This window comes from Gymnodraco acuticeps, unplaced genomic scaffold (assembly GCF_902827175.1).
Source record: "Gymnodraco acuticeps unplaced genomic scaffold, fGymAcu1.1, whole genome shotgun sequence".
Lineage (NCBI taxonomy): Eukaryota > Metazoa > Chordata > Actinopteri > Perciformes > Bathydraconidae > Gymnodraco > Gymnodraco acuticeps.
The window spans coordinates 1,017-289,374 of NW_022989867.1; the positions used below are offsets into that span (position 1 = coordinate 1,017).

A 288,358-nucleotide genomic window follows, 5' to 3' on the forward strand; every position below is an offset into this window, starting at 1 on the left:
TTCCTACATGGTTAAACTGTACACCCCATGGTTAAACTGTACACCCCAGCACGTGCACTCCGCTCTGCATCAGCCAAACAGCTCGCTGCACCCGCACTGCGAGGGGGACCGAAGTTCCCATCAGCAAAAACATGTCGGTTTGCTATCCTGGCTCCAAAATGGTGGAATGAGCTCCCCATTGACATCAGGACAGCAGAAGGCCTGCACATCTTCCGGCGCAGACTGAAAACTCATCTCTTTCGACTCCACTTTGAGCGATAGAATTACTAACAAAGCACTTATATTAGAGCTGTCCCGAATACCATTTTTCGGGCTCCGGATATTCGGTAGTAATCAGCAACGAATATTCGGTGCGGAGAGATTTTTTTTTTTTTTAATAAAAACTTTTTTCCAAAAGGTTTCATAACACGCTCCGAATCCGAGACACCTGACAACACGCTGTTAAGCAGAAGCGCAGAAAGAGCATACTATTGCGATTTATATTTATTTATTATCTCATTACTCGCATACATTAAAACTAAATGTGTCCTCTGCATTTAACCCAGCGCCCGGGGACCAAATCTGGTTCCAAATTCCGTCTATAACGTTTTACAACCTGAAGATACAAAACACATATTTCTGTTATAACAACAATACTTTTAATAGCATAGCCGTAACAATAGGCCTAACAGTGTAACACTTGTTACCGATACAGTATTTAAATAAATGAAGAACGAAAAATAAATGAACGAACTGTATGCCAATAATTGATGTCCTGTAACATAATCTTCCTGTGCCAGAATAATGCACTTGAACACATCAAAGCTTTGTGATTGGCCGGCGTGACCCCATGTTTCGGGGCGTGGCTGGTGGGCAGTGCACTATTTCGCTGACGTTGTCCGTGTCAACAGGAGTGACAGTTCGCACACACACAAGACCACAATTATGGCAGAAGCAAAAAAGCCTTATCTATTCCAATTCAAAGTCCATCTGTCTCATCTGCAATGCGAGTGTGGCTTTATCGAAGAAGGGTAATTTAGGAGCGGCATTTCAAAACAGTGCACAAACGCTACGAGATGGAATTCCCTCCTAATTCTGCCCTTCGCTCCCAAAAGGGGAGGGACCTGAAAGGACAGCTAAATGCACAGCAGTCCATTTTCACCAGGCCCAACAACAAGAGCAAGGCTGCTACCATAGGCATAGCATCTTAACGTGTCAGTCACGTTCTTGAGAAACACATGAAGTCTTTCAAAGACGGCGAAGTTGTGAAAGAAGCTTTCCTGGAGGCTGCCGACGCGCTTTTGGGGGACAGTAAAAATAACAGTAGCATTTCAACAGGTTTTTGATATAATAAAAACTCAAGTTAGATACCGTTATTAATCAGCTGTAAGTTTTTGTTTGTTTGAACTTATTCATTACAATTATTGTACAAAATGGTATAAGAATGCAAACATTAAGATCTGTTCTGTTTAAATTGATTATAGTCTATTATCAATTCAGGTTAAGAAACGAGTGTTGCTTGCATCCTATTTTAAAGGCATTTCTTTTTATACTCTACTAAAATGCAACAAAAAAAGGGTTTGATTCTATTAATGTTGTCTTTTTTATTGCACTTCGGCAGCAGATTCCTGTGTAGCTTCAGATCTGAGTTGTCTTATTAGTAAGCCTAATTTATACTTTTGTAGCAACACTATTTTTATATAATGGCAAAGAAAGGGTTCAGAGTCTTTTCTTTTTTTCCTGTGTCATTTGTGGCAGCACTGCCACAAGTTCCTCTTCAGAGAGGGTCTTCAGTACAGGTGGCAATATTGTCACCTGCCTGAGCTCATCTCTGAAACCAGACCATGTAAACAGGCTGGTGTTTCTTGCAAAAAATCTTTAAGAGATGACATGAGCAGCCCTACCAGCATTTGCCATGGTGGCCAAAACATTTTTATTTGTTCTTAAATTGTAGTTCAACATTTATTTCCTGTTACTTTTGGACCATGACGGTTGGACAGCCTTCAACGTTTATCTGAGTGGAATATGTTGAATATGTTTTACCAAAATGTTGGCTATATGTTAAGGAGTTTTCAGTAGGTTGTGACAGTGCACTGCAACATATTTGATTTAATTTATTTTGGTCTAATTTATTTTTATTTATCATATTAATATATGTTTATATGGAAGTGCGCTCCAACATATTTGTTGATCTTGTTTATTGGTAAAATATTATTTGATTTAAAGTTCAATAAATGGTCAATGAATAATCGTCAAAATAATTGTGATATCAATTATTGACCCAAATAATCGTGATTATGATTTTTGCCATAATCGCACAGCCCTATTTTCACACCTCTCACGGCCGATTCAACATGTTGAATCGGCCAAAGAAAGTCGGCCAAAAAAATCACTCCGATTGGCTGTTGCCTCTTTTGAATGATGAATACACACTACCGCTGCCTGCTGGTAAGGACAGTTATTGCCCCTCGTCGACTGAAGTCTTTGCGGTTTGTTCGTAGGCGGGCAGCGTAGCCGACGCAGGCGACGTAAAAGTCGGGACGCCTTCGGTACGCGTTCTTTGGTCTCAGGTTGGTGTGTAGCGGCCTTAACAACTGAAGCTACAGACTTTGTTGTTATTGTGTTAGATCAGGGATGGGCAAATGGCGGGCCGCATGTGGCCCCCACCTCCTATTTTTGCGGCCCTCAGATTAATTTATAAACAACGTAATTAATTACTTGTACTACTGATACCGTCCACTAGACTACTAGTTACGTCGCGAGCTGCGTACATGATTTCAAATACCGCAAAATAATCTGTGATGCATTTGTGTGTATTGTGTTTGTTTCCCAGGGAAACCCTCACAAGAAACACCGGCTGTTGTCATGCCTGCAGTGACGTTAAGTTGCCTCTTGTAATTATGCCTTTACAAGCTTAAAAGTTGTATTTATCATCTGAATTTGGCGAAACAAGTTTAATATTCTTAAAACCAAGTCTTTGTTTATTTGAAATCAGATGAAAACAAACTGTCACGGACCCTGCCGTGTTATCTATGATTACTACGCTTTTCATTCATAATTTCAGCGGGAGGGAGGGGGAGTGGTGCTGAGGAACAGCAGAGTGGAATAAGGGGAATGCAGAGACTGGCTACTGTCATGTCTAAGAAACTTATTGTAAAAGTTTATTCTTTATGTTAGTTTTGTCATGTCCCTTTGTCCTGTGCTTTATGTTTATTCCAATAAGTAATTCTCCCTCTCATTTCAGGCCTCCACGCTCCCCGACCCTATCTGTCTCCTGTGTCCGTGATTGTTTTCCCCGCCCTGATTGTTTCCACCTGTTTCCCCTTACCCTGTGTATATATTGTGCTAGTCCCCTCCTGTCCATTGCCAGTTTGTTTCCTCATTTAGGATACACGCACAAGCCTACTCCACGGACATATTACGTTCCTCTAAGCTCATGATCATAGTCCTTGTTTTTCCTAAAAAGAGTGTTATTGTTTTTCCCTGTTTTGTTACTGTGACAACAATACCAGTAAAGTCTTTATTTTGAACACTACCTGAGTCTGAGTTGAGTCGTGCATTTGAGTTCACCCCTTGACAGCTACAAGTGTTTTAGGTTCAAGTTAGACAACTAATGTCTGGGTTAGTGTTCATGACTTCATGTGTATGTCATCTTAATGGTTAATCTCAATACACACATATTTTCCGAGCTTTCCAATAGTTTTAAATAGTTTTATTCCACTGTTTAATAACCTGTTCAATACAAACATGCCACTTGTAAAAATGAAATAACATTTCTGTGAACTGATATTTGTTTAGTGCGCTTATTAGAGGATGTTCCCATTTTTTGGGGATGTTCCCTTTGATTGTAAAATGTCAATGAAGATGTCAGACTTAGTATATTTGTTAATAATTACATACAACACATGGAATTGTTGTGTGTGTGTGTTCCAAGTGAATATGCGGCCCCCTGGTGGCCAGTACATGAATGATGTGGCCCACCACCATCAAAGTTGCCCATCCCTGTGTTAGATTGACTGTCAGTGACTCATGGTGTCCCTGTCCCTCTCCAGACGGTGGTGGTGACACCAGACATCCAGCCAGCTGTAGGCGGGACTTCCTCCCCTCAACCAGACATCTCATTCTGCCCAAGAGACTCCTCTTCAACTCCAAACTCCACCCACAAAATCAGCCCCGTCAGTGAGGACCCCCACACGTCTGCACGACCAGCACCGAGCAGCAGGTACAGCGGCACTCTGGTTCTGTACAATTAAGATTTTCAGTCGAATAGGTTTACTTATTTTGTTGTTATTATTTGATGTATTATTCTTTTTTACTTTTTATTATTTTTGAAAAACATTTTCTTGGAAGTGAATATGTCTAAAAAAGGGGCATAGATATTTACACAATTTAAGGATTTTTTTCAGACAAGGACTTGAGACGAAGGACCATGAATCCCAATGATTTATTTTTTGTGAACATTTTTCCAAGAATTGTATGTTTCTGTTTGTTAATGTAGGTTAATGGTACGGCTTGATGATGAAAGGATGATACTTTCGTTTGTCTTCTGTACTTTCTTACTTAGTTATATGAGATGAGTTTGTTTTACATTTGTGTGTGTGTGTGTGTGTGTGTGTGTGTGTGTGTGTGTGTGTGTGTGTGTGTGTGTGTGTGTGTGTGTGTGTGTGTGTGTGTGTGTGTGTGTGTGTGTGTGTGTGTGTGTGTGTGTGTGTGTGTGTGTGTGTGTGTGTGTGTGTGTGTGTGTGTGTGTGTGTGTGTGTGTGTGTGTGTGTGTGTGTGTGTGTGTACCCCAGTACCCCAGGAAGATACCTATTGCTAGTGCTAATGGAGAACCTAATAGAATACAGAATTAAGAATTATATGTGTTTTATCTGAACTAAAACAAACTGAGATATGATCTGATTTACAGGGAAGAGGAGTCAGTCACTGTGACGACAAAAGCTGACAGTGAGGAAGAGGATTCAGGGAAGCGGTCTCCGATAGCTGCGGGGGGGTTGACCAACAGCCACCCCCCCAGCAGCTACTCCCGCTCCCTGAGCCACATCAGTGAGAGCAGCGCCGACGGCATCGTGCTGACGGACAGGGCGGTCCAGTCCGGAGGGGGGGTGTCTCCCACCTCCGGGATCTCCATCACTGACATAGAGATGGAGGTGCAGAGCAGAACCCCCCCCACAGACGAGAACACAACGGCTGACAATGCCACAGACCAACAGGACACACACTCCTCTGAACCAGTGGACTCAGAAACACACACACAGCCAGACATACGCCCAGAGAGCGGGGACGTGACGTACGTGGCGCGGTGGGTGTCGGTGGAGGAGGAGACCCCGGAGGCAGAGTCTCCATCAAGGGGGAGCGGGGGTCCGGTGGACAGCGGGCTGGAGGACGCCCTGACAGCCGTGGTCTCCTCCCTGGATGATTACAGAGGACAGTTTCCCGAGCTGCAGCTGCTGGAGCAGGAGCTGAAGCTGCTGCAGGTCACACTCAAGGTGGGGCGGAGCTTAGAGATGCTTCCACAGGGGGAGGGTAGCTAAAAACTTCACTTTAATTGCAAAAACAAATGCTCCGGACTCTGAAGAGACCATTATAATAGTTATCATAAAAGTAAGATCAATGAAGGCTCAAAGAAAAAAAAAAGTGTATATATTATTGGGTATAATATCACCATCTTTGTTTAAAATAACATTCAAAATGAGTAGGTTGGTTAGAAAGTTTTAACTATAGCCTGATTAATATAATCAGTGGCGGCGCCAGAGTATTTTTGTTGGGTAGTCTATGGTAGGGCTAACCCATACAGTGATGGGGCCAGTGGCGTAACTATTGACGGTGCAGCCGGTGCATTGCACCGGGGCCCACAGACATCCAGGGGCCCATGCAAAAAATAAAAGTATATATATATTTTTTTGTTTTGGAGTGGAGTGGTGAGCACGAAAACCAAACTGCATTGGGTGGAGTGGAGCGAAACCTTTATCGAAATGTTTGGTGATTAGTTTTGACACCCATTTCTCAGCTATCATATGGCACATTTCCATTGCAGGGCCTCGCTCGGCTTAGTTAGGTCTTGTTAGGCCAGGCTCACTTTATGCTGTGTTTCCATTACAGTTTAGTAGCTGGGGCAGTAACTATAGTAACGCAGTGTAGGCGGAGCCGTGACGTCATCATCAATGCGAGCCACAGAAAAACAACATCAGCAGTTAGCTGTGAGCACTCAAGCTCACAGCTCCTCATATCTGTTCAGAAACTAGACAAAAGTTAAACAAGTACAAACCACAGACTGTCTGTGTCATGGCGAATACAGTCGCTGGTTTATTTATGTCTGTATAGGCCGTTGTTGTGAGTGTGGACGGTCGGAGCATAGCCGATCTCCATTTAGAAAACACGCATTTTAAAAGGGTTTTCGCCTGCCGTCTGTCTGCAGACTTGTCAAAGCATTAATTCATGGTTTTTACTAACCGGTATCAGTATGTTGTTACTTCGGCATCATTTTTAAACGTGTATTACAATTAAATCACGGTCAAATATGTTCATCTTGTTGTAGCCCCCTTGCCAGCGATTCTCTCTCTCTAGTTTAGCATACTCAGCCCGACTCAGCCTGGTTGTTGGCCCGCTAAGAACCTCGATTTTATGGGGCCAGAAAAACTGTGAAATAGTACCCGCTAGCCGGTAACGCAACCAAAAACGGGCCAGGCACGGCACGCTTAAGCCGTGTTCCGCGCTATAGTGGAAATGCGCCATTAGAGACACAGGGGAGGATGCTGATAGGTCTATAATTGGACATCATAGCCTTATCCCCAGATTTAAAATCCAGGACTATGGAACTTCCCTTGTGCTGATAGATTGATTCACCAGCATAGTAATTGGTTTTATTAGACCGTCAATATGTGTCTTTATAAAGTTTGTGTCGAAATCATATGCATCCCTAGCCTTAGAACCTCTTAACCCTAAGATTATATTTTTTACCTCCACCTCTGTGATTTCCTCCAGGTTAAAAACGGGGTGTATATCCACAGTCGGGCTGGGTGAAACCCCAGATGGTGAGAAGAGCTTTGTAATGTCCCAAGCACTATTTAAGAAATACTCATTGAGAGAACTGGCCAACACTGCAGGGTCTTTTATCAGGGCATCATTGATTTTTAATTCTAGAGCATTATTTTTCCTGTTTGGTTTGTTTACCTAATAGTTTATTTGAGATTTGCCAAACTTTTTTACCGTTACCTTTCGCACCTTCAATTATATTGATGAAGAAGTTCGCTTTGGCCTGTCTTATTGTTTGTGTTACCTTGTTACGAGCATGAGTGCATTTCTGTTTATCAGTGGATAGTCCGGATTTCAAGCTCTGCTTCAATAGTTGGTATCTAGATTTCATTAGACCCTGCATTGTTGATTCAGCCAGGGAAGATGATGTTCCTTCCTGTCCCTAACTGACCCTCTTCTTGAGAAGGAAGACATTGTATCATTAATTTGAGATATAAACAGATTACTGTTTCCACCAATATCTTCAGAGGAGAGAGTGTCCCCCCAATTAATCATTTTCACTGCCTCCATAAAACGTTGTTGCAGGTTTTTGGGGATGAAGCGTGAACCGAAGGCAGGGGTTTTAGCTGAGGCAATGAACCTTTTTTTTGGTGAGTTTCCTGGTAAAAATAATAAGATTATGGTCAGAAAGACCAGTCAGGAAGTTGTAGGTTTGAACTATTCTGTCAGCTTTGTTTGTAAATAATACATCTATCATAGTCTTGGAGGTTTTGGTTATTCTAGTCGGTTGATCCATTAGTTGTATTAACTTGTGATTATCCGTGATGATCCGTTGTAAGCTCTTTCTATTTTGTTTGTTATTCCAGTTGATGTTAAAGTCTCCTAGAATAATTCACCACCTACGTGTAAAGTGACTTTCACTGATGCTTTTATCAATTTACGGTAAAGTCTCTTGCCCATGGACACATGTCGACTGCTGGGCAAGGAACTGAGCCACTGGCCTGCCTTAACACAGAGTATCCAACCAAGTCAGACAAGAGATATGACAGTTTTATATTTTCACTGTAAGATGTGGCTCACTAATTAACTTGGCAAATGTTGTTAATGCAATTTAAGCTGGATCCACATTTTCCTAGGGTGTGAGTGTGTGCATTAAAACTCAGACATAAAATGGTTTGGCTTAATTGAAGCAAAAGTCATTTCAGGTTTCTCACTGTTCTGAGTTTCATGGTTGAGCTAAATGAAATTGTGTGTGTGTGTGTGTGTGTGTGTGTGTGTGTGTGTGTGTGTGTGTGTGTGTGTGTGTGTGTGTGTGTGTGTGTGTGTGTGTGTGTGTGTGTGTGTGTGTGTGTGTGTGTGTGTGTGTGTGTGTGTGTGTGTGTGTGTGTGTGTGTGTGTGTGTGTGTGTGTGTGTGTGTGTGTGTGTGTGTGTGTGTGTGTGTGTGTGTGTGTGTGTGTGTGTGTGTAGGGCGGGAGGCACAGCCGCTCCCCCAGCATGGTCAGCCTCACCGTGGAAACAGCTCTGTGCAGCTTTGACTTCCTCAACACGTCTGACTGTGAGGAGGAGGATGAGGGGGTGGAGGAGAGAGGAGAGAAGAGGAGCAGAAGTGGCAGGTCAGAGCTCACAAACTGTTTTTGTGTGTTTGTTAATACACTGAACAAAAATATAAATGCAACACTTTTGTTTTTGCTCCCGTTTTTCATGAGATGAACTCAAAGATCTAAAACATTTTCTATATACACAAAATAACCATTTCTCTCAAATATTGTTCACAAATCTGAAAAAATCTGTGATAGTGAGCACTTCTCCTTTGCCGAGATAATCCATCCCACCTCACAGGTGTGGCATATCAAGATGCTGATTAGACAGCATGATTATTGCACAGGTGTGCCTTAGGCTGGCCACAATAAAAGGCCACTCTGAAACGTGCAGTTTTGCTTTATTGGGGGGGGTCCGAAAACCAGTCAGTATCTGGTGTGACCACCATTTGCCTCACGCAGTGCAACACATCTCCTTCGCATAGAGTTGATCAGGTTGTTGATTGTGGCCTGTGGAATGTTGGTCCACTCCTCTTCAATGGCTGTGCCAAGTTGCTGGATATTGGCAGGAACTGGAACACGCTGTCGTATACGCCGATCCAGAGCATCCCAAACATGCTCAATGGGTGACATGTCCGGTGAGTATGCTGGCCATGCAAGAACTGAGATGTTTTCAGCCTCCAGGAATTGTGTACAGATCCTTGCAACATGGGGCCGTGCATTATCATGCTGCAACATGAGGTGATGGTCGTGGATGAATGGCACAACAATGGGCCTCAGGATCTCGTCACGGTATCTCTGTGCATTCACAATGCCATCAATAAAATGCACCTGTGTTCGTCGTCCATAACATACGCCTGCCCATACCATAACCTCACCACCACTCGATTCACAACATTGACATCAGAAAACCGCTCACCCACACGACGCCACACACGCTGTCTGCCATCTGCCCTGAACAGTGAAAACCGGGATTCACCCGTGAAGAGAACACTTCTCCAACGTGCCAGACGCCATCGAATGTGAGCATTTGCCCACTCAAGTCGGTTACGATGACGAACCGGAGTCAGGTCGAGACCCCGATGAGGACGACGAGCATGCAGATGAACTTCCCTGAGACGGTTTCTGACAGTTTGTGCAGAAATTCTTTGGTTATGCAAACCGATTGTTGCAGCAGCTGTCCGAGTGGCTGGTCTCAGACGATCTTGGAGGTGAACATGCTGGATGTGGAGGTCCTGGGCTGGTGTAGTTACACGTGGTCTGCGGTTGTGAGGCCGGTTGGATGTACTGCCAAATTCTCTGAAACGCCTTTGGAGACGGCTTATGGTAGAGAAATGAACATTCAATTCACGGGAAACAGCTCTGGTGGACATTCCTGCTGTCAGCATGCCAATTGCACGCTCCCTCAAAACTTGCGACATCTGTGGCATTGTGCTGTGTGATAAAACTGCACGTTTCAGAGTGGCCTTTTATTGTGGCCAGCCTAAGGCACACCTGTGCAATAATCATGCTGTCTAATCAGCATCTTGATATGCCACACCTGTGAGGTGGGATGGATTATCTCGGCAAAGGAGAAGTGCTCACTATCACAGATTTTTTCAGATTTGTGAACAATATTTGAGAGAAATGGTTATTTTGTGTATATAGAAAATGTTTTAGATCTTTGAGTTCATCTCATGAAAAATGGGAGCAAAAACAAAAGTGTTGCATTTATATTTTTGTTCAGTGTAGTAAATCCACATCCAGGCCCAGTTCCAAATCGCCGCCTACACCCCACCCCTACATACTTCCACTCCATTGAGTGCCGTTCCAGACCAACAAGTATGGAGGGAGAGTGGGTTATCAAGCCCTCCAACAGAGAGCCTGCATCGGTCCTTCACCTGCTACTAAAGCTGACCAACGCTGTAAACATCAGACTTTAAAACAAAACAAGAGACAGCATTAAAGATTTTGAGAATTGTATTGTAGTTATCATTTATTGATACAAGACATGCTGATTTGGAACCGTTGTAACGAAAAATTACGGCATTTCCTGTTTCGGCTGGAGAGAGGGGAGTTCGTCCCAAAGCTTGCTGCTTTATTTACTCCCTCCATCTGAAAGAAGGGAGCCTCGTTCAGCTGTGAGTGTGACTACAGACGAAGTTCACTGTAATGGAGTGGATGTGGGTAGGGGACAGTAAATATATCTCTCTTGGTACAGAATAATCTCATTGTACATAAAGTATCTTGCTGCCATCTAGTGGAGCTGTGTGGTTCCATCACTATAGCGCAGAGCTGGAAAAGCCTTCCTCAAAAGAACAAAACCAACTAAATATATGACTCTATGATGATGTATTTTCTTGGCTTGATGACAAGCAGTCACACACTGCTTGCCATCTCATTGAGCCTTCAGAGGCTCCATCCAGTTGAACCCTGACCCCAGCAGAGTTGATGGAAGCCTCCCTCAACACCGTGGATCTTATTAAAAATTCCTCCTGTGTGTTCAGGTCTCTGCAGGACAGAGGCTGGGACAGCCCCCCTTCCCCTCTCACCACAGGCTGCACCACGTTAGACTGCGCCCTGGTGGTCCACCTCAACAAGTGCAGCACCCAGCTGCTGGTAAGAGAGCTGCTACACTGCCGTTTGTCATGTCTCAACCAGAGGGAGGTCTCTGGCTGCCTCACATGCTGGTGTGACATATGTTCCTTTAATTTAGTCCGTCAAGGTTCCAGCTTAGCAGAGATACCTGCTATGGAAAGAAATTGTAATACAGGACAGTTCAGATAAAAGTTCACACAAGGTTTATAAGAATACAAATTATAGATACATAGCACCTCTGGTTATGTAGCATGATCATTTGAAGAATTAATAGTGTATGGCATAACTTTTTCAAAAGGAAGTAAAGTGTCTTTGTAACCTATTACACTATTAGTTTTTTCCATTCCCCGGGAAACCTGCTCTATAACACCTACATTAAAACTATATGATATTCATCTTCTCATGTTATATGTGACGTTATGTCTGCAGTGTCTGGGTATGTTTGGTCCCCTGTGCTGTGGAGAGATGTACGCCTTGGACAGACTGCTGAGGGAGGCTCAAGTCCTCGAAACCATCCGACGCATCGCCAAGGACAACCCGAGGCACTTCAGACAGCCTGCTGAAGGTCAGCTGCAGTCTTTTTATCTGTGTGGCCCTGTTCTCTCTGTGTGTCAGCATGACCTGCAGACATCCCTCTCATCTGCTCAGAGCAGATGTGTGGAACTCAAGGCCTGTGAGACGAATGCGGCCTGGCACCACATTTTATGTGGCATGTGAAATCTTGAAAAGAATAACGTTTAATAATATATATTGTATACAAACCCCAATTCCAAAGAAGTTGTGACGTTGTGTAAAACATAACTAAAAACTGAATACAATGACTTGCAAATCCTTTTCAACCTATATTCAATTGAATGCACAACAAAGTCAAGTTATGTAATGTTCAAACTGATAAACGTTATGTTTTTTTTGCAAATATTCACTCAATCACACAATGTGATGCCTGCAACGCATTCCGAAGATTATATATATTTATAAAGTCTTACAGTTAACGCCAAACCTTTGAGAGCAACTATAATGCTTATCTGCATTACAGATTCACCCGCACCAACTCATCCAACCACATCACCCCTATTCTCACTCAACTACATTCGCTTCCTGTACGCTACCGTACTGAATACAAAAACCTTCTACTTACATATAAAGCTCTCCATAACCTTAGTTGCCCCCATCTACATCACCGACCTCCTTCAGCAGTACACCCCCTCCCGCACCCTCCGCTCTTCGTCCGTAGGACTTCTCACTGTCCCAAGCTCTCGCCTCAAAACCATGGGTGCTTGAGCTTTCAGCTGCTCGGCTCCCAGACTCTGGAACTCCCTGCCACTACATATCCGACAGTCTGATTCCATAACAACATTCAAAGCCCACCTGTTCAAACTGGCATTTTCTTTATAAACTGTACCCTGTGTCCTTTTGTGTCCTTCTGTAGTCCATTTTCTGTTGTTTGTCTTGTTTTACCCCGGCTGACATTTGATTAAATCCACTGTTTTAATTTTCCCTATATTACCCTATGCCCTGTAAGGTGTCCTTGGGTGCTATGAAAGAAGCCCCCAAATAAAATGTATTATTATTATTATTTATTATTTGTCCACCAGGCCTGCATAATAGTCTAAATATATCATATATTAAAATAAACTCCTATAATACTTTGCAATTTCATCTGGATTTTATTTTTATTTTATAATCAAAATGCAACTATTTCACAGGGCCAATCTGAGTATTGTACAACAGTGCCGTGTGCTGAAGAATCATGGCAACAATGTTAATGTAAATACATTATATACAATAATTGGAGGAAAGAGTTAGGAATAAGCAGTAAGTATAACGAGGGGTTACGTATGGTAACCCTTGTTATATAAGCACAGGCGGATCCCTCTACTGGACTCTATGGGTACTACCCCTTGATCATATCATGCAAGCATTCATCCACTGAGACTTCCATAAACGTAGCCGGCCTCGGGGCGGGCCTACCTGAATGCGCGCGCATCACACCGTATAAAAGGAGGCCTCACCTCCTGACTGTCATCCTACACCTCTCTTCAGCGAGCGGCATAGGACAGACAGTGCCCTGATTATAGGCCTCCGCCTGTGCTTATATAACAAGGGTTACCATACGTAAACCCCTCGTTATATCTCTCACAGGCCCGATGTATACACGCGCTGTCGTCAACAACACCGTTCCATCCCACTGCCCCTGACCGGCTTTCTGGTTAGCAGCCGCTGCACCGCACCCTCCTTTACCTCGGTTGTGACTGTGGAGAAGTCTGGGCCGCGGCTGACAGAGCACACTCCGACGCGCTTACCTCGCGAAAAGTGTGCTCGGAATACAGTGCTGAGGGCTCCCCCCCTCCGCCCATAGGCAGACGGAGAGAGTCCCCAGCCCTGTATGGGCTCACTATGCACCACCTCTCCCGAGTCCCTAAGGGGCACGGGGAGAGCGCAAGTGTCCCATGTCCCACACTCAGATACTGACCCCGTGCAGAATGTGTGTGGAGGACTCTTAGGCAGACGATGAGAGCCCTCCAGCCCCGTATGGGCCCAGCGCGCACTACGTCTCCACACACTGCCAGCTATCTGGCACCGGGGGCGAGACAAAGGCCGGATGCACTGGGCCGTAAAACCCCTGTCGAAGGTGGCTTACTGACCTCGGTGGCAGCGGTGGGGGGAGCGGTAGACCCACACGCTCCGCCGCCAGGGTCATCACCGCCGGGAAGTCCAGACGCGCAGACCTGTGTGCTGGACCCTCCTGGCCGCCGGACCCGAAAGTACCAGACAACGAGGCGTCCTCGTCGTCTTCCTCCTCCGTGACCGTGGCCACCCGGCCCCTCGGGATGGCGAACACGAATGGCACCTCGTCATCCTGTTCACCCATCTCCACCACCTTGAGGTCTTGATCCTCCGCCTCCCCCGGCGGGCCAAACTTCACCCGGAAATGATCCCCACGATGTCGGCAGCTTAGCCGAGGGATCATCCGGCAGGCGTTGCAGGCCGGCGACTGGCTTAGGCTGTCTTCGGCGTGGACCCCAGGCCGGTGCGGATCAGCCCCCGCGATCAGGCCAGGGCATGTCGGACAGGCCCGGTGTTCGAGGAGTGGTGAGTCCATGCTTTTCTTCTTTTCCTTTCTCGTTTACTGCTCAGGTTGTTTAATCCTGCTCGCTGAAGAGAAAAGGATGACAGTCAGGAGGCGTGGCCTCCTTTTATACAGTGAGATGCGGGCGCATTCAGGTAGGCCCGCCCCGGGGTCGGCTACGTTTATGGAGGTCTCAGTGGATGAACGCTTGCATGATATGATCAAGGGGTAGTACCCATAGAGTCCAGTAGAGGGCGGAGCCTGTGAGAGATATAACAATGTGGGATAAAAGAAAAACAAGATCTGACTTAGATCGCAATACATTTATGTCATTAAAATGGCAAACATGAGTTTATCCCATGTTGATGGACTCAGTCTGTGTTAGAAATCTGACACAAACAAAGCTTCTCTGCCTGAATCCTCCTCCCCCTGATGTCAAGGTTTCTTTTTGAAATGATGCTTATTTGTGCAAGGAACTATCTGGAAAAAAGTTTTGATGGGTTCAGACAAATCTAAAGTGTGCTAGTACAAAAGGTGAGTAAGGGAACCTTTTCAGTTGAGGGGGTTTCTTCACACAAGGTCAAGGGTCCATGCTCAAAGCGATAGGAACCACTCCAAATACAAAAGACTAACTCAGTCCCATCTTCTTCCGTCACAGTGATACCGCAACTGGGCCTGTGCCTGGGTGCTGAATTACTATGGCAACAGTGTGTGGGACAGGGCAGTGTGTACAGCGTCTCTGCTGAGAGCTTCCTCCTCACTCTGTCTGCAGTCTACTCCAGAACCCTGCCGGAGAGGGCCATTAGCATGGCCGACACAGGTACAGCTACACCTGCAGGGTACTGCCACTGTCCAGGGTTCGTCCTGATATAACACCTGTGTGTGTTGGTGTTGTGTGTGGTGTGTGTGTGTGTGTGTGTGTGTGTGTGTGTGTGTGTGTGTGTGTGTGTGTGTGTGTGTGTTTGTGGTGTGGGTGTGGTGGTGTATCCGTCCAGTGTTCTTGTGCCTAGTTGAGCGAGTGCTGGATCAGAGGTTACCACGGCGAGGCAACAGAGACGGAGTGATGGTGACGCTGTTCCAGCTGTGGAGTTACATGGAGGCCAACTGCATCACTGACATGGACACACACATCACTGAAGTGGCAGAAGAAGGTATCACACACACACACACACACACACACACACACACACACAAAGACTGGTGTGATTTAAACAACAAGGACAGATGTAATCATATCCAAAATTCACAATGGGTTTTTATTTAACAAAATATTCTCAATCTGTCTCAGTCTCAATGTTTGTTGGCATTTAGAGGTCAAAATAGTTTGCGCTCCCAAATTCAGCGACAACGGGAGGCACACGCCTGTAAAAATGGGGCAGTCTAGCTCCAGAAACACCATGACATTTAAACAACCACAATAACAAACAAAAAATCTATTCTTATCTAATTTCTATTCAATTACCACACACACACACTCACACACACAGTGGTGGACTGGCCATCGAGACGAATCCCGATGGGCCGGTACCGAAGTGGGCCAGTCGAGATGCCCGGGCTGATTTTTAGTCCCAGTCCGCCCCTGCACACACACAAAAAACGCTTGATATTATAGTTACAGTGGCAGTTCTCAGTGATATCCTGCCTCCCACAGTGTGGTTGGTGCAGAGCCTGGCGTCATGTGACCAGGAAGTGATCGTGCAGGCTCTGCGGCGCCCTCCAGAGTGCAGCCTGAGGAGAGAGGGACTTCATGCTGTGGCCAAATTACTGAGAGACCCGCGAGGAAAAGTGTCAGCCTCTGCCAGCTCTGTGCTGAGGAGCCTGGCTGCTCAGCCCAGGCAGAGGGAGCAGGTGTGTGTGTGTGTGTGTGTGTGTGTGTGTGTGTGTGTGTGTGTGTGTGTGTGTGTGTGTGTGTGTGTGTGTGTGTGTGTGTGTGTGTGTGTGTGTGTGTGTGTGTGTGTGTGTGTGTGTGTGTTGTGTGTGTGTGTGTGTGTGTGTGTGTGTGTGTGTGTGTGTGTGTGTGTGTGTGTGTGTGTGTGTGTGCACAGCCTTGAGGCCAATATTCTACTTTTTACTCCGCTACCTTTATACAACACTCATAGTTACTAGGTATTTTTACATTTAAAAGTACCTGATTTGAAGTGATTGAAGTGTACGTAAGTCACTTCAATCACAATAGATAAAACAGTCAGCTAAATAACATGTTAGGTAATTATGAAGCAGAATACAAATATTGAATCATAAATCTTCAATAAGGAAAAGACTTAACATGGACAGCAGTGTAAAAGTAGAGCATGGCTTCGTCCTGAGATCAGTTAGTACACAGTAAGACACGGATATAAACACTACACACTCTCCTCCTCAGGCGCTGGTCAGCTGTTTGGAGCTGCTGGAAGACGAGCAGTCGGACACCAGAGTGTGTGGATGCAAGGCTCTAGCATGTCTCAAGGTACACACACTTCTCTACTTGTATGGCACCACAGTGATGTAACATCATAAAGTCTTATCTGTACTAGAGTGTGCCCTCCTAACCATGCTAAATAACGTATTTTATCGATTGTTATTCCAGGCCAAAGAGAGTATCGACCAGTTAGTGTATCTCTGTCGGATGGACAAGGACGATGTCCGAGACGCTGCCAAACAAGCGCTGCTGGTGCTCGGTAATAAACATCACCATATTACTTAGATAGAATGACAGCTAAACAATGCACTTCCTGGATAAACTCATATCCATGTATAAAATATAAATAATGTGCCTGTATTCATATATTTTGTATTTTTGTATCCATTATTGTTTGGTTATTCCATTCATTCATATATTTGTGATATAAGACAATAGAATGGTGCAGTGATGATGTATTTTCTTTGGCGGCCCTGGAAGTTAGCATTGCTAGCTAGCGCTCCCTCGACTAAAGCAATGTGATTTTAACATTGGAGTTGGGATATTACAGAAAATAATCAAATATGTGGCTAACACACGTTTATGACAGCTACACATTCTGTTCGGCAGGATACTCTCTACATATTAATGCCACCTTTTTATTTTTGAAGGGTAAATTTAATTGTCATAAGTACAGTAAATAGCTAACTTAATGCCATAAAGCACATTTCAGTCACGTCACCACCGCTAAGCTAAAGGGTGGCTAATGTTAGTTCTGATTAGACATTTTGCCGTCTAATTTAGCCACTTGTTAGCAACCGCCGCTTTTTAAGACAGGAGTGGGATATTTGATGACTTATTTTTTGCAGTAAAACAAAAGGTGAAAAATCTCCTAAACTTGTGTCCACCACAGTCTCTTTTCAGAAAACAGTTGACTTAGAGACGAGGGAGCCCGAAAGTGCTAACTAATTTCCAGGTTTATGACTCATTCCTGCACCACTCTATAGTTAAAGCAGAAATTACAAATATACATCTTGCTTGTTTTCTGTCATTTCACTTTGTCCAGTGCATTCACTCATTGGTCCATTGTTGCATTCCATTTTTTTTGTTCTTCAATCCATTGTGTGGAGCAGGCGAGGAGGGGAAGATGGCCCACAGACACGTGGAGACGTCTCAGGACAGCATCCCCAGACTCTTCGCTCCAGGAAGCATGGCCAGCACTGCTTTCTAACACTTCACACACACACACACACACACACACACACACACACACACACACACACACACACACACACACACACACACACACACACACACACACACACACACACGCACACACTGGGTGGGGGAGAAAACTGAATTAACACAAAAAGCCTCAATGAGAATATAAAGTAAGTTTTTTTATTTTCCAATACTACCACTAAAAATCAGAGAGGTATCAAGGATAGCCACTCTATTTAACACTGGCAAACATGTAAAGTTATTAAGCTACAAACACACCAGTTTATGTTCATTGACCTGTGCTAACTACCAAGTTAGAGTGTGAGGAAGGATGTAAAATGTGAGCAGGCTTGAATGGAAAGACAGATGAAGGGAGGAGAAGGATGAAATGGATACTGAAGGAAGGAAATGTAAAGCAGATTCATATCCAAATCAAATAACTGGATATTGATCCATCATGGCACAGACACAAAATCATTATTTTGTAAGTGGATTAGGAAAAGTGTAAAGATCTATTTTAAGTCAATTCAGATCATTCACATTTTCACAGCCTACTAAGTGCCCAAAATGTTGAGTGTCTTGTACTCCGACTCTCTGTGGTTTTGACTTGTACCAGTAGGCATACATAGAGTAAATCTGCAGTACAGTGCTTCTCCTACCATTAACTTTTCTTAGTGGATACTGCTGTCTCTTGTTAGGGCCTGAGCACGAGAGTGCTGGGACCCCAACGGTGTCCCTAGCACGAAGTGCGAGGAAACCTATTGTTTTCCTGAAGATTCTTATTTATGGTGTTTTTGGAAAATGTTACCCCAGTTGCAACATATTTTCATATAACTCTGCCTTTCCTATAGCCATGGCTCTACTAGCTTGTTGATTTCAAGACTGAGACCTAAGTAATGCAGCTGTACTGCAACACTGCAATGCACCTGAGAATGGATGAGCTCAAACTTCCCACACTACTGCATAGATCTGGGCTGCACAATTATTCAAATTTCAAATCACAACAGAGACCCGGCCAGATAACCAATCAGAGCAGACTGGGCTCTGGTTTCAGACAGAGGGTGAAAAGAGGTGCTGCAGCACAGGCAGTATGATACAAATAAAGAGCTTTTTGAACATGAAAGCATGGAGGCATGTCACAGTAGAGACACTACATAGAAATATGAACCTGAAAATATGCAGAATAGGGCCCCTTTAATAAAAAATCCTTGTTTTGTACAGATTTGCAAAAACAATCACTATATTATCATTTTTATATGTTTTCCATTCATATGTGAATAAGGTTTCAAAATGGTCGTTTACTTCAATATCACAAATCATATCGCTATTGCAATATCAGTCAAAAATAAACACAATTTGTTATATTTTCTAAATTGTGCAGCCCTAGCAAAGACACTGTGATGAACTTATAACATCAATATCCAAACTTCATACATGTCACATCACAGTGGGCATCATTCTGAAGTTGACTTGGGTGTCAAAGGTCGGGGGTGATGGAGATCCACCAACTGGGCAGCAAAAGAATGAATGGGATTTGTATTGTATCCATTTGTTGACGCATGTTCTTCAGTCTTAATGGAACTGTCTCTGTTTTTTTTTTTGCTCATGTATAGTAGAGCTAAATGTAGGTTGGGGCCTCACTGTGGTGCTCAGCAGGACATGTCTCTGATGCATGGACAGATACTGGAGATCTGCTACTGCTGGACTCACTGTGAAACGTCTTCCAGTTCAAAAGATACAAAGGAAAGCTTTTTACTCTCTGTCTCGCAGAGGTTTATGTTTAATGCTGTCATTATATTAGCACCAGGTTGAAAAGAAAGAGAAGCTCACACTGTAGTTTTAAATAAAGAGTTGAAACTGTTGCTAAGCTGCTTCTGCACAGTGATAGGTTAAAACAATTCAGTGCCATCACTCTTTACAATAATGACATATCTTATTCTTTATGGAATTACATACTATATGATTATTTGCCACTGGAGTTCAATATTCTGTGATTGTAAATAGTTTTTTTTCTTGACAGTCTTTATTTGTAAATGTATACTTTGTTTTATAAGATGTGTTTTACTGTTAAAATGACATATATTATTATCAGTTTGATAAATTGATTCATTGAATGACTTACCACTGACATATCTGCTGTAAATGAAGTCACTGAATATTTACATTACTGTCAGACTGCTGCGGAGGGCTTTGTCTTTTGAGAAGGCAAAGACACCATACACCTTTCTTGGTTAGGTATATCGACATTTGTAACAGTTGAACTTCACACTTAAACTAAAGATTTTCTTTACAAAGAATGAATATTGCATTTGTCTGTGTTGAGTTGATTTGGCATCCTCAAAAATGTGGTTATGGAATTATAAATGATTGAAGGGTGATACCAGTGTTTTGCATGTGTATGCCATTTACTACCAATGACATACTAAAATATTTCCACTTCTGCTGCTGACAATTCTCCAAAGTGAGCCCATTACACTCACCAAAGAAAAACATTGTAGACCTACTGTACTTTGTTATCATTGGCTTCATAATAAAACTATCTGTGATTTTAGTTTGGACTCAGGATTCCATTATAACACATCATCGTAGCATTATGAATTAGTAACTCTTAAATAAGAGCTGCAATTATGAAACGATTCCTAAAATGTTTGAAGGGATCTTATCATCTTAAATATTTTCTGAAAATAATGAGATACTAAGTCATAGTTGGGGGACAATGTAGTCATTTTACTTTGGTGAATGCAGTTAGTATCATAATGGCAAATATAATGGCTAAATTAATAAAGTAACAACATGTAAACACAAAGCTGATGCTCCCTGTGATGGATTACCAAACTCAAGCAAATGTCAGCTATACTCAATATTGATACATTACAATACATTACATTATGATACTGTAAACATAAAACATTTTACAAAACGACTAACTTTGGAAAAGTGCCAGCGTGTGAAGTCAAGAATGTATTTTTGGTAGATGGGGTTACAAATATGCAAGTTCACTGGTTTTATTTATCCACACTGAGTTTAACAGATGTCAGTAAAAATGCCAAAGTTTCCAGGCCAGTGACCCGTTAATTGTAATCGTGTTGATCCTTTTCATAGCGACACTGCTGATGATGCCAGTCTGCCTTTTCATTTCCTGAGCACTAATGACTGATGGTCTTTTATTGATATCATATGGATGTGTTCAAGTCTCATACTGTATGCTATGCTAACACTATGATGTAAACATGTTGAATTGAAATTGACATTGTGCAGTTCTAGCAGTAAAAAAAAGACATTTCGACTGACAGGAAATTATGTGTAATTCTTAGCCATGCCAGCAGTAGCACTGTGGAGATGGCAATGTTGCTCAGTTAGCCAGATAGAAATATCTCAACAAATAATTCATAGAAATTGGGTTCAGGCCCCTCATTAACCCAGGATCATTTGTAAAACCAATAATTGTGACAAAATACCTGGAGGACTACTGCAATTCCTTAAGCCTCTGCTCTACATTGTGTTAAGTGCTTTTTGGCAAATGTTAACATCAGCATTACATTTGTCACTTAGGACACGTTAGCATGCTCACATTAGCATTTAGCTCAAAGTGCCGAAGCAATTTTCAGAGCTGCTAGCATGGACTGGACTATAGGCCTAATTTTTTCTGTTGTCTAAGCTTTTAAACCATTGTCGACAATTTGTTCTGCTTTTTGTTCTAACAACATGACATGTAAACATGTAGTAATTTCAGTCTTTCTGCAAGTTTAAACTGTACTTCATTTGTTTTTTTACAACATGTGAACATTTGTAATAATTCCACAGAAAACATGACACAGCTTTTGTCTATAAGAAGGAGGGTCCAGGTTCCTATATGAAATGTGCCAACCCTGTATACTTCTCTTAGACTGACTTACATGTTCTAACAACACTGTGATTGAAAAACAATTATCTAGCTGTTCTTAAAATTATGTTACCATTTTCACAGAGGTTAAGGGCCATATCTTTAATATATATATATATAGAGCCATGAGAAATAATGTAACTTCTAAGACTAAATTCAAGATTATCTCAATGTTATAAATAGGACTATATCAGAATATGGGGAAAAGGTTTAAGTAGAATTCTGAGATGAATTCATTATTTATGAACTCGGATCTGAATCTCTGATTTAGGTATTCTCAGTATTTTTCACAAGGCCTATCCCTTTATGCATCATCCTTTCATATTTATTGAAGGCAATAATGACTTACTGATGTACTGCTGTGTCCCTGAAAATAACTGTCATTCAGACATATATTCACAAAGAGCTATTTGTACAGTGTTTTAAATCTGGATGTTTAGTTCTTATTCAGCATAAATTGTGCGACAGGCTGCAGTGTCACTGGAATCATAATATAGGATTTTCTTTAAGTGGGAAACTCACTATTTATGTATGTATATTTGATGGCTTCCACTGTGTTAAATGATTTTACCACTATTGTTTTGTGAAGGACAGCAGCTATCTGCAGCTATACCTCTGCATACATCCCACAGTGTTTAAGTGCCTCAAGCTTTGATAGTAACAGAGATGCAAGACATAGATGAGATTGTGTGAAGCAGTGGGAAACCGCTCCAGCACAATATATTTTCCCCACAACCTTGATTAGTTGTGCAGTATTGGAAACATTTCTTTTTTTCTTTTCTAAAATATATTTCCAGTCATTCTGGTGTTGAATATACAAAATATTAAAATATGTTCAAAGATTGTCTCATTGTTTGTGTTAATCATAGTGAGCATATAACAATAATTTGGTCATAGACTAACAATTTTCCAGCACTATGTATATGTATATATATATATATATACACACATTTTCCAGCACTGTATATGTATATATATTTTATATCTCTTGAGACTTTACCAATAATTCAGCATTTTCATTTTTTCTGTCTAATTTGAAAAAGCAGGGAGTTTGTTTATACAGGACAGTCAAGACGCAAAGGTGCTTTACATAAAGTATAAACAAAACTGTAGAAATGACTTGAACTGTAACTTCATCATTTTACTCTATGACAGAAACACTGATGCTGTGATAGACATCAGCTGTATTGTCCTTATTAAAGAACAGAGAACACATCTTAGCTCAGGTGTGCACAATATCAGAACAATTATGAGGGAAGCCCTGTCGTTCATGCTTTGATTCAAAACCCATGGATGTATGCGACTGTACAATTTACAAACCAATTTGAAGTTTCCAAAAGGCAGTGAATAAAGATTTCTGTTGACTTTCTCTTTCTGGTAATTTTTGCACAGTCAGTAAGAGCACAGACTAATAGATGGACATTATCCTACAGATGGGTAATTTACGACAGTACATTGACTACAATTGTACTAATTGCCATCATATTACTTCAAACAAATATTAAATTTAAAAATCCTATTGTGTATTTGATTTTATATTTTCATTGCACATATACATATTTATCCTTTTTTTATTAATAATTCGTTTTATCCACAAACGGTGCAACAGTCACAAACCTCCCCAGGGATAAATAAAGTATTCTGATTTAAACAAATCAATGTATTATTTATTTTACTATATTTTAAATAAACACAATCTCTTACAAAGTGTTTATTTGTTATGGTACTTTGACATTTAGAGGTTATTTTTCCTATAGTAAAGCTCATATCTCCAAGGGTCCTGAGAGAAGCTCTATTCCAAACAGTGTGATAAATGGGTTTCAATGTATTGTATTCCAACGGGGCGCCCCTCCTGGCCAATCACGGTGTCTGCAGCAGCTTCGACACCACCCCCCAGCGGCCGCACAGGCGCACTGAGCTCACAACTGCCATTTTGTGGCAGAGGCTACTCTGCTAAAGCGGGAGAGGGATTAAAACAACTGCGAAGAAACCTGCATTTCTTACCAGGCGGGCAAACTTTGTAGCACATACTCTCTGCTTTCGGTCGAGTTAAAGAGGTCGAGAAACACACAAAAAAGAGGTAAAGTATCACTACTTTTCTGATAAGGGGGGAGTTTGCAGGATCTTTAATCGGCCTCTAGGTGTCACGATGGGGCTCTGGGTCCGGGCAGCTCGTCGGAGAGTGTTTGTCTCCCTCTATCGTTATTGAAAACCCCGTCAAAATACGCTTAAATAACCGAAGTTGAAATAAATATATACACAGCCCGCTGCATTATAAGCCTATCTGTGAATACATCGTCGAAGATAACTTTAAAATACTTCGACGATTTGGTTGAAGAGTTTAGGCCGAGGCGTCCATTTTCTCGCTTCTTTGTTTCCAGTCTTTGCAGCCTTGACGACATGGAAACTGGCGGGTTTAAGTTATCGCCCTTAGCTAACATGAGCATGTCAGCATTATTATACGCGGATAGTAACACAAACACAATTAAATGAGCAATGACATATTTTATAGTTAACACACAAACCCCCGTGTCGCAATACACCCATTTGATGTTACTTTTAAGCGTGTTGCGTAAGGTACAAATATACATTTATTTAAGATGTTGCAACTAGCGTTAGCCACCAGTTAGCTTTAGGCCTTCCCCACCCTGTGCCCTAAGTAACTCCTAGAAGGAAACTTAAAATGATCGCAAGTTACTACAGCCAACATTTTTGTTTTGTATTTCGTTAAACTAAGCGTGTTGTTTTCGCGTCTACACCTATCGTTACTGACATGCTGATATCGAAGTAAACACACGGAGACTATTACGTTTAGGCCAGCGCGGAAAACAGAATGACGAAGCATTTCCAGCAGCACTGTGGTAACAGCGGCTACCGATTCAATACCAAATGTGTGTTGTCCCAAACATCTCCCGTCGTCGAGTGTTTAATTTATCTTCTTTCCCCCCCGTAAATCTCGCTGGGGTCGGAGCTGGCAGTTGTTGTTACACCCACCGCCCGCTTGTCTCTTATTCTAAGCCCACCTAGAGCATCATAGCCACAGATATATATTATAGCGTAGAGCTCCCTCTACGACTCGGCTTGGAGAGCTACAAAAATACCGCTATATAAATGCTGTGCATGGAGGCGACCGCCGCCCGTCTGGGTGCTCAGTAACATTACCATGTCGTTTACCAATTGTTTTCATTAGTTAAAGAATCATTGATGGCCTAACGTCGTACAAAAGCATCCCCAGTTTATACCATTTAGCTACATAAAGACAAATGTAAATCTACAAACAGATGTTTGTCACATACATGACTGCAGCTGCTACACTCCTTGTCAGCAATAATAAATACAGTTACCAAGTTGTTTGCATGTAATCCTCAGATTGTATTTTATTATGTACTGTGGTTGTTAATTAATCCTTCATCCAAAAATCTGAGTCATGTCGATATAAAGGCTTATACTGGTGCTGACAAGGTCATGGGTTTAATCATTGTTTGACTAACTATCCAAACTGTTTTATTCAAACAACTACTAGATCTTTCAATCTGGACATATGCCATTTCTTGGATCGGGGTGAATTTTCGACTAAAGCCAACAGGGTGAAATCTTCAAAAATATATATTCTATACATCTATATTACTTCTCTTTTCAAAGAGGCCTGTGAGCAAAACCTTCCCACACAAGTAACTACTAACTGCTACACAGTAGAAAGGAATTTAAAACTATTACAACAATCATTAAATTAATAAAAATGGAAAAGACTAGTTTTATGCAAGAACTTAAAAAACAGATGTTGTGAATTTCTGCACTAGGGGTAAATTGTCCCACTGATATCTGACTATTTTTTATATGAAAAATGTCGGCATGATACTAATGTATCATGATCTACCACATCAGGATACATCACTGAATTATAACACCACTGATTTATTGTCTCAGCTAAAATACAAATCTTCTACAATAGAATAAAGTGTATTAAGAGTCACACTGATTAAACTGAAGCACTAATACACACACATTTAGGTTAATAATACCTTTCAGCCCTGCTTTTAAAAACTAAAGCAAAAAAGTAGGGATGCTCCGATCGCCAATTTTGGGGCCGATCTCTGGAATGGGGGGGGGGGGGCATTGGGAAATATATTTTTTAAATCCTCTGGAGCAGAGAGAGGAGCTGTGGATTATTGTTATTGATTAATGTATCAGAGTTTCTTAGGGTCAAAAACACTAAACTCACAACTTCAAATGAAAACGTTTAGTTTATTTAATAAAAGAGCACATGTTCAATGTGAAAAGTGACAGTAAATATAGATTGGTTGCAATTTGGTGCTATAAATATTAGGAATGTCCCGATCACCTTTTTTTGCTCCAGATCCGATTCCGATCATTTGATTTTGACAATCTGCCGATACCGATTTTTCCCGATCCGATCTTTATGCAATGCATTAAGAGAAAAAAAAAGGAAAAAAGCATTCAAGTTGTCCCTTAAGGTTATTTTTTTAATTTAAATGACAGTACCCAACTATCCATTCTATCCAACATGGATATAGCTCCTTTTTTTCACAGCAGCATTGGATCAGTTCAGTTGTGCAGCATTGGATCAAAACTAAATAAAGCTTATCAGTGGTCCACCACAAGATAACCATGTAAACAAATTGAGTGCAGATAGTGCAGTAACAAAACAAAAATAACTCTACTGGTAAGAGGTAGCTTGACTAGCTTCACAAGTTCACATTCAGTCACAAATAATAAAATAAAATAAAATGTGGCATAGTGCAGAATTCTAGCCTTGACTAACTAGTCTAGTAATAATGCAATGAACAACAGCAGCTTAACATAACATGAATAAACAAAGTATTATATTTCCATCTTACTGGAGTAACACAATTCAATAGTAATCAGCAGCAAACCACTTCTTTTTGTTATTCTACAGTATTGTTGTTTTATAGTTATTTGTTAATGTAACCCAATTTGTGTTCTTTGAAATTGAAAAGGATATCACATTGTGTTTGTTACTTTCGTTGCAGTTGTATGTCTTAAGTGTAATTTGGCTTGGCTTCCTATTTGTGGACATGCTTTTATTTTGAAGGAGAGGTAGCGCTGTTGATAGGAAGTTGTTGTTGCTTTGGAAACAACGTGACGGAGATTAACGGTGAAAAGTAAACTATAACGTTTATGGTTAAGTGTTAGCACCCCCCGAAGAGGCACAAGCTCTTACGTTGATATTGGAGATTTCAATAAATTCAATTTGAGAAAAAAAACGGGGAAAAAACAAACAATCGTATTAGATTGGTCGTGTTGAACGTAGCTCTGTTCTTTCCACCACACGGAACCTCCTTCTTGCAAACATTGCATCTGGCTGTTACACTGCCTTCGGTTTCAATTTTATAATACTTCCAAACTCCTGACATTTACTCTGTCCCGACTCCCGAGTCACCAGCTGAACGTAGCCTCTCGTTAGCTTACTGCTACTATTAGACACTGCGCCCACTCTGTTGCCATATTTGAGAGAAATAAGCAACCAGGTCTATGAAAACAAGCCCACAAGAAGCAACACTTACATGATGTTGTGTCATTTTAAACCAAAACTAAGGCCTCAGGATGACTTTAAGACGTGAACATGGTCATTTTTGTTTTGTAACATTAAATAAAATAATTTTTTTAAGGATCCCCGATCTTTTTCTCCCGATTCCGATCTTTTAAAAATCACGTGATCGGCTCCGATCCCCGATCACGTGATCGGATCGGGACATCTCTATCCGCAATGGTAATGTTTACGTGGATTTGGGAACTGCCCATCGATTCTATTGAATGTAATGGTTAAGAAAAAGGTGTAAATCACCCAAATCGACCAATGGGTTCCAGAGATATGGTCCTGCGTAAAGTATAAAGAATGCCAGCCAGGGTAAGTACATTACGCAGCAGACTTTACTTATTGTTTACTACGGAAGGAAGCAGGAATTGCAGGACCCAGAGCGCACGGAGCACAGAGCGGACAGCAGATAACGGAATTGCAGTTTTATTGCTTATAGATTATCAGAACATTTCAAAGGGGACACAGCCCCATTGGATATTAACCTATGGATTAACTACATCATCGTTTTTATCATTTTAATGCCATTGAAGACCAGTTTAGACCAGACAAAGAGGAAGGTAAGCCATGTTAGCCTAGCGCATGTTAGTACCTAGCGCCACTTGTTTTGATGTACGTTTTTGTTGATAACCTCGCGAGTTTGTATCTTTCAGTGTTGAGGTGGGCACCGTTAGATTCTGGGTCTTTACGGTCATAAACAATGTGTTGGATGTGGAGCTAGGATAAGTAATAAGGGAGCTAGTAGTGATTTTCGGTGCAGTAATAGGTTAGCATTTTTCGCTCGGGCTAATTCAGAGGCTCACTGTTAGCATTGTGTGTGTTTTTTGAAAACATAAATGAAAAAGATCAGTTAAATGAGTTTTTTCCCCGTTATATGGATATAAAATATTCATAGTTTATTAAATATTAAGGTTCCTTAGACGTTGTTTCCTGCAAATGACGCGATTTCGGGTCCGTGGGGCCTAAGAGGATAACAGAGTATGTTTTTTTTGTTTTTTTTCCACAACAGTTGTATTTGGATGGAATGAATCCTATAGTGATAATTCAAAGTAATAAAATGATTTTTACAGTGAAAAAGTTCAAATGGAACTGATGGTTCCCAAATTACCCAGAGGTGAGTCCGCCTGGACTTTATTTTTCTAAACCTCTCTAAAAAGGTCAAATTTCACTTGTTTTGCATCAATCTTGATACAGGGTACTTATTATATGTTATAGTTTGGATTCCTAAAGCTTTTAGTCTACTAACCCATCATTCAAGGGTGGTTTTCACTATAAGTAATGTTTTTTTTTTAGGCGGACATTAGAATTTACATGTTTTTACTATGTTCCATCTGAATTTACTTTAAAATAATAATGATTCTGACACTTCTACATCCAACTCACAGATGTAACCTTGCTTTGAGAGAAAATATTATTAATTTAACCCTTTTAGAAGTGAAGATATAGTCTTTGTTGTGTTAGTGGCATTTTCGAACCTGAAAAACAGGCTCAGGGCTTAAGAGGTTAAAGAGATTGGTTGTGTTAGCGTGTGGTGCCAACACAACCTGGTAACAAATCCTGCACTGTACTTTGTTTTGCTCCACGTCGGACTCCTGAAAGCCAAATTACTTCCAAATAGTGGAAATAGTTTTACCCTTCTTTTTAACGAGTTGCTGCTCTTGTTCTGACATCTTCGCTCGCGCTGAACACTCACAACACATGTCACTCCCACGTGGCCGAGTGGGCTTTTAGGGAGGGGCGAAAGCGCACCCAGCAAAATAATCGTATTTTGTCAATTATGCTGTTTTCATAATCGCCGCAAGCCATAATCGTAATCGCGATTAAAATACGATTAATTGCACAGCCCTACTATCCAGTGTTTCCCCTACCATTGTCTTGGAGGGGCGCTGCGCCCCGCCAACGGAGCCCCGCGCCCCCCCTTGAAATTCAAGGTGTTTAAAAAATATATTATTATTTTTTAAAAATATATATATATATATCGCACCAAATTGCAAATAATCTATAACTACTGTCACTTTTCACATTGAACATGTGCTCTTTTATTAAATAAACTAAACGCTGTTTTTGACCCTAAGAAACACTGATGCATTAATCAATAACAATAATCCACAGCTCCTCTCTCTGCTCCAGAGGATTTAAAATATATATATCCCAATGCCACAAAAATGCATCAGTGACGTGGTTGAAATCTTGTCTCCAGAAAACAAAAAACTGAAACAAGCGGTATCAGTGACTGTGTGTTTGATGTGGCTCCTTGCAGTAACATAGAAAACATTTGGCTCTTAACCTCTGACTGGTTGGCCACCCCTGCTGTTGCGAGTAAAACTCTAACACAGAACAGACCTGTCTATCTATGCTGCCCCAGAACGCCTCGTTGGACATTTCTCTTTTTCCATTGTTTACTTCTTGGGTATAGTGACGTATTTCGGGTATAGTGATGTTACGTCCGCGGAGCCGTTACGTTTGGACCAATCCGCGGACTTCCTCACACACACACACTCGGCGGGACGTTGCGAGGCTCGCTGCTGCGAGGAGCGGGACACTGTGAGCTGGCTCAGTGGTGTGGGGTCTGCGAGACACAGCGGAACTCAGCCTGAGCACACACACAAACTCCCAGCCAGGCTGCGGGTGTGTGTGTGTGCCAGGCTGAGTTCCGCTGTGTCTCGCAGACGGCCACTGGTCGAAGTTTTACGGGCGTGGTTTGCAATTCGCCCAGCCAATCAGAAATTGGAACGTTTTCCTCCCCAGGAAAGTACCACCTCTATAGCAGGAACTATCTGGAGGTGAAAAGGTTCACATGAACTAGGTTCTAGTTCCAGATCTTTTTGGTGTGAAACCAAAAAGTACTCCTTTGCAAAAGTGCCTTATGTGTGAAGAATAATATATGTTCTACTGTGTAACATTTCTCTCTCCCCCTCAGGTTGTCAGGGACAGTCAGGTAGCAGACTTTTGATTCAGCAAAGCTCAGGGCCGTCATCAGGAAAGCAAAAGGAGATCAACTGTATCAGCCCATGCTACAGAAATCATGTTACGGGTCAATTTATCCATGCTATTCAAGGTAACACTAGTGTTAAGAGACAACCATTTCACAACGCTGGGTTGTAAGGTTTTCACAATCGCAACATTTAAAACTTTAATACAATACTTGTATAAAGAACACAGCGCTCGTACGGATACCAACTCATTTATAATGGCCTAATAGTATGTTAATAATAAAACATAAACTATTGAATGACCAATTTATCAAAATAAAACTGCTCCAGGTTATTCTGAAAATGTAATCCAACTGAAAAACAATTGCATTATATCCAATTTAAGCTTACATATTTTACTCCCCCAAAAGAAAACAGGTACAACATGGCTGTATAACAAACAACACGTTTGTTCCAATTTTATTAAGGCGATTCCTCTATAGATTTTTCTGGACTTGCAGAAAAACTTAAGGTGCCGATCTGTAGGTCGAGTTTTTTTTTTGCTTTTAATATTTAGATTTTTACCCTAATCTTGCTTCTTAAAAAACAGTTACTTAATCAAGTTATTTAAAATATATTGTTGCGCAAAAGTGTTCTGACAACCTTAATCGATTGTTATGAAAATATCACAATCAAACTCACCTTTTTTACACAAATCTCAGTTCAGAAGTCAGTAATGAGTCGTTAATCAAACAGCATAGAGAACATGCTGTGTTTCCGCTGTATGTATGGAAGAACTCAAATCTGTGAAGAAAAGTTATTAATAGTACTTCGCACATTGCCTTTTTTTCTACCAATGCAGATTATCCTTCTATTGCTATGTCTTCAGCAAATCTTCTTAGTTTTATGTGATGAATATCTGAACCACACATTTTAACTGAGGGGGAAACATAGTATCTGGTACCAGAAGAGTCATGTCAAAAAGGGCCTTACCATGGGATGGAAATGCATCAATAGACTGGAACTAAGCTCTGTAAGGCTTAATGTGATTTGTCACCCCCTTACTTGGTCGATTCAGGGCCTTGAACCGAGTTCCAGAGCCCAGTCTCTGCAGACTGAGCTACTGCGGTTTTAAGATCCTAATCGGTTAGTGGATTTGTGGAATTGTAGGAACATTTCCAAATTCTTCCATGGTGTCAGACTAAGCACCACTGTTCGAAAGCAAACATGTGTCTAGTTGATGCCTTTTGAAGAGGTAATGTAACACACTGATAGATCATTTTAATTCTCACAATGCCATTTTTCAGTTCCTACCCAGTATGGACGGAGGGCCAACAGAGGTTGTAGGGGGGATGGAGGTGCCCTCCATCCAGGCCGTTCACAGCCAGGATGCCATGGTGGCTGACCTCCTCCAGCAGGCTGCAGAGGCCGGCGGCATGTTAGAGGGACATGGAGGAGTCCTGGAACAAGGTGCTTGCTCATTAGCTTGAAATCGGTCTATATGTGAAGTAAGCAGAGTGTATAGGATTTCAATTTCACTTTTTTGTGGAAAACATGGTTATGTGTTTTATTCATAATGATGTTTTGTTTCAGGTCACGGGGAAGGGATGATGGCAGCCAACCAGGCCCATCAGCATCTGATGGAGGTTGGTGTGGGTGTGGACGGGGGAGCCGGGGTTGAAATGATGGTTATGGACTCCCTGGATCCCACCTTGCTGCAGATGAAGACTGAGGTAAGCTCACTATTTATAATTTTGTGTTTAATATGAAATGATAGCTGCCCAGTCTTAGGAAAGTTAAAGGGGACCTATCATGCAAAATGCACTTTTGTACGTCTTTTATACATGAATATGTGTCCCTGGTGTTCCAGGGAACTCACCAAGTGTCAGAAAACACAACCCTCTCTATTTTCCTCCATACCCAAATCTCTAAAAAAGGGGCTGTAACGGATCTGATACAGACTGATCCAGATTTGAACACTTTACTGACGTCAGTAAAGTGGCGCTACGGCTATTGGTCAATTCTCCACCTATCAGGGGAATGAGAGGTTGGGCCACGGCCAGCCATTGCTGGAAAGCGCTGGAGACGCTGTAGTACATATGCCAGGCCTGTAAGTGGTGCTGTAGTCTGCCACAAAAGCAGCGAAGAAGACTTCCCTTGCATGGTTGCCCTTCTGTTTATTCTCTGCTGTGGCTCTTTTTCTCCCTCCCCGAGGCAAGCTTTTGCGCCTCCTGCTTTAAACCAAATGAATAATGACTCTATATAATCATATGTAAGTAGGGGTGTAACGGTTCACAGAAGTCACGGTTCGGTTCGTACCTCGGTTTGGAGGTCACGGTTCGGTACGGTTCGGTACAACGGTTAAAAAAAAAGGCGTATTCGTCGTGTGACTGCGTGTGCCGAACCGTGACGTCCGAACCGTGACGGTACGGGACGAATACGGATACCGTTACACCCCTATATGTAAGGGATAATGTGCAGTGACGCGGTCATTATGGGGAAAAGAACACCGACAGGCTGATCAGGAGCTAGATCGGCATGAAGGCACATTATGCAATGTGCACATTATCCCGCTTATTACACATGGCCACATTCTCAACAAAGTAACGACATGACTCCCAATATTAATTGAAATGCTTTTATGGATTTAGAAAATGATTTTATTGATTTAAAAAATAGTTGTATGTATTGATTTAAATTGACATGCATCCGCTAAGAAAAGTAGTCCGTTGTTACTGTTTGAACTAACGTAGCAACGGCAGGAACTGCTTCGATAGTGTTTTTGAGGAGCTTTTTGATTACAGATTTGAAAACATCGTTACTTGCTTTAAAAGTATTCATTATGTCAAACCTTGGAAAGTATCTAGATATCCCTGCCCTAATGCCAAAGTAACTGGCAACTGAATATGTGTCGCCGTTTGATGTCTAGTCTGGACCGCTGCGTAAAAAGGAGGGTTTCTGCCCCATTACTTCTCTTCTTACTTCTATAAGAATAAAACACGGTGGACGGAGATCTCTTTTTTTCCCCCTCTTCTCCCCGCTGCAGCCTAGCAGCTGATCTCAGAGCATGCTCCCCTCTCCTGCAGGGGGGCGTGGTCAGCTGCAGCACACAGAATCAGCCCCCTGCAAAAACAGCGCTGGAAAGAGCAAATAGAGCGAAATGAGGCATGGCTAAAATGCAGGATCTGTTTGGTATTTTGAAAAAAAACACTATATTTATATACTTTATATAGGTATGGCCCTACAATATATTGTTCAAATATAGCATGATAGGTGTTCTTTAAAATGTAGCAGAGGTCAAATCAGAAATCTTTTGAACTGAGGAGACTTAATGTGATTTTAGAATGTGTTCTAGGCCTAACATTTCAGAAGCCTAAATATGAGGTTGATTTGCAGGTGATAGATGCTGCAGTGGGGGGGCCATCAGTAGGGGGTGCTGCTCACCAAGCAACTGTAACAACAGTGGACCAGACTCAAATCATCACACTACAGGTAGGTGCTCTTTTTAATTTTGCATGATAGCAACCTCCGGTTATTTCTATTGGACACGTGTTCCTACCTCCTCTTTGTTCTCAGGTGGTGAACATGGAGGAGCAGGCAGCTCTGGGTCTGGGCGAGCTCCAGCTGGTCCAGGTTCCTGTTTCTGCCTCCACTGTGGAGGCCCTGCAGCAAGGCACCTTTGTAGACACTACTGCTATGCCAAAGGACGGCGACCCCGTCATCTGCCACACTCTGCCACTGCCCGAGGGCTTTCAGGTACACATACACGGACATACTCATTGTTATTAAGGACTCAACCAAATTGAATTACATTTCATAAACCTCATTATTGTTAGACAAAGGGTTGAATTGCCTTTACATAAAATTATTATTGTAATATAGATAACTGACTTTAAAATTCCAGAGGATCCTGCTCATGTTGGATCAATCTAAATCTATTTCATGTGTGTTACACAAACGTTTTTATGAAATGTTAAATCTCCACTACAGTAGTTAATTAGCTTACCTTAACTTATTATAAATGGAGGACTAGAATTTAATCAACCTTTAATAGTCACACATGTACACGGTGATCAGTTGACCAATTGATGAATGCTGTGCAGGTGGTGAAGGTTGGAGCTAATGGAGAGGTTGAGACAGTGGAGCAGGAGGAGGGAGAAGCCCCAACTGAAGAGCAGGATGACGAGGAGGTGGGGAACCAGATGTTGGAAGAGGTGGAGGATGAACACATTCAGCCTCAAAACGAGGACCCAAGCTGGGCTAAAGACCCCGACTATCAACCCCCATCTACAGCTCTTAGAAAGCTCAAAAAGGTTAGATATGTTTGTTGTATAGCTTTCTTTGTTACTGAGATTTGAGACTATGTGTTGACATGTGATTCTTGGTGAGGACTAATGACTTGTCTGTTGGTTTGTCCAGGGTAAGAGTAGCCTGCGTTACGCTGAAGGAGATAAGGACATTGACGTCAGTGTCTATGACTTTGAAGAGGAGCAGCAAGAAGGCCTCCTGTCTGAGGTCAATGCTGAGAAAGTAGTCGGCAACATGAAACCACCCAAACCCACCAAGATCAAGAAGAAAGGTGAGACACTACTGTATGCTTGACTGATGGCATGATGTCAACTATCTAGCCTTGCACTCTGTTTGTACCCCCTATAAGCTGTTCCTTGCAGCAGTTGTTCTTCCTAAGGTCAACTTTACCATTTCATACACAATGCATATATAGATTCAAGATTCAAGGCTTTTGTCATTCGAACATAGCTACAGAGTAGTTATGTCGATGAAAATCTTAAGTCACAGGCTCCTCCAACAGTGCAACACAATAAAACAGGTAAAATAGTGCAAGTAAATACAATAAAATAGAATGCAATTTGTCACATCACATTCCATTCCATTTTGTACAGAATGACAATGACTTATCTGTAGTGGGAATTCTTTGGAACAATACACTGGAAAACCGATTGATGAACAATGAAGGTTTATTGAAAGCCTACCAAGAATGTCATTACAAAACAGTACATAGTTCACACTGTATGCCCCAGTCAATTCTGCTCTGCATATTTACCCGACTATTAGACCATGAACATATCTGCCTCGCTCTCTAGTCAAAACATGTCTAGACTCTAAAGAACATGGACGCCAGATTAAGATAAAGATGGATGTCACTGCCTGGTGTGACCCAATACCTTAAAGATTCCTAACATGAAAATAGGCATTCTAACAAAAGTAAATATGAAGAAGGTAATGTTTGAAAAAAGAATGTATGTATACACTAATAGATGGGAACATATAGTAGGGCTGTCCCGAATACCATTTTTCGGGCTCCGGATATTCGGTAGTAATCAGCAGCGAATATTCGGATATTCGGCCCGCACGGGGGGTGCGTAGTAATCAGCAGCGAACCGCTTCAACACGTGTATTTCACATTCATTTTGTTATTCTACAGTATTGTTGTTTTATAGTTATTTGTTAATGTACACAACCCAATTTGTGTTCTCTGAAATTGAAAAGGATATTGCATTGTTACTTTCATTGCAGTTGTATATGTCTTAAGTGTAATTTGGCTTGGCTTCCTATTTTGTATGGACATGCTTTTATTTTGAAGGAGAGTTAGCGCTGTTAACTAGGGATCGACCGATATGGCTTTTTCAAGACCGATGCCGATTATTAGTAATCAAGGAGACCGATAACCGATATTTGGAACCGATATACATTTGCAGTAAAATCAGAAAATCTTGGTGTCAAAATGTAGAATAACACAACTTCTTTGAAATGCATTTAAGCATATATTATGTTTAATGAACTTTTAGACATCTTACAACTGGTTTTCTCTGTGCCCTTTTCTTTAGTGCAGCCATCTGCAATGAGTTAGAGAGAGACAAGAAGTGGGGCTGCAGGCTGACATGCTTAACTAACAATAATGCTTAATTTATTATATCAAAACAATGCCTGTCTATCTAGCATAAAATCCCAATAAGCTGCTAGCAACTGCAAAACACTAGTGCTAGCTAATGTTTTGCAAACTATTAAAAGTGAGGCTATTACAGTAGACCTAACGTTAGTCTAGTAGCCTCACTTCTAATATTTTGCTAAACATTTGCTAGATACATCAGGGTGTCCGCGGGGTCTTAAAAAGTATTAAAAGTTTAATTTAGCGAAAATTAAGGCTATTAAAAAGTATTAAACGGCATTTTCCAAGGTATTAAGAAGGTCCACAGCAACGACAATGTGAAACACCCTTTAATTTACTGAAACAACATGTCGGGAAACCCCATCAAGGTGGCCCCATGCATAGCGTGCCATAAAATGCTGCTTCTTATTTTAAGTTTGAGAGATATACAGCAGGAGAACACGCCGTCCAGCGTCCACCGCGGAGAATAAACAGAAGGACAACCATGCTCCGGGGTCTTCTTCGCTGCTTTTGGTGTATTTTGTGGCGGCAGCAGCGCCACTTACAGGCCTGGCATATGTACTACAGCGTTTCCAGCATTTCCAGCGGTCTAGTGTGAACGGACACGTTAATGAATCGAATGCGTGTGAATGGAAGACTTTTTTGCGTTTGCGTATGCGTTTTACTGTATGCGTCCTCGTGGGGCCGGGGTCTAAGCCAAACTATATCCAGTCACAGAGATCTGCTATTTTAAAGTAAGGTCAACACATATCGACCCTAAATATAGTCTATATTAAGAACGAGAAAAGTCTTAACGTATATATCGTTTTTTGTAAACATATGAAAAATGTGTGAGGGTGATGACGTCTGTGACTCGGACTCGAGTCGCACTTAAGTCGCACACACAGAGACTTCAGACTTGACTTGGACTCCTGCTCAAAAGACTTCAGACTCGACTTGGACTCGTGTTTTGGGACTCGTGAACAATCATTGTGTTTTCTATTTTTGGCGTATTAAAGGTGGGGTAGGTAAGTTTGAGAAACCAGCTCGAGATCGCTAGAATTTGAAAATACACAACCGGAGAAAATCTGCCACTTCCTCACAGAGCCCCTCCTCCAACACACACGAACGCACACATGACCAATGAGGGCACGAGATAAGTTTGTGCCCCGATGGAAGGCTGACAGGCAGGTAGGCCATCCAGTTACTGGCTATCGGGATGTTAAGAGCATTCCATGGAATATAACAAAAAGTGTATCTCGAGCCGGTTTCTCAAACTTACCTACCACACCTTTAACATTAACATCATGGTAACACCATGGCGACCGGCGGGACACCTGCAGCTGTACCGCTTGTAATTAGGTTCAACTATAAAAACTTCGAACAAAACGCCGGCGGCACCAACAAAAGGAGCGCACACTGCAAAGTCTGCAATATTAAAATCAAGGATGCTGGTGCAACAACGTCACATTTCATCAGGCACTTGAAAACTCACCCGGAGAGGTCAGTCACATTAACGCATATGGACGGTTAGCAAACATGTTTAGCTCAGCATCAGCTATGTCATGTTAACTTAGCTTGCTACTAGCTTTGTAACTGAATATTTGAAAAGATGAGTGAATGTTTGCTTGTCACACTTGTTTGCGTTGAGTGGCGTTGACATCCAACTCTTGACATGACATAAAAAAGGTCGGTAACGTTAATCATTACGTTCCGCTGCCACCATCTACTGGCTAACGTTAAACGTAGAAAAATACATAGTTACATACATAAATACATCTGTCGGTTTATAGGCAGGTTACAGGTTTATTGTTGACCACGTAACGTTAATGTTACAGGTTTATCAGGTTACCATTACACTGGGTTTGAGTGAGAGGATAGAGGAATATGTTTATTTATAGTAGACTTAAAAGATGTCATTAGAGACCCAGTGTAATTAAACAATACGGTTGCAGAGGTCACATTTTAACATTTTTGTCCACTGGCCAAATGGCTAGCCTAGTGAATGTTGAAATGTTACCAGCCACTCAATAGATTGCCATTGTTATTTTTGGCTGGTGCGTGCAACATACAGTACCAGCCACTTGCATGATTTACCAGCATTTGGCTGGTAAATGGTGTTAATGGTAGATATCTCTTTTGGAACAGGTCATGTTTTAATATCACCAGTTCAGTATATTTCAGATAATATTGCAGCAATAGTTTTTTAGTTGCAAATGGCACAGAACAAATGTTTACTTTTAAGTACTTTTAACACAGTTTCCCTGCGGGGGATTAATAAAGTATTTGTGATTCTGATTCTGAATTGTTTTGCTTATAAGTTGTTTGCATTTAGCTAAAGTGTGATGTTTTTCCTCATATTGCATTGCAATAGCCTGTTTAAAGTGATCATATAACAAACAACTAATCAGTACTGATACTGTATGCTAATAGATATAGGAGTGATAATAATACAGTACATGCTTTGAATTTCTTAGATATAGCTGTGCAGTATTCTTAACAGACTGGATAGCAGCAGACAATAGAAGGCTTATTACAACCAGAAGAGACATGAGACTTTTATTTTTTAGAGACTTGAGACTTGACTTGGACTCGTGACCAAAGACTTGAGACTTGATCAAGTCTCACCCCACAAAGACTTGAGACTTGACTTGGACTCGTGACCAAAGACTTGAGACTTGACTTGGACTTGCAAAAAAAGACTTGTGAACATCTCTGCGTCAGAGCATCGTCCTATGTGCCGGGCTTAGCCCCGGACAGCCCCAGCCCAATTTAACTCCTGGGTATTTGTGAGGGAGCTCCTATATGGCATTACCCCGCTGAAGCTCACCAAAGTTTAATATATTTCATAGTTCAAAGTTTTGTCAATTGTTTTTTGTTTATTGGTCAAATACTGGTTTCTAATGGTTTCTGAGGAGTTTTACTGGAATGAAAGAGTACAGAAGCAACAAAGCAGCATCCTGCATTAAACCTGACCTTCACAGAGAGGTTTAAGTTCATGTGGAGAGGAGGCTTCAGTAGTCTGTCTGCACTCTGTTTAGTTGTGCTATCTTACAATCAATATAGTAAATGTGAGGTAAAGTGTGTCGCCAATGTAACCGGTTAGAACTCGAAGTTGCGATGAGTTCTTAAAATGTATGGAACGGGTCTTAAAAAGTATTAAATTTGACTTCAGGATTCCTGCATATACCCTGTACATGTTGGCTTGCTAATGAGCTTCACATATCAACCTGAAACACTGCGAGGCTCCACTCGCAGCCCCCCCTCCGCACCAGTTACTCCGCTGCGAGACGCTGCACGCACCCCCAACTCTGACTGACTTCCCGCGTCCCTGTGTAACTGGGAAACTGATAGAATTGGATCATAAAATCGTGGTGTTTTTGCAACTTATAAACTTTATTGAACTTCGGCTTAACACATGTATGGCTCTGCCGCTCAGCTCTGCTGCTAGCTTCAGTCTGTGTCTGCGTTCTTTCGCACCTACCTCTAATCTAGACCCAAAAATAGGCTAAAATCCTTGATTATGTGATCAAACATGCAGGGTTTTATGTGGTTTTATGCGGTGAAATTGTGGGAAGTTGCAAAATATGCGGAAAAAATAAATATTGGGATGTCTTATTTATTTATTCTCTCTCACACACAACCTGCCACTAACGTTAAACCCCTTTACTATACAATTAAACACATTCAATGTTTATTTATTGTAAAAGCAATTGGGCTATTTTAATCACACTCTCTCTCTCTCACACACACACACACACACACACACACACACACACACACACACACACTTCTCCGCCTCATTCTGTTTTCATTTACTCGTTCGTCAGTGTGCGAAAAAGTACACATCCCACCGTCCGGGACGTGTTATTTACAATATCGGACAAGTAGATCTTTCAATTGACTTGTCCGGCGGACAAGTGACGTTTTTCGGCCTGATTTATTGACAAATTATTGATACATTCAGTTTACAAAAGGCAGAACTCATTCGCAAATTGTATGTGTCCGCCATTGTTCGTTTAGAAGTGTTAGTTTCGGTTCTGCTTGTCGATTCCTAAGGAAATGCATCTCGCCGTTTTCTGTACAGTTAGACGGGGGCGGGGCGGAGCGGGGTGGGAAGTGTAGCACAGTGGCAGGGTTGGGAAGCAAAATTTGTTTCCGAGTAGGAACAAATAACAATTGTCCGGTACCGGGATTAATAAGAGTTGTGAGGACAGGAGGCGAGGCCGAGCCCCGAGCCCCGCGGACTGCAGCTCTCTCTACTGTATGCTCCGTATCAGCTGATCGCTGCACGGTGCAGATCAGCGTCTCTCTCTCTCTTTCTACACACAGCGGATCCGCTGCCCGTTTAACAGCCTCATCTTTGTCAAACTTTCTTATGTTCTTTCTCTAACACGTAATGAAGGTTATTAAGCGTTTTAACTCCTATGTTGTTAATATTGACCACCATTTCCTTTATGAAGTAAAGCAGCCTCCCTGTCTGTGTCCTCGCGCTGTCCTCACATCCCCGGACCCCCAGACTCGGAGGAGCACAGGGATATCAGTATTGTTTATGAAGCAGGGTAAAGAAAGTACATTATTGAAATGAAAATACTATTTATTTACTTTTACAAACAGTGAGCAGCTGGGCAGCTGCAGCATGTGTATTGCAGGACATGTGTAAGCGTGCAAGCGTCTTTGAGTTGTAGAAAAGTGCTAGGCCTATAGGCTATACATCTAATGTGTCATTATTATTATTATTAGGTTATGTCCTATGTGTTGGACATGTGTGGTTGGACTCTGTCTCACAGGCAGGTTGCAGTGTAACATCAGAGGAGACTGGGCCAATTGTACATTCTCAAACTGCACCACTTAGAACTAACTAAACAATGCAGAGATTATTTTTATATAATTGTATTCAATAACCGTAAGAAATTCAACAGTATGAAGTGATTTGTAAATAGGAATACAGATTTGACTTAATGTTTTCATAAATATATTTTTCTCCCAGTTTGTCATGGGACTTATTAACCCTCTCAAAGAACCGGAATCGAGAACCAAAAATAACCGGAATCGAAAAGCAGAACCGGAATCGTTAAAATCCAAACGATACGTGTGATGCAGTAAAATCTTACTGCTCACTTACGTTAGCGGTGTCATAAAAACCGTGGGAAAATGTAAAATACGATGACGAAGAAGAAGATTCCAGTGGCCCCAATTTTTGTCCATTCTGGACAAGTGAAAAATGTATTCGGACAAGTAAATTGCCAAACTCACTTGTCCATGGACAAGTACTCTCTAAAAACTTTTTCTCACACTGTTCGTTATCTGACCAGCTTCAATCTTGAAGGCTACTCACCTCGTTTCTTGTAGTCCTCGAAAGGGTTTTGGAGGTTGATGCCTCGGTGAACGTGAGTTGTTTGGCTGTCTTTTCCGCAGCAGCAGAAAGCATTTTCGAATGTTTGAATGAATCAAAGTGGGTCGTCACCGTCAATGTTCTCTTATGCTCCAACACACAGTTGCACGGGGTGCAGAATAGTTTCCCCCCACTTTCGTGCAAGACATCGGGGTACTGCTTTGCCCGGTCTTTAGCAGAAATGTTCGTCGGTAAATGAGATGGATTAGATTTTTTCATCTTGGTGTTTTCTCTCTCGTGTGAGTTCCACACGTTCACTCTACGGTGTTGTTTACCTTCTGTGATGCGCGAGCTGATGACGTCGCGTCATCATCATGACTTCACGTCAAGACGAGTTCACTTTTTTCCCCCTCAATTTTGTGTGGAAAAATGCGGGGATTATGCGGCCTTTTGTTAAATATGCGGCCTTTTAAAAATCTCCGCCATTTTGCTGATTATGCGGTAAATTCTGCGATCGCCGAATCGCGTTTTTCTGGAGGGTCTAGTAATCTGAGAAGGTCCCACCTCTCTGGCTGGCTCCTGCCCGGAAGATCTTCAGTGTTAATTAACACTTCAGTAATAGCCTATCAGATAGCGTTGTGGGCGGGACATTGCTCGTGTACACAAGAGTGGTGACTGCAGCCAGAGAAATGGCCGCATCAGAGCCAAAGTTTTATCGGCAATTTGATTAAAAAAAAGGCCGATACCGATAATCGGTCAAATGCGGAATATCGGCCCCGATAATCGGTCGACCCCTATTGTTGACAGGAAGTTGTTGTTGCTATGGAAAAGTCATATCTACATATAAAGACGGAGAACGTAAACGATAACGTTTATGGTTAAGTGTTAGCACCCCCCCGAAGAGGCACAAGCTCTTACGTTGATATTGGAGATTTCAATCATTTCAATTTTTCAAAAAAATGAATATCCGAATAACGAAATTGAAACCCGAATAGTACTCCAACAAACGAATATTCGGATATTCGGGTACAGCCCTAATATACAGTAAAATATTACATACAACATCAGCTGGAAGACGCACAGACTAGCCGTTGACCATTATATTGTGATCTTGCTGTAACAATATCAGTAGTGTATGTATGCCATTCTATAAGATTTTGACAAAATAAAAATTGAAAATTAAAAAAAATGTATTAATTTTTTTATCTTTTTTTTATTTGTATTATTAATAATAACGTGTGCATAGACATTTTTCAGGGGCGGACTAGCCATCTGTATAATTGCCCCGCAGCGAGGCTCTCCCTTTGACAATCCACTAGCGCAGTTTCTCAAACTTTTTCATACCAAGGACCACTTCACCAATAAAAAAACACTCACGGACCACCTGACTCCACAAATATCCAAAAACAATAGGCCTGCTTACCATTCCAACAGTATATAACAAATTACAGCCTAATAATGACAGCTTAACCTTCTCTATATCGCCTCGTTCACACATTAAATCAACAATACAAATACAACTACAGATTATATAAGCATTTAGTTCAAATGCGATTTAAAATGCTCAGGTTTTACACCTCTTATAAAATGTAGACTACATTTATTACGGAGTTTATGTCCGAGCCAACAGACTCACAGATCGTTGGCTACCGAGAGATATGCAAAATACACCGCATAGTACGACACAAACCTCCGCTGTGGATTTTCAAAACAAAATACAGTAAAACTATGGTCGCAGGCCCAAGTTTAACTCTCTGAGGCCTGCATGGTCTGCCTACAAAACAAAAATAAAAAAACGTTTATGCAGCCCCAACAACAGCCTCTGATCATCAACTGACTTCATGCAATGCTTCATTGGATGCATATATTAGATAATAATCTCTATCTCACTCCTAACACATCTAAATCTACTTCCAGCATGGATAAATGTTAATAAAATACATCCATTGTTTGTTCTATATGATTCTTGGAATCTAAAAAAACACATTGTCTTTCTAGAACAGATTACAAATCTGAAAATGGTACAAACATGCAACATGTTTTACGAAGGTGTTGCGCTGGGCTATATCATGCAATCGAAAGGGAAACTTACGCTCGCTCCATTGCAGAGATATTCCCGCGAGAGTGCGGAAAACTTAAATTAATTCACTAGCCAGACACCAGAGTCAACGTGAACTGTACTTAATTTCACCCCTTCTACGACTCAGAGATGTTCACAAGTCTTTTTTTGCAAGTCCAAGTCAAGTCTCAAGTCTTTGGTCACGAGTCCAAGTCAAGTCTCAAGTCTTTGTGGGGTGAGACTTGATCAAGTCTCAAGTCTTTGGTCACGAGTCCAAGTCAAGTCTCAAGTCTCTAAAAAATAAAAGTCTCATGTCTCTTCTGGTTGTAATAAGCCTTCTATTGTCTGCTGCTATCCAGTCTGTTAAGAATACTGCACAGCTATATCTAAGACATTCAAAGCATTTACTGTATTATTATCACTCCTATATCTATTAGCATACAGTATCAGTACTGATTAGTTGTTTGTTATATGATCACTTTAAACAGGCTATTGCAATGCAATATGAGGAAAAACATCACACTTTAGCTAAATGCAAACAACTTATAAGCAAAACACTTCAGAATAAAAAATCTGTATCACAAATACGTTATTAATCCCCCGCAGGGAAACTGTGTTAAAAGTACTTAAAAGTAAACATTTGTTCTGTGCCATTTGCAACTAAAAAACTATTGCTGCAATATTATCTGAAATATACTGAACTGGTGATATTAAAACATGACCTGTTCCAAAAGAGATATCTACCATTAACACCATTTACCAGCCAAATGCTGGTAAATCATGCAAGTGGCTGGTACTGTATGTTGCACGCACCAGCCAAAAATAACAATGCAGGGTTTCCCACACATAGACTATACTTGGGCGGGCCGCCCAGGTATATTAACGGCCGCCCAAGTATATTTCGCGACCCATTTAGTTTTTTTTTTTTTTTTTTATACATTTTTTTTTTTATACATTTTTTTTTATTATTCGTCCGTGACCACGACGCCATCTGCGATCGATTAACTTGTAGACAATGATCCCTCGCTCCCTTGCTCTGATCTCGCCTCCTTCTGGCCTGTTAAGTGGCCTGCCTCACACAGGGTGACTGGCTGTCCACATGATGTGGCCTGCCGACATGGCCACTGTCATACAGATCATAAATCAAAGCCCTTGATTGGTCTCTGTGTGTCATTCAAGCTCGGGATAACCTCAGCTCAGGTGAGGTAAAGGACTCTCTGAGTGTTTAGATAGTTAACTTAGTCTAAGTTCTCAGTGGGTCTCAAACGGTGATGTCACCATTTATGTAAACACATATTTCCATTTGAGAGGGTAGTGATTGGTCTAATGGATAGTGAGGTGGGCTGAAGATCGGAAGGCTGTGAGTTCAAATCCCGCCAGGAACACCACCACTAGTGTGCCCTTGAGTAAGGCACTTAGCCCTCAGTTACTCCAGGGAGAATGTCCCTGTAATCGGTCATTATAAGTCGCTTTGGATAAAAGCGTAAGCTAAAGGAAATGTAATGTGATTAGTAAAATATGCATGAATAAATTAAAAAAAAGTTAACTAGGTGAAAAAAGGTAAGATACACTTTTAAAACTTGTTGAGAGAAAACTAGTCTTTGCTGCTGCCTCAAAGAGGAGCAGGGGGAGAGGATGGAGAGGGGGGAGAGGGGGGAGAGGAGGGAGACAGGAGAGGCTGATTCAGGAGCACAGAGACACTCACAACTATAAATGAACCAAAACTAAATTAATAAACAAGTTTCAGTGTTTTTTTCATATTGGAAATGGTATGTTATTGGTTATGGCCTTGATTTTATGATTATTGAAATGTATACAGTTCTGTTAAATATAGGTGTTTCCATAGATCTAGTCTCTTTATTTTCCCCTCAAAATGCACCAGATTGATGCATTTAACTCCAAAATAAAATCTTACCGGGGGGGCATGCCCCTGGACCCCCCTAGAGGATTTGAGGTCGACCCCCACTAAAAATCACATGGATAGGTTCCTAAATACATTAATAAATACATTTATTTTTTTAAATAGTAACCCATTTCCATATGTTCATGTGTGGGTAGTAGATTTAAACTATAGGGCTATCATTATGGACCCTGCCTGTACCTGTACCTGTTCGCTCTGCCATCGCGTGAAGGGTCTGCTAACAAGCGACCAACAGAAAGGTTAATGTTGTTGCACGTCACCTCAACCCCCCCCCCGCTACCACCACCCCCCGAAGTATATTTCAGATCTGTGGGAAACACTGGCAGTTAATGGACCAGCACCAGAGGCATTCCCATACACACAGGCGTTGGAGCTGTTCTTCATGAAATCCCAGAAGGATGAAGTGCTCTGACAAACAGTGCCATCTTTGCGCAAAATGATTATACCGGAATGAAAAGTCAATAAATAATGTTGTTAAAACATTTTTTTTTTCTTTTCGCGCAACCCCCCCCCCTTGCCACCACCCGCCCAAGTATATTTCATATCTGTGGGAAACACTGCAATGGCAATCTATTGAGTGGCTGGTAACATTTCAACATTCACTAGGCTAGCCATTTGGCCAGTGGACAAAAATGTTAAAATGTGACCTCTGCAACCGTATTGTTTAATTACACTGGGTCTCTAATGACATCTTTTAAGTCTACTATAAATAAACATATTCCTCTATCCTCTCACTCAAACCCAGTGTAATGGTAACCTGATAAACCTGTAACATTAACGTTACGTGGTCAACAATAAACCTGTAACCTGCCTATAAACCGACAGATGTATTTATGTATGTAACTATGTATTTTTCTACGTTTAACGTTAGCCAGTAGATGGTGGCAGCGGAACGTAATGATTAACGTTACCGACCTTTTTTATGTCATGTCAAGAGTTGGATGTCAACGCCACTCAATGCAAACAAGTGTGACAAGCAAACATTCACTCATCTTTTCAAATATTCAGTTACAAAGCTAGTAGCAAGCTAAGTTAACATTACATAGCTGATGCTGAGCTAAACATGTTTGCTAACCGTCCATATGTGTTAATGTGACTGACCTCTCCGGGTGAGTTTTCAAGTGCCTGATGAAATTTGACGTTGTTGCACCAGCATCCTTGATTTTAATATTGCAGACTTTGCAGTGTGCGCTCCTTTTGTTGGTGCCGCTGGCGTTTTGTTCGAAGTTTTTATAGTTGAACCTAATTACAAGCGGTACAGCTGCAGGTGTGCCGCCAGTCGCCATGGTGTTACCATGATGTTAATGTTAAAGGTGGGGTAGGTAAGTTTGAGAAACAGGCTCGAGATACACTTTTTGTTATATTCCATGGAATGCTCTTAACATCCCGATAGCCAGTAACTGGATGGCCTACCTGCCTGTCAGCCTTCCATCGGGGCACAAACTTATCTCGTGCCCTCATTGGTCATGTGCGCGTTCGTGTGTGTTGGAGGAGGGGCTCTGTGAGGAAGTGGCAGATTTTCTCCGGTTGTGTATTTTCAAATTCTAGCGATCTCGAGCCAGTTTCTCAAACTTACCTACCCCACCTTTAATACGCCAAAAATAGAAAACACAATGATTGTTCACGAGTCCCAAAACACGAGTCCAAGTCGAGTCCGAAGTCTTTTGAGCAGGAGTCCAAGTCAAGTCTGAAGTCTCTGTGTGTGCGACTTAAGTGCGACTCGAGTCCGAGTCACAGACTCGAGTCCCCATCTCTGCTACGACTACTTGTTGGCTCCTTTGCATAAGAAAGGTTGTGGTCCAATCAACTATTGGGCCGGTTATACCCATGTGGGCCAGCTTTAGCAACAGGCGCTTATGTGGAACCGTGTCATAAGCCTTTGAGAAATCAAGGATTGCTACATCGACTTGCAATTTCTGGTCATGATATTTTGTCAGGTCATGCATTGTGACTAGGAGTTGCGTTTCACATGAATGGTTTTGTCGAAATCCATGCTGGAACGGGGTGAGGACATTATGCCTTTCCAGGTGATTCAACAGGTGTTTGCAAATGATGTGTTCCAGGAGTTTACAACATACTACTGTCAAGGAAACTGGTCTGTAATTTGCAGCTGTGTGCCGGTCCCCTTTCTTGAATATATGCGTAACGTTTGCCTGCAGCCAGTCATCGGGTAGATTTCCTGTTTGCAGTGACTGCGTGAATACGCACTTGAGCAGTGGGCCTATTTGGGGGGCCAGCATTTTGAGTATACGATTGGGTAGACCATCTGGGCCGCTAGCCTTGTTGATCTTAATATAATATCACCCCCTTGAATAGGGGAGATTCCAATTTTGTCTGCTCCACACTCTTTGACATATTTCCAGAATAGTCTGGTATTGTTTTCAGCAAGACTCTGGGTGAGTGTGTTTTCGATATAGTCCCAGTGTGCACTGCGAAGGTTATTTTGAACATGTTTCTTTTGGTTGCGGAAGTTTTCCCAATCACGAGTTTTGCCTGATCGCTTGACTTTGTTGTATAACTTATTTTTATTTTTTATTTGGGGTTTCATGCAGTGAGTGAGCCAGGGCAGGTTGTGCCGTGTGGTAGTGAACTTGGTCGGGATATGCTTATCCATTTGTAAAAACAGTTCATCTCTGAGCATATTCCAGTTGTCATTCACAGTTTGCTGATTTTCTGTTCTAACAAATTCTGTGCTGAACACTTCCAGCTCAGTTTGGATGGCTTCCCAGTCTGCTAATGAAAATTTGTAAATGTTTCCCTGGGCTTTCTTTGTATATACAGGATGTATACTAGAGTCCATCATGACAGCACAGTGATCTGATATGCCTGGTATTGTTTGCACATTTTGCACGAGCGTTTGATTTGAAGTGAATATCAAGTCTAATATGTTCTGTTTTCGAGTAGGCTCGAGTTGTACTTGTGTTAGTGAGTATTCTTTGACTATGTCTAAAACATGTTGGTTTAGAGCTATGTTGTTTGTCCCTGGTTGTTCATTTTCCCAATCTATACCAGGTGCGTTGAAGTCACCACCTAGAATTATTGTTCTTTCTGATGCGTTACCAGGCAATAGAGAAATTGATTTCCGAAGCTCATCCAGTTTGGTGTGATGGTCACTTGGTGGTCTATAGAAGCTACCAATGTAGAATGTTTTGCTCGCTTGGGAAACCTTGACCGAGACCCACATGATTTCAATGTCTGTGTCTGTGGTTGCAATCCTTGTTGCTGTAAAGCCTTCCTTTATGCCGATGAAGACCCCACCTCCGTTTATATTTCGATCCTTCCTAAAGATAGTATAGTGGGGAATATTGCACCATTCTTTATGGTTTCATCTAGCCATGTCTCGTTCCCAATTATGCAATCTGGTTTGGTGTCATCGATGAGAGCATGCAGGTTGGGGATCTTGCCCTTTACGCCACCACAGTTGATCAAGATTGTTCGCCATTGATTATGTCTTTTGGTTGTGGTCCCTACAATGTTGTCGGCTGAGTCATCCGCAGAGGTTGTGTTTATGGTTGACAGGCTTTCACTCACTTCTTGGTCACTGATTTCAGATTTTCAGTTGTCAATATTATATTGTTATTGGTGGTTGCTGGGTGTCCGTTTTCTCTATATTGGGTTATGGGTTCGAGATCTATTCTTGCTTCCTTAGTTTGACTAGTCGCAGGTTCCAGGGTGGACCGCAAACTAGGAAGACGTAGTTTTTTGACTCATCGGCTGCTGTTTTTGCCTTGGCCTCCTCGACTTTATTCCTGATGAGTTCACGATCTTCCTTGTTGTAGTCATTTGAAATGCTTATTCTCTGATACTTGTTTTCACTGTTTTTTTTGTTTCCTCACATTCTTGAATATTTTTCTCTTTGTCATCCCTGTTGTTGAGGACAATTTGTAATGGTCTGTTCCGTTTGGGGCCCTGGGTAGCCTGTGTTCCTAGTCTGATAACCTGTTCTGCTCTGAACAATGACAAATATTCTCCTGAATATTCTCAACACAACAACCTCTGAACTATGACAAATATTCTCCTGAATATTTTATTGATCTTCAGTCAAAGCATGAGACTGAAGTTCCCACCGTGGGTCAAAATAATGCGCTGTGATATGCAGTCGACACGTTGGATGCGATCCGAATTATCTAACGCAGCCCCTCGTCCTCCACAATGTTAAGCTGTAGCACTAGCCACCCATTTAGCTATCGCTGTTGTTGTCTAGGCGTCCCCCCGGCAAACTTTCAAGGGTGGTCTGCCGCAAACGAGCGGCAAGAGCAGGGCTGTCAGCATCAGCTGTGTGCTTAGCTTGCTGTTTAAAACACCTTTTTTTGTATCCCTATCTCTCGCTAGAATCTCCCACCATCCAACTAACAACAACAACAACAACAATGTCAAGCCTTTGGGCTCTGAAACTACGGGGCGGGCCGAGGACAAATACACATGCGTTAATCACACGTTAAAATAATTAGTGGCATTACAAATGTTAACTTGACAGCCCTAGTTATTTTTAACCAAATATCTCTCAGAGGTGGCTCCTTATTTTCATCTAAAGTAACAGACAGAGAATCAGCACTTTTGAAACAGGGCTGAAACAGAGGGGATTATGGGATGCTGCAATGATCTGTTTGGTATTTCAAGCCAAACACTTCAGAGACATGTTTGTATATATACCGGAGAACTATAATATATTGACAGGGTTCCCGCGGGGTCTTAAAAAGTCTTACATTTGATCATCAGAATTTAAGGCCTTAAAAAGTCTTTAATATGATCAAAAACAATTAGAAAGGTCTTAAATATTATTTAAAAGGTCTTAAAAATGATAGTATTTGAAAGGTAGGCTACTTCTGTGTTGCGATCACGTCTAACTGTGTTTTTCTGGGGAAATGTCCGGGCTGCAAAGTAACCAGTAACAGGGTGTCCGCGGGGTCTTAAAAAGTGTTGACGTCAAATCCAACGGGATGACACTAGGTATAAATACTAGGGCCGGGACTCGATTAAAAAAATTAATCTAATTAATTAGAGGCTTTGTAATTAATTAATCGAAATTAATCGCATTTTTAATCACATATAAATATTTGACCTAAGAACAGTGAGAAGCAATTTTTTTCACATGGATTTTAGTATACCATTAGGCGCATTCACACCACAGTACTTTTCCCACAAAGGTTCATGAGAACTTAGTTCATGAGAACTCTTTGAACCTGGGGGAGGATTAGGCAAATTAAGCCGCTGACGTCACTTCTTCTTCTTCTGCTTTGGGTTTACTGGCAGGCCGCAAACCACTTCACGGCGTATACTGCCGCCCAAAGTCCCCGGCCGGAAGTCCCCGGAGTTGGGGACTGGCTTCAGTAGAAGCTGCTGGGAGTCCCAGCAGCCTTCCGAGTAAATCGCCAGAACACCGACACCTCCTCATCTCCACCGCTCCCATGTTTTATTTTGTGTTGCCATAAGTTAGTCTCTCTGCGTTTCTGCGCTGGGCTAATGCTAATAATGCTAATGCGAGGATAATAAAATGACGGCTTCACAAAACTTTTTGGGAGTTTTACGGGGCGTGGTTTGCAATCCGCCCAGCCAATCAGAAATATAGCTCTTTTCTCACAAGAGAGCCGTACGAAAGTCCCTGCTCTCTAGCAGCTCTCTGCTCTCTAGCAGGGACTTTCGTGGGGGTAAAAAGGTTCTCATGAACTAATTTTAGTACCGGCTCTTTTTGGTGTGAACGCGATAAAAGAGTCTAACGTCCACGCTAGCTTCCACGCTAGCTGCTATATGTTTTGCATTGAGGTGATACTTGAGGCTTGATGTGCTGCGGTGATATGCAAATTCCTTTTTGCATAATTTGCACACAACCGTGCTCTTATCGACGCTTCCATCCGTCCGTTTTTTAAAACAACATTTCTCACTGTTGTTCACTGTGGTTTGTTGTTGTCTGAAGTCATGAACGTTAGTTGGTGCTCCAGTATAATCGGTACGCCTGAAACTCATCCAGTGAGAAACGTTCCGCGGTGCAAAAATAAGTGCGATTAAAATGCGTTAATTTTTGTGTAATTAATTAATCTTAATTAACGCGTTTAAGTCCCGGCCCTAATAAATACCCTTATTACATATCGGATCTGCACAAACAAGATATCGATTAGCAAGCGGAGATTCCACAGGTTCTAGGGGTATAAGTATCATCACTGAGCGATCTGAACTTGCGACAGGGGAAATAAACACAGACATCACAACACGGAGCTTTACGGAGCAAAAACTGGACATTGTCTTACCTATGCTGTTGTTCTGATCAAAAGTTGTGTTCAATGGCATTAAAACGATAAAAATGCTGCTGAAGGTTAATCCATAGGTTAATCCAATGTGTCTGAAATGATTACTGATAATCCATCTTCATATTTATGTCAATAACGGAGTTTTCATATATAGTTTTACTATATTCAATCTGAATTTACTTTAAAATTAAAAAAAAATATTTTGATTCTGACTTTTTTACTTCCAACTCACAGGTTTATCATTGCTTTGAGAAAAAAGATTATTAATTTACCCCTTTTAGAAGTGAAGGTATTGTATTTTGTTCTGGGAATGTCATTTTCGAGCCTGAGACCTGAAAAACAGGCTCAGGGCTTAACAGGTTAATAGCGGTTATAAAGGAAAAGGCAATGTTTCTTACTGTGTCAGTACTCTACAGTGAGTTGAGTAGGCATGACATGCAAGGACAGTATCTGGTAATGTTGGGTGATGGATCCGTATTATTTCTTATGAACTTTAATTGAAATTGTGTTGTAATTATTATTCTATTTATTGTTTTTACAAAATTGTGTTCATATTCAGAAAATGAGTTATGTTGAGTATGTTGTTTTTCTCCAGAGAAGTGTGTCCATTGGGTCGTGGAGACAAAAAAAAGCATGTTAAGTTATTAAGTGAGTATTCTGTTTGTCATTGTTGTGTGTTAGGAGTGAAGAAGACGTTTCAGTGTGAGCTGTGTAGCTACACCTGCCCCCGGCGCTCCAACCTGGACAGACACATGAAGAGTCACACGGACGAGAGACCTCACAAATGTCACCTGTGTGGAAGAGCCTTCAGGACCGTCACCCTGCTCAGAAACCATCTCAACACACACACTGGTACACATAAGCACACATCTTCATTAAAACTTTAATGAGACAGAATAATTTGTAAGTTCTTCAGTACCATGCAGTGATTGCTGACGTGTCTTTGTTTTGTTTGTGAATGCAGGAACTCGTCCACACAAGTGCACAGACTGTGACATGGCTTTTGTGACCAGTGGAGAGTTGGTGCGTCATCGTCGCTACAAACACACACATGAGAAGCCCTTCAAATGTTCCATGTGTGACTACGCTAGTGTGGAGGTAACACAAGCTTTGTGCTTTACGAGTTTGATACACTAAATATGGTGCCTATAAAATGGATGATTTACTTTTTGTTTTAGTGTTCTGATATGTGACTGTGTGCTTGTGTGTTTTGTAGGTGAGCAAATTAAAGCGTCACATCCGTTCCCACACCGGTGAGCGTCCGTTCCAGTGCAGTCTTTGCAGCTACGCCAGCAGAGACACGTACAAGCTGAAGAGACACATGAGGACACACTCAGGTAAAAAAGACCACTTAAATCATTTGTGACCTGCTCCATCGAAATCAGTCGCATTGACCCGAAGACACATTTTGAGTTGTATACACTGTTGGAAAGAGGATATTCCTAGCTTTCTAATGATATCAGGATTGTTTTTGTACTCCAAATATTAAGCGAAATATGTCACATTATATAATGACTGTCACAGAGTCATCATTTTGAGAAAAAGGCCTTTAAAGTTTCCTCTTCTCTGGAATCCATCGATCTGATTGATTATTAGCGGCTAGCAAATGATCAAAATACTACGGAGGGAAGATATTTTCATTTGGAGGGGAAGCTCGCGAGTGTGTGTGTGTATACACGTGTGTGTGTTTGTGTAATTTTGCGTTTGTGTGTATTGTGTTTGTTTCCCGGGGAAAACACTCACGAGAAACACCGGCTGTTGTTATGCCTGCTGTGACGTTAAGTTACTCCGTTCTCCGCTTGTAATTATGCCGTTACAAGCTTCAAAGTTGTATTTATCATCTGAATTTGCCGAAACAAGTTTAATATTCTGAAAGCCAAGACTTTGTTTAATTGAAATCAGATGAAAACAAACTGTAACGGACCCTGCCGTGTTATCTATGATTACTATACTCTTACATTCATAATTTTAGCCGGAGGGAGGGGGGCGACGCTGCGGAAGAGCAGATTGCGAGGGAGAGGTGCCTGTCTTCGTCCCTTTACAAGCTTCTAGGGCTGTCCCGAATACCATTTTTCGGGCTCCGGATATTCGGTAGTAATCAGCAGCGAATATTCGAATATTCGGTGCTGAGAGATTGTTTGTTTTTTTTAATAAAAAAAAAACATTTAAAAAAAATGTCATAACACGCTCCGAATCCGAGACACCTGACAACACGCTGTTAAGCAGAAGCGCAGAAAGAGCATACTATTACGATTTATATGTATTTATTGTCTCAGTATTTGCATACATTAAAACTAAATGTGTCCTCTGCATGTAACCCAGCCGCAGTGCAGCGCCCGGGGACCAAATCTGGTTCCAAATTCCGTCTATAACGTTTTACAACCTGAAGATACAAAACACATATTTCTATTATAACAACAATACTTTTAATAACATAGCCGTAACAGTAGGCCTAACAGTGTAGTACTTACTTTACGAAAATAAATGAACGAACTGTATGCCAATAATTGCCTTAGCCCCAGATGTTCCCACATTGCTCCTATTATTTTCATTATTCGGATCAAATTCAAAAACTAATATAAAAAAACAATTCGGTTGCTTGCTTGCAACTATTTTGCAAGCAAAGTAAGTGCACGATTTTATCATGTGTAACGTTACTGTTTAAACGGCGGATAAAGCAGCTTCATCATGGCAACTTGACAACAGCAAAGCTAAGCTAGGCTAGTACTTACAGCATCCAGTGACTTTTCAGAGTTGTTGTGCCACCGTGGTAGGCCAGTTTCTTATCGCATATTTGGCACACTGCCTTCTTCTTACCGTCGTCCAATTTAAAATGGTCCCACACAGCTGAAGTCTTAGGCATTTTGTGTTCAGGTGTGTGAAGCGAGGTGAAGCGTGCCGTTTGCGTTCGTGACTGTGAGTGAACGCGATGTCAGGAGCACAGGCTGAGATTGTATATATTTCCGCATTTTAACAGTGCAATTCAAAAGTATAAATATAGTATAAGAATAGGGCAATTCGCCTTTATTGATAGCATACATTTAGGAAAAATGTAAAAAATAAAAAACGAATATCCGAATAATGAAATTAAAACCCGAATAGTTGGCCAACGAACGAATAGTCGAATATTCGGGTACAGCCCTACAAGCTTCAAAAATGTATTTATCGTGTGATTTTGGAAATAAAAGTTTCATATTCTGAAAGCCAAGACTTTGTTTGTTTAAAATCAAACAAAACACCCGAACCCCGAAAAAATAGTTTTTTACGTAAATCCACGTTTATTTTGAAATGAGCCGTTGCGACTTCCGACTGATTTCGATAGAGCGGGTCACATTTGGTCATTTGATATTTTTCTATACCTCTCCCCCATTAGTTAACTGCAACTAACTAAACATTTAACAGGGTTCCCGCGAGGTCTTAAAAAGTCTTACATTTGATCATCTGAATTTAAGACCTTAAAAAGGTCTTAAATATGACCAAAAAAATAAGAAAGGTCTTAAATATGATTTAGAAGGTCTTAAAAATGATCGGATTTGAAAGGTACTTCTGTGTAGCGATAGCGTCTAAATGTGTTTTGGGGGAAATGTCCGGGCTGCAAAGTAACCAGTACGGTAAGAGCCTTTCAGTTCCCCCCAACAATATGTATTTAATTAAATCAACATGGAACCAGTAATCATTAACTTTGTTTCCCCCGGCCCCTTATCAGAGAACACCCAGCTAGTAACCTAGCAACCAAGCTTCAGCTAGCAGCAGTTAGAAACTCATGTATCTTCGAATCTACTTACAAATGAATATGGGGAAGTGTAAGTTCAACCGTATTTGGTTGGAAAACATCGAATTTAGTGCTTGGTTGAAACCAGTGGAGGGGAACGTGTTTGAAGCCCGCCGCACCGTTTGCAAAAAAAATTAGCGTTTGTTTTGCTAATTTAGCGTTAACTAGTGCAGCAGCTCCCGCAACAACATCGGGGGACTTCCGGGCGACGTTTGGGTCTACGTCAACCCTAAAAGCGTAGTTAAACAACAATCATACAACAGCAACGATGAAAGATTGTAGCCAAGGCAGCAGAGCTCTGAATATAGCTCTTGTCACACACACACACACACACACACACACACACACACACACACACACACACACACACACACACACACACACACACACACACACACACACACACACACTAGGGCTGCTCGTTTATGGCAAAAATCATAATCACGATTATTTTGGTCAATAATTTATATCACGATTATTAAATATGATTATTCATTGACTTTGAAAACATCCATTTATTGAACTTTAAAACTAATAATAATTTGAACAATCAATCAATGTTTATTTATATAGCCCAATATCACAAATGTTACATTTGTCTCAGTGGTCTTCACAGTGTGTACAGAATATCAGTATGACAATACGACACCCTCTGTCCTTAGACCCTCACATCGTACAAGGAAACACTTCCGGAGAAAACCCACAGTTTAAAGGGAACATGGGAGAAACCTCAGGGAGAGCAACAGAGGAGGGATCCCTCTCCCAGGACGGACAGACGTGCAATAGATGCCGTGTGTAAATCGAAATTTACAGAACAGTATCTTTTTAACTGTTGATTACCCTGAACGTATAATTCAACTGAAAAACCAATACAAAAATAAATTAAATAAATGATACATTTAAATAAATAATATCAAAATAATAAATACCAATAAACAAGATCAACAAATATTTTGAGGCGCACTTCCACAACCTACTAAATATGATAAATAAAAATAAATTAGACAACAACCTAGCAAAGCTAAATAATCTTTTTTCTATTATGTTGTTTTCGTAATTGTGGCAGGCCAAAATCGTAATTGCGATTAAAATACGATTCATTGCACAGCCCGAACAGACACACACACATACACACTTTTTGTCTAACACGCTAACACAGTTCTGTGTACTGTTATGCTGTTATGTTCAGTCATTGTTCTTATGTTGAACATGAATACATTTACTTTGTACGTAATTATGGGATGTATTTCTTCTTTCATAGCAATTTTCCTTCATACTTTCTTGCCGTGAAATAGGTCTTAAATTCTATTCAAAGTGGTCTTAAAAAGTCTTACATTTGAGTTGGTGAAACCTGCAGGAACCCTGATTTAAATATATACTACATTTTATACCTCCTTCCCTATTGTTACCTCTTGCAAGGTGCAACATGTATTTGTTGTCTACAGGAAATATGACTTGTGAATGTTTAACTTTTACCTACCAGTTAATACAATATTATTGTGTTTGTTTGTTTACTATACTAACCACTTTCATTTTCTACCAGCAATCCAGTAAAATATGAAAGTTGTGGTGCTAATGTGACCTGCCTCTTATTCTTCTATATTGTTTTGTTGACTATGAACATAAATGTGAATAAATGGATATAGATAAACATAGATATGATAAACATATGTACATTTTCAATCCTCTTCTCAGGAGAAAAACCTTATGAGTGCTACATCTGCCACGCCCGATTCACCCAGAGTGGAACCATGAAGATGCACATTCTGCAGAAACACACAGAGAACGTGGCCAAGTTCCACTGTCCACACTGCGACACTGTCATCGCACGCAAGAGTGACTTAGGTAACACAAACTGTGTAAACTTATCAGACTGACAAGATAGTTCACTTTGCATGTCATTTTTATTCCCCTCATGTCTTTTCTTTTTCTCATCTGTTTGCATTGCAGGAGTCCATCTGCGTAAGCAGCACTCTTTCATCGAGACTGGGAAAAAGTGTCGCTACTGTGACGCCGTTTTCCACGAACGCTACGCTCTGATCCAGCATCAGAAGTCCCACAAGAACGAGAAGAGGTTCAAATGCGAGATGTGCGACTACTGCTGCCGCCAGGTGTGTGTTCTCTTTTATCTTGAGTTACTTTACTCATAACAATTAAGGAGCAAATATCAGGGATAGGTATCCAAAGCCAGTATCATGTTATTATCAGCAGCAACTTCATTACATTCGGAAAAAATAAACAATTTGGAATCCTGATTTTATTTAAAATAATATAAAGAATAGCAATCAATGAAAAAATGCATACCTGGGCAAAAAGAAACACCTGTAAGTCACATGTTGGAATCATTTCGCTGTGTTCACAATTATTAGGCAAGTGAGTATTTTGACCATATCATAATTTGTATGCTTATATTCCAACTCCATCAATCAATCAATGTTTATTTATATAGCCCAATATCACAAATGTTACATTTGTCTCAGTGGACTTCACAGTTTGGACAAAATATCAGTATAAGCTCCAAGCTGTATAAACTTGAATGCGTATTGTATTGAAGCATATCAGGTGATGTATTTGTGTAATGAGGGAGGGTGTGGCCTAAGGCAGTGTTCCTCAAACTTTTTCATACCAAGTACCACTTAACCAATAAAAACACACTCGCGGACCATCTAACTCCACAAATATCCCAAAACAATAGGCCTGCTTACTAGGGATGCCAGTGATTATTCAATTATTCGAATATTCGTTACAGTCTCTATAATCGAATATTATTTTTAAAAATCGATTTTATTTATATATTTTTTTTATTATTATTTATGTTTTTTGTTTTTTTTTCTGGCTTAGTTTCAACCAAAATATAGACTAATGCTAATAATAGTAATAGTATTAATAATTGTAAATGGCCATTGGTCACACCACCAGTTTGTTTTACTGTAAACTTGGAGGAAGCCTGCGTGCAGAGCAGACTGCTGCTGCAGCACGCTACACACCGCCCCCACCCCCCACCCCCCCTCTCCCTCACACGTGCGACTAAAGATGAACAAAGCGGCAGGTAAAAAGAGTTCCTCCTCGTGGAACTACTTCGAACTTACAAGTCCAAAGGAAGTTAAATGCAAGCTCTGCGAAAAGACGTTGGTCTATCACAGCTCAACCTCAACAATGCGTTCGCATTTGAGTGCGAAGCACGCCAAAGAGGTTACAGAGAAAGACACAGCACAGCCGGCCATTACCAACTTCACTTCAAGGCCACGTCGTTGTGATGACTTTTGTTGTTTGTACTGTTTAACATGTTCCAGTAAAAAAATCAAAGGAATTCCTTTTGTCTGAGTTTTTTTTTCTTTCTTACCCGCAGGGGGGGGGGGGGGGGGGTCGAATAATCGATTATTATTCGCCAGGGCTGCCGAATAATCGATTTTGATCATGGTCAGTTTCTGGCAACCCTACTGCTTACCACTCCAACAGTTTATAACAAATTACAGCCTAATAATAACAACAGCTTAACGTGACCTCTCTATATCGCCTCGTTCACACATTAAATCAACAATACAAATACAACTACACAGATTATATACGCCTTTCGTTCAAATGCGATTTAAAATGCTCACAGGTTTTACACCTTTTATGAAATGTAGACTACATTTATTACGGAGTTTATGTCCGAGCCAACAGACTCACAGATCGTTGGCTACTGAGACAGTGTTTCCCCTACCATTGTCTTGGCGGGGCGCTGCGCCCTGCCAACGGAGCCCCGCGCCCCGCCTGAAATTCAAGGTGTTTTTTATTTATTTAAAAACTACATATATATCGCACCAAATTGCAACTGAAGAAATCTATCTACGGTCACTTTTCACATTGAACATGTGTTCTTTTATCAAATAAACTAAACGCCTATGTTATTTATCCAATGTATGTGCATGTTTCAGTGTCCACTGCTTTGCGTATTCACATTCTCCCTCCGCTCTGTTTCTGAAGGGCTCCGCTCCGCTCCCCCCCCCCACACACACACACGAATGCACACACTCACAATCAGAGACAAGAGCGGAGGAAAGAAGGAGAACAACAAAGTGTAAAAAAGTCAAACAAATCTGCTTTATTGCCCCGAGCTCTGCTGTCTGCCCGTTTGTGGCGCCCCCCCCAGTTTGAAATTCGTTTATTAGTTTTTAACCTCAAGCCGTTATCGTCACGGGAGAAGGACACACACAGCCTGCCCAGGTGGACGTGCGTGAACGCGACAACGAACGTAGCGTGCGCATTCTAAAAATAGCTCACAGATGGTGAGCAGGTACTGCGGTTTTGAACTACAGTATTAAATTTGACAGAAAACAACAATGAAACGCCAGCAGAAGAATAGTCTAATGAGTTGGGTGAAAAAAAAGACAGGAGATGTGAGTTGATATATTCAGTAAATTAGCTCAGGATAATTGGATGTTCTGTCTACACCTGTTGATGTGAGGCTAATGCAGGATTTGCTAGCTTGATGCTACCGGCATTTAGCGGCAGTGACTCAACAAATTGCCTCTTAAAATGTATCGTCAGCAATGTATGACAAGCAGACTGCTTGTTTAATGTTAGACTCACACCAATAGCTCAATATGGTCCTAACACGATTGCTTTCATATCAGAGATCAGATGAGGTGGAGCTGAGTATCCATAGATCTCTTAATGTTGCTCTCAAAGTGCACCATATTGATGCTTTTAACTTCAATATTAAAAAAAAATCTTCCCGGGGGAGCATCCCCCCGGACTCCCCTAGAGGAGGTGAGGTCCGCCCCCCACTCATAAAAAATAGCACTTTACCCCTGCCTATATGCCGTGAGCTGATTATCGAGCCTTCATTGTAACAGTTGCGGGTATACTGTGTGTGCGTGTGGGGAGTGGCCGCCGCCACTGTGGGCTAAGCCCCGAATGTTTTCAGGTCCAGGCGACGCCCCTGCATATGAAACGAGAAAAAAAGAAAAGACAAGGCGATGTGCCTGCAAGACTGCACTCAGGTAAACAAAACATATTACCCGTGCGCAGCAGCCAACCTGCCTTTTACAAATGTTAAAAAATGTTTTTTTAAATGCCTCTTTTCATCCTCTGTCTGAGGGAAACCCCAAAAAGCATGATAGGGCAAGCCAGGCCCCTTTAAGTTATTTTATTTATTTTTGTCTGCTTCTGAGAAGCTAATGTATAAATTATACAGTTATTTCTGAAAGAAAATTACTATAAAATGACTGTTTAATCTTCACATCTTGTATTCATGTCTATAATTTTGAGCACCAAATTATTGAAAAGTATTGATAAGAGTATCGAAAAATACCAATAAGCAGTACCGGTATCGATAAATCCTAACGATACCCATCCCTACTCTGAACCCTTTCTTTGCCATTATATAAAAATAGTGTTGCTACAAAAGTATAAATTAGGCTTACTAATAAGACAACTCAGATCTGAAGCTACACAGGAATCTGCTGCCAAAGTGCAATAAAAAAGACAAAATTAATAGAATCAACCCCTCACATTTTTTTGTTGCATTTTAGGAGAGAGAGAGAGAGAGAGAGAGAGAGAGATTGGTATTCCAAGGGATCCCATCCCTGTGATTTGATTAAGAGGAGATCTTCTATTGTTTTCAATCTCAAGCGCCAGTCTCCTTGGATCCTCTTGATAGTTGAGAATTGGCGTTCAACTTGGGCTGTGGAGACAGGGAAGACCAGTACAATCCTGATGAGATGAAGGAGGTTTGGATAGATGGCTTCTTTTTCTGTGAGCATCCTGTGCCATAGCACAAGGAAGGCCTCCCTTCTGTGATGCTGCTGAATGTCATGTTTGTGCTGATGAATGTCATGTTTGGCTCTCAGCCACTCTCTCTCCACTTCGGCCACATTGCAGCCATTACTCAAAAGCAGTGGCTCAAAATGCTCACACAGTCTCTGAACTTCCTCGTCTCCGTAAGGGTCGATTACACTGATGTTCTCTGGCATATTGTGTGGATCGAAGATCTCAGCAGCCAGGAGCACAGGGTCTGTGGAGAAAGTCGCAAACCATTGAGAGATGCAGTCAGTGATTCTGTTGACTATTTCCACCCTTTGGTGGCGGAAGGCCTCATCAGACATAGAATGGTGGCTGATAGCCACTCCCTTAAACTCAAAAACACCAGCGCTGCTTGTGCTGGTGAAGGCATTGAGGACAGGACGCAAGTAAGGGCCAGGTTTTTCCCTCTGTCTGAGCAGAGCAGTCTGGGAGGCCACAACCCTACTCCTGACAGAGGAAAGGGACAGCTCATCTGCCTGGAAGTCCAGAGAGAGTTCAGACAGTTCAGTCAGGAGATCCTGGTATAAGACCATATGCAGGACGAATTTAGACGAGGTTAGTTGCCGCTAATACACTTTCAGTTTGACTTTGTCTTGTCCAGCTAAATCTGCACCCTGGAGAAGATGGACCGAGAGACTACGATAGTTGGCAGCAAGGCTAAGGCATTCCTTCTGTGGTTGATCCACCTTGTCCCCTGAGCACGTGTTGGCTTCAATACATGCTCCTCAAGAGCCTTTCCGAGGTCCTTCAGCTGCCTCCATTTTTTGGCTGAACGGCGGTAGTAAAGGCGGGTAAGAAGGTCATCAATCTGGAGGGGGGGGGGGGGGGGGGTCGTCAGAGAGAGAGAGAGACAAGCTATGGAATTCTTCATATTAAGTGTGTTTTTTACCTACAGTATTGTAATGGACAAAAATAAGACATGCATTTCTTCTTAAAGGGAGGCAATCCTCATGACACGCATTTTTAAATAATTATCATCCGATAAAACAGACCAGTCTCTGCCAGTCTTCTTTTCTTTTTCTTTTTTAATCCGATAATGTTATCAGTGATTTTAAGCTGATTAATTACCTAAATAACATCAACCCTGTGGGCGCCGCCATTTTGACGAGTCACATGACTTATTTTACCGGAAGTGACGTGAACTATGCGTTGGGTGTCGAGGACAAATTGACATGTGTTCTTTGTTCATGTTGTTTACTCTAGTTACTCTCACAATTATATTGAAATATGCCTCATTGTATCGCGAAACATTGCCACAATTCGGATAGGAACAATCCACGGAATGCTCGGTTCCATCTATTGCCAACGGGTAAGCGTAGGAAGTACGTTCGGAGGCAGTGGCTAGCGAAATGTGCTCGGCCCAAACCGAAAGATCCACAAGCGCATGTATGCAGCGAACATTTCAAGTTTCCGGACGACTACTCTGAGAGTATGATGAAACATAAAATGGGATTTATTAATCAACCATTACTTAATGAGGATGCAGTGCACTGCCAATGCCAGCCAGCGTAAGCACATTACGCAGCAGACTTTACTTATTGTTTACTACGTAAGTAAGCAGGAATTGCAGGACCCAGAGCGCACGGAGAACAGAGCGGACAGCAGATAATGGAATTGCAGTTTTATTGCTTATAGATTATCAGAACATTTCAAAGGGGACACAGTCACATTGGATATTATCCTATGGATTAACTACATCATCGTTTTTATCGTTGTAATGCCATTGAAGACCAGTTTAGACCAGACAAAGACCAAGGTAAGCCATGTTAGCCTAGCGCATGTTAGTACCTAGCGCCACTTGTTTTGATGTACGTTTTTGTTGATAACGTCGCGAGTTTGTATCTTTCAGTGTTGAGGTGAGCATCGTTAGATTCTGTGTCTTTACGATCATAAACGATGTGTTGGATGTGCAGCTAGGATAAGTAATAAGGGAGCTAGGAGTGATTTTCGGTGCAGTAATAGGTTAGCATTTTTCGCTCGGGGCTAATTCAGAGGCTCACTGTTAGCATTGTGTGTTTTTTTTTGAAGAAAAAAATGAAAAGGATCAGTTAAATTAGTTTTTTTCCCGTTATATGAATATAAAATATTCATAGTTTATTACATATTAAGGTTCCTTAGACGTTGTTTCCTGCAAATGACGCGATTTCGGCCCCCGGAACCGGGTCCGTGGGGCCTAAGAGGATAACAGAGTATGTTTTTTATTTATTTTTTCAGTTGTATTTGGATGGAATGAATACCAAAAGTGATAATTCAAAGTAATTCCGCCTGGACTTTATTTTTCTAAACTTCTTCCTCGGCTGACGAGTCCGAACCTACATCCATGGTCCGAACTCAAATACTCCGCCATGTTTTCGTCGAATGAGCTGTTCGTGTGTTTACAAAGTGAACGCATAGTTGACGTCACAACCTAGTTTTTCGGATCATGTGACTACTGAAAATGGCCAAAATGGCAGCTGCCTGACGAAATATACAGGTTTTGATAAAAAAAGAGCTATAAAATCATTATTTACCGGGGAATATCGCTGATTTCTTCAGGGTATGGTTTAAACATAATGTTTCACTAAATACTGAAGTATTGATTAACTATCTAATGACTGGAGCCGTCCTTTAAGTTATAGAATGTAACAAAACATTGCTGCACAAACACACAGAAAATCCCCTAATGTATGCTTATTTGAACACACCTGGGTAAAGTATGTTTCCTTAAAAGCATCCTTCAGACACAGCTCAAGCCTGTGAGCAATGCAATGAACCTTGATCATCCAGGGGGCCGACTGCTGCTGGAGTCTTGTCAGGACACCGGTGGTTTTTCCAAAATGTACACTGGCACCATCAGCTGCTGTTGCAGTCAGACAGTTGCTGAGGTTGAGCTGGTTCTCCTCACACTTCTGTGCAACAGCCTTCAAAATCCCCTAAGCATCACAGGTGTCTGGCTCTACAATTCTGAAAAGAAAAAAAAAACATACCAAAACATTTATTCACCTTAAGTTATTAACATTGAGGCATATGTTGGCTCTGGCTGAAATGGAAAATCATTTGAACTGAATCAACAACACTAAAAACCAGTTATTCAAAAGCCAGGTGCATTAATAAACAAAAGCCATGTAAATGACTGTATAAACAAGTATGTGAGGGAGCTACCAGTACTTACCCAAGCAGCCGAATTCTTGGTGTGCCATTTTCAATGACCTTAATGCTTATCACCTCTTTCTCCGTCGTCGTTTTGTCTGTGCTCCCGTCAAAAAGCAAAGAGCAGTAGAATGGCTTCTTTTTAACAAGGTCATGAAGCTGGTCTTTCATTGTCCTAGCGATGTGCTCTATGAAAAGTCGACAGGCTTTTGAATTTTGATATGTAACTCCAAGCTCCACACCATGCTTCTTTTCCAGTCCCACTAAAGTTCTGAACAGCCTGAAAGGCTGCTCAGAGTGGGCCACAGTGTATGCAATGTCAAATAATTTACACATCTTCTCTTTTGTTCTATCATTAAGCCTTTGCAGACATTGAACTGTGTCAGACACTTCAGGTGATGGAGTAGTGAGTGCCTGAAAGGCTGTGATATGTGACTTGGACTTTCCATGTGTGTTAGCTGTATCTTTTTTTATATTTGTAGTTCCTGAGATGTACGGTTCAGTGTTACAAAGTCTTTCTTGCCCTGCATGCAGTGGGATAGACCCCTGGTGTTTGCTGTAGTATTCTCTGCATCCAGACCGTTGTTACTACTTTGTTGTTAGCCTCATAGCGGAGCCAATCAAAGCCCCAAGAGTCCACAGTGTGGGTAGCTGATGTCCTATGTTTTGCATTAACCTCAATTTCTATCTGGGTTCCTGTCGTGGCCGTTGTTAGTGTATCTCCCTGTTCCTGTGTCAACTCCATGCTTTCTGGTTCCTGTGTCTGCTCTCTGCTTCCCTGTTCCTGCGTTTCTCTGTTCTGCTCTCCATCTTTTCCCTGTGCACCATCATCCAGTTCGAAACCCGCTCCCGCCCCACTGCGTCAGGCCGTTGTGTCCTTGGGCAAGACACTTCACCCGAATTTGCTCCTGTGGGTATTGTCCACAGTAGATGACCATTACATGTATGATCTGTATGTGTAATGTGTATTTGTAAAGCGCTTTGAGAGTTTTTGATAAAGCGCTATAATAAATATAAGGATTATTATTATTATTATCTTGAGCCTGACTGACCTGGGTGCTGTGAAAACCAAATGTGCAAGTTAAACAAACACATCTTCAGCTTGAGATCAGGACTATTATAATATAGAATATATAGCCTGTTCACAACTTTTACTAGGACATAATTGGAACCTTTACATTTCATTAGTTCCGATTTTCTCACACATACACATACATACTTGGGAATGAAACTGCAAAACTCACCGATGTATAAATCCATCAAGACACATGCACTTAGCTGCAGAATCACGCAGAAGTTTCTCTTTTTTTTTTACGGATTCTGTCAAATCCAGGCATCTCTGAAAAGGGTGAAATGCAAGACGATTATTATAGTATTGGCGACCTATTAGTTGCGTTCAGTGTTGGGAAGTATACTTTTAAAAATGTATTCAGTTACAGAATACAGAATACATGCCCTAAAATGTCATTTGTAACATATTTCGTTACATTACTCCATCTAATTACCGTATTCTAAATACTTGGATTACATCAGCGCTGTTTTACATTTTATCAAGTGTGAATCAAGCTGCTATTTCAGAGTTTGAATCACCCACATGATGCCAGCAAAAACCCACAACTTAACTATAGGATAAACTGAAACATTATGCATCATCTCACAGAAATGTCAGAATTTTAGTTCAAAAAGCCCAGAAAATCATGAGAAGGATTCCAAAAGTAACCCCTACAATTCCTTCAAAGAGAGACGTATCCTCCTAACTAGTGCAGGGCTCGACATTAAGGGGCCATCTAGTATTTAGCTCGGGCAATGAAGCCTCACCTGCTGGTTGCCCGATCAGGCAATCTATTATGCCAGTATCATGCAGCTCGTGGATCAGTGATGAGTGACCCGACAGTGAAACTAAACATATCTGTAACTAGTTTAGGTAGTTTGAGAGGTAATTCAAATAGCTACGTGTGATATTCTAACCTGAAGTGTGTGTTAGTGTTTTGTCCGCTCACCGCTGCATGTGATCATGCAGAGCTGCATGTCGACTCGTCAGCAGCAGCTGATCTCTCTCTCCCGTCAGATTAGACTTTACTCACGTTTATGTCCATATCGATCAGATCCAGCTAGTTCTAGCTAATGATATGACTACCTGCTTATTAAAAGACACCTAAACAATAAGTGTCGCTATGCAACCGGGTGAGGCCACAAAGTATAGCGCAGCATTATGCATTTGTTTACATGCCCACCGGAACCCAGAGGCATTACCAACGGATCATCGCACAATCAACCCACACAGGACATCTCTTTTCTCCACATTAAGTGTTAGACATTAGAATTGACTATTCTTGTCTGTCACATACTCTTCTTGTCTGTCACATAAGTGGCGCAACTGAAGCGGTATTGCGCTAAAGGGAAATTATTTTGACCGAAGAGATTTAGATTTTGCCGGCTAACGGGAACTCTGACGTCGCCATTTTGTGTGCTTCGCGGATGCGCTCGGCTCCTCTCGACTGCTGCTCGGGTCTGCTCGGTCAGATTCCGGATTCGTTCGACCAATTTACAGTAGATAACATTACAAACATTTTTAACAGGGGCCATAATAGTGTAAATAATGTTTGTTTTGGTAGTTATAACTGAATGTAATGTCTTCTACTTTTTTACATCTGATGAAGGCATTTGCCTTCATCAGATGGAAAGTGTCTTGACCAACAACTTAAGTATTTCTTATAGCTATGCAGGGCATGCAAGCGAGCAAACACAAACAAGAACAAACAAACAAGTGAAATGAAGAATACAATTTAAATTGTACAATACAATATTGTGGTGGTTAATCTTATAATTCAGTCTAGAGAATACACCAGACGGCATCTAAGACCTGCAAAAATCTAGATGTTCTAGGGGGAGGCCCCCCAAACCCTTCGTGCGTCATTTCGTCCGCGCGCATTTTTCAGGGCAATCTCTATTGGGCTCAGGGCCATCTGTAAATTAGCTTAGATGGCCCACAGGGCCATCTAAGCTAATTTGACGTGGTATTTTCAAGGTTGGGAAAGTGCTTGAATTTTGGGAATGGTGCTTGAAATTGAGATAAAGTGCTTGAAAATGTAAATGCTTTACTTTTACAATAAATTGCTGTCTGACTGAATAGTTCGCTTTTTAGATGAAAAGAAAATAATTGCTTCGCTTCTAAAACAGCTCCGCTGCGGCCTACCCGCGCTATGCGCGCGACCTGCAAGTGTTTGTGTTATGTGTGACCTGGGCATTCTGATGAGAGTGATAGATGACTGTGTGCCAGGAGGTTGCCGTTTCAACGAGCGTTGGCTAGCAGAAGACAAATACAAGCCATGGCTAAGACGAGGGTCAAGCCCACGAGTAGCCTCCTGTAAAGTTTGCAAAAATAACGATGCGAGAGTCTGCGCTGACGAGCCACATGAAAGGTACGCCGTAGTAGAGCATTTTAGATTAGGCTAACGTTGCATGTTACGTTTGTTTAAGCTAACGTTAGCGAGCTGAATAGCGAACTCGATTGAGGTATAATAATAATTGCAGGGGACTATCATTTCAGAGGAGCGTACCTATGTTATGTGCGTTACAGTCGCCATCGTGTGGTGTTCAGAGGATGAAGCACTCACGGCATTTCGTGTTATAGTCACGAAATATAATCTATTGATTCGACACAGAGCGATTTTGAAAGCAATGTATTTCTACTGGTAGTATGTTTCGTGCCTAAACCAAATGTGACTTGCTCTATCGAAATCAGTCACATTGACCCGAAGACACATTTTCGTTTGTATTACTGGTCTGGGGGAAGCTCGCGAGTGTGTTTGTGTATTTTTGCGTTTGTTTCCCGGGGAAACACTTACAAGAAACACCAGCTGTTGTTATGCTTTCTGTGACGTTAAGTTACTCAGTTCTCCGCTTGTAATTATGCCGAAGCTTCAAAGTTGTATTTATCATCTGAATTTGCCGAAACAAGTTTAATATTCTGAAAGCCAAGAATTGTTTATTTGAAAACAGATGAAAACAAACTGTCTTTATATAAAATTGAAGTATTATACAAGTAAAACTACATGTTGCTTTAATCCCATGTAATTGTAGAATGAACAGAGTCTTCCTTTGAAGATGTATAAGTCAGGTGTCTTGAGTAGTCAGCATTACCTACAAATCATTGTACACATTTGTAAATATTATTTTCCACTTGTTACCATTGTGAGTCTATTTCTATGCAGCTCTGCGTGATTTTGTGGCTACAATTCAGACTAATACACTACCAGAGGTGGAATAAGTACTCAGGTATTGTACTTGAGTAAAAGTACAAGTATTCAGATCTTGTAGTGAAATTATAAGTACTCAGATCTTGTACTTAGCAAAAGTAGAAGTACCAGAGTGTAGGAATACTCTGTCACAGTAAAAGTCCTGCATTCAAAATATTCCTCAAGTGAAAGTAGAAAAGTATTCTCATCCAAATATAGTTAAAGTAGCGACAGTAAAAGTAGTGATTGAGCAGATTGGTCCATTTCATAATATATGATATGTTTTATAATGATTGATCATGAAAGTGTTCTCAAAGCTGGTGAAGGTGCAGCTAGTTTGAATGACTTTGTATACTGCAGGGTAGCTTGTGGATTTACTCCAGGTGGAACTAAAGTCTGATTTAACACTTGATTAGATTTCACATCATTCATCCACATCTGTGAAGTAACTCAAGGTATTAAATACATTTAGTGGAGTAGAAGTACACCATGTACCTCTGAACTGTAGAGGAGTAGAAGTACACCATGTACCTCTGAACTGTAGTGGAGTAGAAGTACACCATGTACCTCTGAACTGTAGTGGAGTAGAAGTACACCATGTACCTCTGAACTGTAGTGGAGTAGAAGTACACCATGTACCTCTGAACTGTAGTGGAGTAGAAGTACACCATGTACCTCTGACTTGACTTGACTGCCAACCTAAAAGTACCTCAAAAATAGTAATCAATAATGTATTGAAAAGTTATTTGGCTGATTGTTTTATATTGGCTCAGACAGGTTATATGGGACATACAGATGGGTCACTCATTTTGAAATATTAAACTTAGTTTTCTTTTCTTTAATTTTTCATCCTCGTGTAGAAGGCTATCACGAAACACACATTTGGTTGTTTATAGCATAAAGAACATCTGATTTAATGTGAGGTAGGGAAATAATCATTTGAGTATGTGTATATAAATATGTAATTTACAACAGCTGTAAGATGCTAGAAAATGCACCTTGAAAATGCTTGAAAAGTGCTTGAATTTGACTTTGGAAAAGGTGTAAGAACTCTGACTGTAGTGATAGCTCACCAGCTATCGCTAGTCAATCAACATGACTGAAAAGTGTAGCACTAACGTCAACACCAGTCGTATACGTTAAGTTCAGCCATAAACCACATAAGTCAGTCATGTATTATATCAAAACCGCTTAGCAAGAAAAATACTAGATTCAAAGGTGACAGCCATCTGCTAGCTTGTAGAAGCAACACTAGATGTAGACCCCTTGAAGGGAAGACGTTAGCGCTATCCAAACTAGCTAGTTATCGCTAGTTTTCATGACAAAATGTAACGAGTCGACTTTAAATAGGCTAATACAATGGTAATTAACTATCAATAGTACTTTCTATAAACACGTAAATGTTAAGTCCTTTCAAATACTACCACATACTTCAGTTAAATCATATGCCGTCGCGGCCGTCGTGAAATTCCCACCCTGCCCGACACATGGGGTCACGCCGGCCAATCACAAAGCTTTGATGTGTTCAAGTGCATTATTCTGGCACAGGAAGATTATGTTTTAGGACATTAACGATAAAATAGAATATTGTAGTTCTATTTTTAGACACATTTCGCGATCGACTGGTTGGGCACCCCTGCCCTATATCAATGTGTGCATAATTATTAGGCAGCTTCTTATCCTCAGGCAAAATGGGCCAAACTATTTATTTAACTAACTCCAAAATTGTAAAAACGTGAAATATTTCAGAGGGATGCAGCAATCTTGAAATGACAAAGATATTGAGGCGTGTTCAGAAGACCCTCAAAGGTTTGTTGCAAATAGTCAACAGGGTGGCAAGAAACGTGTTGAGAGAAGAGACGCAAATAACTGCCAAAGATCTGAGAAGAATCAAACGTGAAGCCACCAGGAAGCCATTATCCTGCAGTGCTGTCTGGTTGGCTGTGGTTGCTGCGGCAACAGGTGATCGTCAACAGATCAACAAACTGACACACTCCACTAGGGGTGTAACGGTATCCGTATTCGTCCCGTACCGTCACGGTTCGGCACATCCAGTCACACGGCGAATGCGCCTTTTTTTTACGACTGGGAAAAAAGTCTGTCACTCAGGGCAGTATTACACTATTTATAATCCAGGGGGCGGTATTGCGCCTAAAAGCCAGCCGCCCGTAAATAACAAATGAAGAACAAGAACAAAACACAACAAAACGAACACAATACATGAAGAAGAAAAGTTAGTTGCTACGGCGAGTTCACACAACACACAGGAGCTAGAAGACCCACCTGCTTCTTTTAAATCAGGTGTGTGGTAACATTTTGGGTTCCCTGTGGACTACAACAATGATGGGGTGCGAGTTGTGGATCGGACGAGGACGGTGTGTCGGCGTTGTTCGACAGCTGTGTGGTATGCTAGTGGTAACACGTCAAACATGCTCAATCACCTCCGAGTCAGTCTCAGTCCCAGCGAGAGCGTTTTCTCGACGGCAGGTGACATAGTTACCGCCAACAGATCTGCCCTCACTACTGACAACGTAGACAAACTCATCTTTTTGAAGAACAACTTGAAAATAGAGTCAAGCTTGAGTACCTTTATTTAGGCATAATGGCCTCACACACTCACAAGTTAATTACACATGTTAGACATTGCTCCTAAAGGTACAGATTTTATTTTGTTTTATATTTATCATTGTATTTATTTTATATGTTGACATCAGGAGATGTTATACAGTTCTGTATTGCCTTTTATTGATTGTGATTTAAACACTTACTTATTATTTATTTTAATATTTTCAAGACATTCTTTTTAGTTGTACAGCTTATTTAACCTTTTTGTTTGACATCAGCTAATATAAATAATATGGCCATCTGAGTGTGTGTGTTGCTGTTTGTGGTTTGTTTTTAACTGTGTAATACAGCTAATGATTCCAAATGGTAGAGTTCCTTATTTTCATACCAAAACTAAAAAAAAATATGCATTTGGGACTTTTTTTTGCTTTTCCTTGTTGTACCGAACCCGTACCGAACCGTGACCCCCAAACCGAGGTATGAACCGAACCGTGACATCTGTGAATCGTTACACCCCTACACTCCACCAATGGAAGGCTTGTGACTGTTATTGAAAATAAGGGTGGCTTTATTGGTCACTGATTTTATTTTTTGAAATGTCAGAAATATTTATTTGTACATTTTGAGTTGTTTGTTTTATTATTCTCACGAACAGATTAAGTGGGATGGGATATGTTTTATCTTTTATTCAGTTGCATATTCATACTGTACACTAGGGGTGTAACACGTACCCGTACCGAAATTATTCGGTACGGGCCCTTCGGTTCGGTACAGGTGTGTACCGAAGTGTACCGAACGAATATAACGTTAAACGTAAAAAATTGAGAACGTGAATAACTTTTTGGAAGTAATCTCAGGTGCTGCATCGCAGCATTCAGAGTAATTTGCTCACATTGGGTTCAACGCGTCATAGAGCGAGCAAGTCATTTCATTGGATGAGAGGCATACTATGAGAGCTGGTCAGAGGGATGCGTTCAAATGTAGTCAGTAATTTGAGAACTGTCGAAATGGCGAACGCAGATACAGTTGAGCTCGAAAATCCTCCAGCATCATTGAAGTCTCCGGTTTGGGAACATTTTGGTTTCGCAGTTACGTACAAGGATGACGGACAAAGACAGGTGGACCGAACCAAAGCTGTTTGTCGGCATTGTTCAACTAAAATTGGTTACGCGGCTGGCAATACATCAAACTTGCACACTCTTGAAAAGGCATCACCCGAACGTGAATATCACCGGTACCAAAAGAAAAAATGACTGAAGTGCAAACCCAACTCCCACTAGCATTCAAGCCTCCACCACTCGCAGAGAGTTCAGACCGAGCCAAAGCTATTACAAACGCCAAACATCCTTATGTTGCCATGTTAGCAAAGCGCTACCTGGCTGTATATGCTACCTCTGTCCCTAGAGAGGGTGTTCTCCACAGCAGGAGACATTGTTAGTGCCAGCAGATCTGCACTTTCGGCAAGCAATGTGGACAAGTTCATCTTTCTTTAAACAACATGAAAATACAATGACAAGCAAGTCATAATGTCAAACTGGCTGCTTAGGTGCTAGTACAGTTCAGTTCAAATACAGATTATTTCAGTTCATCGACATGCTGCACCTTAATGTTCATTTTATTATATTTTGTATTTATTTGAGTGAATATTCACAGTTTAATAATAATTAAAAACCCAAAACTAATAGTTTATGTTTTGTGAGTACTAGTACAGTAAAGTTCAAATACAGATTATTTCAGTTCATCGAAATGCTGCACCTTAATGTTTATTTTATTATATTTTGTATTTATTTGAGTGAATACATTATTCACAGTTTAATAATAATAATAAAAATATATATATATATGTTTTGTTTTGTGAAAAAAAATTCTGCTATACCGAAAACGTACCGAATCGAACCGTGACCAAAAAACCGAGGTACGTACCGAACCGAAATGTTTGTGAACCGTTACACCCCTACTGTACACTAATAGTTGCCCATTAATTGTGCACACAGAGATATTCTCCAAAGAAAGCCAAAACTCCAATTTCCTAAATATTTAGTAGAATAAATCCTCAAAAATACAACTTTCCTAATAACTGTGAAGACAATGTATGTGTGGGTTCAAACACAACGTTGTTTTTTTTAACAAATCTAAAAGTAAATACCTGTGTATATATAAAGGCTGTAACACTGAAAACTCATATTCACCTTTTTATGTCAAACCAAAATGTTTTCTGTATAAAATAAAATAAAATGTAAGTTTTGTTCTCTTTGTTCAAATGTGTAACTTTATTTTTCAAATGTGCCCCATGCTTATGTTTCCAGGAGCGTCACATGGTCATGCACCGTCGAACCCACACCGGAGAGAAACCGTACGCCTGCAGCCAGTGTGAGAAGACCTTCAGACAGAAGCAGCTGCTGGACATGCACTTCAGACGCTACCACGACCCCAACTTCGTCCCCACTGCCTTCGTCTGCCCCAAGTGCAGCAAGACCTTCACTCGCAGGGTAAACACACTCCCATCTGAAGTGAACTCTATTGGCTTAATAACAGTCAGCAGCCCATCTAAAAGTATTTTCTTGTAGAACACCATGGCTCGCCACTCTGAGAACTGCAACGGTGAGGTGGATGATGCCGAGAATGGATCTCCAACCCCGAAGAAAGGAAGGAAGAGGAAGATGAGGACCAGGAGAGATGAGGATGACAGCGGTGAGAATTTTATATTGCACGCAGTTGCGGGCATGGTGCTGCATTTGCTCTTTTCTCATTTGTTTATCTGACATCTGACTGTGTTATTTCGCTGTCATGCAGAGGAGGATCATGGAGAACTAGATGAGGAGGATGAGGGTGAGGGTGAGGAAGAAGAACTGCTACAAGAAGAGGAGCAGCCAGAGGACATGGAACTGGACCAGGCCCCTGCCGCCATCCCAGTCCCGGCTCCTGACGAGCCACCAGTCAAGAGAAAACGAGGCCGACCCCCAAAGAACGCCCCCAAGCCCCCAACACCCAGCAAGTCTGCCCAGGTGGCTGCCAAGGCTGCTGCTGCTTCTGGTGAGAGCACTGACAGGAGTGATTGGACAAGAAAATAGAGCAGTTTCACGGGAAACAGGATGTATTTAGTCGATGGGTAGGGGGGTGTTATATAATGTATATGTTCTGTAAAAGCACATGCCCTGTATATATATCTAACCCTAATTCTATATTTAGTGTGATTTCTGTCAGTCAGAATATCCATTTTTTGGCACCATGGCAAAAAGATACAAGTCTGTGCACGTTTGATCTCAGCTAGAGGCACATTCCAATGCTTTATGACAACATACACAGCGTTTTGATGAATGCAGAAAGAAAATGTCTTTCATTCCAGCATTATGGTACTGACCTGTGATTTGGCAACGGTTCAGGCATTACATTTCCTTTTTATTTAGCTGGTAAAGTCATGCTTTAATCTTAGTCTTGACATGAAAGACAAAATAAACCGAATATCGGTGCAGCTCTGAGGTGAGTCTTTGTGCTTGCAGCTGCTGCCATCATTCAGGTGGAGGACGAGAGCACCGGAGCGGTGGAGAACATCATCGTGAAGAAGGAAGAGGGCGACGGCTCTGCAGCCCCCCTGGAGCAGGAGGGAGCCCTGACGGTGGAGGAGCTGGGGCTGGATGGGGGGGGGATGGAGACTGTGGAGCTGGCTGTGAACGAGGAGACAGCGGCCGCCGCCAACGGAGACCTGACGCCAGAGATGATCCTCAGCATGATGGACCGGTGAACCCCCACACCGGACCATGAGTGAAACTGGCAAACACATAAACATTTCCACCCCCCCCGGCCTCCCCCTTATATAGCACCTACGGCAGATCCTAATGGTGGCCATTAAAGTGGCTGCTAAACCAACCGTGCAAAAGAAGGGAAGCTGCACGTAAATACGCACTAAAATAACTTCACATCCATGTACACGACACACTGATGTTTGTGGGTCTCAGTTACACACACAGCAAAGCTCACACAGATGTCCTCCCAGACTGCTCTGCTCTTATTTCAGTTTGAATGTCTTCTGAATGAATCATCGTGTATTTAATACTTTGTTCTACCCAAAGCCACTTCCTGTCAGTCTCTAACCAAACTCTGCAGCTACTGCTCAGCTCTGAGAATGATTTGATCACATTTCACTTTGATTTCCTGCCTGCTGTTCTTGCAACTATGCTGAATTAGCAAATTCCCAGCATTTATATTTGTATATATAGATTTAAATGTAGTTTTTCCTAATGAAACGTAGTATATGGTACTTGGGTTGAGAAACACCTTGCTTTCAGTTATACGGCTGTATATTTTTGGCTTGTTTAACACTTGGTCCGTGTTTTGGTATTTCAATATTGAGACTTTTATAGAATGAAGTTACGGGGATTTTTCTTCATTCATGAGCAAACGTGCAGATCCATCGAAATGACCAGAAGTCAGTGATATAGAATGATTCAGCTTTCTTCTTCATCTTTTTCACATTCACACTGTCAAAGGTCATTCAGTTTCCCCATCAACAACATCATTCTTTTTCAACAGTTTTTATTTTGGCTGACCTCGATGCTCGAAGGAATTGTTAATGTTCGTCCTCCTCGTGTTCCGAGCTTTCATAGAGGTAGTTTGGTTGACTGAAAATGATTTAGTTGGCAAAACGCTGTACCCTAGTCGTGATCTTGAGCATTCCAAATACTTCAAAACACATGAAATGATGTCTATGCATTTCAATCATTTCACTTCAAGTAATAGACAGAAACACTCGAACATTTCATGATTTCAAACCTTTAGTTCACCAGATATGTCCCTCGAGATCAAACATCTCTTTTTCAAGGGAGACCTGCAAAATGATGATGCCAGTTGCTCTTTCTTTTTTTTTAAATGAATTCAATTCTCAATTAACATTGCTTTTGGAACAGGTATTCTAAACCAGATTGTGAAGAATATCTAAATAATCTATGATGGAAAACTGGCAGGTGTTTTTGCATGTAAATACACATTTGCTTTCTGATTGATCCTAATATGTATAAATGGCTGATAGGGAGATGTGTTGGTGAAAGGACATCGGGTTATCATTTCAATGGTTAACATGTTGGGGTCACTCATGTCCTGTCTGCTTCCCTCCCATCAGGCTGTCCTCCACCAGATGAGCCCCTCTAACCAGCCAAACTCATCTGAACCACTTTCAGTTTCTGAGTGTTGTCTGTTATTCAAAGATGTGTTCAGATACAAAACAGTTTTCACTTTGACATTTTTCATTTCTGATCACTTTGTAGTTGCTTAATGCTGATCCTAAGATATGCCCTCTCCATGTCCCTGATTTATGCAAAACAAAGGTTTCAAATCATCTGAATCAAGGTTAGAACAAAGAGATCACCGTATGATTTGAGTCGTCCTTCTAAGTGTGACCACAGGTGATGATGGTTGAGTGTGGCCTTCCTTTTATAACATGTTATAGTTACATAGAACCATTGGTTAGATCGGCCCAGCACTGTAAATAACCATGGCAACAGAAAGATAGTAAACATTTTGTAAGAATCTTTAAACGGACAACAATTGTGTGACTGTGGTCTGAGATACATGTCATTCTGTAAAAGGAGAACAAAATGTCCTGTCATCACCCTATCATCGTCATCATTATGTTCTGCAGGCGGACGGACGGGAGATGGATGTTAAGACTGTTTGCATAGCAACAACAGCATTGTTTTTTTGTTTGCACACTGCTTATTTGTTTCGGCAGAATAAATTAAAGAGAAAAGTTTTAAAGATGTTTAACACATCCCTGTTTTCAGACTGAGAGAACAGGAGAAACCTTAGTCATGTCATCATGGAAGATGAGACACTGTACAGCTGATAAAGAATAAAATCATCCCATGTGCCCATGTCTGCCGCATCACTGTTTTTATTCATACTATTAATAGCACACAATGGCTCTGATATTATCCAATATGTTTTCTGTTTGTATATAGGCTAGGGATGGAGGCAGTGTCATCTACTGTATGAAGCTAAATGTTCAATAAGGGAGACTACCTTACATTCATTCATTTCTCTTATTCTCCAGCTGCATCTAATCAACAGTATGGGCGTCCATGTTTTACTTTCATCTCAATACCCATTCATCATGCTGCTTTCAGATTTTCAATCTGTTCTCTCTCCTGCCGTCAGCTGTCATTTCAGGCTCAACAGAGTTCAGGAACAGATGGCGGTAACTATCACTCAAATGTGCGGTCCCTCAACCCTCCTGTTGTCTTCGGGTCAAATCTGACCGATTTACTATTTTCATCAATCATAACTTTCTTGTTTTTACAGTCGATTGCATTACGGCTTTATGATTTCCTTCTCAGTAGACATTTGAACATGTACAATGGCTGATCACCACTTTCATTGAATTTTGGATGATTTAGTCAACTTTGTAACACCCATGCTGTTCCCGGTTGACCGCCATAAAGAATACTAATTAGTAACCATCCGGATCAGATCACACACACACACACATACTCTAGATGTGTGTCTCCCCCCCCCCCCCCCCCCCCCCCCCCCCTTATGTGCCAAATCCCCCCACATGGATCACACTTATGGGCTCAGAACAGTCTCATAATACATACATGCACACAGAAGGATTCAAACTTGTATTTCCGGATCCATACTTGTGTTTTTCAATGCACACACAAATGTATTCCGTTTCATATACATGTAAATAAAATCCAAATACAGAAAAAAGTTTTACATATGTATTTTTGATCCTCACATATTACTTTCCCGTTTACATCCTCTGCACCTGCAAACACAAACCGCTTTCTGTGCACGGATCGCTGTGCATTCTTGTGTGGCTTTTTTGAGACTCCCCTGACGGTCAGCCGATTCGTACTTGTAATTTTTTCTATCTATAGCCAATCAGATGTCTCCTTCATTCTAAGCCAATCACATGAGCGCGCCCCCACGAGGGTAAGATTACTTCATATACGCATTTTGCGCAGGCCGGTCAGCTCGCTAAACAGAGGGCGGAGCATCAGGTGATCATGCAGAGCTGCGTGTCTCCATCAGACTCAGCAGCTGATCTGATCTCTCTCTTGCGTCCGGTTATACTTCACTCGCGTTTATGTCCATATCGATCAGATCCAGCTCTCCTGATCGGCCTTTATAGAGAGCACCGATCAAACTAGTGAATATCGGCCGATAATGACCGGCGGGGCTCCCCCCCATTAACAGGTCACTGTCTAGCACAGGCTTCGTAGTGCACTGATCGATTAGGCTAAGCTAACCTGTAGCTGCTCCCTCCACACTCACAACAACTTCATACAGACATAAATAAAGCAGCTGTATTCGCCATACAGGAAACACACATTTAAAACGGTTTTGCCTGCCGTTTTTGTGTACACAAGCATTCATCAATGGTTTGGAAAGTGGCGCTGTACCTTAATAATATAAAGGCTTGTATTTGCGTGCATTTCCTGTTCGGAAAGTGGCGCTGTACTGAGAGTGGAGGGTGTCCTGAGATTAGCGCCTGCAGGCAGGCTCCATGGAGCTGTCAGCTCCGGACTGCGCAAAATGCGTACATGAAGCGCTACGTCATGAACGCAAGAAATCTACCCTCGTGGGGGCGCGCTCATGTGATTGGCTTAGAATTTAGGAGACATCTGATTGGCTATAGATAGAAATAATTACAAGTACGAATCGGCTGACCGTCAGGGGAGTCTCAAAAAACCCACACACGAATGCACAGCGATCCGATTTACATGTATATGAAACGGAATACATTTGTGTGTGCATTGAAAAACACAAGTGTGGATCCGGAAATACAAGTGTGAATCCTTCTGTGCGCATGTGTGTATTATGAGACTGTTCTGAGCCCATACACACCTGGCACACGCAATACATGTTCAGTGTCTATTCTTTGTATCTTTACTGCAGTTGTTCATGTATACCAGTAGTCTGATACAATACGTACAATTTGAAAAGATGTTAAATGAAATACACCCTAGGGCAGGGGTTCCAAGTGGGGGTCGCGTTTACAAAATAAAAATTGAAAATTAAAAATAAATAAATAAAACATTTAATCAATTTTTTTGTAATTATTATTATTAATAATAACGTGTGCATAGACAGTTTTTAGGGACGGACTAGCCATCTGTTTAATTTCCCCGCAGGGACCCTTTGTTTAATTTTGGGATAAAAAAAAGTCCCATAATCACTGATGTATGTGAGTCAAGACAGTTCTGAAAATAACTGGACATTGAATTAATCCAGTTTCCTAACTCCTCAGGTCAAAGCTTTTACTTTAGGATTCCAGATGCTGCAGCTCAGTGTAAATATACTCTGAGGGCTTCAAACTCCACATCACACTTGTTAGGTTGCACACTGGACCATGATTGACTTCTTAACTAGTTATTCTGTCATAAATCCAACTAATGCGTGTTAAACTCAGATTCACAGACAACATCCAATAAGAAAACTACATTGTAAGTGATTATTAGATAAATATGCCTAGGCCCTTGTACAAAGTGAACACATTTTCTTTCACTCTTCTTTATACTTTTCAACACCTCAAAATAATCTTTACTCAAATACAAATTTGAAAGATTGTGGTGCACGATTTGTGTTTGAATGCAGGTTTGGTACCCCCTGGTGGTTAGAAACAGCCCCGCATATAAACAAGCTGTTGGTCTTGTATGATTTTCTGAAATACGGTTCTTCTTTAACTCCTGTAATTAATTATTATCTGTGTATCCCCATAAAGCATTCAGTGTGTTGACAGTTTGAAGCTGAACTTAGTGAAACCGCAGACTCCTACAAGTGTGGGAGGTTGGAGGCTTCAGTCGTCTCTACCTTCATGACAACAGTGACTAACAGCATGGAACAGGAAGTGTGTGTGCAGAAACTGTGCAAGCAAGGAGAGCTGATGTGTGCAAGCAGGGGTGGAAAAAGAAAATGGGTTGTCAGTGCATCTGTAAAACGTGTGTGTGTGTGGTGTGTGTGTGTGTGTGTGTGTGTGTGTGTGTGTGTGTGTGTGTGTGTGTGTGTGTGTGTGTGTGTGCGTGTGCGTGTGTGTGTGTGTGCGTGTGTGTGTGTGTGTGTGTGTGTGTGTGTGTGTGTGTGTGTGTGTGTGTGTGTGTGTGTGTGTGTGTGTGTGTGTGTGTGTACTAACACCTTCCTCCTCTTGTCTCCATTCCTCAGCTGACGCTGGATGTGACACTGTTTTTCTGATTGTTTTATTCAGATCAGATTTTTTTTAATTTACAGATATGTTTCCCTCCAATATGTCTTCCTCTAGTGAAGATCATGTTCTGTAGAATCAGCCTGAGAAGTTTTCACTAGTTTACTTATCTTGGAGGCGATCTCATCTTGACTTTTTGGTGCATTTCTTTATAACATGCTATTGTCTCATTAAAGTCTCTACAGAATGGACTCCGTCTCTCAGAACCTGAAAGGTAAGATGAGCCTACTTTACATCAATGATCTTTACTTAGAGTAGATTTGATATACTTTATTTATTACACAATAAGACATTATTTTGTCCCCGCAGCTTGTTAACAGGCATTACACACAAGTTAAACATATAATAAACAACTGAATATATACAGTACTTCTCAACAGATATACTGTATAGATTATACATTGTTGAATTAAAGAATTAAAGCTATTAGATATATGGAGAGAATTGAAACCACTTGAAAAAGGTATTCCTGTTATTCTAACACATTCTATCGAATAGATTACTTTTTGATTTCCTCAGAATTGCGTACACAAATTTGGTGCAAAAAATGGCTGCAAGATGAAGAATTCGTAAAATATATAGGAGGATAGATCGACGAGTTCTTTTAAATAAATACTACACAAACCTCTGCCTGTACGAGATGGGAAGCTTTTAACGCTTTCCTGAGAAGACATAATCATTAGTTATACAGGGTCAAAGATACGAGAGGAGAGATTAAGATTGGCAAACAAAACTAAAACTCTTCAGGAAGAAGTCTTTGAGAAAAGCAATCCTCAACTGGAAAGTGAGTTACTAATTTTGAGAGCTGAATATGATCAACTGTCAGCTTGTAGCCCTGCCTATAGTCTTTTAAGACTGAAACTAACTTTCTATGAACAAGCTGATAAATCAGGCATTAGCCACTAGCATTAAACAACTAGAAACCAAAACATCACTAACAACCATTCCAATCGGGATTGTTGTGGATCCTACAGAAATTAATTATAAATTTAGTGACTACTATAAAGATCTTTATAATATAAAAAATGAAACTAATGTACGAAACATGAATAGATTCTTAGATTCACTATCAATGATCCAAAGAGAACATAAACAAGATCAAGAGCTAGAAATGAACAAGGACGAGATTGGGCACACCAGATGCTCTTCCAATTGATCTTTATTAAATATTTCAAAACAAATTGCTTACACCTCTAGTTGAAATGTTATCAGAGGCTTTTAAGAATGGCAGTCTTCCACCCTCAACGAACAGTGACTTAATCATTTTATTACCAAAACCAAATACTCTAACAAATGTGAAAAAATTAGACTCATAAACTTGTTCAATTCTGACCAGTGGCGTTTTCTCCTGGAGGCCAAGGGAAGCCAGGCTTCCCCTGTTTTTTCGGATTGTAGTTATAATTTTAATAAATAAATAAAAACACTTCGTTTAGTTTCGGAAATTCTTTGTTGTGTGTTGCTGCCGGCCCGTCTCTCCCCCATTCTCATTGAGTATTTTACAAAGAGTGAAACAGCACCCCTGTAGATGTTATGGTGAAACAGTAGATTGCACTCTCTGTTGCGAAAGGAGGCTCGCCGAAATTGGCTTCCCTTGGTGAAAAAAAATGGAGGGATTGACCAATCAGATGAGGCTCACGTCATGCCCCTGCCGACCTGTGATTGGTCAGGGCCATGCCAAGGGAAGCCAGAGGCGGCTGGCTTCCCTTGCCTCACAATCCAATCAAATCGCATCAACTTAGTGTTGCAGTGACGCGTCCTAAAACCCGGAAGTAAGCTGCGCTCGTTTTCCCTCGACAAAAAAGCAATGGGATTTTTCCTTAGGATTTTGGAAAATAGCTCGAAATAAGCTCATAAATGTGGTTGAACGCCTCACCTTGAAGGTGGACAACTTACAGACTGAGGTAAAAGACTTGAGAGCACATAGCCGTGGAGCTGAGAATGGCAGAGGGAGCTCCGCCTTGACCTGGGATCGTCAGAGGGTGCACCGGCGTGCCTGCCACTATGATTGTGGCGGGTTTGGTTGCAGATCTACCACCGGGGATTCCCACAGGGACGACCGCAGCAGGGGCCGTTCTCCTCAGCGCAGACCGCAGGATGGTTTTGGTGCCAGGGAATGGTCTCCACGTGAGCTGGGGACCCGAGACACCTCTGCGGACTTCTCACCGCGACGACTAGGCAGCGATGTCCAGCAAGGATCACACAGCGCTGGGGAACGTCAGCCAAGGCGTGGAGTGAGGTTTGTGTCTCCCTCTCGGCGGTCACCATCTCCATCCTCGCACGGACGGCTGCAGGGAAACTTCCAGTGACTGGCATCAAGACCCAGATGCCGGTTTCACCACTATAGGGTCAAATGGACTATTCTGCTGGGAAAGCGCCTGCTTGTGCATTGGACTCTTGTTCTGTGGGTGAGTCTAAGCCCACAGCCTATGTTAGAGGACTTGTTGAGGGTGTTGATGTTACTGTTTTGATTGACTCTGGGTCCAATGTTTCACTTATTTCTGAGGACTTCAGAATGTCCATGTCTGCCTTACGTAAACGTGTGCTAAATACCCAGTACACTTTTTCACGCACAGTAAATGGTCAATTGTTGGACACTCTGGGTACTGTGACTCTTCCCATACAGTTGGGGGGCAAACATTGGGAGCAGTTTGTACATGTAGTGCGAGGGGCAACACAAGCTATTCTGCTGGGGTTTAATTTCATGTTGCAGGCTCGAGCTGTTATGGATGTTGGTCGGTCGTGGTCTGCTTCACCTGGGGGATGTTGATATTCCTCTCATGCATGCCACAGATTTCATACCAGAATGTTGTAACATCTCTATGTCTGTTGATGCTATTATTCCCCCTTTCAGTGAAATGATTGTCCCAGTTAATGTGGATATTCCCCGTACTGCTGGTCTGCCGACTCTTTCTTAGGCTACCTGGAGCCTGAGGTGCGTGATAACGTGGGACTTGTGATTGCACGTACAGTTGCACCTGTGAAGAATGGATGCACTGTGGCCAGGCTGCTCAACCCGACAGAGAAGGAGTTAAAGCTGCACCCCGGCTCCCATTTAGGTGTGTTCCACCATGTTAAGGACTGTGAGCTACTCACCCCCTCTGAGGTTTTCCCCTCTCAGCAGGGGGCTACCCCTCTGCCGGATGTGGCTGGCTTCCCGTTGTCTGCTGAACAGAGACTGCAGCTGCAGGCCTTGATGGGGAAACACCATGGGGTGTTCGGCTATGGGAAGGGCAGAACAGGAAACACCGGTCTGATCAAACACCGCATACAGACAGGTGATCATTCCCCGGTCAAGCGTCGGGCCCACCGTAGGCAGACAGACAGGTTCAGCGCCTGTTGGAGGATGACATAATTGAAGAGAGTTGTAGCCCGTGGTCCGCCCCAGTGGTCCTCGTCAGGAAAGAGAACAACACATGGCGATTCTGTGTGGATTACAGGGGACTCAACTCTGTGACAATAAAGGATTCTCATCCACTGCCACGGGTGGATGACACATTAGACGCATTGGCGGGGGCCTCCTGGTTCAGCACCTTGGATTTTTCTGACGGTTACTGGCTGGTGGAAGTGGCTGAGGAGGACCACGAAAAGACAGCATTCACCACTGGCCAGGGCCTATACCAGTTCAAATCCATGCCTATGGGTCTGACCAATGCACCCGCTACCTTCCAGAGGGTTATGGAGCTGGTGTTAAGGGGGCTGCCATGGCACATCTGCATGGTGTATCTTGAAGATATACTGATTTACAGTAATTCGTTTGAGGCCCACATGTCTGCTTTGGAGGAGGTGTTCATTCATTCATAGATTGAACGCCAGAAAGTGCCATCTTGCCCGTGATCACGTGGTATTCCTTGGTCACGTCATCTCCGCCGGGGGGCTTCGTCCTGACCCCCGTAACACAGATAAGGTGAAGACTTGGCCAGTTCCACCGTCCGCTACAGAGGTGCGTGCTTTTCTGGGTCTCTGCTCTTATTATAGGAGGTTTGTGAGGAGTTTTGCCCAGCGTGCTGCCCCCCTCAACCATCTGACGGGAAAGGATGTCCCTTTTCAGTGGACGGCGGATTGCCAGGAGGCATTTGAGTTTTTGCGGGATGGTCTTTGTGCCGAACCTATCATGTGTCTGCACCTGTCCGCCGTAACCTTCGTTCCCTCTCCCCCTCTACCTTTGCCTCATAGGTGCTCTCAGCCCTCCCTTCCTCGGACTCGTTCCAACTACTACCTCCAAACTCTGCTGCAGAAACTCTCCTCTCTACTCTCTCATCCTCTCTGGACTCGCTCTGTCCTCTCACATCTCGGCAGGCTCGTCAGTCCCCTCCTGCTCCCTGGTTAAATGATGCACTGCGTGCTAATAGAACCGTCCTTAGGGCAGCAGAGCGGAAACGGTGGAAATCCAAACACTGTGACGACCTCCTAACCTATCAGGCTCTCCTCTCCTCTTTCTCTGCTTCGATCTCTCAGGCAAAAAGCACTTTCTTTCAAGATAAGATCCAATCTTCCTATTCCAATCCCAAAAAACTATTTTCCATCTTCTCCACCCTCTTGGACCCTCCCAAAGCCCCTCCCCCCCTCCTCACTTCTGTCAAGCGACTTTGTTATCCACTTTGAAAAAAAGGTTGATGATATTCGCTCTTCTTTTTCTGACTCACCTTTACTCACCGCTGGGTCACCAGACCCTCCTTCCACCCACACACTAACCTCCTTTTCCCCTCTCTCTCCAAGTGAGGTTCTTACCCTCATTACCTCTGCCCGCCCTACCACCTGTCCTCTGGACCCCATCCCTTCAAACCTCCTTCAGACTATCGCTCCTGATATTCTACCGTTTCTCTCCCATTTCATCAACACTTCTCTAACTTCTGGTCACTTTCCAAATAGTTTCAAGGAGGCAAGAGTAAACCCTCTCCTAAAGAAACCCACTCTCAACCCGTCTGATGTTATAAACTACAGGCCTGTCTCTCTACTCCCGTTCCTGTCTAAAACACTTGAACGCGCTGTCTTTAAACAACTCTCCTGTTATCTCCATCAGAATAACCTTCTGGATCCGCACCAGTCTGGTTTAAAGGCAGGTCACTCCACAGAAACTGCTCTCATTGCTGTCACTGAGGAACTGCACACTGCCAAAACTGCATCCCTCTCCTCTGTCATCATCCTGTTGGACCTGTCTGCTGCATTCGACACGGTGAATCATCAGATCCTCCTTCGCACTCTCCAAAAACTTGGAGTTTCAGGCTCTGCACTTTCCCTCCTCACCTCATACCTCAAAGACCGTACCTACAGGGTAACTTGGAGAGGGTCTGAGTCCGACCCTTGTCAATTAACTACAGGGGTCCCTCAGGGCTCTGTTCTTGGTCCCCTCCTCTTCTCCCTGTACACAAACTCGCTCGGATCAGTCATTAGCCCGCATGGTTTTTCATACCATTGCTACGCTGACGACACCCAATTAATTCTGTCCTTTCCCCGCTCAGAGACCCAGGTCGTCGCACGCATCTCTGCTTGTCTAGCTGACATCTCTCAGTGGATGTCTGCTCATCACCTCAAGCTCAACCTTGACAAGACTGAGCTGCTTTTCCTTCCGGGAAAAGATTGTCCCACTCTTGACCTAACAATCAACATCGGCACCTCTGTTGTTTCCTCGACTCAGACTGCAAGAAATCTGGGTGTGATCCTAGATAACAACCTGTCCTTCACTGCAAACATCGCTGCTACAACCCGTTGCTGCAGATACACGCTTTACAACATCAGGAAGATACGTCCCCAGCTGACCCAGAAAGCCACGCAGGTTCTGGTCCAGGCTCTCGTCACCTCACGCCTAGACTACTGCAACTCCCTCCTGGCTGGTCTACCTGCATGTGCTATCCGACCTCTGCAGCTCACCCAGAATGCAGCGGCTCGTCTGGTCTTCAACCTTCCTAAATTTTCCCACACCACTCCGCTCCTCCGCTCCCTTCACTGGCTTCCGGTAACTGCTAGAATCCACTTCAAGACACTGGTACTTGCTTACCATGCTGCGAATGGATCTGGCCCTTCGTACATCCAGGACATGGTTAAACCGTACACCCCAGCGCGTGCACTACGCTCTGCATCAGCCAAACGACTCGCTGCACCCTCGCTGCGAGGGGGACCCAAGTTCCCATCAGCAAAAACACGTGGGTTTGCTATCCTGGCTCCAAGATGGTGGAATGAGCTCCCCATTGACATCAGGACAGCAGATAGCTTGCACATCTTCCGGCGCAGACTGAAAACTCATCTCTTTCGACTCCACTTCGAGCGATAGAATTATTAACAAAGCACTTATATACTAATAAAGGACTGGCTTATCTAAAGCCAGTTGAGTAGCACTTAAAATGTTTGGCTCTATGAAACCTGATGTACTTATATGATTCTGTTTTCTTCAAGGTTGTGTCTTCCTGGTCGAATGTACTTATTGTAAATCGCTTTGGATAAAAGCGTCAGCTAAATGCAATGTAATGTAATGTGTCACCCGGACTTCACCAAGAGTTTTGTGCTGTGTACAGATGCTTCGCAGATTGCTGTGGGGGCTGTGCTGTCACAAGAAGTGGATGGCCTGGAGAGAGTGGTGGCCTACGCTAGTCGCTCCCTCACAGCAGCTGAACGGCGTTGGTCTACCTACGACAGGGAGCTGTGGGCGATAGTGTGGGCAGTGCGTAATTTCAGGCATTACTTAGGTCTTCTCCCCTTCACAATTATTACAGATCACCAACCTTTGTTGGGTCTGCGACGACTTCAGGTTGACAATGACATGACGGGGCGTCGTAGCCGTTGGGCTCTGGAGCTGAACCCATACGACTGGGTGATTGTGCACAAGAGTGGGGCCAAACACACAAATGCAGATGCCCTTTCACGCAGGCCTGACACCCCTGAAGCTTTGGAGAATTCAGGCAGTCTCGATGCCACATCCGCTCCCTTGAGTACAATTCTCCCTGGCGCTGGAGACAGTGGTCCTAGTGATGTGTGTGCAGTGGGGACTCCTGCCACGGCCCAAGCCCAGGGACCGATTTCAGGCCCTCCTTCTCCTGACTCAGGGTCTTCAGTGGACCAGACCCTAATCTTCACTCTGTCACATGATGGCTCCGGTATTAGGGAGCTCCAGCAAAAGGATGCAGACATCGGACAAGTTTTGGCCTGGCTGGAGCATGGCCAACTGCCCCCTAGATGGAAGTTAAAAGATTCTAGTCGGGGTGTGAAGAGACTTTGGCATGAGTTTCCCCGGCTGACTTTTATGGAGGGACTTTTATGTAGAGTTGTTTGGCTGTCTGAGGCAGGGCAGTCTACTCAGGTTGTTGTTCCTGCTGTCTTAGTTCCAGAGGTCCTGGGACACTTGCATGGTGCTCCACTGACTGCTCACCTGGCGTATGAACGCGTTTTGGCACGTGCAAGAAGTGTGTGCTATTGGCTATCATGGTGTGACCAATGTTATGCCTGTCAGAGAAGGAAGTCCCCGGTGCCTAAACATGAGAACTTCGCATGCAGTTAGACCTTTCCAGCGTGTGGCGGCTGACATACTGGAGTTGCCGGTCACATCAAAAGGCAACCGGTATGTGTTGGTTGTTGAGGACTATTTCACAAAATGTGTAAATCTGTATGCCATCCCCGATCAAAAAGCCCCCACGGTCGCGGAGTGTCTCTTCCAGAACTACATCTTGGAGCATGGGGTAATGGAAACTGCACACTGATATGGGCAGACAGTTCGAGTCAGATGTTGTGAGGCATTTGTGCGGAATATTAGGTGTGAAGAAGACGCACACCACGCCTTACAATCCGAAGTCTGATGGCATGGTAGAGAGGTTTAATAGGACACTTATCGATCAGTTGGCGAAATCTCTGCTATCATGTGAGGGGGAGTGGGACTCTTTTCTGTCACAGGTCGCGTTTGCGTACAATACCAGTGTACATTCCAGCACAGGCTTCACGCCGTATTTTATCATGCATGGCAGGGAGGCCAGGACTCCTGTGGATGTTTTACTGGGTTCAAAGCGGGATTATCTGGTGCAGGGTCCCCGGGAAGACTTTGCTGATTCCCTTCTCAGACGCTTGGACGCTGCGTTTGATCAGACAAGGGATAACAAATTAGCTGCAAGCAGCAAACAGAAGTCGTACTATGATGCCAGAGTGAGGCACGTCCCATATGAAGCCGGGCATTTGGTGTGGTTAAATGATCCCACTGAGAGCCGCTGTAAGCTGGCTCCCCACTGGAAGGGGCCTTATCTGGTACAGAGGCGAATGGATAGGGGTGATGAAGTGGGGGTCACGTACCAACTAAGTAGCCCGTTTGTTAATGAATCCTCTCTCCAAACTGTCCATTATGACCGGTAGCCTTTCCCTTGGAGGGACCATCAAGGTCTCTCTTAAACCTTGCTCAGCCTCTTCCGTTCCAAGATGCAGTCTCCCAACAGAGCTCTGGACGCTTGAGGTTTTCCGATGGGGAAAGTGACAGTGATCTTGTGCCGGGTTCTGGAGCTGGTGATTCCCCTGAGCTCGAACCAGCCGCACTGACGGTGTCCCGGGCTGGGAGGTTAGCGCGGCCTCCTGTCTGCTTTATGGACTTTGTTATGGGCCGAGTGACTGGTGTTTACATGTTCGTGTGCTTCTTTTCTCCTGTGTATTCTATGCTGCATAATTGTGTTTTTTTTTTCATGTCTCAAGTGTGCAGGACAGGGGAATGGGTTATGTCATACCAAGTTGATGTTTTATTTGGGCTGTGGATGTGTATTATTTTTTTTTTTATGTTTTGTTGTGTTCTCACCATGTGTGTGGAAATGGGGACAGTTCTTTCAGTAAGGGGGGACGCATGTAAGCATTGGGTTGAGAGGTCATGTGTTGTGAGCATGCGCAGTCTGTGCTGGTGTGGTGAAGGAGAGCGTGGTGTGACTCGATAATAATAAACGGAGGCGCTAGCTGGGACGCTCCAAAAAGTACTAAGTTCCTGAGTTTTTGTTACACAGAAATATCATTGAAGCCTTAACACCGCGGACGTTACAATACAAATGTGTGTAAAATGATACCGGGCGCTGTAATCACTCATCTGGTTACGTTATTACATTGACCACCACACCCCCGACCCAAAAGAAAGGACGTATTATTGGCCTCCCCTAATTTTTTCCCCATGCCACGCTACTGATTCTGACCTGAAGATAGTAAGCTTTTAGCAAAACGTTTACAAATATGTCCACGAAATACCATCAATAAAGATCAAACTGATTTATTAAGGGAATGTAAGGTTTCCACAACGTAAGGAGGGTGTCTAAAACCCTCTGGAGTCGGTGGACGCGCCAGATGCGCATAATTTACGTAATTAATCGTATATTTTCGATTATATGGAGTAGAAATATGATTCAGATATCCGCGGAATCGCTGGAAGTGTAGCTTTCCAGCACACGTACCCCCCACCTACACAGCAGCCAGACCCACTGTCTTGGAAGACGGACAAAGACCTTGACACTGTCTTTACATTTATAATGAATAGTTGGTTGAAAGTTGTTCAATATTGTAAATAGTGAGATTTTCCAGTTTCTTATATTTATATAAATAGTTGGTTGAAAAAAACATATTTATAATAAATTGTTGGTTGAAAAAAAAGTCCTAACGTATCTCAGTCCCTGCTGTGCGTATCTCAGTCCCTGCTGTGGTGAAAATAGAGTGATAAACACCTATTTTACTCAAAATTCGAATTGAATCTTTTTCATTTTAGACATGAATAACACATTTATATACAGTGTAATTCAAATATTTCACTACTTTTGTGATCCTAAGACTTTGGTAACCAAATCTAAAACACCAAAACAATTGGATGACATGAGTACATTTGTGTTTTCACATTTGTCGTTCTGGGGCAGCATAGACAGGTATTTTCTGTGTTAGAGTTTTACTCGCTACAGGGTGTACTTTGAGGGTTTGTGACTTTGCAGACCGTTTATATGGATAACAAGCTACATAACACACAAGGGGATGGGTAATAACCGGAAAAGCATGACACGGGACCTTTACAGATATTATATAAAAACTATTTTTTAACGCCACTAATTATTTTAACGCGATTCACGCGTGTATTTTTTGTTCTCGGCCGCCCCATAGTTTCAGAGCGCATCGAGTTTAAAATATCATCTACAAGCTGATGCTGACAGCCCCGCTCCTGCCGCCCGCTTGCGGCAGACCACACTTCCACGCTCACCGGCAGGCACCGACTGGCCATCGGGAGGACGGGGAGGGTGTGTGTATGTGTGGCGCGAGCGAGCGAGAGAGACCTTGGCTTAGAGGCTTCTCAATTCTTAAATTTCCCCTCCTCGACTCCCCTCCTCGAGACTTAAGAGGCTTCTCAATACTCAAATTTCCCCTCCTCGACTGCTCGACTCCTCGGTCCTCCGGTAGTGACCCGGAAATGAATTTCAGCGCGCCATTTTGAAGGACGTCTCATTTCTCTAAATGCACACCGAGGACCGAGCATCGAGCGTCGAGGAGGCTCTCTGGAGGAGCTATAACCGAGGATACACTGATGGTTCCTCCACGGCTCCTCCACGGATGCATTTCCGGGAACGGTGGAGGCGTGACGCACGGCCGGACTTATCTCAGCCAATGACAGCTCTGCATGCATCCCCTGGATATTATTTTAGAAACTGCTTTCATCGCGTCGCCATGTTTCCAGAGAGAACAGCTGTAAGGTCCATGCAGAAAGCAGAGCAGTGTGTATAATATATATCACTCAGTATAACAGGCCTACTCTCTTTATTTGCTTTAATTTAGTAGATATCTACAAACAAAGAGTCGATATTTTTCTAAGACCATTGCTTCACATAATCAAATACACAACGGCTTATGCGTTAGGACTAGGAGCTGTAGGTGTGTGTGGTACAGTGTGTAGGTGTGTGTTGTACAGTGTGTAGGTGTGTGTTGTACAGTGCGTAAATGTGGCGGACAGACGGGTCTCAGTTGGTTTTGTGTCCTCTGCTTACTTTTAATAGGCCTACTTGTAAATACAATTTTTGGCCCGTAATTTCAATTCCCCATTTCAGCGACCAGAGAGAGGGGGGGATATATCCAGTCTCTGATTGTGTTACGTTATTATGAGAGTGCTCTCATACTTTAAATTGTATATATTTATATAAATATATTTGTGTGTGTGTGTCCGCATCTGTAGCCTGTTATTGTCTCATTATACCGCACTCTCAATGAATTCAAAGTAAATATGTGGGGGAACAATGTTCAGCTGATCTAACAGAGATACAGCGCTATGACAAAACACTCGACAGCTGATGCCACGTAATAATGAACGGACGTCTCTTTAAAATGACCGCTCAGAGGAGAGGAGTTATCATTTCTTTAAACGTCTGCTGCTTCCCCTCCTCGGTCCTCCGCTCGCATCTCCTGTGGGCGGGTCTAAGTCTCGAGGAGGGGAACCGAGGAGGGGAGTCGAGGAGGGGAAATTTGAGTATTGAGAAGCCTCTTCTGTCCCGCCCACAGGAGATGCGAGCGGAGGACCGAGCAGGGGAACCGAGGAGAGAGGAGGGGATGCAGCAGACGTTTAAAGAAATGAGAACTCCTCTCCTCTGAGCGGTAATATTAAAGCGACGTCCGTTCATTATTACGTGGCAACCTACAGTCTATGGTGGCAACCATACCGCGAGCTGCATCAGCTGTCGAGTGTTTTGTCTAGCGCTGTATTTTATAATCTCTGTTACATCAGCTGAACATTGTTCCCCCACATATTTACTTTGAATTAATTGAGAGTGCGGTATAATGAGACAATAACAGGCTACAGATGCGGACACACACACACAAATATATTTATATAAATACAATTTAAAGTATGAGAGCACTCTCATAATAACGTAACACAATCAGAGACTGGATATATCCCCCCCTCTCTCTGGTCGATGAAATGGGGAATTGAAATTACGGGCCAAAAGTTGTATTTACAAGTATTAAAAGTAAGCAGAGGACACCAAACCAACTGAGACCCGTCTGTCCGCCTCATTTAGGCACTGTACAACACACACACCAACATACTGTACCACACACACACATACACACTGTAGGCCTACCACACACACACTTACAGCTCCTAAAGCAGGGATGGGGAACCTCCGGCCTCCGGGCCGTATACGGCCCGCGAGACAATTTGGTACGGCCCTCGAGGTAATTTATAAACACACGCAAAAAAGAAAAAAATGTAAGAAATCTAGACCGCAAAAAAATTAAACAAGCGAGTGCCTGTTTTTCCTGGCCAAGGTCAGGGTCCTTGAACACAACACGAGCCTAACGTGTCATCACGTGGTATATGTCTCGACGTCTCGACTGACAGGGGTGCAGTTCTGACGGAGAGCACCAGAACGCCACTCCAGCACTTCAGAAATTGCAGTACCGATAAGGAGCCGTACACATGCCGCAGTTTCTGCGTGTCTGTGTCTTTAGTTGTGAGCCCAGTGGCGATCTGTTCATCTGTCATACAGTCAATAACTTTATTGTTATTAGCATCTGGTTAGCTAGCTATGCTAACGAATATAAGACGCTTTTTCTACAACCAGTGAGGTAAAGGCACATCTTTATATGATCATTATAGTTATAAAAGAGAATAAAGTATAGGTTTAACAGGTATAAAATACTATATGACAGTAAACAAAAGTTGTTATTAATAAACAATAATACAGTTTGAAAGGAGAGTGATTTGTCAAATATTCATAAAGAAAAATAAATCTGCTTCCAGTTCTGTTTCATATGGGTGTTGAGAGATGTATCCATAGATCTCCTAATTTTGCTCTCAAAGTGCACCAGATTGATGCTTTTAACTTCAACATTTAAAAAAAAATCTTCCCGGGGGAGCATGCCCCCGGACCCCCGTAGAGGAGGTTAGGTCCCCCCCCACTTAAAATCATGTTCACATGGATAGGAAACTAAATACATTTGCACACATCTTGTGTCCATATCTTTCTGTTTTCGTGGTCACGCCACATTTTGCACGTGCATGCATGCGCGAGTCATGGTGAGATATCTGGATTAAGAGGTTGCTTTTTCTTTGCACAGAATGAAATGAATGGGCTGTGATTTTAGTTCTTTTAAGCAGAGGTCAATCATTTGTACGGCCCTCTGAGGATATTGTACAAATTGAAATGGCCCTTGAGAGGAAAAAGGTTCCCCACCCCTGTCCTAAAGCATAAGGCTACAGCCGTTGTGTATTTTATTATGTGAAGCACTAAATGGTTTTAGAAAAATATCGACTCATTGTTTGTAGATATCTACTAAACTAAAGCAAATAAAGAGAGTAGGCCTGTTATACTGAGTGATATATATTATACACACTGCTCTGCTTTCTGCATGGACCTTACAGCTGTTCTCTCTGGAAACATCGCGACGCGATGAAAGCAGTTTCTAAAATAATATCCAGGGGATGCAGAGCTGTCATTGGCTGAGATAAGTCCGGCCGTGCGTCACGCCTCCACCGTTCCCGGAAATGCATCCGCGGAGGAGCCGTGGAGGAACCATCAGTGTATCCTCGGTTAGAGCTCCTCCAGAGAGCCTCCTCGACGCTCGATCCTCGGTGTGCATTTAGAGAAATGAGATGTCCTTCAACATGGCGCGCTGAAATGCATGTCCTGGGGCCTCATGTATAACGCCGTGCGTAGGATTCACGTGGAAAGGTTGCTTACGTAGTAGAAATCCGAAAAATAGGTCCATACATTTTCCGCCACTTCCCGATTCACCAAACATTGCGCACCGACGAGGAAAGCGCGTACAGCACTTCCTACGTCGGTTTCCCTTTATAAATCACAACCGACTCGAAATGCGGTGCAGCTTTTGCGGGCTTCACGTAACGCCCATATTTGCCTATAAATAGTCAAAGAAACGCCCATTCATTCATTCATTCATTCATTCTGACTGACTTTATGAAGAAGATCGCAGGAAATGACGACAGAACAGCTAAATGTGTGACATCTCACACCGTGTCAGATTTTGGTTATTTTGGGGAGGTGGAGATAAATCATATTGTTTGGTGGATGCAGTTTGAACCAGAGTAGCAGCATGGAGGTCGGATCGTCACCAAAATAAATAAATAAATGGCCCGAAAAAGGTTAATGACAAAATAAATACACATAGCCTTCCTCAGGCAGTGTGTTTGTACCGGGGACAGGAGACCCCCCCTTGATGAGAAACTAAGAAATGATCAGGGAATCCCTCCGGAGTGGAGTCATGACGACTGGATCTGAATTATTTGTTTGTATTTGGTGGTTTGTGTCCCAGCTGTCGATCAGCTGTGCGCAGCCTCTCCACTGCAGCCTGTGCGTCTCAACCCCCCCCCCCCACCCCCACCCCGCAGCAACCCTATATCCACCAGTTAAAGGAAATACAACTAATGTGTTGTGTTATATCAGCTGTACAATTTACCACATATGGTGTTCTTAGCTTCCATACCTCCTGTGTTTTACGAGCGACCTATCAAGTCTTAGCAAACGGCATAAAACACGATTAAACGTGATAGTATATAAAACCATGCTCGTATCTACAACCTATAGAAATGCAAAACGGCGTCAGTTTAGACGTAATTCTGTCCTCCTGCTTACCGCATCATTTATGAGAAAACATTTCATAACATTAACACAACATATTCGAGGTGGTTTTTAATAACATATCCGTATTTATTTATTTCTCCAAGTTATGTTTTTGTGTGCACTGAGGAGTCTCAAACAGGCGTTTGTTAAATCATTTTAAGATTGGCTTTAATCAATGTTTGAAAATGAATTCTTCATATGATAAATGAGAGGTAACATTTTATTTATGGTATTATTTCCACATATTTCTCTCCATTCTTCCTTCTGCCAACGGTGTCGCAGTTTCTCGTCTCTCCCGTGTGTGTGCTTAGTGCGTACGCATGGGTTAGAGTTTGCGTGGAGGACCGCACGTTTTCCCGTCAAGTTAGTATTTTATAAATCGCAAACATTGCGTAGAAACTGGAGTACGCCATTTTTTGAGCGTATATCGCTTTATAAATGAGGCCCCTGGTCACTACCGGAGGACCGAGGAGTCGAGGAGGGGAAATTTGAGTATTGAGAAGCCTCTCTTATGTGTATTGTTGTTGTTAGCATCTGGTGCTAGCTAGCTGCGCTAACAGATATAAGAAGCTATTTAACTGAAAACATTTAGCCGACAACTGCGACGAGCACTTTACTTTATGCAAGAAGCCAGACAGTGGGACATTGTACGAAAAGTCAGCCTCACTTTGGGTATAGTATAATACAGTTGCAAGAAAAAGTATGTGAACCCTTTGGAATGACCTGGATTTCTGCATAAGTGGGTCATAAAATGTGTTCTGATCTTCATCTAAGTCACAACAATAGACAAACACAGTCTGCTTAAACTAATACCACACAAACAATTATATGTTTTCATGTTTTTATTGAACACACCATGTAAACATTCACAGTGCAGGGTGGACAAAGTATGTGAACCCCTAGGCTAAAGACTTCTTCAGGAGCTAATTGGAGTCAGGAGTCAGCCAACCTGGAGTCCAATCAATGAGACGAGATTGGAGGTGTTGGTTAAAGCTGCCCTGCCCTATAAAAAATACACACCAGTTTTGAATGTGCTATTCTTAAGAAGCATTGCCAGATGTGAACCATGCCTCGCACAAAAGAGCTCTCAGAAGACCTACGACTAAGAATTGTTGACTTGCATAAAGCTGGAAAGGGTTACAAAAGTATCTCTAAAAGCCTTGATGTTCAAGACAAGTTGTCTATAAATGGAGAAAGTTCAGCACTGTTGCTACTCTCCCTAGGAGTGGCCGTCCTGTAAAGATGACTGCAAGAGCACAGCGCAGAATGCTCAATGAGGTGAAGAAGAATCCTAGAGTGTCAGCTAGAGACTTAAAGAAATCTCTGGCACATGCTAACATCTCTGTTGAGGAATCTACGATACGTAAAACACTGAACAAGAATGGAGTTCATGGGAGGACACCACGGAGGACACCACGGAGGAAGCCACTGCTGTCCAGAAAAAACATTGCTGCACGTTTGAAGTTTGCAAAAGAGCACCTGGATGTTCCACAGCACTACTGGCAACATGTTCTGTGGACAGATGAAACCAACGTTGAGTTGTTTGGAAGGAACACACAATGCTATGTGTGGAGAATCCAAAGGGTTCACATAATTTTTCTTGCAACTGTACAATACTGTATTGTATTGTATCTGTAAATACAATACAGACCCATGTATTTAGTTGGTTCTGAGAGAATAATCAACATGCTGCATAACAAGATAAAACAAGCAAAGCACAATAACACCTCTATCAGCTGACGACAACAGGCAGGAACAGGGAGACAAAACACTGAGAGCACAGCCAAGGCTCAGGGGCTCAGTGAGGGCATTACACACTGATAAACTGGGTCAAAGTTATGGGCCTAGGAAAATATTTCCCCAACAATGACGTCATTTTATTCATATCCAAATTAAAAGAAAATATATATATATCTATAAAGTATCCAAAGAATACACATTATAAAATAAAAAGAACATCTACTACTAAAACAAAAATTGATAAACATATTATACTCTACATGTATTAAGAAACGATAAACTCTGTACGAAACCAAATTTTCCCCTGGGATGAATAAGATATTTTGATTTCAATATACATTTAGAAAGTGAGCGAAGTATTTTCAGTTTTTAAAATGAAAATAAAATGTGAAATGCAATGTGAGTACATTGCATTTCAAATGTATTTCCCAGTGTATTCGTACTGTTTTAGGGAGGTGTTGATTTACTTCATTCTTATATTGGAAGCTGTCCTTTTTCATGTCGTTGAATTGTCTGTTTCATCAATAGGGGTGTGCTTAATATGTTAGTCTAAAAATGCAGAAAGGCTGATATGTAAGCTCATATGTGATGTATACAATTGACATATTTAATGCCAGAAATGGAAGCGTTTGACTTTTCATATAACTATCAAACATTTGAAATAAGTGGATAACCAGTTGTAGAATAAACATGACAATAATTCATGCAATGTTATATTTGCATATATTTGCTCCTCAGAGCTTTTGTTTTTTTGTTATAAAGGTCAAACATTAAAGGTCACAGCTGTTTCCATTTTAACAGTCAGTGACAAAGAGAAGAACATGACTCAGTCTGTGGTTGGTTAATCATCTTTGAACCGAGAACACAGGGTCTGTTGTTTTTACAATATTGCTTTAATTATGACTGATATATTGCTAAAATGTTCCGAAGTCTTTATAACGGAACATGTTCTGGGATTTTGCTCATTTGCTCAAGTTTCCCTGCCAAGCCCAAGTCCATGTCTAAGATTAAGAGTGTGTAAATGGATTTCACAAGGGACACATCTCTTCAAGACATCCAGAAAAATTCATAATAAAAGCCACAACAGTAGAACTTTAATAATTTAAAGGTGACATATTATGCAAAATCCACTTCTTCCTGTCTCTTCTACATCAACATGTGTCCCCTCTGTGTAAAGAGACTCTGAAAGTTTCAGGAACAAAGATTCTCTCTCTTTTTGTCCTGATCCATTTCTATAAAAACCTGTCTGAAAATGAGCTGATCAGATTTTGGCCACTTTATGATGTCATAACGATGTTTTGGCTTGTGTAACCATTAGCCAATCAGCAACCAAGGTAACCCCGGCCACCTTATCCCCTGAATCTCCTCCCAGAGCACCATTGTGTTTTTTTAAACCAATCATCTCTCAGAGGGGCGTGGCCAGCAGCAGCTCATTAGCATTTAAAGCTACAGACACAGAATCAGCACTTTTGGAACAGGGCTGAAACAGAGGGGGTTATGGGAATCTTTTCTAGAGCTGAAAGTGACGTTTTCAGCTGTGTGTGTGTGTGTGTGTGTGTGTGTGACCTAGCATTAATATCCTTGTGGGGACCTACATCTGTTTACACAGTCACGTGTGGGGACTCGCCTCCCTTATGGGGACATAAGGGAGGTCTCCATGAGGGGAGTCATTCATTTTAGGGTGAAGAGCCCTGCGGGGTGCACTGGCTCTCGGTAAATGAGTGTGTTTAAAAAAACATTAAAAAACTCCATAAACATAGCCCTACAAAGACCTTATAAAAACCCTTTTTAAAAAGCATCATAAAAACTCTGTGAGTGAAAAAGTGAAGGACGGGGATGGACCACGGAACGGCGGCAGAGTATGTTAAAAAGCAGATCTCCCCAACCCAGGGTCTCTGGAGGGGGGCGTGTTTGTGTGTGGATGTGTGCAGGTGTGTGTGTGGGTGTATGGAGCTCGTCCCAATGGAATCAGTAAAAGACCTTAAATGAGAGGGGGATCTAAAATGGTTGATTAAAAGTGCAAGTATTAAAACACAAGTGCAATAATAAAATAAGTAGAATTAAAACAATCTCTCCAATAATTAAAATTAATTATTTCATTATTAATAATTTTAAATGTAAAAGGAGTGTTATAATTAAACTAATAATAATAATAAGAGTGATAATAAGTAAAAGAGGGAAGGGGGGCACACCGGGTTAGTCAAATCGTATAAAAATGAACTAGATGTCACTGGAAAATAAAAACCACTAAGATCAAGGTCGGGTAAGTTTAAAAGATTCCATAGGACAGGTGTTTAATTTGCCCTGTTTATTTAAAAGTGATGAAGTGATGTATACATGTGTGTGTGTGTGTGTGTGTGTGTGTGCGCAGATGAGATCTCTAAGCTGCTGAATCCTCACAGAGTGTGTCTCGTGACTCCTGTCATCCTCCACCCCCCCGCTCAGACATGTGGGAGGTCGGCCAGCAGGTTTGTGGTGAGTGATGGACACTAAAGATGTTCTATGTAATATTAAGTATATTGTGCTTATAAATGTATGTATATTTAGAAATGTTGTATTTTCTTTTTACTTTCATTAAAAAATTACAAAGCTCTATTTTTCCCATGGAAAATAAAGTTGTCTGAATCCGATGATGTGAAGAAAGGAAGTGTTGCATATCCTTGAGTTTCAGATCATTTTGTTGCATACAAAGTGTATCCTGCCACTGTCACTTAGTTTGAGGTATTTTGTTCATTTTTATCTGGGAATATGTAGCTATAAAGAACCAAACTTAAATGAGTTATGTTGACACCTGCACAATCAACAAATCGCAGTTGCTGTACCAGTTTCCCTGGTACAGCACATCCAACACAACATGCAACAACCTCTGTAGTTCCAGAGCTGTGGTTCTGTCAGTCCCATTTCTAACGTCGTTTCTCTCATCAGGTTCTGAGTCTGTGGAGAGGTTACCTGTTTAACAACAAGCCACCTGTCAGGGTAAATCACAGCTGTTCCATTTTACACCACAGCTACACTCGATTGCACATTTTATAATCTCTCACTGCTTTTCACCATGCACTGCTCATTCTGAACCCTTGCAGGCCACAGTGTGAGTTTTCTAGTGGCAGGAGTTAATTTTTTTAAGGACTATTATCTTATGTTGACTTTTACGTGGAATACTTTTACATCTTAAGCGTCTTTGAGTTGTGAAAAGCGCTATATAAATAAAATGCATTATTATTATTATCTTCAAGCCTCCAACAGTTACTCAAATGACACATATCGGACGTTTTAAAATTCAGGGAGTTATTTTAAAAGTAATATAAAATGCAGCAGGTTTTTATTTGATCTAATTTCCTTTTTTGCCACCACAATTTAATGGATGAGGATAGATTTTCGTTCCTGGTACTCACTGTCTCAAAGAGAAACTGCTGTTGAATGATTTTTTTTCTCATTTACTTCTGTGCGTGCTTGAATGTGTACAGATGGAGAGCACCTTCAGCTACTTGGAGATTTGCTCCATCAACATTCACAGTCTCACTCAGGTACTGTCATTTATTTCTATCTGAACTATACTTGTTTAACATTTGTGTATATGTATATCTATGTTTTATCCACTGAAGCACTAGATTCCATGTTAAACAGCAAAGGTTAATATGAGAGCAGTTTACAGTCGTCATTGTGAAAAAATATGATGTAAATGTTATATTTCCTTTCTATAATACAATATGACAATGTGCACGTGTTTCAGGTTGTGTTGGAGACAGACCGGCAGACTCTGTCCTTCAGTGTTTTGCATGTTGAGGATCTGGAGGCCATGGTGTGTCACATGACTGCCTCTCTGAAGAGGATCTTCCCCGACTCTTCTCCAGGGTGGGCTGCTCCACCTGCTTCATGTCTCAATGCTCTGCCTGAACACACAGCAACACTAGCTCAAACTCTACATACACTGTTTACATTTGAGTCATCACACACATACCTTCTCTTTTCAGACCAGGCAGATACTGAAAAATACTACCATGTCAAAGAATCTCTACACACAGAATACATTGTATTTACTTTGTCTTGCTGATTTTTCATTGAGCGGAATCACCAGCTCAATGTTTCTTCTTTATGACAAAAAACCTGCATAACTAATGATGTTTAAGTAATAAGTGCTAAATAGCAAATGTTAGAATGCTAACATGCTACACTAATATGCTAAGAATAGTGAACATTTTAATCATTGTATATGCTGAACATAAACATGTTAGCATTGTCACTGCACGCATGTTAACGTGCTGATGTTAGCATTTAGCTCTTAGCCCCAGTGAGTGGCACAGCGCCTCACAGAGCAGCTAGCATGGCTGTAGACTCTTTGTCTTGTTTGATGATGTCAGTATTTAACAGGTGATCTCTTGTCCTCTGATCTTCAGAAAGCTGCTGAAGACGGTTCCTGCTGATCTGCTGCAGAGAATCCTCACACTGACGGATGAGATCGAGGAGCAGCTGAGCAGCCGGCCGGGCTCCTGTGGTGTGTTCCCTCCACAATACACTATACTGTATATCAGGGGTGTCCAAACTTTTTTGACCGAGGGCCACATACATAAAAATATACGAAGGGCTGGGCCACTCCCTAGAGGTACAGGGCCTAATAAGTTAAGTTATAAGTCAGCAAAAGCTGCCAAATGTAAGTAAATTATGCTTGATACTTGAATATGCTTTATGAAAACAAACAGCCTACATCCCAGCTCTCCATAGGGTTTTATGTATTTTGTTGGCAGCTAATTCCTTTCAAGCTTGTTATGTAAATAAGTTATTGGGCTTTTTTCAGCAACTTAGGTTTTTTAGAAATAGTTTTCAACTTTAATTGACTGAATGTATTTTAAACATTTAGCTTATTGACTCATGAATACTACTGTGTAATATGTTTGCATATATATTTGAGAAGCACAATATAAGACAAGCACAAGTTTCATTTGTGGGCCATACTTCATTATACCCTTTGAACTTGCTGAGGCCCGCGAGCCGCATTTGGCCCCTGGGCCGTAGTTTGGACACCCTTGCTGTACATCACTGTGAGAGGCTGGAGGTGATAGGGCCAGCTACTGGAGTCCGACCAGCTACCATCACCTGGGCAGTTTAGGTTTACATATGTATCTAGTAGAATTTATCTTGTAATTATCAGCTAATATAAACCCAGAATCAGAATCAGAATACCTTTCATCCCACAAAGGAGACAATTCCATTGTTACAGCAAAAGTAAAGAGCTAAAAATAGCTTAATATTAATTTAGAGGCATGCATAAAATATTAAAAATAATACAAAAAATGACACATATTACAATTTACAAACACTTCCAGTACCAGTCACAATATTTTGTGCAACATGTATGAAGTAGTGTGATAGCAGCCAGGCGAAGGTGGAATCATATGATGATCATATGATACAGGGAACTCCTGTGTGTGCAGATAGATAGTGTTGTCTGTGTTCCTCAGGAGGATTCTCTGATACCTACGCTGCTCTGTGTGACTTCAACGAGATGCCGTTCAGAGAGGAGATCCAGTGGGTGAGTCACAACTGTTCTTTAGCATGATAGGACACGGACCACTCTTTCTAAGGATATATGTTGTCCTAATCTACTAGCCAATTGACGATAAGCTAATGTTAGCATTGGTGTGGCTAACTGTTTTGGCAGGATATTGACAACATCTACTACATGAACAACTGGAGAGAGTTCAACCTGCAGGACTTCAGCCACTTAGACAGCAGGTGAGAAACAGCAGAGTGTTTCATACTGTCTGAACTCACCTGTGTTAACACTCCTCTCCTGTGCTAAACTTATTTGTTTTTTCTAAGTATTTATTTATTTTTATATTCCTGTATTTTACTTGCGTAGGGTGGACTAGCAAAGTAAGATTTTCATTGTACGGTGTAACTGTCTGTTTACTGTGCATACTCAGTGGCGTTTTTATATGTACAAAAGTGGTGGGGCACAAAAAACTTAGATGTCTATATATAAGCTTCTGCAGTGAGGTTCATGGCTGGTGAGGCACTGGCACTGACTCTTTACAAATATTATATTTTGACCTAAATCAAAATATAATATTATTTTCAAAAGCTTTTTTTGTCTGATGCTTCAATTAATTTTAAACAGACAGTTCAACAGAAGGATACCCAAAAAATGTAATTTTATCATTTAAATATTGAATTGTTCTCTCTTAGTAAGATCCCATTTTAAATAAAATTGCAGTCTTACCTTGACATGAAGATTAAGTCCATTTGCATATCCTTCTGGACAAAAATCTCTATTACTTTTTTGTAAAAGTCCTCCTTATCTTCTTGTAGTTTCAAAAGTCTATCATAAATCTAATCTAATCAATAGATTTATGATTCGAAAATTATAAAAGTAGGATAGACATGTGGATATTATCCGGCTGAACAAAACGTGCATTTATCTAACAGCTACGTTTCCCACAGACCTTATTTGGAGCTATTTTCTAAAATCCTATGGAGAAATCTCATTGCTTTTTTTGTCGAGGGAAGCCATGCACAGCTTACTTCCGGGTTTTAGGATGCGTCACTGCAGCTCTCTCGTCTCCTCTTCACACACCACACTTTTCGCGGCACACGTACTTACAGCCAATCAGCTCTGAATTATGTGAGATGACGTATGGTGGGGATGGCAGCAGTATGCCCCTATGGTCATTATTTTTTTGCCACACACATTAAATAGGAACATATTCTGAGCATGCGCAGTGTAGTTTTTACAGTCACCGCTCACTTAGACAGAGAGAGGGAGGGGCAGGATCGGGTTTTGTCCCACATGGCTCTAAACAGCTCTATAGGCACACACTGTAGACACTAATTAGAAGAACACAGACTAAAACAGCAATGTACAGACGAATCAGATGATTAAACATGATCTTAAGATATATTTTATATATATTTTAATTTATTTTTTGCATTTTTTTGTAATCATTATTTTTAATACTTTCTGCCCCTAATGACCAGTCGCCACTGTGCATACTGTATGACAATAAATATCTTGAATCTTTCGTCTCCTCCTCTCCTCGCCTCTCCTCTCTTCTCTTCTACTTTCCCCTCCTCTCCTCTCCTCAGAGACTTGGCATTAGCAGTAGCAGCTCTGTCTTTCAACCAGTGGTTTACCAAGATCTACAGCAAGGAGCTCAAACTGGTAAATTATCTTAATGTTTTTGTCTGCAAATTCCACAATACCATTTCAGATAGATAAAATGCTTGCAACATTCAGAGAATCTGACTCTCCTTCTTACAAACGTTTTCAAGGGCTAAATCGAGGCAATTCGATGCTGTCTGATCTGACCTTTAAGTAATACTTTCCAAGACCTGATACACTGTAAGAGACGGGGGTCAAAACCAAGGTCCTTGTCCTGTTTGAAAACATACTTCTAAAGTCAAGCTGAAGCCAAAATGACACTATATCAAATCCATTTGGTTGCTCTAAATACATCAGTAAATACCCCACTGGTGAACGTCTGATGCTTTGACATGAAAAATAAGCCTAAACATTATCAAACCGAACATTAGCCGCCTTTAGCTTAGCTGTGTTGACAGGAAGTTCGTTGGTAGCACTGGAATGTTAGCTATTTACTTTTGGCAATTTCAATTGACAATCAACTATTATAAAAGTGTTGATGTGTGGAGATTGTCCTGTGAACAACATGTGTAACAATCATAAATGCATGTTTGCCCAAGAGAGTCTTTTCTGCGATATTCCAAATTCCAATGGCTGAAACGTGTTGATACCAGACTATAGAGTTTTGGCCTGCCTCTCTCTCTGTCCCTTCAGTCAGTGGACATCCAGCAGCAGCTAACCTTCCTGCTGTCCAGATCCCCCAGTCTGGAGGAGCTCTCACTGGAGGCCAGCGGACTCAAAATGTGGGTGTGTGTGTGTGTGTGTGTGTGTGTGTGTGTGTGTGTGTGTGTGTGTGTGTGTGTGTGTGTGTGTGTGTGTGTGTGTGTGTTTTGTTGTATCACAGTGCAGGACTAGACTGTACCTTTTAAGATGTGACTGTGGGCCTCTCCACCTGGTACTCTGGTTCATGTACATTGCTAATGAGCTGGGTGAAGGCTAATAAGTAGGAGGGGGTGGTCATTTGAATCTCAAAATCTAAACATGTTACAGTTATTGTTGTGCATGACTACAAACACAATATCTAAAGTCTCGTCTACAGGGATTCATTAAGAAGTAACTTGTTAATGTGCTGCAGGGACTTTGCATTAAAGATGGCCACTGCCCTGCGGGAGCACCCCTCCTCCACCCTGCAATCCATCAACCTCTCAGGCAACCCCCTGGAGGACAAAGGTGAGCTTTTTAAAGTAAACACTAGTGAGTGGTATAAGCACAGTGTTAGAATAAAATAGTGGCACTTTACCATGTTCCATCTGCAGCCAGGTGACATTTTACTCTGGGCTTAAAGGTCTCCTATTATGCAAAAAGCACATTTTGATGTGTCCCCGGTGTGTAAGGAGACTCACAAAGTATCCGTACCCAAATCTCTAAAAACGGGGGTACAACGGAGCTGATCCAGATTTGCGTCCGATATGACTTAATATCAGAAATGTGGGCTGGCTTTACACCCACGGTCCTATCAGAAACGTTGCTATTAGAAACAATGCCTGACTGTTTTGGACGTAATATGGGCCCTTTCTCATTTCATCAAATCCCCCTCCTCGACTCCTCGGCTGATGTCGAATAGTCCATTTAGCTTAGGAACCTTCCTAACGGAGTGAAATGACCCGGAAGTCCCTCAGTGGCAGCCATGATAAGTGCCGTTCCAATTCTCTAGAATGATAGGAAAGGAGGTTTCAAACTTCCTTTATAACCTCCTTTAGCTTAGGAACCACTGGACCTCCCTTACCGAAAGGAGAGGAGAAAATGCTGTCCCACAATGCCTTGCAGCCGCAGCATTTGCCGTCACTCAACAGTCGACCGTTCACGGAAACAATCGATTATGACGGAGAAATTATATCATGAAAGTTACGGTGCTTATTAAGCATTTTAAAACGTATGTGGTAACTTGCCAAAGTGCTTTGTTTTGAACGTTCATCTGTATTATAATCAAAAAGAGAAATATGAACGTTAGTTTTTACTGAAATGATCAAATAAAGTCAACATTTCACAGTCTTTACTGAGCTGTGTGGGGTTTGTTCAACTTTTAAAAGATGTTTGAATGGTGATATACACAGTGATAGATGTTAAGGACTAACGTTTATAATAAATACATTTGTATTGATTTTAAGATATTTTCATACAATCATACGTATTGGGATCATTTGTATTAATGTGGACCGGAGGGAGAGGGTGACGAGCATAAGTTTCACTTTCCTTTTTTATTTCAATTCCAACTTTGGTCCTGAAGAATATGTTTATCTGTTGTCCACGTTCATAAAGCAAAGCAACAGCATCAGAGCACGGTGCAGAGTCTCTAGATGAGTTTACAGTAGTCCCTCGTTCTTATTAAACATCCATGTTGTAGTTCGCTGTATAGAAAACTGTAGTTTCCATAGTTTCCCCACAGCAGCAGACGCACATTCATGACGTTCGCTGGCGCATCATAAACACGTCGGATAGTGAAAGTGCATTCGGATTCTTTAAAGTACCGCAGTCTCTTCTCCTAAATCCTTTTGAATTCTCCTATCCACTATCCCTTAACCCGTGACGTTTCACTCAGAGGTCAAGGAATAGGAGATAGGGTTAGAACTTAGGAGTTGATTTTTAAACTATCCGACCGCAAATAACCCTCGACTCCTCGGTCCTCCGGTAGTGACCCGGAAATGAATTTTAGCGCGCCATGTTGAAGGACATCTAATTTCTCTAAATGCACTTCGAGGACCGAGGATCGAGCGTCGAGGAGGCTCTCTGAAGGAGCTCTAACCGAGGAGACACTGATGGGTCCTCCACGGTCCTCCACGGCTCCTTCGTGGATGCATTTCCGGGAACAGAGATGTTTCAAAGAGTCGTGACGCACGGCCGGATTTATCTCAGCCAATGACAGCTCTGCATGCATCCCTGGATATTATTTTATTAACTGCTCTCATCGCAATGCGATGTTTACCGAGAGAACAGCTGTGACTGTGAGGTCCGTGCAGAAAGCAGAGCAGTGTGTATAATATATATCACTCAGTATAACAGGCCTACATTACTCTCTGTATTTGTATGCTGTAGTTTAGTAGATATCTACAAACAAAGAGTCGATATTTTTCTGAAACCATTTAGTGCTTCACATAATAAAATACACAACGGCTGTAGCCTGATTATATGCTTTAGGAGCTGTAGGTGCGTGTGGTACAGTGTGTAGGTGCAGCGGACAGACAGGTCTCAGTTGGTTTGGTGTCCTCTGCTTACTTTTAATACTTGTAAATAAAACTTTTGGCCCGTAATTTATTTCCCTCATTGTAGCGACCAGAGAGAGAGGGGGGGGGGGGGGGGGGGGGGGGGGGGGGATATATCCAGTCTCTGATAGTGTTACGTTATTATGAGAGTGCTCTGTTTGATTCTGAAATGGTATATATTTATATATGTGTGTGTGTGTGTGTGTGTCCGCATCTGTAGCCTGTTATTGTCTCATTATACCGCAGTGTGAATGAATTAAAAGTAAATATATAAGTCATCATGAACACATCTGTCCATCAGACAGAGGGCTGCTGTGCCTCCTGTCATCATTGATGGACGTCTCTTTAAAATGACCGCTCAGAGGAGAGGAGTTCTCATTTCTCTAACTGCCTGCTGCTTCCCCTCCTCTCTCCTCGGTTCCCCTCCTCGACTCCTCCGTTCGCATCTCCTGTGGGCGGGAGCCGCGGGACTAAGTCTCGAGGAGGGGAGTCGAGGAGGGGAGTCGAGGAGGGGAGTTAGAGAAATGAGAAAGGGCCCTGGTCTTTGTTTACATTAGCAAGCATCGCTAACACTCAGAGCTAACCTCTACTGGAGAGAGTATGTGTAAAAAAGCAGGAAATAAAAAGGAACTCACCTTGTGGTATACCAGCAAGAGAAAAAGCATTTGAGCTCCATACTGTTTCAGAAATAATCCTTGATGTGGTTTTGAACATAATATGGCGTTTAATCACGGCAGCATTTAGCTGAGTATCTGGGCATAAGCTTTTTCTTTTTATTATTGTTTTTTTTCTTTAGACCCAGAATCAGCATTTCTATAACAGGGTGAAATAGAGGGGGACGAGGCATGGCTAGAATGGGTGATCTGTTTGGTATTTAGAGCAAAACACTTCATAGACATATATTTGTATACATCTGAGACCTATAATATATGCCTGAAAATAGTATAATAGGAGACCTTTAAGAGAGAGGGCAGTTAAAAGGCAGATGGGTCGGCCTTTTTGGAGAAAAAGCTGCCAGATAGCGTTGGGGACAGCTGATATAATACCAAAGGTTTACAATCAGGGAAACACTGTAACTAATTACATGTTAAATTACATGTTACTTGTTAGACACTTTTATCCAAAGCGACTTCCATACTCAATACTGTGGGCAATCCCCACAGGAGCAATTTGGGGTGAAGTGTCTCAGGGACACAACGACATGCTGACTGCAGTGGGGTTTGAACCTGTGCTCCCCTGATCCGAACACCAACGTACTAGTCCACTACGCCTTTAATAATTAAAGTCACACAGTATTATTTGAACAACAGCAGTTATATTGATTTGTCGAAGAAGGACAAGCAGAATAACAGTAATGCTGGCTCCAGTTTAGGAAATGTCCCAATAGGGTGGGGCAGTGATGACATGTTTTTGTAGGCTAACCTGGATGTTAGCATCGCCATGGCTCCTTCAAGAAAAAGCCAATTACCAGTGGGGTATTTAGTGAAGTATTTTATGTCGTAGAACAGAAATTGTCAATGTTGTAAGCTTAACACGGGAATCGCCATGCCAACTCTTTATGCCATCCATGTAAGTGGGTGAGCACCGCCAGAGCCCTAAAACAGATATGTTAATAATTCCACCTGTGCATTTCCTGCTTACACAAGTATCTGGTTTGAAAAGTCACATGTTATACAAAACACTTATTCTTATCAGTCATGCTTTTTATGTGAAGTTTAGCAATGTAATTATTTTTTTTGGGTACCTTTGTATGTCCAACATTCATTCCCACTGCAGGTGTCATAGCTCTCAGTCAGGAGCTGGGGAGTCTAGCTGGAGGACTCAGACTCCTCTCTCTGTCCCGGGTATCAATGACTGCTAGAGGTACACACACAGACACACACACACACATACACACACACACACACACACACACACACACACACACACACACACACACACACACACACACACACACACACACAATACATTTTAAAACACACTTCACACTTGAGTCACTCCTGAATGGATTTAACTGTTGTCTCCAGGTGCTGGATGTCTGAGTCAGGTGTTGTCCTCCACTCAGCTGTTCTCAGCGTCTCTGACTCACCTCGACCTGTCTGCTAACCCCGGCAGCATGGGCAACGAGGAGGCCACGGTACTGTGTGTGTGTGTGTGTGTGTGTGTGTGTGTGTGTGTGTGTGTGTGTGTGTGTGTGTGTGTGTGTGTGTGTGTGTGTGTGTGTGTGTGTGTGTGTGTGTGTGTGTTTCATATCAAATAATGTGGATTCAAGACAGCTATTTTTACATACAAACAAGCCAATGTCATATACATAAATTACATATACTGACATGAAGCTCTCACTAGAAGATTTGGGAGGTCTGCATTTATTATTCACTTTTACAAACAAGCTACAAACTCAACCTACCTGTAAAGTGTACAGTTGAAAGATAATATCATTTTAATTAGAAAAACAATAAAAGATAGGTAGAATGTTCAAATGGACTGAAAGTTGGTTTATGTGCAGGGCTGGAACTTCTATATATCCCTTTTAACAACGACTTTACTTTCAGCAACATGTTAACTGTGCCGGTACATCCGTAACAAATACAGATCTGCATTATGTGTTGCAGTTTCTCTTCAAGTTCCTGTCCAGTACTAACTCTCTGTCTCATCTGGATCTCAGTGATACCAGCTGCCCTCTGGACACGGTCAGCGAGAGATGCTCAGTGTTGTACCTGCTTCTTTCATGCGACTATTTCTGAGGGCCCCGATGTCTGTGCTGTTAACTGTTCATGTAACTGTTGTTATTCATTGATCTGTTGTGTGTGTCAGGTACATAACACTCATTGTAACTTTCTCCTGCAGTTATTTGTTTCGCTGTCTGCTGGATGCTGTTTCAAACTGATGCACCTCAACCTGGCCAGGAATCCTTTCAGCCACAGGTCAGCTCCTCTAGAATCAGGCCCTGAATGTGGTATCCTCTCTGCATTATTGAGACACAGAGAGGTCAACACAACTTCCCTGATAAGACTCATAACAACTATCCTGGAACAGCAACTGACCTGATATGTAAACGAGCCAGCTGCTATGATCCACCAAAGCTAAATGTGATGATTTGTTTTTTTAAAAACTTTTATGTGTGTAGTTGTGTGTATGGGTTTGTCTTTATGAAATTGTTGGGCTCAACATATGTTAGCACAGTCACAGCGCAGTGTCCAAAATCTTAAAGGGGACCAAAAGCCTGGACCCCATAAAAATAACCGTGTGTGTGTGTGTGTGTGTGTGTGTGTTCCCAATAGTCATGATAATGGCAAGGCACAATGGATGGCAACATCCTTTTTTTTATATGGAATGTACACACGTTCATGTCCCCCTCAGAATATAACTAGCGATCCCATGTCGCACCATGATCAGGTCAGTATTTAACCTTATGACCAAATACCTGCAGTACAAGCTCAACCAATATAGTAAATATTATACCTGTCAATCATTAGCTTATAAGCTTTGCCACAAAAGACAGTGTTGAAGGTGCAATCTTTTATTTTAAGAATTAATCAGCTTTCACTGTTGTGTGACATCTCTTAAAACCTTGGCTAATTTATACAGTGTGTGTGTGTGTGTGTGTGTGTGTGTGTGTGCGTGTGTGCGTGTGTGTGTGTGTGTGTGTGTGTGTGTGTGTGTGTGTGTGTGTGTGTGTGTGTGTGTGTAGGAAGGTGCGGGAGGTGACCAGGAGCATTGGGCAGTTCTTCAGTCAGAGCTGTGAGTTAAAATATGTCGGCCTGTCTGCAACCAAACTACCTCCACAAGCTCTCAGGTGTGTTGACTCCCAGCTCATGCAATGACATCATAACATGTAATTTATTTAACATGGAAGTTGATACCATCAATTGTATTTGTCAACATAATAATATTAACTTGAAGTGCACTAACATGCTGGGACGTGTATGAGTCATTGGAACGTGACAGCGATCTTAACTGTAAACCGATTTCCTCTTTTGCAAATGACCTGATATATGCATCTGAACAATTGTTTCACCATTTCAGATATATCCCTGTCTGTTCTTCTTCTGATTCAAAATGTGTTAATCTTTCCCTACTGTTTCCCCCCCCCCATCCTCCAAATCATCCCCACACTATTCCTATCGGAAGAGTTATGTTATCCCTATTTGAGTAGAACAACTCCCCCAATGTTCTCCCTTTGCATGTCTATTCTTCTCCAAACTCCTTTGTCTCTTGTAGCGAGAGCATCATAATAATATTTTTCTGTCTTTTACTGTCTTACTACACACTTCTCTCGACCATCGAACACAACTTTTCTGAGTTTTCCATACATTTACTCTGATTTGTATTTACTGTAAGATGCCGTTCTGAAGACCCTCCTTCCCCCTTTCTGAAACACTACTTCCTTTAAGATAGCTTCTACCACTTCATCATTTACATCATGCTCCCTACCCCAAAGGGAATTGAGGGAAATAAAGACACACAGTATATGTGCTGTAAATATGCTGACCTTGAACTTCCAGAAATGTGTGCACCTCTAGTCTTCTGCATAGATTATAATAATGTATTTGTGTATTACCATCCCCCTCCATGACACCATTGTTGCACATAGTTTATTTGTAATAACTGCAGCACTGTTCCCTTCTCCCTGTCCTGCGGTTTATGAGCCTCTTCATATTTCTCATACTTATAGTTTCCTAAAAACGTTCATTCTTAAAATATACCTGTCTACAAACACTTATATACTTTATTATGTTTGTTTTGTAACTAGGTTATTACTACAGGGTCTGGCCACCAACATTCTTCTATTAGGTTTAGGGTTGGACATCAGCAGCTGTGAGGTACACACAAACACACAAAACCTAAAAAACACATTTGTCATTTGTAATGAGGAGAAGCTACAGTAAACAAATTGTGTGTGTGTAGCTTCGTTCAGCAGGTGCTCAAGTGATACAGGAGCATATCTCTGAAGTTACAGCTATCACAAGTCTGGATATCTCTGACAATGGTTTGTAAACCCCCCCACGCACACACTCACTAACTCAGGACATGATCCTGCTACCATACACCCTTCAACACTGTGTTACATGGGTGTAGTTTGCTGTCCATGTTTTTACTCAGGACTAGCAATCTACACATACAGTATAGGTGGGAGATAACCTCCGACTCTCACTTCCATGATAATGTCCCCCCCTTGCTTACAGGTTTTGAGAGTGACATGGTGACTCTGGTTCTGTCTGTGGGTCGATGTCCCTCTCTCCGGCATCTCACACTGGGAAGAAACTTTGCCATGAAGTCCAGGTCAGAAGAACATAATAACATCTGCTCATAATATTGAAATATATATTCCTGCTGAAGTTAGGGTGGCCTAAAGAAACACTTGTCAAAGTTCAAACCTAAAGAATAACTAGCTCCATGTGTAACATTAGCTGGGTATATTCAATAAGCAGCTTCTGTTATTACTTCATTATTTTATTCATTCGTTTATTCGACTGGGACAGTGCACATTTCTACTGTTGCTGCTAAAGCACCACCGTTTGCAAAGGGGCTATTTTTCCTCCTGTTATTCCAGCTCATACATTTTCTCATAGAGTTTGTAGGTATTGGACAGTGATAAGAATGTATCGATTTCTTATCAAGAATGTTGAAGTCCCGTTAACTAAAGGTCTATAGTGGTGTAAAAGTAGGGTTACTGGCCTGTGAGCACGTTGTTAAACAGTAAGTGATAGTGAGAAATGACAATTGAGTGCATGTACATAATAGCTTCTGTTGACATGTAATCTCTAGTAACACCTGAGCCTTAAAGATGAGGGTCGAAGCAAGTATAACTCCATGGTACCTGTATTCTGGTACAACCTTTAGCCTTTTTTTCTGAATCAATTTCATCCGGTTCAACACTAGAACTATTATTTCAGTGAAAAATATGCATACTGTTTTGGAAACATTTAGTTGGAAACAGCATTGCTTCAAAGCAAGCTGTTACATGAACCGTGGTGTTTGTAAGTATATAAGCAAATTGTGTCAAACTACCTCCTCCATGTGCTTAGTGTCAACAACATACATTTAGATGTTTGTGTCAGGACATATACTGTAGATGGTAAATCATTGCTATACAATTAAAATAGCAATGATCCCAGTATCGAGCCTTGTGGGACACCTGTGAACCAATGCCATGTACCCTCTCTTTACCAGACCTCTCACTGATGTTCTTCATCGTATAGCTCAACTCATTCAGGATGAAGAGTGTGTGAGTCACATCCCTTTTCATTTCATTCACTCTCAGTCATTAACATCACGGCCACCCATAAACAAAGCAAAACAGGCCAGATTTCAGTTATTCTTTAAGTAAGTTTAAAGTTCCTTATGTTATGTGTGTGTTTAGCCCCTGCAGTCTCTCTCAGTGAGTGACTCTAAGCTGAAGGCAGGGATGCACATCCTGCTAAGCGCTCTGGGGGGGAACGCTGCTCTGACTGAGGTGGACATCAGTGGAAACAACATTGGAGACACTGGAGCCAAAATGCTGGCCAAAGCCCTGTTGACAAACACCACACTCAGGTACACCTTCACACACACTGGCCAACAATTATAACGGACACAAATATCTCATCTAATTGAAATATGTGGGAATTACTAATAATAGCCTCATGGTTTAATAAACAGAGGGAGTTTCATGGTTGCATCTGTTTCTGGAACATATTTCTCTTTATGTTTCCTTTCCTTTTGTGAATCTACTTTTTGCCACCAGATGTCATCATTTCATTATTTGAAACATGCAGCACTTGATTTGCTCCAAGAGTGATTTACTTCCCTTTCCCTCTTTCTCTTTCTCTTGTTCTCTTGTTCTCTTGTTCTCTTCTTTGAAGGACTCTATCATGGGACAGAAATAATGTTACTGCAAGAGGTTTCCAGGATGTTGCTGATGCCTTGGAGAGGTCATACACACACACACACACACACACACACACACACACACACACACACACACACACACACACACACACACACACACACACACACACACACACACACACACACACACACACACACACACACACACAGTATAAATTAGCCAAGGTTTTAAGAGACGTCACACAACAGTGAAAGCTGATTAATTCTTAAAATAAAAGATTGCACCTTCAACACTGTCTTTTGTGGCAAAGCTTATAAGCTAATGATTGACAGGTATAATATTTACTATATTGGTTGAGCTTGTACTGCAGGTATTTGGTCATAAGGTTAAATACTGACCTGATCATGGTGCGACATGGGATCGCTAGTTATATTCTGAGGGGGACATGAACGTGTGTACATTACATGTAAAAAAAAGGATGTTGCCATCCATTGTGCCTTGCCATTATCATGACTATTGGGAAGTGTACTGTTTTGGACAGAAAGCATGGTGGATGAACGCCATCTTGATACAGTAGTTATGACTTTTAAAGTTATGCTTCGTTGTTACAGGAACTTCACTCTGCAGCAGGTGTCTGGCCTGGCTGATATCACACAGAGTTACCGCGGCAACCCCGACAGAACAGAAGAGGCCCTGCACAAGGTCAGAGAGTGTGTGTGTGTGTGTGTCAATATAACTACATGCCAGTACAAGTAATCTCACAACACTTTGTCATGATCTAATCTGAAAAGTATTTACAAAGATGATTAATGTACTGTTCTGTTTTTATTTGTGCAGATTCAGAGGTGTTTAGACAGAAACAACCAAAGACAATCTGACAGAGTGGATCTCCAGCTGTTTAAAGCCCAGCAATCTGAGATGGTAAGGAGTAAAATAAAAAAATAAATAATATTTAGTTGGAAGTCAGTTAACAACTATAGTACCACATACAGTCAACTATTAGTATAATAAAAGAATCAAATAGCGATCATCCCTGCAGAGAATATATATATTTTTCGCAATAAGTGATCAATCAAACGGATCAAATCATACGAAAGATGGAGCTCTGTGACTGAAGCACATCTAATGGTTAGATCAAACACAGTTCCTGCTTCTTCTGTTTGTCCTCTCTTCCAGCAGGTCCAGGGTCTGTGTCTGCAGTTAGAGGACAGCCTTCAGCGTTTAAACCCCGGCAACCCTCAGGAGGTCCAGGCTGAAGTCCTGACGGCACAGGAGGTTCTGCACAACGCCAGGGAGTCCTTCAAGGTACAGGCAGAGAAACAGAAATAGGAATGATGTCACCAGCGGGCTCTGCTAGATCCTGCTGGGACTGTATTACACATCTGTTACACACATCTGAGAGAAAAATCATCTCAACATACTGCAGTCCTGTTCAACCACTAACTGCCATTTCACTGGCAAGGACCATGCAGCATAATAGGTCCATTGAAGATTTAATAACAGCAAATATTGAATGTAAGGGGTGAAGAAGAGTGAGTGATGTCGTCTGTCAGGCTGGTTTGGAGTCCAGGCAGAGGGAGACTCAGTGTGGGAGTCCAGTCTCAATACAAGCCCCCACACGGTCAGTACCTTGAATGAGAACAACAACTATGCACCAGATTAAATAGAAAGAGACAAGGGGAGACAGGAACAGAGGTTAAAGGAAGGGAGCGATGTAGGGAGGAAGGGATGAGGGTCGAGGGATGTAAGAAGGGAGGAATAAAGGGATGTAAGGAGGAAGGGATGGAGGGATGTTTGTAGAAGGAGATATAAAGTAAACAAGGGATTGAGGGAGGGAGGGAGGGATGAAGAAATAAAGGGATCAGTAGATGAAGACATCTAGGGTCAGATAAATGGTTGAAGGGAAGTGGGAAGGAAAGGAATAAGGGCCGAAGGGATGTAAGAAGGGAGGGATAAAGGGATGTAAGAAGGGAGGGAGGAATAAAGGAATGTAGGGATGAAGGGATGAAACCATGGAAGTGAAGATAAAGGGATGGGGATTGGATGAATGGCAGGAAAAGAGAGGGTGGGTTGTGAAATTGGAGCCAAATTAGGTCTCTATGTGCTGATCGGTATAAATTGCTCAGCAGGGGATTAGAGGTGTGATTGAGGCGTGGCCCTGCTCTCAAACCCAAGTTACCTTTATACCTTCGTCTCAGTTAGAAACATAAAGTTTAATTAAAACGTTACATTTGAACATAAATTGTAATATGGCAGAGCTGTTGAACTAGATTGTATTAGAAAGGTGTACCTAATAAAGTGTCCAGGGAGTGTAAATGACGCTTGATGTTTTGTTGGCAGCTGCTTCCCACTCTGTATGAGGAAGGCAGGAAGGCTGCCCCTGATGGAGGACTGGTGAACTGCATCCTCACTGACGCTGCTGCATCACTGGCTGATGAGATCAACAGAAGCATACAGGTACACATTAACACATCTACACTGTATCAGGGCTGCTCATTTATCAAGGTTTCCACCTCATCAAGGCTAGCTATACTGTGAGTTAGACTTCAAATCAGGGTTAGGGCCATTGCATCACTTCTGGTCCAGGCTCTCGTCATCTCACGCCTAGACTACTGCAACTCCCTCCTGGCTGGTCTACCTGCATGTGCCATCCGACCTCTGCAGCTCATCCAGAATGCAGCGGCTCGTCTGGTCTTCAACCTTCCTAAATTCTCCCATACCACGCCGCTCCTCCGCTCCCTCCACTGGCTTCCGGTAACTGCTAGAATCCACTTCAAGACAATGGTACTAGCGTACCATGCTGCGAATGGATCTGGCCCTTCCTACATCCAGGACATGGTTAAACCGTACAACCCAGCACGTGCACTCCGCTCTGCATCAGCCAAACGACTCGCTGTGCCCTCGCTGCGAGGGGGACCCAAGTTCCCATCAGCAAAAACACGTGGGTTTGCTATCCTGGCTCCAAAATGGTGGAATGAGCTCCCCATTGACATCAGGACAGCAGATAGCTTGCACATCTTCCGGCGCAGACTGAAAACTCATCTCTTTCGACTCCACTTCGAGCGATATAACTATTAACAAAGCACTTTTATACTAATAAAGGACTGGCTTACCTAAAGCCAGTTGAGTAGCACTTGAAATGTTTTAGCTCTATGAAACCTGATGTACTTATATGATTCTGTTTTCTTCAAGTTTGTGTCTTCCTGGTCGAACGCACTTATTGTAAGTCGCTTTGGATAAAAGCATCAGCTAAATGCAATGTAATGTAATTTGTCTGACAGACAGGAAGTTAACAAAACAGTAACTTTATCACATCACCAATAACTCACTATTATATCTTTGTCATTATTTTCACATTGGCATTTTTAACTGGTTTGTTTTTTATTTGGCTAAGTACTGCATTTTGTTTCATCCATTTTACCAGACAGATATTACAATTATTGAGTAACATTGAACATTTTTTAAATAGATTAGATTTTAGTATAGTAATTGATATTTCCTCTAACATCCTAGTCAATTAAAATTGCAAAGAAATGAATTGAGCATGTGTATGAGGCTCACTTAAGGTTTTATTTATGGAAGTACACAGTACACATTCTTAATTTACATTCAAGATACATCTGGCGTGTACACATGTAAGTTTTACTTATCAAACAAAAGTACACACCACATCTGCTCAAGCAAGTCTGCCTCTTTTCAGACAAACTTTACAGACACTTAGGTACTGCTAAATGAAGTTTACCAAGCAAAATGTTTTATAGTGAAGCAAAAAAGCAAGAAAGGTCAGAGACAATGGGATAGTAAAATGCAGAACACAGAGTAGACGCTGGGGTCATCAGTCCTGTCTGTGTTCCAGGGTCTGGCTGAAGGCCTGATGAGGGGGGCGGAGGGGGCGTGTCCTTGGGTGGTGCAGCGCTCCAGTGTGTGCGAGGGTCTGTCAGAGTGTGTGTCCAAAAGAAGCAGACAGACACACACTTTCCTGAGAAGCACTCTGGTGGAGAACACAGGGCAGATCATCAGCAACAGACTGCGGTAATAACATGAACTAGTAGTAGAAATTCTGACATATTGAACATTATACATGACATTATAACATATTCACTTACCAACAAGACAAAACTCAGCTAAGTCATAGCACACAATGCTAACTCTGCTGCAATGCAATGTGTGTGTCCTTTCTTGTCCTCCATTCAGAGACCTCAGACAGACGTTGAGTGTCTCTCTGGCTGAAAGCATCATGGAACAGGTGCAACAGGATCTCATAATGGCACAGGACAGAGTGGTAAATATATGTTTGAGTTTTACCACATAGTTGTACTTTTTGTACATGCATATATTGTGTATTGTTGTATATTGTGTTATTATATGACAGCGCATTGGGAATTAGCAGCAGCTATAACTGCCGTGTCCAAGTTTTGTTAGCCTAGCTTTGCTAGCCCCATCAAAAGTGCAACAATGCAAGTTAACAATAATTAAAACACTTATTTTTAATTTCACTCTGTATAATATGCCACACATGAATGTTTCCTTTAATTATGTAACCTCCATTAAAAACACAAATAGGTATTATTATATTTACTCTATTATTGATCTGATATAGCATATTTTAAGATGACATGCTCAACTTATGATTTGTCATTATGAGTTGCACTCAGTCTTGATGTTTTTCGTTGTTTGCTGTGTAGAATATCCTTTTAAAAGAAAATCCGTGCACCTCTCTGAAAATGAACATCCCAGAGCTTCGACTGATTGACAGCGACTTCCCAACTGATGATGTAGGACACACACACACACACACACACACACACACACACACACACACACACACACACACACACACACACACACACACACACACGCACACACACGCACACGCACGCACACACACACACACACACACACACACATACACACACACACACAATATCCATCTATCCGTTAATTCAGTCATCCATTTAAATATCTGATTTTCCATTTTGACCTCTCTCCATCCCCAGTACAGTCCAGCGTGTTGGAGAGACAGTTTCCACTCCAAGAGCCTGAGGCCTGCCGCTTCCATAAAGAGTAAGATACAACCAACACGATGAAGGATCCTTTAATGTCTCCTTACGTCTGTGAATTTGATTCTGTGTAACTCATTTGCGTGTGTGTGTGATTGCTTTTCTTGAAAATACATTAAATGGCAAACTGTAATAACAAAATGGATTACTCACCACAGGTTTTCTTCTCCACTCCATGTACAGCTTATCTTTCCATTTCAATCTATATTTTGTTAACCTGCATCAACCCTTACCCACCTATCTTATGTCATTTCTGTTTTGTTCTTTTGATAACAATAATAACAATCACAAGATAATAAAAAAAGTCAAATGCAACTTTATTGTCAATCTTCTGTTTGTGTGACACAAACAGGGAGATCGAAATGCTGTTTCTCACAATCCCGAGGAATAAAATAAAAATATTTATTATTTAAAATAAATGTACTGACATGATTCCTTAATTCTTGCTTTCAAATTAATATTTTCAGCACCTAATTTGGCATGAATGCAGCTAACAACACCTTTGACATTACATAGACATGGTCATGTAATCCATGTTAATAAATACATTCAGATTTTAGTATATTCATTGATCTCCTTACAATGTAACAACAGATCTTAATTGAACCTGCTCATTTAGATGAACTTGACCGGGCCCTTAGGTAAAAAGGGGCCCTGTGAACTAAATCTAAGAAGTCCTAACAGCAGACACTCTTTTTGAACCATTTCTTCTTCCCATGACACCTTCAAAGCAAAACGTTGGTTGTAACGTGCAACACAACGACATCTCATTTCACTTTATGAGTAGAGGGGCTACACATATTAAAGGTGTCCACAGGGAGGCAAAAGTCACTTAAATTAAAAACCACTTTATACCATGAGGTTTCATACTGTAGATTGCACCTTTGGACTTAAAATATTTTCTATCAGTTTTTCAATTAAAGCACCTAACACTTTGGATTAATGATGATCAGGCTTTAAAGGATGTAACGTGTGTACGATTACAATAGTTGTGTTATATCATGACTGTGATGGTATTACATCGTGAACAATATTTCCATCTGTTTAGCTACAGCAGTCCAGTCTGAGCGCAGGTCTTAAGCTCCTGTCATGTTTCCTTGTTGTTCCTTTGTGCTGCTCCTGTGTGCGGGCCATTCTGTCAGACACACCGCTCTGTTTGGCTAATTGGAGCATGGCCTGTTTACTGTCACACCAGTGACTCTTACCATGGAGAGATGAGATGGAGAGAATATGGAGGAGGGGAGGAGGGGAGGAAGAGAAAACTTTGGGGGATTTCACAACCGCCCACCCCCCACTCCTATTGTTTGATTGGAGGATAGCTTTACAATGAATCATAAAAAACGAATTAGCTCAATATACAGTATCTTTACTGAGAATATTGAGTGTAGTAATCAATGGGCATTTCAAAAGCCTCTTAAACATTTAGACCCTGTAAGAGAATGATAACCACGTAGGTCTAACCCTATCCTGGTCCTATGTGGTCCTGTACAGCAGGGGTGTCAAACTCAAGGCCCGGGGGCCGAATCCGGCCCGCAACTTCATTTGATGTGGCCCCGCAAGAGCTTGCCAAGAATATAATGTTTATTATATGGTTACATGCCACTTTACAGAAGCAGGTTGCCCATAAACTACATGTCCCACAATGCATCTTGTTTTGTGACTTGCGCAATGAAGAAACTTGCAATTATTTGCCCTGGACTTCTGCTTTCAGACGTAGTTAATTACTAAGTTATTATCCTATCCGATAATAATCCAATTCAGAGGCAATAATGTCATATAATACATTATTTTATATATGATATATTTATATATGTATATTTATATAGTTACCACCGGCCCTTTGAGTGCAACCATAATGTTAATGTGGCCCGCGATGAAATTGAGTTTGACACCCCTGCCGTACAGAGTGACTGCAGAGCCATTTGTTGCTCTTTGTCCTCTCTGTTTCCTCTCTGTTTCCTCTGTTTCCTCTCTGTTTCCTCTCTGTTTCCTCTCTGTTTCCTCTCTGCTTCCTCTCTGTTTCCTCTCTGTTTCCTCTCTGTTTCCTCTCTGCTTGCTCTCCGTTTCCTCTCTGCTTCCTCTATGCTTCCTCTCTTCTTCTTTGCTTACTATCTTATTTGCCCTCTGTTTGCCCTCTGTTTCCCCTCTGCTTCCTCTCTGCTTCCTCTCTGCTTTCTCTCTGCTTAATCAATGTTTCCCATTTGCTTCATTTCTGCTTCCTCTCTATACTCTGCATCGCTGAGCTTTGCTCCTTATTTCTCTCTCTTCTCTTTGCTCTGCCCCATTTTGTAACCCCCTCTTATCTATCCTCTCATCCCCTTTATCCCTATTAGTCTCTTGACACCCCCCTCCTCCCTTTTCCCATTTCCCTTGTTTCCACATTTCCCCCTTTCTCCCCTATCTTGCCCTAGATATTTATACGTTCATTTTGTGGGCTGGATTCCCCATCCTTCCCTCCAGTCTCTTCCCCTCCATCACCTCTCCTTGTGCCTCCCCTCTCAGGTCTCCTGGATGCAGACTGGGAGCAGCAGATCAGAGGAGGAGGTGCCAGAGAAGAAGGGGGAGGAGGATGGTGCGGTGTCCCTCTGTTGTCGACAGCAACCCCCATGTCAGTCAGGTCTCCAAGCCCCTCCCCGTCCCCCCCGGGAATGAGGGGGAGGAGGCGGAGGGAGGGGGAGGCGGCAGCAGCGTTGGATGCTGCAGCAGCGAGAGGAGCATCGTTCATTCCTCCTACCAGCCCCCCCCTCCTGCGCTCCATCTCCGCTGCAGAGGAGGAGGCTGCCGGCCGCGGAGGCTTACCCAGACGACAGGCTCCCTTCCCCGGCTGCAAGCCCAGCCCAGGCTCCCTGCTCAGCTCTGGACCCCCTGCTTCCCCAATGGAGCCTCTACCCACCCAGGGACAGACTCTGAGGCACTACACAGCCTCCCGACCACGGCCACGACGCACACATACACAGCCCCCGTCCTCCAGGCCTCAGGTAAGAACACACACATACCCATAAACACCAACCACTCACCACACACACAATTTGAGTGAGGGAGCAGAAATACATTTGCATACATACCAACAGTAATACATACAAAATATGATTTATACTCTTAGATATGCTCAGTTATACCAGGGACAGGGGAAGGAGAGATGGATGAAGGATGGAGGGAAGGGTATATGAGGTAGGCAGCTAACTGCACGACTACAGATGGATCCCAGAGGAGGAAGAGATGGAAATGGAGGAAGTCGAAACAATACCATTAGAATACAAATAAAGGAAATGGAGGGATGAAGGGAATAATGCTTCTATTTCAACCTAGGTCAATGCAGCAAAATACACATATATCTATCTATCTATCCATTTATTGCTGTATTGCTTTCCTTTTTATGATCCTGTATTAATAATGGAAGCCATCTTTATCTTTGCATTCTCTGGCTCCTTGTAGTTGTGCGAGGGTGTTTGTGTGTATGTGTTTGTGCGTGCGTGTGTGTGTGCAACACGTTCTCACTCCCAACCCGTCACATGTTGACGGTCGGTCAGGGCCCCTCCCCGTCACTCTATTACGGACAGGGTACCCCTTGAGAGTCAGTTTTCAACGGGCAGGGCGTCCCATAGACCTTCATAGAGCTCCCATAGCGTTGATAATAGACGCCATGAGAACGCTCCTCGACGGTCGGTTGTTATTGTCAATATCAGTGGCGAGCCGTGAATTTTATACCTAGGCCCTCTGACCCCCACCCCTTCCCTCTAGTTATTACGTCACAGCGTATACTTCAGCGGAATATCAAAACAACGGCCCGGGGTGCAAAACGCAGCAATGAAAGCGACCCTCTACCACACAAAACAACACCTGTAAATAACCCTATTTGTGGTTTTTGAAATTGCAAAGGATATTGCATTGTGTTTGTTACTTTCGTTGCAGTTGTATGTCTTAAGTGTAATTTGGCATGCTTTTATTTTGAAGGCGAGTTAACGCTATTGACAGGAAGTTGTTGTTGTTATGGAAACAAGAACAGTTTCACAGCGGGCGGAACTTGACATAAAGTCCGCGATAATAACACCCACCCATTTAGAGGGAAGATATGATTGGTCAATTGTACTGTCATTTGACATTACTCTCTCGTTCAGTTACTATAGCGGGGCCCTCTGTGAATTCATAGCTGGACCGCCTGGACGTCCAACAGCTCCTCTCTTCACAGTTACGGCCCGTCTACACTACAGGCATCAAAAAATCTTGAAGCTGGGCGTGTCTGAAGCGTGGCAATTTTTTGCGAGCAACGCGACCAACAACCAATCACATGAATCTCCCGCCCCCGACATACAAAGCAATAGCAATGTTAAAACGAAGTAAACTGGATATAAAATCCCCAAACAGGCGAAAACCTACCAGTTTCACCCACTGTCTCTACCACCTCCCTCCATGCCTGGTTCCTCCGGTTTGTATCCCGGTAAATAGTTCTGGTCGGAAAGAACCGGGTGATTTGCTACCGTAATTTCTCGTTTGGAATATGAGGAAATGAACTGCGGTCTGGCTCTCCCAGCTTGCACGCGGTTTGATTGGCTAGCGCTTGTACTGGCGGGAATTGCAAAAACGGGATTTGATTGGCTGACGCCAGCTTCGAGCAAGCATCGAGCCTCAAAAGTTGAACATTGTTCAACTTTTGACACCGATAGACGCTCGCGATGCTTGCAATGCCTTGCCATGCTACCCACAATGCAGTTCGGCGAAGTTTGAAAATATCCTACGTCACCCCATTCAAATGAATGGGCGAAGCGTTGAAAGCATTTTTTGACGCCTGTGTAGACAGGCCGTAACACGCAGAGACGAGCTTCTTTCATTTAACCCTTCACATTCCAACAGAAACTGAATAGGCAGATTCGAAGGATTTATTTCTTTGGAAATGTTATTTAAAATACAATTAAATCAAGTTATTTTGATAAAACTAATGAAAAATATAACTAAAAAAATATATTAAAAAATATTATTTTATTTAATGTTTTTAAATATTATTTTGTAGAATATCTTAGGCCCTCATAGAGGGCCTAGAGGGCCCTGACGGCTCGCCACTGGTCAATATTAATATAATAATAATCTATTTTTTAATAGTCACACTCGATTTTGCCGATTTTCTTGTTGCCCCAGCTGGTTGACACCTCTTTTAGCAGAAACAAAGGCTACATTAATGTATTAAATCAATGTTAATCCATGTGTGTGGTTGTGGAATTAATGGACGTGCTGTTGTGCGATTGCGTTGCCAGGCAAGTTTACGAACTCTTCAACTACAACCCTAATTATATTTTAAAACATTTTAAAAGGCCTCACGAAATACTTTAATGTAAATTAAAATGTAAATGTGAAGGGATTTGTGTAATGTGGTGATTGACATTGTTCACCCACGGATCTAAGGGTTGGGGTATTGTTCCGCACGGACATTTTAGTTAACCGGACTTCCTGTTGATGTGAAATCCGAAAACATATTTTTAAAATAAAATAATACTTTATTCCGAGTTTGCTTGCTTTTTTCTTTGGAGATCATCACATAACGGCATTGTAATACACGGTTCGGCTGCATTAAATATTACATATCTGTCGTAGTTCTCTATTTATAGAGCCCTGATGAGAAGACTTCTAGACAAACAGGAAGAACTGCCGCCGAAAATGAATATGTGACGTGGATCATAAATATATCAGCAATTAAACAACATCTTCAATTTCTCTTCACAATATAAGTCTCCTTGCAGTATCAATACTAATTCGGCTGACTTATATATTTGATCCAATCGGTATATTGGTATATTTACACCATAACGGTGCACAGCTGATATAAAGGGACACCTGGTGGTTAAAGCACGTTATTGAAATGTATTATTTTTATTATTAGATATTAATAGGAGACACAGACAGACAAACTAATAAGGCTTTATTTAAACATTAAAGAATACTTTAGGTTAAGGTCTTATTTTGAATAAGAAAAAAGCTTTGGGGGTATAAATATTAAGCCTGACAAAGTACTAATATATTGCTTTTCCTTATTTTAACTGATATTATACATATGTATTATACTCTTATAAGATGTATGTAGATTGTATAAGAAATGTGCAGAATACGACAGTTTAATGGTGGAGGTATACACACATATTGATAGATGTCTTGTAATGCACTGTTGAGGAACCTGCGACCCAAGTTTTTTATCTCCGACCTTGTCAGGTATTGAACAATCAATAAATAAAGAACATAGAATTATTCAATATAAAACACAGAATTTGTGTGATTATACTAAATGATTTACAAATAAACACCACTGCATATTTACAACTGTTACACATGCTGATGTAACGCAAATGTTTCCAACTTGGGATCAATAAAGTATATCTTATTTTAAGATGATCGATGGCTACCGCCATATTTGCAAAATGTGCCTCTGAACCTTGACAAGTGAATGTTTCAGGCTTATCAATGAACAACAGGAGGGGTCACAGACATAAGACCAGCTGTTAAATAAAGCTCTTCTGACCTTAGCTGGCATGTGGGTAATGCTGCCCATTATGGGCACAAGCAATTTTCACCCATTTATTAATTATATGTTTTAAATTTGAGTGTTTCCTATCCCCTAAAGCTCCAGGGATGTGCATAGTTTAATACTGGCAACTTCTTATCATGGGAAATACGAAAACGTCTTTTAAAACTACAATTCCCAGCAGAGACGTGCCATAGAACATGTTGCGAAACACACAATAGCCAGCATGTGTAGTTCTTGGGATGAGGTGGGGGAGGGGGGGACGGGGTGGACCCGTTCAAATCCAGTTTTGGACTGTCTGCCGTGGTTCCATCCCATTTCAAAGTGCTGTTCGACACTCGGCGTAACCCTCGGAGCACACTCAAACATCCAATCACAGAGCTTGAGGACTATCACGGGGTTTGTCAAGCGAAGCCGAGAGAATACTTACTTCTGGGTGTAAAATTCTCTAAAGCAACTACTATGAGCTGCTCCGACCCTCGGTCCTGACTCCAACTTGTGTTTATTAATCAAACAAATAAATAAACACAGGGATAATTATGTGTTATTGTTGAGTAAATAACAGTGTGTGGTTTAGAAAAGAATACAAAATTAGAAGGAAAAAACGATCAAAGAATACAGATTTCAGTATTCTGAGCCCCTACTCTCCCCATAACTGACGGCAACTAACCCTAACCCTAAAGAAGTAAAAACAATAAGTGTGGCTTGATATTGAGTAAGAAAAAGGTTGATAAACGCTGTGAGAATGGATCTGCGGAGAGCATTTCGCCACGATGCCAACTCGTCTATTACCAACGTTCAGGGAGCTCTATGCAAATCAATGGGATGCCCTGCCTGTTGAAAACTGACTCTCAAGGGGTACCCTGCGTAATAAAGTGACGGGGAGGGGCCCTGACCGACCGTCAACATGTGACGGGTTGGGAGTGAGAACGTGTGTCTGTGTCTGTGTGTGTGTGTGTGTGTGTGTGTGTGTGTGTGTGTGTGTGTGTGTGTGTGTGTGTGTGTGTGTGTGTGTGTGTGTGTGTGTGTGTGGCCTAGCATTACTATACTTGTGGGGACCTAAATCAGTCACGTGTGGGGACTCGCCTCCCTTATGGGGACAAATTGGAGGTCCCCATGAGGGGAATCATTAATTTTAGGGTGAAGACTTGGTTAGGTTTAGGATTAGGGTTAGGGTAAGGGTAAGGGTTAGGGTTAGGCATGTGTTGGTTATGGTTAAGGTTAGGATAAGTCTCCAGGAAATGCAGATGGATGTGTGTGTGTGTGTGTGTGTGTGTGTGTGTGTGTGTGTGTGTGTGTGTGTGTGTGTGTGTGTGTGTGTGTGTGTGTGTGTGTGTGTGTGTGTGTGTGTGTGTGTGTGTGTGTGTGTGTGTGTGTGTGGCACATGCAAGTTGGGTGTGGTGTTCCCTGGGTTGTTCCCAGTGATTTCTCTCTCTCTCCTTCTCTCTCCTGGGAATGCTTTCACTAAGTCAATTATTCATGTTTTCACATTAATGGGGGTCCCTGTCTTGGTGCTTTACCTGTGTAAAAAAAAGAGGATTTCTCTTCATCTATATGGTGACCTTGTGTGTGTAAATGTTATCGTGCATGTGATCTCTCCTTTTGAAAAATACACATTTGGCATTTTGGTATGTAGGTGTCAATGTAAGGTGGTGTTGTTTTTCACTAACACATACTATTTGATTTTATAAAAGGATATTACTACAGATTATGTACGATCAGTCTTCTCGTCAGTGATTAATGAGAGACTCTGGGTCCCTACTGACTAAACTTTAATAATGTATTTAGCAACTTCTTGCCCAACAACAAATGTTGACAGAAATGGGATAGAGACAATTGGCTAGCAGCATGCTATTTATGGTTATTGTAAAAAAATCCCTGTTAAATGGCTGGAACATGATGAAGCCTTGTTTCCACAGTTGAATAAAAGACAACAAATGTTTTATTAAGTTAACATGTTTTGCTAACGGAAATGTACTTTAATAACAGCTAATGCCAATTAAGCTGCTAGCTTTATTTGAGTTGAGAGGAGAGGCTAGCATTGGCCTGCTGGCATGCTAGTTTGAGTCAAGAAGGGCTGGCATTACCATGTTAGCGTGCTAGCTTTAGTTTGGAGAGGCTGCATAATTGTTATTATTTCATCTAATAAGAGGCAAGTCTGATACATTTCTGTGCTCACATCTTCATGTCTTGAAAACTACAGGACTATTCCCATTTTGCCAGTGTAAAGCTTTATTGTTTTTCTTTACTTATTCTTAGCAAGACGATAAGCTAGCATTCGCCTGCTGGCATGCTAGTTTGAGTCAAGAGGGGCTAGCATATACTATAGCAACCCAGTCTCACGGCATTTCGTGTCATATCCACGACATTTAATCTATTGATTCCTTAGTTTACTCTAAGGTACTCGAAAGGAGGGTCAGGCCGATTGTCGAACCTCAGATTGAGGAGGAACAATGCGGATTCCGTCCTGGTCGTGGAACGACGGATCAGCTTTTTACTCTCGCAAGGATCCTGGAGGGGGCCTGGGAGTACGCTTATCCGGTCTACATGTGTTTTGTAGACTTGGAGAAGGCGTATGACCGAGTTCCCAGGGAGTTACTGTGGGAGGTGCTGCGGGAGTATGGGGTGAGGGGGTCTCTACTCAGGGCCATCCAATCTCTGTACTCCCAAAGCGAGAGCTGTGTCCGGGTCCTCGGCAGTAAGTCGGACCCATTTCCGGTGAGGGTTGGCCTCCGCCAGGGCTGCGCTTTGTCACCAATCCTGTTTGTAATATACATGGATCGGATTTCGAGGCGTAGTCATGGGGGAGGGGGTCTGCAGTTCGGTGGACTAAGGATTGCACCACTGCTTTTTGCAGATGATGTGGTTCTAATGGCTTCATCGGTCTGCGACCTTCAGCACTCACTGGATCGGTTCGCAACCGAGTGTGAAGCGGCTGGGATGAGGATCAGCACCTCCAAATCTGAGGCCATGGTTCTCAGCAGGAAACCGATGGACTGTCCACTCCAAGTAGGGAATGAGTCCTTACCCCAAGTGAAGGAGTTCAAGTATCTCGGGGTCTTGTTCTCGAGTGAGGGAACAATGGAGCGTGAGATGGGCCGGAGAATCGAAGCAGCGGGAGCGGTACTGCAGTCGCTTTACCGCACCGTTGTGACGAAAAGGGAGCTGAGCCAGAAGGCAAAGCTCTCTGTCTTCCGGGCCATTTTCGTTCCTACCCTCACCTATGGTCATGAAGGATGGGTCATGACCGAAAGAACGAGATCGCGGATACAAGCGGCCGAGATGGGTTTTCTCCGCAGGGTGGCTGATGTCTCCCTTAGGGATAAGGTGAGAAGTTCGGTCATCAGGGAGGGACTCGGAGTTGAGCCGCTCCTCCTTCGCGTCGAAAGGAGCCAGTTGAGGTGGTTCGGGCACCTAGTTAGGATGCCACCTGGGTGCCTCCCTAGGGAGGTGTTCCAGGCACGTCCAGCTGGGAAGAGACCAAGGGGTAGACCTAGGACCAGGTGGAGGGATTATATCTCTTCGCTGGCCTGGGAGCGCCTTGGGATCCCCCAGTCAGAGCTGGTTGATGTCGCCAGGGAAAAGAAAGTTTGGGGCTCTCTGCTGGAACTGCTACCCCCGCGACCCGACCACGGATAAGCAGGAGAAGATGGATGGATGGATGGATTCGTGTTCACCAACACGATTTTCCCCTCTTTATTTTTCGTGTCACACAGAACGATTTTAAAAGCAATGTATTTCTATTGGTAGTGTGTTTCGTGCCTGCACCACGTCTTTTTGTCCGGTCGGGTCTTGGAAGACCGGAAGCTGTGGGGTTCATAAAAACATGTTCTTACTCAATATCAAGCCACAATTATTGTTTTTATTTTAAATCATCAGGAAAATAAATGGGGCTCAGAATACTGAAATCTGTATTTTAAAAATATTTTTTTCCTTCTAATTTGTTATTCTTTTCTAAATAACACAATGTTATTTACTCAACAATAGCACACAATTATCCTTGTTTTTATTTATTTGTTTGATTCTATAATCTCTGGCTTTTTTGCCGTTCCTCAGGAACGGAATTTCAAAATAAAATAACCGGAAACAGATTCACACCCACTCAGTGTTGAAGCTCGGTGATTGGATTGTTTAGCCTCAATGCACGTTGGGATATGGTGTTAATGCGATATGAAATCCGAAAAACATTTTCAAAAAAAAGAAAATAATACTTTATTCCGAGTGTGCTTGCTTTTCTCTTTGAAAGTCATCACATAACTGCATTGTAATACACGGTTCGGCTGCATTAAATATTACACATCTGCCGTAGTTCTTTATGTATAGAGCCCTGATTAGAATACCTTTGGACAAACCGTCCAATATGAATATACTGAATATGTGACGTGGATCATAAATATATCAGCAATTAAACAACATCTTTCATTTCAATCTTTATTTCGAACAGATTAAAAAAATAACAAATAAAAAATAACAAATGTGAAAAAACAGAATACCGTATTGTTAAAATAGAGTATTTATCCACATTCATGATACAAAAAAAGTCTTCATATTAGTTATAATAATAAATCATATGTGTCCGAAAGGGAGCAGGAGGAAGCAAATGCTTATTAATTCCCACCCCTTACTTGATCAATAATTGTCCTTTAAATCATTATGCAAGTTATTCCTACTTACATTTACATTTATACATACATATACAATAATTTCTCATCTTCAATCACCTTTCTTCATTCTCATAGTTTTCCAAAAAAGTGTTTCTGTACATCCCTTTAAACTGAATTATGCTTGTGCTATGTTTTAACTCCTGCTCCAAACCATTCCATAAAATCACCCCACAGATTGTTAAACTCATACTTCTCAGAGTTGTTCTGACCTTGAGTTGTACAAAATGTAGATTTCCTCTCAAATGATACCCACCCTCTGTCTATGAACAATGTTTTTAATTTCCTAGGAAGTAGATTATGTCTTGCTCTGTACATGATTTGTGCCGTTTTAAATTTAACCAGATCAGTGAACTTCAATATGTGTGACTTCAAAAATAATACATTAGTGTGTTCAAGATATCCAACATTATTGATAACTCTTATAGCCCTTTTTTGTAATGTGCATAACTGCTGTAGGTTGGTTTTGTACGTGTTTCCCCAAATCTCCACACAGTAAATCAGATATGGCAATATTAGTGTGTTATATAGAGTATACAATGAGTTGTAGTCCAGAATGTGTCTGGCTTTTCCCAATATTGCGATAGTCTTAGCCAGTTTTGCTTTTACATGAGTGATATGAGGTTTCCAGCTGATTTTGTGGTCTAAAACCACACCAAGGAACTTAATTTCATATACTCTTTCTATGTTTATGTTATCTAGTATTAATTCCACCTGTGTATTTTTTGTTTGTTTTCCAAATAACATAATCTCTCTGAAGAACCAGCACCTTACCGTGGTAGAGAGGTTTCTGTGCCCTGATGAACCTGGGGGCTGTGTTGTCTGGAACCTTGTGTTCCTGGTAGGGTCTCGCATGGCAAAGGGGCCAGACTAAGATTGGTTCAAAAGACCTCATGAAAGACGACACAGGAAGTGAGGATACCTGGCCCGGAGGAAGCCCGGGGTCCACTTCTGGAGGAGAAGGAGGACTCGTCAGCGAGCGTCTGGTGGCCGGGCTTGCCACGGAGCCCGGCCGGGCACAGCCCGAAAAGGCAACGTGGGCAACACCTCCGCTTCTCCGTCCCGCGGGCCCACCACCTACGGGAAACAGCGATGGGGTCGGGTGCGCTGCCAGAAGGGTGCCAGTGAAAGCAGAGGGTCTCGACGGACCAGACCCGGGCGACAGAAGCTGGCTTTGGGGACGTGGAACGTCACCTCTCTGGGGGGGAAGGAGCCGGAGCTTGTGCGGGAGGTGGAGCGTTACCAGTTGGATCTGGTTGGGCTCACCTCTACTCACAGCGTCGGTTCTGGAACCTTACTTCTGGATTGGGGTTGGACTCTATTCTTCTCCGGAGTTGCTCAAGGTGTGAGGCGCCGGGCGGGTGTGGGGATACTCACAAGTCCCCGGTTGGGTGCTTCGTTGTTGGAGTTTACCCCAGTGGACGAGAGGGTCGCCTCCCTACGCCTGCGGGTTATGGGGGGGAAAACTCTGACTGTTGTGTGTGCTTATGCACCAAACAGCAGTTCAGAGTATACAACCTTCTTGGAGACCCTGGAAAGAGTCCTGTATGGGGCTCCTGAAGGGGACTCTTTAATCTTGCTGGGAGACTTCAACGCACATGTGGGCAATGATGGAGACACTTGGAGCGGCGTGATTGGGAGGAACGGCCCCCCTGATCTGAACCGGAGTGGTGGTTTGTTACTGGACTTCTGTGCTAGTCATGGATTGGCCATAACAAACACCATGTTCGAACATAAGGATGCTCATAAGTGTACGTGGTACCAGAGCACCCTAGGCAGAAGGTCCATAATAGATTTCGTTATCGTATCATCGGACCTGAGGCCGTATGTTTTGGACACTCGGGTAAGTTGTCAACTGATCACCATCTGGTGGTGAGTTGGGTCGAGTGGCAGGGGAAGCCTCTGGATAGACCTGGTAAGCCCAAACGTGTAGTTCGGGTGAACTGGGAACATCTGGAGGAGGCCCAAGTTCAGGAGGCCTTCAACTCACACCTCCGGCTGAGCTTTTCGGGCATTCCTGTGGAGGTTGGGGACATTGAACCAGAGTGGTCGGTGTTCAAAGCCTCTATTGCCGAAGCCGCAGCGGGGAGCTGTGGTCTCAAAGTCTTAGGTGCCTCAAGGGGCGGTAACCCTCGAACCTCCTGGTGGACACCGGTGGTCAGGGAAGCCGTCCGACTGAAGAAGGAGGCCTTCAGGGATTTTTTATCCCGGGGGACTCCCGAGGCATTTGCAAGGTACCGACAGGCCCGAAGGGCAGCAGCCTCAGCTGTGGCCGAGGCAAAGCAGCGGGTGTGGGAGAAGTTCGGATAAGACATGGAAAAGGACTTTCGGGCGGCACCAAAGTTGTTCTGGAAAACTGTCCAACACCTCAGGAGGGGGAAGCAGGGAACCATCCAAGCTGTGTACAGTAAGGATGGGACGTTGTTGACCTCAACTGAGTGTTAGGGCGTTGGAAGGAACACTTTGAGGAATTCCTGAACCCGACAACTCCGCCCTCTATGTTAGAGGCAGAGCTGGAGTATGACGGGGGATCAACACCAATCTCCCGGGGGGAGGTCACTGAGGTCGTCAAACAACTCCACAGTGGCAAAGCCCCGGGGGAGGATGAGATCCGCCCAGAAATGCTGAAGGCTCTGGGTGTTGAGAGACTGTCATGGTTGACACGTCTCATCAACGTTGCGTGGAAGTCGGAAACAGTACCGACGGAGTGGCAGACCGGGGTGGTGGTTCCCCTTTTCAAAAAGGGGGATCAGAGGGTGTGTGCCAATTACAGAGGCATCACACTACTCAGCCTCCCCGGGAAAGTTTACTCTAAGGCAGTGGTTCCCAAACGGTGTGCCGCGGCACACTGGTGTGCCGTGAGGCAAGTCCGGGTGTGCCGTGGGATTTTGTGACAACCATACATTATTATTGCAATATACAACTACACAAAAATAATTATTTTTTAATTTACTATATCAGTACTTTGTAGGTTTATATGTACGTAATCTGCTCGACTTGCGCGTCCACATCTCCACGTGCAGTGCTGCATAAACATGGCTGAGTCAGCGATAACTTTCGAGGGGTGGAGGTATGCCCATTATTTTGAGTTCGTCCGAAGAATAGACAGGAATGTGACGGTGAGGTGCAAACTGTGTCCAGGCCAGAAGCTGTTATCCACTGCTGTAAACACCACGTCAAACCTCAACAAGCACCTGCAAAGAACACATGCTAAGGTGAAGCTACCGCACACGCTATTTGTTGTTTGTTTATATCACGTAGTCTGTTCTTCTTCTCTGTCTTCCGGTTGTTGCCTGCTTTGAATGACAAATACACACTACCGCCGCCTGCTGGTAAGGAAAGTTATTGCCACTCACGCATGCGCAGTTCGTACGTGTTTGACGAGTAAGGTAACGAGTAAAGTAACGAGTTACTTTATGTAGATAGTAACGAAGTAGTGTAATATATTACTTTTTTTTAAAAAGTAATATGTAATATATTACATTTTTTTAGTCACGACCCCATCTCTGGAGTTGGCGTTCTCTACTCTGATTTACATGAAGAACAACAGGAGGTCACGGCTCTCTGTTGAACAGGACTTGCGAGTGGCCCTCTCCTCAGTGCCACCAAGGATTAAAAAATTCTGCGCGCCCCGACAGGCACATGTATCTCACTAATTTATAAGTCGGCAAAATATTTACAATAGCACATGTTTCAATGCTGATTGCTGAAATGTTATATTTATCATTTGTAGTTCAGGACCATGGACAATGCAGCTTCCTTGCATTGACAGTTCTCTGTGCTGAATTTCTGCTGAGTTTCCTTTGCCTCATTTTTAATGTTGTGACCTGTCTGGTTTAAATGAGTGTGTCGCTGCTTTGATGAAGCCTAATTTGATAAAGTTTCAAATTCATTTCTGAAATATTTCGTTAATAAATATTTCATGAGTAATATAGTTGTCTTTGTCACATTTTATTTGGCATTAGTAAATAATTATGCACATTTACAGATATTTTACATGATAAGGGCTATTTTGCACAATAGGTGTGCCTTGAGATTTTTACTTGTCCTTTGGTGTGCCTTGGGCACAAAAAGTTTGGGAACCACTGGTGTAGTGTCTTCGGCCGTCCTAAACTCCGAAATGTTTTTCGGATTTCATATCGCATTAACACCATATCCCAACGTGTATTGCGGCTAAAACATCCAATCACCGAGCTTAAACCATAGCTGAGGATCTTGGGTAATCAGTTCAGTGGGTGTGTATCGCAATGATGCTCGAAATGTCCCATATAGGCCTACGTCTGTTTCCGGTTATTTTATTTTGAAATTCAGTTCCTGAGGAACACGAATCAATAGATTAAAGGTCGTGACTATAACACGAAATGCAGTGAGACTGGGTTGACTATAGTGTGCTAGCTTTAGTAATGAGAGGCTACAGTATTATCCTTATTTCATCTAATCTCTAAAGAAGAAAAGCCTGATGTATTTCTGTGCTAATATCTAAATGTCAACATCCATGTCGTCTTTACAAAGAATAATTGCAAGTTATTAGCGTGCAATTTAGCACATTTCAGAAGAGTTAGTATGGGTAGCATTTTTGATATAGGAAAAAACAAAGAACTTGGGGAAAAATGTATCCCCTTAATGGGAACTAAACTTAAAAAGCTGCAGGAGGACACTTTTCTTTAGGCTTGAACCCCAGCAGAACCTTTTGTGCTGCTAAAAGTAAGCCTTTCACAAATACTCTCTTTAGTATTATGCTCAAATGGTTCTACGTAAAATATTTAAGTTGCTATAACCTAAAGTGTTGCACAATGGTACAATTTCAAGACTTTTTTTAAGTACAACAGTGCCAAACAAAATGGGCCATATGGAGTCATCACTGTTTTGTTGTATAGTACTACAAACATGAACTGACTCAGTCAGTAGGGGCTTGGACTGTGAGCCGTAGGGTCGCCGGTTCAAGTTCCCGAACAGACTTAAAGTATGGAGTGTGGACTGCTACTTGGAGAGGTCCCAGTTCACCTCCTGGGCCCTGCCGTGGTGCCCTTGAGCAAGTCACCGGACATCCCCCTTCCCCCCCTCACTTCCATTGCTCCCCGGGCGCTGTACAATAGCTGCCCATACTACTGTATATATACAGTAGTACTCCTACTCCTAGTAGTACTCCTACTACTAGGATGGGTTAAATGCAGAGGCCACATTTCACTGTGTGTGCTGTGTGCTCTGCATGTGTGACCATTAAAGAGGGTTTCATCCCTCCGATTCTATCTATCTATTAAAAGAATACTTGACAGTATTATTTATGCTTATGAACTCACTCAGTGCTGACCCTGCAGAAAGGTTATTGCTGGTCATTCTAGTTTGGAACTTTCCTCTCTTTCTATGTTCTGCTGGGTGTCCCGTCATTGTTAGGCAAACTGGAGACAACATGTATACATTTAAATAACTTTTTCATTATCTCTGTGATGCATTCTAGGGAGGGATTCTGTTACTCCTAGTTTAAGACGGCCATCCATCAGCATAACTATACACACCAATCCCATACCAAGGATCAAGGGATTTAAAAATGTATCTATGAGTATTTAAAATGAATAGTAAAGCAGGCTTACAGCATGCAAACCAAGGAAAGAGGCAGGCACATAACAGTTGGCTAGAACACAAGGTACCATAGGAGGCTCTGGCAAACCTTCCACTGTACTGTATATTGAGGAACTACACTGTAACCATATGAGCAGCAGCCATGGGGAGGATCCCAGATTACAAGGGTAGACAGGAGGTTCACAAAGGCAACCTGAGTTTAGTCATCTATAGTGGACAGGTGTGGAAAATGACATAAACCGCTCATAAGAAGACAGAGAACATCTGAAGGATATGAGGGGTGGCAGAAATAGAGCTAATGTCATATCTTCAGATGCACATCATATCAGACGTTTATCAACTCCAGACCAGCATCTTGAACTCTGGAATAAGGACAGTGTGTGATGATTAAATGTGGTAAAAAGGTGGTTAGCATTAACATTGTTTGTTTCTTGCAACACGATGTTCCTTGCCCACATGCTGCGTGGTGAAGTTTTACATCCACCTGCTCCATCAGGCTGTGAGGGGGGAGGGCAGTGTGCTGCTGCCCAGGCTGCCTGGCTGTCTCTGCACCCATGGGAGGAATTGTGTTTGCTCCTCTGCTGTTCAATGAGCTCGCTTGCTGGGTGCGCTTAGGGCAGATAATGCAAAGCAATAGATGCCAACTTAACTACACTTGTCGATACAGTAAAAACTGTGTGTGTGTGTGTGTGTGTGTGTGTGTGTGTGTGTGTGTGTGTGTGTGTGTGTGTGTGTGTGTGTGTGTGTGTGTGTGTGTGTGTGTGTGTGTGTGTGTGTGTGTGTGTGTGTGTGTGTGTGTGTGTGTGTGTGTGTGTGCTTGCAAGCGTGTGTTTATATGTCTGCCGATAACTGTGCCGTTTTGGCATGTAGCACACAGACAGGTGGCTGTAAAGGAGGAGGCACAGAATGAAAGAGAGGCACATTATTTTTCATTGGATGATAGAGAGAGCTGGAGAGAGCTTGGAGATGAACACTGCGTTCACTGACAGGCGAATGTCCCATTTTTATGATTTTGGAGCTTTCATGTATTATAGCTATCACGTATAAGTGTTTCTATTTTCGAGGTCTTTCGACATTTTTAGTATACGTCAATATTTAGTTCATCTGTTGTGTTAGCCCTGTTGTGCATGTTTCACTATGAGGCTACAGCTGTCACCATCTTTAATGTGTAAAGTTTGTATATACATTTGGGGCCTTTTTTAGAGACAAAGAGCGATGTCAGAAAATCTTGCAATGGGAAATACAAGCAACTGAACCTTTAATGAGTTCAGTTACCACGGTTACAGGTAGTGTTCTCCTAAATGGTGAGATTAGTTATCTGTTTGTGTCTGACTGACATTCAGACACATACTTGATGTCTCTGCTCTGTGGAAGTCTGCTCAGTCCAGGTATCATTAAAAAAATTGCCAATATTTCCATGATTTTAGCTTTGTCCGTTAGTATTTGACCTTTTTATCAGAATTCCCAGTGCCCATGATGACATCTTCATATTTCTGGTTTTCAAGCTTATAGTTCAAAACTTACGCTTAAGAAGACGTTCTGTATATTTCACATAAATAGATTAAAATAGTTGCTGATACATTTGAAGTCATTTCATTAATTGACTAAATCAAATGTGTATGCTACATTGATTTGTTCTAAATGGCTGTATTTATTGTGGTTTTGATTTAGATTAAAGTGTCCCATATGTGCACAGTAAACTTCTCATACTATAACTCCTGCATTATTATAACCTAGAGGTTGTATTGACTCATATTTACAGTTCATAGTCGACAAAGAAAGTAAAGATGGCTGCCATGCTGTTCATGGTGACCTGTTGTTCTTGCCCTCTTGGAAGTAGAAGTGGTTGTATTCCTATTTGACTCTTCATCCTGCTGTTACACAACTTAATATAACTGTCGTCATTTTAAATAGTCAGCATTTATAGGGTTATACCTGTTCCCTTGTTCTGCTACATGTAGAAACAGTGAATGACATTTTCTACAATAAAAGGGTAAACAAAAGTGAGTTTCCACAGCCTGGGGGCGACCCAGTTAAAATATTGCTTACACTTGACAACTATCCTGAACTAAAACAACGTCATCTCATCCACAGCAGCTTGACAAATTCAATTAAAACCAGAATGTCTTTTATTTACAGTAGCACTGAATGATGGAAACATAATTAGCTCAAATGTAGGCGGTGATCAATTATGTATGACTACATAGAATATAAATATTGGGACTAAATGGAAATAGTAGTATTGCACTTATACAGTAGTAAGTCAATTTGGATAAAAGTGTCACAATATACATTTTGTAAAATGTTAAGCTGCACTTATCTCTCTACTTTAGGCTCATATTAGGTGAGATATCAGGTTTGCACCTCTTTAACTTTATAGAAGCAACCCAGTTTGCTGATGTTTAAAACAACCAGGTGAACATCAAGGTGGATGGATACATAAATGATACAAGGCTGGAAAAGCAGGACATTTTTTGAAACATGATGAGCCGAATCACATGGGACATAGTATTTAGAAGTCTGGCTGCACCTTTAATAAAGATCTGATTCCTAAATCTTTACATAAAGTAGGTGCTAGTTGGGAAAAAAGAGAGGGGGGCTAGCTGGATAGTATCTGTGACGGTGTGTGAAGCAGGTAGGACCCAAATGCAGAATAAAGTGACAATTAGTGATGTTACGTATTGCACCGAGGCTTCGGAGCATGTGTCGAGTAATCCCGAAGCTTTTTGTGAAGCATGTATCGAGGCTTGTATCGTTTTGGGCCAGTGACGTCATCGATGACAAACGAAGCCTCGCTGCCTGTCGATACCACGTGACTGCTTCAGGAAGCGATTCAGATCGGTTGAACCGTTGAACCACAACGCTCATATTACCCATGGATGTATAATAAGAACCATATTACCCCTCCTGTACCCGGGCCTGGTGACACGATGGAATCAAGAGAGCTCAGACCCTCACTTATAGAGGTCGGAACATGTCATAAGTATAAATAGATACAAGCATAAATAAATGTAGGAATAAAAACATGAATAAATAAATACAGGAATACATATCTTGCAGTGTTTTCAGGGAGACTCAGCGTGTGTGCTGTGGCTCAGCTGGAAAGCAGTTGACTCATGACCGCAGGGTCCCCGGTTCAACGACTGAACAATACGTATTTTTTGTTGTTTATAAAAGCTACAGCTAAATGACATAATGTAGTTAATAAATGTATTCTTTGATATGGTTTAGCCTTTCTCAGGCTACAACATGGTTAAGTTTACGAATATTATGAAGGAATACAAATCCCTCTTTGCAATGTGTACCAGCCTCCTTAGGCTTTTCAATCACAATCATTCAACTGGAATAAATACAATATTGTTAACATGAACATATGATTTAATGTTGGTTGTTTAGAGTTATTCTAAGGCTTTACTCATTGGGAACTCGGTATGAGATAGAGCACACTGTTGAGATGTCCAATCTGCCTGTTTTACACACTTTGACCAACAGGGGGGTTTGTGTTCAAATGAAGCCCATGATGAAGCCTCATGAGATGAACCCTTTTGCGAACCAATTGGCTGGAAAGCTTCAAAGCTTCATAAGGCTTCATCTCACCATCACTAGTGACAATTCCTTTATTTCAAGGCTAGGTGATAACAACGACAAAACAGAACACTCACCGACGAACTAGTCATGACAAAAGACGAACCGACAAAGACAGACAGAAAAACCAGAACTTAAATACACACAAGACTAATCACAGAAACAAGAAACAGGTGAGGAGGGAGGAGAAAACACAGGGGCACCAGGTGAACACAATCGGGTAAATTAGACACACCAGGGAAACTAACGACCGGGAACCACAGACAGATTTAAACAAGACACAACGCAGACAGAAACAGGCAAGACAGGAAGTGAAGACCTTTCAACATAAAACATGAAACAAGACGAGACAAAACACCATAAAGACAGATCGTGACAGTATCTAGCTATCCCCCCCTCGCTAACCGTAACCCTCTATCCAGAGGATACTTTGAATGGGAATAGTTAGTGTTAGGTGTAATGACTTGGATCTGTGGTTGTTTTTAGTATTTATTCATGCTAACAGTATTTGTGTCTACCTGCCCAGGGAATGCACTGGACATCTCTTCTCTAGGTGTGAGAAGGTTTTGGACATGGTTCCTAACAAGTATAATCTAAACTACAAACATTTCGTTTCGCTCTGATTTGACTACATATTGTCTAATAGTTGATACAACTTAAAGATTACCTATTGTGCAAAATCCACTTCTTCATGTCTCTTCTACATCAACATATGTCCCCTCTGTGTAAAGAGATTCTGAAAGTTTCAGGAACAAAGATTCACTCACTTTTTGTCCTGATCCATTTCTATAAAAACCTGTCTGAAAATGAGCTGATCAGATTTTGGCCACTTTATGATGTCATAACGATGTATTGTCTTGTGTAACCATTAGCCAATAACCTACCAAGGTAACCCCCCCCCCCACCTTATCACCTGAATCTCCTCCTAGAGCACCATTGTGTTATTCTTAACCAAATGTCTCTCAGAGGGACGTGGGGAGAGGCTCCTTATTTACATCTAAAGTAACAGACAGAGAATCAGCACTTTTGAAACAAGGCTGAAACAGAGGGGATTATGGGATGCTGCCATGATCTGCTTGGTATTTCGAGCCAAACACTTCAGAGACATGTTTTGTATATATCTATCTGAGACCTATAATATATTGATGAAAAACAGTATAATAGGGGACCTTTAAGAAAAACCTTGTAAATGAATTCTGAGAACCCAATCCAAGATGTACATTCTGATGTATACATTTTTCTGTTGTGTTCTTTGTTTCAGGAGCCTGTTTTAAAGGTAGAGCCGGAGAATGAGGCCACTGAGGGGATGGGCCGAGTGGATGAAGGAGTAGAGGAGTTCTTCACCAAGAAAATCATCCCTGACTATGCACTGTGAGTTGGACATACACACACTGAAGGAAATCTTTAATATCTACCTATTGTAACCAAAGTAACATTTTGTTTTTAACTGAAGGCAATGATTGCCTGAAAGTACGATTCAATCTCACAAACGCAGGTGAGTAGAAGACGGGGGTTCTTCTACTCACCTGTATGAAGCACCAGTCGTGGATAGTTTCCATGACGCAATCCACTAAACCAATATTTAACATGATTGTTTAATATTGTGTTGTTTCAAACATATCAAAAGAAAAGAGCAATAAACATATTTTAAACTCAGTTTGATATGCAGTATGCTGCAGCTAATGACAACACACAAACAACTCACGGTTGCTGGTTGTCATTATAACAAACAACTCTTTCCATCTCAAGTGTTTTCAGGAGCTCAGCAATCAGAAAAACAGTGACTGTCAGAGCAAGAAGACATACAACCATTCTTGCTACTTTAAATAGTAACTGATGAGTTATAATTATAGTGTTTTCATTATGAAATCAAAGGCCAAACCTTTCCTGGAAATGCTATAAAAAAATAGTGTATTGTTGTGTAATCAACATGCTGTGAAGCCAGCCGTGCAGCTGTCTGTGTGAAATGCATGGGAAATGTGTGTGTGTCCCGCATAACTCAAACTAGTATTCTTTTTACTAATTCTGTCCTGGATATATCTCAGTTTATTGAAATCAAAATGATTAGGACAGCTGTATTTTAGCAAGATATTAAGAATATATTTCAATTCTGTAATTACTCTCATTAGTATGTCTTACACTGCTTGCAAGAAAGTTAGTTTACCCTGATACTACTAAAATCTACTCTAAATGTCGTGACTATAACACGAAATGCCGTGAGACTGGGTTGATTATTTAGAGTAGATTTTAAATTGAACACGAATCAATAGATTAAATGTCGTGACTATAACACGAAATGCCGTGAGACTGGGTTGATTATTTAATCTATTGATTCGTGTTCACCAACACGATTTTCCCCTTTCTTTCGTCACATAGAACGATTTTAAATGCAATGTATTTCTATTGGTAGTAAGTTTCGTGCCTGCACCACGTCTTTTTGTCCGGTCGGGTCTTTTAAGACCGGAAGCTGTGTGGTTCATAAAAACATTTTCTTACTCAATATCAAGCCAATATCGATTATTGTTTTTATTTTAAATCGTATAATGTCTGACTTTTCTTGCCGTTCGTGAGGAAAATAAATGGGGCTCAGAGCCTCAGAATAGTGAAATCAGTATTTTTCCTTCTAATTTGTTATTCTTTTCTAAATAACACACTGTTATTTACTCAACAATAACACACAATTATCCTTGTTTTTACTTATTTTTTTATTTATTTTCTATAATATCTGGCTTTTTTGCCGTCCGTCAGGAACTGAATTTCAAAATAAAGTCACCGGATACAGACGTAGGCGATACACACCCACTGAACTCATTACCCAAGATCCTCAGCTATGGTTGAAGCTCGGTAATTGGATGTTTTAGCCGCAATGCATGTTGGGATATGGTGTTAATGCGATATGAAATAACTGTCAACAGAATTGCGTTGCCAGGCAACAGCTTGGGGTGAAAACAGTATTTCCGGTCTCGAAGTTTGCATAGTAATCTGCAATATTCATCCACTAAAAACATCAGTTTATCCTTGTTAATTACACAACATTGATTGGTTTAAATTGTGTACAATGCTTTTGTGTTTTCCCCCTTCGATTCAGAGAAACAAATTTTTTCAGAGTTTATGGCCGAAGACACTACACTACCCATAATCCTCAGCTATCGTTTGGGACTACAGTCCCTTTTGCTTGACAAACCCTGTGATTAATCTTCAAGCTCTGTGATTGGATGTTGGAGTGGCAGTGTGCCAAGGTTATGCCGAGCATCAAACAGCTCTAGGAAATGGAATGAAACCACGGCAGAGTATCCAAAACTGGACTCGAACGGGTCCAGCCCCGACATTGACAAATTCAATAAAATTAACTAGAACTACACATGCTGGCTATTGTGTTTCGCAACATGTTCTATGGCACGTCTCTACGGGGAATTGTAGTTTTAAAAGATGTTTTCGTTTTTCCCACAATTAGAAGTTGCCAGTATTAAACTGTTTACACCCCTGGAGGTTTAGGGGATAAGAAACACATTGGTGTTATCAAATTTAAAACATATAATTACTAAATGGGTGAAAATGGCTTGTGTCCTTAATGGGCAGCATTAATATATACCCACATGACAGCTCATTGTTACTTTATAATTCTACTCCACTACAATTCAGAGGTTAACCTGGTATTTTTACTCCACTACATTTATTTGAGTTACTTTGCAGATTCTGATTAATGATGTGAAATATAAACAACCCTTAAATCAGACTTTAGTTACACCTGAGTAAAATTCAGGGAAGGTGATTGTCAAGTGCCAACAATCAGGAGAGATATTTGGTGCTTGAGAAGACTAAACATTTCAATCAATCAATCAATGTTTATTTATATAGCCCAATATCACAAATGTTACATTTGTCTCAGTGGACTTCACAATTTGTACAGAATATCAGTATGACAATACGACACCCTCTGTCCTTAGACCCTCACATCGTACAAGGAAAAACTTCCGGGGAAAACCCACAGTTTAAAGGGAAAAATGGGAGAAACCTCAGGGAGAGCAACAGAGGAGGGATCCCTCTCCCAGGACGGACAGACGTGCAATAGATGTCGTGTGTAAATTGAAAAAATAATACATTTGCAACATAGGTAGTCCAAATGTTTGGAAATGCATGTGTGTATAATAGGAAGATGAATCCACGAGGATATCCATCCAGGACTTATGATCCAGGACCACAGCCACGATTCAAGATCCAGGGCTCGCGATCCAGGACACAGGACCGCAGCAACAGGATCATCCATGACTCCGGATCCCGGCGTATATAGACACCAAAAAGAAAGACATTTGGGGAATCTGGGTTATTCGGAATATGAGAGTACACAGGTATAGACAGAGAGAAGGAACAAGTAAGATGTCCCCCGACAAACTAAGCCTATATCAGCAAAACTAGGGGCTGAATCTAATCAGCCCTAACTATAAGCTTTATCAAAAAGGAAGGTCTTAAGCGCACTCTTAAAAACGGATAGGGTGTCTGCCGCCCGAACACAAACTGGAAGCTGATTCCACAAATGTGGAGATTGATAAGAAAAGGCTCTGGCTCCCATTGTACTTTTAGAGACTCTAGGAACAACCAACAACCCTGCATTCTTGGAACGCAATGCCCTAGTAGGACAGTAGGGTATAATGAGTTCTTTAAGGTAAGATGGCGCCTGCCCATAAAGGGCTTTGTAGGCGAGAAGAAGAATTTTAAATTCTATCCTGTGTTCTATAAGGAGCCAGTGTAAGGCAGCCAGAACAGGAGTAATGTGGTCCCTTTTCCTAACTCTGGTTAGTACACGAGCTGCAGCATTTTGAATCAGCTGAAGCGACTTGACTGACTTCTTGGTACACCCTGATAATAAGGAGTTACAATAATCCAGCCTTGAAGTAACAAATGCATGGACTAGTTTCTCTGCATCGTTTTGAGGCAAGATATGCCTGATTTTTGCAAAGTTACGTAGATGGAAGTAGGCGGTCTTTGAAATTGATTTTATGTGGGCGTTAAAGGATAAATCCTGATCAAATATAACACCAAGATTCCTTACAGTCTCACTGGAGGCCAAATTAATGCCATCCATAGTTAGTATATCTTTAGATAATTTGTTTCGTAGATTCTTCGGGCCAAGTATAATAACGTTTTGGTCGTGTTTAACATCAAAAGTTTAAGGTCATCCACGTTTTTAAGTCCTTGAGGCAATCTTGAATTTTATTTAGATGATTAATTTCATCAGGCTTGATTGATAAATATAGTTGAGTATCATCCGCATAACAATGAAAATGTACAGAATGATTCCTTATAATATTGCCTAACGGAAGCATATATAATGTGAACAAAATAGGTCCGAGCACTGAGCCCTGTGGCACTCCATGGCTAACTTTGGTTTGCGTGAAAGATTCATCATTGACACGTACAAACTGAGAGCGTTCAGATAGATAGGACCTAAACCAGTCTAAAGCAGTTCCCTGTATGCCAACTAAGTGCTCTTTGCAATAAGATGTCATGGTCGATAGTATCAAATGCAGCACTGAGATCGAGCAAGACAAGAATAGAGACAAGTCCTTTGTCTGAGGCTATTAGAATGTCATTTGTGACTTTAACCAGCGCTGTCTCTGTGCTATGATGTGTTCTAAAGCCAGACTGAAAATCTTCAAATAAATCATTGTTTTTTAAGTAATCACACAACTGTTTTGCGACTGCTTTCTCAAGAATTTTTGAGAGGAACGGAAGATTAGAAATAGGTCTATAGTTGGCTAAAACCTCTGGATCGAGGTTGTGCTTTTTAAGAAGCGGTTTTATCACTGCTACTTTGAATGATTGTGGAACATAGCCTGATAATAAAGACATATTCATAATATTTAATAAAGAAGTGCTAATTAATGGAAAAACTTCCTTCAACAGCTTAGTTGGAATTGGGTCTGATGCCCCTTTCACACCAACGCGTTTTCAGCTCCGGCTCGGAGCTGGAGCCTGAAAAGTACCGTTTTTTTCCTGTTCACACCGCAGAGGCGCCGCCTCTTAGCACCGGAATCCGGTTCACTTCCAGCTCCAAAAAATTGTCGGTCTAGAGGCAAGAGCTTTGGAGCTAAAAGGCGGCGTCGCTTACGTCTCTCTTACGTCGAGGCGGGGGCAGGGGCATGGGCGGGATCAACCTCCTGAACAACAACAAAATGCCTGCGTTTTATCCAGTTTGTACACAACGATTGGAAAACCTCAAACTGAATAAGCAGCAGTGGCCTTCCATTTTGTTTCGTAAGAGGATAACCAAAGCGAACAGCGCTTCAATACAATCGGCCATTGTTGTTGTTGTCGATGTGAGGGATTTCCGCGCGGTTTGGATTTTATGAAGCAGGCACGTAAACGGTGACGTCATGACGCAGCAGCGGCATCTCTGGGCGGTGTGAACAGAGCGGGAGCAGAAAAGGGAAACCGGAGTTGAACCAGAAAAGCTCCCGCTCGGAGCTAGAAAGGGAAAAGCGCTGGTGTGAAAGCCGCATAAGATACACGTTGATGGTTTAGAAGAGAGAATCATTGAATTTAATTGTTCAAGGTTTATGGCTGAAAAGCATTCTAGTTCACTATCTAGTGTAATATTAGAACTTACGTTTCCGGGAGCTGTTGATAACACTATACTGGTCAAAGGCAAGAGGTCATTCATTTTGTTTCTAAGAGTAACAACTTTATCGTTATAAAAGCACATAAAATCATTACTACTGAGTGCTATGAGAATAGAAGGCTCAATCGAGCTATGGCTCTCTGTCAGCCTGGCTACAGTGCTGAAAAGAAATCTTGCATTATTCTTATTCTCATCTATTAATGAAGAGTAGTAGGCTGCTCTCGCTTTACGCAGTGCTTTCTTATATTCATTGAGAGTAATATGCCAAATTAAACGAGATTCTTCAAGTTTAGTGGAACGCCATATCCTTTCAAGTTGTCTTGACTTTTGCTTTATTTTGCGGGTTTCAGCATTATGCCATGGAGCTAATCTATGTTGTTTTATTTTCTTCTTTTTCAAAGGAGCAACAGGGTCTAATTTTATTCGCAGCGCATCTGTAGCACTATCAACAACATGATCAATTTGGGGTGGTGTACATTTTGTATAAGTTTCCTCCCTTACATGCAGACATGCTATCGAGTTAAGTATTGGTGGAATCTCTTCCTTAAATTTGGCTATAGCACTAACAGATAGGTTGATGCTGCAGGAGCTTTTGACTAATGCTTCGTAGTCTAGTAACAGTACTTCAAAAGTTACTAAGAAATGGTCGGATAAAGCAGGATTATGCGGTTTGACTAATAGTTGCTCAATTTCAATACCATAAGTCAGAACAAGGTCGAGAGTGTGATTATAACAATGCGTTGGTTTATTTACACTCTGACGGAAACCAACATAATCTAATATAAAGTTAAATGCAACAGTAAGGCTATTTTTATCATCGTCAAGATGAATATTAAAGTCACCTACGATAATTACTTTATCTGTTTTAAGTACCAAAGTTGATAAAAACTCAGAGAATTCTGATAAGAATTCTGAATAAGGACCTGGTGCACGGTACACTGTAACAAATAAGATTGGCTGCAAAGTTTTCCAGGTCGGATGTGTAAGACTAAAAACGAGACTTTCAAAGGAGGTATAATTTAATTTTGGTTTAGTATTGATAATTAAACTTGAGTCAAAGATTGCTGCAACTCCACCTCCTCGGCCCGTGCCTCGGGCAATATGAGTATTGATATGGCTGGGTGGAGTGGCCTCATTTATGCTGATATATTCTTCATGTCTCAACCAAGTTTCAGTAAAACAGCATATATCAATATTATAATCTGATATTAAATCATTTACCAATATTGCTTTAGATGCTAGAGAGTTCTTATGTTTAAGAGACCACATTTAATCTTCCTGTTTTGTTGCAGTGTCGTAGTTGTTACATTTACTTTTATTAGGTTATTATGTATGACACCTCTATTAGGTTTTACCTTAAATTATCCTTGGGCAGACACACACACCGTTAATATTGGGTATTTATTGGGTTCGGGATTCCTATGGATGACTGCCTAGGAGAGAGCGCAGAGAAGCGTGTAAGACTGCGACTCCGCCTCCTGGTCTCAACTCCAGTTTGTCATGGAAAATATTTTAAGTGGGGCTGTGGAAATGGTGACCAAACAATACTAGGGGGGTCCGGGGGGATGCTCCCCCGGTAAAAAAAATTGTGAAAAGACCCCTTAAATGAGGATTTCTGGTGATGTTAGAGGGGGGAAGGGACAAATTGAGGCTTAAAAATATGAGAAGACTGATCAATACCTCCATAATCTTCAGTGTGGTTAGCTATGAATCTTCCAAAACTTCCAAACACCTTGTCCTGGACATAGTTTCTACAGCATAAACTGTGCAACAGTACAGTAGGCCCACACAAACTGCAGAACACCGGGGCTTTGGGAACATGTGGGTTTTCTCACGAAACTGTGTCTCAGGGCTTCTTAAAATGTAATAAACTATTCATGTGTCCTGCTCATTTAACAGGAAGAAACTCAGCTAACTGATGATATGAACCATGTTTATCGAAACAAAACACAAGTCTCACAAGAAGCGTCTAAATGAGCCCTGAGCGAAAAAATGCTAATGCACTCTAGATATAAATCAATCGATATACTTATTGGATATCCACAAACAAGCTTATGCTAACAAGCTGAGATTCCACAGATTCTAGAAATATAAGTATCTTCACTGAGCGATCAGAACTCGCGACAGGGGAAGCAAATACAGACATCACACAACGTAGCTTTAGGTAGCAAAACACGGAGATATGCTCACCTTTTGCTGTTATTCTGATCAAAAACGAGAAAAACGCGGCTGAAGGTTAATCCATAGGTTAATCCAATGTGTCTGTCATTTTGAAAAAAGTATTGATAATCCCTAATTCCATTTTTATGTCAAGAAACTGAGTTTTGATTAGCTGGTAATGATAGCTTCCAGAGTGAATGACAGCTTCCTATTTGTAGGCGCCCTGTGATCATCAGATTTGACGACGCTGATTGGCTGAAATTAGGTTTTGGCGGCATAGTTTAAAGATAGCAACAGTTAGCTGCTAGTGGCTGCTGCTGCACTGGTTGAGGGCTCCTCTCTTAGCGCCCAGACGACGAGAGAGAGAGGGTAATGATACACGGGCAAGGCCAGGCAGGAAACATGTGACTTATCAGTAACTTTAGACATCGTAACACAATTTTAAACAATATTTTATTGTAGATTATACATTTTACTGATACCAATTATATAATATTTACCTTGTTTATTAAAAATAGAAATAACAAATATTTAAAAGAAAATATATATATCTTCTTTTCATGTGGGAAGAGGTGGGGCGGCGCCCCTAGCGCCCCTATGGGCCGGCCGCCACTGCCTGAAATGTTTGCCGAAATGAGATTTGCACCTTCCAAAGTAGGATGAATGCCGTCTCTCTTAATCAGACCAGGTTTTCCCCAGAAGGCTGTCCAATTATTTACAAAGCCCACATTGTTTGCTGGGCACCACCAAGACAACCAGCGCTGACAAGATGACATGCGGCTATACATGTCGTCATTGATCAGATTGGGGAGGGGACCAGAGAAGATTACGGTGTTCGACATTGTTTTAGCATAACTACACACCGACTCCACATTAAGTTTGGTGCTTTCTGATTGGCGTAAACGAGCATCATTACCACCGACGTGAATAACAATCCTACTGTATTTACGTTTATTTTTAGCCAGCAGTTTAAGATGCGCCTCAATGTCGCCCGCTCTGGCCCCCGGAATGCATGTGACTGTGGAGGCTTCGGTCTCTAAATTCACGTATCTCATAATAGAGCTACCAATAACCAGAGTTGACTTGAATAGTGGGGAATATCTGTTAGATACGTGAACGGGTTGGTGGGGACCTGCGGGTTTCGCGTTAGGCCCCTTCAGAACAGTCACCCAGTCTCCCTGCTGCTCGGGAGTTGCCGGGGGACGGCTAAGAGGAGCTACCTTATGCCGGTCCGCACCGGCTAACATGGGCTTTACTGTAGCTGAGTTACTTTCTAAGATGCGGAGCCGGGCTTCTATGGCTATGATTCCCGCCTCCAACCTAACAACTATACTACATTTAACACATGTACCAGTAAAGGAGGTAGGGAAGTAACCAAACATGAGACAGGTAGAGCAGGAAATAGCACCCGAGGGTGGGGAAAGAGCCATGGCTAGCTATCAAACTAAAGTAGCTACCGTTAGCAAACCCGAAAAAAGTGTAGGCAACTGTGGAGTTACAGTCGCTAAGAGAAGGAGAGTTGTGAGTGCTTAAGCTGTAGTAACGTGTGATTACAACGTCAGGCAGTTGCCGTGATCAAGAGTATTAAAACGATCGATTAAGTTAAGATAATAAGCTATCAGCAGCAGAACAGGCACACAGGATACCCGGAGGTGACAACAACAACCGGAAGTTACAACATGCTTACCGCAATAGTGGTCCTAGTGGCTTTTAGAGATACTTTTGTAACCCTTTACAGCTTTATGCAAGTCAACAATTCTTAATCGTAGGTCTTCTGAGAGCTCTTTTGTGCGAGGCATGGTTCACATCTGGTAATGCTTCTTAAGAATAGCAAATTCAAAACTGGTGTGTATTTTTTATTGGGCAGGGCAGCTTTAACCAACACCTCCAATCTCGTCTCATTGATTGGACTCCAGGTTGGCTGACTCCTGACTCCAATTAGCTCCTGAAGAAGTCTTTAGCGTAGGGGTTCACATACTTTTTTCACCCTGCACTGTGAATGTTTACATGGTGTGTTCAATAAAAACATGAAAACATATAATTGTTTGTGTGGTATTAGTTTAAGCAGACTGTGTTTGTCTATTGTTGTGACTTAGATGAAGATCAGAACACATTTTATGACCAATTTATGCAGAAATCCAGGTAATTCCAAAGGGTTCACATACTTTTTCTTGCAACTGTATAATATCAGTTAAAAATAAATGCTTCAACATAGTTAACATAGCAGGAAAGCAATATATTAGACGTTAAGTACTTTGTCAGGCTTAATATTTATCTGTAGATACCCCCAAAGCTTTTTCTTATTTAAAGGAAGACCTTAATCTAAAGTATTCTTTAATGTTTTAGTAAAGGTGAATTGGTTTGTCTGTTTTGCACATCCTCCTATATCTTTGTATATCCGGCACTAAACTGTTTTATTGTAGAGATCACTTACAGTATCTTCTTGACTTTTTTATATTCTATATTTCTATCATTGACCTTCTACTTTCCCCCTATGTATGTACTCTTAATATTTTTTTCATCAAATATAACATATTCAACAACAAAATTAAATAACGTGCTTTAACCACTAGGCGGTGCGGGTTAAAACACTGTCAAACACAACTAATTATACTTTCTATTATTAGTGTAGGACACTTATGTATGTATAACATCTGAAGATGTGTAGTTTTATTCATGTTTTCACATAATTGTACAGGATATTGCTATATTATTTGACATGTTTTACTTCTACACATTAATATCTGATTTGTAAAACATCACAGACAGAAAGGTATATCCGTCATTTAATGGTAAGCTATTGAAATTCTGAATCCATAGATGTGTCTCCCATCACCCAAAACCCCTGACTATTCTCTCAACTCAGTATTTACATTCTTTATTTCAAAGAAAATCAGTAATATCTTTAAAAACTACAAGTCCCTGTCTATCAGCGGTGCACCGCTACCTATCTACCAATTGGATCAAATATAAAAGTCAGCCGAATTAGTGTTGATACTGCAAGGAGACGTATTGTGTGAAGAGAAATTGAAGATGTTGTTTAATTTCTGATATATTTATGATCCACATCATGTATTCAGTTTCGGTGGCAGTTCTTCCAGTTTGTCTAGAAGTCTTCTAATCAGGGCTCTATAAATAAAGAACTACGGCGGATCTGTAATATGTAATGCAGCCGAACAGTGTATTACAATGCCGTTATGTAATGACTTTCAAAGAGAAAAGCAAGTACACTCGGAATAAAGTATTTTTTTTTATTACAAATTTTTTTTCCGCATAAACACCATATCCCAACTTGCATTGCGGCCAAAACATCCAATCACAGAGCTTCAACCATAGCTGAGGATCTTGGGTAATCAGTTCAGTGGGTGTGTATCGCCTACGTCTGTTTCCGGTGATATTATAGAATTAAACAAATAAATAAAAACAAGGATAATTGTGTGTTATTGTTGAGTAAATACAAGTGTGTTATTTAGAAGAGAATAACAAATTAGAAGGAAAAAAAGATTTTAAAAATACTGATTTCAGTATTCTGAGGCTCTGAGCCCCATTTCTTTTCCTCGCGGACAGCAAAAAAAGTCAGACATTATACAATTTAAAATAAAAACAATAATCGTGGCTTGATATTGAGTAAGAAAATGTTTTTATGAACCACACAGCTTCCAGTCAGGTCTTGGAAGACCGGAAACTGTGTGGTTCATAAAAACATTTTCTTACTCAATATCAAAAAGACGTGGTGCAGGCACGAAACATACTACCAATAGAAATACATTGCTTTTAATATCGTTCTGTTTGACACGAAAAAAAGGGGGAAATCGTGTTGGTGAACACAAATCAATAGATTAAATGTCGTGACTATAACACGAAATGCTGTGAGACTGGGTTGAAATAATACAACAATAATTAAAATAAAGGTAGTTGGCCTGCTGTGAGACAAATATGTTCAGTTCAAAGGGTCCCATAGTAGCGTTTTCCTGGACTACCAACAATATTTCACATTCTTCATCAGTGAAAGAAGAATGGATCACACAACCCATCATATATTAGTGACTGCAATCACATGATGGTGATTGTACATGAAGGGAGTTGGTAACCTCATGTTGGCTAAAGCAGGTTGACCTGACCTGGGTTATGCATCCAACACAACTTACACTCAAATTGTACTACATGTCTTTGTAAAGTTGAAGACATGCAAAGTCATTTGAATGGAATCATCTCTGACTGCCCTCTGTTGGCGTCCATGTTTTCATTTTCACCCTTCGTCGACACCAGCCATAAAGCAAAAGCATCCATCAGCAGCTGCAGTCCACCACAGCTGTTCCTCCACACAACTGCTGAATCACAGCTCTGTAGCCCCATATGGACTGTGAGTGGAGAAAAAAAGAGTGGAAGCCTAAAAACTGTTCCAGCCCAATACACTGCAGCAGTTGCTGAGATGAAAGCATATCTGTTCATCATCGATGGATTAAAAAAAGTACTTGATTTGGACCTGACAATAATGCTAGACGAAATCTCAGGAGGCAACCACAGTAGTTCAAAAAAATATTAGCCCGGAAGTTAGCATCCAACATTTTTTTCATAGATTTTGGAATAGAAAAAGATCCATGTCAAACACACGTTTATGATACTTACAAGTCTTGTTCAGCATTATATACTCACAATATTAACACCACTTTAATTTTTTGAAGATTAAATGTAATAGCCAGAAGTAAAAAGCTAACGTTAAGCTATTAAGGAACTACAGCACATGACTTCACGTCACCATGACTAAGCTAAAGACGGCTAATGTCGGCTTGATGACGTTTAGTTTTCCCCATTTAGTCATTTGCTAGCTAACTGCTAACTGCCGCTTTTATGACACATAGAAGTTTGGCCATTTATTAGTGCGGTATTTATGTTTTTCATGTACTTATTGTATATTACTTACCCGTTGTTCAGCGGGATAATCTTCACAGATTAACACCAATGTTATGATCTTTGAAGCATAAATGCTATTGACAGAAGTAAAATGCTAACGTTAGGCTAAAAAATGAAAATACATGATGGCGCATCACAACCGCTAAGCTAAAGGCGGCTAATGTTTAGCGTGAGACATTTAGTAGTCTTATTTAGTCCCTTGTTAGAAACCACTCTTTTTACGACACATAGACATTTTGGAAATTCACGATTACTGACGTATTTTATGTTGTTGAACACAATCTCTTCAGCTTGTGTTAACCAGAGATCTTGTTTCAGGCATCCAACCAAAACTTAGTTTCAAAAGAAATGTTGACTTCTAGACAAGGCAACCAAAAATAGAAGAACTCAAGAACTTAATAACTCATTCCTGCACCACTCCAAATATCCAAACCAAATGTAATGGTAATCCTTCCAAGAGTCGTTTAGATATGGTGCTCTGGATCATGGTGTGTGTCAGTGTGGTCGCTCTCTGACGGATATCTTTGCTCTGTGGGCCATCTGCATGACCCTTCTTGTTGTGTTGTGCACCTGAACTAAGCATGTGTCCTGACTCCTGTAGCAGTAGTGGTAGTACTGAGTGTCTCTTCTTGTCTGTTGCTCTTTCTGCTGTCTCTGCTGCAGAAAAGGTCGGTGGGAGGAGTCAATCCCTGCCCCAGCCACTCCCCCAGACTCAAGCTCCACCCCCTCAGCCTCAACCCCCTTTTCCTCTTCGTCTGACAATATCACCATCTCCCCCAGCACCACTGTCACCTCTCCCTCTGTCCCATCCACTGACACATGCTTTACATCCACTGATGTACCCCTCCTCTCTACATCCTCCACTCCCCCCGCACCCCCCTCTTCTGTCACCCCCACCACCACACTTCCCACCAAAAACATCAAGAAAAAGTTTGGCGACTTCTTTGCCTTCAAGAGGGCTCGAGGCGGCCGAGCCCCCAAGGCAGGAGGGGGAGAGGGAGGAGGAGAGGGGGTGAAGGTCAAAAGGACCTCTATCGCAGACCTCATCCGACCCCTCCGCGAGGCCAAAGAGAGGGAGAGGGACAAGGGGAGAGGGGCAAGGTCAGTGGAGGATGCTAACGTTTGTAATGATGCCGCCACCACAGAAGGAACCGCTGCCCCGGGCCAGCATCCTGCAGGCGATGCGAAGGGAACGATGGCGCCTGCCAAGACTTTAACCACGACGACGCCTTCCAGTGACACCACTCCCTCTTTCCCCAATACCGCCACAAGCCCCGACCTCACCACTGCCACACTATCCAATCTAACAGGAGAGGCAGTTCCTCTCTTGCTAGGCCCCACCTCCAGTCCTGTAGTCACCTCCCCTCTCACGGAGCAGGAGAGGGGCGGGGTGCAGATGAAGGAGATGTTGGGAGGGAGTCCGTTTGGAGAGAGGAGACTCAAGGTGACCAAGAGGTCGCTGAGGGAGGGAAAGAGCCAGAGCCTCATCCTGCTGACAGGGTTAGAGCCTGAAGACAAGGATGACACACACAGTAAGGTCAGTCTGAACTGACCCGTTTTCAAAGAAAACCAGAAACTGGTTTGTAAAATGTACATGTATATTTCTTCTCTTTGACTTGGTTATACAAATAATTATAATTTATCAACAGCAATATTATTCCTGCACTGCTGTAGTGCGGTGCATAGGCTGAAGATTATTGTATTGGTACTACTTGTTAGTAGTAAAAGGACAACAACATGTAAAAGCACAGATACTGTCCTAAAGTCTATCCTGAGGTCTGAACAGACTCTTAATCTTGATCAGACTGTCAGAGTTCAAAGCTAAGAGATGTAACAAGAAGTTATCTGACAATTCCAGCATCTGTCAGCTGCATCTGATCCTTTAAGAGATGGAGACACTCAGAAGTCCTGCAGCAGTTTCAGTTGTTACCAGAATGCGAGACAACTGTAATCATTGAGTGTTAGATCAGATTCTGTCAGATTAAGTATTCTGCAGGCTTCATGTGTTTATCAGTTTGGTCCACATTTATGATGATTGATTATTTGATTGATTATGGTAAAGAATACCACAGCACTGACAGTAACATACAAAAATGCATTTTTTATTATTCTAAATGTCTATGGATGGTCTTTCAGAAACATGCGTCTGAGAGCACGTCTAGTTTTGAACAGAGGCTTCAGGTGATGCTGCACAGAATGGGCGTGGCCAAAACTCCACCTGCTGACACCAAGACCAGTCAGGTAGGATTTGTGTGTGTGTTTTAGAGGGATTTTATATATTTGTGGCACATTTATTTAACGAGGACTGCTTATCCATCATACATTCTGGATCCTGTGTTGAGTAGTTTAATAATGTATTTTAATATGTGTCTAGAATAAAGACGAGGAGCTGAGAAAGGCCAACTCTGAAGGTGAGAGTGCATTTCTATGCAAATCTTTAAACACAAAAAAATAATACTAATCATTTTACAATCTTCAGTATTTAACTTGCAAAGTCGTGTTGAAAAGTGTAACATTTGAAGTGATTCTACAGTGGCAGACAGTTACAAACGCATTATTAAGGCCCAAAACACTTCCATAAGGAGAAATGCACCACAGTTTCAAAAATTAAGCAAATAAAAAAACACTAATCTGACAAAACACACGCAAATGAAGAAAAGTCTTCACCTAATAGGATTATTCTGGGCCGTTGAAGCCAATTATCGACCACCGTAGATTTTTATTTCATTTGGGAACTAATTAATGTAATATATTGCCAGCAGTAATGTTGCTGCTGCACCTTCAGTGAATCTCCTGCTGATGAGAACAGAGCAGCAGATCACTTACTGCTGTGTCACTTAATTAAAAAGGCTTCAGTGGAGCCCGGTGTTCCTGTTGTATTCATTACATGTACAGCTCGGATTAAAAGTGACCCTCAGTCTTACTGGGACCTACTGTCTCTGTCCCTCAGGTGCTATCCTGGACAAGCCTGTACCTCCTCCCACATACATGAAGCCCAGAACCATGTCCACGTCATCAGGTATAAAGAAGTTGGCATCTCCCTGGTTCCCTCGACAAATAGCAATGAGATTTAACATTGAATTACGGAATATTGCAGAAAAAAGGCTCTGTGGCAAACACTTGTTTATGATATTTGGACACACCTGCTCATTCGAAGGTTTTTATTTATTTTAATAATTTTCTACATTGTAAATTATTATTGAAGACATCAAAACTAAAAGAACACATATGTGACCCGCTCTATCGAAATTAGTCAGAAGTCGCAACGGCTCATTTCAAAATAAACGTGGATTTACGTAAAAAACTATTTTTTTGGGGTTCGGGTGTTTTGTTTGATTTTAAACAAACAAAGTCTTGGCTTTCAGAATATGAAACTTTTATTTCCAAAATCACACGATAAATACATTTTTGAAGCTTGTAAGGGACGAAGACAGGCACCTCTCCCTCGCAATCTGCTCTTCCGCAGCGCCGCCCCCCTCCCTCCGGCTAAAATTATGAATGTAAGAGTATAGTAATCATAGATAACACGGCAGGGTCCGTTACAGTTTGTTTTCATCTGGTTTCAATTAAACAAAGTCTTGGCTTTCAGAATATTAAACTTGTTTCGGGAAATTCAGGTGATAAATACAAGTTTGAAGCTTGTAACGGCATAATTACAAGCGGAGAACGGAGTAACTTAACGTCACAGCAGGCATAACAACAGCCGGTGTTTCTCGTGAGTGTTTTCCCCGGGAAACAAACACAATACACACAAACGCAAAATTACACAAACACACACACACACGTATACACACACACTCGCGAGCTTCCCCTCCAAATGAAAATATCTTCCCTCCGTAGTATTTTGATCATTTGCTAGCCGCTAATAATCAATCAGATCGATGGATTCCAGAGAAGAGGAAACTTTAAAGGCCTTTTTCTCAAAATGATGACTCGGTGACAGTCATTATATAATGTGACATATTTCGCTTAATATTTGGAGTACAAAAAACAATCCTGATATCATTAGAAAGCTAGGAATATCCTCTTTCCAACAGTGTATACAACTCAAAATGTGTCTTCGGGTCAATGCGACTGATTTCGATGGAGCAGGTCACATATGGAATTATTTAGTTAACAAAAAAGTGTTAAAAAAGATTTTTCAGAGTAGCCCCCTTTTGCCTTGATGACAGCTTTGCACACTCTTGGCTTCTCTCATCAGCTTCATGAGGTCGTCACCTGGAATGGTTTTCAATTAACACGTGTGTCTTGTCAAGAGTCAATTTGTGGAATTACTTGCCTTCTTAATGTGTTTGAGACCATCAGTTGTGTTGTGCAGAGTTAGGGTTAGTGCACAGTGGAAAGCCCTATTTGACTACTGTTGTAATTAGGGATGCTCCGATCGATCGGCCGCCGATCCATATCGGCCGATACTCACTCCCTGCCGATCGATCGCTGCTCTCTAAAAATGCCGATCGTGAGAGCCGATCGCATGACGTAAAATACATGACCCTTTTCTCTGTGCGCAGCAAAGCAAGCTCGCCAAAATGGCTTCACCAGTCAGGCAGTATTTTAAGGTGTCCGAAAATGACAATAAAATAGCGGTATGCAACGTGTGTGAAGCAGAAATCCTGCAGCTCCGCCTGCCGGACCGGTGAGCGGAGCAAAACACACACTAAGAGTTAGACCTAACACACTTAGCTATTTTATCTACCTCTGGAACAAGCTAAACTAGTTATACATATATTTATTCTTCACTGTCAGGTCACTCATTACTGGATCAGTGAGCTGCATGAGATACTGACAGGCTGTCAGGAGAGAGAGGGGGAGAGAGGAAAATATTTCTCCCGTGTTATTTTCCAAAGTTAATGTAAACTTGAATAATGTACTTCATCTGAATGTAATAATTATGTTGGTTGTTGTTTGTGGAAGCTCCAGTGAATGAGCCCCATTAACTGAGTTTTAAACATCACTTTAAATCAGTGGTTCCCAACCTGGGGGGCGCGTCCCCCTTGGGGGGGCGCCAAAGATCGCAGGGGGGGCGCCAGGCCTCAGATTATTTGAGGCCAAATATCATATTTAGATTTTTTTTTTACATATGTGACCTGCTCTATCGAAATCAGTCGCATTGACCCGAAGACACATTTTGAGTTGTATACACTGCTGGAAAGAGGATATTCCTAGCTTTCTAATGATATCAGGATTGTTTTTGTACTCCAAATATTAATCGAAATATGTCACATTATATAATGACTGTCACCGAGTCATCATTTTGAGAAAAAGGCCTTTAAAGTTTTCTCTTCTCTGGAATCCATCGATCTGATTGATTATTAGCGGAGCAAATTATCAAAATACTACGGAGGGAAGATATTTTCGTTTGGATTACTGGTATGGGGGAAGCTCGCGAGTGTGTGTGTGTATACGTGTGTGTGTGTTTGTGTAATTTTGCGTTTGTGTGTATTGCGTTTGTTTCCCGGGGAAAACACTCACGAGAAACACCGGCTGTTGTTTTGCCTGCTGTGACGTTAAATTACTCCGTTCTCCGCTTGTAATTATGCCGTTACAAGCTTCAAAGTTGTATTTATCATCTGAATTTGCCGAAACAAGTTTAATATTCTGAAAGCCAAGACTTTGTTTAATTGAAATCAGATGAAAACAAACTGTAATGGACCCTGCCGTGTTATTTATGATTACTATACGCGTACATTCATAACGTCAGCCGGAGGGAGGGGGGGCGGCGCTGCAGAAGAGCAGAGTGCGAGTGAGAGGTGCCTGTCATCTTCCCTTTACAAGCTTCAAAAATGTATTTATCGTGTGATTTTGGAAATAAAAGTTTCATATTCTGAAAGCCAAGACTTTGTTTATTTAAAATCAAACAAAACACCCGAACCCCGAAAAAATTGTTGTTTTTTACGCAAATCCACGTTTATTTTGAAATGAGCCGTTGCGACTTCCGACTGATTTCGATAGAGCGGGTCACATATAATTGTAAAGCAATACATGATTGTCACTAAAAGTCTCTACATTACAACATCAAAAATAATTGATTAATTAATTTGAATAAAAATTCAAGTTATTAAAGGCATAAAAAGACAGAAATGTATAATTCTTTCTTTAATAGAAATATTTACTTGTGTCCAAACCAGGCTTTTCTGGATAAGCGCATTTTTAATACATAGTCATTGTCCATGCCGGTTTCAGTTGGATTATTTACATTACATTACATTGCATTTAGCTGACGCTTTTATCCAAAGCGACTTACAATAAGTGCGTTCGACCGACAAAATACAAACTTGAAGAAAACAGAATCATATAAGTACATCAGGTTTTATAGAGCCAAACATTTCAAGTGCTACTCAACTGGATTTAGATAAGCCAGTCCTTTATTAGTATAAAAGTGCTTCGTTAATAGTTCTATCGCTCGAAGTGGAGTCGAAAGAGATGAGTTTTCAGTTTGCGCCGGAAGATGTGCAAGCTATCTGCCGTCCTGATGTCAATGGGGAGCTCATTTCACCATCCTGGAGCCAGGACAGCAAACCCACGTGTTTTCGCCGATGGGAACTTGGGTCCCCCTCGCAGCGAGGGTGCAGCGAGTCGTTTGGCTGATGCAGAGCGTAGTGCACGCGCTGGGGTGTACGGTTTAACCATGTCCTGGATGTACGAAGCGCCAGATCCATTCGCAGCATGGTAAGCAATTACCAGTGTCTTGAAGTGGATTCTAGCAGTTACCGGAAGCCAGTGAAGGGAGCGGAGGAGCGGAGTGGTGTGGGAGAATTTAGGAAGGTTGAAGACCAGACGAGCCGCTGCATTCTGGATGAGCTGCAGAGGTCGGATGGCACATGCAGGTAGACCAGCCAGGAGGGATTATTTGTCACAGTTGCTCCGATCAGATCGGTCTCCTCCATTTTGTAGATTATTTACGACTTTTGAATCCACATAAACACATCTGCAAAATCCGGCTTACTTTGAGCATGTGTTTTAAACAGTTTAATCCCTTTGTGAATTGTTTCCACTTGCGGCATCCTTTAATTTCTTCATTCAGCGGGAATCCAAATTAATTAATCCTGAGTCCAATAACCATCAAAGTCACTCCAATAGTGCTCCTTAATTACGCTTTCATCCTCCTTTAACAAAATGCTTCACATTCATCTAGTTTGTGACAGTAGTTGTAGCATTTTTGAGACTTTTAAACTTTAATTAGCGCTGTTGCGCCCCCCCCCCCCCCCCTTGTGTGTGTGGGAGGGGGGGGGGGGGGCGCAACTTCCAACCGGAGTCATTTGGGGGGGCTCTTAGGAAAAACGGTTGGGAACCACTGCTTTAAATGGAAGATCCCCATAGGCCCCGCCCACTCGATGGATCGGCGATCGGTATCGGCCGATACTGATTCCGGCGATCGGCCCCAAAATTGGCGATCGGAGCATCCCTAGTTGTAATCCATATTATGGCAAGAATGACTCAACTCAGTAAAGAAAAACGACCGTCCATCATCACTTTAAGAAATGAAGGCCAGACGATCCGGAAAATGTCAAGAACTTTGAATTTATCCTCAAGAGCAGGGGCGGCGGGTACTGTAGGCTAGGGAAGGCTAACGGGCCGTCTACACTACAGGCATCAAAAAATCTTGAAGCTGGGCGTGTCTGAGGCTTGGCGATTTCTCGCGCCCAAGGCGACCAACAACCAATCACATGAATCTCCCGCCCCCGACATACAAAGCAATAGCAATGTTAAAACGAAGTAAACTGGATATAAAATCCCCAAACAGGTGAAAACCTACCAGTTTCACCCACTGTCTCTGCCACCTCCCTCCATGCCTGGTTCCTCCGGTTTTTATCCCGGTAAATAGTTCTGGTCGTAAAGAACCGGGTGATATGCTACCGTAATTTCTCGTTTGGAATATGAGGAAATGAACTGCGGTCTGGCTCTCCCAGCTTGCACGCGGTTTGATTGGCTAGCGCTTGTACTGGCAGGATTTGCATAAACGGGATTTGATTGGCTGATGCCAAGCATCGAGCCTCAAAAGTTGAACATTGCTCAACTTTTGATGCTCACGATGCTTGCAAAGCCACGCTCCGCTCCCCACAATGCAGTTCGGCGAAGATTCAAAATCAACTACGTCACCCCATTCAAGTGAATGGGCGAAGCGGTGAAAGCATTTTTCGATGCCTGAAGTGTAGACAAATATTTGTGTCACTGCATCCTGGTAAAAGAAAAACATAATGTATAATGTTTGTGTCTTGGACATTAGCGCTGCTATGCAGCCACCTGTGCCCTGGGGCGGTGGCGGCGAAGTCGATAGGGACTTGGCTTGGCAACTGGAAGGTCACCAGTTCAAGTCCCGGCAAGACCAAGTGCTACCGAGGTGTCCCTGAGCAAGGCATCGTTCCCCACACTGCTCCCCGGGCGACGTTCAAAATGGCAGCACACTGCTCCTAACACTAGAGAGGCTTCTCAATACTCTAATTTCCCCTCCTCGACTCCCCTCCTCGGTTCCCCTCCTCGAGACCTAGACCCGCCCACAGGAGATGCGAGCGGAGGACCGAGGAGGGGAACCGAGGAGAGAGGAGGGGAAGCAGCAGACGTTTAAAGAAATGAGAACTCCTCTCCTCTGAGCGGTCATTTTAAAGAGACGTCCGTTCATTATTACGTGGCAACAGCTGCCGAGTGTTTTGTCATAGCGCTGTATCTCTGTTAGATCAGCTGAACATTGTTCCCCCACATATTTACTTTGAATTCATTGAGAGTGCGGTATAATGAGACAATAACAGACTACAGATGCGGACACACACACACACACACACACACACACACACACACACACACACACACACACACAAATATATGTATATAAATATATACAATTTATACAAAAGTATGAGAGCACTCTCATAATAACGTAACACAATCAGAGACTGGATATATCCCCCCCCCCCCCTCTCTCTCTGGTCGCTGAAATGGGGAATTGAAATTACGGGCCAAAAGTTGTATTTACAAGTAGGCCTATTAAAAGTAAGCAGAGGACACCAAACCAACTGAGACCCGTCTGTCCGCCGCATTTACGCACTGTACAACACACCTACACACTGTACCACACACACACCTACAGCTCCTAAAGCATAAGCCGTTGTGTATTTTATTATGTGAAGCAATGGTCTTAGAAAAATATCGACTCTTTGTTTGTAGATATCTACTAAACTAAAGCAAATAAAGAGAGTAGGCCTGTTATACTGAGTGATATATATTATACACACTGCTCTGCTTTCTGCATGGACCTTACAGCTGTTCTCTCTGGAAACATCGCGACGCGATGAAAGCAGTTTCTAAAATAATATCCAGGGGATGCATGCATAGCTGTCATTGGCTGAGATAAGTCCGGCCGTGCGTCACGCCTCCACCGTTCCCGGAAATGCATCCGTGGAGGAGCCGTGGAGGAACCATCAGTGTATCCTCGGTTAGAGCTCCTCCAGAGAGCCTCCTCGACGCTCGATCCTCGGTCCTCGGTGTGCATTTAGAGAAATGAGATGTCCTTCAAAATGGCGCGCTGAAATTCATTTCCGGGTCACTACCGGAGGACCGAGGACCGAGGAGTCGAGGAGGGGAAATTTGAGTATTGAGAAGCCTCTTCTGATTGGTTAAATGCAGAGAAACAATTTCCCCACGAGGGATTAATAAAAGTCCATCAATTTTCTGTACTACGAAGCCAGTTCAACAGACCCTGGAAATGTTTGAGTTATCTTAACTAACCCTAACAAACGAGATCTCGCTAAGCGGTCCTACGACGCTGGTTAATATCAACTCGGTAAATCAAGCCAGGGTTTCTCTCTCCAGCTGAGAGCGCGTTCACGTGAAAGGGGCGGGGTTAGCAACATTTGACCAATCACAAACAGGGACAAGTGTACTGACAGCGCAGCGTCATACTTCATTAATGAAAAGTAAACTAATATTAGACAAATATGAACTTTAAACATCCGTGAATTAAACATATAATCCAGGAAACAAGCCACATAGCCACCTGCAAGGAGAATACAGAACAACTGGTTAAAAAATAAATAAACTACAGAGTGTTTGAAAGCGTACAACAGTTTTATGATATCACTGCCCCATCTAAGACACGAGTGGATCTGACTTGAATTACATTTGAGTTGAGTGTTTTGTCAACTTAATGTGTTGCTTAAAATAATACGTCTGCATACAGTAGGCTATATGTGACAATGTAAGTGATACGGCTCGAGAAGCTGACTCAGATAAGGAAATATGATATATTATATGATCGATGATCTGATTGATGATGTGATATGAATGATAAGTGCGACACGTCGGCGTCTTCTCTGCATACGGCAGTTTAAACTGCATTTCCTTTATCCTGTAATATGACTTGATAGATTTAAACTCCGCACACTGAGCTTTGATTGGTCAGCAGGCGGTGCTTTCACTGAGTTGATCTCTTTTCTATAGACGCGGAGGCGGGCAGCGTCAGGTAAAATAAGTTATTTAGCCTTCCCAAACCTGAGCCTCACGCGCCGCCTATGCTCAAGAGCAGTCGCAAAAACCATTGAACGCTATGAGGACCCCCCCCCCGGGAAAGGAAGACCAAGAGTTACCTCTGCTGCAGAGGATAAATACACAAGAGTTACCAGCCTCAGAAACTGCAAATTAAAGCACCTCAGATTGGAGCCAACATAAATGATCACAGAGCTGAAGTAGCAGACAAATCTCAACATCCACTGTTCAGAGGAGACTGCGTGAATCAGGCCTTCATGGTCCAATTGCTGCAAAGATCCACTACTGAGGATGAACAATGAGAAGAAGAGAATTGTTTGGGCCAAGAAACACAAGGATTGGACATTAGACCAGTGGAAATCTGTACTTTGGTCTGATGGGTCCATATTTGAAATGTTTGGTTCCAACCGCTGTGTCTTTGTGAGACGCAGAGAAGGTGGTTTCTGCATGCGTGGTTCCCACCGTGAAGCATGGAGGAAGAAGTGTGATGGTGAAGCATGGAGGAGGAAGTGTGATGGTGAAGCATGGAGGAGGACGTGTGATGGTGTGGGGGGGCTTTGCTGGTGTCACTGTTGGTGATTCATTTATGAAGCGTAAATTCAATTGCCAAAAATCCAAAGATAATACAAGGTGGTGACGTGACATGTCATCAGCGCTAAGCTAAAGGTGACTAATGTTTGGCATTGTCACTACCCGATCTGCCGCCCTGCCCTATCTGCAGTGCGCATGTGCGAGATGGTCCGCCATATTGGACAACTACATACGGCAACTCTAATAGGACACTTGACACAGTGGCGTTTGGCAAAGCAGAAAAAGAACACTCAAAAAACCTGACAATATTAATCTGAACGAGAGAGATGAGTTATTGTTATTACAACGTGACTTCACTATTATTTAACAACTCTTTTTGCATCCATTTCTCACTTATTCTGACAATGTACTTAACCCCAAATAAAAGAACCCCAAAGAGTTGTTAAATAATAGTGAAGTCACGTTGTAATAATAATAACTCATCTCTCTCTCGAGTTTTCTTTTTGTGCTTTGCCAAACGCCACTGTGTCAAGTGTCCTATTAGAGTTGCCGTATGTAGTTGTCCAATATGGCGGACCATCTCGCACATGCACACTGCAGATAGGGCAGTGCGGCAGATCGGGTAGTGACAGGAATGATGGATTTTAGCATTCTCAGTTAGCAGCTTGCTAGCCATCGCCATTTTAGGATGAAGAGATATTCATGTTTGGTTCTACGGCTTATATACTGTATATTGGCAAATACCCCACTGGTGTATGTCTGGAGTTAAAACATTATAATAACAGCAGTTGCTAACAAGTGACTAAATGAGACTACTAATGTCCCTTTCACACCAACGCGTTTTCAGCTCCGGCTCGGAGCTGGAGCCTGAAAAGTACTGGTTTTTCCTGTTCACACCGCAGAGGCGCCGCCTCTTAGCTCCGGAATCCGGTTCACTTCCAGCACCAAAAAATTGTCGGTCTAGAGGCAAGAGCTTCGGAGCTAAGAGGCGGCGTCGCTTACGTCTCTCTTACGTCGAGGCGGGGGCAGGGGCAGATTCGTCGTTGAAGTAGATGCTGAAGACCACAAAGAAGTCTTGCATTTCGCATGTGATGTTTGTAAAGTTCCAAGTAAAGTCGTCCCTTGTAAAGTCGTCCGATGCCTTCCATTTCGTTTCGTAAGAGGATAACCAAAGCGAACAGCGCTTCAATACAATCGGCCATTGTTGTTGTTGTCAATGTGAGGGATATCCGCGCGGTTTGGATTTTATGAAGCAGGCACGTAAACGGTGACGTCATGACGCAGCAGCGGCAGCTCTGGGCGGTGTGAACAGAGCGGGAGCAGAAAAGGGAAACCGGAGCTGAACCAGAAAAGCTCCCGCTCGGAGCTAGAAAGGGAAAAGCGCTGGTGTGAAAGCCGCATAAATGTCATCACGCCAAACATTAGCCGCCTTTAGCTTAGCGATGTTGACCTGAAGTGCAACAGTGATGTAGTTCCTTTATAGCCTAACGTTAGCAACTTACTTCTTTCAATTGCATTAATAATTCAACTACTATAAAGTGGTGTTAATATGTGGAGATTATCCTGCTGAAAAGAACAAGTATCAAAAGTGTGTTTGCCACAGAGCTTAATTTCTGCACTTTTTCTAAAGCAAAAGGAAATCTTGTTGCTTTTTGTTAAGGTATCCCATGCAATGCTAACTTCCGGGTCGGCCTACAAAAATCATCCCTGCATCATTCACACACTGTCTTCTACTCACTGTCTCTGCACCTTGTTTCCAGCTGACCCCAGACATCCAATGAGAGCGCTGGACCCCATCAGACCGGACCCCCCTATTCACCCAAAACCCACCGTTCACGAGCGCCCAGTCGGCCCCCTGCCGCCTAAACCTGCCGTGGCAGCCAAGCCTCCCCTCCCCACCCCGGCCTCTCCTGCCGGGGGGGCAACCCGTCCCTCCTCCGCTCCCCCCCCCAGCAGCTCAGCAGGGAGGGTGCAGCTCAGACACATCCATGACGGCCGGCTGAGCGATACTACAGCACAGGTAACACTGCAGTCAGTCAGAAACTTCAGAGGGAACCCAGCAGCAAGAGTGTCATGTCAATGCCTTGTTAATATTTACCTCTTATGATAACTTTAAACTGATAACAACACAGGAGGAAATGCTTTGAAGCAGGAACTTGTTACACTGAAAGAATTAAACATTGACTCTAATTAAATGTATTGAATTAAATGTGTCAACAGGTTACACATAATTGTATTAGGTTAGTTTAAAGCAATACTATTAAGTTGAACCTATTATTTTGTATTTAAACCTAATATTATTGCTTTCGTCTAACCTAATACAGTTATGGGAAATCTGTTGACATAATACATTAAATGTAGTCAACGTTTCGGTTCTTTCAGGGTATTTTTTATAGTTAGATAACTTGGTTCTTTAGTTTATTAATATAATAAGTCATATAAATACAGTTACAATTACAATTAAAAAGGTTAACTACTATAATTTAGCAGCATTCCATTTGAATTGTGATTTCAAATTAGGGTATGCTGATTTATGGAGGCCACAAGATTAAAGGTCCCCTAGTATACTGTTTTTCATCAATATGTTATAGGTCTCAGATATATACAAACAAAGTCTCTGAAATGTTTGGCTGAAATACCAAACAGATCATTGCAGCATCCCATAATCCCCTCTGTTTCAGCCCTGTTTCCAAAGTGCGGATTCTCTGTCTGTTACTTTAGATGAAAATAAGGAGCCCCTCCCCACGCCTCTCTGAGAGAGATTTGGTTACAAAGAACTCAATGGTGCTCTAGGAGGAGATTCAGGTGATAAGGGGGGGGGGGGGGGGCAATAAAACCTTATGACATCATAAAGTGGCCAAAATCTGATCAGCTCATTTTCAGACAGGTTTTTATATAACTAGATCAGGACAAACGGTGAGCAAATCTTTTTTCCTGAAACCTTCAGAATATCTTTACACATGTTGATGTACAAAAGACACGAAAAAGTGGATTTTGCATAATAGGTGACCTTTAAAGAATGAGGAAGGTTTAGGCAAGGGCAAGAAAACAGAGAGATTTGGTGAGGTGATTGTAATGCTGACAAAACATTATGGGGGGGGGGGGGGGGGGCAGCAGACTACAAAATGCAGACAGTTCAGTAACCAATAGAGAATGAGGGGATATGTGTTTTTTTCAAACTAAGGAAAATGTACTTTATTGTGATGAAGATAAAATAAATTAGAAGAAAATACTGCAGGGTTCATCACATTTCTGTGAAAAGCACCTGTAAAATATGGGTTAAAATGGTGCACTGAAGAATGCTCTGAAGGGTAGAAAGTAAAAAAAAAGAAAAGAAGACAGCATGTATTGGATTATGAAAAGCTTCAGCATAAGCAAAACAAAAGATCAATGCAACGTTAAGAAAGACAACTGCTGAAAAGCTCTAAGAAGAAAAAACATGAGAGGAGGTTTCCAGAAGGAGGGGGATATAAACCATGCACTGCTTTCATAAAGAAGTTACATTCAATAAATAAATATAGCGAAAAAAACGATATTTGTTGAATACACTTAAGAAAGAAAGATAGAAAATGAACACATTTGAGGTATATTTGATACATTTCTTCCCATTATATATCATTGAGGGTGAACTGAATATTAGAAAGACAAAAAACACAATACAAATCAACAGTAGCACAAACTACAACTGAAGTAAGGATTTGTTCCACAACGGTCGTTTAGACTTCTGAGCTAGGTGTATCACCACAAACTACTTTTGATTTCCATATTGCAACATGCATTCCCTGCCTCCATGCTCAGTCAGTCAGCACATACACATTCGCAGCAGCCTCCCCCACACTCTGGAACTCCCTCCCCAGCCACGTCAGATCCGCCTACACTCTCATATCATTCAAACAATCCCTCAAAACTCACCTTTTCACTCTTGAATTCAACTCCTAATCAACTAACCCCTTGCCCTTATTCCTCCTAGCTTAGCACTTTCTACTTTTGTTGTTATTTTGTTTTACTTGCTTGTAAGCGCTTTGAGCACCAGAAAAAGCGCTTTATAAATGTAATGTATTATTATTATTATTATTGTTTGTGTCACGGCTCGCTGAGTTTCATCCTCTGATCTTCTTCTCCAGAACGGCAGCCAGGAGCGGCCCCCGGGTGCAGCCTCCGCTCTGTCCCCCAGGAAGGAGCTGCTCCCCTCTGCTCCGTCAGCCTGGAGGGGGCCCGGCACACAGGAGCGCTCGGAGAAAGCGCAGTCAGTGACCGACGGTACGTCTGACTCCTCACAGAAACCACATCCTCCTCCATATTAGAGGTGGATTGGTATGGATGAAAAGTAAAGTTACAAATACAAGGTATAATCAAAAAGTAGCAGCATTATGAAGTTAGTGAGCATTGAAAAAAGTACCAGGTATAACATAATTAAAATGTAAAAGTCTCCCAACATTTGTTACAGTCTTAGGGAGTGAAGTAGCAGATAATTATAATAATATTAAACCGTGTTAATATGTTTGTGTGGTCTACCACATGTTAGTAGGTTTTACATTTAGTAGCTGAAGAAAAGCTGATTTGTTTATTCACTTGTATACTTTCAGAGAGTCTTCCTAAGACACGGCAACACTTGAAGCCCGTTCTGAAACGCAGAGCTGTGTCAGTCCATGAGGACACTCTGGCCATGACGCAAGGTGAGGCTTTGAAAACTAAAGGAACAACAGCGAGGTTATTGATTCAGCAGAAACGAGAACATGATAGAATTGTCTGGCTCTTGAAATTCTCCTTTTCGATGAAGGCCTTCGTCAGCAGTGAATAACAATTGTCTGGAACATTCTCAAGCCAATTCCTAAAAAGACCAGGGGTGAAGCCGCTCCCTCAAGCTTTATATTGCATACATGTTAAATGTTCTCTACTTTAAAGCTGTGAAAAGAACAGCTGATAAGGATGCAGCATCACCCTGTTCCCTCATGGAGAACCCTGATACAAACTGACATTTCACTTTACTTTTGTTTATACATAAATACTGATACACTACTTGACTTGTGTACTTGGCTTTTATAGTTATTTTGTACACACGGTCATGATTAAAGTTAAACTCTGTCTCCATGTCTCTCAGAGCTGAAGGCGGTGCTGCAGAGGTCTCCTATCCGTTTCCGCGGCTCCAGAGGAGACCTGCCCCCCTGCACTGAAGACCCTCCCTGTGTGGAGGAAGCACAGAGAGCTCAGGAGGGTGAGAGGAGGGTTCATGCTCATAACTGAACTCTGCATCTCTCTTAATATAAGAGACATGTTGCTTCTTTCTTTCTGTTGAAACACGTTCTCACTGCAAAAACCCCAAATCTTGCAAAGTATATTTGTCTAATCTCTAGTCAGAATATGTCTTTATAATAGATGGACATAATAACTTAAGAAGTAACAATGCAGTGAGATATAGGGTCTATGATTTTAAACAATGCATCCTAAGTATCTATTTAAAAACATCTTATTTTGAGTTGTAGCTCAGATGAAACATGTCACAAGGTTTTTAAGCTAGTGTGGTATTTGTAAAAGATTTATCCTCTTGTTTAAAAAATATATATATCTTACTTGATATTAGAAAATCACCAGAAAACGGAAAAGCATTTCTGGCTTATTTTGTAACACAACATCTCCTGATCCTGGTCTAATATAGTTCAAAATCCTTTTTTCCCAGCTAATTACAGGATGTAATTTATCTAAATATCAGGAATATCTTATTTCAGGAAATCTTTCCAAGCAGATTTTCACTTGTTCTATTGGCAGATATTGTTCTTATAATAAGTGAAAAACGATAAACAAAAACGCTGTGTTTTCATTATTTCTGTACTTTTTTTTGGAGCAGCATTTCTTCCAGTGCTTATATCTGTCTATCTGTTCTTCATCCATGCAGCCGGTCACGCAGGGAAACAAGAAGAGAAGAGGAAGACTGTCCAGGATGAAGAGGAGCTGAAGGCAGAGAGAGGCAGGATGGGCTGTGGAGCTGAAACAAAGCCCCCTCCCCCAGGCTCAGCGTGTCCCTCCTCCACAGAAGCATCAGCAGCCCGACTCTTCAGTCCAACTGCAGCCTCCGACAGACCCCCACCTGTCCTGGAGAGGCTGATCCACGGCCTCCAAAAGCCCCCTGTAACCCCCCCGTCTGAGCAGAAGAGCCCCAGCACAGGCCCCCGTTTCCCTCAAACTCTAGAAAAACGACTACTGTCCCCACCCTCCCAAGAAAAGACCCCCGGCACAATCTCAACTATATCTGAATCCCAAGAAAACCCACGAGTTAGCCCCCTGTCCCTCAAGAAGAAAAGCCCTGGCACAGCCCCCCCCCCAGAGGAGGGGAGGAACAGCACACAGGAGGAGCTCTCTAAACAGCACACAGTGAAGGCAGCAGACCAAAGAACTGAGCCCCCTCTGTCCGAATAACACAAACACGGACTTAAAAAAGGACATAAGACGCACCTGGGCAGAGAGGGGGGCTGTGACATCACTGAGATCAGGATATAGGAGGGTATACCAAGTCTGAGAACAGCATGAATGTTGTACCCCCCTGTAGAAAGCTGCTGTGTCCCGTGTCAGGGTGCTCGCTTTGAAAGTCTCAGAACCAATACCCTGTGTCCACACAGCGTCTCCACGTCTTCACAACGTTGCTGTTGCGTGACAGGCTAGCATCGCCCCTTTTCATTTTATTAAATATTAGCAACAACTGGAGGATTCTTGCTCTCACACATTGTATAATTGAGCTTGTCACAACTAGATCAAAATATGGGTAGAGTACAACACTCATCTGCTCTGCTCAAACTAGACTGTATGTCTTTGTTTTGCTAGCTGGACATTTCTACAGCGATGTCACCAGCGCTTTTCTGAAAAGATTTTATATTTTCATCTCAAAGCATTTGAAGCATCAAAAAAAGAGCCTGGTCTATTCTCATGGTTGCCGCATGTGATGGCATGGGCTCACTCCTCATTTGAATCAATTGAGAAAAAGATGCTAGTGTTCAGAAAAGGCGCTATGTGGATACAGGCTCTAATTTAGTGCACATGGTTGGTCAATCAATCAATCAATGTTTATTTATATAGCCCAATATGACAAATGTTACATTTGTCTCAGTGGACTTCACAGTGTGTACAGAATATCAGTATGACAATACGACACCCTCTGTCCTTAGACCCTCACATCGTACAAGGAAACACTTCCAGAGAAAACCCACAGTTTAAAGGGAAAAATGGGAGAAACCTCAGGGAGAGCAACAGAGGAGGGATCCCTCTCCCAGGACGGACAGACGTGCAATAGATGCCGTGTGTAAATTGAAAAGATAATACATTTTACAGCATAGGTAGACCAACTACATGTGGTGCATGTTTTGTTGCCATCTTAAAGCGAATGTCTGCACAGTTGCTGTACTGTCCGTTTGAGGTGGATAAATACACACTGCACATACCGTCCAGTGGTCAAACACCCAAAACATTAAAAAGCGGACAAACTAAATGACAAACAGGACCTTTACACAGTAGGCCATGAAATACACACATGCACAAATGAATGCAATTGATGACCAGCTGTTAGAGTACTGGGCTGCAGCAGTTCAGCACCCTGGAGCTGTTGGGGGTTTGGTGCTTTGCTCAAAGACATCCCGACAGTATCCAGGAGGTGAACTGGCTCATCTCCAGCTACTAGTCCAAACCACGTATATTTTATAACTTGGACCAGTGACCATGTGGTTCCCAAGCCCCAGGCCTGTTGTGCTGAGGACAAAATCTCTACGTTGATTAGGGCAGCTGTTTTAATATGCATCATCAGGGGAAAATCTGCATCCATTGCATGTTTGCATTAAGAAGGCAACTGATCGCCTGTAAACTCACTTTCCATTCCGTCTGAGGAAACCTTTAAGAGTCATCTGAGTCCTTCCAAGGAGGTTGGGTCTGAAATGGGACACAGACAGCATCAGCTGAATGAGTAACTGACAGGAGTGTGTGGTTGAGATATCTTTATTGTGTGATCTCCGCACAAGGATGGCTAATTGAACAGAACGTCTGAGTGTGGCTCATTAACACATCATGTCAAAGACTCACTTATTTCACATGTTATCATTTTATTTAATAAGGGATTTAAAGGCACATGGTGTAATTTACAATTAAAAGAGTATATCTCTTCACTTTTCCTTGTTGATATTTTTTTCCCGAAGATGAACGGGTTCAAGGAAAAAGGCTCTTGAACTAGTTGGACATATTCTATCCATTGGATTTTGGTATTTCTTCCACATTCATACATATGGCCCTCATTTGCTTATTTTTTTTTAAATTGGGCATTTGTGGTAACTCACATTTTTTATTGCATGATGTTTTGAACTCTACTTTTCCCCTCGTAATCCTCTGCTTTTGTTTTTGTCTATAGCTGTTTGGGAGAGAGTTTCTTTGCTCCTATACAGTGGTGCAGTGATGACGATTTTTTTGTGGGCCGACCGGGAAGTTAGCATCACCATGTCTCCCTCGACACAAAGTAGTGGGATTTTTCCATTGGAATGTTACAAAAATGAGATCTGTGGTACTAACACATTTTGTTCAGCAGGATCATCTCCACATATTAACACCACTTTTATGATTTTAAGCTAAGCTAAAGGCGGCTAACATTTGGTGTGATGACATTTAGTAGTCTCATTTAGTCACATGTTATCAACCGGCAACCGTCAATCTCTTCAGCTTGTGTTAACCACAGACCTTATTGCAGGCATCTAATTGAAAACGCCTTCAAAAAACTTTGAGTTCTAGACCAGGGAACATGAAGTGCTAAAATGCTAACTCATTCCGGGCTTTATAACTCATTCCTGCGCCACTCAATAGTGCACACTGACAATTAGTTTGTCAGTTAATACACTGCAGATCTGCCTTACAGGGTGCCAAACTGCTCATCATGTAATCTAAGGCTTATTCACTCACACTCATACACTGATTGAGGAAATTGGGGTCGGGTATCTTGCCCAAAGACAGCGCGGTTTAAGCGTGCCGTGCCCGTTTTTGGTTGTGTTTCCACTAGGCGTAGTTTCGGCTAGCGGTTACTTTTTCACAGTTTTCTGGCTCTCCAAAATCGAGGTTCTTTCAGGGCCAACAACCGGGCTGAGTATGCTAAACTAGTAAGATAATCGCTGGCAACTACAATAAAATGAAAATATTTGACCGTGATTTAATTGTAATACACGTTTCAAAATGATGCCAAAGTAACAACATACTGATACCGGTTAGTAAAAACCATGAATTAATGCTTTGACAAGTTTGCAGACAGACGGCAGGCGAAAAACCTTTTAAAATGCGTGTTTTCTGAATGGAGGCCGATACGCTAACGTTGTATATGCTCCGACCGTCCACACTCACAACAACGGCCTATACAGACATAAATAAACCAGCTACTGTATTCTCCATGACACAAACAGTCTGTGGTTTGTACTTGTTTAACTTTTGTCTAGATTCTGAACAGATATGAGGAGCTGTGAGCTCTGAGGGCTAACGGCTGATGTTGGTGTTGTGTTTAGCATTGAAGATAACGTCACGGCTCCGCCTACACTGCGTTAGTTACTGCTCCAGTTCCTAAACTGTAATGGAAACGCAGCATAACGTGAGCCTGGCCTACCAAGGCCTAACTATACCGTACTAAGCCTCGCGAGGCCCTGCAGTGGAAATGCGCCATTATGCAGAGTCAAAGTATCGCAGATCTAGTGGACATCCCGCTCTACCTCCTTAACTGCAGCCGCCCCATTCAATAAGACTATCCAGGAAGAAAACAGCAATACACTAACCCTCAATACCATTTCCTCATGTGCTACAGGGGCAAACAGCTAAATTCAAGTATTTTCTAAACCAACAGGTAGAAGAGCATGGCACTGTTTTGTTTTGTGGGAATGCCTCTAGTTAAATGTTCTCATTTTAGACTTTTGTTTCATTCAGTACATTACTAACAGTCCCAATAGTTGTTTCAGTTTCATCCACACTAGTCACCAGGTTCAAAGTCTGACAGTGGGATGATTACTTCAGTTATGATTATTGAAGTTAAGCTTATAAAAGGCTAAACTGGCTCACATAATCAACAGTACAGCACCAGACTTGAATCGATCAGTTTATTTTCAAATGTGGTTGGCAATTTGGAGGTTTGGGACCAGACTAGGATTAAGAAACATAAAACATTGATGTTTTTGCATTTATATACCAAAACATCCCAGTTAACCAACATCTTGAAAAAGGAATTGACAAATAAAGGAAAAAACCCAATGTTATTTTCTCAAATAATTGTACACATTGAAAACAATGTCAAATCCATTTCCCTTACAATATTTCTAACAATCTCATCATGCCATCGATGTGGGAAAAATAAATCCTGCCTTGTTAAGTGTTATTTATTTTCTACTATCAGCCTTTTATTATCTTGAAATGTACACATGGGACACTAAAGCTCTGCATGTTTCTGTTGAATCACATCAATATGTGACATTTTAGGGTCATTACATTAGACACACACATGTAATAATCACCATATCTATCATTTCATAAGAGACCAGATATGACCAATATATGATCAGAGATAGTGTGAGATAGCAACAGGAGTATATTTATTCTATCAAACTCTCAGGTGGCTGTGGAGGATGGTGTGTGTTTTGTAAGAGCAGACCTCAGTTCAGTTTCCTGAGCCTGCGTCTCATACTTGGAAAGAAGTTATTTTCTACAGTCTTGTTTATCTTTGCCTTGCACGCACAGAATATGTACAAAAATACAAAGCATAAAAAACAAAGTTATGAACTGAGTGTAAATCCATACCTATACTTGTTAAGAATTATTAAAATATGAGTTCTGTCAACATTTTGTACTCTAGTTTGTTCAATGTCTTGTCTCTATGAGTGGGCTTCGCAAAGTCTGAGAAAATAATCCTGGTGATGTCCACAGTCTTACATTCATTTAGGCTTGAGTCCTTAGACTCAAAATTAATACGGAAAAAAATCTGCATTTTAAAAACACAATGTGAGGTCTTACTGTCCAGCAGTTACCAATGTGTCAAGTTTGTGGAAGTGCAATGCTAAATTGTAAGCATTCCAAATACTTTTTTTTAATAGAATGTGGCAATCATAACATTTAAATGTATGTAATTTATTTAAAAAAACTGCCCCAAAAAATGTAGTTATCAAAACAAAAACTAAATCCCAGCCTAAATATGTGTCCCCTCCCCAGTGTGTCAAGACCATAGAGGTCAAGACCCACTAGTATACCATAGTATGAGAAGAGACCATCCTCTCTCTTTCTCCTGCTATGAGAAAAATGTAGGTATAGCAATGAGCTAATGAGATTAGCTGCTGATAAGAAGTCTTACTCTGTAGCGTTGTGCATGAATGTGCTCATGCTTTTAGTGAACTAAACATATCCATTTTGCACTGATATCTGTATATTCCCTCTCCGCCGTCAAAGAGTCAGGAGTCAACTGGATGAGCAACAAGGTTTCAGTTGTTAGGATTCTGTTCCTCCCGCGGATACTGTTCTGGGGGCCCGTATCACGTGCGTGTTGCTGAGACTATTTTCAAGTTGTTATTGAGCCTACATTACGACCATTGGGATGTATCGTACTAACAGACCGTCCAAGAAGTCTGTGTTTTTCAGTAAGTTAAATTCTAGTATTATTTTATTTATGTTAGCACTGTTAGCACTAATTAGCAGGTATTGGTATGTCTGCTCCATACACTGTATTAAATAGGGGCTGCTCAGGCATGTTAGCTTACTGTAGCTCTAGCCAGTTAGCTAGCTAATGATTTAGCTTTTGAGCAATTACCCAAAAATGCTAAACTGAAGTTAATGCTTGACATACAGTATAGGCAGGGAACTCTGGTTCTTTATACATCCAAAACTTAATAGAGAATATTTTTTGGTTTACATTTATATATTGACCATAATATTAAGAGTATTAACCTGTTATGCCCCACCTTAAGGTGGCCCCATTAGACTAACAAAATCCCAACTCTGACCCAAATACAACACAGAAGACACCTTTAAAACAATCAAATCCATATAAGATTCATTATAATCAACATGTGAAATATACAAATATCAATCCTAGGCTAAGAGGTCAAAATACAGCAGTCCCCACACCAGAGGCCTCCCTCTTCTGCTGCTGCACTGGAGTTTTCAGACCTTCCTTATCCAGGTGCAGCTCGTCTGAACCTCATTGCAGCGACGCATCCAACCCAGTCTCACGGCATTTCGTGTTATAGTCACGACATTTAATCTATTGATTCATGTTCACCAACACGATTTTCTCCTTTTCTTTTTTTCTCGTGTCACACAGAACGATTTTAAAAGCAATGTATTTCTATTGGTAGTATAATTCGTGCCTGCACCACGTCTTTCTGTCCGGTCGGGTCTTGGAAGACCGGAAGCTGTGTGGTTCATAAAAACATTTTCTTATTCAATATCAAGCCACGATTATTGTTTTTATTTGAAATTGTATAATGTTGGACTTTTTTTGCCGTCCGTGAGGAAAATAAATGGGGCTCAGATTACTGAAATATGTATTTTTTAAATCTTTTTTTCCTTCTAATTTGTTATTCTTTTCTAAATAACACACTGTTATTTACTCAAATCAAATCAAATCAAGTTTTATTTATATAGCACATTTATAAACTATTTTTGGTCGAGCCAAAGTGCTGTACATAAAATAAAAATAGCCTACAGTAGAGACACTTTACAGCAAATACAACAGCACAGATTGTTCAGAATATCAGTATGAGAAAAACGACACCCTCTATCTGTAGAGGAAACTTCTGTGTAGCTATGCAGTGGGAGTCACCGACTCAGGAAGGAGACACGGTAGGAGCAGTAGCTTTGATGTCAAACACATGATGGTTTATTTGGAGTTAACGGCCGGAGGATTCACATCACAAGTCCAAGAGTCAGAGGTTCTGACTTCACGGTAGAGTTGCCACGTCAATTCTGAAGAACTCTACCCCAGACCCATGTATTTAGCTAGTTCAGAGAGCATCATCAACATGCTGCATAACAAGATAGAATGATAACACCTCTATCAGCTGACGCCAACAGGCAGGAACAGGGAGACAAAACACTGAGAGCACAGCAGCCAAGGTTACAGGTGCCTGTGCTCAGTCAGGACAGTTTGAACTGATACACTGGGTCAAAGTTATGGGCCTTGGAAAATATTCCACAACACTATCCTTAGACCCTCTGTCCTTAGACCCTCACATCGTACAAGGAAAAACTTCCAGAGAAAACCCACAGTTTAAGGGGAAAAAATGGGAGAAACCTCAGGGAGAGCAACAGAGGAGGGATCCCTCTCCCAGGACGGACAGACGTGCAATAGATGCCGTGTGTAAATCTAAGAGATAATACATTTTACAGCATATAGACCGAATGTTAGGAAATGCATGTGTCTGTAATAAGAAGATGAATCCACGAAGATGTCAGCTACAATCCTGAGGAAGCCATCAGGGAAGCAGCATGACGAGACCCAAGGCAGGACCGCAGAGACAGGTTCAGCCACGACCCGAAGTCCACGACTTAATCCAGAACTCAGGATAGAGGATCCAAGACACAGGACTACAGCAAGAGGATCAGCCTCGACTCCGGATCCCGGCGTAGATATAGATACAAAACAAGAAAAAAGATTTGTCTGGGTTAATCGGAACAAGAGAATACACAGACACAGACAGAGAGGGAAAAGGTCATTGGATAAAAGTTATTCTTGATAACCCTCTAGAAAAATCTCATGAACTTCCCCACTCAATCTATCAAGACCCGAGCAGTTCTATTAAATATAGGATAAGAAACGGAGATACTCAACAATAACACTCAATTATCCTTGTTTTTATTTATTTGTTTAATTCTATAATCTCGGGCTTTTTTGCCGTCCGTCAGGAACTGAATTTCAAAATAAAGTCACCGGTTACAGACTTAGGCCTACAGTATATATGGGACATTTCGAGTGTCATTATTGCGATACACAGCCACTGAACTGATTACCCAATATCCTCAGCTACGTTTGAAGCTCGGTGATTGGATGTTTTATCCACAATGCACGTTGGGATATGGTGTTTATGCGATATGAAATCCGAAAACATTTTTTAAAAAAAAGAAAATAATACTTTAATCCGAGTGTGCTTTGAAAGTCATCACATAACGGCACTGTAATACACGGTTCGGCTGCATTCAATATTACACATCTGCCGTAGTTCTTTATATATAGAGCCCTGATTAGAAGACTTTTCTGGAAAAACTGGAAAAACTGCCACCGAAACTGAATAAGTACGTAGATCATAAATATATCGGCAACCACCTAGTGGTTAAAGCACGTTATTGAATGTTTTTGTTGAATATGTTATATTTGATGAAAAAAATATTAAGAGTACATACTTTCATAGGGGGAAAGTAGAAGGTCAATCATAGAAATATAGAATATAAAAAAGTCAAGAAGATACTGTCAGTGATCTCTAAAATAAAACAGTTTAGTGCCGGATGTACAAAGATATTAATAGGAGGATGTGCAAAACAGACAAACTAATTAACCTTTATTTAAACATTAAAGAATACTTTAGGTTAAGGTCGTATTTTAAATAACTAAAAAGCTCTGGGGGTATCTACAGATAAATATTAAGCCTGACAAAGTACTTAACGTCTAATATATTGCTTTCCTGCGATGTTAAAAGCACTTATTTTAACTGATATTATACATATTAATTATACTCTTATAAGATGTATGTAGATCAGTCTCGAGCTGTGACTTTTATACCCCCCCCCCCCCCCCCCCCCCCCCCCCATTGAAAATTATAAAAGTAGGGTAGACATGTGGATATTATCCGGCTGAACAAAACGTGCATTTATCTAACAGGTTAGTTTTCCACAGACCTTATTTCTAGCTATTTTCCAAAATCCTATGGAGAAATCCCATTGCTTTTTTGTCGAGGGAACCCATGCGCAGCTTACTTCCGGGTTTTAGGATGTGTCACTGCACCACTCTATAACACACATGCATCAACTTCACAGCGGGCGGAACTTCTCATAAAGTCCGCGAAAATAAAGCCCACCCATTTAGAGGGCAGATATGATTGGTCAATTGTACTGTCATTTGACATTACTCTCTCGTTGAGTTACTATAGCGGGCCCTCTGTGAATTTACAGCAGGACCACCAGTCATCTCCTGTCTTCACAGTAACTCACAGAGACAAGCTTCTTTCATTTAACCCTTCACATTCAAACAGAAACTGAACTGGCAGATTCGAAAGGATTTATTTCTTTGGGAATGTTATTTTAAATACAATTAAATGAAGTTATTTGGGTATTACTTAGCCCAGGAGTTGTTGGGGGGGGGTAAATTGCTATTTTTTTTACAAGTGGGGGGTGGACCGAACATCCTTTAGGGGGGTCGTCGCCTCCTCTAGGGGGGTCCGGGGGCATGCCCTCCTCCTTTAATAATACCTTAAAGCGGACAAAAGTCACTGGAGAACACTTATTCATTAACACCCTTTAATGAAGCAAACTAATGCCTTAACTCACTCAAATACAGTCGTTTTTGTGCGTAGAGTTTTAAAGGATGTGGATAGTCTCACCTTGATTCTGGCGCATTGCTTATCGTTTTATAGATCTATTCTCCTCCACCATCTGTGTTTGTGACGTAAAGAGTGTAAGAGTCACGTTTCTGAATCGGACACTCTGAGTGGATGCAGTCACAGCCAATCAGAGTCTGATTCAGAGGGTTGCCTCTCAGTTCCATTGCCTGTCAGTTCCGTTGCTATGGTTCAGCCTGGATTTAAAAGTAGTATGAGTTGCAGCGGACCTGCAGGTTTCTGAGAGTTTGTTCCAGATATTTGGAGCATAATAACTGAACGCTGCTTTACCATGTTTAGTTCTGACTCTGGGGACAGAAAGCTGACCAGTCCCTGAAGACCTGAGAGATCTAGATGGTTCATAATTTAGCAGTAGGTCAGAAATCTATTTTGGGCCTAAACCATTCAAAGCTTTATAAACCAGCAGCAGTATTTTTGAAATCTATTCTTTGACACACAGGAAGCCAGTGTAAAGACTTCAGAACAGGAGTGATGTGATCCACTCTTTTAGTGTCAGTGAGGACTCGAGCAGCGGCGTTCTGAATCAGCTGCAGCTTTCTAATAGATTTTTTAGTGAGACCTGTAAAGACACCATTACAGTAGTCAAGTCTACTGAAGATAAAAGCATGGACAAGTTTTTCCAAATCCTGCTGTGACATTAGTCTTTTAATCCTATATATGTTCTTTAGGTGATAGTAGGCTGATTTAGTAATTGTTTTAATGTGACTGTTGAAACTCAGGTCAGAGTCCATGACTACACCTAGATTTCTGGCTTTATCTGTTGTTTTGAACATTGCAGACTGAAGCCCAGCGCTAACTTTTATACATTCTGCCTTGGCTCCAAAAACCATTACCTCAGTTTTGTCTTTGTTTAATTGGAGAAAGTTCTGACACATCCAGTCATTGGTTTGTTCAATGCACTTACTCAGTGTTTGAATTGGAGAATAGTCTCCTGGGGAAATTGTTATGTAAATGTGTGTGTCATCCGCATAGCTATGGTAACTTATTTTGTTGTTTTTAATTATCTGAGCCAGTGGTAGCATGTAGATGTTAAAGAGAAGAGGCCCCAAGATGGAGCCTTGAGGTACCCCACATGTCATATTTGTCAACTCAGATTTGTATTTACTTTTGGAAACAAAGTTGTTTCTGTCCTTTATGTAGGATTCAAACCTATTTAGAACTGTTGATGAAAGTCCCACCTGGTTTTCCAGTCGGTCTAGTAATATGCTGTGGTCAACAGTGTCAAACGCAGCACTGAGATCTAATAATACTAACACTTAAGTTCTGTCACTGTCTGTGTTTAAGTGGATGTCATTGAAGACCTTTACAAGAGCAGTCTCAGTGCTGTGGTTTGGACGAAATCCTGACTGGAACACATCCAAACAGTCATTTAAATGCAATAAATTACTCAACTGTTGAAAAACAACTTTTTCAATGATTTTACCTAGAAACGGCAGGTTTGATATTGGCCTGTAATTGTTCATTACTGAAGCGTCTAGATTATGCTTTTTTAAGAGCGGTGCGTGGTGTGAGGGGAATACTTTCGGTTTTTACTATGAAAACTTTGAGACTGGAAATACTGATTTCACCCCAAGCTGTTGCCTGGCAACGCAATTTTGTTGATAGTTTATTTTGAAATTCAGTTCCTGACGGATGGCAAAAAACCCAGAGATTATAGAATTAAACAAATAAATAAAAACAAGGATAATTGTGTGTTATTGTTGAGTAAATAACAGTGTGTTATTTAGAAAAGAATAACAAATTAGAAGGAAACAAATATTTAAAAAATACATATTTCAGTATTTCTGAAATAAATGGTCTTTTCTTCACGGACGGCAAAAAAGTCCGACATTATAGAATAAATAATAAAAACAATAATCGTGGCTTGATATTGAGTAAGAAAATGTTTTTATGAACCACACAGCTTCCGGTCTTCCAAGACCCGACCGGACAAAAAGACGTGGTGCAGGCACGAAACATACTACAAATAGAAATACATTGCTTTTAAAATCATTCTGTGTGACACGAAAAAAAGGGGGAAATCGTGTTGGTGAACACGAATCAATAGATTAAATGTAGTGACTATAACACTAAATGCCTCTCAATTTGGTCTATTTATGTAATATAAAGTATAACTTATCTATAACAGAGTCAAGATCTCTGTATGACTTTAGTAAACTTCTGAATTGAATACAAAATAAGTGTAAACCAACAGTGCAGTACATCCAGCTAGCTAGTTAGCGTCACTAACGTCCCGTATTTATTCGTATTATTTAACGAACATTTACGTTTTAATGCCCCTTGGGTTTGACGTGTGTGACGTTAGTCAATTTAAAGTGAGTTAAAACACAATACTCACATTTATTAGTGATTCCTCCGCTTGCTGCTGCTTTTAAATCCACTCTGCTGGGGAGACCGGACCGCCATTTAATTCGAAAAAAACTCACTCTTCTCTGCGCGCATTGCACCCTGGGATATGGTAGACCGCGGAGGATACATCAGATATATCTATCCTCCAAATCCGGGAAAATAAGGCTGCATTCGTGGGCCGCATTCGGAGGAGTCTCATCTTTTTTTTAATAGAGAGGCGAAGTCCCTCCCTTTCCGGTGGACCTCATGGGACCTTATTTCGAAAAGATTATGTATTGAAGTCAATGGCGAGAGAAAACCTATCTTTCGATCCCGTTTGAATTGTGCCATGAATTACACATATGATGTTTGTCAATTTTAGAACAATAATTTCCATGTCAAAGAATTCACAGTTTGTCGTAAAATTGTTGAAATATAAGACAATGAAAAATACACAACTAGAAAGACTACAAATCCCAGAATCGCAAGGGATTAAGTGATTGTAAGTGATGTCATAACTGATGTTTTCCTCCACTAAATATAAGATATAGCTAAGATAAGATAACTTTAAGAAGATGCCTGTGTGCTTTGTACCATGTTGTAATCATACCAGCAATGGGTCTTGCTCATTCTTTCACTTCCCGTCTGATTAAAGGACCAGGAGTGGCTGGATCAAGCTAACTAGCTAGTAGCTTGCACGTTAGTTAGCATTACAGCCTTAACCTTGTCATTTTTATTAGCCTTAACATGAAGTAACCCAACATGTTAAACAGTAAGAGTAGTAGTCATATTTCGTGAACCCTTTGAAGAGTACTGTCACACCGGTGTGATCATTCTATAATACACTGTTTAAGCCCGGATGCCCCCGGGGGAGACATGCTAACGCTAACGCTACATTAGCATCTGCAATCTTTTCTACTTCATGCTATCTGCACAAATGGTTAACATTGAACATTAAAAAGATCAGGCAGTTCAGGGAGAATCGAAGGAAGGCAGGCAGGCAGGCAGCTTTGCATGACAGTCTTCTGGACGTGTTTAATTGCGGTGATAGTGAGGGTGGTCAATCCCTTGTGACGGCCATCTTGGTGACGTGTGTTGTTGTGCGAGACCAGAGATGTAGTTCATTGAGCGGTTTCACACAAAAAAAGTGTTACTTCGCAGTTTTACGCCAACAAAAAATGTTTACTTGCAAAATTATCTTTTAAATTGACAAACATCATGTGTAATTCGTGACACAATTCAAACGGGATCGAAAGATAACTTTTCTCTCACCATTGACTTCAATACATAATTTTTCCGAAATAAGGTCCCATGGAGGTCCACCGGAAAGGGAGGGACTTTGGCTCTCTATTGGGACAGCCTTCTTTCGGCAGAAGTGACGTATGTGGTCTACAAATGCAGCCTCCGAAGGGTGCAGCCCCTGAATTGAGACACGGCCAGAGAGTACCAAAATAAAACAGGAAGTGGGAGACAAGACAAACATGACAAGACTAACATTTTGGACGAGACACAACAGTTTTGTCTCAAGGAATGCAATCAGGCAGTCCACAGTTAAACTGTATATGCAATTTACTTGGAAAACACATTAAAGTAAAGTTATACACTGTCAGTGGCAAACCTTAGTGAGTGAAATTTTACCATAATGGATGTGTTATCAAATGACCATCGCCATCTATATAAAGGGGCAGTTAGTCAGACTGATCAAAAGAGCACAAATCCGTAATATGCAACCTGATTGGCTGACGCTTCCGTTGAAGCTTCAAAAGTTGAACATTGCTCAACTTTTGCACGCGAGCAACGCTATACTGCTGACCTGGTGAATCACTATAATAACTGTCTCTCCTCTTCCCTCACTGCCCTGGCTCCCCTGAAAACTCGCAAAGTTTCATTTACCCACTACGCCCCCTGGTTCACCTCTGAGCTATGTCAGCTCAAAACAACTGGCCGCCGACTGGAGCGACTATGCAAAAGCACCGGACTCTCAGTTCACACGCAAATGTACTCGGATCACCTTCACCTCTACAAGAACGCGCTTTCCAATGCCAAATCCTCTTATTACTCCAACCTCATCAGCACTGGTAACAACAGAGTTCTCTTCTCCACAATCAGTCACCTACTTCAGCCTCCTCAAACCCTCCCTCCAGATATCTCCATTGACCAATGTACTAACTTTCTGCAATGTTTTCACTCCAAAATTAACACCATTCACCTACAGCTGGCCTCAACATGCACCTCCTCAAGTGATCCACCCTGGATGGATACAACTGGTCCACCACTCATCAGTTCCCTCTCCATCTTCACCCCAGCATCGGAATACACCATCTCAGAGCTCATCCTTAAAGCCAAAACCACCACCTGTCAGCTTGATCCTCTTCCCACCACCCTGGTCAAGGCTTGCCTACCAGCCATATCACCCATGATCACTGACATAATTAACTCCTCCCTCACCTCTGGAATTGTACCAACCACCCTCAAACTGGCTGCAATCACCCCCACCCTCAAAAAACCCAGTACTGACCCAGCCGATCTAAACCACTACAGGCCCATCTCCAACCTACCCTTCATTTCCAAGACCCTTGAGAGGGTGGTTGCCGCACAGCTTCAGTCCCATCTTGACACAAACATCCTCCATGAACCCTTTCAATCTGGTTTCCGCCAAAAACACAGTACTGAAACAGCCCTGGTTAAAATCACCAACGACCTCCTCCGTGCATCTGACTCCGGACTTCTCCCCATCCTCATCCTCCTTGACCTCAGCGCTGCATTCGATACCATCTCTCACCCACTACTCCTGGACCGCCTGGCTGGCATTGGGATCACTGGTGTTGCACTCTCCTGGTTCTCATCATACTTCACTGACAGACAACAGTTTGTACAACTCGGTAATCACAAGTCACAAGAAAGTGCTATTTCACTGGGTGTCCCCCAGGGGTCAGTACTGGGTCCACTTCTATTCATCATAAATCTCCTCCCCCTGGGCACAATCCTCCGTCACCATGAGGTTAATTTTCACTGCTACGCCGACGACACACAGGTCTACATTTCCTCCAAACCCACCACTGCCCTGCCCCCCACCTCCCTCACCACCTGCCTTGAGGACATCAGGAGCTGGATGAGCAGGAATTTCCTGAAGCTTAACAGTAGCAAAACTAAGGCCCTGCTCATCGGCTCCAAATCCACCCTCACCAAGTCACAAAACACCCCAGCACCAAACATCATCATCGACGGCTTCCCCATACCATTCGCTGCCCAAGTGAAAAGCCTCAGTGTCATTATGGACGGCTCCCTCTCATTCGCACCACACATTAAAAACATCACCCACACTGCCTTCTTCCATCTTCGGGAACATCTCCAGACTCCGCTCATCTCTGTCCCAACCCATCACTGAAATCCTGGTCCACTCATTCGTCACATCCCGGATTGATTACTGCAATGCACTTCTGACTGGCCTTCCCATCAAACTCCTCAATAGACTGCAAATAATCCAGAACTCGGCTGCCCGGATCATCACCCGCAACAACTCATCTGACAACATCACCCCCATTCTCACTCAGCTACACTGGCTTCCTGTACGCTACCATATTGACTACAAAAATCTTCTACTCACTTATAAAGCTCTCCATAACCTTAGTTGCCACCATCTACATCACCGACCTCCTTCAGCAGTACACCCCCTCCCGCATCCTCCGCTCTTCGTCCGTAGGACTTCTCACCGTTCCAAGCTCTCGCCTCAAAACCATGGGTGCTTGAGCTTTCAGCTGCTCGGCTCCCAGACTCTGGAACTCCCTGCCACTACATATCCGACAGTCTGATTCCATAACAACATTCAAAACCCAACTCAAAACCCACCTGTTCAAACTGGCATTTTCTTTATAAACTGTACCGTGTCCTTTTGTAGTCCATTTCCTGTTGTTTGTCTTGTTTTACCCCGGCTGACATTTCACTAAATCCACTGTTTTAATTGTTCCCTATATTGCCCCTATGCCCTGTAAGGTGTCCTTGGGTGCTATGAAAGGCGCCCCCCAAATAAAATGTATATTATTATATTTGTAAAGTGTCAATGAGTTCTTAACAGGAACAGAATCACTTCAACTGAAATGATGCATCAAAAAATATACGAGACAACATTTAGATATATTTATTATATATATTACAGTCTATAACAGAGTTGACAGCTATACAATATAAAGAAATAAACATTTAATATAAGTTGTTGATAGATTTTAGGCTTTCTTCAAATAAAACAATTTCATTATCACTCTTATAACCTTTTGTCTGCAGTTTGACATCTAAAAATAAAACCTCTGAAGGGTTTTACAAAAACAGCAGGCATCTAAAGTTAAAAAATACAGTGGAACCATCGTCACCGGAGTACAGCTCTTTGGCTGAAAGGTAGAAATGATAAACATCTCCATCAAATCACGAATAGCTCCAACACTACACATATTCCATATTGTTCAACCTCAAATAATTTGTGGTAACAGGTTCTAAATGCAAACTATTTAAAGTGATGTCTCCAAGATTTTCCACTTATTGTTGACACATGCTGCCTCAAGTTTATAAACCATTACATCATTGTCAATAAAAACAATGAGCATCTTGGAGATTGTCTGTGACTGAAGAACACGTTCACATGTTACAAACCTTCATGAAACCGTCCTTAAACAAATGTATTAATAAGCCAAGCTCATGTCAAATGTTACAAATGTGCGGATGTGATTCCGCAGTGTAGAGATGTGTAATATCTGTTTTAATGCTTTAAAATCTCTTGGGTTGTTAGTGCTCCTAGCGCCCCACAAGCAGGTTGGTTTTATGAACGTAAACTAAAACCAATGACTGGGAGGAAGCAAACAAATCTACAAACTGTTGGTCCTTATTGGAAAGTGATAGCACACATTAAAAGAAGCTTCCAAATCCCATTTCTTCCTAATTACCCTCTCAATAGAATACGTAAACAGGAACAGGTTGGATCGTGTGATGTGAAAATAAAAAATAAAGAGACTGTCTTCCATGATTTTTACAGGAATTCAATCTGTGTCTACTGTATGTTTCTAAGCTTCAGGTTCACTGTCTGAATTATCCAACTGTTCTTGCTGGAACAAAGGATTGTGAGCCATTTTGTGCAGATCCTCTGGAGCAATCTCTCTCATCGTCCCGTCCATACCGAGCTGCATGGGCTGGATCAAGTTGTTCCTGCAGGAAGAAATGGTTCACATGTGATAGTGTGAGTACAGACTGCAGCATTGAGTGTTGAAAACTATGTCAGGAATAATTACTGAAGAACATTTGCAGTTAATGCCACTGTGACAATGCCACAAGTGTAAAATAATGTTTTATATTTTTTTGATGTAGTTTGTCCCTCTCTCCCCTCCTTAAAGGAACCCTATTATGCTTTTTGGGATTTCTCTTTCCTATAGTGCGATATACTTTATAGGTTTTTATGCAGCATGTAAATGGTCTGCAAAGGTTGACCAATCAAATCAGAGCAGACTGGGATCTGGTTTCAGGGTGAAAAGAGGTGCTGTAGCACAGGCAGTATGAGACAAATAAAGAGCCTTTTGAACATTAAAGCATGGAAGCATACAATTATGAACCAGAAATGAGCATAATAGGGCCCCTTTAACATGTCTCCATCAGCTGTGCTGTTCCCCACAGGTGTAATGGGAGCTCGGCCTAGGGAACTTTAAGTTTAGTTGGAAATAAAGGGGGGAGGAGGACAGGCAGCTTGCTCAAGTGAATCAGGAAGCTCTCAGCTCCTTTGTATTCTGTTATCTACTGAAGGAACACAGACACCGGTGGAGTGTGAGTTTCCTCCTCGACTGCCAGTAAATTCAGTTATTTTTGATATGTTTTACTTCTTGCAATGCATTGCTTTCCTTAGAGTTATTTTGGAGATATTAATTTATTCAGCCGCATTAGCAAGACACTTCCTGTGGTCTGTGAAGTTGACATATCTCAAGTTACGTTTGTTTGTGCTTTTGTTATTGAGCAATACATTGTTTTAACCTTGCTACAAACTTGTGTTTGTAGCACAAGTTTGTGTTTTTCTTTGGTTGGATTATTCAATATTTAGATGAGCCAAATTAATATCAGCCCTTGTCATAACCAGGTTTGAACAGAAACCTTCATACAGTAACCCATTAAATGTTCAATTATATATTTGTCATATACTGTAGCTGTTGCAATGATTTCAACCAATTTCAAATGTGTGCGTGTGTGTGTGTGTGTGTGGTGTGTGTGTGTGTGTGTGTGTGTGTGTGTGTGTGTATGTGTGTGTGTGTGTGGGTGTGTGTGGATGTGTGTGTGTATGTGTGTGTGTGTGTGTGGTGTGTGTGTGTGTGTGTGTGTGTGTGTGTGTGTGTGTGTGTGGTGTGTGTGTGTGTGTGTGTGTGTGTGTGTGTGTGTGTGTGTGTGTGTGTGTGTGTGTGTGTGTGTGTGTGTGTGTGTGTGTGTGTGTGTGTGTGTCATGCTGTTATTGACCTGGACAGTCTGTCAAACATGCTGACCAGCTTCATGGCTTCGATTTCTTTCTGCTCCTCTGTCATTCCCTCCATGGGATCGGGCTGATTCTCCTCCACCACTCCCGTCACCGGGTTAATACTGGAAAAGAAAGGCATAGATAAATATCAAAGGAACAGAAAACCACTTCTTTTTTTTAAAGTTAAGCAGCAGTGCATAATTATTTAAACTTTAGTTTACATTGATTGACTGCTCGTGAATAAAACACCTCAAGGTATATTAAGTAGCTGTTTCAATCACATCACATGATCTTCATCAGGTCATGATTGAATTTTGAAACTCAACTTTTAGGTATTTTTATAAAGTAAAACCAGGACATTTAGACATAAGACAATTGGCCAGACTCCATTTTCTGATGAACATTGTATGATATGAGCATATACTAACTATACATTTTTGTGTTTCGTGTTTTATTTGAAATGTAGTTTCTCCTTGTGTCTTGTCTTGTTTTACTTCCTGTCTTTGTGTTTTCCCACCTTTGTAATTTTAAGCCCTGCCCTGATTCCTTCCAGCTGTGCGATCTCCTTGCTGCCTGTATGTCTTTACCTGTCCTCCCCAGCTGTGTCTTATCAATGTAATAAGTCCTGTGTGTATATCTGTCCTAGTGTTCTCTGTTGGTTTGTCGGTTCTCCGGTCTGGTTCGGTTTGTCATGTGTCCTTGTGTGCCCTCCTTGTTTTGCCGCCCTTGTTCCCCAAATCATCCCAGTTTGTTCCTCGTTTTGTTTTCCTGTTTCATTACCGTTGGTTTTTATTATTTTTGCCTGATACCTCTGTGTGTTTGTGTTTTTTTTTCGTTTTTGCGAACAGCTTTAGTCTGTTTTGCTTTTGGTTTTGTTTACCTGACTCCATTATGTGTTCTGCATTTAGTTCATCCCTGCTCTACTCTGCATTGTGACACGTTCTGGAGAGCTGCTTTTGCCAATAATCCTAATATCACATTTTCATTTTGTTTCTTTACATTTAGTGTTCACTATTCTATTGTCCCTGGTGTCAGCTCAGCTGGGTCATCAGTGTAAAATCACTGTGAATTGATTGACTGGAGATGAGAGAGAACTTTTTTTTACCCCTTTGTACTTTTAGCATGCCACACAGTGTCGGACTGCTAATTAGCTGACCGGTAGAGATGCGCATTGCATTCTGACTCTAGGCTGAGAAAAACTGGTTCCAGGGACACAGATATCAGCTCCCTGGTGTATACAACCCCAGAGCTAATGCAGACGACTGAAGCGTACAAAATATAGTCGTGCATGAATGGCTCCAGAACTAAGATCCTGGATAGGGATCAGACTCCTGGCTACAATGAGAGGTTCACCTGACTGGATACACCTGTCAGAACAAGAGGATCTTCTTTTAGTGCCATACAACATGAGAGGGAGGCGATGACAGCTGATAGTGCCTATTCACAGAAACCACAGTTCTGAGTCTCTCATATGGGACCTAGAGAGGATGCCGTGTGTGGGGGACTTTAACATTCTTGTAGGCAATATAAGGAGAGGACGGAGCAGCAAAAACCCAGCTTAAGTATATATGTTTTCCCTTTTCTGCAGCCGGTGAGTCATTTCCTTTTTGGATATTTTTTCTTCTTTGGGCAAGGTTTTGTTTCACTTGGATAATATTTTTGCGACATAACATTTGAGTTCATTTTAGTTTTCAATTGGAATTTATTCAGCTGTTTTAAGAAAACTGCAGTTTGACTTGGACATTTACTGGCAATTAGGATAAAGAAATAGATTGATTATTACAGCGTTTGTGGTTAGAATCCTGAAATAAGGTCTGTGGTCAACACTTGTTCAATATATTTTCATGTTTTGTTCTTCTAAGACATCAAATGTGACAGTAAATAACCGACGGGTGAATGTCTGAAGCTTTTCTTATGTCCTAAAAACTGTGTTAACTAGTAGCTAAATGAGACTATTAAATGTTAGCATGCTCAAAATTAGCCACCTTTAGCTTAGCGTTGGTGTTTTCGGTAATAAATACCTGGTACACCTTAATGTGAGGTGGGGTCTGCTACGTTTTCAGGGAACTCTTTCCTGCATTGTGAGGGAGATTGAGTACAGTGTGATGGTGGTTCTTACTGAGCCTTGGCCTCTTTATACTCCTCTGTCTCAGACTCTTCATCCTCAGAGTAGATCCCAGAGTCTCTGGCCCCCCTCAGCAGTCCTCTGGCAGCCAGCAGACCGGCAGCATTCCCGTATCCTGTGTACTTAATGAACCTTGAAACTGGATAGAGCAAAGAACACAGGTAAAACAGTAGTATACAGATATTACTGTTTTAACTGTACTTAAGTACAATTTTGGGGTAATTGTACTTTACTTAAAGGGGACCTATCGTGCAAAATGCACTTTTGTACGTCTTTTATACATGAATATGTGTCCCCGGTGTTCCAGGGAACTCACCAAGTGTCAGAAAACACAACCCTCTCTATTTTCCTCCATACCCAAAACGGATCTGATACAGACTGATCCAGATTTGAACACTGTCCTGACGTCAGGACAGTGGTGCTACGGCTATTGGTCAATTCTCCACCTATCAGGGGAATGAGAGGTTGGGCCACGGCCGGCCATTGCTGCTCGAAAGCGCTGGAGACGCTGTAGTACATATGCCAGGCCTGTAAGTGGCGCTGTAGTCTGCCACAAAAGCAGTGAAGAAGACTTTCCTTGCATGGTTGCCTTCCGTTTATGCTCTGCTGTGGCTCTTTTTCTCCCTCCCCGAGGCAAGCTTTTGCGCCTCCTGCTTTAAACCAAATGAATAATGACTCTAAATAATCATATGTAAGGGATAATGTGCAGCGACGCGGTCATTATGGGGAAAAGAACACCGACAGGCTGAAATGACTGAGGGGGCTGTTAAAAAAATCAGAGGGGGCGAACATTTTTTCACAACAACGAAAAATACTGGCAATGTAATTATTTGACACACAAAGCTTTTTTCCTTCTCACTGCTCTACAATCTCTTTGCTTCTTTATTTGTATTCCGGATTCACCCCTCTCATTCTGTTCTGTTCCTCTGATCTTTAATAATATATAGTACATTATCAGATGGCTGCACTTTGGTTAACAGACTAACATTGATTTCCTCAATGTATAAATGGACAGGCTCTGTAATTATACCATAACCTTTTCTCCTCTATCCCTTAACTCGTCTTCCTATCAGATTTAATTACTTACTATCAGAGGTCGCGTTAACCGAATATTTTCCGTCTATGACGGATTTTTTTTAACAATGACGGAAACATCTGAAAGCCGTCCGTCATTTTGATGGATTAGAACAAACTCAGAACAGCGCCACAGTTTCCTTGCAGCGAGGCTCCGGTGTTATGCCGTGTTATGCATTAACAAATTATACAGTTTCCAAACCTAACTTTGCCGAACAGAACTGTGAGTATTTGCTTTACGCTGTGCGCGATCCCGCGAGGTGCAATGGGCATGCATAACACGGCGCTAACAGTCCCCCGTTGACAGTTCACGAGCGTGCTCTCCCCCCCGGGAGAGTTGTGTACAGGCCGACGGGTAATAATGGATTTTGACGGAAATGTTACGATCCTGCCCGTCAAAATGACGGCCAGCGAAAAAGTCTAGCGCAACCTCTGCTTACTATCTACTCTATATCAGGATTAAAGAACAATTAATCTGGTTGATTTTTTATTAGGATTGAATGTTCAAACCAAGGCCTAAAACCTGGCATTTCACAAGAAAGTGAATAATATATAGACAAACTGTAATATAAGATAAACTACTACACCAAATGGACGGACACAGATCAAAAATAAAGTCCCCTGGTTTGTCTCTATTTGGCCGTGTAGTGGAAATGCACCATAACTGCCATGAGAAAAATCAGATCAATGTTCCACAATCCGCAACTAGATGTCGCTCATTGTACCAATACGGTTTATATAATACATACTTATTATTATTATAGTAAAAGGGCTCGCTTTGGCAAAAGCCTGAAAAGCCCATACAGGCAGCCCTAAATAATAACAGGTAACCATCATGTGTGGTGCTATCTGTAGTTGTCTGTCTTATTTGTTGTTGATTTCATATTGTTTTCACAGTGCTGTAAAATGAATTCCCCCCGGGGACAATACATCAAATCTAAACTAATTTAATATTCAATCCCACACTTGGCCATTGAGAACATCAATGTGTAACTTACCTCGTTTAAAGCACTTTTGTTGTAATACTATGGATTTAGTTGACAATACTAGCCGAGTTTCTTTTGTCCAATATTTCGCGGGCAGGTACATTGAATTAGAAGTAGAAGAAGAAGAAGTAGGTAGAACAAGAAGTAGTAGAAGAAGAAATACGCTAACGCCACAAAAAGGCACAACACTGTTACTCTGTTTTTACTGACATGTACCATTTTATATCACCTTGCTCTATGTTTTTTAACCCACATTAAAAAACGGGAGCATTTTCGGGAGTTACAACCGGGTACCGGCCACCATAAACGGGGATTTTGCCTGGAAAACGGGGACGTTTTGGTCACCCATCCGACTGTGTTTACAGCTAAGCACACATGCTAACATTAAGACTACAAGCTCACTTGGGGTTGAGGCTTTTTTACACGTTGCTTGACTGCCTGCCCACATATCTGATCTAAACATAGTAACGTGTATTGGGGAAAATAATTATTTAAAGTTATTTTATATAATTGTGACATTTATTGTACTTTTTGATGGATGAATGATGCTCAAAGTGAGGGGGCAAAGAATACAACTGAGTGGGCAATGCCCCCTTTTGCCCCCTCGTGGTGCCGGGCCCGCATGAAGGCACATTATGCAATGTGCACATTATCCCGCTTATTACATGGCCACATTCTCAACAAAGTAACGACATGACCGCTTTAATTTGACCGCGGTTTAAATCCGCTAAGAAAAATAGTCCGTTGTTACTGTTTGAACTAACGTAGCAACGGCAGGAACTGCTTCGATAGTGTTTTTGAGGAGCTTTTTTTTATTACAGATTTGAAAACATCGTTGCTTGCTTTAAAAGTAGCACAATTCATTATGTCAAACCTTGGAAAGTATCTAGATATCCCTGCCCTAATGCCAAAGTAACTGCCAACTCCCCTCTCCTGCAGGGGGGCGTGGTCAGTTGCAGCTCACAGAATCAGCCCCCTGCAAAAACAGCGCTGGAAAGAGCAAATAGAGCGAAATGAGGCATGGCTAAAATGCAGGATCTGTTTGGTATTTTGAAGGAAAAAAAAATATTTATATACTTTATATAGGTATGGCCCTACAATATATGTTTCAAATATAGCATGATAGGTCCACTTTAAGTATATCCATTTAATGCTACTTTATAATTCTACTCCACCACAGTTAAGGAGCCAATATTGTACTTTTTACCCTTCAACAATTATTAAACAAGATTAGTTACTTAGTTACATATTCATATTATACGTTAATACAAAATAAACATAAACTAATACATAAACTTGTGATAGAATGATAGGTTATGATATTGAGCAGCAGTATACAAAGTGAATCAATTAGCTCTAACTTTAGCAACTGTGATCAACACATTAATGCATGCAGCCCGGATCATCACCGGCACCAAGGCCTCAGAACACATCACCCCCATCCTCATCCAACTCCACTGGCTCCCTGTTCAATCCCGTATCAACTTCAAAAACCTACTGCTCACTGTCAAAGCCCTACATAACATGCCCCCCCCCCCCTATCTGGCTGACCTTCTTCAGGACTACACCCCCCTCTCGCTCCCTCCGCTCCTCCTCTGCTGGTCTGCTGACCGTCCCCATCCCACGCCTCGTCACCATGGGTGCTCGGGCTTTTAGCTGCACTGCTCCCAGACTCTGGAACTCCCTCCCCCCGCACATCCGACAGTCAGACACAATCACCATATTCAAATCCCAATTAAAAACCCATCTGTTCAAATCTGCCTACTCACTGTAGTGCTCCCTATTATATGTTTCATTTGTGTCCACTTGATTGTCTCCTCTGTTTGTGTTTTTATCATGTTCTGTTACCTATCAGCGTTTTCTTTTTTTTTTAGCAAATTGTACGGTGTCCTTGGGTGTCATGAAAGGCGCCTAAAATCAAATGTATTATTATTAATAGTAATCAGTTATCCAATATAAATATAATGGGACATTACATACAATAACTACTTTTAATGTTAGTACCTAAAGTACATTTTGGTGCCAATACTTTTGTACTTTTACTCAAGTAAGATTTTGTATGCAGCACTTACTTGTAATAGAGTATTTTTTACACTGTAGTATTTCTACTTTTAAGTTCTTCCACCTCTGCCAATACATTACTGCAATGTCAACGAAACCAATACAACGAGCATTTGATTGTAGCCGTAACCTTTTAAATTCTTTAGAACCTTTACAAGTGATGAATCAAGATGTTTGATGACACATTGAGCCAACGTCATAAAATAAAATGTGTATGAATTATTAGCAAAACAGATATTTGACTCACCATTTTCTTTGCAGAGAACAAAGAGGAATTCAGCTCCACAGTCCTTGACGTCGGTGTCAATGTGCGTCATAATGCGCACCAGTTTGTTCCTCAGAGCATTGCCCACCTCGGGCTTGGTCTTCACGTCACGCAGTGGGGGCAACACCTAAACACACACACACACACACACACACACACACACACACACACACACACACACACACACACACACACACACACACACACACACACACACACACATACCTGAGCCACCTGAACACAAACAAAACTCATCATTAATCGTTTCAATGTTCATTCTGTCTTCCTCACTGACCTTTGACCTGAGGAACTTCCTGGTCTCTCGGTGGATTCGGGCACTCTCAGTCAGCAGGTTCAGGGATGGGAGGAGGGTCTCCTTCAGCTTAAGCCCCTGGGAGTCAATGTTACTGCATTATACATGAAAAAACTCAGCTATACTGTAACAGCAAGTACGTTTCATCAACACTGTTTCATGTAAAACAGAGATTAAATCAATTCTAGAATGAAAATACACACCATGTGAGTACAATATTAATACAATGTCACAGCACAGGGGACAGTGTAAATCAAATGCAAAAATCAAATGAGGAGGTTAATGGAACATTTAGAGACTTCTGGATGTGTGAGGCTGTGCTTAATGGACATGAGAAGTATCTGCTCACAACTAAAGATAAGCTCAGGAGGGAGATGGTCTTCCTCAAATCAAAAAGTCGATGTGGCAAGATACTTAACCCCAAATTTCTCCAGATGGCCACGGTGTGTGAGTGTGTGTGAATGTTAGTCTTCTTAAGCAGATGGCACCTGGCATTCACCTTTGAATCTCCACATTGCCTTATTTTGTGTAGGTACTTACCGTGAGAGTGGATGTGCTATTACTTTGCATTTGTGTTCAAACTGGAAGTGGGAAAAGGGGTGGGGCTACTAGAGGTAAATGGTGTACTTTTACTCCACTACAATTATTTAATATCTTTAGTTACTTTACAGATGTGGATGAATGATGTGAAATATAATCAAGTGTTAAATCAGACTTTAGTTCCACCTGGAGTAAATCCACAAGCTACCCTGCAGTATACAAAGTCATTCAAACTAGCTGCACCTTTACCAGCTTTGAGAACACTTTAATGATCAATCATTATAAAACATATCATATATATTATTCTGACATGGACCAATCTGCACAATGACTACTTTTACTGTCGCTACTTTCACTATATTTTTATGCTGATACCCAGGGCCGCCCCTGGCCAACTTGGGGCCCCAAGCGACATTGTGAGATGAGGCCCCCCCCCCCCCCAACCGACAGGAGTGAAACAATTTTTTTTAAAACAAAGTAGGCTACTTTACAAATATAATTCCTGTTTATTATTATTATTATCAACACAGTTACTTTTTTATACAGTGAGGTAAATGTATGTCGTTCAGTATGTGTTTACAGGTGAATACGTCTGCATTTCCTGCCAAATACTAGCCTCAAAAAGATTAAAATATAATTAATGCAAATAAACTAATTCTACTAATAATAATAATCATAATCAATTCAATAATATAAATACTATATTATTTTATTATAATATAGTTGTAATATAGTCAAGACAAAACATGCTTATGACATGCTCAAAAACTGACATTTCTTAAATCTGTATTCAAATGTAGTTCCCTCTGTCAGCAATGTATCAACAACTACACACACATTTCTATCAGTATTTCTCTGTGTTGTGGTTGATATGATGATGACTGTTAGGAGTTAAGGGGAGAGGCTGAGCATCACCATGAAATGTGCAAATTGACATCAAAATGAATAAAAGGGGAAACAATGCTCAATATTTTTTAGGCTGTAAACTTTAACTGTTATGTAAGCCAACTAGACAGAGTGTATCACTCTTCCTCCTGTACACAGATAAAAGTCATAACATACTTGAATGAATGGTAAATAAAGAATGCTGGAAATAACTGCATCTCCATTAGCCTATATGCTATGCAGGGACTGCCTTCTTCATCTCGTGAATTGCAGCTGATGTTTTAATATGGCAATTGGCAATTTGACTAATAAAACATTCGCAAGTTGTACATTTGACTCATACAATAACCCACCTTCGAGTGACGCTCTAGTTTCTTCATGTTTTTTTTTTTTTCCCCTCTTGCTTGCGCCGGACTGAAACTGTCTTTTCACCGACATCTCTTCACCTGCACAAGTGGCCGTATCAAAGCCGTGATTGGTCAGATGTCGATTCATTGCAACGGTGTCGGGTTACAGACATGCTCCCCTTGTCACCTCTCACTCTCGCGGGGGGTGCACGGACAACTGCGCGGAGAACTGCGCACAGCAGCTGAGGCCCTCTGGGCGGGGCCCCCTGCGCAAGGCGGGGCCCCATGCAGCCTGCGTGATTGGCCTGTAGGGAGGGGCCTGCTGATACCTTTTTACTTCTTTTTGAGTAACATGTTGAATTGCAGGACGTGTACTTGTAACAGAGTATTCCTACACTCTGGTACTTCTACTTTTACGCAGTACCAGTTCTGAGTACTTCTCCCACCTCTGTTTGCCTCTGTATGGCAGACAGGTGTGGGTGAATGGGTAATTGTGAGATTGAGAGATTGCAAAACTGGAAAAAAAACGATACAAATGAAGTCAATATACCATACAGTATACCATTATATTAATATTTTCACAGAGTTATAGATACTCCTCATGATAAGTAACTGACCTTTATTTGTAAGATTGGTGGAGTGCTACTTTAAGCCAAAACACAACTGGCTTTTCAACTTTCCGAACAATCAGCCAATCAGCAGCTTTGTCATCAACTTCTGAGACCTACATCGTAGCTAACCAGAATGATTTTTGAAGTACAATGTAAATGCAACTAGTTCTTCTCCACTGCTTTCTGTCAGGAACATGATCCATTAGGTAATTTAATTGTTTACCAACAGTGTGTGAGCATGTGTGAATGTTGTCTCCCTGAGCAGGTGGCACCTTGTATGAATGTGTGTGAATGGATGAATGCTGACTTGGAAATGTAAAGCGCTTTGAGGTATTTTAAAGACTGGAAAAGCGCTATATTAATGCAGTCCACTAGAAATGTGTAGCAACCAGATGCCATTGCCACCCTATTATTTTGCTACTTGATCACATAGACACCGTTCATCCAACCCAGTCTCACATCTAAATGTGTAATAACTACATTGGTCCACAACTTGGGATAGTATACATACAACGTTTTCATTGTTACCAAGGTGGTTGCTAGGGACGCTGCTATCGATATTATTTCTGTTATGTTGTGTAACTGTTTAATGGTGTTATCTTTATTGCTACCCCCTTCCCCGTTAATTTAGAGTGTTGGTCCACAGCGCAAACGTATTAGTTTAACAAAATCAGCATCTAAAATTGTGGCATAGATACGTTATTTTCCCCTGTGCAATTCTCCAACCTAGTCTCACATCTCACATCTCACATCTCACATCTCACATCACATCGTCATAAAGAAATACCGGAAACAGACGTAGGCAAGATCTTCAGCTCGGTGATTGGATGATTTAGCCGCAATGCACGTTGGGAAATGGTGTTTATGCGATGTGAAATCCGAAAAAATAAATAAAAATAAAATAACACTTTATTCCGAGTGTGCTTGCTTTTCTCTTTGAAAGTCATCACATAACGGCATTGTAATACACGGTTCGGCTGCATTAAATATTACATATCTGCCGTAGTTCTCTATTTATAGAGCCCTGATGAGAAGACTTCTAGACAGACAGGAATAACTGCCGCCAAAACTGAATACGTGAACTGGATCATAAATATATCATCAATTAAACAACATCTTACATTTCTTTTCACACAATACGTCTCCTTGCAGTATCAACACTAATTCGGCTGACTTTTATATTTCTCTGATCCTACAATTTCAGAGGCGTTTTTGTAGAAATACTACGTCCCAAGTTGTGGACCAACGTACTTATTACACGTTTAGATGTCAGACTGGGTTGGTTCATCAGTTAATCCTCCAGACATACTCCAGCTATAGTGACAAACATCACCCTTACAGCAGTGTGCCTGGGTGTGTTTATTTACTTCCCAATAAATAAGAATGATTACCAATCAGGCAACATCAATGTGATTTAGAGGTATTAAACCTATATACCCATAGAGTGCAGTCTCACCTGGTCAAGTTTACTCTCCATGAACTCTAGCAGCATGTTGACAGCATCCATGTTGACCCCCATGTACTCAATAGAGCCCTGCTGCACTTTGGGCACCAGCAGAACATCCAGACAGGGCAGAGGGAGGTTTCCTAGCAGGTTAACAGTATGGCTGAGAGAACAGGGAGAGAGATAAATTGCTTTATGAATGAATGAACAGAGAATCAGCTGTGCAAGTGAAGCGTGTGTTTTCGTACCTGTGGAACTCCTCATTGCGCTCCTCTCCCTCGGCCTGGCTCAGCAGACAGTGTCTCAGGATGGCCCCCACATGTCTGTACTCTGCTGCGTCCCCCTTCACACACAGGCAAGGTAAGGCAAGGCAAGGCAAATTTATTTATATAGCACCTTTCAACACAAGGCAATTCAAAGTGCTTTACAAAAAATGAAAGACATTAAGAAAATGGCATTTAAAAACAGTCATTAAAAAGAAAAGATAATAAAAGACACATTAAAAGAAAAAATATATGGATAAAAGTTACAGTGCAGTCTAAGATGTGAATAGTTCAATTAAAAGCAGCGGCAAAAAGAAAAGTCTTGAGCCTGGATTTAAAAGTAGTCAGAGTTGCAGCGGACCTGCAGGTTTCTGGGAGTTTGTTCCAGATATTTGGAGCATAATAACTGAACGCTGCTTTACCATGTTTAGTTCTGACTCTGGGGACAGAAAGCTGACCAGTCCCTGAAGACCTGAGAGATCTGGATGGTTCATAATTTAGCAGGAGGTCAGAAATGTATTTTGGGCCTAAACCATTCAGTGCTTTATAAACCAGCAGCAGTATTTTGAAATCTATTCTTTGACACACAGGAAGCCAGTGTAAAGACTTCAGAACTGGAGTGATGTGATCCACTTTCTTAGTGTTAGTGAGGACTCGAGCAGTGGCGTTCTGAATCAGCTGCAGCTTCCTAATAGATTTTTTAGTGAGACCTGTGAAGACACCATTGCAGTAGTCGAGTCTACTGAAGATAAAAGCATGGACAAGTTTTTCCAAATCCTGCTGTGACACATTGCAGACTGAAGCTCAGCGCTAACTTTTATACGTTCTGACTTGGCTCCAAAAACCATTACCTCAGTTTTATCTTTGTTTAATTGGAGAAAGTTCTGACACATCCAGTCATTGATTTGTTCAATGCACTTACTCAGTGTTTGAATTGGAGCATAGTCTCCTGGTGAAATTGTTACGTAAATGTGTGTGTCATCCGCATAGCTATGGTAACTTATTTTGTTGTTTTTCATTATCTGAGCCAGTGGTAGCATGTAGATGTTAAAGAGAAGAGGCCCCAACATCCCACACGGAAAGAAAGTATACGAACATATATGCCAATATATGGCAAATATATGCAGAATATATGCTGCATATATGCCATATTCAGGTTCATATATGTGCATATGTGGATTAATAGGAGATATATGTGTCATATATAGCTCATATATTTCCACATATATGCCAAAGTCAGGTTCATATATTTGTATATCTCCTACATAATGCCTCATATATAGCTCATATATCTGTCTTTTTGCATATATGTCATACAGAATCCCACACGGAAAGAAAGTATACAAACATATATGCCAATATATGGCAAATATATGCAGAATATATGCTGCATATATGCCATATTCAGGTTCATATATGTGCATATGTGAAACCTATATGTGCATATATGTGCATATACACTGCACCCATATATGTACATATATGTGTGTCCATATATGGATATATATGTACATATCAGGCAACATCAACAACATTTGTTTTAGCTGTTTTAACTTTTAAATGCACTGTAAGGCGACCATGGATGTCCTGAAAGGCGCCTCGAAATAAAACGTATTATTATTATATGTTCAGAGACATATATGTAGGGGTCCAATTTCAGATATGTCACTTATATGTTAAACATATATGTGACATATATTAAATATATATAGGTTCATATATATTCCTTCCATGTGGGATGGAGCCTTGAGGTACCCCACACTAACACTGAAGTTCTGCCACTGTCTGTGTTTACACTGTAAGTGGATGTCATTGAAGACCTTTACAAGAGCAGTCTCAGTGCTGTGGTTTGGACGAAAGCCTGACTGGAACACATCCAAACAGTTATTTAAATGCAAGAAGTTACTCAACTGTTGAAAAACAATTTTTTCAATGATTTTACCTAGAAATGGCAGGTTTGATATAGGCCTGTAATTGTTCATTACTGAAGCGTCTAGATTATTCTTTTTTAAGAGCGGTTTAATGACTGCAGTTTTCAGGGCCTGTGGAAAAATACCTGAGTGAAGAGATTTGTTTACTATATGAAGTAGATCTGAGGCCATGCAAGGCAAAACATCTTTGAAAAATCCTGTTGGAATAATATCAAGGCAGCAGGAGGAGGATTTCAGAAGTTGAATAATGTCCTCTAGGTTGTTATCATTAATCTGATGGAATTGTGTCATGATGTCTGAATTGATGTTAAGTGGACACAGAGACAACACATTTGCTGTTCCTGATGCAGAGGCACTGACTGCTTGTCTGATTTTCTGAATGTTGTCAGTGAAGAAGGCAAAATCATTGCACGCCCTGGTGGATAGAAATTCAGAGGCTACTGACACTGGGGGGTTAGTTAGTCTGTCGACGGTAGCAAACAAGGCACGTGCGTTGTTTTTGTTTTTTCAGTTAAATATCGCTTTGTGGTTACCTCTTTTTGAACATTTTTGTGAACAGAAATAGAGCTCTCAAAGAAAACACAGGAATGGTCAGAGAGTGCAACATCAGTCACCACAACCTTAGAGATATTCAGACCCTTTGAGATAATTAAGTCCAGAGTGTGCCCCTTATTGTGCGTGGGCTCCGTCACATGCTGAGTCAGTCCATAGCTATCAAGAACACAAAACAGTTCTTTAGCCCCTCTGTCCTGGGGGTTGTCAACATGGATGTTAAAATCACCAACAATGACTAGACGGTCAAAGTCAATACACACTATAGACAGCAGTTCAGTAAAGTCATCAAAAAAGCTCGCACAGTATTTGGGTGGTCTATAGATATTTAGGAACAGAGCTCGAGAGGAGCATTTCAGCTGAAGGGCCACATATTCAAAAGAAGCAAAGTTCCCATAAGATGTCTTCCTGCATTGAAGGGAATCATTGTACAAAATAGCAACTCCACCACCTTTCTCTTGCATTCTTTCCTGACTCATAAAACTAAAGTTGGGAGGGGTTGACAGGCAACACACACACACATTGGTCACGTGTTCCTAAAACAACCTCCATCACTGTAAACGTGTCTTCATTGTATATTTGCATTTGCTTGTGTGTAAAAAGCTAAGAAATCTGACTGACAAATGTTCTGTTGTTTTCTGAAATTGACATTTTTGTATTACCCTGACTTTTTGTTTAGTCAGTGGCAGGGGTATAATGTAACTAAGTACATTTACTGCCACTTTATACTTCAAATCAACTATGACGAAAATAGGGAAAAATTGTACTTCACTATATTTATTTGACATTTTTTTGGTACTAGTTACTTTACAAAGTAAGATTTTTGCATAAAAACACATCATTTAATTTAATATGACATTATGTTATAAATTAAACTAATGGTCAATGGATTTCAGGTGTTTTCATCTCCAGAGGATGAATTCTAATGTATTTGGGCATCCCATTATATTCCAAGGTCTCTACTTATTCAGTTCTATCAGTTCTTATTCTATATCTAAAAATCTAAATTGTGCCATGATTCATTGGCAAAACCTTGTCAACCCTTAGATGCACGAGTGACTGGACCCTACACTCTTCCATAAGTGGGTAAAAAAGGACCCGTATTAGAATAATATGTGTTTTATGCCATTTCTGTCATTTTGGTTAAGAAAAAAATGACTTGTATAATATTTAGTATTATATTTTGGTTCACACTAGAAGTATTTTATATTTAATTTTTCACTATTTATCATTTTAGACATTTTTTTGACATTTTGAAAAAAAAATCTTTTTGAACATACAGTATTGATGCAAAGATCTCCGCTATTCTGAGACCCTCACAGTATTCCAGTCCCTTTTCAAAACTCATCTCTTCTCCTCTTGTCTACTCATAGCCCACCCCCCATCAATCCATGCCGGTTGATCAAGTTTGATAGTCCTATACCCCCCACCCTAACCTTCCCTTTTATTGTAAAGTGATTTTGAGTCCTTGAAAAGCCCTATCAAAATATAATGTATTATTATTATTATACTGACAGGTATCAGATCTTGCTGTGTAAAATAATCTTCCTGAGAGGTGTCACTTGTGATGTAGTCTGTGTGGTCCACAGTGAATGTATTCCTGACAGCAACAGATGATAAGAATCAAAGGTTACCATAGGGTTCCATAGAAAATGCATGCGGGTCATTTTTGACCCACTTATGGAAGCTTGGGGGTAGTAATACAAAAACTACAATTTCTTAAAATGTAAATAAAAAATTTGAATGGCATGATATCCAAAACATGTTTTTTGAGGAATAGCTGGAATATGAAATGATACAAAAAATGTAATTACAAAGATACTTCAAGAAAACCACCTCACCGCGTCAAAAAAGACCCACTTATGGAAGCTTGGGGTAGTAATACAAAAACTACAATTTCTTAAAATGTAAATAACATTTTTGAAAGGCATGATATCCAAAACAGGTTTTTTGAGGAATAGCTGGAATATGAAATGATAAAAAAATGTAATTACAAAGATACTTCAAGAAAACCACCTCACCGAGTCAAAAAAGACCCACTAATGCATCTAAGGGTTAATACATTTAGTTCCCCTCAGGATGAATGTTATAACCCAACTACTTTTATTCAAGTGCCATCATCAGACTAGAGTTTCAATCTGTCCAATGCTCTGGTTTCAAATCAGCCTCAGCTATAGTTTTTGTTTAGTAATAAGTAGCAGGTGACAATTAAATGTTGTTATATTGGCATGCTAAACTCAGGTAGGTGGTGAACTTAAGCATTTAGCTCAAGCCCTATTAGCCCAAGTACTGTACAGCTGAGAGAAGGCTGTAGACTCTTAGGTGCAACACACACCAGCCACACCACATGTGTGATGTCATCCTGTGTTCATGCAGACAGAAGATACAGTAGCTTGGACGTACCAACAACTGGAGATCATTTGATATGATTGCTACTTCCGGGTAAGTCGGAAAATAAAAAGACATATCCTTATGAATTAATGTACAAAGTCTACCACGGAACATAGTCAATCAGTTTGAACATCCAAACACATTTGAAATACGTGTCGTTTCTTTTTAGTACCTCGTCAACCTTGCGTCTGTTGGTGTCAAATGTGATATTGAAGAGTATTTTCAGTATTTCCATGGCCCGTTCTGTCGGCTGCCGGCTCAGGGGGGGCAGCTCTTCGGGGGGGACGCCCTCAAAGCCCGCCCTGGCTGTCTCCAATGTGTCCGGCCAATACAGACCCAGCGTGGCTTCCAACTGGTTGCCTAGAACATACACAGAGGAGGAAGTTATATACTTGTGCTCTCTCACCTAGTGCATTTGTACCTTCTGTTTACACAACCATTTACCTGATTATGTTTACCTATGTTGAGTTTTTGGCACTTAGAACATCTTAGGGATAGAGTGATGCAGTTAAGACATATTTTTGTAGGCCAACTCAGAAGATAGCATTGAAAGGGCTCCTTGACAAAAAGCAATGAGAATTGGATTTTGTAAAACACCAGAAAGAAATATCTTTGGCAAACACACAATTAATATACTTACAGGTTTTGTTGAGCAAGATCTCCACATACTAACACCACTATGATTTTTAACAGCTAACGTTAGCTTTTAACAAACATCCCAGTCACATGACTTCATGTCACCGCTAAGCTAAAGCGGCTAATGTTTGGCGTAATCAAGGTTCAAGGCTCAAGGCTTTTATTGGTCATACGTACATAGCTACAATGTAGTTATGACGATTACAATCTTAGGTCACAGGCTCCTCCAACAGTGCAACACAATAAAACAGAAAAACAGAAAAAACTGTGCAAGTAAATACAAAAAGAAAAATAGTAAAATAGTGAAATAGTGCAATAAGAGTCTATATGCAAGTGATTGAATATGATATATTGGATAAATAATTTCTAAATAGCAGCCAGTTTAATGTTATGGATGTTGTTTCAAAAGTTCAGGTGTTTAACAGTCTTATGGCCTGTGGGATGAAACTGTCCCTGAGTCTGGTGGTTTTAGTCCTGATGCTGCGGTAACGCCTGCCAGACGGCAGCAGACAGAAGAGGTTGATGGGGGTCTTTAATAATCCGGAGGGATTTCTTCCTGAGCCGCTGGGAGTAAAGGTCCTCCATGGATGGCAGCTCCGTCCTGGTGATGTTCTGTGCGGTTTTCACCACCCTCTGTAGAGTCTTACGGTTGAGGGCGGTGCAGCTGCCGTACCAGGCCGTGATGCAGCCAGTCAGGATCCTCTCTATGGTGCACCTGTAGAAGGTCAGGATCCTCTCTATGGTGCACCTGTAGAAGGTCAGGATCCTCTCTATGGTGTACCTGTAGAAGGTCAGGATCCTCTCTATGGTGCACCTGTAGAAGGTCAGGATCCTCTCTATGGTGCACCTGTAGAAGTTGCAGAGTACCCTGGAGTCCATGTTGAACCTCCTCAGCCTGCGGAGGAAGAAGAGCCGCTGTCTAGCTCTTTTGGTGATGGTGTTGGTGTGAAGAGTCCATGTCAGGTCCTCAGTGATGTGGACATTGAGGAACCTGAAGCTGCTGACTCTCTCCACCGTAGTCCCATTGATGCGATGGGGGCGTGTCCCTCTCTCTGCTGCTTCCTGTAATCCACAATCAGCTCCTTTGTTTTGCTGACGTTGAGATGGAGGTTGTTATCCTGGCACCAAGATGTCAGGTTTTCGACCTCCTCTCTGTACGCCGTCTCGTCGCCGTCGGTGATCTGATCGATGGCGGTCGTGTCATCAGCAAACTTCACGATGGTGTTGGAGCTGTGTGTGATCACGCAGTCGTGTGTGAACAGGGAGTAGAGGAGAGGGCTAAGCACGCAGCCTTGAGGGGCTCCGGTGTTGAGGATCAGGGCGGAGGATCTGATGTTTCCCACCCACACTGCCTGGGGTCTGCCCGTCATGAAGTTCAGGATCCAATCACAGATCTGAACAATAATAATAATTTTTGTAAGAACTTGTCGCTGTTGAGCCCGAGCTCTCTGAGCTTGATGACCAGCTTGGAGGGCACAATGGTGTTGAAAGCTGAACTGTAGTTGTCATGGAACACAAATAAGAATTTATTAGCAATTAGAAGGCAGCTTTTATTTTTGAAATGTACTTTGAAAGAGATGGCACTTCCTTTGTGGCTATGACCACTTCCATCCTTCGTTCTAAGCCCTAAACGTGGCATTATCAGTAAGTCAAGTTACTAATTATTATCTTAGCTACAAGTGTTTGATATTATTTGTGGTAATATAATTTTGTAGTAAGGATAATTATTATTTTTGTAAGAACTTGTTGCTGTGTTATAGTGTGTTACGTAATGCTTTGTAATGTTGCATTGCATATTTACCTGCAATAACCTGCTCTTGTAAAAAGTACATTTATTCTGTAAATGTTAAGAACATATCATTGTTTTATACTGTACTGAAATGTATTCTGTTTCAGTTTCACACTTCTTCTCATTACAATTCCTGCCAAATACAACACCTGCCTGTTCCTTGGAGGAATGATGCTGAGGAGAGTTTAGCTGGCTGTTAAGTTCAATATCCATACGTTGAAACGAGAACAGTACAGTAGTCAATGAACAGTATTCTCACATATGTGTTCCTCTGGTCCAGGTGTGAGAGGGCAGTGTGGATGGTGAGGGCTATGGCGTCGTCTGTGGACCTGTTTGCTCTGTAGGCAAACTGCAGGGGGTCCAGAGAGTCAGGGAGGGAGGAGGTGATGAAGGTTTTGACTAACCGCTCAAAGCACTTCATAATGATGGAGGTGAGTGCTACTGGGCGGTAGTCGTTGAGGCTGGTGATTATTGTTTATTTGGGGACAGGAACGATGGTGGAGTGTTTGAAACATGCAGGGACTACAGACTGCAGCAGGGACCTGTTGAAGATGTCTGTGAACACCTCTGCCAGCTGAACTGCACACACCCTGAGAACACGGCCAGGGATGCCATCAGGTCCAGGAGCCTTGTGTGGGTCAACCCTTTTAAAGGATTTGCACACTTTAGAGACGTCATTGTCTCCCTTTAGTCACTTATTAACAACCGCTGTTTCTATGACATATAGAAGCTTCAGACATTCATCACAAGTGGGGTATCTACTGATGTATTTTATGTCGTAGAAACATTTTTAAATCTCTTAACTATAGACCTTATTTCAGGCATCTAAACACATCCAAAAAAACATTGACTTCGAGATGAGGCAACTGGAAGTGGAAACATTTTAGGATAGTTGCCTCTTAACATTTGTAACCAAAACAACTGTTGTTGGTTTTCCAGGTCAGCAGTTAAACAGGAAGTCAGTTACCTAGCAGACTGATGCCGTGGAGCTCCTGGACCAGCTGAGCCCGGACGTCCACTCTCAGGGCCGTCAGCAGGAAGGTGAGGCGCAGGTCAAAGAAACGCACCTGGACACAGAGCAGGGACACTCATTCACTATTTATCTTTTCCTGTTCAGAGTATGGCTGGATATCCGACCTCAGTGCTCATTTGATACAAATATGTTGCATTAAAAATTCTAACGTACCAAAACAAGAACCGAATGTCCTTCAACAGTTAGGTATCACAACATTTGTTTTGGTTTTTGTACCAAACTCAGGTATTACATTAGCACCAGTGCTGAATCCCAATCTTCTAGAAGGTATGATCTTATTTTACCAATTTGAAATAGCAAAGATACATATACTATAATGTTTCATGACGATGTTTCAGACAAAATTGGAAAAGTTAGGACTGACTTGAAGCAAGAGTCGGCACATGTTGGCTTATTCAATATGTGCATTAAATAGTAAACTACAACCTTTCTCTAAACTTTGTCAAGTTAACTCTCAGAGTAATAATTTCCCCCCCATTATAACACATGTCTAACTGACGTCCATACCTCATGGTTCCAGATGGGATCATGACACTGCTTCAGCCTCTCTGCCACGCCCTTTATCAGCTGGAGATCTGCTGCGACCACCTGCCATCCATCATCAATACAAAGACATATTTGATAAATGATCACCAACCAAAACACTTGATATTCTCTGACAAATGTATATAAATGTAGGTTTGAGGAGACAACGGCAGACTGACCTGTCCTGTCTGGTTGTGCAGCAGCAGGTTACAGATGGACTTCAGAGCCTCAGTAATCACTTCCTGGTCAGCGTTTTCTGAAGGGGGGGAGGCTGCCTCTCCCCTCTCTCCTTCCTCACCCTCAGCTAGGAATAGGAAGAAGGCAATTAACAGAGTAAATCTTTATGTATTAAAAGGTTGGGGCAAATGATAAACCGAGTAGCTTCTATATCTCGAGATTTATTTTAGTAATTGTAGAACAAATTTGTGCTGTGCCTTCAAGACACCTTGAATCTTGTCTCCTGTCTCACCTTCTACAAAAACCCACAGAAATGATGAGCAACACACAGCATATATCAATATAATATGCGGGGGAACTTTATCCAAGTGTACAATTAATCCAAACCAAGTGTCAGCATTTGTCAAATCTGGAGGTTTGTTTCCAACCTGTTTCCAGACCTTCGCTATTACTGCTGTGAGTATAACACTTTTAATAATGGCCAAAACTACAAAAATAAGACTGAAAATGTATTTTTTTTTATCCTTTAATGCCACCAAATCTATTTTTGTGTTTGGACAATCAAAAAACACAGGAGCACCAGGATGAAGGCCTTCCAGTCTGAAACCTGGGACAGCTGTCTGGAATCACCTTGGCCCTCCTCCCCCTGGTTGTGTTCCCCCCCAGGACTGGACACGGCGATGCCGGCGAAGCGGGCCAGAGTGGACATGGCAGAGCGGCTGGTGAAGGGGTCCAGGCAAAGAGGGTCCCTGGACAGGATCCGGACTGTTTCCAGACAGGCCAGGTGACAGGAGGGCTGCAGGTCCCGGTGCAGGAACTCCAGCACTAACTCCCCCAGGACCTGCATCACACAACAGATACATCAGGTCAGGTTCAGTGTTATGAGAAGGAATACACTAAGTGACCTCATTAGATAGTGACTGCACCAGACTTTTTATATTTAAATACACTTTAAAATATGTTACTTTGCAAACCATATTTCTGAATTCATCTCATCTTTATTCCCATTATAAATGTCAGTTTTAAGTTTTGACATTTCTATATATAAAGATTTAGCATTTTGAATGTGTTCACCAACGCAGCAGAAAGTGGAAGTTTTGACTTTACTTGGATTTTCAGTTCTGAATTGAGCTCATTGAATTCAATCAATTTGAATTATGGTTTTGAATACTGAGTGCTTACAATTGATTAATTTGTTATTTTATTTTATTGGAATTTCCAAATATGAAACATTCTCCATATTTTAAATAGGGTCATTCAGACTTTTCTTAATTTAGTTTTGAAGCAAATATATGTCAGTGTTATTTCAAATCCATATTTATCTCACTTTGGTTCATTTAAGAAAATATATGTTAATTATGTATTCAGCTACAATTTAATGAATGACTAAATTAACCAGGTAATAGCTTGCTTAAAATACTTTAAACGGCCCATCTAATAGTAAATTACACAACTACACAAGAACTAGACAATAGTGCTACTTTTCATTTGGATCACCAACCAGTATGAGGAAAATATCCTTCAACAGAAAAATACCTTGACTAAACTTCAAAGGTAAAAGATCAGGAATCAAAGTTTGGAAGCTAAGGAATACCTTTCTGTCCTGCTCGTCTTCCTTGTTGAATGTGAAGCAGTGGTTCATCTGAAGAAGGAAAAGCAGAAGGCACAAATAAAGGTGTGAGAGAAAGAGAAAGAGCCAGAACAGAAAAGGGGAAATAGCAGTAAGGTCTGGGAAGAGAGGGAAAGCAGTCGCTGTAGCCAAGACACATCCGACCTGAGCCTTTGTTACCGCTAGTTTTGATGTTGTGGTTTTTCTGGTACATTAATAGTGTTAGGGTTGAGGTAGCCTACACAGAATGCAGACGGGCTGGCTGTGAGGCTCTGCAGTCTACATGTTAAAGAGTCTTTTGGGCAAGATACTGAACCCAAACTTACTATCATTATTATGGCTGTGCCCAAGGTGTGTGTTGTTTATCACTCCTGGGGAGCAGGTGGCTCCTTGTATGGTGACCTTCAGCAGTGTATAGATGTGTGTGTGTGTGAATAAGTAAATGCTGTTTGTGTTGTGAAGTGTTTTGAGCAGTCGAGACTAGAAACCTTTATTTTAAACATAGAACTTATCTTACTTTTCTTTTTTAAACATCATAACATAAGTTCCTTAGGCTTTGTCATTTAGGCAACATCTGAAAACCAAAGTGGTTCACAAAGCTGAGCCAGCAGTTCTCAAAGTCAACATTTTGAAAGTGTAAAAAAAGCTAATGTAGCAGACGGACTGCTGCCAAGCTCAAGAATGGAGGGTAGTGCTGCATTCTGGAACACAAAACCTTTCAAACGGTTGTTCCAGCGCACGTAACGTTATGTAGCACTTGTGTATTTTACGTGTTCCTTCTGATGTCAGGACTGTCATACACAACATGGTGAATGGACCAGAGCAGGCTAACAGCAGAGGAAAAGTGAGCATAGCAAGATATAACACAGCCTATTCCACACAGCCTGTAGCTCTAAGCTGCTCAGTGTTAAAGGGTTTAGTAGGGCAGGATTTGACCGGGCCGTAGGAGACTGTATTTGTGTATCAGAGAATCTAATCCAATTGCCTCTAAGATCAACGCCCACACAGCTGACCGGGCGGAGAGAAGCATGATGCAGAGTTCAGCTAGTTAGCAGACAGCCTGAAGCTCAGCTGGTGCTTAGTCAGATGAAGATTGAGGCCTCTATGTTGGAAAACCTAGCGTAGCAGATTACACTGAAGTGCATGCTGCCCAAATACATGTTGGTAATTATACGGCCTGCTGCCCGATGCACCTGGGGCTCACTTAGTCACATGATGGGATCAGAAAAAAAATCATAAACATACATTATATACAGGCGTGTGAGACACATTCACACTGCGTCCCCTTGTAGCACAGAGCTCTCCGTGTCATGACCCAGGGTTCTTTATGGGAGTTAAAGATCTGATGGTCATCAGTGGGTTTAATGCACACATGACATATGCAATAATTATTCCCATAAAAAGTAGATCTAAATGTGGTCTTGATTGTTTACTTTTTATTTTTCTTATGCTTTAATTCTTTATTTGTAGAGTTTATTTTAATTTTACATGCGAAAAATTACTACTGACAAACTGAGCCATGTTCTTGCCTCTTTGGTTTTTAAACTGTGACAAAAAACTACGAATTATCTACCAAGAAAAAAGTATTTCAGAAATAACAAGTCAGAATAATCTCTGTCACATTTGTATTCATATGACACTGGAGGTGGAGAAGACACGTCCCCCTCTCAGTTCAAATCAGTTTTTAGTTTTGTATTCCTTAGTGCTTCCTTAGGCTACATAGTTTTCCACACTTTTGACACACATTGACACCTGAGAGAGGTTGTGGGCTAAAAAAAGTACTGTCACCTTCTCTGCATGTCTCGGTTTATTTACAGTTGATATTCTCCTAAAAAAGAATGTTGTGAAAGCTAGGACAGAAAACTCAAAACTAATGGTGCAAATAAAACATAATCCATGTCATTATTCAGGTAAACATTTATGTATATGTTTTTCTACAGTATATAATATCCTATGCCCTTGCTAGTTCAGGCATGAATGGATGCATGATTGTTACGAATCCTTTTCTTCATGTGTCTCGGATAAGTTTTGTCTTCTTTAAAATAAAAACTTTGCAAACCAATAAATTATAGAGTAGTGCAGTGATGACGTTTTTTTGTAGGCTGACCTGGATGTTAGCATCGAAAGGGCTAACTCAACAAAAAGCAATGGGATTTTCCCATTGTACGTTGGAACATTGCAGAAAATAAGCTCTGTGGCTAACAAATGTTTATTACATGTTATGTTAGGCAGGATAATCTCCACATAGTAACACCACTTGATGATTTTTGAAGCTTAAATCGAATGCTTATTTCAAGGATCCAGCCAAAAACCGTTGATTTTGAGATAAGGTAATCGCAAATTGTAAAAAAATTGCATTTGTATTTCAATGATAAAGCTGCAATTATCATGTGAATTGTATTATGAACAATGGATTACAGTATGTTTGAGCCACAGCGGCCCCTTTACATGGCTTTTGTTTTCCAACTGATGAATGTATACTGTTCGGTCTCAGTGCTCTCATTAGCTTTGTTTCTATTAGCATCACTAGCAGCTGACTATAAAAGCTCTGCTGAGCAGCAGGCAGACACAATCAGAGACTCTCTGGGGAGCATTTCTCAGCTGAAGAGACAGATATTTAACTCAGGACGGAAGATAAACGCAGGGACAGATGCCTCCAAAACATTTCTGATGCTGGAGGTGTAACTGTTCTGCTTCCCACAAGTGGTCAAATATGTGATACAGCTTTAAAACTGGCATAGTGACTCCACGATAGGAAATGAAATACTTTACTTCAACATTTAAGTTTCAGTTTGAAATTCTTGAGTCTGGTGGAAACCAGTGTTAGGCTAAAAAAAGGATTTTAATATCACCTGTAGTGAAAAAAAAGACCTGCTTTTTTTTTCTTTTTTCGTTATGCCAGTTTTCCATCTCCTCTAATGTGTTCTATAGGTTTTAGTGCATGTAAATGGTCTGCAAAGGCCACAATCCCTGTGTTCCCTGCAGAGGGAGTTTATCTCCCACACACAACATTAAAGCATGTGAATGACATGTTTACATGCTTTAATGTTCAAACAGCTCTTTATTTTTCTAGAGGAACAAAATACTAATATGAACCTGAACATTTGCATAATAGGGCCCCTTTAAGGTTGTAGAGGTGAAAATAATATGCACGAGTCAAACAATTGTTTCTTTTCCATAGATATATCGCAATAATAACGTTGTTGTGATTCTTTAGGCCACCATAATTGTGTGGTTTAGTGATGTGTCGGTCGCGAACTACTGCTGTTTTGTTAGGGCCTTTTCTTTAAATATAATTTTAAAATGTCGATACTTTTTTAAAATGTCTATGCTTAAGTTTTTATAGGTGTTGCTATCTGCTTTGTGTAGCGTGGTTCTACAAGCAAGTCAGTGCATTCATTGGGTGGTATCAGAGAGTTACAAGGGTCTGTAAATGCAATGAAAACAATTGGCCACAGCAAATCATTTATATTAAACATGTCATTTTTACTTTTGAATACTTCAGTACAAAGGATGTATTGAATAACTTAAGTGATATATGTGTACACATATAAATCATTCATTAGTCAAAACAGGGCTACATTTGATTTAATTATAAAAGGTATAATATGTGGTAAACTGAAGAGCCGTTTGGGAGCCGAAAGAGCCGGCTCACCAAGAAGAGCCGGAATTCCCATCACTATAGTTAAAATATGATATTATGACAGCTCTACGGTTTCACCTGTCAAATTAGGGAAAACACATGTTGTGAACAATGTCTTGTTTCTATTCATTTCATTTAAGTACTGTCAGTCCTGCACAACCCTGCGAATATTTTTGCACGTTTGTATACAAAGCTTTTAATATCTGGACAGCTCTCCACTTTTCGTAACAATAATGCACATAGTTAATTTTATTCAGAGTTTTTCTTTTCATATTATACTATATTTTTTGTTGTTTTTCTTACAATGTATCTTCTTTAACTGTGTTTATGTCTCCACCATATACAATAAACCTGCTTCTGATTCTGATGCAGAAACAGGTGTGCCCATAAGCCCTGGTCTCCCCTGAAGACAGCACCATCCTCTGACCTGAAAGGTGTTGTATCTGACATAAAGCTAAGCTAGCCAGGCAGCATTAGCAGAACATATGTGTGTATGATAAACGTCATGCATGTATGCAGGGCGCACGTCACGTGATTACCTCCTGGTTGTAGCTCTGCAGAGCCGTCAGAGCTGAGTCCTGCTCTCCGGTCTCCATTTGGTCTATGATGCTATTTAAATCCATCTTCATCGCCATGACGCTAGCAGCAGCCTCCTCCTGGTCTCAGAGCAGTGTGTGTGTGTCTCACAGAGTGTTCAGGACCAGCTGACTGCAGGAGGATGGATCCCGGGAACCGGACAGAAGCGATTAACGGACAGGCTTAGTGTAAACCGAGCGCTGCGTTCAGGTGTCTCAGGGAAACACGGAAGAAGCTAATCTTATAAACGGATTGGCATATTGGTTGGAAATGTAGTTGATTTTAGCTTCAGAGGGCATCTCCAATGTATTCATTTTACATTTAAATAATAATGTAAATAAGTTGTTTACTACATTATGTAATATACGCCTAAACCCCGCACCTTACCCTTGTGCTTTAAACCTTATTCATATGTATACAACTTGTCTGTACCCTGCTTCACATAATGCAACAACTCTGACACGTGTAGGCCTACTGTATGCAAATATACTGCAAAGTGCAACCTCATGCACTTTACTTTTCCTTGTATTGTGCATGCTGGATTACACATCCACCGTGTTTTCTTCCTGTATGTTCCTGCCTGTGTACATGACATAAACTGCTCATAACCAATTGCCCCTTGCGGGATTAATACAGTTGTTGATTGAATGATTGACATAACCGAGTAACCTCTTGTACAAATCTATGAAATGATAGTTAATACCTGAGTAGGAAGGCCTTCAAACCTATGGTTTAAACAATAGGGTCAAGTTAAAAGTACAATACAATGACACATATGTATGTCCCAATAGTGTGCAAACAGTACTGCATGCAATACTTGCAGCTGAAATACAAGCTAAAAGTACATTTAAAAAAAGTGTGTTCCTAATAATTCCTTTTTTCTTAATTTCTTTTTACAATTCTCTGGTCCATTTCTTAATCATGCATCCTGTTAATATATAGATTTCTGCATACTGGCACTCAAAAATACGTTTTAAACAGTCTGCAGCAAACTAAGCTAATTCCTGATTTGTTTAGTGTTAGGCTATATATAATGTTGTTTGTGTAGGAGCTGGCAGAATCATTTACATGGTGGTTTTCTTTATTATTTGTCATTGTCGGAATAAACAGATCATCTTTAATTTGATCCCAGTGTTGCAGCATCACCAACACGATACAGAAGCACCTGTTACTATGTTCAAATGTTTTTCATTTTTGTAAAGCACTTTGAATTGCCTTGTGTTGAAAGGTGCTATATATAAACTTACCTCGCCTATAGCTCGCTGTGATACTTGAATATAGGACAGAATTAGCATTAATGCTATGACTAAAACATGTACTTGACCTAGTATGGCAAATTATAATGCAGAGCTGTCACAATATTACATTGTAACCACACAATTGTGGTTCCCAAAATGACCACTATCACGTTATTACTGCTGGGGCCAATCTTAGGTCATCCCTTAAACATCAAGTGTGCTGAGGCTTAAGGGGAATGTGAAAGTATTACAGCTGCCTGTAATGTACATGCACATGTCAGTGTAATAACTGTGTTTGACTTCCTTCCTCTTGCTACTTTGGAAGTGAAATAGCACCAGTACTCCTAAGCCAACTGAGGGATGTTCTCTCAGTTATCATTATCAATAAAAATAATAATTGTGAATTTAACAAATAATTCTGTGTGCCGCCTTATCACACAATGTGTTCATCATAACAAATAACTTGGATAAGAAGAGAGACGGATTCAGCTGAAAAAAGTGTTAATTAATATTGTAGCAGACTAAAAAGGCTTAAATAGTAAAATTAGGTATCATATATGTTGTGTTGAAGACTATGGATTGTTGTATTTTCCCAACAGCAATACACCCTGACGGTAATGACACTAATGTTATGGTGGTAGGCAGCATTTTATTTATTTATTTAAATGGAATATTTTTACCTTCAGTAAAAGGGGCGTTTCTTGGAGAACGATGGGCGTAATCGTACTGGGAGAGTACGTTTGATTTGTAATACCGAACAAACGTGCGAGCGGGGTTAACGTTGACATTACTGAAATTTCCCCCATATTTTTTTTATGACTGATGACATCATCTAATTTGATTGTATTCACCTCTTCTGTGACCACAAGCATTTTACTTAAAATACACATCTAATGAAACCGTTTAAACTCCACTCTTCCGGGCCACATAATACTTACTTCGATTGAGTGACGCATTATTGTGGCACGCTCTTTAACCAATCACATTTCACGGCCTGGTTTGAGAGATGAGATAACCACCAATAGCGTTGCTGCGGCAGTTTGAGTGACAGAGGCTTTAGCTGTAGTGGGGGAAGGGGTCGCTAAAGTTGACGGAACCGCCATCTTGAAAAGTGCCCTCCGATGATCTACCTTTTCGCGCCTGTCAGAATCAGTTTTAAACGCTTTATTTTCCTTGCTGGAATTTCGTGTTTTGCTAGTTTTCGTTTTGTTAAGGCCTGGGACTGACGGCAAGATAAGCTACATGCTGGAGACTCGCTGTTTACCGTTGTCTATCGGTAGGTACACTTGCCAGCCCATGCACTTGGTTGGTGCTGAAGAGACGATTAGCCAGCAGTCTTAGATAGCCGGCTAACGTTAGCTGGCTAGCAAGAAGCATACTTGGCCATCTTTACACTGTGCTGTCAGACACTCTGGTATACCTTTAGCTATGAAAGGGGTAACCTTAACGTTGCATGTCTCTGTTTTATTGTATCTTGAAACCATAGCCTTATTTATTGGCCAAGTTGTCAGCCAATTAGCATTTGTGTCATAGCTCACTGATACCGGTTAACTCGACGTAACGTTAGCTCCTAACGTAAGTTTGATCCTGATTTAAGTTGGCCAGGTTAGCTAACAATAGCTATCGAGAGCTAGTGACGTTAGCTAGGTTGCCTGAGCCGGTGCGTTAGCGGTGGTCTGTTTTGGGCCCTTGTATGTAAATGCACTGCGGTACCGCAAACGCAAATAACGTTAGCCAGTGGTACCTTGTATGTATGAGCTAGGTAATATTCGGAAATATCAGAATGTGTTTACCTAACGTTTCATGTTTAGACGGAATTCAAGCTGTTTCTGTCGTCGTTCGGTTTAACCAACGTTTACTGTGTAGCGTTAACGTTATAACAGGGCCGTCATGTTTTTTTCAGGAACGGCCACTTTGCGTGCATTTGGTGGAAAGCTGGAAAATGGTGTTATTTCTTCCGGTATCCATCTCAAACAAAACTACGTCTCAACGGGTTTATTCTGTTTGATCGAAACTGGAAATGACTGAATCTCATAATTATGTATTAGGCTGAAGCAGCTCTGTGTATTTAAGAAAGGAACAAGCTGTTGTTGTTTTTTTGGGATCTTGACAGTCAATGGTTACGTTATATGCTGACTGTCAGTAGCTAATTAGTGTCGAGATCAATTTTGTTTAGGTCTCGTGACAGTGGCTGGTGGACTGTGACATCCCATAATGCATAGCTGCAAACGAGTGTTTCCCACAGGGTTTTATTGCTTTTACCCTTTGGTTTATGGCTCACTTTTATTTGGAGTCTTGAGACTGTACAATTATGGATGTATTGTATTGTTGCATTGCTTGTGGTGGACAGCTGTTGCTGATGTAATTCAAAGAGAAACTCAACCTTAATCTGAGACATCACGAATGTACCTTATATATCATGGCAATCATCTGTTATGTTTATTGAACCTATTTCCTTCGGTCTTTTCATTGTTCTTCAATATAAGTAGGAATGTGGTTTATGTAACAGTGCCCACTTTACCCCTCCTTAACGTGAATGCTTTCCACACTAGATCACATTGTTCACACATATACAAGAAAATCAATCATGGGAAAACAATATTCAAGGCATTTGAGTAGGTCTACACTAATTGTAATATCCTCTTCGGTAATACATGTGTTTAGCTGCATCTGGCCTGTAATTAGGTGTTACACTAACACCAACTTATTATAACATTCAGATTTGATATATAATGCTGCATACTAGTCAAAACATGTTTAATGTATTGGTGCATTTCGGCTGGTGGCACATTGAAAGGAATATTGAGTAGTATTAGAGATCTCAAAGTTTGACGAATTGAACAGAGATGCTTAGCTGTACATATCACTTTTTAGACCTATGTATCTCAGTTTCAGTTGTTCTTCAGTTATTGCAATCCTTTCTAAGATATGAATAATGACCTCTTTTAACCTTAAGCATTACACATTCCCTGTCCTGTATATAAATATCTAGCTGTGTTACCTGGAATTTACTTAAACCCTAACTCTCATTCATTACGGAATCTGTGCTTGGTGTGAAATATTTTTCTCGTGATCCTAGTGGTTGTTGACTTGTGTTGCAGCTGAAAAATATGTATATATCAAATATACTTGACTTGATAAATAGTATAATGTATTGTAGCAGAAGAATGTATTTCAGAAGATTCTCACCACTCTAAAATGTTTTTGGATTATTTTAATATCCCTTAAAATGTCCCACCTAGACCATATTTTAGTAGTACAAAAATCAGGATTTTGATTAATCAATTCAAGTAAAGTACTTCACTGAAAGGGCTTTAAAGGAGTGTGCTTAGATGTATTTTATTAACCAATAGAGTACCTTGCTTGATCATGTTGCTTTGTTACAAAGGTTCAACTTTTTTTTTTAAGCCGGATGCTGTGTTTTGCCAGGAGCCCCTGAGTTTGCGCCCATGCCAACCATATGATAGGCTGGCTCTATTCGGATACATAAGAGAGCAAAGTTCTCAAGTCAGTTTGAAAGGGACCTTTTAAGGCACAATGAGTAGGGTTATTAATTAAAGAAACGTTGCATAGACTCAAATAATACGGAAACAAGCGTTTTCTTTTCATTTGTTGTGACCATGACATTTTTGTCCCTTTCTCTGACTGCTCTGCCTTCAGGTGTACCTCTTCTGCCAAGGCTCTGTTTTGCCCTGGATCATACTAATCACTGTCGTATGAGTTGGAAGCTCCACTAGTTCTCCCGTCTGGACACAAATGTTAGCCTGTTAGCTAGAAAGTGGCTAGTGTGGTTGAGCAGGAGCCAATGTTGTGACTGTTGTGTTTACAACTGCAAAACAAATCCTTTCCATTGTGTCTTTCCAAAAAGCAATAACATGCTCCTTGGTGCTATTATTCAAGCAGCCACAAATTGGTTACTATTATTGGTCACAGGCAGTACTAGAAGTGTTGTTTATCCAATGTGATGAAGCTACATCTCTTCATATTGCACTTTTTTCACGAGAACCGGGCATTGTTTAACGGTTGAAACAGAATTCTGCCAGTCCGGTTGTATGTGAAAATGATTTGAGTCTTTGTTATTAATCAGTAATTAGTGAAATTGCCATATTATCCCCCATCCCAAAAGCAGTGGAACATTGCTTTAACAATTCTTCATCTGCTTCTGTCTTCTCAGGTGTGTGCTGTTGAACTGCTGTATGTGTGCTTTGTCAGTCAGTCCATCACCGCTCTCTGCCTGCCTGTCCATCCGGCTCGCCTGGAATGGGCCACAACTCCCAAAGACTAGAACACACCTCTTTTTAACCTGAGCTCCGCCGTCTGGACTCCCAGGTAGGCACAAGTGCTGTTACACGATCCTTCAAATAATCCTGATTGTCGTCTATTATGCCTCTGGTTTTGACCTTGTTTTGATTTAAATGACGGGTCTCTTTTTTGTTTTTTATAGCCAACATGTTTTGGAAATTTGACCTCCACACCACATCCCACATTGACACGCTGTTGGAGAAGGAGGATGTGACGCTGACAGAGGTGATGGACGAGGACGATGTCCTGCAGGAGTGCAAGGCCCAGAACCACAAGCTGGTTGACTTCCTGCTGAGACCACAGTGCATGGAAGACCTGGTGACCTTCATCACACAGGAACCCGATACTGATGTTGAGGAGAAAGTTAAATACAAGTAAGAGAAAATGCTGCAAAGGATAAGGGGATCAAAACTAATGACCTGGTTTGTTTCCTTACAAGAAAGCTAGTCAATTTAGCAAACCCCTATGTGGACTCTTTCTGCTTATTGCATTCATTAGTTTAGCCATTATTTGTACATGTGCTGTTGATAGTGCTGAAAACAGAAGGAAAGAATGTCTTCTAATGAAATGATACAGGGTAAAACCTTCCTATGGATCACTGCAGTGTACAATTAGAGCATTTGAACAAACGCAGCATTTGCTGGGATGTGGTGGTCATTTTAGCCCCCGCTGCAAAAGCTCCTGTTTCCTTTGGCTGTTTAGTCAATAGGTCCAGTCACTTAGTAGCAGCAGGAACTCAACGACTAACTCAAATCCCATAGTTCCTATTTTTGTTCCTGCATCCCCTTTTTGCATTCTCTCCTGCTGTTCCACCACGTCTGAAGACCACAAAGCATGTGTTTCTTGGTTGCATTGAGAAACTACAAAACAACGTATCTAGAGAACTATGAAAATTACATAATTGAGTGATGTTACTGACTTTTCTCTGTTATTTTCTCTCTCGCATGTAAGGGTTGGGGGTTCAGTGATAAGCAGATAGGCAGGCTTTACTTCAGTGCATTACATGCTAGTAAATATAAACACCATACGAGTTGAACAAACATATGTTTAAGAGGAAATTAAGAACACTTTTTCTGGCGCCACACTTGTGGGCTTGCCATTCTTATTAATCTTCCCAGTGCCGAGACAAAACAAAAACTATGAATGTATCGACCTACGCAGCATCAAGCTGTCTAGAAAAAGTGCTGTGTAGTTGTTAAGGAACCAATAAGCAGAACCGTAAGTCTCCGGTTCTTGGCATTTTAAGTTAGTTTCTCAACCCTACAGTGATTGTGAGTGATGCTCCCAGAGCAGCACCACTTAACACTTCTTTGCATCTACCAGCAGTTTTATACAGCCTTCAGAGTATTTGAAATCTTTTGCCTCTGTCATTAAGAATCAATAATATGGATATCTTATCCAGTGCAAACCTTGCCCCGAAGGAATCAATCAATTTGATTTGAGAGCAATATAAAGCCGCAGTTCCACAGCATGGCAAGGCTCTCCCCGTCTCCACTCACTTTTGGTACCAGGTTCTTTTCCGAATGTAGTCTCTTTGCCGAAACTGCCATTTCAACCTGAGACCCACTAAATCTGGCAACCAAAAACAGGGCACTTCCACGTCCGCTGTATGTCATAGATTAGACGGCTGGCTTTCTTAAAATAATCTTAGTTGAGTGAAAAACACTGAATGTCTGAAGGCAAGTTATTGAGGATTCTCTAGACCAACCAGTGGTCTGCAGTGTTTTAGCATCACCTCTTAGTACTGGCCCATTCGGCTTTGAAACTCTGCTGAGGTGGTACTAAAGAAAGTGTCAGGTACTATTCACAGCCTTTACAATGGGAACAAAATAAGAGTTATTTGAGTAGAAGCATACCATGCAGTAGAAGAGCGGCCTAAGTATCAGCTTTTGTTCTCCTACAGGTATCCCAACATCTCTTGTGAGCTGCTTACGTCAGATGTGGGACAGATCAACGACAGACTGGGAGAAGATGAAAAACTGCTGATGAAACTCTACAGCTTCCTCCAGAATGAGCCGCCGCTGAACCCGCTCCTGGCCAGCTTTTTCTCCAAGGTGCTGTCCATTCTCATAGGACGCAAACCTGAACAGGTACGTTGGGGAGAAGCGGGTATCTAAAGATGCAAATCCTCATCAGATAAGTTGATGAGTTTTCCAGAATCCATTTGAAAATGCATTCATTACTGTGATCTGCTCACATGCTCTGATTTTCCTAATTTATAGATAGTGGATTTTCTGCGGAAGCGGGAGGACTTTGTAGACCTGATGATCAAACACATCGGGACATCTGCCATCATGGACCTGCTGCTCAGAATGCTCACCTGCATCGAACCACAACAGCTCCGGCAGGACGTTCTCAATGTGAGTAGTGGGATAACACTAGATAATATCCCGGATCAAATCACACATTACACAGTTAGAATGGAACCATCCCAAACTTCAAGAACAAGCCAGTACATTGAATTGTAGTCATTGTAATCTGGCATAGATGTTGAGGACAAGTGTCTTTTCTACTTCAACTGGTCCAAAGGGTGTTGAGACTTTCTCTGTATTTGCTTCTGAATGAAAAACAATAGATGCTATTCAGATAACGTTGAAGACATATTTTAAACCAGCCACCTTTTTAAAAAAAGAAAGTGTTTCTAAATATAATTGTAATATTCATTTTTGAAGACAGAGACTTTTTGGTTACAAATTCAGCACAATTGTGTATCTATCTTTCTAGTTGTAGCTCAGTCAGGTGCCCGTATGTGTCGTCTACAATCAAATCTCATTGCACATGCTGACCTGGCAGAATTTAGCAAGGCAAGCATCACGGTACAATACAACATGGGTATCAGACACAACTCAGACGATTTGCATGCACGTAATATGCATTTGTTGGAAGGTTCTTTAACTTCTTGTCAGGGTCTTCCTAAGATATCAAATAAATGGCATGGCACTTGGTAACTGGACATGTGCCAAAAAGGGATAAGTCAGAGTGATGATGTTTTGTTAATTATGTCTACACAGAATCTTTTGAATTTCTATGATAAGGCAATTATGAATTTGAAAACATACTTAACATTTGAGGTCTTGTTCGCCTCGTCTCCTCCTCATCTGACATCTGTGCTCTCTGTCTTCTCTCAGTGGCTGAATGAGGAGAAGGTGATTCAGAGACTGGTGGACATGGTACAACCTTCTCAAGATGAGGATGTGAGTTTCTCACACACTTCACTGTTTCTTCCAATTGCCACCTGGACATTTAAGTCCCCTGGTCTCTTTATGAATCATTGAACAATTTGTTTTGTTTTAATGTAACTGAAAACACAACTTGGAGTAGTTCATAATAGAGGATTTGCAGATCTACATTTAAGAATCATTTTTCCAAAAAGGATTTGTATATCTATTTTCCTCTTAATTTGTTTATACATTTCTATTATAATCAGGATAAATTCTGATGGTTATTTTCAAATGTGTTCAGGAATATTGGGTCCTTGATTGGATGTATTTACATTCTACCCCCCCCACACAATCGTTCTTGTTTCAGAGGCACTCCAATGCCTCGCAGTCTCTGTGTGAGATCATCAGACTGAGCAGAGACCAGATGTTCCAGGTCCAGGGCTCCTCAGATCCAGACCCACTCCTGGCAACACTTGAAAAGTAAGCATGTGTTCAGCTACACAAACTCTTATAGGGGTGCCTGGAATGCACTTACCTTCATTTTCCTAGGTTCTTACTGTACCAGTGATTTTCATATACGTCACTTGTTGGCTTTTGTTTATTTGGTACGGGGTAACAAAATAAACATGGTGGCATGGGCTATTGTCCTTTTTGCATAGTATGCTATTTACCAGTGACTAGTGCTGCGTACCTGGACTCACATTCAGGTTCAGGTCCGGACTTATAAGTCTGGACCTGAACCCATGGCTTGTGTCAAGTTGTGTGAGTAACTAAAGTGAACTTATTGTGAGCTAATTATCAATTGAAAATAAACTCATAATCAAGTCAAATTCAAACTCGTCAGGTTTATTGTGCTCCCTTCCAACTTGTGTCTACATTTCTCTACAAAGTACAAATGTAAAAAAACCACTTTTTGCCTCTTAGTCTACAAATGACTTATGACAGCATCTACAGTGAACTACTACACAGTTCAAACATTTATTTCACCAAACAAAGGAGTTAGCTACACTACCAAATATCCAATATGGCGACCAGCAGCCCACGCTGTCCACTATGTCTAAGCCAATCACATCGCTAGCTTCCCTTGACGTCACACAGATCTCGCGAGCAGTTGCGATATTTTGCGAGACTTCGTGAGTTCAGTAATGGCCGCCATATCAGAAGCCGACACGATGTTTTTCGTCTTTTCTCAGCGCACATTTCTCGATCTATGGAAGGTTTTAGATGGTTTAGAACAAAAAGGAGAATATACGTAAGTGCTAGTTTTTTTGTGAGTCCAAGTACCGGTTCCCGACGTTCCGGTTTTAACCGGACTTGAACCAAAACTTTTTACAAGTCCAGTACCGGTTCGGCGTACCGGTTCGGCACTGCCAGTGACTGATGCTTGCTTTCCTTCACCTTCCTCTCTTTCCTCCTCAGGCAGGAGACGGTGGAGCAGCTGTTGTCCAACATCTTTGAGAAGGAGAAGAATGAGTCTGCAATCGTCAGTGTTATCCAGATCCTCCTCACATTGTTTGAAACGAGGAGACCAGCGTACGTCCTGTGGCCTCTGCCATTCTTCATGATGTTTAGTGTATATAGTAGAGGATTGGGTGCTGGACAATATGACGTGACAAATAGATTATTGTACATCAGATAAGATCTACTTTCTTGATCCCAAATTGAGAAATAGTTTTGCTATAGCAGCATGTAAAAAAGGCATTGCACCTGAATAAAAGTATACATAAAACATTAACAAAAGAAAGATATACATCTATAGAGTATCTCTAGAGTAAAACAAATATTCAGAATAAGTTCAAACTTACTATAATAAACTAACCTGATATTAAGAATGGAACTATGCAGGATATATACATTATGAAGTTTGCTAAGTAGTTGCTGTTTTTCACTTAAGCTGCAATACTACCTTCCTAACCCATAACTGTTGTTCTTGTCCTACTTTAGGCACAGTCCAAAATAGTAAGGGTATAACCTTCTATGTTATAGGTTTGAGGGTCATATGGATTGCCCCCCAGGGATGTCCCACCCTTCATTCTCAGTCAACCACAGCATCCTGGAAGCTGTGAGACCCCGACTCAAAGACTTTCACCAGCTGCTACTGGAACCCCCAAAGGTAAAAACACTGCTTTAACATAAAACAATATATTGTATATTAAAGTGACAAGTCTGCATGGAACTATTTCATCCAAGTTGAGTCCAACCCGTTTTGAGCTGTTCTCAGTTTAGTTTGGATTAGTAAGTTTCTTAGAAAACAGCTGAAGATGACGGATGTTCCAGTCACAGAATCACTGTGTGACATGGACTCTTTACCACACACGTATTCAGGCATTGCTGTCGATGGATCCCAGTCACTTGTGTATATATTGAGCAGAGTTTTTGATCTCCACCAACAGGCGAATCTGATGAAGACAACGTGGGGGGTGCTGGACCCCCCTGTGGGCAACACCAGGCTCAACGTGGTCAGACTGGTGGCCAGTCTGCTGCAGAGCAACACTCACAGCATTAACACAGAACTCATTAACCTCAACACACTGGGAATAATACTAGTGAGTAATATCTACTTGAAGCCAGATTGTTTTCACACTGCCAACCCTACAAGCTCATTACAGTAACATGCTTTACAACTTAGGCTGAGCTCGTCTCTTTATCTTTGGGAAACATTTCATTGTTTTTTCTATTTTATGTTGAAGTTACAGATTATGAATATAACGCTGCCATTTTATAATGCTGCAATTATCTGATTTCCTAAAAAGTGTTCTTCCATGGGAGACATTAACGTCTGGCAAGTTTATAAGAAATTGATTGAAGATTGTGTTACTAGGGTTACGGTTTCTTTAGTTTATGTTCTGTTTTTATTTCAACTTTTTAGCCCATATAAAATAAGGCCTACATAACTCACAATATAGTCTAAACCGTTAACTGCCCACATAAAGCATAGAACCTTCTGCCCTCAGTTGCTATGCTCCAATGCTAACCAACATCTTATCCAATCCTCAATCTTCTTGAAACATTTAATATGCTGTCTTAGCTTATTTTTAGGTTGTAGCTACAGATTGTGAATATAAGGCTGCCATTTGATAATGCTGCAATAAAGTGTTCTTGGAATACAATGAAGTGAGTTTTATCATTAAGGAGTACTGATGTTTTCTTTAGTACTCTGATAAAGTTCAGTGACAAATCTATTCTGATGTTCCTATTGTATTTATTATTTTGTTTTGCTCCACAGGATATGTATTTCAAATACATCTGGAACAACTTCCTCCACATTCAAGTGGAGATCTGTACAGCCATGATTCTGGCTATGCCCCCCGCCCCCACCGAGACCCAGCCAGACACAGAGCAGGACACTGCAAGGGAGAGCATCCTCATCAAACACGTAAGATTGGAACAATTTCATCAAATAAAATAACTTTGATTATGTTTGTTGTACTGAAAGACACAAGTCACTATGAACTACTACATTGTGGCCACGCTGAATTGTTTGTAGTAGAACCTTTATTTAGCCAGGAAAATCAATTAAGAACAAATAGTTATTTTCAATGATGACCTGACGGGAGGCAAAAGGCTTCCTGAGGGCCGGGGGTTGGGAGGAAGGAAATAAAAAGACAGACTCCGGGCACTACAGAACCCAGGAGACAACACCATGACACAGAGCAGGGCATAGCTGTTCAACATATAACATCTCTAAAACAATACTGCTGGGGTTCAATCAGTCATTCAAATGATATAGAACATTCATTCATGTATTTACTTTGTTTGTGTTTTTCTTCCACCAGCTGTTTCAAAAGTGCCAGTTTATACAGAGAATTGTAGAAGCCTGGAGCTCCAACGAGAAAGATCAGTGAGTATTCTGCTCTGTGAAAACACGAGTCACTCTGTCAGAGTCTAACAATGCCTTATTCATTTGCTGCAGTCGAAAAGAATACACCATGATCCCTACTATGGTTCTATTAGTGTGTGTATACCCTGGGTTGGGAGGGTTACTTTGTAAATGTAATCAGTTACTGATTACTGATTACATGGCTCTGAAAGTAATCCGAATACAGTTACAGTTACGTGTCTTAAAAAAAGTAACGTAATCAGATTACTTTTAGATTACTTTTGGATTACTTTCTTTTTCCATCACAGATGGGTATGTTTTGGTGAACAGGAGACACAAAAAGCAAAAGGAAACTGAACGTGTTTTTACTGTTTTAATGGCTTATCAAGAGCACAACTGAAACATAACATCTGAAACGATGTAACAACATAATACACTTGTTGGGGATGCAGCTTGGGATGTGAGGAGTGAGGGACACGGCTTAGAACGGGCGTGTCGCCTTCTGTCCTGCCAGTGTTGGCAGGACATGAATTAAAATGTCAAACTCGGACTTCATTTTAAGGACATTACGGCCAGGGGTTTAGAGCTATATTTGTTTAAGCACCGGATTGGCAAAACAGGAGAGTGTGTGCACCAGTCTGCCTTGATCTATGAATTCATGTCTGGGACTCTCACAGTATCTGCTGCCCGCAGCTGTTTTATAGAAGAAAACCTCCTTCACTTCATGAAATCTCTGCAGCACCAGGAGGCAGCGGGAGGGTTAACTCAGCCTCTGAGAAGAGGAGCGTGCAGTGCCTTTCACGCACCGCCTTTGCTGTGTTTACCTGTGTTGATGTGTTTTAACCACACACACCTCTACAAACACACACATACACGATTTTAATGCAGACTTTTTTTCCTCCATGTTTCGTTGTTATTGTTTCACTGAGCGGACCCGCACATTTTTTTCAAACGCTCCCCTTTTTGGTCCATCTGCGGCGGTAATAGGTTTTGTGGGCTGTGATGATTCGGCTGTACCTTTAGTAATGAATATTAAATGTTGTGAGGAAATCTTTCCATCAATAATTCCAATAAGCAATCCAAAATGTATTCACTTCAGGTTTACGAAAGTAACTGTAATCAGATTACTCGTTTTTCAAATGTAACGCGAGCTGAATACAGTTACTTGATTGTTGTATTCTGATTACGTAACGCCGTTACATGTATTCCGTTACAACCCAACCCTGTGTATATATTATATACAGAGTGGTCAGACTAATGACTCGTAATGATATGTCCTCATATCTGGTGTGTTCATTGGTGTTATAGGGCAGAAGGTGGTCGTCGACGAGGATACATGGGCCACCTCACCAGAATAGCCAACTCTATAGTTCATAACTGTGACAAAGGCCCTAACGGTCCACAGATACAACAGCTCATCTCTGGTAAGGACTTGTTTATCGATCTCCACATTTGTATGTGTTGTTCTCATGTCGCATCACTTAGCTCTCTGTTCATCTCACTTTCCTTTATGTAATTGCATCTGCAATGGACCTCAAGGCACCATTCTTTAACATTTCTGTTAAATATACAGTATATGAAGATGCAGTGTATATATATATATAAACTGTGTGTGTGTGTCAGAGCTGCCAGCAGAAGACCGAGACAAATGGGAGGCCTTTATTTCTGGGCAGCTGTCTGACACAAACAAGAGAAACACTGTGGACCTGGTGAGTAACTACAGGAACATCATCACTGATGTCAAGCTCTAATGTTTACTAAACTACATGTTAGTTGTACAATGCAGTTATTTAGACGATGAACCAGGTGTTATTCTGTTGTCTCTGTACTCCAGTGCATTGGATATGAAATCAAATAGTAACTGAATAATTAAGTTCTTATTTTTCCAGATCAGTTTTTGAGCTTAACTTTATACAATTTTATATATTCATAAAGATTTAGACTAGGGTTGCCAGAAACTGACCATGATCAAAATCGATTATTCGGCAGCCCTGGCGAATAATAATCGATTAATCGAAAGGAAAAAAAACTCAGACAAAAGGAATTCCGTTGTTTTCTTTACTGGAACATGTTTAACAGTACAAACAAAATAAACGACAAATAAACCAACATCAACATGATGTTGGTTTATTTTTTGTTATTTTCTAAAGTGCCTGCCATTGCCTTTATTTGGAGATGCGCTATGCGCGCACAATGTATTTATTGCAATGCTGCCATTATTAAATACAGGCTACAGCTTGTATTAATAATAGCAGCATTGCAATAAATATTATTATAGCAATTTATTTATTGCAATGCTATTATTAATACAGGCTGTAGCCTGTATTAATAATAGCATTGCAATAAATAAATTGTGCGCGCATCTTCAAATAAAGGCAATGGCAGGCACTTTAGACAACAACAAAAAATAAACCACCATCATGTAGCCTGTATTAATAATAGCAGCATTGAAATACATTCAATAATTAGCCTATTGTTCCACGAGGAGGAACTCTTTTTACCTGCCGCTTTGTTCATCTTTAGTCGCACGTGTGAGGGGGGGTTGGGGGCGGGGGCGGTGTGTAGCGTGCTGCAGCAGCAGTCTGCTCTGCACGCAGGCTTCCTCCAAGTTTACAGTAAAACAAACTGGTGGTGTGACCAATGGCCATTTACAATTGTTAATACTATTACTATTATTAGCATTAGTCTATATTTTGGTTGAAACTAAGCCAGAAAAAAAAAAAAAAAACATAAATAATAATAAAAAAATATATAAATAAAATCGATTTTTAAAAATAATATTCGATTATAGGAGACTGTAACGATTAATCGAATAATCGCTGGCATCCCTAATTTAGACTAGGGTGCACTGCGCCAGAGCACATGCAAAAATCTAGATGGATCAATTTGATCACACAGCTCTGCCTGATCAGTGTGGAATGCCCGTTGATGCGGTCAATATATCTTTCTTCTTTTCTTGCTTACATTTTTTCTTTAGGTGAATACACACCACATCCATTCTTCCAGTGATGATGAGGTGGACTTTAAAGACAGCGGCTTTCACCAGGACTCTTCTCTACAACAAGTAAGATCTACACACACACACACACACAGCAGGCCCATAGCCACACACATCTAATTTATCTACCAATAGATGTAAGTCTTTCTATCACCGTCTTTAACAGAAGCTCTGTTGATTCGAGGTAAATCCTTAAAGCATATTCTCTTAACAGCATTAGGAAAAGTGCCATACAAATCCCATGTATTATTATTAACAGTTCTGATAGGACAAAATGACGTTTAAACCAGTGTGCATAGACAGGGAAACAGTTATCAGCTTTCCCTAAATGACCAAAAGTGCTAATGAATCATGATTACATTTTTTAAGTGAGACGTCTTACAATGGCTACTTGTATAACTTGTAATCTCTGTAAAGAAAGCATATTATGCAACATGGGTTGAGTGATTCAACTCAAAAAATCTGGCTTCTAATACAATCCAAATATGTATTTGTGTTATTGAACAAAACTAACTAATTTAACAAAAACTAGAATGACAGGAATCCTTGTCTTTGGTTTCTTGTTGAGGTGTTTTGGGACTTTTGCAGTGCAGATCTTCAAATATTGAAATGTCTACACCTCATGCTCTATAACACTAAATGCAAATCCCCTATTCCCTACCAGAAAATGTCAATCTGTTGAAATGCAAATAATTCAATCTAAATGTCCCTTTAAATTCAAATATGTTGTGACTATGGCATGGGTCTTGCAAAATCTACTACTAACTACTAATGTTATTTAGGAAATTTGACTTCAATTAATATTCTCTGATGTGTTTTTAAATGAATCTTAAAGCATTTTGGCATCTGACTATAAATGCATGTTTGTGCTTTTTTTTAGCCATTAACGTGTCTAGTGTACTTGTTAAACATTATTTTGTTTCTACATCTTAGTATGTGCATTTGCTATTTTCTGTACTGCAAGTAATGACCAGCTGTGTATAGATCCAAGACTATATCATTATCGTTGGTCCTGGGTTTTGCCAGGCCTTTTCTGATTATCAGATGCAACAAATGACGTCCAATTTTATTGAGCAGTTCGGCTTCAATGACGAAGAGTTTGCTGATCAGGACGATGTTGTGGAGTGAGTACTCATCCTGCATGACTGGAACTGCTGTCTTCATATTACTGTGTAACAATCAAGGGACAGGGCACATAAGCACATAACAAAGTTGGTGGTGGGGGGCATTCTTTCATTTCATAATGTCACATTAATATGCTCTTCACTTTATTTGAAAACCCTGTTTTTAATGATCTGCCTCATTGTTATGACATGAGCTTTTTCTTTGATTCCTATTCAAGGTTCATGTTGACATCAAAAAAAGTAATGCCACTTGCCGTTCAGCAAAATTCTGATTGGAACAAAAATAACCTTGACAGTAACAAATGTCCCAATCAAAAAAACAGCTACTGCCATTACGTCTTTAAAAAGGCTGCCATAATAAATACATAATATGGCTTGAAAAGAAGAAACTATTATATTCAGCTTTATGTTTTTCTGTGCTCTCCCTTTCTATATTTCTTAGGGCAAACTGGTTCTGCAACTGTTGGGGGGGCTGTGGGAGATGGCTGTTAGTCGATCATTGATTTCAAATGTTTGCTTCATTTGAAACAGTTTGTTATTTGAAGTAGAGCTTTTCTACATAGATGTTTGGATTAGCATACTCAGGCTAGGTGGGTGAAACAAGAGTCCACCAATACAAACGTTCAGCACAATCCATTCCTCAAGTCCTCACAATCATTCTTCTACCTTTTTTAAATAGGTTTACAAGAGAGCATCTAAAAAAAAATAGATGGCACATTTTCATTTAGTTGTTGTGCCTTACACGTGGATCTCCAATGGATTCAAGCATGCATTTCTAAATATGGAAGGTCTGGAGGTTTGATCCTGTTTAAAAGACTTCCATCAATAGTCATTACTAGTTCAACATTAAACTGGTAACAATAAACGGCTGAAATGGTAACATTGAACACAGCAGCATTTCCTGCGGTCTCAAATTCTCTGTCAGTTCTATATACTTCTATTTCATATAAGAATGACATGACTGTTAATATTGTGAGGGTGAAGAGTGTTATTTGCTGCACTGTTGTATTGGTGTCTCTAAAATGCTCCCATTCTAGTAGGGGCTCAGGGTCTGGTGTTCCTTCTATCTGTTCAGGCGAAATGCCGGGAAGGTATCGACCTGGCATTTCAAGGTCAACTTCAAGTCAAAGGCCTAAACTCATGTGCATTGGACACTGACTGTGCTTTAAATCAAACTTGCCTTGTTATCTTTAATGCACGATGGACGGTAAAGCGTGTATGAGAAGATTAAATTAGGATACTATTATAGTCCCTCCTATATGTGCCATATGAAAAGCGGGGAAGAGTAATAAGGTGATGAGATTGAGGAATTCCTGTGTGCTTTGTAGGCTGGTATAAGATGAGGAGTATGGAGATTGTTGGGTTCATGTGAGGGTTGGACTTAATGTATATCTAATGTGACTCAGTCTTCATCACCTATGTTAGTGCTGTTCATTGCAGTCTCATTGGCCTGATGGAATTGACTCTATCTAACATGGCATCCTACATTTGAACTGTGCTTGGTATGCTTTATAAATCAGGACTTTTCTGATGAGAAGGTCAATGTAATGCTTTCCGTCACTGAGGTAGTCTCACAATGTTTTAAGCCTTGCTCAGCACAAAATCTGCACGCATAGGGAAACTGCTAGTGCGGCTCAGTCAAATGTGAAGAGAAATATACTGTACCTTGCCACCTTGTTAATTCAGAAATAGTTCCATCGAGTAACTCCTCTTAAACCCATAATATAGAGGCTCAGGAACTGCCTTCAAAACCTACGTTGGATTTCTTTGTTCATGTGTGATGTGATAGCATTGCATTTCCACAAGAAAATGGTGTGCATCCTGATCAAACTTCAGTTATAGATCCCACTGACAATGAGGCTCGAACTTGTGTGTCGAGTTTATGTTTGTATGTGTTAAAACATTTTTATATCAACGAATGAGGGCTTCTCCATAAATGTTCTTAATTAGATCCAGGATAACGACATTGCAGGATACAACACTTAGTTAAAGTTATGTAAAAAATACTGACCAGGATGAACACCAAAAAGTCTCAATTCTTTCTTTCAAAGAGAACAAATTGTCAGCAAGATAATGTATAATGAAAATCTTTGTTATAATCTATATCCACCTTTTAGTAAGTATGACAGGATGTTGGAAGGTGTATCATTCACCGTTAGAAGTGTCCCTCTGTTTCCAGGTTTTGTGCTAAGCTTTGAGCTGCTATGTTTCTTATCAGATGAAGATGATCATTTACTAATATGTTGGACTTCCCTTCAAATAATAGCCTTTTTGGATACAGACTTGCCATTTGGGAAACATTGCCATCTACTAAGCAATGTGAAAAATGGCTTTACTGAAGAAAAAAAAAACCATGGCCTGTTTATAACTATTTTCTTTTCTTTGACCAGTTTACAAAAAACATTCATATAAAGAATGAAAGTGGCTATGAAAAGCGCAGTGTATATGTTACTATGATCATGAAGGGTTAAAGCTGTGTGCTACTGCCTGTGTGTTGCCATATATGTGGATGCCTAACTAAACTCTGTTCTCTTTAACATTGCAGTATTCCGTTTGATAGAATATCAGACATCAATTTTTCACTGAATACAAATGAAAGTGTAAGTACTTTGATTATTAATCTTGAATTCATACGTAGTCAATCACTGAGGAGATCATAACATGATATTGGAACAAATGAAAATGTGTTATATTATCATATGGCATGTTTTTTTTATCTCACTGTTAACATTCATTTAGAAGCAGATGCCACAAAGCGACATGATGCAAAGTGAAATTCTTAACGAATAAAATATAAGGATTAGTTTTAAAACTAAAATTGCCATAGCCTGTATTTGAACCAAGAGTGAAGCATAGGCTGATTCTATCAAAAGCTCTACCACTGATGCAAGACCTAAGCTTATATGCCATAAGTTATTTCCATAGATTTTCCTGATACCTGAGGTATCCACATTAATGCTTCTCGGCTGAGTGACTTTTGTTCTGCAGGGTCCAGCCCTAGTTTGTGAACTTTTGATATGACATATTTTTTCTAAATATATCGCCCCTGTGTGTTTTCCCCAGGCAAATATAGCTTTGTTTGAGGCACGCTGTAAGGAGAAAATCCAGCAGTTTGAAGACGCTGGTTCAGACGAGGAGGATATCTGGGATGAAAAAGATGTCACCTTTGCACCAGAGGCACAGAGACGCCCCAGGTCAGCAACGCACTCACACACAGGATTGCTCTTTGTAATGTCGTACAGAATAAACGTTGATACATTTGAACACCTTCAGATCATTCTTCTACTAAAATGACAATTCTTTTTTCTTTTTTTTTAACTGTACCTGGAATATTAACATTATTCATTAGTCATTGGCTAATTCAGCTTTTTTTATAATCAATCAATTATGATCATTGAAAGATGCCAACAACCGTTCACTGTATGTACCTCGTTTAACCCTAATGGTGCGTTCACACTGGACACGATGCGATTTTTGGGCGAGGCGTGATTACATGTAAAGTCAATGCAAAGACGCAGATGGGTGCGAATTCGATTGAAGAAAAAAATAATGTAACTCTCGCGATTGTCGCGGCCCCGCGAGAGTAAAATGTTTTCAACTCGAGCGTCAACTTCGCGTGACGCATTCTCGCGTTAGCCAATCAGCGGTGAGGATCTCAGCCTGACGTTGAATCAGAAAACCCAGCCATTAGCTGTTAGCACACAGAGCTCACAGCTCCTCATATCTGTTCAGAAACTTGAGAAAAGTTCTACATTTACAAACCACAGTCCCTCGTGAAGATGAAGTTGATTGTCCATTAAAAATAACTCCTGCTCCGTCTGTCTCAGGAGCTCGGGCAGCACGGACAGCGAGGAAAGTACAGACTCAGAGGAGGAGGATGTGAAGAGAGATCCGTTCGAAGCTGCCAACCCCAGCACCGACGACAGAATGGAAGTCGACACAGGTTGGTAAACACAACACTACTACACAACAACCCTAATAGCATATCAATAACTATAAAGAACCCAAAATGTTACCTGGATGTAGATTTCAGTTAAGGGTTTTGCACACAGTGCTGATGATGCGGGTTATGGAAAGGCTATATGCTGCATATCAATGCAAGAAGAACTAGTGCTCGGGTTAATACTTACATTTTCAGACTTATATTTATATTATTATATTATAAATTACATTTTATAGGGCCAGTGTGGACGGCCAACTTTGATGACATCCCCATGGACACAGGTACATCCACTGCTCCAGCCACCAGCCCTAACAACCCTGCTGCCTCCTCTCCTTTGGCCTCCCCCTCCTCTTCCACAGAAGACCTCCCTGAGACCTCATGGAGCTCCCCCCCTCCCGCCACCTCCAACGCTGAAACAGGCTGGGCCGATTTCTCCAACTTCACCCCCGTCAGGTAGGAAGTTCACACAGATCTGCAGCGCTTCAGGAGAACGGCGCATCGCTTTGGCTGTGATCGTCTTTGCACCTGAAAGAGTGACTCGTAAATAAAACATCCTCTCTTGCAGCCCCAAAGACCCTCTGAGGTGCAACTCTCCTGTTGCTATGGAAACCAGCCTAGAGACAATGGACCCTCTGGGAGTCAATGCACCCACACAGTCTGAAGGTGAGATGTGTGCAGGAATGAGTTCTTTACCTGAAAATGAGTTAGCATTTTAGCACTTCTGGGCTCCCTTATCTCAAAGTTAAGGTTTTTTTATTGGGTTTTTGATAAAATGCCCTAATTATGGTTTATGGTGCGTACATGCTTACAATATTTTTATATTTAGTTTACAACATAAAATACTCATTGATGGAGCCATATACGGACTTATATTATTTAATAGTTATCCATTTATTTTATATGTTTTTTGTTTATAGTAAATCTTCCTTTTAATTCTAGTATTGTCCAAGTTGATCAAACAAGTTGTTTTATGCTTTTGTTTTGAGAAGGCTGTTTTTGGGGCACTGGGGGATGGGAGACCTGGTGATTATACATTTGGGAAACAGGTGGTGTTGGAGAGTGCACCCCGGTAGGCCTATGGTTTTTACTATCGGGTAAACACGAGGAAAGAGCACAGACAAGAACATATTGTACTCGTATCTAGGGCTGCTCAATTAATCGTATTTTAATTGCAATTATGATTATGGCTTGCAACGATTACGAAAACTTAATCGAAATAAAATGATTTCTTTATTATTATTACTTTTTTTATTACCAATAAATTGATGTTTTCAAAGTAAATGGATAATCGTTTTTAATCGTGATATCAATTATTGACCCAAATAATCGAGATTATGATTTTTGCCATAATCGAGCAGCCCTACTTGTATATAGTGGCATCAATCAAATATATTGAACAAAAATAACTTTAGCCTGGACCTTATTAAACCCATGCGTAATATTAGCTAACAAGGGTCTCAATCATGTTTTGGTTTGTTTTTGGAGGACTGAATACCTCCTGTAGGTTGTTGAGTGTTAAGATCTGACATCTATTCTTTTCTTTCCTAACACGCCAGATTATGATGGCTGGTTGGGTAACAATGAGGCTTCCCCCTCCTCCAACTCACCTAAGCATTGTGGGAAATCTAAAGCAGAAGAGGAAACGGCCTCCTGTGAGCAGCGCAGCATCACAGAGACGGTCATCAACGGCTCCATGAAAGAAACGGTCAGCCTCACTGTGGACGCCAAGACTGAGACTGCCGTTTTCAAGAGGTTTGCCACACACACACACACACACACACACACACACACACACACACACACACACACACACACACACACACACACACACACACACACTACTCAGCTCTCTGTGCTAGCTGGCCCTAGGCCACCAAAACACATCTAATGGTTGTTTTTAAAATAGGTAACTTGCATTTTAATAATCTTTTCACTACTGCTGTTGGTCTGCTGCAAGTATTTAATTTGCTCTTGTAGACAAAATCACCAAAGTGACAGTGGAGTGACTTTGTGCCAGATAGAGAAGCTGTTTAAAAGAAAGAATTCTCAGTATCATAAATCAACATCCAACAAGTTTGTTTTCTTCCTTCTGTCTGTGCTCTCAAAACTAAAAATGCAACACAAAAAGTTTCTAGGTCATAATTAGATAGATTAAAAACCTAAGCTTGAGCTGGGCTGAAATAGGGCCCTCAGACTTATTCAGCGTTCTTACATACTGAGCTCATTCTTTCACTGGCTAATAATATATGTTGGTTATAGCTCACATAACGGATTGGAAAGTAATGCTCTACAGTTAATATATGTTTTGCCCTTGAAATTATATTCTACAATATTATGAGTACCTTTTTCAGAATCAAAAACTCTAAATGTAGGGCTAAATACTAGGAGCATAACTGTAAACAGAAGTCCTGGTTTGGTCCATACCAGGTTTAGCAGTCAAGGTCTGTTGTAAGTTTGGTATATGGGAGGAAACGTTAATTTTCAAACAGAGAATACAGCAAGTGTGAAACGCAGAGAAAATCCTACTGCTGGTGACTAAGGCTTTATTTTCCCACTGGCAACATTGGAATAAAAGAACATTTCCATTTCCAACCCTTTAATACACTAAACACTCACAAAAACCACCTGTCACAAAAGAGATTCATACTGAAAAGCATTTATTATATTATGAAACGGACAATGCTATCATATACATATCATATACAAAAGTACGTAGCCGTCTGAACGTAGCCGTCTGAACGTAGCCGTCTGAACGTAGCCGTCTGAACGTAGCCGTCTGAACGTAGCCGTCTGAACGTAGCCGTCTGAACGTAGCCATCAGAACGTAGCCATCTGAACGTAGCCGTCTGAACGTAGCCGTCTGAACGTAGCCGTCTGAACGTAGCCGTCTGAACGTAGCCGTCAGAACGTAGCCGTCTGAACGTAGCCGTCTGAACGTAGCCGTCTGAACGTAGCCGTCTGAACGTAGCCGTCTGAACGTAGCCGTCTGAACGTAGCCGTCTGAACGTAGCCGTCTGAACGTAGCCGTCAGAACGTAGCCGTCTGAACGTAGCCGTCTGAACGTAGCCGTCTGAACGTAGCCATCTGAACGTAGCCCTCCGTGATGGCTTTTCCTGTGTAAAGAAATCTCCACCATGTTCAGCTTAAAGATGAAATGGGTTCTTCTTTGCTTCATCCTTCCAAGTTGCATCAATCCTGCTGACAAAAAAAGAAACCACAAGCAAAACAATAAGGAGTAGTGTTTCAATTAGTTTACCCTTTGCAATTTTTAAACGATAATAACAATTTAAAAAAGTATGTTTTGTGCTGTATTAAGATGTGAACATGGAGCTCAGAACAGCCACCATCAAACCATGCTAGTCTTTCTCTGTTGATATTGTAGCTGTTATATCATGAGCGGACACGATGGGTTTAATTGGTCCCGCTGTGGTGTGACTCACACGGAAAGCCTGTTGTGCTAACCTGAGCTAATTATGCTAGCGACGTTCCACTAAAAGTGTTTAGGGCACAAGTTTTACTTTGAGCTTTAGTTCCCCATCACTTGCGTTTTTTGTTGCAGGACAAGTTTGAACAATGTTTTCTTTCCAGAAAATATTCAAATGAAATCCACAGTAATTGACCTCTTACATCCTCCTCTGTCCTGTTTCATCTCTCACACACACACACACACGCACGCACGCACGCACGCACACACACACATACACGTACACACACACACGTACACACACACACACACACACTGCTCCCAGAGTCCTCTGTCCTTCTGTCTCCTTGTTGATGCTGCATTATATTGTCTATCTGTCTGAGTAAATAACAACTGTCTGATGAACTGAGCGACTCTTACAACCTGAGCTTCCCCTCCTCTCTCTTGCTGTGCGTTGTGGGTGTGGTCTTCTTCAGAGTTTTGAAATCTTATCGGTATGTACAGCCAATCAGAGATCAGCCTGCAGCCGTGATGTAGTCTTGTTGTCACGTCAACCACCAACTTTTCTTTCCCAATTTTGATCTTCTTTGGTTTCAGCTCCTTGTTTGTTTATTTCATTATCTCCATTCTGCATGCGTTTCTACCCAAGGTGTTGTCTCAGTGCAGTATTTTACGTTTAGGGTTGCCTCCTTATGTGCTTTGGGTCATCGATCTTAAGATTGCGAGTTAAGACTCAAACGGGCAATTTGAATGTGTAACTAAGTCCACTACGCACTAAACTCACAATACAGTTTACTCAAAACTTTTTTTGAACACAACACTCTACATACAGCAAGCATTAAATCATAAAAAAAGCAAAATATTCCTACAACAATTATTTATATTTGTTTATATACTTATATTTTAAGTAGGAAGGCATTTTTACTTGTACTAATTTGAATTAAATACAAAAATGTAATGTGCACGGAACATGTTATTTCATTAAATGAAATCAGTGTTTAATAATGTATCATATCGATAGCCTTCTTTTATAGGTTAATGTCATTTTAGTTGCACACATTTTCAAAAACAAACTGGGATGTAGACACCTGAATAACCACACAATATATTTCCTGGCTGATGTACAGTGTGTGGCAATCCTGTTATTACTTAAACATCCAAAGTCTGACGTTGAGCTCAAAAGTATAGGCATCAAAATACCAAAAGTAATATTACTCGTAATACAGATTGGCCCATTTCAGAATAATGTACAATATGTGTTTTGATTATAATTTAGTATGTGTTTAATCACAGCTGGTAAAGGAGCAGCTAGTTTGAATGACTTTGTATACTGCAGGGTAGCTTGTGAATTTACTCCAGGTGGAACTAAAGTCTGATTCAACACTTGATTATATTTCACATCATTACTCTTAAGTCTGCAAAGTAACTTAAGGCATTACATCAATAAAGTGGAGCAAAAGTATGTAATTGACCTCTGAATTGTAGTGGGGGTGCAGTACAAAGTAGTACAATTTCCTGAAACATGTACTTGAGTAAATGTGCTTAGTTACTTTACATAACTCTATGAATTAAAAAGAAAAGATGGTATTGCGCTGGAAAATGTAAAGATAATCAGAGCCATTCAATTGAACATATTGTCATTAGCAGCATGACCGCTTGTTTTGTTTTTTATATGAACACATGCTCATCAATGATGTGGCACCTAAAGTATAAGAATATAAATGGATGTCTCTGTGCGTTGATTGAGGCCTCATCAAGATTATTGGTGGTTCTCCGAGACGAAGCAAGACTGACGGCTGTCAATTTTGGTCCAATCAGAGTCCAAATGAGTTTGTAGGCATGCCTACTGTTTCCTGGCTCTGTAACTAAACGATAAACAGAGTTTTGTCGCAAAACAATCCAAACTTTCTCCATTTGCTGTACATTTTGAAGCTTTTCCCACATACTATTCACACTTCCTCATTTCAACACGTCCATCCTTTTTGTTTTAGTGCGCTCTGTCAGTCAGTTGAGCATGCATCACTGTTCACGTCTCACTCTGTTCTGTGTGTTTCTGTGGGGAAGGTGGGTGCTTCGATTCCCCTCACATGGTATTGATGTTCATCTGTGTGTTTGTGTGTATCTGTGTGTTCCAGTGATGAAGAGAAGAGTGCTTCTCCAGAGAAATACTCAGTAGGGGAGTGTGTGGATTCGGAGAGAACGGGCGTGAACAGCTCAGCCACAGCCAGCTGTCCCAAAACAGGGTCAGAACCAACACTACATGTTCACTAAACATGAGTTTTCAGTGTCTAACAAAGTTTGATGCTGTCGCATTTTATATTCCCTGTAACTGTATCCATCATATTGACACCCTAATTCAGCTAGCAGCATTGTTCAGTTCATTTTAAAACATGATTGGAAATCAAATAAAAGCACAATCAAAGTAGAACAATTAATTGGGAAGTACAATATTGTAGGAAAGCACGTAGTAGGTAGAAAAGCAAAAAGTGCTTAAATGTTAAGTTATTTTATGTACTTGTGATCATTGATCTGCTTCAGTTTTTGTTAGTGAAATGATTCATAGATTATGAACAACACGTTGTAAAAGTCCAAACCCCACACAAGTACACAGGCTTTGTCCACAGAAACAGACACAGCACCTACAGCAGAGTTGGCCATCACAATAAAAAAAATCTAAATTTGCATCATTTAGTAAAAGTCCTGTAATTAGTTGCTTTGTAGATCCTGTGACATTCAAGCGGGCATGTTCTATATTAAGAGTTTAAGAGCAACTCCTGCATCTTGTTTTAATACATCTATTTGGACTGCTTTTGATATGGTTCTATCACTAGGTATATGACTGGACTAAAATCATGTTATATGATTCTTAACTTTTCTCTCTCCTCCTGTGTTCCCTGTAAGCAGTGAGAAGCTACCAAACGGTCCTCTGGAGGAAATGTCGGCCAGCGAGGAGGCCAAGTAAGTCTGACTGCTTTCTACTGTCTGTACCATTCTAACAAGGAACCACTCAAAAGTACTTGCAAGGATTCATTTATAAACAAGATGTAAATCATGATTCAACTTTAAATCATGATGCATTAGTGTTGCACGGTGTACCGATATTTGAAAGGTACCGCGATACCCTGCCGTTTCATTAGTATCGGTACTTTAAGAATGACGGGGGAAAGTACTCGGTGAGAAAGCGCCGTTTTAATAAGAGCCGTGTGTGTTCAGTGCTCTGCTTCCACTCCCTGCACTGCAGCCGTGCCTGCAGTCCCTCCACTCTCAAGCACGCTCTAAGTGCCTCCCCTCTCTCGTGCACGCGCTAGCTGCCAGAGCATGTGAGAAAACGAGAAGCATGGCTGCAAGTGGGAGTGCAACTGCCGCTGCGCCTCGGCTTGTTGATAAAAAAGACGCCAGAAGCGAAATTAGGAAGTATTTGAGCTATATCTCTGACAGTGAGGGCAAGCCTACGGACACCACGAGGCCTGTCTGTGAGACATGTTTTAGATCCCTGCAAACCAAGGGAGCCAACACATCAGACTTGGCTAAGCACCCGCCGACCGGAATCCAGAGCTGTTTAAATAATTTAAAGACAGACAGGTTAGCGAATGTGATAGATAACATAATTACATAATGCTCAGCCCATGCTCTCAAATCTAAGTCAAACAAGTGTAATTTATTTTGTGACAAACGAACGTTTTCGTAGTTTGACGAGGCAATTAATGGCAATGATAACTGTCTAATATGGCTATCTTTTTAGCTAACTTACCAATGTGGCTAACATCTGCAATGTACATTTTGTCAATAATTATTTATATTACTGTACTATTACATGTTAATAAAATATAAAGTTAACTATCAAAGAAATCACATAAACTCAAGTATAAAGTTGTAAGAAAACACTTAACCTGTTAAACCCCGAGCCTGTTTTTCAGGTTTCAGGCTCGAAAATGACATTCCCAGAACAAATGACCATATCTTCCCTTCTAAAAGGGTTAAATTAAGAATCTTTTTTCTCAAAGTAATGATAAACCTGTGAGTTGGATGTAGAAAACTCAGATTCAATATAGATGTTTTTTTATTTTAAAGAAAATTCAGATTGAACATGGTAAAAAACTGTAAATTATAGTGTCCGTCCAAAAAATATTTTGTACTTATAGTGAAAACTAACCTTGGATGATGGGTTAGTAGACTAAAAGCTTTAGGAATCCAAAGTACAACATATAATAAGTACCCTGTATCAAGATTGATGCAAAACAAGTTAAATTTGACCTTTTTAGAGAGGTTTAGCAAAAAAAAAACCTCTTCTGGGGCCATTTGGGTGGATTTTCCATATCTCTGGCCCCCCTTGCTGGATTTTGACATGTGACATCTCTTTCTGACCGTCAGAGCCAATGGAATCGAGGGGAACTCCCACATAGTCCTTATTTGGTAATGTGTGTGTGAGAGACTGCCGCATAGCCTAGACCGGAAGCAGCAGCCACTCTGGTGGCTACCATTAGCAGCTAACATTTGCTCTCCGATTTTTACATTAAAATGGAATTATGGATTATAAATTAAATAATTTTTTTATCAGAGACGTTAAAAACCTATGGATTAACAGATTCAGCCGCGTTTTTTCTGGTTTTAATGCCATTGAACACGTCTTTTGATCAGATTGACAGCTACAGTGAGACGATCTCCCTAGAAGCTCCGTAAAGGTACGTGTTGTAATGTCTGTGTTTGCTTCCCCTGTCGTGAGTCCGGATCACTCAGTGATGATACTATATACCTAAATAATCTGTGGAACCTCAGCTTTAATCGGATATCTTGTATGTGCAGCTACGATAAGTAATAAGGGTACTTTTATCTTGAGTTCTGTGCCAATGTCCGTTAGCATTTTTCACTAAGGGGTCATTTAGATACTACTTATGAGACTTGTGTTTTGTTTTGGTAAAAATGGTTTGTACACGACACTGTGTCTCAGGGGATCTTAATATTTAAGAACCTATTAATGTGTTATACCAGATTAACGGAAATAATCTCAGCTAACTGACGATACAAACCATTTTTACCAAAACAAAACACAAGTCTCATAAGAAGCATCTAAATGACCCCTGATCGAAAAATGCTAACCTACTACTGCACCGATAATCACTCATAGCTCCCTTATTACTTATCCTAGGGGCACATCCAACACATCGTTTATCATCGCAAGGAGACACAGAATCTAACGGTGCCCACCTCAACACTGAAAGATACAAACTCGCGACGTTATCAACAAAAACGTACATCAAAACAAGTTGCGCTAGGTATCCCACAACGCTAACATGGCTTACCTTCGTCTTTGTCTGGTCTAAACTGGTCTTCAATGGCATTAAAACGATAAAAAACGATGATGTAGTTAATCCATAGGTTAATCCAATGTGACTGCGTCCCCTTTGAAATGTTCTGATAATCCATAAGCAATAAAACAGCTTTTCCGTTGCTTTATATCAGAGCAGCGATATTTCTCCCCTCTGCTGAAAGCTAGAATGCGCAGAGGCCACCATTTTTTTTTTTTGTTACATGATTGTGTGCGGGACGATTTCCCTTGGATTCTATTGGCTCTGACGGTTAGTAAGATATGTCGCATGTCAAAATCGAACAAGGGGGGCCAGAGATATGGAAAATGGCCTCAGAAGAGGTTTTTTTTGCTAAATCTCTCTAAAAAGGTCAAATTTCACTTGTTTTGCATCAATCTTGATACAGGGTACTTATTATATGTTGTACTTTGGATTCCTAAAGCTTTTAGTCTACTAACCCATCATCCAAGGTTAGTTTTCACTATAAGTACAACATATTTTTTGGACGGACACTATAATTTACAGTTTTTTACCATGTTCAATCTGAATTTTCTTTAAAATAAAAAACATCTATATTGATTCTGACTTTTCTACATCCAACTCACAGGTTTATCATTACTTTGAGAAAAAAGATTATTAGTTTAAACCTTTTTAGAAGGGAAGATATGGTCATTTGTTCTGGGAATGTCATTTTCGAGCCTGAAACCTGAAAAACAGGCTTGGGGCCTCACAGGTTAACAGATAAACTACAATTGTATTGATCATGAAAATAATAAAAGAAAAGTATCGAAAAATAATCGGAATCGCAATTCTTGACTTGTTATCGGTATCGAAACCAAAATGTTGGTATCGTGACAACACTATGATGCATCATACTTTATAACTAGCTTAAAATACAAAATGTAAACCTCTTTTTCAACGTGTGTTACATTTTACATGTTGATCCTTTGAACCAGGGGTGGGGAACCTTTTTCCTCTAAAGGGCCATTTCAAGTTTTACCACATCCTCCGAGGGTCATACAAATTATTGAACTCAACCTCTGCTAAAAAAAAAACTAATATCACAGCTCATTGATTTCGCCTTTCTTTCATGCTGTGCAAAGAAAAAGCAACCTCTTAATCCAGGTATCTTTCTGTTTTCACTGTTTTTATGTTATGCTTTGGAGAGTGTGTAAAAGGCGTACGGACCAAAATGCAGACACTCATAGCAGGTACCTTGAATTCCAGGAATTGAATGAGAACTTAAATGCAACAAACTGAGGAACACTGGATACTGAACTGCACGAAGAGTGAACACAACAGAAACTAACACAGCAGAACCAGGTGAACATCGCAGACAAATCTGACATAAAGTGAAGTGTTTGCCAGTTCAAAACACTGCCATTAAAAAAAAAAGAAAGTGACACCGACGGTCTCGTTTAATATTGAAGACGTGAGATATACCACGTGATGACACGTTATGCTCGTGTTGTGTTCAAGGAACCTGACCTTGGCCAGGAAAAACAGGCAGTCGCTTGTTTAATTCTATTGCGGTCTAGATTTCTTTTTATTGCAGTTGATTTTTTGTGTGTGTTTATACATTAATATAAACACACAAATGGTCTCGCGGACCGTATACGGCCCGGAGGTTCCCCACCCCTGCTTTAAACTCTAATTTAAAATGTGATCCGGTATTGACTTAAAACTCACCATTTTGGAGTTTAAACTTAAAATATTGCTTTTTAGATCTCACAAAATAAATTCCTTGAACAAAGTTTAAGATATACTCAACCAAATTGAGTATTATGTAACTTTTTGATACCATAGCTTTATCAACAACAAATAATTATAACAAAATCTTGAGTCGCATTGCTTTTATCTGTGTAAACCTCCTTTTCTTTTTTAAATCGGATGTTTATGAGCTGCTGGGGTTTTGCAACAGTCGCTGTAAATATACAAAAAATAGCTGGTTCGTCAGGATCGATGCAGACTCCCTGTTGGAGGATTTCATAACTCCTACTTCCACTAGTTTGTTTGGAAAAAGAGCTTAAAGAGGCTAAGGGTTTGGACATCTCTGAGCGGTTGACCAATCGCAACAGAGCCGGTCAGCTAACCAATCAGAGCAGACTGGGCTCTGGTTTCAGACAGAGGGTGAAAAGAGGTGCTGCAGCACAGGCAGTATGAGAAAAATAAAGAGCTTTTTGAACATTTAAAGCATGGAGACATGTCACAGTAGAGACACTAAATACTAATATGAAGCTGGAAATGAACAGAATAGGGCCCCTTTAATGTGGAAAGGGTGTAGGGACCAGATTGGAAGTGTACTTTTAAGCTTTTGTCTGTTATCCTTGTTTGAAACGTCCACCCACTAAGTCTACCTGCTGGTACAAATATACAGTGCATCTGGAAAATATTCATACCCCTTCACTTGTTCCACATTTTGTTATGTTAAAGCCTTATTTCAAAATGGATTAAATTCATTTATTTTCTCAACATTCTACACACAATACCCCATAATGACAACGTTTTAAAAGAATATTTGCAAATTAATTAAAGGTCCTGTGTCATGCTTTTCTGGTTATTACCCGTCCCCTTGTGTGTTATGTAGCTTTTTCTGTATGTAAACGGTCTGCAGAGTCACAAACCCTCAAAGTACACCCTGTAGCGAGTAAAACTCTTAACACAGAAAAGACCTATCTATGCTGCCCCAGAACGCCTCGTTGGACATTTCTCTTTTTCCATTGTTTTCTTCCTGGGTTCTGTGACGTGTGAATACCCAGGTCCAAATGGACCAATCCGCGGAGCTCTTCACACACACACTCAGCCTTATCTTTTCTCAACCTCGCTACTTCGCAGAGTTTCGCTGGCACACACCTTATCTTTTCTCAGCCTCGGCTCCATGGTCGGCTCGCACACGTGTGTGTGCTCAGGCTGAGTTCCGTGGTGTCTCGCTGTCTCGCAGACCCCATGCAGCAACCAGGAAACGACACCAGTAATCCACCTCACACTGTCCGCTCCTCGAGCCCCACTGGGCGGAGCAGCGAGCCCCGCAACGTCCCGCCAACACGGCACCCAGACCCCACGCAGCATTCTCATCTGTTTGTCATTACTGGTGTCATTTTCTGGTTGCTAACAAATGCCATTGTAACACATAATCACAGATCAGAGCACAGTGGGCTCATAGGGAGAGGGGAGGGAGAGGGGGGGGCAGGAGCTCCAACAAGGTGTGTAGGACAGACACATACTATACAGAGATGCTGTATGAGAAACCAATGTGATTTTGGAACATTGAACAATGTAAATCTATTCTAGTAGACCTCAACAATGGAATTATGATCAGTAGAAATGGCCATGTCATGGGACCTTTAAAAACAAAACACTCATATCACATGTACATAAGTATTCACACCCTTTACTCAATACTTTGTTGAAGCACATTTGGCAGCACTTACAGCCTCAAGTCTTCTTGAGTATGATGCTACACGCTTGGCACACCTATCTTTGGGCAGTTTCTCCCATTCTTCTTTGCAGATCGTCTCAAGCTCCATCAGGTTGGATGGGGAGCGTCGGTGCACAGCCATTTTCAGATCTCTCCAGAGATATTCAATCCGGATCAAGTCTGGGCTCTGGCTGGGCCACTCAAGGACATTCACAGACTTGTCCTGAAGCCACTCCTTTGTGATCTTGGCTGTGTGCTTAGGGTCGTTGTCCTGTTGAAAGGTGAACCTTTGCCCCAGTCTGAGGGCCAGAGCGCTCTGGAGCAGGTTTTCATCAATGATCTCCCTGTATGCATTGATCTTTCATCCCCTCGCTGCATTGATCTTTCCCTTTTGATCCTGACTAGTCTCCCAGTTCCTGCTGCTGAAAAACATCCCCATAGCATGAAGCTGCCACCACCATGCTTCACTGTAGGGATGGTGTTGGCCAGGTGATGAGCGGTGCCTGGGTTCCTCCAGACATGATGCTTGGTATTCAGGCCAAATGTGGTTTCATCAGACCAGACAATTTGGTTTCTCATGGTCTGAGAGTCCTCTAGGTGCTCCATGGGGGCTTTCATGTGCCTTTTGCTGAGGAGTGGCTTCCTTCTGGCCTCTCTACCATAAAGGCCTGATTGGTGGAGTGCTGCACAGATGGTTGTCCTTCTGGAAGGTTCTCCCATCTCCACAGAGGAACACTGGAGCTCTGTCAGTGACCATCGGGTTCTTGGTCACCTCTCTGACTAAGGTCCTTCTCCCCGATGCTCAGTTTGGTTTGGGCGGCCAGCTTTAGGAAGAGTCCTGGTGGTTTCAAACATCTTCCATTTGCAAATTATGGAGACCAATGTGCTCGTTGGGACCTTCAATGCTGCAGACATTTTTCTGTACCCTTCCCCAGATCCTGTCTCTGAGGTCTACAGTCAATTCCTTGGACCTCATAACTTGGTTTGTGCTCTGATATGCACTGTCAACGGTGGGACCTCATATAGACAGGTGTGTTCCTTTCCACGTCATGTCCAATCTATTGAATTTACCACAGGTGTAGTCCAGTCAAGTTATAAAAACATCTCAAGGATGATCAGTGGAAACGGGATGCGCCTGAGCTCAGTTTTCAGTGTCAAAGCAAATGGTGTGAATACTTATGTACATGTGATATTTCATTTAATTATTTTTAACACGTTTGCAAAAAAATATTTAAAAACGTTTTCACTTTGTCATTATGGGGTATTGTGTGTGGAATGTTGAGAACAAAAATGAATTTAATCAATTTTGAAATAAGGCTATAACATAACATTTGAAAAAAGTTATGGTATGAATACTTTCCGGATGCACTGTATACCTGAAGCTGTGCTGTTGTGCGTTTTTTTAAATGTTCCAATATTTGACCATTACTTGCACACAATGCTATGTATTCCAATATTTTATTATTAAATGGTTACATATTTCCATCCTTGCGTTTCCCCCAGACTGGACCAGAGTGCCGTGTCCTCAGAGCCATCTGTGAACGGGCCGGCGTGAGGGGGAGCCGAACGCCGGCCAGTGTCCAGCCTGTTCTGCCATGCAGGGCCCCCCCCCCCCTCCTGCCAGCGGTCGGCCACTGCTCAGAGCTGCACCAATCACACGCCCCCACCAGGACCAGCAATACTCCCATTGGCTCAACACTGACGAGACAGAAGACAGGTGTACAGACACACGATGAACTGAAAAGCAAAACGAGAGACATACTCAAAAGGATACAGAATACATTTTTTTCTGCATTTGTTTATATACTATTGTTCTTATGAGGTGATGTGCGACTGATATCTTGCCACTCAAAAATGAAATAGTAATGTTGCTATAGTTAAAGAAATGATTGTATGAATAAAAATATTTTATAAAAAGAAAAATGTATACAGAAACATAAGATGAATTGCCACAGAAACAGGACTAGCTGGTTGGTGTCTCACCCACTCACCCAGCTGTTGTTACTGCGCGTTTCTGTTATCCTGCTAACTGAATACAACAGTTGCTATATTTAAATTCCCACGCACCATTGGTCTGTGTCTCTGAGCAGAGCTGCTCTTCCAATTGAAACACATTTTTAGAAACAGTTTTATTTTGCTGCAGGTATGATTTGTAAATGTTTTTCTCTTGTATTCTTCTCCATTGAGTAAGATTTGTCACGCTTTTTGGTATAATTATTTTTCATTTATTATAGGAGTAAGATAATGGTTGTTTTGTTACCAAGGAGCCATGCCAACACACCTCTCCCCTTCTACAGGCTGCATTCGTGCTAACCGGGTTCCTACCTCGCAGCTACAAGACTAAACGTCGTCACCACGGCAGAAACACAGCTGGAAATCTATTCTTGTTTTCCTAGAACCTCTTTTTTTTTTTAAATCTTTTTTTCTAGACTAGTGGTTCTCAACTGAGAGCTTTGATTTGAGGTAGCTACAGCTTTTAACAGAACTTGGAAGGTGAGGGAAACTTGGCTGTTAAAGGCTTACTTGGCACAAATAAAATAATTTAGCAAATGAAGAAATGACCCGCCTCCTGGAGCTGCTGTAGGTGTAACTCAGTCACTTTAGGATGTTATTAAGAAAACTAAGTTACAATCATACATTTGCTGATATTGTCTATTGATCAAGCTCCAACCAGAGGTGTTTATTCTTAATCTGTGTTCAGACTGACAGCAGCACTGTTAGAAAACGCAGCAGCTACCTCTACAAGCTGCTGTTGAAAATATGATGTTAACCAATCAAATCAGTGTGCACAGTCCTGGTGAAGAAATTAAAGTGAATGGGGAAATTGTTTAAATGCTAGTTGTTGATTGCGGAAGGATAGGATGATAAATTGATCACAATATGATGTGCATTCTTTTATGAGCCTTTACTCGTTACTTTGTCAGCAGTAACTAAAGCAATACCTCCATCAGACCTTGTTTTTGTCTGAGGTATAACCTAGGAAGTTTGACTATTAATGCTATTGTCAGTCTGAATGCATCCTCCACTTTTTTTTCTTTGAATGAACCCCTTTTTTTTTTTTTAAACTCTGCCTTCATGAGGCGGTGGATTTATGAATTTCAAACAAACATAAAAACCAGCCGTGTTAGAGTCCGGACATATTGTAGTTGCTCTGTGTGTTTATGGCCTTTTAGCTAAGGGTTGGTCTTAACCAATCCTCCAGAAATATGTGTAGCTTGTCAGCCGCCAGATGCTTAACTTTATTTTCTTAACATGATAAATAGAGGACCAACTTTTGTGATGGGCCAATTTTTTGTCTACTGATTAAATATTGAACATCTGGATTGGCAGTGCTGATGCTGAATATCCGTCCTCATGGCACTGAGCCTTAAACAGAGCATTGCATCTACCTGCAGCTGCCATTGAAATGGTGTCTTTGCTGCTAGAAAACACACTCCTCTGCAGCCTTCCTCCTTCCCATGGAACCACTTTGATTCCCCTCACCAAATGTTTTTTCTTCATCTTGGCAACAAATGATTCACTATTTCATGATGATGGTACAACCCACTTTTTTGTCAGATTATTAATTAAATGTCATCTTAATTTCTGAAGTTCAGTGGTCTTTCCAGATGGTTTCTTGGGCTTGATTGTCATGACTGAAGTTTATTAGGCCAGTTTCACAATCTTTCTTTAGAGATATGTTGTTAGTACTAAATACAGCACTCTAACTGTCTAATCAAGATATCTGTAATATTGGAGATATTCTGGTCTATCAAATTCTTTAAGCCTGGATGGAATCTGCATTTACATTTAATGTGAAACACGGCATTAGATAGTAATTGAGTGAAAGTGTTGCGTTATTTCTGTGAGGCTTTCCTGCATTGATACTAGCCAGAAATGAACCAGATATTAGGCTTTGGATGTGATGGTGGCCGCAGATCAAGATGTCAATTTCTTTCAGTCATGGAAAACCTGGACAAGGTCAGTATAATGCTTTTTTTCTTTTCATTTGGCCAATAGCTGTGGAGCCTCGACAAAACTTGGAGCTATTTAATTTAAGCAATAATTTCCAAAAAAATGATTGTAAGATTTGTCAGATAAATGATGTCCTTTAAAATTTGTCACGTTAAATCAGTAAGTAAAAAACTATATATATATTAAATATACAAGCTACTAATGCTTATTGTTTTTTATTATCCTTATCTAACAGAATCTTGTCAGTCTGTTGATTTCCTGGACATTTGTTCATGTCATCAACTTCACATTTAGGAGTATTGCAGAGTACCCACTACACTTTAAAAAAAAAAAGAAATATGTAAGTACCTTAACATTTACCTACTAGTCTTAATTTCCACTTACAAGCAAACAAAAAGTTTGATACAAGTATATGCTCAAGTGTCGTCTATGTATATATACTTCAATCTAGAACTATGCCTACTTAATTTTTTTAATGTTTTATACATCATGGGTATTATTCTACATTCAAAGCCAGAAATGTAGTTATGCGTCAGATTCTCAATAAACCCTAAATATATTCCACATGTGTAAAAGCCCACATTATTGATATTCAACTTTTCATTGACCTTCATATGGAACCTATTCCAACTATCACTAATACAAATATTTAAAAAAAACACATTGATATTAAATCCTTATTTCAATTGAAACCTTCCTATTTGAAAGTTATTATTGTTATTGCATTGTGAGTAAGTTAAACGTAAGTGACTATTGTAAGATGGATTTGGTCAATAATTATCCTTTATGTCGTCGTGCACTATGCACCTTATACAGTATCTTAAATACACTTGTAGTTGCATATTACTGTGCCAAATCTTCCGGGGTTTAGTCTGTCAGGCAGCCTACTTGCCATAAACTGCTTACCGAATATTCCTCATTAAGGGTATACTATAACTAACAACTAGTAACTGTCCAACACCTGCAACGTTTTATATACAATCTAATGACCACTGCTTACATTTTGCCCAGGTTAGTGTTTAACATCCGGAAGCGCTGTTACCTGACAGATCCAACTTGGGGGAAGGACATTTTTAGGATGCTATTGCATGATGACGTCAAACAAGTTGTGTTGACGGCTAGCCTGATGCTAACCCGATGCTAGCTAGCCTACTTACGTCAACACAGTCTGGGCAAATCCCCTTACCGACTCTTATGGTTTTACAAGTCATGTGGACATTTGTATTCATGCAGTGTCGACTATCGGTGTGAGACATGCAGGATAAGTATACGGAGATAGACCTTCTTCAGCAAATACTCGGTTTGAATTTAGTGCCGAGGAAGAATGGCACATACCGAGGAAACGACACATCTCTCAACGACTTCTCAGGTGGGCTAATGTTTGGTAGCTTGTTAGCTCTACTCACTGTGTATCAGTGCGAATATGCTGTATAGTGGCGTCTAGTGAATTATTTTAAACGAAAATGGGGGTTAAATTGTGCTTAATTCCGTTTAAATGAATTGTTTTTATAGATGAAGTAAAGTTGTTTCACGCTGGTGTACGTGTTAGCTTAAAGCCTCTTACACACCAAACTGACACCAAAGAATACGTCCCGACGGAACGTCGCCTCACGTCTCCTGCGTGTTGGCCATGTTTCGCACTGGAACACACCGCAAAGACTTCAGCCAACGGCCAAGTTGCACGTAGGAACTGCGCATGCGTGAGTGGCAATAACTCTCCTTACCAGCAGGCGGCGGTAGTGTGTAAGAGGCAACAACCGGAAGACAGACTGCATGATACACCGAGAGAAGAAGAACAGACTGCGTGATATAAACATGGATGTATAATAAGAACTGGATACAGCGTGGGAGGCGGGGCCTCATTCATTCCTATGAGAGTTGCTCAATGGCTCATGATGACAAAATGGCCCAACTTTTGAGAGAGCGAAACGTCACCGATTACCCAGCATGCCTGAGAAGTACCCGTATGTGCACTCATAGAGCATGCGCAACTTTCACACGCCGCCCAAAAGGCTTGTTCACATTAAGCACGTGAATTTGCGTACACGTAACAGCACTGCCGTTCATGACAGCATGGTACTGGATTTATATTAACGAGGCGGCAGTTAGCAGCTAGCGGCTAGCTAGTAAATTATGCTAAGTTGCACATCAATCGTTATGTACTTTTTAGGGATGCACGATAATTATCGGCCCGATAATTATCGGTCCGATATTAGGAATTATGACGTCATCCCGATAAACCCGATACCAGTATTAATAGCCCCGATAATATACAATATATTTTGGTGGATTGGGATGAGGGGCGCTTGTTTTTCACTCGGCTCCTCCCGTTTTGCCAGTACTGTGGTATTAGTGGTTTAGGAAGAGGGGAGTTCTTCACAAATCCAGCGCTCCCTAACTCATGCCTGGCTGTGGCGTAAATGGTGTGCGGCCGTGAAGCCAGGACAGTAAACAAACATGTCGTCGGTGGTATGGGCGTTGGAGCTATGTGCAACTCAAGGCATATGCTCGAACCGGAGCTGCCTGGATGCTGCAATCATGTTGCGCACTATCCGTGCTGAGTGTGCTGACTTTTCGTACAATGTCCCACTGTCTGGCTTCCTGCATAAAGTCAAGTGCTCGGCGCAGTTGTGGCGAATGTTTTCATTTAAGCAGCTCCTTATATCCGTTAGCGCAGCTAGCTAGCACCAGATGCTAACAACAACAATGCACGTAAGGTCTCTCTCTCGCTCGCTCGGGCCACACATACACACACCCTCCCGGTCCTCCAGATGGCCAGTCGGTGCCTGCCGGTGAGCGTGGAAGTGTGGTCTGCCACAAGCGGGCGGCAGGAGCGGGGCTGTCAGCATCAGCTTGTCGATGGTATTTTAAACTCGATGCGCTCTGAAACTACGGGGCGGCCAAGGGAAAAAAATACACATGCGTTAATCGCGTTAAAATAATTAGTGGCGTAAAAATGTTTTTATTATCGGTTATCGGTATCGGTCTTGAGAAGCAGGAAGTTATCGGTTTCAAAAAAACAATATCGTGCATCCCTAGTACTTTTATATTACGCTGACATCAGGATCTAGTGATATCCAAGCAACAGAGCTTCATTTAGCATGATACTTGTGTGGGTTGTACATGAAACCACTTGGTAATATATAACAATTTATATGTTGAAGCCTGTTATGATCAATTGTGAGTTAAAACTTTATCTAAAAAGTAAAGCTGATGATGGATTACTGTGGTGGAGTTAAAATAACAATAGCCTATTTCTTTTTGAAATGTGATGGAGTAAAAGGATAATAACTGTGATTATTCATGTTAAGTAGCCCACAAGTAACTAAAACAATTGCAAGTGCAATAAGAAGCTACAGGAACGTTAATCTATGTCGGTAATATTAACTTTATTTAATACAACATTTACGGTACAAGATTTACATCATACAGCCCATGTAGTATAATATTTTACAAATGATGAATTACAGCAAACATGTGCAATATATCCATTATTACAGCTCCGTGGGCTGGCAGTAAGGCGATATGGTCCGTTGTTATTGTGCATCCATGGGTAAAGAGAAACATGAACGTGCCGGGCGGCGCGGTCCCGTGGGTTAGATGCGCGTTCATAATGCCGAGGGAAATAACTCAGAATAACGTTATTAGCACATTTTTACAACTTGAGGACCGAATGTTTTTAATAAGGGCTATACAAACGTTCATACTGGGTAGTTTATTTAGTTTAAAACAAATTATCCAACGAGTTACAGACCACTCTTTCCCAATGTAAGTCAATGGGAAAAAGTGTTTCCGGGCCCAGCAACCTAAAGGAAGTGTAGTACCGCCGTTTGACCAGCATGAATATTCTCATCAGACTCCGGCGCACTTCCTGGGGGCTTGGATATAAACATGGATGTATAATAAGAACTGGATACAGCGTGGGAGGCGGGGCCTCATTCATTCCTATGAGAGTTACTCATTAGCGCATGATGATAAAATGGCCCAACTTTTGAGAGAGTGAAACGTCACAGATTGCCCGGCATGCCTGAGAAGTACCCGTATGTGCACTCATAGAGCATGCGCAACTTTAACCAAAATGCTCACATCAAGCACGTCAATTTGCGTACACGTAACAGCACCGTGCGTTCATGACAGCATGGTAATGATTTGTTATTATGATGGATTTGATATTAACGAGGCGGCAGTTAGCAGCTAGCGGCTAGCTAGTAATTATGCTAATGTTCTCATCAATCGTTATGTACTGATATTACGCTGTAACAGGATCTAGTGATATCCAACAGAGCTTCATTTAGCATGAAAGAATTATTGCACTGTCAGTCGATTAAAATAGTTAATCGCGATTAATCGCAAATTAATCGCACATTTTTGATCTGTTCTAAATGTACCTTAGAGGAATATTTTTCAAGTTTTTAATACTCTTATCAACATATGAGTGGACAAATATGCTTTATGCCAATGTTTATTATCATTTGAACAATGACAAATATCAAATATTCTCATGAATATTAAACACAACAACCTCTGAACATTACAAATATTCGCCTCAATTCAACCTGGAACCTCTCTCATACAATAATACAATACAGTGACGCGCGTGCGTGCTGGATCGTTGGAGCTATGTGCAACTCAAGGCTATGCTCGAACGGGAGCTGCCTGGACGCTGCAATCATGTTGCGCGCACTATCCGTGCTGAGTGTGCTGACTTTTCGTACAATGTCCCACTGTCTGGCTGCCTGCATAAAGTCAAGTGCTCGGCGCAGTTGTGGCGAAATGTTTTCATTGAAACAGCTCCTTGTATCCGTTAGCGCAGCTAGCTAGCACCAGATGCTAACAACAACAATGCACGTAAGGTCTCTCTCTCGCTCGCTCGGGCCACACATACACACAACCTCCCGGTCCTCCCAATAGCCAGTCGGTGCCTGCCGGTGAGCGTGGATGTGTGGTCTGCCACAAGCGGGCGGCAGGAGCGGGGCTGTCAGCATCAGCGGGGCTGTCAGCATCAGCTTGTAGATGGTATTTTAAACTCGATGCGCTCTGAAACTACGGGGCGGCCGAGGAAAAAAAAAATATATGCGTTAATCGCGTTAAAATAATTAGTGGCGTTAATTTTTTTTTGCGTTTTTGTATTGTTATTTTTTTTTGGGAGTGATGCCTAAGTTGATTACATATTATCAAATTGAATAATTCAATGTATATATATACGACTATGTCATAGCTAAATGTGTTAGGTGACGTCTAAAGGTGTGTTTTGCTCCGCTCACCGGTCCCTCACAGCGGGCAGTGCTGATCTCTCTCTCTCGTGTCCGGTTATACTTCACTCGCGTTTATGTCCAAATCCATCAGATCTAGCTAGTTCTAGCTAATGATATGGCTGCTGCCCCTCCCTACACGCAGATCACGCAGACTCAAACCTCATCTTAGGCCCAAATGTGGTGCAAATGAGCTCCGCAGCCGTTGCGAGGTTCCGGCGCTAACAGTTTATGAGCGTGCTCCCCCGCCCCCTGTCAACACTCGCGACACATGAGTGGCCAGCCTAAACAACAATAAGCGCTGCTTGGCAACCGTGTTTGGCGGCAAAGTGCATAGACATTTTGACAGGAGAGATTTAGTTTTGCCAGTATTCAACATATTTTACCAGTCATAGTCCGGTAATTATTTACACTCTAAGAAGAGTCCTACACAACAGACATGGCGTCAAAAAGGAGTAATGTGTGGAAATATTTCGACCAGGTTAGTGAGTGCGGTGTAGAGGTCAAACTATGCCAAATTAAACTTATTTATACATGCTATACCTTGCTATACCCGTAACCTCCGTTCCAGCTGAGAGGGTCTTCTCTACAGCTGGCCTGATTGTGAATCGCCTCCACACATGAAAGCTGTAGGCCCATAGCTGTCAAACTGTGATCACCAATTCAATACATTTGACAAATTCGACTTGGTTTTTACACTTATTTGAACATGTATGTATTTTTTAAAAATTCTGAAAAAAGTATGGATTTTTACCCAATTTCTTTTTTATAGGATATGTACATTTCGGTTAACCGTTTTATGGGGGGGTCGAATATTCGAATATACATTTGCTTTCAAATTCCCATCCCTAATATATATATATATATAGTGCAATAAGCTTTTCCTGGGGGCTTGGATATAAACCAACAACAAATAGAGTGTGCGTTCCATTTTCACTCTAAGCTCATGGGGCTTTCCCCAGTTAAATGCAATCTGAGATTTGCCTTCTTAATAGTTTGTTTGGGTCCCTCACTTCCATTTCGCTTCTCATGCACTGATTCGCTAAGCTGAACAGCCAATCAGAGTGATTTCTAGTGATGGCGAGATGAAGCCTTAAGAAGCTTTGAAGCTTTCCAGCCAATTGGTTCGCAAAAGGGTTCATCTCATGAGGCTTCATCATGGGCTTCATTTGAACACAAACCCCCTGTTGGTCAAAGTGTGTAAAACAGGCAGATTGGACATCTCAACAGTGTGCTCTATCTCATACCGAGTTCCCAATGAGTAAAGCCTTAGAATAACTCTAAACAACGAACATAAAATCATATTTTCATGTTAACAATATTGTATTTATTCCAGTTGAATGATTGTGATTGAAAAGCCTAAGGAGGCTGGTAAACATTGCAAAGAGGGATTTGTATTCCTTAATAATATTCATAAACTTAACCATGTTGTAGCCTGAGAAAGGCTAAACCATATCAAAGAATACATTTATTAACTACATTATCTCATTTAGCTGTAGCTTTTATAAACAACAAAAAAGACGTATTGTTCAGTCGTTGAACCGGGGACCCTGCGGTCATGAGTCAACTGCTTTCCAGCTGAGCCACAGCACACACACTGAGTCTCCCTGAAAACACTGCAAGATATGTATTCCTGTATTTATTTATTCATGTTTTTATTCCTACATGTATTTATGCTTGTATCTATTTATACTTATGACATGTTCCGACCTCTATAAGTGAGGGTCTGAGCTCTCTTGATTCCATCGTGTCACCAGGCCCGGGTACAGGAGGGGTAATATGGTTCTTGTTATACATCCATGGGTAATATGAGCGTTGTGGTTCAACGGTTCAACCGATCTGAATCGCTTCCTGAAGCAGTCACGTGGTGTCGACAGGCAGCGAGGCTTCGTTTGTCATCGATGACGTCACTGGCCCAAAACGATACAAGCCTCGATACATGCTTCACAAAAAGCTTCGGGGATTACTCGACACACGCTCCGAAGCCTCGGCGCAATACGTAACATCACTAGTGATTTCTTTGGCCGACAGTCGGCGGCGGAAGGTGACGACGGTGCAGTACACACCAATCTGAGTAGGGCGACACAACGCTTATTGACGGCCCGACATCTATAGAGAGTAGGGCTGCTCAATTAATCGTATTTTAATCGCAATTACGATTTTGGCTTGCAACCATTATGAAAACAACATAATCGAAATAAAACGATTATTTCTTTTTTTTAATTGGTTTTTCAATTGAATTATACTTAAAGTTCAGGGTAATCACTGTTAAAAACATACTACACATTTATTTATTTTAAATAAATTGATGTTTTCAAAGTAAATGGATAATCGTTTTTAATAATCGTGATGTCAATTATTGACCCAAATAATTGAATATTGATTCCTGCCATAATCGAGCAGCCCTAATAGAGAGGCGGAAAAAGTATGTATTGAAGTCAATGGCGAGAGAAAGAATATCTTTCGATCCCGTTTGAATTGTGCCACGAATTACACATATGATGTTTGTCAATTTAAAAGATAATTTTGCAAGTCAAAAAAATAAAAATGTGTCGTAAAACTGTAAAATAACACTTTTTTGTGTGAAACCGCTCATCTCCCGTCTCGCACCACACACCAAGACGGCTGTCACGTTAGCCAGGGCTCGACATTAAGGACTGCCCGATGGCCCGGGGCCATCTAGTATTTAGCTCGGGCAATGAAGCCTCACCTGCTGGTTGCCCGATCGGGCAATCTATTATGCCAGTATCATGCAGCTCGCGGATCCACGGATCGCGGATCGACAGTAATGCCCCGGCCACACGAGGACGAAAACGGTCGTTTGCGTTACTGTTTAGTGTCATATAGACCATTAGGCCACACGAGGACGACCGAATACGGCACTAAACGACTGCGTAAACGATAACGGGTCCCAAGGTGGATAGAACGGCATACGCAACGCTCTGGGGGGTCCAACGGCTCCGTGTGTACGCCCTATACGATCATTTTCTGATAATGATGAGGCAATAGCCCCGCCTCTCCCCACCTCTGCTGCTCACCCCCGCGTCAAAGTAAACTGCACACTGAATTCAGATTATTTATCTTTCTCTCGATATGGACCTAAACGCGAGTGAAGTCTAATCTGACAGGACGGAGACACGCAGCTCTGCTCACCTGCAGCTCCTCCCGCTGTGATGCGGCGGTGAACGGAGTAAAACACACATTTCAAGTCAGATCATCACCCTTAGCTATTTTAATTACCTCTCAAACTACCTAAACTAGATATAAATATGTTTATTTTTACTGTCGGCCGGGTCACTCATTACTGGATCAGCTGCTGCATGAAACAGACACTGGCGCTGTCCGAAGAGAGGGAGGAAAAAGAGAGGCTCCGTGTATTTTATTATTATATTATATAGAGTCGTTATTCATTTGTTTTAAAGCTCAATAAATAACAAAGAAGACCTTTGACCGGCACTTCTATAATTTTGTCGGAAGATTTAAACTTTAATACACGTTGACTGGCGAAAAACTCTGCCCGGTTCCCTCGGCCCCCACCGCGGAGAATAAACAGAAGGGCAACCATGACAACCATGTTTCTTCGCTGCTTTTGTGGAGGAAGTTATAGCGCCACGTACAGGCTCCTGCATATGTACTGCAGCTTATCCAGCGGTTGGAGCTAAACGGAGCTGTCTCGTGTGGACAGACACTATCCGGATGACTATTGCGTGTGGACGGAAGCTTTTTTGTGATTGCGTTTGCGTTAATCCTATGCGTTTAGCCGTTTTCGTCCTCGTGTGGCCGGGGCATAAAACTAAACATATCTATAACTAGTTTAGGTAGTTTGAGAGGTAATTAAAATAGCTACGTGTGATATTCTAACCTGAAGTGTGTGTTTTGTCCGCTCACCGCTGCATGTGATCATGCAGAGCTGCATGTCGACTCGTCAGCAGCAGCTGATCTCTCTCTCCTGTCATTTTAGACTTCAATCGCGTTTATGTCCATATCGATCAGATCCAGCTAGTTCTAGCTAATGATAAGACTACCTGCTTATTAAAAGACACCTAAACAATAAGTGTCGCTATGCAACTGGGTGAGGCCACAAAGTATAGCGCAGCATTATGCATTTGTTTACATGCCCACCGGAACCCCGAGACATTACCAACGGATCATCGCACAATCAACCCATACAGGACATCTCTTTCTCCATATTACGTGTTAGACATTAGAATTGACTATTCTTGTCTGTCACATACTCTTCTTGTCTGTCACATAAGTGGCGCAACTGAAGCGGTATTGGGCTAAAGGGAAATTATTTTGACCGAAGAGATTTAGATTTGCCGGCTAACGGGAACTCTGACGTCGCCAGTTTGTGTGCTTCGCAGATGCGCTCGGCTTCTCTCGACTGCTGCTCGGGTCTGCTCGGTCAGCTTCCGGATGAGGAGGCATTCGTTCGACCAATTTACAGTAGATAACATTACAAACATTTTTAACAGGTGCCATAATAGTGTAAATAATGTTTGTTTTGGCAGTTATAACTGAATGTAATGTTTTCTACTTTTTTACATCTGGGAAGGCATTTGCCTTCATCAGATGGAAAGTGTCTTGACCAACAACTTAAGTGTTTCTTATAGCTATGCAGGGCATGCAAGCGAGCAAACACAAACAAGAACAAACAAACAAGTGAAATGAAGAATAAAATTGTACAATATAATATGGTGGTGTTAATCTTATAATTCAGTCTAGAGAATGCACCAGACAGCATCTAAGACCTGCAAAAATCTAAATTTTCTAGGGGGAGGCCCCCCAAAACCTTCGTGCGTCATTTCGTCCGCGCGCATTTTTCAGGGCAATCTCTATTGGGCTCAGAGCCATCTGTAAATTAGCTTAGATGGCCCACAGGGCCATCTAAGCTAATTTGTGTCATGCACTGTTAGCACATTTCACTTCTTTCTTTCAGAATGAGGCGAAAAGTATTAAAGATCCCATGTCATGGCCATTTCTACTGATCATAATTCCATTGTTGAGGTATACTAAAATAGATTTATACTGTGCAATTTTCCAAACTCACATTGGTTTCTCATACAGCATCTCTGTAAAGTATGTGTATTCACTCGCTGTCCCAAACGGCTTGTTGGAGCTCCTGCCCCCCCAGCTGCTGCAAGGAGCAGACAGGCTTCCGTGTCGGCGATACACAGAGAACAAGCTAAACTCATCCTGAGCACACACAAACACTCACAGCCGAAGTAAAAACAATAAGTGTGGCTTGATATTGAGTAAGAAAAAGGTTTATAACGCTGTGAGCATGGGTCTGCGGTAGGGCTGTCCCGAATACCATTTTTCGGGCTCCGGATATTTGGTAGTAATCAGCAGCGAATATTCGGCCTGCGCGGGGGGTGGTGCGTAGTAATCAGCAGCGAACCGCTTCAACACGTGTATTTCGGTGTATTCACGGCATTCATTTTGTTATTCTACAGTATTGTTGTTTTATAGTTATTTGTTAATGTAACCCAATTTGTGTTTTTTGAAATTCAAAAGGATATCGCATTGTGTTTGTTACTTTCGTTGCAGTTGTATTATGTCTTAAGTGTAATTTGGCTTGGCCTCCTATTTATGGACATGCTTTTATTTTGAAGGAGAGTTAGCGCTGTTGACAGGATGTTGTTGTTGCTATGGAAACAACGTGACGGAGATTAACGGAGAAAAGTAATATCTACATATAAAGACGGAGAAAGTAAACGATAACGTTTATGGATAAGTGTTAGCACCCCCCGAAGAGGCACAAGCTCTTACGTTGATATTGCAGATTTCAATAAATTCAATTTGAGAAAAAAAACGGGTAAAAAACAAACAAAATGAATATCCGAATAACGAAATTGAAACCCGAATAGTACTCCAACGAACGAATATTCGGATATTCGGGTACCCATTTAAACACTCGTGGTAGATACCTTGTTTGTTTTAAACATCATAAATACACAAACAACAATGAATACTTACAGGTTTTGTACCCGAATCTCCCGCTGGTCCAAACAAAGTAGGAACAGCATCGTTCTTCAGTGCCCTATGCTGTACACAGCGTTTCTGCCAGGGGGGGGCGTCTTGCCGTCATTTGACGCCCTTATTCAGCTCGGAACGCCCTGAACTCGAGCCGAGGGCGTCCAAAAATATTAATAATTCGAGAGAAGATCGAGAGTTTTTATCACTTGAAATGACGAAAAGGAAAAAGGACAAGGACATCCCTCTGTTAGAGGGGCAAAGGAATCTGGTGGGATTATTTTCAGAGTATTGAAGATCGTTTCCCCGACATCGGCGGTGCCTGCTACAGGACAACACGGAACGTGCGCGATTTGGACGCGATGAGCGGTGCTAGTGGAGCACCGCTCATCGCGAAATGTTAGTTTCGGTTCTGCTTGTCGATTCCTAAGGAAATGCATCTCGCCGCTTTCTGTACAGTTAGACGGGGGCGGGCGGGAAGTGTAGCACAGTGGCAGGGTTGGGAAGAAGAAGATTCCAGTGGCCCCAATTTTTGTCCATTCTGGACAAGTGAAAAATGTATTCGGACAAGTAAATTGCCAAACTCACTTGTCCATGGACAAGTACTCTCTAAAAACGTTTCTCACACACAAATATATGTATAGAAATATATACAATTTAAAGTATGAGAGCACTCTCATAATAACGTAACACAATCAGAGACTGGATATATCCCCCCCCCCCCCCCCCCCCCTCTCTGTGGTCGCTGAAATGGGGAATTGAAATTACGGTCCAAAAGTTGTATTTACAAGTATTAAAAGTAAGCAGAGGACACCAAACCAAGTGAGACCCGTCTGTCCGCCGCATCTACGCACTGTACAACACGCACACCTACACACTGTACCACACACACCTACAGCTCCTAAAGCATAATCAGGCTACAGCCGTTGTGTATTTTATTATGTGAAGCACTAAATGGTCTTAGAAAAATATCGACTCTTTGTTTGTAGTTATCTACTAAACTACAGCATACAAATACAGAGAGTAATGTAGGCCTGTTATACTGAGTGATATATATTTTACACACTGCTCTGCTTTCTGCACGGACCTCACAGCTGTTCTCACTGTAAACATCGCGTCGCGATGAAAGCAGTTACTAAAATAATATCCAGGGGATGCATGCAGAGCTGTCATTGGCTGAGATAAGTCCGGCCGTGCGTCAAGCCTCCACCGTTCCCGGAAACGCATCCGCGGAGGAGCCGTGGAGGATACATCAGTGTATCCTCGATCATAGCTCCTTCAGAGAGCCTCCTCGATGCTCGATCCTCGGTCCTCGAAGTGCATTTAGAGAAATGAGATGTCCTTCAACATGGCGCGCTGAAATTCATTTCCGGGTCTATACCGGAGGACCGAGGAGTCGAGGAGGGGACATTTAAGAATTGAGAAGTCTCTCAAGAAGCATGTACGCACTGCGCATGCGTGAGTGGCAATAACTCTCCTTACCAGCAGGCGGCGGTAGTGTGTATTCGTCATTCAAAAGAGGCAACCGGAAGACAGACTGCGTGATATAGAGTGGCGAAGTCCCTCCCCTTCCGGTGGACCTCCATGGGACCTTATTTAGAAAAAATTATGTATTGAAGTCAATGGAGAGAGAAAGATTATCTTTCGATCCCGTTTGAATTGTGCCACGAATTACACATATGATGTTTGTCAATCTAAAAGGTAATTTTGCAAGTAAAAAAAAAAAAATGTGTCGTAAAACTGTGAAGTAACACATTTGTTTGTGTTAAACGCTCAATGAACTACATATCTACATATCTAACACACATCACCAAGATGGCCGTCACTACTGTCTTGTCAACAAAACGATTGACTACCCTCACTATCACCACAATGAACCACGTCCAGAAGAATGTCATGCAAAGCTGCCTGCCTGCCTGCCTTTGATTCTCTCTGAACTGCCTGGTATTTTTAATGTTTAATGTCAACCATTTGTGCAGATAGCATGAAGTAGAAAAGATCGGCGATCGCCGATGCTAGCGTTAGCATTTCTCCCCCGGGCTTAAATTGTGTATTATAGAATGATCACACCGGTGACAGTACTCTTCAAAGGGTTCACGAAATACTACTACTCTTACTGTTTAACATTTTGGGTTACTTAATGTTACTTCATATTAAGGCTAATAAAAATGACAAGGCTGTAATGCTAACTAACGTGCTAGCTACTAGCTAGGTAGCTGACTTGATCCAGCCACTCCTGGTCCTTTCATCAGACAGGAAGCGAAAGACCCATTGCTGGACGAACAAGCAAGACCCATTGCTGGTATGATAACAACCTGGTACTAAGCACACAGGCATCTTGTTAAAGTTATCTTATCTTAGCCAGCGCCATATAGATAGATTCTATCTATATGGCGCTGATCTTAGCTATCTCTTAGTGGAGGAAAACAATTGTGACATCACTTACGCGACTCTGGGATTTGTAGTCTTTCTAGTTGCGTATTTTTCATAGTCTTATATTTCAACAGTTTTATACTAAATTATTTTTTAAGATTGACAAACATCATATGTGTAATTCATGGCACAATTCAAACGGGATCGAAAGATAAGTTTTCTCTCTCCATTGACTTCAATACATTATTTTTCCGAAATAAGGTCCCATGGACCGGAAGTAGATGGGCGTGACTTTGCCACTCTATATACAAACTTCAGCTCTCTGAAGCAGAAAGAAACTATTTAAGCATTGTGGTTGGCAACCTTAAAGTACTGCTGCTACCACATTCCATGCATCAGTAATTATAATCCAAGATTATATTAATATACAACATTATAACACTGACAGGCAAATTATGTATCATCATTTACATCTGTATCTTCTGACTTTTATTGTAGTATAGCTAATTTTATCCTCATTCTAATGTTGTGTTATCTAATGGCTGTAGTATGAAGGTACGAAATAAAGTTTTGTATTTTGCAATATCGGTAAAAAGTGGTTTATTATCAAATGTAGAACTGTACAATGTAAACAATCGACTAAAATACAATAAGATAAAAATAGTAAATAATACAATAAAAAAAATAATCAACCACATTGTCCAGGGTCCTGTCTGTTAAATACTTGAAGAAGCTATGGTCCACCTCATGCAGGAAGTGTGGCAGCAAATTACGTGGCAACTGAGTTGGTCTTCGGTTTCTTCATTCCAGATCGCCATGATGTAAAATAAATTCTTGCGTCCAGGTGAGATGAAAAGGAAAAATAATAGCCATCTGTGTGTGCCTAATCGTTTGTTTGCGTACCTCACTTCCTTTTCGCTTCTCATGCAGTGATTCGCTAAGCTGAATAGCCAATCAGTGATTTATTTTGCCGACAGCCTCCGCTGCCGATTCAACATGGTGAATCGGCCGCGGAGGGTGTCGGCACGGCCGAAAAGAGACGACGGTGCGGGACACACCAATCGTAGGACGACAGGATGCTCATCGACGGCCAGACATCTATCAACGGCCGAAATCGGCTTGGTGTGTCAGGGCCTTAACCCCCGCAGTCAACATGTTGAAGTGTCGGTGGGCAAGATACTTGACCCTAAATGGCTCCTGAAGGCATATCTACGGTATAGAAGTGTATGTAATCCATTTTGGATTCAAGTGTCAGCTAAACTACAGGTTATCTAAAAAATAAAATGATCATGCATTCATGATGTATATTGACTGAATGCACAGCTACTGTGTTTGTATATTTTGTAATGTCTGTAATGTGATAAAAAAACATATTAAGACCTATTTAGGGCTCAAATGCCAGCGTCTAGATTCTCCGAACATAGATCATTGTTCTCAATAACTTTAGGAACAGCAATCTTCCAAAGCATGTTCCTCTATGGCAGGGGTGGGGAACCTTTTTCCTCTCAAGGGCCATTTCAATGTTTTCAACATCCTCCGAGGGCCGTACAAATGATTGACCTCTGCTTAAAAATACTAAAATCACAGCCCATTCATTTGGCCTTTCTTTCATGCTGTGCAAAGAAAAAGCAACCTCTTAATCCAGATATCTTACATGCATGCACGTGCACAGTTGTGGCATGACCACCAAAACAGAAAGATATGGACACAAGATGTGTGCAAATGTATTTAGTTTCCTATCCATGTGAACATGAAGATGTTTGCACTTTGAGAGCAACATTAGGAGATCTATGGATACATCTCTCAACACTCATATGAAACAGAACTGTAAGCAGATTTATTTTGCTTTATGGATATTTTACAAATCACTCCCCTTTCAAACTGTATTCTTGTTTATTAATAACAACTTTTTGTTACCGTCATATAGTATTTTATACCTGTTTACTTTATTCTCTTGTTTTTGTATAACTATAATGATCATATAAAGATGTGCCTTTACCTCACTGGTTGGAGAAAAAGCTTCTTATATTCGTTAGCGTAGCTAGCTAACCAGATGCTAATAACAACAAAGTTATTGACTGTATGATCAGTATGACAGATGAACAGATCGCCACTGGGCTTACAACTAAAGACACAGCCACGCAAAAACTGCGGCATGTGTCCGGCTCCTTACGGTACGTCCACACAGCAGCTTTTCAAAAATCTTGAAAATCTTGGAGCTGGGCGTGTCTGAAAGCTTGGGGATTTCGCGACCAACAACCAATCACATGAATCTCCCGCCCCCGACATACAAAGCAAAAAACCCCGGTTCTTCTCCACTATTTCTTTTTTTTTAACATTTTTAACATTTATGAGATGAATGTTTATGGTGCTATTTTATGCTACATTCCATGCTGGCTAATGATACTGTCTATGCTTGCTAGCAACGAAGTAAACTAGCAACGAAGTAAACTGGATATAAAATCCCCAAACAAGCGAAAACCTACCAGTTTCACCCACTGCCTCTGCCACCTCCCTCCATGCCTGGTTCCTCCGGTTTGTATCCCGGTAAGTAAATAGGGACTGGTCATAAAGAACCGGGTGATTTGCTACCGCAATAACTAACTTCTCCTCCATTTTTGTGGAATATAGAAATGAACTGCGGGTCTGGTTCTCCCAGCTTGCACGCGGTTTGATTGGCTAGCGCTTGAACTGTCAGATTTGCATAAACGGATCTGATTGGCTGTCGCTTCCAGCTCAGCCTCAAAAGTTGAACATTGTTCAACTTTGGAATCCTGAACATCCTGGAAATCTTCGCCTCGCCCCCCCACAATGCAGTTCGGCGACAAGCGAGGGAAAGTGACGTCATCCCCATTCAAAGTCAATGCGCGGAGACGCGCTGGAAGCGGTGGACAAATCGCCAAAAGCTGCTGTGTGTACGGGCCGTTATGGGTACTGCAATTTTTGGAAGTGCAGGAGCGACGTTCTGTTGCTCTCCGTCAGAACTGCACCCCTGTCAGACGAGACATATACCACATGATGACACGTTAGGCTTGTGTTGTGTTCAAGGACCCTGACCTTGGCCAGGAAAAACAGGCACTCGCTTGTTTAATTTTTTTGCGGTCTAGATTTCTTTAATTTTTTTCTTTTTTGCGTGTGTTTATAAATTACCTCGAGGGCCGTACCAAATTGTCTCGCGGGCCGTATACGGCCCGGGGGCCGCAGGTTCCCCACCCCTGCTCTATGGGGTGATGGTGATGGTGCTGGAGAGGGCTGTCCCTTCTTATCAGTGTCCAGTAGGGTTAACATCTGGTGCCTGAAGGCCAGAGTATATGAGTCATATATTTTCCATACTTATCAAACCATACACTGGGCCCTCATCTGCTGATTACAAGCTCTAGACTTATTTATATTCCTTTCAATTGCCAGAGGAGATAAAAGGTGTAGAGACAGGGAGCTGGCATCACATTAATGAATAATTGATTGTGTGTGTGTGTGTGTGTGTGTGTGTGTGTGTGTGTGTGTGTGTGTGTGTGTGTGTGTGGTGTGTGTGTGTGTGTGTGTGTGTGTGTGTGTGTGTGTGTGTGTGTGTATGTGTGTAGAGATGTGGTACGGAGTGTTCCTGTGGGCCGCGGTCTCCTCCCTGGTGTTCCACCTGCCTGCCGCCCTGCTGGCCCTCGCCACGCTGCGGCAGCACAAGATGGCGCGCTTCATGCCCATCGCCATCCTCCTCATGGGCATCGTGGGGCCCGTCTGTGGGGGAGTCCTCACCAGTAAGTCTTCTGCTGCTTACATATGTGTATGTCAGGTACTTGTGAGTGATTGTGCAGTAGTTCCCTCCTTGAAAAATTATCTTGACAAGTACAAGTTTTCACTCCCATATTTGAATGTAATGCTTCACCTGTAGAGGACAGCAGATTTGTCCTCATGTAGTTTTTATTATTCACATTTCCTGTTGTCTCTCCAATAGAGTGGCGAAGTCACGCCCATCTACTTCCGGTCCATGGGACCTTATTTCGGAAAAATTATGTATTGAAGTCAATGGGGGGAGAGAACTTATCTTTCGATCCCGTTTGAATTGTGCCATGAATTACACATATGATGTTTGTCAATCTTAAAAAATAATTTCCATGTCAAAAAAGTCAGTTTGTCGTAAAACTGTTTAAATATAAGACTGTGAAAAATACGCAACTAGAAAGACTACAAATCCCAGAGTCGCGTAAGTGATGTCATAATAGTTTTCCTCCGCTAAATATAAGTGATAGCTAAGATAAGATAACTTTAACAAGATGCCTGTGTGCTTAGTACCAGGTTGTTCATCCAGCAATGGTTCTTTCGCTTCCTGTCTGATGAAAGGACCAGGAGTGGCTGGATCAAGTTAGCTACCTAGCTAGTAGCAAGCACGTTAGTTAGCATTACAGCCTTAGCCTTGTCATTTGTATTAGCCTTAACATGAAGTAACATTAAGTAACCCTAAATGTTAAACAGTAAGAGTAGGAGTCATATTTCGTGAACCCTTTGAAGAGTACTGTCACCGGTGTGATCATTCTATAATACACCATTTAAGCCCGGGGGAGACATGCTAACGCTAACGCTACATTAGCATCGGCGATCTGTTCTACTTCATGCTATCTGCACAAATGGTTGACATTAAACATTAAAAAGATCAGGCAGTTCAGAGAGAATCAAAGGAAGGAAGGCAGACGGGCAGCTTTGCATGACATTCCTCTGGACGTGCGGTGATAGTGAGGGTAGTCAATCCCTCGTTTAGCAAGACAGTAGTGACGGCCATCTTGGTGACGTGTGTTGTTCTGCGAGACCAGAGTTGTAGTTCATTCAGTGTTTCACACAAACAAATGTGTTACTTCACAGTTTTACGACACATTTGATTTTTTTTAACTTGCAAAATTATCTTTTAAATTGACAAACATCATATATGTAATTCGTGGCACAATTCAAACGGGATCGAAAGATAATCTTTCTCTCGCCATTGACTTCAATACATAATTTTTCAGAAATAAGGTCCCATGGAGGTCGCCTCTCTATATCTGCCTGCAATGCTCACAGAATACTGAGAGAAACACCATATTGATTATATTGTCTTGTTTCTACAGAACAGAAAAGCATAAATCCTTCAGATATGTTTTCCTTCTTGTATTGACATTTGAAAAACTGCAACTGCTTTGCTCACTCGTATAGTGTATATCGTATCATATGTTTCTGACTGTTTGCACTAGGAATTTCCAAAACAGACAAAACACAAATGTAGTAAAAGCGATGCTCATGCAGAAAGTGAGAACACAGTCAAACTTGTGTGGGAGGGGGGGATTACAGTGTTCATTAATGTCATGCACATGGCCTTGCATGACTACATGGTTTTTGCACCAAAACATAAATATACTTTTATTGTAGTTTTTATACATTCATCCTGCCTCCTGATGGATTCTCGTTATTAGACTCCATTACTCCTCCGTAGGGTCAAAATTGAGGCCCTATAGTGTCATTTTTATTACATACTGGAATGGTCGAGATGATGTAAGTCCAGAAATGACCTTTTAGTAACCCATAAAAAAAGTGATCTCCCCTTTTCCAGGTTTTCCAGGGAGAAGGCAGCTTCTTACCGGCTTTTAAGGTTCATTTATTTGGTGAACGGTTGACCTTTGTAACTTTCATGTTTATAAGAATTAAATCAAGTTAGGTCCATGTTTAAGATCTCAGAGAGTGCAGATCTGTAACACTCAAAGGCTCAGGTCGGCAAATCATAGAAAATCAATTGTTTTGCAGTTATTTTGTACCAATAATGAGCCTATGAACAGGCCCACTATATTATAATATAATTGTGATTTTTGTAACTTGCAAACTGTTAGTAGAGCAATTATTTAATTCTATTCATTACTCAATTAAACTTCCTGTTTATACAAAACATTTTGTGGCATAACATCATTGCTCTCTAATTCGACCCAAACAATGAATCTCAACAATATTGTGATTTTTCTTTTTTCTTCAAAGGTGCGGCCATAGCAGGAGTGTACAAGGCGGCGGGGAAGAGGATGATCTCATTGGAAGCGCTTGTTTTCGGTGTGGGACAGTCCTTCTGTGTCCTCATCATCTCCTTCTTCAGGGTGCTCGCCACCCTTTAGCAGAGCCCGATGCTGACAACAGTGTCACATGGTACAGGACTAGATACACATGTGACCCGGGACATGATGTCACTTCCTGGATGGACCAAGAGCTGTAAAGGTGTGTGTTCTGCAGGGCCGAACACACACCACACAGCTTTTCTCTGGACTAAACTGAGGATGCACACCCAGGGTTAGCTGCACATACAGTCATGGTCATTCCTGCAGGATGTGAAGGCAGCAGGACCCTCTCTCTGTCAGCAGCAGGAGGACCCTGTCTCTTCTCAGGGGCCGTGTGTGTGTCTCATGACTTTGACTCCATGCACCGCCTGCACAGAGACACTAACAGACAGACTGATGATATGCAAGATTCTGGCTTTTCCCCCTTCGAGGCCTTCATTTCTAACTTCCAAAGTGGTGTTTCTCTTCAGGGCTGTCTTTCTTTGACTCTCTCTCGCTGCTCCCTTTGTTCTTCCTCAAATTGATTTGAATGAATCCACTGCCTGTTAGTAATTCCAATGAGTGAGGAGCGCCCACGACATGTTCCCTTCAGCTCATTTATTTTAAGTGAAGAGGTTTTTATAGATGATTTCTATTTTTATTGATGTCAAGAGAATGTCTTCAGTTTGTTTGTGTGGAGATATAGAAGGCTAAACATGTCCAAAACTGAGAAAGAGCTTTTCTTTCCTCCTTTTGATGTTTTACATGTGGTTCATTTGGTAAAACACTGAACTTATATTTTAAATGATTTCCAGGTCTTTGTAGCTTTTCAATGTCTATGACCAAATATGCTTTGCTCGTTTTCTTTCTTCTGCAAAACCGAGCTGTACTCGTCTGTCGATCAACGGGCTCATCAAATTCCCACAGTCTAATTCTTGATCATCTTGGTTAGGTTAGATCTTGATGATCAAGTCTTCAGTGACTGCTTTTCGTTGCTGTTGGTAACTGACGGTGCTTTTAAATGAACTCATTCTGACCGTTGAACTTAATATGTAATACTTTTCATTTGAAAAAAATAGCTTGCAAGAGATACTGTTTTTTTAGTTTGAGCTACTCTTGAATACTGATTTAGACGAGCTGCTGACACCACGAGCACAAATGCTATTATTTGTTGTCTGATAGACATTTTTCTCACATTAATTTACATTGCGTTTGTTTTAACATCTATTTTTTTTGTATCTTTGTCTTGATGAAAATGTCCTTCTCTCAACACTGTTTTGCTCTTGATGACACAAACATAAACCACCCCTTTATTTTTGGTTCCATGGAGTTTTATGAAAAGTCTTCTCTTGACCATAAACAGCTACATGATCCTGCTAGAGCAGTGGTTCTCAACTGGTCAGGCCTCGGGACCCACTTTTTTCCTTCGTCAATAAATCGCGACCCACAATTTAGAAATTTCACTCAAATCTATCTATCAGCGGTATGCTTTTAAAGAAAGTTTAATCTGATGATGGTCATTAAGTTTCTAGAATCAAAGTTGAACTCTATAACATAAAAAGGCACACTTGACTTGTATTCAATAAAAAGGCAGACTTGGAGCCAATCAAAATCCTGCAAATTCACCACACGTGAAAAACGTGACATGCTGAAAACCCAACCCCAGCAGGGGGGTCTGGGGGGAGTATAAATACTAACATATAAATACGCATTCTGGTACACTCTGAGAAGAAAATAAATGAATATATTACTACCCGAAATATTTAATAATATTTTATGCCATTTTTTTATTTTTACATTGTTCTGACAGCTTCGCAGAGAGAAGAGCAAAGAGGAGATAGTCGGTGTGAATTACTTTAAATTGTGGGTAAGGGTAGATAGCTCCCATTGTTCTGTGACCTGTCAATCATCAAACCGGGGGTCATATTTCATTATGTGTTCATTTTTATCTGAATATTATGTACCCATGGATGCATAAAGAATAGTTCTACCGCAAAGTCATTCTCCGTGGGGACTTCCGACAACAACACCATGCCGTTATCTTGATTCTGATTGGCCAGAAGACTCAAAAAAACATCAGCAAAGATGTTTTATTGAGAAGATGATCACTACGTGACAGAAGTTTTCAAAACAGTTTATGTTCTCCGGCATTTCCAGTCCAACGCCTACTGCATGCGCAGCGTTAGAAAATCTGGCTTTCTAAATTGAAGTTTGAATTTCTTTTTCACTCGCACATCTGCGAAATGGGTCCGCGACCCACCAGTTGAGAACCACTGTGCTAGAAGACAAACAAATAAATAATTGAGCTCCCAGAAATTCCCACGCAGTTTCACCCAGTTAAGAATCTAGGCTTGACTAAGAATAGACCCGATAGAAGACGTGTGACTAACATCCAGGGGCCAGTTTAAAAAGAAACTGAATTCACAACTAAAACTGAAGAAGAAATACACATCCCCATTGTTTTTCATCAGATTTATGAAGAGTTATGTTGTATAATTCTAAGCCACGGTGAAGTGGGCTCCACAAGCTTAATTTACACCCCCACAGCTTGTGATAAAAGGATATAGAAATGTCCTTAAACATCTATTTGCAAGATGATCCTTGTGCCTGCTACAACTCTCATTACACCTGTACAGCAGCTGTACCTCTGAATGATCAGATGTACCCGTCTACCATCCTCGACGAGGGGCCATATTATTATTTACCATCAGAGGGATGATCAATAATTCATTCATAGAGCTCACAGGAACAGCTGAAAGATTAATAACAGGGCCAATGGTTCAAATGTAATCGAAAGAAGAATTATCACTCGTAAATCGTGTTATTGCAGCCTTTTATTTACAGAACACTGCAAGCATAATGATCAGGCAAGTCTCACCTTATAATACTTTGACCAACAGTTATCTGTAGAAAGGTGTACACTGGTATGAGGAGAGCTGTCAAATGGCCGTTTCTGTGAGCGTATTCTTAGCAGCATTTCCATTTCTGACCCATTCAAAAATGTTCTTCCTTGTTGTTTTGCACATTCCAATTGGATATATTATTTACTAAATGTTGCTGCGTATGCCACAATGATCCCCGGATTGGGAAGTACGCAGAAGAGAAAACTAATCTTTTTATCCCCTCAAAGAATTTCTTTAACCCTTCCAACCAAAGATTTAATTTGCGCCCTGTTTGTCACTAGCTCTGATTTCTGGGCTGTACAGTCTATAAAACTAGAAATAACGTGTAACACCGAGATAGTGATGAGAAGACTCCAGAAGTTCAGCACCCATGGGACCAAGGGTGGGACAAGAAACGGATCCCTATTGATTTTAAACCATCAGAGGAGCGTCTTTATTTTTGAATTATTGTAGATGCATTTTAATGTGATACAAAACCCCTAACTTCTGGTGTACATATCTTTGGAAGTCAAATGAAAGCACCTCTTCAGAACAAGTGGCTGATGCAGAAACCGATGAGCCCTTGGCCTTGCTTTTACGCTGTACATTTTAAAGAATGTATTTTTGTATGGTTGTGTAGTTTGAGCTATGTTTCTCTGGTTCTGTCACAGCAGTGCAGACATTCAGCTGGTATTTATCTGAACATCACTGTCACACAACATTTGGTATCTTCATCAACTAGTGTTTTATGTGTTTCAAAACGTTCTTCTTCATGTTCTGCTGGCAGTCTCTCTATCCATCTCTTCATATGACCCCGCTAAAGAGAGGAAACTCATTTACCACGTGAACACTAGCATCAAGTATAAAGCTAATCCTGTATGTGAACTATTTGGTAAGCGTATGTGCATATTGCATAAACACAGAATCCTTTACATGGGGTTAAAGTCCCTGTACACTACACAGGGACAATCAAACACTTCATCAGCGTGACACCCATCAGCCTCAGCGTGACACCCATCGGCACCACGCCTCACAACATCCAGAAACACTAAGACCTGGGAGGGTTCAGGGACCAACGTATAGACTCGCATGTCTCGAACTCTGATCACAACTCCCTGATCTCACACAACTTCATAACACAATAACAAACAGAAAGATCAGTAGCTACGTTTCAGCAAGGTGGACCTGATATAAATGATCAGAACTGGTTTTAGGGATCATCAAATTCTTAATTGATGATTATGATTTCGATTTGTCATGAAAATTATTTTATTTGTGTCCTCTATATTTTGTAATGCCTTTTTATTTTTGTGGCAGAGATTGGCTTCCCTATATGTCAGTTATCGCCAACAATGTCATCCAGCCTCCTGGTTATTACGATTCCAGTTTTAGTGAATGTTCTGATACAATGATCTGTGATGGACGGTAAAGTCTCTGCTGTGACAGAACCACTCTCTCTGTGTGGTTTGGTCCGCATTCCTGGACTGATATCGTTACATTTTTACCAGATTAAAAGGTTTTAAAGTTGATTTTATTTGAGTAAATTAAGTGCCAATGGTTCATATTTTCATGGAATAAAACATGTTTTAGCTATTATCTTGTAGTTGATCTCCATGTTCTTTAGCGACCTCTATTACATGTTACTTGTTAGACGCTTTTATCCAAACAAACGAACACCAACGCTCTATCCACTGTGCCACACGCCTCCTCTAGTTGTGAGAGCTGTTTGTAGGATTATTTTTGCATATTAAAATATTAAACCATGTTATATATGTTACATAATGAATACATCAGAACAAGGGCTGCTTGATTTGTAAAATGTAACTAATTGCAATATATTGAGTTAAATGGCAATTTCCATATGATTTGCAATATTAGAGGGAATGCTGCATTATTCAAATATACTTAAAGATTATTATATAAATTATTTATTTTAGAGAAGATCTTTAACAAACAATGTTTTCATGAAGTCGTACCTGTTGTAAGCTAGGACTTTTCTGCAGCTCCATAATATAATAATACACTTTATTTGTATTTTTTACTTTAAACTTCACTTCCTTAGAGTTTGTTTCATTATAATACGATGATACATCTAATAACTATTTATTACTTTAAAAATGTATTCTTGTACTTTCACTTCAGCTTCACAAAATGCACAAATATTACCATTATGAAACATTAATCTATCTAATATTATGTAGGTAAAATCAGAGGTGGGAGCAGTACTCAGATCTTGTACTTGAGTAAAAGCAGAAGTACTCAGATCTTGTACTTGAGTAAAAGTAGAAGTACTCAGATCTTCTACTTGAATAAAAGTAGAAGTACTCAGATGGTGTACTTGAGTAAAAGTAGAAGTACTCAGATCTGGTACTTGAGTAAAAGTAGAAGTACTCAGATATTGTACTTGAGTAAAAGTAGAAGTACTCAGATCTTGTACTTGAGTAAAAGTAGAAGTACTCAGGTCTTGTACTTGATTAAAAGTAGAAGTACCAGAGTGTAGGAATACTCTGTTACAGTAAAAATCTTGCATTCAAAATGTTCCTCAAGTAAAAGTAGAAAAGTATTCTCATCAAAATATTGTTAAAGTAGCGACAGTAAAAGTAGTCATTGTGCAGATTTCAGAATAATATATATGAAATGTTTTATAATGATTGATCATGAAAGTGTTCTCAAAGCTGGTAAAGGTGCAGCTAGTTTGAATGACTTTGTATACTGCAGGGTAGCTGGTGGATTTACTCCAGGTGGAACTAAAGTCTGATTTAACACTTGATTATATTTCACATCATTCATCCACATCTGTGAAGTAACTAAAGGTATTAAATACATGTAGTGGAGAAAAAGTACACCATTTACCTCTGAACTGTAGAGGAGAAGAAGAAAAAAGTAGCATAAAATGGATATACTCAAGTAAAGTAAAAATACGTCAACATTCTACTCAAACACAGTACTTTAGTAAATGTACTTAGTTACTTACACACTACTGTTTAAAATAGTCTTTATAATGTTAAATGATGAGGATCAGTGCATCAGAGACTTCCAGCTAAATAGTGTGAACTGCTGCTGCTCTCTGAATGAAGCTGTTTAAAAGTGAGAAACTAAAGGTGATGTTCAGTGCTGCCTCCCTGTGGTCACACAGGGGGAGAGGGGTCTGTATGGAGTCAGATTTGGGTCAATATTCTAGCGCGCAAAACAAGCTACTCACGAGCGGAAAATGTGCTTTTACACGTGCATAAAATGACCATCGCGCGCAGATTAAACCCCCGCGAACGGCTATGCGCTCGCTCTCGCGAGAGAGACAGCCCTCTTGCTCGCTCGCGGGAGTGTCAGGCGCCCATATATATATATATATATATAGCAAAATAAACACAATTACACTGCGCTAAACAGCCACATCGACAAACAAACGAGAACCTAAATAGTATGTAATTATATCTAAAACCACAATACGTTAATTACCTGTACTCGGTGCGCCATATTGTTTGTTGTTTGTTGTCTGTAAACCTCCATGTCTCCTTAAATATCCTTGCGTCAGTGTCTCACGTGTTGGGCGTGCTCTCTTCTGACCATATTTAAGTGTATTATAAGTACAACTTTCGCGGCCGCAGCTAGACCCTTCTCAGCCACCGTAGGGTCGTGTCAGGTGGGCGTGTCGTGTACCATCGTGTACTATCGTGTACTGTCCGCGGCCGCAGCTAGACCCTTCTCAGCAATGGGACGTCCTTTCCTCCGGAGCGTCACGTGAAGCGACGTCCGTTTGTGATGATCGTCTGACAGCAGCTCTGTCCCCGTTATTTTCACAAACACCCCCGCCTCTGTTAGCACACATTTACTGACACAAACATTTGTATCATCTGTTGTAGACCCAAATAAATAAAATCAAATAAGAACTCAATCTCAAAAAAGATAAACGCCATTCTTAAAATGTATAAACAAACATTAGTTTGATTAATATTGATTAGAGTGCACAATAGAAATAAAATAATTGAGAGAAGAAAAAGAGATATATGTTATCTATCAAAACCCAGTTAGATTAACATTCATTGGATTGCACACTTTGTTTATTTGTGTGGATATGTAGCACATTAACATTTTAATAGCACTTAATGACTGACTGAATGGAAATGACAATAAATGAAAATATAAAACGAAAAAAGCGATCATGAAAATGTTTCAAATAAATGAATAAAATGATTTTTGACCACTTTGTTGTTCAGATATATCACATATTTGTAACTAAATGATACATGAATTGAAACAAAACACAGTTTAAACTGAGGAGTGACTCTCGTGAGTTTCATGTATTTTCTTCACTCCGCTGGGAAACTGCTCTCATGTCAAGAAGCATGAGATCAGTGCATGCACTGCATCGTCCAATCAGTGAGCGATACACAGTAAGGGGGCGGGGCAAGTATCTGGGATTTAATCGGAGGATGGACTGGTGGTTCCTCGATTATCGCTCCTCCATTATCGCTCCTCGCTCCTCGATCCTCAATCCTCGATCCTCGATCCTCGGTCCTCCGGCAGAAATAAGAGCCATGGGACGGTACTCAAGATGGCGCAGACAAATCAACTTCCGGTGAGACCGAGGACCGAGGAGCGAGGAAATGAAAATAGTCGACCTGAGACAGGGCCTGTATATATAGGTCTACGCGCTTGAAAATTTTCTGGCACTTTGGGGCGGAGCCACTGGACTTTGATTGAGCCCGGAGTTGCCAGGTTTGATAAATGCCTGAACTACCAAGAGCCGAGGAGTGACAGCTGCAAGATCAGTTGGACGAGATTGAATGGTAAAGTTGTCCATAAAAAACTATTATATTCGTAAAGTGTACAGCTAATATATATATATATATTATAATGTATCCGATGTCGCGATGTACTACATGCTGCAAAGACTTTCACTGCCCGTTATGTGCCTCAAATGTGTTCCACCCAACCAAATTGAACAAGGTCCAAGCCCATTTAGAGAGCCACTTCAACCGTGCAGTTCTCCATGAAGGTAACGTTTGAAAACATTCTCTTGTGAAATGCAAATGGAGTTGCAATGTGTCTGCATTAAAAGCAGCCTGAATGTTATGATCAGTTCCATTTGAGCAATACATCAAAACAAGTCCTTCTATGATTTGTTTGTGGTGACCAGTTACTTGATTCAGATGTTTGGTATTCATAATTTACACTTTAAAATAATATGATCACAAAATAATAATACTACAATTCTATGTTCTTATGTTTAAGGGTATACCATTCACAGATGTGCATTAAATTGCCGACCACAATGTCATTTCCACTGCTTCATCTGCCAGTCAACGCTGATGTGCAAAGCAGACTTCATCAAACACTTGGCTTTGTGCAAGGCAAAGCACACTGCCATAACCCCCATCATCCCAGAGCCAGCAACCGCCATCATCCCAGATCCAGTAACCGCCATCATCCCAGAGCCAGCAACCGCCATCATCCCAGAGCCAGCAACCGCCATCATCCCAGAGCCAGTAACCGCCATCATCCCAGATCCAGTAACCGCCATCATCCCAGAGCCAGCAACTGCCATCATCCCAGAGCCAGCAACCGCCATCATCCCAGAGCCAGCAACCGCCATCATCCCAGAGCCAGCAACCGCCATCATCCCAGAGCCAGCGACCGCCATCATCCCAGAGCCAGCGACCGCCATCATCCCAGAGCCAGCGACCGCCATCATCCCAGAGCCAGCGACCGCCATCATCCCAGAGCCAGCGACCGCCATCATCCCAGAGCCAGCGACCGCCATCATCCCAGAGCCAGCAACCGCCATCATCCCAGAGCCAGCAACCGCCATCATCCCAGAGCCAGCAACCGCCATCATCCCAGAGCCAGCAACCGCCATCATCCCAGAGCCAGCAACCGCCATCATCCCAGAGCCAGCAACCGCCATCATCCCAGATCCAGCAACCGCCATCATCCCAGAGCCAGCAACCGCCATCATCCCAGAGCCAGCAACCGCCATCATCCCAGAGCCAGCAACCACCATCATCCCAGATCCAGCCACCGCCATCATCTCAGAGCCAGCAACCGCCATCATCCCAGAGCCAGCAACCGCCATCATCCCAGAGCCAGCAACCGCCATCATCCCAGAGCCAGCAACCGCCATCATCCCAGATCCAGCAACCGCCATCATCCCAGATCCAGCAACCGCCATCATCCCAGAGCCAGCAACCGCCATCATCCCAGATCCAGCAACCGCCATCATCCCAGATCCAGCAACCGCCATCATCCCAGATCCAGCAACCGCCATCATCCCAGAGCCAGCAACCGCCATCATCCCAGAGCCAGCAACCGCCATCATCCCAGAGCCTGCAACCGCCATCATCCCAGAGCCAGCAACCGCCATCATCCCAGAGCCAGTAACCGCCATCATCCCAGATCCAGTAACCGCCATCATCCCAGATCCAGCAACCGCCATCATCCCAGAGCCAGCAACCGCCATCATCCCAGATCCAGCAACCGCCATCATCCCAGAGCCGGCAACCGCCATCATCCCAGATCCGGCAACCGCCATCATCCCAGAGCCGGCAACCGCCATCATCCCAGAGCCAGCAACCGCCATCATCCCAGATCCAGTAACCGCCATCATCCCAGATCCAGCAACCGCCATCATCCCAGAGCCAGCGACCGCCATCATCCCAGAGCCAGTAACCGCCATCATCCCAGATCCAGTAACCGCCATCATCCCAGAGCCAGCAACCGCCATCATCCCAGAGCCAGCAACCGCCATCATCCCAGAGCCAGCAACCGCCATCATCCCAGAGCCAGCAACCGCCATCATCCCAGAGCCAGCAACCGCCATCATCCCAGAGCCAGCAACCGCCATCATCCCAGAGCCAGCAACCGCCATCATCCCAGAGCCAGCAACCGCCATCATCCCAGATCCAGCAACCGCCATCATCCCAGATCCAGCAACCGCCATCATCCCAGAGCCAGCAACCGCCATCATCCCAGAGCCAGCAACCGCCATCATCCCAGAGCCAGCAACCGCCATCATCCCAGAGCCAGCAACCGCCATCATCCCAGAGCCAGCAACCGCCATCATCCCAGAGCCAGCAACCGCCATCATCCCAGAGCCAGCAACCGCCATCATCCCAGAGCCAGCAACCGCCATCATCCCAGAGCCAGCAACCGCCATCATCCCAGATCCAGCCACCGCCATCATCTCAGAGCCAGCAACCGCCATCATCCCAGAGCCAGCAACCGCCATCATCCCAGAGCCAGCAACCGCCATCATCCCAGAGCCAGCAACCGCCATCATCCCAGAGCCAGCAACCGCCATCATCCCAGATCCAGCAACCGCCATCATCCCAGAGCCAGCAACCGCCATCATCCCAGATCCAGCAACCGCCATCATCCCAGATCCAGCAACCGCCATCATCCCAGATCCAGCAACCGCCATCATCCCAGATCCAGCAACCGCCATCATCCCAGAGCCAGCAACCGCCATCATCCCAGATCCAGCAACCGCCATCATCCCAGATCCAGCAACCGCCATCATCCCAGAGCCAGCAACCGCCATCATCCCAGAGCCAGCAACCGCCATCATCCCAGAGCCAGCAACCGCCATCATCCCAGAGCCTGCAACCGCCATCATCCCAGAGCCAGCAACCGCCATCATCCCAGAGCCAGCAACCGCCATCATCCCAGATCCAGTAACCGCCATCATCCCAGAGCCAGCAACCGCCATCATCCCAGAACCAGCAACCGCCATCATCCCAGAGCCAGCAACCGCCATCATCCCAGATCCAGCAACCGCCATCATCCCAGAGCCAGCAACCGCCATCATCCCAGATCCAGCAACCGCCATCATCCCAGAGCCGGCAACCGCCATCATCCCAGAGCCGGCAACCGCCATCATCCCAGATCCAGTAACCGCCATCATCCCAGAGCCAGCAACCGCCATCATCCCAGATCCAGCAACCGCCATCATCCCAGAGCCGGCAACCGCCATCATCCCAGAGCCAGCAACCGCCATCATCCCAGATCCAGTAACCGCCATCATCCCAGAGCCAGCAACCGCAATCATCCCAGAGCCAGCAACCGCCATCATCCCAGAGCCAGCAACCGCCATCATCCCAGAGCCAGCAACCGCCATCATCCCAGATCCAGCAACCGCCATCATCCCAGATCCAGCAACCGCCATCATCCCAGAGCCAGCAACCGCCATCATCCCAGAGCCAGCAACCGCCATCATCCCAGAGCCAGCAACCGCCATCATCCCAGAGCCAGCAACCGCCATCATCCCAGAGCCAGCAACCGCCATCATCCCAGATCCAGTAACCGCCATCATCCCAGATCCAGCAACCGCCATCATCCCAGAGCCAGCAACCGCAATCATCCCAGAGCCAGCAACCGCCATCATCCCAGAGCCAGCAACCAATTTGTATTACTTTTCTCTGATTTTAGGAAATAATTGTTATCTTTTTAAAGATCTGTTGCCGGTACTGCAAGGCAATTTTGACAAAGACATGTGGGAGCTACTGTAGACTTATGTGCACAAGTACCAAATAACATTAACATTATGAATTCCAAAATGTCTTTTTGTTCATTTTTGAATTTTTGTCTTGTAGATATCTTGCTCAGCAGATTGATCCTGGGAGCTGGACTGAGAAGACTGGGCATGATATTGCGGTGAATAATCAATGCATAACAAATATTAATAACAAATCCATAGCTACTCCAAAGATAAATGACTATTGCATGTACTCTGCACATCATGTAAAAATCATCATGTGATGGAGAAGTCTTGGGGTTTTATCTATCAGCCATGTATTTAATGTTATCTTTTTTATTTTTATTTTAGGGCTTGCCACGCCAGATCTGTGGAAATGACTGCGGGATTTTTATGCTATGGGTATCAGTTGGTACGTTTGCAGGCTTCTGTAAACATTGTAAATATAATGCTTTGTTTTCCATCTTCTCTGTTCTAGTATACTCTGTCGATTGTTTCAAGCGCCGGGTTTGAATTCCAGGAGGTTAGTTTATGATTTTCTTTTACCAAAGAAGTAAATGCCTACTTAAAGTGTTGCTTATGTTGCATCATACTGTTCATCTTGAAGAAAAATTGTCTTTGTCACTTCATTCAGATGGCCATGTCTTTGATTCGGAAGTGGTGGTGTCTTCTTCTCATGGAGCGTTTTCAAATACAAGGGTATGAAAGCCCTTAACAATATGTGTGTTTTAATTTCAGTAACACTTTATTTTGAGGGTCACTTGTAGATTATCTACAATCTCTCAACAAACTCAGTAGCATGTCAATAGAACATCTGTTAGTTATATTAGATTAACCATCTACAGATCAGTAGACCATCAGTAACAGAGCTGTAAGACTCTGGATGGCAATATCTGTTGAGATTATTAATGCATGCATCAATTGTGCACCAATGCCTTAGCCTTTCCCTATGCAATACTTTAGATTACATCTGGTTCTTATTGTTTCAAAGGCATGGCCAAAGGTTTGCCTTCTGGACTCTGGAGGCCAGAAGCTTGCTCGAGGGAACCCTTCAGCCAGTTTTCAGAGTGCCACGACAGAGTGCCAGAATGGATATCTCCCAGGAGAAGGTGGCCATTGGCATATTGCAGGCATGTATTTACAATTGCTTTAGTTTTGACAGTAAAGACAATAACAATAGAGACCTACAATAATATTTAGCTTGAAAGGATTTCGTATTAAGTCATGTTTTATATCTACAGCTGCCTGAAGGCATAATCCGGAAGATCCTTGGGTTTGTCGTTCTTGAGGATGGTGATCCTGCAATCTGCACGCTAGCCCTTACCTGCAAGAACTTCAACTACATTGTGAGCCAGTGGTCATTCCAAAAGGAAACCCACTTCAACTGGCTTGACAGTAAGTTTATTAAGTGTCTTTACTTCTGACTTCTCCTATCCTAGTATTATGAGTTTGGTTGAACTAAAAAAGTTGATTGACTAAGAGTAAGATCAACTAAATTAAGGTTTTGTTCTTTTTCTGTCTGAATTGTAATTGTCTTATGACATTTTACTTCAGGTGTCGTCAACTGGAATGTCTTAACAAGAGGGACACAAAAGGGAATTCAGGAAGGCATACCAAATTTCCAGGTGCTTTCACTGTGACGATCATTATAAGGACGTCGGCACAGGCTACCGGGGAAGTGGACGGCGAGGAATCTTGATGGGTTTTTACTTCGAAGAGGACTTCCCGGGGTACTGCAGCTGGAGCTGTTTTCTGGTGGCTGAGGGAACAGCAGACCCCGCCTCACCCCAGTGAAGAATCCTCATTGTCCCCAATGAATACAATGTGATTCTGCACTGAAATGCCTCTTGGTCAAACTGCATGTTTATCTTTGGCAGCCAGGTGCATAAACACACTAACACTTGTTTTTGAGTAATCAAGCACCTCTTCAGAGACACATTTTATTTGATTGATTTCGAACGTCTAATACAATTTAAAAAAAAGAAAAAAAGAATACATATACATTTAAATGAAATTAAACAAGATAATTATGATACTGTAGAAACACAAGTAGTATCAAATTGATGAACTAAATATTATTGACTTACAAATGATATATAAACAAATGATCTACCCAATTACACATCCGAAAAGGCGTGGGAAGAAGTTTACCACCCCTTCGCCCAAAAACAAAATTAACATTTTTGTTTTCTTTTAACAAAATATACCTAAATCTAAATGTATGTCTATACAATATACATTTACAATTATAAATAGATTATATCATTCTTACTACTATATATATATATACGTTATATATATACTCAATACTAATATTCCAAGTTCCAGGGGCATGGGTTTAGATGGAAAAATAAGGACATACGGCATGCATGAGTTAGAGTTTTCACCATCAAATCCATTCAGTAGTGTTCTCCCATGGCTTTTCCCAATGGTAAATATAGATATGAGTATTGTAGAAAAGAAAAGAGAGTGGCAAATATATGAAGTAGGATTCAAAACAAGTATGTACCTCAAGAATACTTATCACAACTACCTCAAAATATACACAGATGGTTCTAAGAACAAGGAAGAGTGTGTCAGAATTGGTATATATATCCCAGAATTTAAAATATCGATCGATCGAAGAGCGTCAAATCAATTATCAGTGTACACAGCAGAAATGCTGGCAGTAATAATAGGATTCCAGTGAGTGGAAGAGGTCAGACCAGATATGGTGGTTATATGCACAGATTCATTATCCATTTAAAAAAGCATACAGTCCACATCAACTGCCAGAGAAGACATACTCGTAGAAATTAATCATAGCCTGTTAAGACTTCACAGAGGCGGTATAGATCTTCAGTTCTGCTGGGGGTGTGTGAAAGGGAACGAGTGTGCATGAGGGGGTGAAAGGGAACGATTGTGCATGAGGGGGTGAAAGGGAACGAGTGTGCATGAGGGGGTGAAAGGGAACAAGTGTGCATGAGGGGGTGAAAGGGAACTAGTGTGCATGAGGGGGTGAAAGGGAACGAGTGTGCATGAGGGGGTGAAAGGGAACGAGTGTGCATGAGGGGGTGAAAGGGAACAAGTGTGCATGAGGGGGTGAAAGGGAACGAGTGTGCTGATAAATTAGCAAAAAGTGCACTACAAAAGGAAATAACATTACCAGTTCAACTTGGAGAAGGAATAGCAGTAATTAAGAAGAAAGGGACGGAGATCTAGCAGAAAAGGTGGGAGGAAGACCAGAAAGGCAAAGAGTATCACAAAGTACAAAAGACAATCACAATCAATATTTAGAAAGAAAGAAACAGGAGGGAGACAATCATGATAGACTCAGACTAAATCACACAGCATTACTCTGTATGTCATGGGGGAAAGTGACAGTGACAAGTGTGGGAACTGTGGAGGTAAGGGAAATGTGGAACATGTTTTATTACATTGTGTCACCTATAAAGCTGAAAGAGAAAAACTAAAGGATAAAGTGATAGAGACAGAGAGGGAGTGTGGTTGGTATTCTGGGAACAGAAGGAGAAGGAGTGAGAGCTACCAGAAAGGCACTGTTTACCTTTCTGAGAGAAACTGGGATAGGTCAAATAATCTAAAAGTAGGTTAGAATAAATTATGGATGATTGTTTTGTTTTATTTATTTTGTGGTTTCTTATTTTAGTTTTCGTTATTTTGTTTATTAGAGATGGAATGAAATGGTGATACACACTCATGTACAGTAGGTGGCGGTATGCAACTCAAAGCTGTTTGCGATCCGCCATTAAAAAAGAGAAGAAAGGGCCAGAAACACTTTTCCCCATTGACTTACATGGGGAAAGAGTGGTCTGTAAATCATTGGATCATTTTTTTTAAACTACCCAGTATGAACACTTGTATAGCCCTTATTAAAAACATTCGTTCCTCAAGTTGTAAAAATATGCTAATAACGTTATTCTGAGAGTTATTTCCCTCTGCATTATGAACGCACATCTAACCCACGGGACCGCGCCGCCCTGCACGTTCATGTCACGTGTTCAGCACTACATGCGTTTATCTTTACCCATGGATGCACAATAAGAACGGACCCATATCGCCTTACTGCCATCCCACGGAGCTGTAATAATGGATATATTGCACATGTTTGCTGTAATTCATCATTTGTAAAATATTATACATGGGCTGTATGATTAAATCTTGTACCGTAAATGTTGTATTAAATAAAGTTAATATTACCGAAGTAGATTAACGTCCCTGTAGCTTCTTATTGCACTAAGAAGCTTATTGCACTGTATATATATTAGGGCTGTCAAGTTAACGCGTTAATAACGCGTTAAAGCAAAAAAAATGAACGCCACTAATTATTTTCACGCGATTAACGCATGTGCATTTTTTGTCCTCGGCCACCCCGTAGTTTCAGAGCGCTTCGAGTTTAAAATACCATCTACAAGCTGATGCTGACAGCCCCGCTCCTGCAGACCACACTTCCACGCTCACCAGCAGGCCCTGACTGGCCATCGGGAGGACCTGAGGTTACCTACTGTAACCCCAGCTTCTATGAGTAAATGGCTTCGCCCTCTAAGGCTATCGCTATTGGGTAATCCCCCTGCGCCCCCGCGCAGCACTGAAAACTTGTAGTCCACGCCCACCCGCAAGGTGGGCCCCACCCTCGGGCCTCCTTCCGGTATAAATAGGAAGGAGGCCCGGCAATCTGCTCCCATACAAAATAACTTTTCTTCAGCTATTCGTAGAGCCAGTGGGGCCCAGCACTTAGAGGGCTGCGCCATTTACCAGAAGCTGGGGTTACAGTAGGTAACCTCAGTTCTATTTCGTATATGGCTTCGCCCTCTAAGGCTATCGCTATTGGGTTAAGGGTGAAGCATGATGTAGTCTGCGCCCCACTGGGTCCGCCCGGCACTAGAAGCACAGACACACCTGCTCAATAACACCCCCTGCCTGTTGTGCCATGCGTAATGGCGTATCACCGTCCCTGGAACAGCAAAACATGCTTATCTTTCCGACGGGGTGAAGGCTGGGAACAATACATACCGGCCGCTGTGAGAAAGTAGAGACGAAGGTCCCACCTTGTCCAGCGATCATAGAGGGGGAACAGCAGCTCTCTGAGTGTCAGACAGGTAGGAGAGCGCACAGCTCGCTCCCTGACGTCACTCACTCCGACAGGACACCCAGTACAGGGTGTGTCAGAGAGGAATGGGAGACATCCCTCAAATAAAAATGAATAAATGAACAGTGTCTCTACAGTGCACTCTATAGTGCACAACCAGGCGCTGAGAACGGCGCCAGGCCGCCGTGCGCGCCACATAGCAAGACAGCACGCGCACAGGACAGAGGAGATGAGACGTGGCTTCTTCCTCCGACCTGTAAGGAGGGGGGAATAAGCCAGCCAGGGTGATCACTCTTGACCTAAAAGAGTTGTGATTACCTTTGGCATGAAGCCGGGTTAGGGCGTAAAACAGCTGAACTGCCATCTCCTTGGATCCGGAGACATGACGGAGCCACAGAGAGAGCAGACAAATCACTCACCCTTTTCTCTGATAGAGCCAAAAGCAGTACTACTTTGGCTGATAACAGTTTAAGGGGAACCTGATCAGGTCCAAATGGGGCTTTGCTTTAGTGCGTGCAACACCAAAGCCAAATCCCACTGAGACGCCAGTGTGCGTGACACAGGTCTCAGTCTCCATACTCCTCGCATACAACGGCTGCTGCGTTCTGCGAGCCCCTCTGTTAATTTCGCCGGGAATATAGGCTACATTGCTCTGATGGAGAGCAACGTGTGTGCGCGCCCAGAACAGCAGCCGCCTGGCTGCGTTCAGAAGCTGCGCAGATCGTACTCCTCCCTGGCGATTGAGGTAGGCTGCTTCCATAGCCGTGGCCTGTTGTCTGTGCAAATCAACATGTATTTGATTGTACAGCAACGGGGCGACTCCCCCGTTCTTTTCCGAGATTTAGAAAAATAGCGGGGGTAAAAACTGTGCAAGACACTGTTCCTGGGATGACAGGAGTGTTTCTTGTATCCCATGGAACTGCTGGGGGGAGAGGCTTCTCTGTGATGTGCCGTAATGGTCATTGAAGAAACACACTCCTCAATGTCAGTTTCGGTACTTTAATGACAAGGATGACGACACCCTGAAACAGAGCAATGCCGCAGGATAAGCTGACAAAGTACTACATACATGCATGTCATGACCAATACACATATATTCAATTACATAGAGTAAAGACACACCAAACAATAGTGGAAACAGTCTTACATGAGTGAGTGGATGAACGTCTCAACTCGAGGCGGAGTGAATGAACAACATGTGATCTAAAATGGCCGCTCGGCACTTCCGGGTCAAAGCACGGCATATCCGGACAGCGACAGCAGTGACGCTGCCCTCTAGTGGCCGGCGATAAACTCTTCATCCCCCCAGACCGGAAAACTATGGGCCGGAATAGATTAACGGTCTAAATCCAGCTGCCGGACTCGGGCTCGTAACGTGCAGGCGGCCTCCTCACGCGGCCTGGCCGAGTAGGCTGGGGCAGCGTCGGTGGCGACTGCGGCACCGGTGCGCCCAGGAAGGCACCCGTAGGAACGGTGAGGTCAGAGGACGCCTCACCGGCAGGTGCCGGTGGGGAAACGCCCATAGCCGAGTCGCGGGGTCCAACAGCCGGCCACTGAGCAATCCCCTGGGGCGTCGCCCAGCCCGGGTGGATAGGTGGGGGCTGATGGCCCAGA

The 288,358-nt window shown here is 41.6% G+C and overlaps 6 protein-coding genes across 23 annotated transcripts; 5 read left to right on the forward strand and 1 right to left on the reverse strand.

Annotated features, from left to right (window-relative positions):
• Nucleotides 1-4,031: 4,031 nt before the first annotated feature.
• Nucleotides 4,032-22,466, forward strand: ripor1 (RHO family interacting cell polarization regulator 1; the record flags this gene model as incomplete). 2 transcript variants are annotated; one of them, XM_034196777.1, is given in 11 exon segments in its annotated part: nt 4,032-4,201; nt 4,889-5,468; nt 8,423-8,568; nt 10,980-11,091; nt 11,500-11,635; nt 14,799-14,960; nt 15,136-15,291; nt 15,792-15,988; nt 16,503-16,586; nt 16,707-16,797; nt 17,651-22,466. In XM_034196777.1, coding segments are annotated over 11 exon segments (1,932 nt in total), but the record flags the coding sequence as incomplete, so codon positions are not given.
• A 1,067-nt stretch (nt 22,467-23,533) lies between these two features.
• ctcf (CCCTC-binding factor (zinc finger protein)) lies at nt 23,534-76,923 on the forward strand. Of its 3 annotated transcripts, none has more exons than XM_034196806.1 (17): nt 23,534-23,701; nt 30,120-30,257; nt 31,419-31,581; nt 31,705-31,844; nt 33,508-33,603; nt 33,688-33,867; nt 34,215-34,424; nt 34,531-34,690; nt 52,240-52,410; nt 52,523-52,656; nt 52,775-52,895; nt 57,026-57,175; nt 57,281-57,441; nt 73,359-73,541; nt 73,620-73,743; nt 73,846-74,085; nt 74,553-76,923. In XM_034196806.1, exons 2-17 carry the CDS (start codon nt 30,225-30,227, stop codon nt 74,792-74,794), a joined length of 2,508 nt encoding a protein of 835 aa, XP_034052697.1. In that variant the 5' UTR covers nt 23,534-23,701; nt 30,120-30,224; the 3' UTR covers nt 74,795-76,923. The 3 variants fall into 3 exon arrangements, with proteins under 3 accessions (XP_034052697.1, XP_034052712.1, XP_034052705.1); XM_034196814.1 differs by having other exon boundaries at nt 23,535-23,701; nt 52,775-52,890; nt 57,021-57,175; XM_034196821.1 differs by lacking the exon at nt 30,120-30,257.
• A 3,294-nt stretch (nt 76,924-80,217) lies between these two features.
• carmil2 (capping protein regulator and myosin 1 linker 2) lies at nt 80,218-170,484 on the forward strand. Of its 4 annotated transcripts, none has more exons than XM_034196613.1 (41): nt 80,218-80,465; nt 98,915-99,018; nt 99,469-99,519; nt 100,008-100,067; nt 100,274-100,395; nt 100,938-101,035; nt 102,000-102,070; nt 102,200-102,273; nt 103,624-103,699; nt 104,333-104,421; nt 104,754-104,848; nt 108,655-108,741; nt 108,906-109,015; nt 109,491-109,568; nt 109,726-109,802; nt 110,570-110,674; nt 111,632-111,701; nt 111,787-111,868; nt 112,065-112,161; nt 113,053-113,107; nt 113,243-113,415; nt 113,724-113,792; nt 114,322-114,412; nt 114,548-114,631; nt 114,887-115,015; nt 116,051-116,167; nt 117,567-117,742; nt 117,905-117,992; nt 118,396-118,485; nt 118,708-118,774; nt 121,273-121,748; nt 140,366-140,475; nt 153,461-154,334; nt 154,934-155,038; nt 155,172-155,208; nt 155,748-155,816; nt 165,565-165,824; nt 167,929-168,064; nt 168,391-168,480; nt 168,906-169,019; nt 169,698-170,484. In XM_034196613.1, the coding sequence occupies exons 1-41, from the start codon at nt 80,438-80,440 to the stop codon at nt 170,216-170,218; spliced, it is 5,505 nt and encodes a 1,834-aa protein (XP_034052504.1). In that variant the 5' UTR covers nt 80,218-80,437; the 3' UTR covers nt 170,219-170,484. The 4 variants fall into 4 exon arrangements, with proteins under 4 accessions (XP_034052504.1, XP_034052512.1, XP_034052528.1 ...); XM_034196621.1 differs by having other exon boundaries at nt 114,890-115,015; nt 169,698-170,218; XM_034196637.1 differs by lacking the exon at nt 155,748-155,816.
• A 15,364-nt stretch (nt 170,485-185,848) lies between these two features.
• On the reverse strand, nt 185,849-214,166 carry ric8a (RIC8 guanine nucleotide exchange factor A). Its single transcript, XM_034196069.1, has 14 exons — nt 213,943-214,166; nt 209,746-209,793; nt 208,782-208,992; nt 208,154-208,278; nt 207,957-208,037; nt 207,384-207,483; nt 204,164-204,351; nt 199,103-199,197; nt 198,867-199,017; nt 195,010-195,105; nt 194,697-194,841; nt 190,323-190,467; nt 188,206-188,325; nt 185,849-186,918 (listed from the first exon to the last, which is right to left on the reverse strand). The coding sequence occupies exons 1-14, from the start codon at nt 214,036-214,038 to the stop codon at nt 186,777-186,779; spliced, it is 1,743 nt and encodes a 580-aa protein (XP_034051960.1). The 5' UTR covers nt 214,039-214,166; the 3' UTR covers nt 185,849-186,776.
• Nucleotides 214,167-216,267: 2,101 nt separating this feature from the next.
• On the forward strand, nt 216,268-250,303 carry ppp6r3 (protein phosphatase 6, regulatory subunit 3). 12 transcript variants are annotated; one of them, XR_004566910.1, is made up of 27 exons: nt 216,268-216,493; nt 219,392-219,546; nt 219,662-219,893; nt 221,423-221,609; nt 221,742-221,879; nt 222,648-222,713; nt 223,048-223,160; nt 224,100-224,213; nt 224,667-224,793; nt 225,074-225,226; nt 225,907-226,056; nt 226,457-226,521; nt 227,809-227,924; nt 228,124-228,209; nt 229,478-229,564; nt 230,525-230,622; nt 233,168-233,222; nt 233,686-233,816; nt 234,450-234,565; nt 234,802-235,018; nt 235,131-235,228; nt 236,122-236,317; nt 238,466-238,483; nt 240,125-240,232; nt 240,891-240,947; nt 244,523-244,618; nt 248,217-250,303. XR_004566910.1 is itself a non-coding variant. In XM_034196159.1 (26 exons), exons 3-26 carry the CDS (start codon nt 219,667-219,669, stop codon nt 248,266-248,268), a joined length of 2,775 nt encoding a protein of 924 aa, XP_034052050.1. In that variant the 5' UTR covers nt 216,268-216,493; nt 219,392-219,546; nt 219,662-219,666; the 3' UTR covers nt 248,269-250,303. The 12 variants fall into 12 exon arrangements, 8 of the variants coding, with proteins under 8 accessions (XP_034052050.1, XP_034052058.1, XP_034052087.1 ...); XR_004566911.1 differs by having other exon boundaries at nt 240,894-240,947; XR_004566913.1 differs by lacking the exon at nt 238,466-238,483.
• Nucleotides 250,304-251,733: 1,430 nt separating this feature from the next.
• Nucleotides 251,734-271,626, forward strand: tmem170a (transmembrane protein 170A). The gene is made up of 3 exons (XM_034196244.1): nt 251,734-252,036; nt 267,850-268,020; nt 270,257-271,626. Exons 1-3 carry the CDS (start codon nt 251,922-251,924, stop codon nt 270,385-270,387), a joined length of 417 nt encoding a protein of 138 aa, XP_034052135.1. The 5' UTR covers nt 251,734-251,921; the 3' UTR covers nt 270,388-271,626.
• The last annotated feature ends 16,732 nt before the right edge of the window (nt 271,627-288,358 follow it).

Bases quoted from the DNA above. Each gene is read 5' to 3' on its own strand.
- ppp6r3 (XM_034196159.1), top strand. From the start codon at position 219,667: ATGTTTTGGAAATTTGACCTCCACACCACATCCCACATTGACACGCTG. The intron at 223,161-224,099 runs GTAAGCATGTGT...TTTCCTCCTCAG, and splicing joins CTCCTGGCAACACTTGAAAA to GCAGGAGACGGTGGAGCAGC. The intron at 224,794-225,073 runs GTAAAAACACTG...CTCCACCAACAG, and splicing joins TGCTACTGGAACCCCCAAAG to GCGAATCTGATGAAGACAAC.
- carmil2 (XM_034196613.1), top strand. From the start codon at position 80,438: ATGGACTCCGTCTCTCAGAACCTGAAAG. The intron at 113,416-113,723 runs GTACACCTTCAC...TCTTCTTTGAAG, and splicing joins TTGACAAACACCACACTCAG to GACTCTATCATGGGACAGAA. The intron at 114,632-114,886 runs GTAAGGAGTAAA...CCTCTCTTCCAG, and splicing joins AAGCCCAGCAATCTGAGATG to CAGGTCCAGGGTCTGTGTCT.
- ctcf (XM_034196806.1), top strand. From the start codon at position 30,225: ATGTTACGGGTCAATTTATCCATGCTATTCAAG. The intron at 34,425-34,530 runs GTTAGATATGTT...TGGTTTGTCCAG, and splicing joins CTCTTAGAAAGCTCAAAAAG to GGTAAGAGTAGCCTGCGTTA. The intron at 57,442-73,358 runs GTGTGTGTTCTC...TTATGTTTCCAG, and splicing joins GCGACTACTGCTGCCGCCAG to GAGCGTCACATGGTCATGCA.
- ric8a (XM_034196069.1), bottom strand. From the start codon at position 214,038: ATGGCGATGAAGATGGATTTAAATAGCATCATAGACCAAATGGAGACC. The intron at 208,993-209,745 runs GTATTCCTTAGC...TGTGTGATGCAG, and splicing joins AAGACGAGCAGGACAGAAAG to GTCCTGGGGGAGTTAGTGCT. The intron at 195,106-198,866 runs GTGAGACTGCAC...ATTGACTCCCAG, and splicing joins TGGAGAGTAAACTTGACCAG to GGGCTTAAGCTGAAGGAGAC.
- tmem170a (XM_034196244.1), top strand. From the start codon at position 251,922: ATGCAGGATAAGTATACGGAGATAGACCTTCTTCAGCAAATACTCGGT. The intron at 252,037-267,849 runs GTGGGCTAATGT...GTATGTGTGTAG, and splicing joins ATCTCTCAACGACTTCTCAG to AGATGTGGTACGGAGTGTTC. The intron at 268,021-270,256 runs GTAAGTCTTCTG...TTTTCTTCAAAG, and splicing joins CTGTGGGGGAGTCCTCACCA to GTGCGGCCATAGCAGGAGTG.